Raw genomic sequence first — 288,358 nt, 5'->3', positions numbered from 1 at the left:
TAATAAGCATATGTATATTTATTACCTTTTAGGGTAGTTATGTAATCCATCTCCAAAATCTAGATATATGTGAGGGTAAAATAGGGCTCTATTAACAATGAGAGCAGGAAAAACAAACTGGAATCAACATGGGAATTTAATCACGCTAACTTTGTTACCTTGAATATAAGTTTCCATTTGGGATACAATCATTATCATCATTTTCAGTAGAAGGTTTAGATGAAGCAAACGTCAGTATTCCAGAAGCAGGATCTTTAACTATCAGAATCTAAGAGCTGTGACTAGACGCTGATCTAATTCAGTATTTAGCCCAAGCCATCATCCCTAAGATTTGCCAGAGTGTCATAACTTGTTCTTGTAAGGGTGAAAGATTCCTCTAAACTACTGCTCTTAAAATTAACGTGCATATGCATAGACCCAGGGAGGGGAACAACACACATTGGGACCTGTAGGGGAGGCAGGAGGAGAGAGAGCATCAGGATAAATAGCTAATGCATGTGGGGCTTAATACCTATGTGATGGGTTGGTAAGTGCAGCAAACCACCTTGGCACACGTTTATCTATGTAATGAACCTGTACGTCCTGCATATGTATCCCAAAACCTAAAACTAAATATAATTAAATTAAAAAGAAAAAAATTAATGTGCGAATGAATCACCTAGGCATTTTGTTAAAGTACAGATTGTAATTCAGGAATATTGTGGTAGGGCCTGAGATTCTCCATTTCTGACAAGCTCCCAGGTCATGTCAATGCTGCTAGTGTACAAACTCCACATTGAATAGCACTTCTCTAAATTATTTTAGTCAAGTCACAAATCTTGTTTAACCCTAATGTTGCCATTGAGAGCTCATTTCATCACCCTACTTTACAAGATGCTGCTAGATTCCCCCAGTGAAACTCCATGACAGTATTCAGTAAACTAGTTAACAAAGCATTGGCTACTGATGATAAATAGGAATCTTAGGAAGGCTTCTGTTAGCCACCTCTGGAGAAAAGCTCTTGAAATAACTTTTTAAATTAATTTATTTTTAGTTGAAAACTATTAATTGTGTATATCTTTGAGTACAACATGATGTTTTGACCTATTTGGAAAATACTGTGTAAAATTTTAATCTAATTAACATATTCTTCACCTCACTAACTTATCATGCATGCTGACCATAGATAATAATAATGTATTATATATCCCCAAATTGCTAAAGGAATATAATCATTTATAATGCATGTCATGACTATGGATTGTTTTGAATCTTCTTCCTAAAACACTTTCATATTTTCGCTTGTTTCTCTGATCCTTTCCTCTAGATGGTAATGAGCTTACTCTTCGTATCAGAATTCCCCTTCTTTTGTTTGGAGAAAGTATATTTCATCTATTATCTTCCATCTCAGTTCTGAGATTTCAAAACCATGGTGTTCTCTCCACTGGAAAAATGCCTCAACAATATCAACCCTTCCTCTTATGAAAAGAATCTTCTGACACTACCCTGCTTTTGTCAGTCCCTTTTAGATAATTACTTTTATCTCAGGAAGAGAAGAAGCATATAGGAAAATTGGAGAGGTAGGGATTGGTAAGAGAACAGATGACTTATCAGTGTGGATTAAGGGGCTGCCAATTAGCTACCTCTTTGTTTAGAGACATTACATGCAGATAACCTTTATATCTCTCACAAAAGCATGCATTTGAGACCACTGGAGAAATGAATAAATGTTTATAGAGTTATCTTTATATGGTGCTCTCACCCCTAGCCAGTAAATATATGTTGACACCCTTAATCAACAAAAGCAGGTATACTCTTTGACATATCCATATTGTTTTCGGGAAGAAGAAACACACCTACACAAGCTCACATAAAACTCCCCACATTCAGTACATAGAGTCAACGCCAGGACATTTATTAACTTTCGGGTTCAGCAAATATGTATTTCATTGTATAAAAAAAGAATAAAAATATTTTTATTCCAAACAAATCAAAATAAACAGAATCATGATAAAATGAGAGTTGAAACAATCAGATTAAGGAATTTTAAAGAATTATCTGAGGTATCACCCTCATTCTAGTTCCAGTTTACTGCCAGAACTGAGATAGATTATTGATCTGGCCTGCTCCCCAAACATCTTTGTCAAACTATACTCAAAATACTTAAGATTATCTCAAATATAACTTATTCTGTACACTTTAAAATTAGGTACTCCCCATTTTTCTTAACTTAGGCACATTCATGGAATCTGGTGATGACTGAAAAGTCTATTTTTCATTCACTGTGTTTTCTGGACATCCTTGCTCATCTATAAGAGCCATAACTAACAGTTTATATACACTCCTAATATGTATCCACATTTTTGGTTGACCATTACAAAGTCATCCTAATAAAAATAATGAAAAGATCATATCAGTGCTTCCCTACAAGTCCAATGTGCTGTGGCAAAACACCATCACTTACAAGCCAGATGAAATGATTAGAATTCAGTCAATCATGATGTAAGAATAAACAAATGAAGATTGGTGACAGGACAAGATAATTGAATAGAAGCCTCCACTGATCATCCTCCCTGTAGGAACACCAAATTGAACAGCTAAAAAGCATCTTCATAAAAACCAAAAATCAAGTGAGTCATTACAGTACCTTGTTTTAACTTCATATCACTGAAAGGGGCACTGAAAAAAGTCTTAAATTGCATATGCCACCCCTTGCCCATCCCCAGCAGCAGCTGCATGGCATGGAGAGAGAATCTATGCATTTGGGAGAGAGCGAGCACAGTGACTGTGGGACTTTGCACTTGAACTCAGTGCTGCCTTATCACAGTGGAAAGCAACACCAGACAGAAATCAGCCAGCGCCCATGAAGAGAGCATGTAGACCATCCCTAGCCAGAGGGGAATCACCCATCTCATCAGTCAGAACCTGAGTTCTGGCAGGCCTCACCACTGTGAGCTAAAGTGCTCTGAGGTTCTAAATAAACCCCCAAAATAGTCTAGGCCACAAGTAATGCAATTCCTGGGCAATTACTGTTGTTATGCGGGGCCCAGAGCCAGTGGACTTTGAGGGGGCACATGACAATAAGACACCAGCTGGGTTAGTCAAGAGAGTGCTTGTGCCACTTCTCCCCTATCCCCAGGTAGTGCAGCTTACAGCTCCAGGAGAGATTCCTTCCTACTGCTTGGGGAAAGGAGAGGGAAAAGTAAACAGGACTTTGTCTTGCAACTTAGATACCAGCTCAGACATGATAGAATAGGGTACTGGGCAGAGTCATGAGGCCCACATTCCAGGACCTTGCTTCAGGATGACATTTCTAGACATGCTCTGGGCCAAAAGGGAATCTATTGCCATGAAGGGAAGGACACAGTCTTGGCAAGATTCAACACCTGCTGACTAAAGAGCCCTTGAGTCCTGAATGGTGAGCAGTGGTACCCATGTAGTACTCACCATGGTCTTTGAGTGAGGTTCAGAGACATGCTGGCTTCAGGTGTGACCCAACACATTCCCAACTGTGGTGGCTATAAGGTGGAACGCTGGTTTGAAAATGAAGGAGGAAAGAGTAAAGGGGACTCTTGCAGCTTAGGTACAAGCTTGGCCACAGTGGAGTAGGACACCAAGCAGGGTCTTGAAGTCACAAATTCTAGGATTTGTTTCTTGGATGGCATTTCTCGACATTCTGTGGGCCAGAAGGAATCCCACTGGTCTAAAGGGACAGTCTTAAACCTGGCAGAATTCACTGAAAGTTGACTGAAGATCTTTTGAGCCTTGAGTGAATATTGGTGGCAGCCAGGCAGTACTCACTGCAAGCCTGGGGCAGTGGTGGCCACAGGGAGAGACTCCTCTACTTGTGAAAAGGGGAGGGAAGAATGGGAAAAACTTTGTCTTGTGGTTTGGGTGTCAGCTCAGCTGTAGTAGAATAGAAACCTTAGGTAGATTCCTAAAGTTTCCAACTCTAGGTCCTGGTTCCCAGATGATATCTCTGGACTCAACAAAGACCTGGGAAAACTCACTGCTCTGAAGGTAAGGCTGGCTTCACAACCTGCTGATTGTAAAATCCTACAACCTTGAACAAACTCAGCCAGAGAATTCTTCAAGATCTTATCTATGACCATTAAGGCAGTATATCTACAAGTCTGCAGGAGCCACATCTTTACTGGGCTTGGGGTACCCCTCAGATAGATATAGCAGCAGTGACCAAAAACCTAGTTTATAATACTCAAGTCCCTTCAAATACCTGGAAAGTCTTCTTAAAACGGATAGGTACAAACAAGTCCAACTTGCAAAGACTATAATAAATACCTACCTTTTCACTGTCCAAACACTGATGAAAATCCACAAACATCAAGACCATCCAGGAAAACATGACCTCACCAACTGAACTAAATGGAGCACCAGTGATGAATCATGGAGAGACAGAGCTATGTGACCTTTCAGACAAAGAATTTGAAATAGCAGTTTTGAGAAAACTCAACAAAATTCAAGATAACACAGAGAAGGAATTCACAATCCTATCATATAAATTTAACAAAGAGATTGAAATACTTTAAAAAAATAAAGAAATTCTGGAGTAGAAAAATGCAATGGACATACTGAAGAATGCATTAGAGTCCCTTAACAAGAGAATTGACCAAGCCAAAGAAAGAATTAGTGAAGTTGAAGACAGGTTATTTGAAAATACACAGTTATAGGAAACAACAGGAAAAAGAATAAAAAAGAATGAACATGCCTAGGACATCTAGAAAATAACCTCAAGAAGGCAAATCTAAGCATTATTGGCTTTAAAGAGGTGGTAGAGAGAGAGATTGATACAGAAAATTCATCAAAGGCATATCAAAGAACTTCCCAAACATAGAGAATGATATCAACACTCAAGTACAAGAAGGTTATAAAACTCCAAACAGATTTAACATAAAGAAGAGTACCTCAAGGCATTTAATAATCAAACTCCCAAAGATCAAGGATAAAGAAAAAAATACTAAAAGCGTCAAGAGAAAAGAAGCAAATAACATACAATGGAGCACCAATACATTTGGCAGCAGACTTCTGAATGGAAATTTTACAGACCAGCCAGGAGACAGGCATGACATATTTAAAGTACTGAAGGGAAAAAAGCTTTTATACTAGAATAGTATAAACTTAAAGAGGAATAAACACTTTCCCAGGCAAACACAAGCTGATAGATTTCACCAACACCAGACCAGTCATACAAGAAATACTCAAGGGAGTTTTTCAGTCTGAAATAAAAGGATGTTAATGAGCAATAATGAATCCTCTGAAAGTGCAAAACTCACTGGTGATAGTAAGTATATAGAAAAACACAGAATATTATAACACTGTCACTGTGGTGTATAAACTACTCATATCTTGAGTAGAAAAACTAAAAGATGAACCAAGCAAAAATAATAACTACAGTTACTTTTAAAGATATAGACAGTAAAATAATATATAAATAGAAACAACAAAATGTCAAAAAGGGAGGGGGACAAAGCCAAAGCGTGGAAATTTTATTAGTTTTCTCTTTACTTGTTAGTTTGTTTATGCAATCAGTGTTAAGTTGTGATCAGTTTAAAATGGGTTATAAGACATCATTTGCAAGCCTCATGTAACCTCAAATTAAAAAACATACAACAAGAAATTAAAACAGACCATCAGAGAAAATCACCTTCACTAACAGGAAGACAGGAAGGAAGGAAAGAAGGGAGAGAAGACAACAAAGCAGTGAGAAAACAAAGAATAAAATGGCAGGAGTAAGACCTTACTTATCAATAATAATATTGAATATAAATGGACTAAAGTCTCCAATCAAAAAACAGAGTGATTGAATGGATTAAACAAACAACCAAACAAAACCAAAAAACAAGACCTAGGATCTGTTGCCTACAAAAAACACACTTCACTTATAAAGACATGTATAGACTGAAAACAAAGGGATGGAAAAAGGTTATTCATGCTAATGGAAACCAAAAAGGAGCAGGAGTGCTATACTTATATCAGACAAATTGATTTCAAGACAAAAACTATAAAAAGAAACAAAAAAGGTCATTATATAATGATAAAGGGGTCCATGTGGCAAGAGTATATAACAATTACAAACATATATGCACCCAACAATGGAGCACCAAGATATGTAAAGCAAATATTATTAGGGCTAAGGAGCGAGACAGACACTATGATGGTTAATACTGAATACCAACTTGATTGGATTGAAGGATGCAATATTGATCCTGGGTGTGTCTATGAGGGTGTTGCCAAAAGAAATTAACATTTGAGTCAGTGGGCTGGGGAAGGCGGACGCATACTTAATCAGGTGGACACTATCTAATCAGCCTCCAGCAAATATAAAGCAGGTGGAAAAACTTGAAGAGATGAGACTGACCTAGCCTCTCATCCTACATCTTTCTCCCATGCTGGATGCTTCCTGCCCTCTAACCTCAGACTCTGAGTGCTTCAGTCTTGGGACTTGGACTGGCTCTCCTTGCTCCTCAGCTTGCAGACACCCTAGTATGGGACTTTGTGATGGTGTAAGTTAACACTTAATAAACTCCCCTTTACATATATATATATATATGTCTTATTAGTTCTGTCCCTCTAAGAGAACCCTGACTAATACAGACCCCAGTACAATAATAACTAGAGACTTCAACACCCCACTTTAAGCATTAGACAGATCTTCCAGACAGAAAGTCAAAACAGGAACATTGGACTTAATCTGCACCATAGACCAAATGAATATAGTAGATATTTAAAGAACATTTCATCCAGTGGCTACAGAATACTCTTCTCAGCCCATGGATCATTCTCAAGGATAGAACATACGTTAGGCACAAAACAAATCTTAAAAATGTTTAACAAATTGAAATTACATTAAGTATCGTTGCTGATCATGATGAAATAATACTAGAAATTAATAATGAAAAGAATTTTTGAAACTATACAAATATATAGAAATTAAACACTATGCTTATGAATGACCAGTGGGTAAATGAAGAAATTAACAATGAAGTTGAAAATTTCCTTGAAACAAATGATAATGGAAACACAACATTGGAAACAAAACCTGTGGGATACAGCAAAAGCAGTGCTAAGAGGAAAGTTTATAGCTTTAAGCACCTATATCAAATTGGTAGAAAAACTTCAAATAAACAACCTAATGATGAATCTTAAATAAATAGAAAAACAAGAGCACACCAAACCCCAAATTTGTAGAAAAAAGTGATTGTAAAGATCATAGCAGAAATAAATGAAATTTAAATGAAGAAAATAATACAGATCAACAAAATTAAAAATTATTTTTTAAAAGATGAAATTGACAAACTTTTAGCCAGACCAACTAAGACAAAAAAAGAGGAGACCAAATGAGTAAAATTGGATATGAAAAAGGAGACATTACAATCAATACTGCAGAAATTCAAAGTATCATTAGAGTCTACTGTGAGCAACTATATGCCAATAATTTGGAAAACTAGAATAAATGAGTACATTTTATACACATACAACCAACCAAGATTGAGTCATGAAGAAATAATAAAAACTGAACAAATGAACAACGATTAACAAGATCAAAGCTGTAAGAAAAAGCCTCCCAGTAAAGAAAAGGCTGGGACCTGATGGCTTCACTGCTGAATTTTACCAAACATTTAAAGGAAAACAAATACCAATCCTACCCAAACTATTTCAAAAAATAGAGGAGAAAAGAATGCTTCTAAATTCATTCTGTGAGGCCAGTATTACCCTGGTACCAAAATTAGACAAAGAAACTTCAAAAGAAAAAAAAAACTATAGGCCAAGATCCTGATAAACATTGATGCAAAAATCCTCAACAAAATACTAGAAAACCAAATTCAACAACACATTAAAAAGGTCATTCATCATGACCAAGTGGGATTTATCTCAGGGATGCAAGGATGGTTCAACATATACAATCAATGTGATATATATAGATAGAATGGAGGACAAAAACCATATGATCATATCACTTGATGCTGAAAAAGCCTTTGATAAAATTAGACATCTCTTCATAGTGAAAATAAAACCTTGAAAAACTGGGTACAAAAGGAACACACCTCAACACATAAAAGCTATGCAGAGCCGACCCACAGCTGGTATCATACTTAATGGGGAAAAACTGAAAGCCTTTTCTCTAAGATCTGGAACATGACAAAGATTCCCACTTTCATTACTGTGATTTAACATAGTCCTAACTAGAACAATCAGACAAGAGAAAGAAATAAAAGGCATCCAAATTGAAAAAGAAAAAGTCAAATTTTCCTTGTTTGCAGATGATATGATCTTATATTTGGAAAAACCTAAAAGACTCCACTGAAAAATTATTAGAACTGATAAACAAATTCGGTAAAGTTGCAGGATACAAAATCAACTTACAGAAATCAGTAGCATTTGTGTATGCCCACAGCAAACAATCTGAAAAAGAAACCAGGAAAGCAATTCCATTTATAATAGATACAAATAAAATTAAATACCTAGGAAAAAACTTAACCAAATAAATGAAGAACGTGCAATGAAAACAATAAAACACTGGTGAAAGAAATTGAAATAGTCACCAAAAAATGGAAAGATATTCCATGTTTATGGATTGAAAGAGTCAATATTATTAAAATGCCCATACTATCCAAAGCAATGGCATTCTTCACAGAAAGAAAAAACAATCCTAAAGTTTATATTTATATTTAAATATAAACTTAACCCTTTAAGTTTATATTCTGGAATCAGAATAGACCCAGAATAGTCAAAACTGTCCTAAGGAAAAAGAATAAAACTGGAGGAATCATGTTACCTGACTTCAAATCACACTACGGAGATATAGTAACCAAAATAGTATGTTACTGGCATACAAACAGACACATGGCCAACGGAACAGAACAGACAACCCAGAAACCAATCCATACATTTACAGTGAACTCATTTTTTACAAAGGTGCTGTATTAGTCCATTCTCAGACTGCTATAAAGAACTGCGCGAGACTGGGTATATTATAAAGCAAAGAGGTTTTAATCGACTCACAGTTCCCCAGGTCTGGGGAGGCCTCAAGAAATTACAATCATGGTGGAAGGGCAAGCAAACACATCCATCTTTACATGGTAGCAGGAAGGAGAAGAATGAGAGCCAAGTGAAGGGTAGGCCCCATATTTCTACCATTAGGTCTCTTGAGAACTTACTCACTATCACAAGAATAGCATGGAGGAAACCATCCCCATGATTCAATTACCTCGCACCGGGTCCCTCTCACCACACGTGGAGATTATGGGAACTACAACTTAAGATTTGAGTGGGAACACAGCCAAACCATATCATGTGCCAAGAACATACATTGGAGAAAGGACAATCTCTTCAATAAATGGTGCTGAGAAAACTGGATATTATTATGCAGAAGAATGATATTGGACTCCTATCTCTAGTCATATAAGAAATCAAATCAGCCTAGCATGTTGGCTCATGCCTGTAATCCCAGCACTTCGGGAGGCCAAGGTGGGCAGATCACCTGAGGTCAGGAGCTCGAGATCAGCCTGACCAACATGGCGAAACCCCATCTCTACTAAAAATACAAAAATTAGCCGGGTGTGGTGGCGGGCGCCTGTAGTCGCAGCTACTGGGGAGGCTGAAGCAGGAGAATCTCTTGAACCCGGGAGGCGGAGCTTGTAGTGAGCCGAGATCGCGCCGCTGCACTCCAGGCTGGGTGGCAAAGTGAGACTCTGTCTCAAACAACAACAACAACAAAAATTAAATTAAAATTGATTAAAAACTCAAATCTAAGAACAAAAACTATGAAATTACTTAAAAAAAAAAAAAAAACTGGGGAATCAATCTCTCCAGGACATTAGACTGGGCAAAGATTTTTTTCTCAGTGCTGGGAAGAGTATTGGGTTGGGGGAGGGGAAGTAGGAATGGTTAACGGTACAAAAATATAGTTACATAGAATGAATAAGATCTAGTGTTTCATTGCACAACAGGATGGCTACAGGGAACAATAATTTATTGTACATTTAAAAATGATTAAAATAATATAATTGGATTGTTTGTAAGCCAAAGAAAGCGTAAGTGCTTAAGGCAATGTATACCCCATTTACTCTGTTGTGATTATAAAGCATGGTATGCCTGTATCAAAATAAGTCATGCATCTTATAAATATACACACCTACTATGTACCCGCAATTTCTTAAATTAAAATAATAAACAAATGTATAATAACTGCTCTCTTTTTCCCCTTAGAAATGCGTTTCTTCTGCATTTCCTATTAAAATTAATGGAATTAAATAAAAAGGAGGCAAAAAAGGTAACAAAGGTAACAATAATTCTGTGCCTTGCTAAGTGTGAGATGTTGTGAAATATCTCTCTGCCTAATATTTTTATTCTGGTGATTGACTGTTATGATTAGAGATTAGAAGGCATTTTTCAATAATAGTTGTCATTTGTTGAAGACTCCCTTACACCACAAGCTAGGGACTCTACGTGAATCATTCGAAGTGCTCTTAACTGGGTTTTATTATTCTCATAGAGTGGATAATGGACCTAGAGACCAGAGAGTTTAAGTAGTTTCTTCATGTCTAACAGCTTGTTAGTGGCAAGCTTTGGAATCAGACAGCTTGGTTTTCATTTAAATTATAATTTCATGTTCTAGCCATGACATTTATATTTTCTTAGAAACTGCATGCCCTGAATGCACCCTGTTCTTTTATGTTGTCCAAAAATATGTGTACATTGATAATTTCTGAAATCAGAAAATGAAAAGAAAAAATTTCTACTCCCCAGAAATACTATTTTGTACAACTTAAGCATAGGACTATTCATATTTTATACAAATTTCTTTTCCTCTATAAATTGTTTTTCTGTTGAGAAATTTGTGCCATAATCATAGATAAAATTAATCACACCATTTTGAGTTAATTATTGCATTAACCACCTACATTTCTACCTTTATTTCTGTAAGAATTGGATGCTACTCTTATTTACACTTTTTACATTCTCACCTCTCTTGGATTTTTGAGACATAATATTCTAGTATTGCGCATTAACAACTATAAAAATCTGCAGAAACAAAACACATAATAGATCACAAAACAATGAAACCAGAGGCATAGATGACTTTTCACAAGTGCCTATGTCACTTCTAGTGGTAAAACCAAGCTGAGTTGGTCTTGCTTTAAAGAGTATCTTTGTTCCAGTTTATGAAATTGATATGCTAAAAGTTCATTTACTGAATTATTTCTGGATACATGATAATTTTATTTTCTATGTACATGTATTTTTATGTGATGGGTATTGTGATTATTCCTTCCTCCTCTTCTTTCCTTTCCTCTTCTACTGCCTCTTTTTTTTTAATTTTCTAAAAGCAATATCTCAGGTTTAATGTACTTGATTGGTTTGCCATTGCCTAGATGAGTAACAATCTAAACATTTTTAAGCAGGTACTCATCAGTAAAATATGTAAGCATGTATCCCCAATTTACGCATTTTTATTTGCAAATAATATACAAGGACTTCTGCACTAATATATTCTGTATATTATCAAATATACAGAAAATAAAACATTTAAAAGTTGATAAGCTATATGAAAATAAGTTATCACATTTGCTTTCCACATTTCAAAAAATTTATTTCTCATTTCACTTTGGCTCAGAACATAATGTATAATCTCTGAACTCTAGCTTTCATGGTCTAATGTAAAATAATGATACCAAAATAATGCCCTAACTCTACCTCCTATTCATCATTTATCATTCCAGGCAGACATGTTTTTCTTTGCATGGGCTTTGACCTGGGAAAGGGAGTAAAGTGACAACAGTCAGTGTGAACTTGAGCGTCAATAACTCTTGAATAATAGAACATTTGGCAAATATCTCTTAGAACATTTTAAAGTATAAAAATGTTTCCCGTGCTTTGACTAAACAGCCAGGACCTAAAGGATATGTATCATAAATAAAGGGTACACTTGTGTTTTGTTTTTTTTTCAAACAATTCAGAGTAATTTTTACATCCGCTGACACCAACACAATTTAACAAAAGTTTCTTAGGAAGGCAGGAAATGACCTCATTAAGCAATCTTTGGAAAAGCAATTTCCTTATACTTTCCTACCAGATGAAAAATGTGATTAATGGAACATCAGAATATTTCAAGTGAATAGCTTATTTTACATTCTTTAAAATTAAAAAAAAGCAATAACTAATATGAATTAGCTTTTTCTATAGATGTCATAAAAAGTAGGTAAAATGTTGCCCATAGATGCCTTAAGTACTCTGACTTTCTACATAAAGACACATTTGTCTGAAAATAGAATAAACTTTAAGAAGAAGGTATTTCAAAAAAAGATCCTCCTTTGTGGTAAGTGCCAACAAAGAACACATTTTACATTAATTGGTTGTCTCAGTCCAAACCATCTGTCTCTCCAAATGTAATGAATGCTGGCATTCTTATTGGTATGTACTCAATAGTTCAAATTGGCCTGAAATAAACCCTGCTCAAAATCTTGTTACAGTACCAGCTTGTGAGTTATGGTATGAATGTCAAGTTTCCTTTTATCAGGGTCTCTCCCATTGAAAAATTTGAGTTTCATTCCATGTGTTGAGAGCATGGGCTTCACAGAGAGGCATTTTCTATTTGCATAGTTGTATTATGCATTGTTCTCACATTATATAACTCATGTATATGTATATGATATTACATAATGTAGCTGTTTAGCATTTTATATATGAAATTTAATTTTATGCATACCTTTTAATGGAGAGTGTCCCTGGTTTCTGGCAATTTTGTCACATATGTACAGAATCATCATTAGCTCCAGATGAGAAAATTATTCTCATATAACAGATGAGAAAATTAAGGCTTAGGTGCACTGTTTGGTTTAGCCCATGACTATTTCTCCTGTGATACTCTTTTTATTCGTCCTGTTGGCATCGACTGTCTGATCATTTCATATAGGCCAAACTCCTTCCCACCCTAGATCTCTGTAATTTATGAAAAAGGGAAAAGGGAGAGAAAAGTTTCTCCAAGCTCCCTCTCTAGAGAGTGCTATGAGGCTCATCTTAAATATCCCATCACCACAAAAATCATTCCTTCTCTCAGACCAGGTTAGATTCTTTCTATGTGCTCTCATGGATACTTATTTTTTCTTTTAAAAATAATATCATAGGCCGGGTGCAGTGGCTCACGCTCTAATCCCAGCACTTTAGGAGGCTGAGGTGGGCGGAACACAAGGTCAGGAGCTCAAGACCAGCCTGGCCAACATGGTGAAACCCCATCTCTTCTAAAAATACAAAAATTAGCTGGACGTGGTGGTGCACGCCTGTAGTCCCAGCTACTGGGGAGGTTGAGGCTGGAGAATCACTTGAACCCAGGAGGCAGAGGTTGTAGTGAGCCAAGATGGCGCCATTGCACTCTAGCCTAGTAACAGAGTGAGACTCCATCTAAAAAAAGAAAAAATTATGATTAAAATTATAAATATAAAAATATGCTCCCCCAATAGAAAGTAAACTCCAGGATGAAAAGCAGAGACTTTGTCTATTTTTCTGGTTAAATTCAGCAATGATATTCAATTCTTAACACTGATTGAAAAGCTGATTATCAGATGCCATACTAGTAGCACAATCATAATCATGGACTGAGAAATATGAAGCTTTCTCTCAGTAGTCTTTTCTGTGCTAAAAGACAAATGGAAAACATAAAAGTACTAATTTCAACCAATACTGTCATCTATTGTGGAACTTGTGAGGAGGTTTTGGAATTAGATAGGTTTGAGATTGGTTGGTAGCTCATCCAGACTCTGGGGGTAACATTAGACCTGTCACTCTGTTAACTCTGTAACTATTAATATCATCTTATTAGAAATATCTATTTAGATGCTTTGAGAATTTTTCAATTATTTGGAAATGGTTAGGCATACATGCCTAATAATACAGTCATTTGACAGATAATAACTTCCCTCACTCCCTTGTCTCCAACAAGATAGCTCATGAGGTTAAATGTAAAAAGCCTAGATTGTGGACAGCAATCATTGATATGGCTGGAATTACAAAATGAGGTTTGGGAGAAACCTTAAAAAATGAGTGATTGTTTTAATTCGTAGTTAAGACATAATTGCAGTGAATTAAAAAAACATGGGTTACTTGATCACTTTCCTGAAAGAACAGAAGAAAATCCACCCAACATACCAAAGTCTAAAGCTGAAGACCAAGAGGCTAACTTTGTAGAGCTACCTATGATTTGGTTAAACTATCTCCACCCAGGGATTGTTTAGGAGATCTGAATCCTTTGCTGTCTAGATCACTGCTACCATTCTGTTAATAAAAAGAAGAACTAGCAGAGGGGATTTTGGTCTTTGGTGGAGGAGAAGCCTCTTAAGGAAGAGGCTATACCTTCACCATGTGCCATTTGCTGAATTCAATTCTGTGATCTAATGGGAAACAAAATAAACAGATATGGGTCCTATCATCCGAGAATTTATAGTTGATTTAAGTTAAACAAATTACATGTGATTGTCTGATCAATGCCTATGAGAAATAGGCACGTGATTATCTGATCAATGCCTATGAGAAATCGAGGCAGATATGAATGTGCACAGTATGAGAACCAGACGTGGTCTGGAAGCTCAGGGCATTTCAGAAGCAATTAGAATCAAAAGACGTTCTCTATATGAAAAGTAAAGAGGAATAGGGGGCATTTTAGACTGAGGAAACAGTAAATGTAAAGGTTTTGAGATTGGAGGGAGCATAACACAAAAGCATATAAAGCCTCATTCATCTTCCAGTCACCGTACATATATTATCTCATTTAATCTTCACATCTACCCTACGAAATAGGTACTGTTGTATTCCCTAGGGTCAAATATGAAGACAAGTGCTTAGTGAGAATGACTGACTTTCCCAAGGTGTCACAGCCACTGAATTCATATCTCACATTTCTTGATTGAAATCAAACTCAATCTCAATTAAAATGCAGAGTTTATTAGCAGTTTAGCATGAAAATTAGATAAATTGATACACTTTAAGCATCTAGATGAATCAATTGATTCTGTATGTGGAAATTCCAAATTAATGTCTAAATAGTTTTGGCCCATTATTTATTGGTAGAATGAATATTAAGTGATGGTATTAAAATTAGCCAGCATCCTACACTTTCCTTGCAAGCAGAGACTAGCTTTGAAATTATTTAAGAAGGCTGACAGATGCTTCCAAATTATCCAACCTGTTTTAAGTAGAGAAAAATAGATAACACATTCCATTTTTTTCACTTCTACATTTAAATGTTTAAAGCTCATTCTAAAATTGACTACAAAATATCTACCTTTGAATATTGAGCTATTTATTGCAAAATGCCATACTAGCACATATGGTTTATAGCAAGTAGCCTTTTCTTCTACCCAAAAGAACAGAGGTGAAGTGGACTAGATTCACAGTGACAATCTTCATGATTTCTATATATGTTCTTATGCTTGACAGCTTCTCAGATAATATTATGCCATAGGAAAGTTTTCAGTTATCAGGCCTATATGATTTATCTAAGAGCTGAAAAATATGTAGGCAGAAAAAAATATGGGAATGTTTACCTATCAAAATAATAGATTACTTTTTTTCCATGTATTCAGAAGAGATGAGTGACTTTGAGTCTCATTAGATTGACAACTTCTTTTGCAACATTTCATGGTGAACTATTGTGTTTCTCTTTAAAGACTGAAAAAATGTTTCCAAATCTTCAGGAACAGAAAACTAAATATGACATAGATTGTTTTCCATGCTGCTACCAACAAACATTTCATGCTTTGTGCTCCCCTAAAGTCATGCCCAATCATGTTTTAGACAGGTTTCTGGGAAAACCACACTAAAGCCTAGCTCTATTACCAGATACTGTAGTCCCTAAGGAGAGGCCAGTGGCAGGACACTACATATTGCATTATTTGTGTAAGGCTGAAATATATATTATAAAACATCTGGGTAGACTTTTGAAAAAGTCATGGTCATCATTTTCCAAAGCCTCCAAAGACAAGATGTCAGCCATGATGATTAAAATTCTATTTAAATCATAAATGTTTGTTGGATTTTTAAAATACTTTTAATTCATAGTGTGGCACATTCTAAGGGAATTTTAAAATCTTTCTATATACAAGGTGATGTGGTTTGGCCATGTCCTCACCCTAATCTCATTTTGAACTCCCACCTGCTGTGGGAGTGACCCAGGGCAAGTTTTTTTCCATGCTGTTATCATGATAGTTAGTAAGCCTCACCAGATTTGATGGTTTTATAAACAGGAGTTTGCCAGCACAAGCTCTCTCTCTTTGCCTGCTGACATCCATGTAGGATGTGACTTGCTCCTCCTTGCCTTCCACTGTGATTGTGAGGCCTCCCCAAGCATGTGGAACTGTGAGTCCAATTAAAACTTTTTCTTTTGTAAATTGCCCAGTCTCGAGTATGTCTTTATCAGCAGCATAAAAACAAACTAATACAGTAAATTGATACCAGTGGAGTGGGGCACTGCTGAAAAGATACCCAAAAATCTGAAAGTGATTTTGGAACTGGGTAACAGGCAGAGGTTGGAACAGTTTGGAGGGCTCAGAGGAAGATAGGAAAATTTGGGAAAGTTTGGAACTCCCTAGAGACTTGTTGAATGGTTTTGACCAAAATGCTGAAAATGATATGGACAAAGAATTTCAGGCTAAGGTGGTCTGAGAGAGAGATGAGGAACTTATTGGGAACTGGAGCAAAGGTGACTCTTGTTATGTTTTAGCAAAGAGACTTGAGGCATTTTGCCCCTGCCCTAGAGATTTGTGGAACTTTGAACTTGAGAGAGATGATTTAGGGTATCTGGCAGAAGAAATTTCTAAGCAGCAAAGCATTCAAGAGGTGACTTGGGTGCTGTTAAAGGCATATTTATTTATTTATTTATTTATTTATGTATTTATTTGAGACGGAGTCTCACTCTGTTGCCCAGGCTGGAGTGCAGTGGCACAATCTCGGCTCACTGCAAGCTCCACCTCCCGGTTTTATGCCATTCTCCTGCCTCTGCCTCCCAAGTAGCTGGGACTACAGGCGCCCACCACCATGCCTGGTTAATTTTTTTTGTATTTTTAGTAGAGACGAGGTTTCCCCGTGTTAGCCAGGATGATCTCGATCTCCTGACCTCGTGATCTGCCCGCCTCGGCCTCCCAAAGTGCTGGGATTACAGGCGTGAGCCACCATAAGCCACCGCGCCCCGACGGCATTCAGTTTTAAAAGGAACACAGAGCACAGAAGTTTGGAAAATTTGCAGCCTCACAATACAATAGAAAAGAAAATCCCATTTTCTGAGGAGAAATTCAAGCTGGCTGCAGAAACTTGCATAAGTAACGAGGAGCCCAATGTTAATCCCCAAGACAATGGGGAAAATGTCTTCACGGCAGGTCAGAGGTCTTCACAGCAGACCCTCCCATCACACGCCCAGAGGCCTAGGAAGAAAAATGGTTTCGTGGGCCCAGTCCAAGGTCCCTGTGCTGGGACTTGGTGTTCTGCATCCCAGCCTCTCCAGCCTTGACTAAAAGGGGCTGAGGTACAGCTCAGGACATGGCTTCAGAGGATGGAAGCCCCAAGCATTGGTAGCTTCCACATGGTGTTGAGCCTCAGAGTGCACAGAAGTCAAGAACTGAGATTTGGGAACCTCCACCTAAATTTCAGGAGATGTATGGAAATGCCTAGATGCTCAGGCAGGAAATTTGCTCTAGGGACAGGGTCCTCATGGAGAACCCCTGCTAGGGCAGTGCAGGAGAGAAATGTGGGGTGGTGCTCCCACACAGAGTCCCTACTGGGGCACCACCTAGCGAAGCTGTGAGAAGACCACTGTCAGGCCTCTGAGCCCAAGCCAAGCCATCGCATCCCCTGTGACTTGCATGTATACGCCCAGATGGCCTGAAGTAACTGAAGAATCACAAAAGAAGTGAAAAGGCCCTGCCCCGCCTTAACTGATGACATTCCGCCATTGTGATTTGTTCCTGCCCCACCTTAACTGAGTGATTAACCCTGTGAATTTCCTTCTCCTGGCTCAGAAGCTCCCCCACTGAGCACCTTGTGATCCCTGCCCCTGCCCACCAGAGAACAAACCCCCTTTGACTGTAATTTTCCATTACCTTCCCAAATCCTGTAAAACAGCCCCACCCCTATCTCCCTTTGCTGACTCTCTTTTCGGACTCAGCCCACCTGCACCCAGGTGAAATAAACAGCCATGTTGCTCACACAAAGCCTGTTTGGTGGTCTCTTCACACGGACGCACATGAAAACCACTGTCCTCCAGATCCCAGAACGGTAGATCCACTGACAGCTTGCACCGTGCTCCTGGAAAAGCCTGAGACACTCAACATGAGCCCACGAAGGCAGCCGGGAGGGAGGCTGTACCCTGCAAAGCCACAGGGGTGGAGCTGCCCAAGACTGTGGGAACCCACCTCTTGCATCAGCTTGAACTGAATATGAGAGGTGGAGTCAAAGGAGATCATTTTGGAGCTTTAAGATTGACTGCCTCACTGGATTTCGGACTTGCATAAGGCCTATAGCCCCTTTGTTTTGGCCAATTTCTCCTGTTTGGAATGACTATATTTACCCAATGCCTGTAGTGTCTAGGAAGTAACTAACTTGCTTTTGATTTTACAGGCTCATAGGCAGAAGGGACTTGCCTTCTCTCAGATGAGACTTTGGACTGTATACTTTTGAGTTAATGCTGAAATAAGTTAAGGCTTTTGGGGGACTGTTGGGAAGGCAAGATTGGTTTTGAAATGTGAGGCCATGAGATTTGGGAGGGTCCAGGAGAAGAATGTTATGGTTTGGCTGTGTCTCCACCCTAATCTCATTCTTGAATTCCCCTCTTGTGTTGTGGGAGGGACCCAATGGGAGGTAATTGAATCATGGGGGCGTGCATGTCTTTTCTCTGCTGTCCTCACTATAGTGAATAAGTCTCACGAGATCTGATGGTTTTATAAAGAGGAGTTCCCCTGCACAAGCTCTCTCTTTGCCTGCCGCCATTTGCATAGGATGTGACTTGCTCTTCCTTGCCTTCCACCATGATTGTGAGGCCTCCTCAGCCACATGGAACTGTAAGTCCAATTAAACGTCTTTCTTTTGTAAATTGCTTAGTCTCAGTCTCAGGTAATTTCATGCGCGTCCGTGTGAAAAGACCACCAAACAGGCTTTGTGTGAGCAACATGGCTGTTTATTTCACCTGGGTGCAGGCGGGCTGAGTCCGAAAAGAGAGTCAGCGAAGGGAGATAGGGGTGGGGCCGTTTTATAGGATTTGGGTAGGTAAAGGAAAATTACAGTCAAAGGGGGTTTGTTCTCTAGCGGGCAGGAGTGGGGGTCACAAGGTGCTCAGTGGGGGTGTTTTTTGAGCCAGGATGAGCCAGGAAAAGGACTTTCACAAGGTAACGTCATCACTTAAGGCAAGGACTGGCCATTTACACTTCTTTTGTGGTGGAATGTCATCAGTTAAGGTGGGGCAGGGCATATTCACTTCTTTTGTGATTCTTCAGTTACTTCAGGCCATCTGGGCGTATAGGTGCAAGTCACAGGGGATGCGATGGCTTGGCTTGGGCTCAGAGGCCTGACATTCCTGCCTTCTTATATTAATAAGAAAAATAAAACAAAATAGTGTTGAAGTGTTGGGTCAGCGAAAATTTTTGGGGGGTGATATGGAGAGAGAATGGGCGATGTTTCTCAGGGCTGCTTCAAGCGGGATTGGGGTGGCGTGGGAACCTAGAGTGGGAGAGATTAAGCTGAAGGGAGATCTTGTGGTAAGGGGCGATGTTGTGGGGATGTTAGAAGAAACATTTGTCGTATAGAATGATTGGTGATGGCCTGGATACGGTTTTGGATGAATTGAGAAACTAAATGGAATAACAGAAGGAGAAAAACAGGTATAAAAGGTCTAAGAATTGGGATGACTCAGGATATCTGATTAGAGAGTGCCTAAGGAGATTCAGCATAGTCCTGCCAGCAAAGATTATTTATTTACTTCAAGAGTTAACAGTGGCAGTTTGGGGATAGCACCAGGAGATATCAGCTGTGATGGCTTGGAAAAACAGTGTAAACCGGCAGTGTAAACAAGAGCAGGGCATGTATGAGTAGTTGAGAACGGTGAATAGGAGTATGACTAGACAGAAGATAGTAGGGAAGACAAGTTTTTTTGGGGCACAGTCTAAGTTGGTCTGGTGTCTGGAATGAGACTGGGACCTAATAAAAAGGAGCGTCTATACAGGAGCTTAAATGGGCTGTACCCTGTAGCATTCCGAGGACAGGCCTGAATTCTGAGAAGGGAAAGTGGTAAAAGTATTGTCCAGTCCTTTTTAAGTTGGCGGCTGAGCTTGGTAAGGTGTGTTTTTAAAAGACCTTTAGTCCACTCTACTTTTCTTGAAGATGGAGGACCATAAGGGATATAAAGGTTTCACTGAATACTAAGAGCCTGAAAAACTGCTTGGCTGATTTGACTAATAAAGGCTCATCTGTTATCAGACTGTATTGAGGTGGGAAGGCTAAACTGAGGAATTATGTCTAACAGAACGGAAGAAATGACTGCGGTGGCCTTCTCAGACCCTGTAGGAAAGGCCTGTACCTATCCAGTGAAAGTGTCTACCTAGACTAAGAGGTATTTTAGTTATCTGACTCAGGGCATGTTGAGTAAAGCTAATTTGCCAGTCCTGGGTGGGGCAAATCCTCGAGCTTGATGTGTAGGGAAGGGAGGGGCCTGAATAATCCCTGAGGAGTAGTAGAATAGCAGAATGGAACACCGAGAAGTTATTTCCTTGAGGATAGATTTCCACGATGGAAAGGAAATGAGAGGTTCTAAGAGGCGGGCTAGTGGCTTGTACTATAGCATAACCTGCCTTTGCTGGTGAGTGGCGATTAGGCCTGGTGGAACTGCCATCAATAAATCAAGCGTGATGAGGTTGAGGAACAGGAAAGAAGGAAATTTGGGGAAATGGGGTGAATGTCAGGTGGATCAGAGAGATACAGTCATGGGGGTCAGGTGTGGTATCAGGAATAATGTGGGAGGCTGGATTGAAGTCCCGGTCAGGAACAATGGTAATTGTGGGACTTAAAGAGTGAGTACAGCTGAAGGAGCCGGGGAGCAGAAAGTATATGCATCAGGTGTGAGGAAGAAAATAGATTTTGGAAGTTATGAGAACTGTAGAGAGTGAGTTGAGCACAGTTTGTGATTTTGAGGGCCTCTAAAAGTATTAAAGCAGTGGCAGCCGCTGCACGCAGACATGAGGGCTAGGCTAAAACAGTAAGGTCAAGTTGTTTGGACAGAAAGGCTACAGGGTGTGGTGCTGGCTCTTGTGTAAGAGTTCTGACCACACTAACCATGTTTAGGAAGGAAAGGAGTTGTTGTTTTGTAGAAGGTGCTTGGGTTTGAGAGATCAGTCAGACACGATTGGCAGGGAGAGCACGTGTGTTTTTATGAGAATTATGCCAAGATAGGTAACAGATGAGGAAGAAATTTGGGCTTGATTGAAGTAATGGGGGCTGTCTGTGAAGCTTTGTGGCAGTACAGCCTAGGTAATTTGCTGAGCTTGATGGGTGTCAGGGTCAGTCCAAGTGAAAGCGAAGAGAGGCTGGGATTAAGGGTGCAAAGGAATAGTAAAGAAAGCATGTTTGAGATCCAGAACAGAATAATGGGTAGTAGAGGCAGGTATTGAGGATAGGAGAGTATGTGGGTTTGGCACCATGCGGTGGATAGGCAAAACAATTTGGTTGATAAGGCGCAGATCCTGAACTAAATTGTAAGGCTTGTCTGGTTTTAGGACAGGTAAAATGGGGGAATTGTAAGGAGAGTTTATAGGTTTTAAAAGGCCATGCTGTAGCAGGCGAGTGATAACAGGCTTTAATCTTTTTAAAGCATGCTGCGGGATGGGATATTGGCATTGAGTGGGGTAAGGGTGATTAGGTTTTAATGAGATTGTAAGGGGTGCATGATCGGTCGCCAAGGAGGGAGTAGAGGTATCTTATACTTGTGGGTTAAGGTGGGGGGATACAAGAGGAGGACGCAAAGGAGGCTTTGGATTGGGAAGAAGGGCGGCAATGAGACACAGGTGTAGTCCAGGAATAGTCAGGGAAGCAGATAATTTAGTTAAAGTGTCTCAGCCTAATAAGGGAACTGGGCAGGTGGGGATAACTAAAAAGGAGTGCTTAAAAGAGTATTGTCTAAGTTAGCACCAGAGTTGGGGAGTTTTAAGAGGTTTAGAAGCCTGGCCATCAATACCCACAACAGTTATGGAGGCAAGGGAAACAGGCCCTTGAAAAGAAGGTAATGTGGAGTGGGTAGCCTCCGTATTGATTAAGAAGGGGACGGGCTTACCTTCCACTGTGAGAGTTACCCGAAGCTCGGCGTCTATGATGGTCTGGGGGCTTCCAAGGCAATCGGGCAGTGTCAGTCTTCAGCCGCTAAGCCGAGAAGACCTGGGAAGGAGTCAGAGAGCCTTGGGCCAGAGTTCCAGGGGCTCTGGGAGTGGCTGCCAGGTGAGTTGAACAGTCCAATTTTCAGTGGGGTCACACACAGATGGGACGCGGCTTAGGAGGAATCCCAGGCTGCGGGCATTCCTTGGCCCAGTGGCCAGATTTCCGGCACGTGTAGCAAGCTCCTAGGGGAGGAGGTTCTGGAGGAATGCCTGGCCACTGCGGTTCAGGAGTTTGGAAGTTCTTGTGTGCTGGAGATGTGGCTGGGGTTTGTCTCACAGTGGAGGCAAGGAATTGCAACTTTTTTCTGTTATTGTACACCTTGAAGGTGAGGTTAATTAAATCCTGTTGTGGGGTTTGAGGGCCGGAATTTAATTTTTGGAGTTTTATTTAATGTCGGGAGCAGATTGGGTAATAAAATGTATTCTGAGAATAAGACGGCCTTTTGACCTTTTAGGGTCTAGGGCTGTAAAGTGTCTCAGGGTTGCTGCCAAACAAGTCATGAACTGGGCTGGATTTTTATATTTGATGAAAAATAACCTAAACGCTTCTGATTTGGGATAAAGAAAAAGGAGCATTAACCTTGACTATGCCTTTAGCTCCAGCCACCTTTTTAAGAGGAAATTGCTGGGCAGGAGGGGGAGGGCTAGTCATGGAATGAAACTGTAAGCCTGACCAGGTGTGAGGAGGGGAGGTGATAAAAGGATTGTAGGGTGGAGGAGCAGAGGCTGAGGAAGAATTGGGACCTAGCTCGGCCTGGGGAGGAGCAGCCTGGGGAGGAAGGGAGAGGTCAGATGGGTCTGTAGAAAAGGAAGATTAGAAAGACTCAGGGACACTTGGGGTTGGTACTGAGGGGACAGGCGGGAGGGAAAGGAGGAAGATTTGGGACGAGTTGCACTGGGCACAGAGACTAGGAAGGGATTGATGTGTAAAAGAATGCCTGGACGTCAGGCACCTAAGACCGTTTGCCTATTTTACAACAAGAATTATTTAGATCTTGCAGGATGGAAAAATTCAAAGTGCCATTTTCTGGCTATTTGGAACTGCTGTCGAGTTTGTATTGGGGTCAAGCGGCATTGCAGAAGAAAATAAGGCATTTAGGTTTTAAGTCAGGTGTGAGTTGAAGAGGTTTTAAGTTTTTGAGAACACAGGCCAAGGGAGTAGAAGGAGGAATGGAGGGTGGAAGGTTCCCATAGTGAAGGAAGCAAGCCTAGAGAAAAGAGAGAGTAGAGAAATGGAGGGAAGTGGTTCGGGGGTTCTTACCTTCCAGAAAAGTGGGAAAAGGGGTTGGGGCACAGAGATAAGAGGTCGGGGCATGGAAATAAGGGATGGGGTGCAGAAATAAGAGGTCGGGGCTCAGAAATAAGAGGTCGGGGCTCAGAAATAAGGGATTGGGGCGCAGAGATATGACGTTGGGGCGTGGAATTAAGGGATTGGGGTGCAGAGATATAAGAGGTTGGGGTGCGGAAATAAGGGATTGGGGTGCAGAGATATGAGGTTGGGGTACTTGCCCCTCTAGAAAAGTGGGACTTGCTGCTAAGAGTGAAGGAGAAGGGGTTGAGGGGTACTTGCCCCTCTCCCAGAAAAGCAGAGAAGGGGTAGAGACAAGTAGAGAAGGGGTTGGGGTACTTGCCCTGTCCCCGGAAAAGCAGAGAAGGGGTAGAGACAAGGAGAGAAGGGCTTGGGGTACTTGCTCTGTCCCTGGAAAAGCAGAGAAGGGGTAGAGACAAGGAGAGAAGGGCTTGGGGTACTTGCCCTGTCCCCGAAAAAGCAGAGAAGGGGTAGAGACAAAGAGAGATGGGGTTGGGGTACTTGCCCCTTCCCCAGAAAAGCAGGACTTGCTGCTAAGGGTGAAGGACCAAGGCAGGCGTCCCTGCGTGGTCTGAAACCCTTGAAACGTGGGTGTATAATCAGAGAGGCGTCCCTGCATTGATTAAACACCAAGGGAAGGCTGCCTTCCCAGTCCGTGACCGGAGCCAGAGTTTTGGGTCCACGGATAAAATGTGTCTCCTTTGTCTCTAACAGAAAATGAAAGGAATTGAAATTTAGAGAAGGGAGAGATTGAAGTGTGGCGCCAAGATTGAAAGGAGAAAGAGGTTGAGGGATAGTGAGGGAGGTTGGAGAAGAGAGTAAAAAGAGGCCGCTTACTGGATTTGAAATTGGTGAGATGTTTCTTGGGCTGGTTGGTCTGAGGACCTGAGGTCATAGGTGGATCTTTCTCACGGAGCAAAGAGCGGGAGGGCGGGGGATTGATCTCCCAAGGGAGGTCCCCCGATCTGAGTCAAGGCACCAAATTTCATGCGCGTCCGTGTGAAGAGACCACCAAACAGGCTTTGTGTGAGCAACATGGCTGTTTATTTCACCTGGGTGCAGGAGGGCTGAGTCTGAAAAGAGAGTCAGTGAAGGGAGATAGGGGTGGGGCCGTTTTATAGGATTTGGGTAGGTAAAGGAAAATTACAGTCAAAGGGGGTTTGTTCTCTGGCGGGCAGGAGTGGGGGTCGCAAGGTGCTCAGTGGGGGTGTTTTTTGAGCCAGGATGAGCTAGGAAAAGGACTTTCACAAGGTAATGTCATCACTTAAGGCAAGGACTGGCCATTTACACTTCTTTTGTGGTGGAATGTCATCAGTTAAGGTGGGGCAGGGCATATTCACTTCTTTTGTGATTCTTCAGTTACTTCAGGCCATCTGGGCGTATAGGTGCAAGTCATAGGGGATGCGATGGCTTGGCTTGGGCTCAGAGGCCTGACAGGTATGTCTTTATCAGCAGAGTGGAAATGAACTAATATACAAAGTAACACAGGTTTACATTTTCTACTTTGTATGATTATTCAGGTTACTGTCTCTTTCCTCCCATGTGAATTGCTTTAACTTCTCTCTCTTTGTCAAGGTTCTTTTTGATGCAAGAAACAAAAACATAATTTGGCTAGCTTAATCTTTTCAAGCAATTGATTGAAAGGTCACTAGGTAACTCACAGAATCAAATGTAAAGCTGAACACTTGAAATGGTTTGGCTCTGTGTCCCCACTCAAATCTCATCTCAAATTATAATCCCCACGTGTCAGGGGAGGGGGCTTGTGAGAAATCATTGAATCATGGGGGTGAACTTCCCCATTGTTGGTCTCTTGATAGTGAGTGAGTTCTCATAAGATCTGGTTGTTTCAAAGTGTGCGGCACTTCCTCCTTAGTGAACTCACTCTCTCCTACTCCATCATGGTAAAGAAGTGCTTGCTTCCTCTTCCTTTTCTGCCATGACTAAGTTTCCTGAGGCCTTCCAACCATGCTTCCTGTTAAGCCTGTGGAACTGTGAGTCAATCAAACCTTTTTTATTTGTAAATTACCCAGTCTCAGGTAGTTGTTTATAACAGTGTGAAAATGGACTAATACAACACCTAAATACCTGGGAAGAGAAAACTAATCACACGTTGAAATATATCTGTAACAAGTACTAATGCACAATCTCTTTATAGCATTGGGACATCTGCTGTGTGTCATTATGTTAAGAATTAATTGTAGGAATTGTTTTAGTTTAGGTCTTGAACTCACCATAGTTGGGAGATGGAGGAAGGGAATTATTATAGGAGTCTCACTAGCACAATATAGAATGTAGGAGTGGAAGATTCCCAAATGACAACTGAGGTGCTGTTAGAAAAAAGGAGACAAAGGAAAACAATGCTCATAAACATCGTTTTGATTTTGTTTGGTTTTTGTTTTTTTGCTACTCAAATGTCCATTAGTCATAAAGTGAATAAAGTCTGATATATGCACACAATGGAACATTATACAGCAAGGAGACTATGCCTTCTATAAATGCACACAAATATGGCTGAATCTCAGAAACATAATATTGAACAAAAGAAGCCAGACAAAACAGAACATTCTATATGATTTTAATTATTTAAATTTCAAAAATAGGTGAAACTGATAATGTTAAAAGGCAAGATTTTGGTAACTCTTGAGGAAAGAGTAGGAGTGACTGAAAAAACACATAAGAGATTCTGGACATATTGGTTATACTCTGTTTCTTTATCTGAATGCTCATTTCAAGGACTGTGTTTTTTTGGTGAAAATACGTTGAGCTACAAAGTTATCCACAAAATTTGGTGTAGACATTTCCTGAAGCAAAAGGAAAATTCAATAATACTGATCCTGTCTTAAAATTTTTGATAGCTGGGCACAGTGGCTCACACCTGTAATCCCAGCACTTTGGGACCCTGAGGTATGAGGATTGCTTGAGCGCAGGAGATTAAGACCAGCCTGGGTAACCTAGTGAGATGCCATCCCTACAAAAAATTAAAAAAATAAGCCAGGCATGGTGGTGCACACCTCTACTTCTAGATACCTGACAGGCTGAGGTGGGAGGATCACTAGCGCTTGGGAAGCAGAGGTTGCAGTCAGCCGACATTGTGCCATTGCACTCCAGCCTGGGTGACAGAGTGAAACCCTGTCTGAAACAAACAAACAAACCAATTTTGATACTGTGTTAATCATAGACTTTGATCCATTAGACAAACCTGACAAAAACAAGAAATGGGGAAAGGATTCCCTATTTAATAAATGGTGTATATGTACCACATTTTCTTAATCCAGTCTATCATTGATGGACATTGGTGCTGGGAAAACTGGCTAGCCATATGTAGAAAGCTGAAACTGGGTCCCTTCCTTAAACCATATATAAAAATTAACTCAAGATAGATTAAAGACTTAAATATAAGACCTAACACCATAAAACCCCTAGAAGAAAACCTAGGCATTACCATTCAGGACATAGGCACGGGCAAAGACTTCATGACTAAAATACCAAAAGCAATGGCAACAAAAGCCAAAATTGACAAATGGGATCTAATTAAACTAAAGAGCTTCTGCACAGCAAAAGAAACTATTATCAGAGTGAACAGGCAACCTACAGAATGGGAGAAAATTTTTGCAATCTACCCATCTGACAAAGGGCTAATATTCAGAATCTACAAAGAACTTAAACTTATAAGAAAAAAACATACATCAAAAAGTGGGCAAAGGATATGAACAGACACTTCTCAAAAGCAGACATTTATGCAGCCAACAGACATATGAAAAAATGCTCATCATCACTGGTCATCAGAGAAATGCAAATCAAAACCACAAGGAGATACCATCTCACACCAGTTAGAATGGTGATCATTAAAAAGTCAGGAAACAACAGGTGCTGGAGAGGATGTGGAGAAATAGGAACACTTTTACACTGTTGGTGGGACTGTAAACTAGTTCACCCATTGTGAAGACAGTGTGGCGATTCCTCAAGGATCTAGAACTACAAATACCATTTGACCCAGTGATCCCATGACTGGGTATATACCCAAAGGATTATAAATGATGCTACTATAAAGACACATGCACAAGTATGTTTATTGCAGCAATAATTACAATAGCAAAGACTTGGAACCAACCCAAATGTCCATCAATGATAGACTGGATTAAGAAAATGTGGCACATATATACCATGGAATGCTATGCAGCCATAAAAAATGATGAGTTCATGTCCTTTGCAGGGACATGGATGAAGCTGGAAACCATCATTCTCAGCAAACTATCACAAGGACAGAAAACCAAACACCACACGTTCTCTCTCATAAGTGGGAGTTGAACAATGAGAACACATGGACACAGGATGGGAAACATCACACACCGGGGCCTGTTGGGGGTGGGAGGCTGGGGGAGGGATAGCATTAGAAGAAATACCTAATGTAAATGATGAGTTGATGGGTGCAGCAAACCAACATGGCACGTGTATACCTATGTAACAAACCTGCACGTTGTGCACATGTACCCTAGAACTTAAAGTATAATTTAAAAAAAGAAAAGAACGTATTGCATTAAAATGTTGTTTGTTTTGAATGCTGGATATTTGGTGTCCCTTAAATTTTGTGTTCAAGGGAAGTCTCTCACTTGCTTTTTATCTTAGACCAGGCCCTATGCTCACCACAGAGAGAATAAAGGCCAAAGGATGCTATAAGACTGAGTCAAAGTCACAGAGATAATTACCTCTAGTGTAAAGTATTTTTTTGATCAGTTATGGATCTTTCCATGCCTACATTCTGCTTTTATATGAATATATACCCTGAAATGAGTCTCATGACCTTCCATATTTTCCATTATTCAGCCAAGTTATAGCTTGCATTTCCAAGAGAAAAAAAAAAAATCAAAACCCCGAACAAACACACAAAAAACAAATGCCTTCTTCCTCAAGACTCATGCATGTCAAAGTAAAAAATTGTTTTTTTCTCTAAATGCCAGCAAATTAAGGAAGTTCAGTTATAATAAGGTCCAAGATCAGAATAGCTTTTTAAAAAATATGGACTCTACTATTCAATTTACTCAAAGAAATTTACATTTTAAAATCATCAACGATTTCAAGATTAATTACCTTCCTTTAGGGAGATAACAATAGGCAATTATAGCCTAAAGTGACAAAACAATGAATTTATTATTTTTCATTTATTGCTTAGTATGTGTGGTTTTTGCTTTTTTACCTTTTCTGTAACAATAAGATGTACTTAATGTAATTGGGTTCTTTTCTTTGACAGTTTAAAGATCTATTGAGTACTTTTGTCACTCCTTTTGCCTTGGTTTTTGCTTTTGGATTGCCTATTTCTGATTAACAGAAGGTTGAAAGTCTCTGGCTTGGAAGTCAATCAGAATGCCACTGTTTAATAATGGTACACTGAACGGTTGACACATTGCCGGGCTAACATCTTTTCGACAAAATGATTACATCTACTGCACATCAATCACTTGACGTAACCAAAATAAAGCCAGCTTAATAGAACAATATCTCATGATAAATACCTTCCCTTGAAACTTCCCATCTTTGCCTTCATACTTATATATTGATAAATGATGTTCCTGCACCTTGATCTTTTTTTCCTCCAAGCAGAAGCCCCATTGTCCTGTGACAGCCTCCTGTTGAATTCACTGCAACACCTAGATGTTTAAGGCAGTTTTCAAACAAAGTCTTCTCTGTCTCTGTATGTTAACCAGTTAATCAATAAACACGAAGAGATAGCCCAAAGTTTAGAAAGGTAGCTGTTTTCCCTCATCCAATGGAACAAGTAAGACACCTGTTTTTCTACTTTCTGTGGTCTTTATACTCACCAGCAAAATCATGAGCTAATATCAGAATCCCTGTCATTCTTGGCAAGTTTCACAGGTCCCAGTTGAGTGTGAACTCAGTCTGAGCTTCCACCTTCAGTGGTTTGTTCCCTTATGGAGTGAGACAAGCAATATTTATTTCTTGAACACTTATAGTAAGGCAATCAAAAGCAACTGTTGGAAATGCACAAGACAGTCTTAATAATGGAGACAGAATTTTTTGATTGCTATAGTGCTTCTTTGTAAGTCAGTTTTTGCTATCCTCTAAATGAGTTAAGACATTTTCTTATATAAATTCTATATCACTCAGCTCTTGCTGTAAAAAAATGTCACCCCCAAAATCTGTAGCTTTGAAAAATAAGTATTCATTATTGCTCCTGAGTCCACAGGTCCTCAGGGTTGATTTGGTCTGGCTCAGTGTTGCTTCAACACTGGCAGGAACTGACTGCTCTAGTATGGCTTCACTTGTGTGCCTGGAGATGGGATGGCAGTCAGCTTGGACAATGAGTTGACTGGGCTACTTATGTCCCGTCTTCCCACAGATAAGCTTCAGCTTATTTACATGGCAATGGCATAGTTCCAACGCACTCTAAGAAAGCACAAACCACAGCATTGCATCTGACGCATTCTGTTGGCCAGAATAAATCACAAAGACAGTATAAATACAAGCGATGGTGAAACAACATGCTACCTCTTGATGGGAGGAGATTCAAAATTGCACTCCATGGGGTCTGAATATAGGAAAAGGAAAAAAAAGGACCAATTTTGTAATCAACCTATGGTAAAACCAATAGGGCCCAAATAGCCATGTAATAAGAAATGTATTTGCATAAATTTTAAAAAGTATTACCCATCTTAAAATTTACTTTATTTTGGACAACGAGTTCAATATAATTATTTCTTGTATACATTGTTATATATTTTTGAAATTCCACTAGTGGCTTTAATTGTTGGCTATCTGTTAGGTGGAAAGCAACATCATAGGTTTGAACCCTATAATATAAATTTCTGCTTTGGTGCACCATTTCAAATTCATATAAAAAAATTTTAATTGCATAAACAGTAACATTAGGAATTTAGAATCTTAAGTAAGCTGTATCTGAGAGAAACAACAATGTACATTCTATTTCAAATGACATATTCTTTGGTATAAAGAGTGAAGTGTTCATACATTACATAACACAAAAATAAATATCCTATCTGTTCACTTTGGTCACCATCCAGTCATTTTGATTTGTCTTTAGAAAGGCCAAAGGAGCATGTTATACTCAGAAATTTATAGCAGTTTCATAAAGGGATAGTTTAGAAGAATACAATTAACATCAAAGAATTTAGCAAAGTTAATATAAGCAAAAACATATTTAGAACAATTTGGTTTATACAAGGGTTAAATAAAATAATGTATGTAAAGCACTGCTAGCGTATCTCATATTCATCATTCAACAAATGGTGCTATTTTTATTCTAGAACTTAGCAGAATATTCATTTTTAAAGGCTAGCATATATTTTTGAACGAATTCTTTGAACAGTGTACATATATCACTGTAATGCACTTATGATATTTATTTTTCACCAGTAAATATTTTCATACTCTACTGGCCATAACAGCCTGGCATTTTGTAATTTAACTGTTTTTTTATTCTAATTTATGTAGTTTCATTATTTTCCGTCAATTTGTTCCTTAGAGGAAGACTGTTTTCAAGTAGAAACTGTGCTATTATATTAGTAGGTTAAAAAAAAAAAAGAATACTACAATTTCATATATGTATTGAGTACTAAGCAAACTATGTAAAGATGAGAAATGATAATAATCCCAAGGTTTCAATAACCTACAAGAGGAGACACAAGAGGTTAATTTATTATAAGAAAAACAATGAAATAATTGTTCAAACAAATATTTTAAAACTTAATTACTATTTCTGTATTTTAGTCATTTTTTTCTTTAAGTAGGCTTGTGAAAACTTCAAATATTGATATTGAATTTTCATGGTTCACTACCATGAGAAGCAATTCTATAAAATGTATGACAAATTTTTGTTATTTTATTCTTTCCTCTGGGATCAAATCATCAGCAAACAACACAACAAACTTTTGAGAGGGTCATATAAATTGTCTGCAAACAGAAAAGGGAAATTCAAGACAACATTATATCTGACACCATCACAAAACCCTTTTTGCCTAATTGAGGGTTTGAGGGTTTACAGTGAAGAAAAAATATAAGTCTCAAGAAAAATGGCTAGTCAGGCTAACTTGGAGACTTGGAAATATTTTGTAGAATTATTGTGGGATTACATAAGATTATTGTTACAAAGTGCTTAAAATAGTACATGCCCAAAATACGGACTGAAAACAGTATTATCACCATCATTATTAACATCCTTATTATCACCATTATTATCTTTAAAATGTTTAGATTTTTACAGAGTTCAATTTCATGAAAGAAGTGCTATAAAAGTATTTGAATTTATCCTTCTATCCACAGCTTTTTACTCTTATCCACACATGTTTTAACTGAAGTTGATATAGGGGAAGAGATTCCTAAGTATAAGACCTTAACTAGTTGTAATTGTAATAATAAACTAGGCCATGAAGAGACAAAGTGATACTGCATCTTCAGCTAATGTTCTCTGTGTGCTCAGCCATTTCCAAAGCAGTATAGTAAACCTCCAAGTTAGACAGAGCTAAACTTTTTTTTCAACTAAAACAATACTGTGTTCTCTAACACTTTACATAAACATTTACTTTTGCAGTCTTTTCCCATTTTTGAATTGCATAGAGACCTAAAGCCAGATAAACGCTGACCCCACCTTCTCCTATTCAATTCTGTGCCATCCTCCTTCTTTAGTTTCGCAAATACCCTTTCGCTGGGCTGAAAAATGGAACACTCATGTGCAGCCTCGGATCCCTTCAGAACTGGGTGTCTCTTAGGTGTAAGGCTCTTTAAGAGAAGAAACTATGCTGATTGAACTTGCTTTGCACAGTGTGTACAAAGTAACAGAGCTCAGGAAGATACTTAATCAATACTGACTAAGGATGATAATTTGAGAGGTGAAGGAAAATCTATGTGGATTTCTTGGAAAAGCCTGAACCATCAGAAACAAGATATCAATTTAGAGTTTAATATGTTGTAACAAATTTATACAAAAATGTTTTAAGTACTCCACAATCAGGTCAGCATATTTTTGAGTACCACAGTGATTTGGACACTGTGTTTGTTGCTTGAAATGTAAATTTCATTAAGGCACACATTCTGCTCTGGAGTAACACTGGGGGCAGTCTAGTGATATTTTCTGGTTTTTTTTTTTTTATATTTTAACATATTGAAGAAGAAGAGGACGTGATGAAAATAGTGCCTTTGAATTCAAGGACAAGATGTTAATACAAACAATCAAATATTTATCAATAAGCATTTCAAGGAATTAACAAAAATATGCATTATGTGTATTCAGAACAATAATCTATTAGCTAGTACTATAGCAATCAAAAAATGATAAGCCTCTATTATTAAACATTTCCAATAAAAGGAACATTTCCAATAGTTCCTTTTGATTGTCTTACTATAAGTGTTCAAGAGATAAACATTGTTCTTTTCACTCCACTAAGGGAACAAACCTTGAAGGTGGAAGCTTAGACTGAGTTCACACTCACCTGGGACCTCTAAAACTTGCAAAACTGGCAGGGATTCTGATATTAGCCCATGATTTTTCTGGTGAGTATAAAGATGACAGAAAGTAAAAAGCAGGTGTCTTGCTACCTAGTTCCATTGGATGAGGGAAAACAGCTGCCCTTCTAAACTTTGGGCTATCTCTTAGCATTCATTGATTAACTGTTTAATATACAGAGACAGAGAAGACTTTGTTTGAAAACTTCCTTAAACATCTAGGTGCAGGAAACTTAGATAGTTTATGCATCAGTCCTTCAGATTTTATCCATCTTCATCCACTGGGCTTATGATGACTGCACTCAAAGAAGCCTGGTCTACATATCATGATGCTAAGTTACTTGTAGGCTATAACTCTACAAAGATCACACTACTCTGTTATCTTTTTAGGCAGAAGAAAACTTGTTTAGCTTCTCTTAACATCTTGGTAAGTTTAGAATAAGCAACAACTTGAATTTTCTCAAAGATTAGGTTCACGTTCTACACACTTTGTTATATAAGATTTCTTTTACTTCTTCATTAAGTTAGTTGATTGTTTCCTGGAGAATAACAAAAGAAAGAATAGTGACTTTGTCTCCTTGTCTTCCTCTCTTTTCTTCTCTCTGTATAAAGTGACACTAGTACTTTTCATATGGATTTCAGTAAAATTTCACACCAATAGTTTAAGTTCAGTTTTCCATTGCATAATTGAACATTGCAAAATAACATGAGCTGAAAGAGAATTAAAGTCTATTTTCACACATATAAAGTAAGCTTGAACATAGTCCAGAGCTGACTTGTTGACTTCATAGTGATACCCGGGACTCAAGCTGTGCCATCTTTCTGTTCTGCCATCCAGTGCCTCATCTATTTTCAAGACCACTACATGGTTCAAGATGGATGCTGAAATTCCAGTCATTAATGCCAACTTCCTTCTGCACAGAACAGAAGTGGAGAAAAAGCAGAGGGGCAAAGAGGGGTCCTCTATGTGAGACAGCACCTTTAAACTTTAACCTGCACAGAAATCCCATGCAACATTTCTGCTAACATTACATTAGCCAGAACACAATCTCTTGACCAGATTGGGAGAATAAGCACATTTCATCCCTGAATAATATCACAGTTGTATTCCCAAGGAGGAGGAAGAGAATGAAACAAAAGACTTGGAGACAGACAACTAGCTGACACCATTCCCAACAAACCAGTGAGCTTATCCAAGTATTTAAGAAGAGAAAACTGAGATAAAATTTTCAAACTCACTGCATCTTTTCTTTGCTCACTCATTCTTTAGGGCAGCTAACAATATTATTGATTTTTTTTTTCTGAGGTGTAAAGAAAGCAATGTCTAGTGCCATGGTAGATATTGTAGATATTGTACTTGCTTTCACATTGCCTCCAGTACAGTAACAAAGTTTGATCAAGAAAAAGGAAAGTATAATATAATGTGATAGGGTCCACGGAAGGGTAGCAGACTATGAGAGCAAGCAGACGAGCTATTCCGTTTAGATGCCACTTACACTGTGAAATTTCTGATCAATTAAGAGTTATAATTGGGAATTGCCCAAGTAAGATCAAGAAATGTGAGTGTTCTAGTACAGACAACTCATGTGACAACTCAAGACCACAGAGATCATAGTATTGAGGAATTTTAGTTCAATGTGACAATTGCCATCAGAAAAGTAACAACGGACACAGGAATAGAAAAGGCATAGACAGAAATAGAACTTAGTGAACCACTTAGATAACTTTCTCTTTCAGAGTGGAGCTAGCCATTGGGTGCAAACAGAAAAAAAGGACTAGATTAGCTTTGCCCTAAAATATGTAGAATTCCAGAACCAATGAATGGCACAACTGGTCTAGTAAATAAAAACTTCATATGCTTTTCCAAATTCTCTTTTCTAAATAGGATGATAATATTTTCTGAATTCAAATTTAGAAAACAGCATGAAAAACAGAAGAAATTTTATCTCTCTTGGAAAATCCAATTTCATATTTCTGTATTTATGGAAGAGCTTTGCTTCACATGATATGTGTACTACTTAAAATCATATATAGGATTTACCATCCCTTCTAAATTCAATTTACATAGTTTCTAAAATAATTTTCATATCTTTAATGAGTTTTGTAAATCACCTCTGAGAACACACAGACTAATATTCTTTGTGAAGCTACTGGAAGAACAATACTCATAAAAGAAAGCTATGTTAATGAATGAATTGTATTGGAAGATTTTTTCACTTTATGTTTTCGATTATTTTAATCAAGCAAGTGACAAAGAGAATCTCCATACTCATTGTGCAACAACAACACCTGCAGAAAAATGAGGACTATGGCAGTTTGCAAATGTAAAACATCGCGTGTGTTAAAAGGAGCAATATTTTATCAAGACTGAAAATAACTCCTCAATACTGCAAGAGGAAGGGTTTATATTGTCATTCACAGGAGACAAATATATAATTATAACAGATCCTGAAATCCAGTCAACATAATCACTGTACCTCAGTTGTCTGAGGTTAAAAGGAGAAGAAGAAAAAAACTGTGATTATATAATTTTCTTTTTCAGAGAGAATCATTAAACAGAAAAAAAGTGCTTAATTGAAAAAAGAAAACAAAAATTCTTACTAAAGTGGAATTGTTTTTGTGTTATGTCCAGTGAAACTTCTTCAGTGACACTAAAATGTACATGCTTATATGACAGATAATTGTAACATCCCCGAGAATGAGACAATATGAGCTTTATTCAATATGAGTTCTGGTATCAAGGCATCAGAATTATTTTGAAAAGAGTCCTTACTTTAAGAAATGATAAAAGAGACACACATTAAATAAGATACTGATAATCTCAGAAAAATAGCTTCCAAAGTATAAATGGTTCTTAATAATTTTGACATAAAGAAAGTGCTTATGTTTAGATTTGTCCGAACTGCTCACTGTGACATCAAACCAAGCTGTATATCAAATAATTCTTTAGCCACTCTCAGAGAGCCTTTGCTCTCTTGAATAAAGCTATACAGCATATTTATGCTGCCTCCCTTCATTTATTAATTTTATTTTCATACCTTCTTCAAATAGTTAAATTCAGTTGGGAATCTGAAAGTGTCTTAGGCTTATTCAGAGCTGAAGTACTTCAGAACTCAGAAATCTCCAGCATTAAAGTGAACTGGAAAACTAGACTCCCATAACTTCAAAAGCAAAGTTGAAATTTTGATACAAAGAGAGTTGATGAGGGAGTTATTTTAAAACATAAAACCTATTAATATGCAAGTTCTTAAACAGTCATTTTCTATTTTAATTGCAGTCCTTTATCAGGTCAACCAATTGGAGAGTCAATATTTTATGCGTGCATAAATGGAACTGTGGATAAATTGGATATCAAAATGGTTGTTTAGAATATTGTTTAAACAAGCACACTTCAATACATTTATTTAGTTTTTTAATTAAGCCACATTATTAATATATCTTTAACACTTTTTCGGTGTAGATTTTAGTTGTAGGTCCTAGGTAAGTATATATCCGTGAATTGAGAGATATAATAAAGTACATAAAGTGGAGAAATAGAACTAGTATATATAAATATGCTTTGGGGAATTATAGAAGAAAAAAGAATTCTCTGAATTAGTGTACTTAGGGAAAGTTTCCAGGAATCTGTTACCCACCCTTAAACTCCACTTACCCATCCACCAATCTATCTTTATAAAACTATTGATTGACTTGACTACTCCAGATCATTTCTTAATGCTGAGTATATATGAGATGACTTCAAGTATATTTTATGGAAACATGGAATTAAAAGATAAAAATAAAAAATATATACTTTATTTCTCAACAGAAACTCAATCAAAATCAAGACAGTTTTTAAGTGATGATACCTGTTGTTTGGTCTATTTCTAAAGAACTGAGGGTGCTGGGAATTTAACCATGTCAATGACGTCTTTTATACATTATTAATGGAAGAAAAATGGGCGTTCTTTAAAGACTCTTTAAAATAAGGAAAGAAAAAAAAAATCAGGAGGCGCCAACTCAGGGCTGTAAGATGGATACCTCATGATTTCCTATTGCAACCATCGCCATATTGCCCTTATTTGATGAGAGGAATTAGCAGGAGTATTGTCGTGGTGGAGAATGGCTCTCTGGTGAAGCTTTCCTGGGTGTCTTCCCAGTAAAGCTTTAGCTAACTTACTCAAAATACTCTCTTAATAAAGAGATGTTATCATTCTATATTATCTCTCTCATGTCCTGAGCTCTGCCTATGGCTGGAAACTTGTGGTAGCAAGCCTCCAAGATGGTCCCCAAATTTTACTGCTTCTTGGCATTGATGTGCTGTGAATTTTCCTCCTAAATCACACCAGGGTTGGTCTGTGTGATCAACAGCACATGGCATAAATGAAGCTATGTCAGTTCTAAGACTACAGCTTCTGTTGTGAGCACTCTCTCCTTTACACACACTCTCTCTAGAACTTGCTTCACTTGCAATGTTGTATAGCCCTATGGAGAGGCCTATGTGGTGAGGAACAGAAGCCTCTAAACAGCAGTCAGCAAGGAACCAAGGTCTACCAACAACCATGCGTGTAAACTTAGAAACTGATTCTCCATGTCCAGTGGAGCCAACAACTTAAATGCAAACTCAATGGAGACGATGAGCCAGAACCACACAGCCAAACTGTTCATATTCAGATTCTGGATAAACAGAACTGTGAGATTAAAAAAAAATATATCATTTTTAAGCTGTTAAGTTCTGAGGTAATTTGTTATGTGGCAGTAGCAAACTATTTATACCCAAACAGATTTGAGTGCCTGAATGTGGAGTACTGCTGTGTCAAAAATCTAAAAATGTGGACAGGGCTTTGGAACTTGGAGGTGGAACTTGAGAAGAGCGTTAGTAAAAGCCCTGTTTCTTGGTGAAGATGTTACTAGAAGACTTGTGGTCTCTGATAAAGCTGTAAATGAGGGCTTTAGAAAGTCAGATAAGTGCTATTGGAAACTGAAGAAAAGGCATCCTTTTTAAGTAGTCACAGACATTTTAGCAAGACTGTTGCCTGCAATTATGTGGAATATGGTAAAAGTACCTAATGAACAAGATAATCTAACTAAAGAGATCTCCAAACAGAATGCTGAACCTGCCATCTGGTTTCTTGGTGCTTATAGTAAAATGTAAGAAGAGATAGATAAAATACAAGGACAGTGAAACAAAAAATATCTAAAACTTGGGTTTGAAAATTCTCAGACTCTACAGATAGCAAAACATGGTCCAAAGATAAAACTGAAAGTATGACTCTAAAATCTCTTTTTAAGACCTCAGAAAGATCAAACGTGGTATCACAGAATACGATTAGGTCAGACAAAACATCTTTTAAAGGAATTGAAGGTGTACACATATCTTCTATATGCAACAATCAGCTTCTAGGACGTTTAAAGGCACTGTCCTCAGCAATCTTAGCAGAAGCTAAAGGTAAAGGATTATCACAGAGATACCTGTGAGTGTGGGTTTTTTGTTTCTGTTTTTGTTTTTGCTGATGAAATAGATGCCAAAAAGATTCACAGAAGATCCATAAAACTTTTACAATCACTATAAATGCAGAAACAGTCAGTTTGAACTGAGTTGATAGAGTGCAAAATGAAAAACTTTTAGACACTCCAATTTCTACTGACAAGAAGCAGAATAAGAAAATGACTCGGCTGCAAACATGTGGTGCCTTTCATGATACAGGAAGGATTACTGAGAGTTCTGAGCCTTAGCAACCTTCTCCAACATACGGGTCTGACATAGAAGATGAGATTCTAGAATTTGAGCTGATGCTTGATAGAATGATAACTTGAGGTGCCTGGAGAAAGGATGCATATATATTGCATGTTTGAGGGAAAGGAATCATTGGGGGTCAAAGGGGAGATTGTGGTCACCTGTCTGCAAGGTGACCACTGCAAAGACCCACAATTATCCTTGCTTTTTGGTACTCACAATCTCGTATAGTCCATCCATGATGTTAGAGTTTGGTTCTGTGTGATCCAAAGCATATGGTATTATTTCACTTCTGAGATTACGTTATAAAAGACTGGTTTCTGTCTTTGATATTTTCTTGTTCTCATGTTTCTCACTCTTGGATTCCTTGTTCTTAGGAAGCCAACTGCCCTGCCAAGTAGCCCCATCATGAGCACATAGTGAGGAATAGAGACTTCCAGTCAACAGCCAGCAAGGAACAAAGGCCTGCCAATATGAGTATAGGTGATCTTGGATGCAGAATCTCCATCCCCAGTTGAGCTATGGGATGACTGGAACCTTAAGCAACAGCTTAACTGAAACTTCATGAGAGACCCTGAGTCATAACCACCAATTTAAGTCATCCCTGGTTTCCCAAACCATATAAACTGCATGATAATAAATGCTTAGTGTTTTAAGCTGCTAAGTTTGGAGGACATTTGTTAGGAAGCAATAGGCAATTAAAACACTGTCCTGACCTCTTTGAAATACCTCATCTTTTATTAATGGTAAAATATAATACCAGGTGCTATGGCTTGAATGACTGGCAAGGCAGGTTTGGGGAAAAGAAAAATGGACAAACAGAACAGCTTCCAACTGGAAATCTTTTTAAGGCAGTTTATTCTCTGCAACCAGCTCTCTTTAAAATGCTTAAAGGTCTGTCTTTATTCAGAGGTCAATTTGTTAGGGAAATAGTCCAGTCTTTTCTGGTATATTTATTCATTAACTGAGAGTGGCTCCTGTTACATTCAGTTTACCTGTATATTTCTGACCGAATATGAAATGTTATCGTGGGAATGTACTTGAATCTCTTTTTTGGGGTTTAATTCCTTCATGGTATTGATAGAAGTCACCTTTCATGGACCTGGATGGAAGTGGAGTCCTGGCAAAAAAAATTGTTATTATGGAACTTGACAACACATGTTTTAGGCATATTAACACCAAATGACAAGTCAAGTATTATAATAGCTAGACATTGGTTCTCATGTCCTGAAATTGCATATCAAATATCCCTTAAAATATAACAAATATTTCAGATTCTATATTTATTTAAATCATATGTGAGCACTCACATTAAATAATGAAAACAGCATTTATCTTTGCCTTCTCTACACAGCTGAGAAAACGACGCAACTGAATGCTCAAACAGTTCATGCATTGAGTTTTAAAAGTAAAATTTTGCTTATAAATCCCTTAAATCATAAAGTATACTCTGTGCTGTTCTTTCCAAATGCTGAAATAATTATTTTTAAAAGAATAAAAGCTCATTTTAAGGGACAGAGTAATTAAGAAAAGTAATATAAAAGTGGGTGTTGGGGTTGGTGGCAAGATGAGCTAAGTGTGCAGGGGAAGGGAGAGCTAGGAGTGTAAGCAGAACTCCACGACTGGCTGAGGCTGTGACTTTGAATGTGGAAGTAGAGCACGGAGGTGACTCTCCATGTACACTGATAATGTTGGTTCAGATTGAGCGGAGTTTTGGGGTGTTACTAATTTTATACTCCATGATACTACTCTAAGGAAAGCTGAGGCTGGCAGTCATTATTGGATGAGTTCAACATTAAAAGACTGAGAAAGAAGTCATATTGATCTTCACATTTAGATATAGCCACCATTCTTAAATTTTTTCTACTATAAAACAATGTTTGATTTTTATATCTGTGAAATATAAATTATATTAATGTGCCCACTGTTGTGCATGCTAGCTATAACTCTATCATTTTTCTCTTACTCAAGAAATTATTATAGAAATATAACTGTGTGAGCATGACATTAGATGTCTTGCTTGCTTTCGTACTAATTTATTACAAAAAGGAATAGTCCTCTAACATGGATACTGTTACCACCAATAGTCACATTTCTCAAGATCCACATCATTGGCCTGGCCTGATGGCTTACGCCTGTAAATTGCAGCACTTTGGGAGGCAGAGGCAGGAGGATTCCTTGAGGCCAGGAGTGTGAGACCAGCCTGGTCAGCATAGCAAGATCTTATATATATATATACAATACATATATATATATATATATTAGAGTCAGTGCACCTATATATATAATATATATATTAGAGTCAGTGCACCTGTAGTCATAGCTACCCAGGAGGCTGAGGTGGGAGGATTGCTTGAGCCCAGGAGGTCAAGGCTGCAGTGAGCTATGATCAAGCCACTGTACTCCAGCTTGGGCAAAAAAGTGACACTTCAGCTATTTAAAAAAAGACCCACATTATTAGTAAAACCAAGGTTGTAACCCTTCAAAATACAGAACAAAACAAAGCAAAAACACAATTTTGTTCACAAGGCTATCAAAGTGGTGGCCAGTTAAAAAGGAACAAAAAGAGGATCCAGCAACTGACCATTGTGATAAAAATCAGAAGGGTGTCAATAGGCAACTTAACATCTTGTGAGGTTAAACTGTTATAAAAAGAAGTTTATATGTCTCAAGATATGTATGTTTCATTTCTTTCACCCTGGTTAGATTGAAGAAGTATCTAGAAATGCTACTGTATTATTTTCCAGATGTTTCTGGTTGGAAACAATAAGGCTATGGCCCATAGTCATAGCTACTCAGGAGGTGGAGGTGGCAGGAAGGCTTTCTAAGTAGCTAGAAATTTTGGAAGGGGCAAAAGGGAGAGCATTCAGCAGGTATCTTTAAGCATGGATTTAATAAGTACATTGAAGTGAAATTGATCATTGGTTGGCAGAGGGACTGGCAGAGGGAACGAACTAAATACGTGTAGAATATGAGACCCCAAAAATGGATGGCACCAACTAGAATTCCTATGGCAGCTGATTCTTTTGAAAGATGGAGAAACTCAGCTTCTTTTTTTCCTGAATGATTTAGAAAGGTAATGATAACACAGTTTAAAACTTAGACTGTGGAATGGCTCAACCACTTATTTGCTCAGTGCATTTGAGCAAATGATTTAAATTCCAGGAAACTCACTCTCCTGAGCATAACAAGTAGTTGTTCCAAGTTCTAACATTTGTGTAAAGTGCTTAACAGAATGCCTGACACATAGAGAGCATTCAATAAATGATAGCAGGAACATTAGTACACAAAGTTGCTAACAGACCAGAGATGAGGATTGATGTCACTTGCATCCAACACTATTTTTACATCTATTCTCAAATTCTAATTGAACTATTATTTATTGACCTTTTATGCGTGGAACATATTAATTTCACATATGTTCTTGCTAATCTTACAGCATGCTGCCTGAATATCAATATTCCTTATGATCTCTTTTTGTCAGAATTGCTAACAGTAAATGTAACTACAACCAGCTCATTTTTTCCAGTAATATTCCTTCTGTTATAATTTCTGAACATTTCAGTGTTAAAGATAATTTCCTCACCTCATAAAATATTAACATTCTTTTTTGCGTGGCTAAGAATTGTCTTCAAGCAAACTTCTTCCTGTCATTAATTAAAATAATAAGTAGTGTAATATTAAGTGTGTAATTCTCTGACAAGTACTCAAATGTTTGCCAAGAAGTCCCTTTTTGCCAAAAACATCTGGAAAATAATTTGGTAAATTAAAAAGCTGATACTTTAATATACTACAGGGTAATCCCCCAGTCTAGGTAGGCAAAATGCCAAATTGGCAAAGCTCTTGCCCCTGGCATGGTGCCACGGCTTCCTCATTTTTCTTTTCTTCATGTGCTATATGAGAATTTTGCTCAGCCCCTCTCTATTTCCACTGCATTAATTATCAGACAAGAAAATGACAACAAACACATTCCAACACAGGTTAATGTTTCTGCTTGCGACAGACAGTGTTTCACACAGAGACAGTGATCATAAATATTTTAGGTACTCTAATAGACGGGAACAGCCGTAGTTAGTAAAAATAGTTGCATGGCTCCTGCCCCAGCAGTAAAAGTAAATTGCTCCTTCTCATTGGTTTTATGTCCCCTGCTAGATGCATTTTAATGGGCATTCGGGTCCCCTGAGAAGAAGCCGCTGTCCTTCCCTTCTTTTTTCCCCCTTTCTCAACTTTATGTTTTCAGGGTGTTGAATAGTATATTAAGAGCTTGAAGCTTTAAAACTCAGTCATCCAACACTTTGTGTAATGAGTTGCTTGATTTGTCCAGGACTTTACTGTTCTGATTACAACTCTACAGGGCCATATGATGTTTTACAGTTTGTACAAGACTGTCATATTCCTAACATCCTTGCTCCTCAGATGTACACAAAGAAGGGTTAATTTTCCCATTTTTCTATTGAGGAAACTGAAGCTCAGAATTCTAAGTGGTTCCTCCCGAAGTCAAGAGACAGAAAATGCACAGATGTGCTTATTAAAATGTAAGATTTGCATGAAGATAATGATTCTATGTATTAGATACACGTAAGTGGAAAAACAAGGAACTGGACTAGAATTCAGATCTTTTTGACCCTGCATCCAGAAATCTTCTCATGGTGGCACCTTGAATTACAAACTCCAGGGAGGAAGAAGAGAAATAGTGTATGAAAATAGTATATGGAAAGACTTTCAGATCATATCCAAAGACGTCTCACTCATTAAGTCCCAGGAAAAATATCATTGAAGACCTTTTTTCTTTCAAATAAAAACAATTCCATATTTCTCAAGATCCCTGCAGAATTTTTCTCTTTTATAGTGTAGGACATTTTCTACTTTGTAATTTCATTATATGTATATATTTTACTCACGGTACATCAGAAACTCCTTGAGAATATTTGATTAATTTGTCTCAGGAGCTTCCAAAGTACCTTGTACTGTGCCCTGAATACAAAAGATGCTCGTTAAGTATTTGGCGATAAATGTATTAATTTATACTTATATTCTCCAGCTGTGATCCAGGCAGGAGGAGGAGTGTGAGGCACCAGAGTTGGCTCCTTAATGTAATTATCCATGTATTTAATCATTACATTTAGAAGGTAGGAGCACTGTGGCATGAGTCTGTCTATGAAGGCAGTGACTATGACTGTACTCTTTGCCCCAGTATTTCCACCACCTACACAAGATAAGACACATAAAAGAGATTCTGTAAATTTTTTTCTGACATTTTATTTATTATATTCATTTTTAATAGGGAGAAATATTTATCTGATGTCATTACTGAGGTCGTCTATAAAACTTCATATAACATATGGGTGAAACTTACCTTTCTGCATTTATGTGTACTTTAGTCAAAACTACAAGTCAGTTGTACTGCTACCATGATAGGCACCTCCCTTGACACTTGCTATTACAATTCAAATTACCTTTCACTTTCTTGTCAAAGACTAATTACCAGAATGTAACAATCATATATATGTATGATGTAATCACTTACTTTCTCTAACCCTCAGTGTATGAAGTGCTTCATGTGCATGATTCCATTTCAATTTTAACATCATTATGAAGTCAGAATTCTTTCATGTCTTCATTTTTCAGCTCAGGACACCAAGAGGGTAAGTCACTCTCCTAAGATCAAAGAGCTAGTAAACAGTGTGGCCATGCCTTTTTCACTGCACTCTGCTACACAGAAAATTCAAACTCAGCACATTAGCTTAATCTATTAGCTTTTCACAAATCCACTTCCCCAGCAGCACTACACATCAGGGCTAAGAATCATCACTTCTTGTCAACCAATCATCTAAACCCAACTCATTCTTGGCCCCCAGTCATCCAAGACTCATCTTTCATCATCCTCCTCATCTAGTTGCCAAGGATCCTTTCATTTCTAACTCTCAAGAGCCCCGAATTCATCCTTCCAATTCTTGCTAAGTCATCTTAAGTATGAAGACCTGCAAAACTTATTGCTCCATGGTTACCCTAACCCCCTTGCTCTCAAGAAAACAGAATAAACCCTCTCCCTCTAAATCCCTTCTTCAGTTTCACAGTTCCTAAAACAGGACATCATGCACTGAGATGGGCCAAATTGCAAAGGAAAACAATTCCTTTCGGCAAGATTGCAACATCTTCCTGACCAAAGCCTACCTCATTGCACCTATAAAACCCTTCTCATTCCCCATGATTGGAAGACACACCATGTGGGTGCTCTTTCTGTTACAAGAAACTTAAAATACTTTTTTTCTTATAATTTGAGTCAAAGGTAATTTTTTAAAGTTTGATAACAGAAGCCATGATCTCACTATTTTTACTACATACTGCAACATCTTTTATAAGTATTTTTTAAATGAGAGACAAAATTTAGTATAAAAATTCTAATAATAGAAGAGGAAACAGAGCTAGGATAAATCACTATCTGTGTTTTTTCCTATGGCCATTTGACTGATCTTTCTCTTTCCATCATGTACCATAAAAAATAAACAACAACAACAAAAACAACAAATGAAAACTCTTAGTGACCTCCCAGTGTCCACAAGATTAGCTCTGAATTCCCCAGCCAAGGTCATTATGATCCCTTCTTCTCTATTAGCCACATATTCAGTCCTTCCCTCCAACCCCACCAAATCCATGCATTATGCCTGCTTAACCATTGCCTTTTGCCTCTTGCCTCTTCTTGGTACTTTTAACAAAGAACTCCTTTTCTCTATGTCTTAGATAAAGTTCTCCAGGAAACAGATTATGAGATGGATATTTGGGCCACAGGAAGTTTACTGGAGCATGGTCTATGGGACAAAAGCTGAAAGGAGTAAGAGAAGTAGAATTGGGTAGCAGGAGAAGTTAAACTGTGAAACCATTGAAACAGAGACCTTAGAAAATCTTATTTTCCATTTTTCTGAATTAAAGCAAAGAAACCAGGACTTTGTAGACAAAACTGACCTGTCATTAAATGTGGTATTTCTCTGGGGGGTATGGAGGGTGGGTCTTGAACAAGGCACCTTTCTTTGGCTGAATGCAAGCAACAGAGATTCAGCTATAAGCCATCAACAGCCAAAACTCCAGACAGATGGAAGGATATCTTCCTTGGTCTAAAAGATGAGTCTAAGTAAAATACCACAGTGTCCCCCTTAGCCTGTAAAGCCATTCTAGGCTCTTTACACAAGACAAATATGGGGCAAACACCATTGCCTTTGTGAATCCATGTGTAATCACTCATCTAGAGTTGTTCTTACCATCATTGGTCTACTATATATTTTACGCCTCTAGAAAAGTATTTGTCACAAGCCTCACTAGGCTATGAGCTTTATGAAGATAAGCTCTGAATCTTGTTTATCACCTTCTCTCCAGTGCCCAGCATAACACCAGGCTATAGTAATTAATGAATATTGAATAAAAGACCCACTGAGCCAGCAGCATGCAGGTTTGCTACTGAATACTTCCCTCCTTCATATCTCAAAGATGTAGTGGAAATTGTCATTTTCTTGTATAACTAGAGATTATCTGCTGGTGTTCTCTCCTGGGGTTCTTGCCTGAAACATTTTGTTGAGGAAGGATTTGTATCATTTACCCAGAAGAGAAGGTAAAATAAGAGACAGTTGTAGTAGGAATTGCACATAACTTAAAGTTAGGAGAGCTAAACTGCAGTCCAGACACAGCCATGTGCTACCTGAGAGCTCTTAGGAAGTACTAGCTCTCTGTATACTATGATTTCCTAAATAATAAGTGTGTAGTTTAATCATAGAATGAGCTAAAAGAAAACTTCTGGAACTTCCAATCTTTATTTTATATCACCAGGATGAAGTGAGGAGTGTTAAAGGAATGGAGTATATATCTATAATGGCAAAAGGAAAGGAGTAAAAGGGAAAATAGCAAAAGAAAAATGAGAATCGAAAACATTACGCATACATCCTGTATCAGTTTCCAGGTGCAGGGGAGCATTTTTAAGTAAACGATTAAATGTTCCAGTATTCCTAAATGCATTCTTAAATTCATTTTGTTTAAAATGTCTTTGGCCGGGTGTGGTGGCTCACGTCTGTAATCCCAGCACTTTGGAAGGCTGAGGCAGTGGATCACTTGAGATCAGGAGCTCGAGACTAGCCTGGCCAACAGGGTGAAACCCTGTTTTCACTAAAAATACAAAAATTAACTGGGTGTGGTGGTGAGCGCCTGTAATCCCAACTACTGAGGACGCTGAGGCAGGAGAATCATTAGAACCTCAGAGGCAGGGGTTGCAGTGAGCAGAGATTATACCATTGCACTCCAGCCTGGACAACAGAGTGAGATCCATCTCAAAAAAAAAAAAAGTCTTCTAGTAACCTCATCGATCTAACGTCATTTATTTTTTCTATTATGAATATGGCTAAACCTATAAAAAGATGTACTAGTACACATTTTTACTAGATTGATTCCCAGCAACACGTATTGCTGTCAACCAAAACATTTTGGAGTCCAATTAGAATATTGCATGTATAAACACCAATGGTATTTGTTAAATTTTGTTCTCCTTCAAGCGGTATCTGTCCATGGCTTTAGCATTACAACAGAGGAATCTGTGAAATATTTCATCTCCCTTTTGATTTCATTTGTGATATTTTTGCTTTGCTTTGCCTAAATTATATTTCATTGGCTTTTGTTTTCAAAAGATAAAAGGGGATTTCCATGTGTGGGAGAATGCTGACTTTAGCTGAAAATGTTTGAGGGTTTTTGTAGTTTACTGTTTCAAGTCAAGAGAGAAAGTGAAGTGTGGGGTGTAGTAATCCCAGAAATGAGGAAACTATGAGAGAGAGAAATCATAAAACTGTGAAAAGAAACTCCTTCCAAATTATTGAATGATTCCTGAACTGTGCATATGCAGAGTGAAATTTCAAACAAAAGCAATAGCTATAATTGAACAGTTTCAGCAATTGCCACCATAAAATTTAGGATTTAAGTCTAGACAGTTTAACTGGTTAATTAACCGATTAAATACTCAGCAGAGGAAAATAACAGAATCCAGTGTCTCTAAAATGTATTATTTACAATGTTTAGTATGAGATAAGAAAAAAAGATATATACATAAAGATATATTTATCTTTTCATATATATAGGTAGATACATATATAACCTATAATTAAGCAAAAAAGAGGTAACTAGAAGCTGCCCCAAATTACATAGATATTTTAAATTTCAGACAGGGCTTTAAAGCAGCTATAATAAGTATATTAACAACTTTTAACAAAGATAATCATAATGGGTGAAAATATGGAGACTTTTAACAGTAAAATGGAAATAATAAAAATATAATAAAATGGAAAAGTATAACATTTGAGGTGAATAATTCATTTGAAAGTCTTAACAGCAAAGTGGAGAAGTAGAGGCACTAAAGAAAAGGGTCAGTAAATTCAAAGAGAAATGGGAAGATATTTATAAATTTTATAAAGACAAAAAGAAAGATAAAAGAGATGAAGTTTTAGTTTTTAGTGACCTGTGGAATAATATCAAACCATAGGGCTGGAGTGGAGAGACAGACAAGAGAGAGAGAGGAGAGGGAGAGGTGAGGGAGAATGGGATAGAAAAATATACGAAAGAATAATTTTAAAATATAGATATAAAAATACACACACACAGACACACACATTTTGTCATTTTCTTCCATCTTAAAGAGATTAAAAGTAATGGCACACCCTTAGCAAAAAGGATGCCTAGCATTCGGATTCGGTTTTCTAAGTGCAACCCTTCTTTAAACTAAGTTAAGGTGGCTTGGAGGAAAGATTGAATTCAGGGCTGGGTCCAGGAAAGTAAGCAATAAACTTGATACTCTTGATATGCCTTGAAGTAAGGAATATATAAAGAAAGATAAGTACATATCCAAGTGACACAGAAGCCAGCTTAAAGGGACTTGACTGACCAAAAACTAAAGACAATTTGGACAGCAAAATAATAATAAGAGTAATGGGCTATGACTCATTGAGTAACAAAAGGATTCATGAGTTCAAAATTATATAGATAAATAAGTGAATAAATAAAGAAATGAAAAAGAAAATCTTCCTTACAGTTGAAATTTAACTAATAAATACAGAGCGAATGGTGGCTTTGGAAAACTATCAGTGGAACTAAAGCTATTGAGTGATACTTTCTCAAGAAAGAGATTATTTGAATAATTTTGGGATATCTGTCCACAAGCGACTCATTAATTACAAGGAGAAAATCATAACTTCATGGGAGATATAACTCAGACACTCCAAGTGTCTTAATCTGTTCTTGCTGCCATAACAAAATACCTTAGACTGGATAATTTATAAATAATAGAATTTTATTTCTCTTGGTTAAAAAGGCTGGAAAGTTCACGACCAAGAAGCTAGTAGAGTCAGTGTCTGATGAGGGCTCATTTCTGCTCCATAGATGGCACCCTATTGCTGCATTCTCACATGGTGAAAGGGGTCAAAGAGGCAAGGCAGCTCTCTGAAATCTCTTTATAAGGGCATTAATCCCATTTATGAGTAAAGAAACGTGAACACTAAATACGCTATGTAATCCCGCATTGGATCCTGGCCCGATAATAAAATAGTATACAAAACATTACTGGGATAACACACAAAATTTAAATATGGACTGTAGAGTACATAATAGCATTGTATCCACGTAAATTTTTCTAATTCTGACCACAGTACTGTGCATATGTAAGATACTATCTTTATTCTTAGGAATTACACTAGGAAGTATTTAGAGAAAAAAGGATATGATATTTACAACTTCTCAATTACTTCAAAAAATATGTGTGTGTAAAATTAGATCTGCAGCTTAGTTTTATATGTGTAACATTTATTTTACATATATATTCATACACAGAGCAATAAAAGCACTTGGTGAATCTGGATACAGCATTTACAGTTTTCCTGTAAGCTTCCAGTTACATCAAAATTTAAAAGTATAAAATTTAAAAGCATAAATTTAAAAGGCAATTGCTGAAACTGTTCAATTATAGCTATTGCTTTTGTTTGAAATTTTACTCTGCATATGCACACTTTAGGAATCATTCAATCATTTGGAAGGAGTTTCTTTTCATATTTTTATGATTCCCCCACTCATAGCTTCCTTATTTCTGGGATTACTACACCCCACACTCCACTTTCAATCTTGACACATGTAAAAATATCTATGCATTTAATGTGTATTATATAATGCTTTATGCTATGTATAAGCTTGTATGGGTTAATATGATTTTATTTCTAGATAAATACATTAGCTACTTTCAAAATTAAAAATAATGCAACAATGATGGATGCAATGTTTTCTTTTCATGTTTCATCATTCAGAGATGGACCATATTAAAATACATATATGTTTGATTATTAATCCATATATCAAATACTAGGAAGCTTTAATTCAATAACAATGACTCCAGTAATATATCACATCGTTTGTAGCTTGCCCTAATTCACTCTGGTATTAAGGGTGTACCTTTTATTCAATTTGTTGTTAACAGTATCCATTACACATTGGTCACATTTCCAAAAAGCATAAAATATGTAATTCAATAAGCTTTTACTGTCTAACAAGGCGTCATCATAGGTCAGATTTAACAACATTAATTTTAAGAAGGTCAAACTAAACAAAAATAGATGGCTGACAGAGCAGAGTATGAATCTTAATCTTGCTAACCAGGTGAACTTGCACGAGTCACTTAACTTCTCTGAGACTCATTTTCTGAATTTATAAACTAGAACTAACAGTGAGGTAAGAGAGAGATGGTGAAGAGGTTGAAGAGATAGGAGAAGAAAGAGAGGAAGAAAGGAAAGGGTAAAGCAGAGGGAGAGAGTTACAGAGAGAGCGGGGAGAGAGAATCTATCCACAATTTCAATGAGAAGGGAAAAGACAGAGAAGGTAGTGTAGTGAGAAGGTAAGCCAATGAGAAGACAAAGAGACTGGGAATGGCATAGAATAAAGTTAATCAGTGAAAAAGAGAGTATAAGACAGTAAAAGGCAGTATAAGAACGGGAATGTTAAGTGTTCTGTTTCAAGGGTATACATTATTGGAAAATAGAAATAAACCATTCCTCTACACTACTGTATTCCCAGAATCTTCAATATTCTGCAAATCATTTGTGTTAAATGGAATCAAGAAATTGAGAAATTCCCTATCCTGACTAATTAGGTTGGGATAAGAATGACTGTATATAGAAATACAAACCGTAAACATAGATAGCCTTGAGAATGCAGTTAACCCATTAAATTCCAGAAATATTGGTGGTTGATTTAAACTTCCATGGAACAGAGGACAGGGGTTGAAATAGGGATATGTAACTCTCAAGAGATCAGGAACACATACCTGTCATCTGGACCATATTGTGTTTAGAAAGAAAAAAGTATGCTGTAAACATTGTCTTAAAATAGTGGAATTCTACCATGCAAGAAAGAGAGTCATGTTATTTAATTTTTTCTTAATGTCTCTAGAAAGCATAATGTAGAATTTTTTTTACAAAGGTGACAAAGAGGCTAAGTTTAGTTCATTAAAATAAAGACTATTTTGACAGTTAATCATGTACAAAATTATTGGGATGTTGGGGACAAGCTGTTCCATAAATTGCTTAAACAGAACAAAAGGACCACTAGTTGCCATTACTGCAGAAAGGATTTAAGAGTGAGAGAGGAAAATGAAGTGGCAGATCTTTGGAGCTCCTTCTAAAAAGAAGTGTAGAAAAGAAACAAAACAAAGGAAAAACATTAGAAAAGGAACAAACCGTACCATTTAGTAATAACTGGTTCTGACTTGAATGCAATTTTTAAGAGAATAAATTAAGTCTAAATGACAGAGAAGGAGGGCAAGAATCTTGCCTTCAGAAAATTCTGAAAATAACAGACACTGGGAAGTAATGATGTAGGAGTATGGATATATAACATTTGAATCAGAGAAATGCTTATAGCCTAACAGTGCCCCCAGGGCTGATTTTATGGTATTAATATGAGTTTAAAGCCAATAAAGCAAAAAATATGCATCTGAGAGATGTGAGAAATGTAAGTGAAAGCTGTCATATATTTCTATAACGTGGGCAATGTAACAATTTGTACACATCTGGGAAGATATGCAATGTTTTATATATTTTCTATCACTCAACAATGATTTATTGTATACCAACTAGGTTTGGGGTCTTATAGTTGAAATGAGGAATTAGATATGGGATAGATTTTCAGAGTTGACTACAGATAGCCAATTAAGTACATAGTCATACCATTGTTTGGTGATAACAAATATATTTGGTCTTATCTGTAGATGCTAGAATCAATTCCTACCTTCCCTATTCACTTATAATTTGACCATTGTTTAACAGCATCCTTAAGTTCTCTTCTGGAGAAGTCAGAATATAATATAATATTTTCAAAATTGTCTTACTTATTTTGCTATTACTCAAGATTATAAATTTATATGGCTTTTCTACATCCTTTTGAGGTCTTGTTCCATAAAACTCTTATTTTAGTATCTTTCTGTCACTCTCCTTCATTCTCTTCTCTCACTTTCTCTTTTAGAAAATAACTAAAGAAATCTCTTTTATCTTTACAGATTTTCACATTCTTTTTCTTCTTTAGAGTGAAACACTCTGTTCTGCCTTCTTCCCCTTCTTAAATTGGTGAACATTTTCTAATCACTCAAACTTCAAATTAAAGAGCACTTTCTCAAGGTGGACTTTAATGGTACCTAGACTGTGGCATTCTTCTTTTCCTAGTGTTCAAACTAGACCAAACACTCATTGCACACTTCCTTGCAACTACTTGTTAAAGCTTGTCTTTCAGACAAGAATGTCAGTGAAGCCAGGATAGGTACTACTGTCTGTTCATTCACTGTGTCTTTGTTATGGTTCATTCACTGTATCTTTGTTACCATTGAGTATCATATAAAGAGCTCAATATTTATGCAAGAGGTGATAAATTATTGAATAAATAGATGGCTAGATTTGTGGATTAAAATATAAATTAATAAGTCTAAACCTACCAGGTACCAATAGTAATCTAGATAATATGGGAGTGACATATAGAATTAAATTGGATGTGGCCCCTTACCTTAAGATGATAAAAATTTCTATCAAGAGATGCATGTGTTAATGACTAAAATCAAGGCAGGAGAATAAAACACACGCTATTTCAAAAAGTATAAGCAAAGTACTGCTGGCAGTGCAAAGGAACGAGTGAGTCTAACTGGGAGCGTTAGACAAGGCATCACAGAAGGATGCCTTCAGTCTAAAAAAAGGATGAGTTCATGTCCTTTGCAGGGACATAGATGAAGCTGGAAACCATCATTCTCAGCAAATTAACACAGGAACAGAAAACCAAACACCGCATGTTCTCACTCATAAGTGGGAGTGAACAATAAGAACACATGGACACAGGGAGGGGAACATCACACACCCGGGCTTCAGTCTTTAAGAAATACTAGGAGACTGATAATTTTGGGGGCAGTGAAAATACTGTCCCAAGCTGTAGGAGCAGCACCAACAAAGGCTCAGAAGCTTGGTTAAAGATGAGTTAATCAGGACTGTTAGGTCTAAGCTTTGTATAAATACATTCCTATAAAGTAATTTAATCAGAAAAAAACAAGGGCATAGGGAAAAATAGGTAACTTTAGAAATTAAGCTAAAGAGTTTAGAATTTGTATCTGTAGGAAACAGAGAGCCATACAACATTTTGAGAAAAATAGAAGTTTTTTTTTAACGTAATAGGTCTGGCAGCAACATGGAGAGTTACCTATAGAGACTGAAAGTATCCAAATTAAATAGATCATTTAAAAAATAATAATGACAAGAGATGATGATAAATGTAATGCCATCACAAAAAACCAATCATATGAAGTTCATATGGCCTACTACACTCGAACCACCATCCTCAGTGTATTTGTATGCACATCTATTTAGATGTAATGCTGATAAGCCATTTACCAAAATTTATATCCTCAAACCAAATTTAAAAGGAAACACGTATTCAAACACAAATTAAAACAATGAGCTCATTATGAATATTTATCTGTAAAGTCAATCAATATTAAGTTTATACATGTGTCTATGGCTTATATATGAGGAGTCTCTATTGTATCAAAATTTGTCTTTAATCCTATAATGACTTGTTTTGAGATCAATAGCCAATAAACTGAAATAATGTGTTACATTGGTAGCTTGAAAATTTTCATGACATATATATTGACTTGGGAACTTATTTATTTAGCTTTTCATTGCGCGTGTTTTTTTAAGTTATTGCAGGGGTTGCGGGGGCGGGGGGAGGTGGATATTAAAAGAAGGTGATTGAAATGGCTGTATTTATTTTGAGGTCCTTGGATGTGTTTGTTTGTTTCATCCTGATTAAGCTGCAGCTTGTGTTAACCTTGGTGAATGCATATCTTTTTCCTGATTTAATTGCAATTGCCTGGAGCTTCAATCTGCATCTACCACTGTGACAGCTTATAAAACAACAACAAAACAAACCCAAACCCATGTTAGCTGGAAGGAGGAGGGAAAGTGAGAAGTGGGAGCTTTCCATTGTGAGCACGTTATATATTTGTTAACACAAATCTTTTCCTTTCCAGATGATATCTGTGTCCTCTTTCTCCCAATGTGTTTTTTTCAATCAGGTTTTCTAGGTGTTACCAACTGTGAAATGGAAGAATAACTTAATTTATATATAAAAACTTAAAACTACAAAAGATGCTTCATTTTAAGCTCTGATGCTTAAACACTTCAGTAACAAAATAATTATTTGGATTTTAACAGTTGCTTGTATGTATTCCTGGTATAGCCGGCTTCTTTGATACACAGTCTATACCTGTGCCCTGTAGAAACCTGTCCATGAGGATGGTACAGGAGTAGATAGGCAGAGAGGACATTTTTAACTGTGAGGTTCTTATATGAGGCTGGTGACACAGCCCAGTCAATGTGAGGAGTAAAACAGAAATACTGTGGAGAGAAGTCAAAGTGGAAATTTAGACAGAGAACCCTAGTTGCAATTACAAAGGATGAAAAAGTGCAGAAAGAATGAATGATAAACATCTAGGTTAAATACTGGGGAATACAGATGCAAAGCAAATTAGTTTTTACGGACTGTTCTCAAAGAATGGTCAAGAAAGATTGTTAACTTCAAGAGAGACCAGAATTTCCAACAAATTTGATGTTTTCCTAGCACATTGGGGTTCACCCCACATAGTCACATAGAAGAATTGCCAAAATTATGTTACTATTTTAGTAATTGCAAAAAATAATTGGGCCTTCCTGACCACCGCCCCCATCCTTCTGAAGTCCTCTCCTTCCTCGGCCTCTGAAAGAGTGCATTAGCCTTGATTCTTGTCTCCTCTCTTCTACTGGCTAATCTTCTCAGACCACCCATATTGAGGATCTCAAGAAGAGTATAACCAGCTGTCATATTGCCTTCTAGGTGCACTTGTGGCATCTCAGAATCAACATACCAATTGCTTGTTTTTTTGTTGTTGTTGTTGTTTGTTTGTTTGTTTTGCAAGATGGAGTCTTGCTCTGTCACCCAGGCTGGTGTGCAGTGAAGTGATCTCAGCTCACTGCAACCTCCGCCTCCTAGGTGCAAGCGATTCCCCTGCCTCAGCCTCCCTAGTAGCTGGGATTACAGGCATGCGCCACCATGCCCGCCTAATTTTTGTACTTTTAGTAGAGACGGGGTTTCACCAGGTCATCCAGGCTGCTCTCGAACTCCTGATTTAGTGATCTACCCGCCTCAGCCTCCCAAAGTGCTGGGATTACAGGTGAGAGCCACTGGGCCCGGCCTCAAATGCTCGTTTTCTTTATCTCCACACCAACTTCTTTTCTTGATCTCTGAAGCCATTTAATAGCATCTTTAGCACCCAGGATAGTATTCTCCTGATTACTGTTTGGCTCCTTCATCTTTCTTGCCAGCTGCATCCATGGTCCTCTTCTATCCCTGTGATTGAATTTCAATAACAGTACCATAAACAGAACAGCATTAAAGATAAGTGTTATACTGAGAAATAAAATAAAATCTAAAAGTTCCTATTATTTTCCCTTAGATGTAAATTTCTTATATCTGGGGAATTTCCTGTGTGGGATTTGAATTCTCTTGTTTAGACATATTCGTTTTAATTTGTTTACCTGTATGACAGATGTTCTTACAGATTTCCTTCCAAAAATATTTTGTTGTGCCTCTTTTAGTTGTGTGTATTTGTGTAGTTTCTGCGTGAAAAGCACATTTTTATCCCTCTTGAAATTTGTGTATTTTTCTCCTCACCTAAGTCAATTAGCTACCGCATAAGCAACTGTGAAGGAAAATGGGTGTAGAGCTCCTGATAGGGTCTTGGAGGCACATTAAGTGCTAGATAAGTGCTGTGGGTGGTGAATGTCACCAATGCTGTTGCTATTATGGTAGGTATGCTTTAAGAAAGAGTGATGTTGAGACCAGCCTGACCAACATGGTGAAACTCCGTCTCTACTAAAAATACAAAAAATTAGCCAGATGTGGTGGTGGGCGCCTGTAATCCCAGCTTCTCGGGAGGCTGAGGCAGGAGAATCGCTTGAACCCAGGAGGCAGAGGTTGCAGTGAGCCAAGATCCCACCACTGCACTCCAGCCTGGGCAACAAAAGCAATACTCCATCTCAAAAAAAAAAAAAAAAAAAGGAAAGAAAGAAAGAATGATGTCAATTAAAGGGGGTGGACCTGGGGAAATGATACTAGATGTAGGAATATAGATACCAGTAAGCATAATCACTGACAGTTGGACTTGCAATATAGAAGATGAATTATTATTATTATTACATAACAAAGTCAAGAGCTCATAAGATGAGGACATATGTGACCAAGCAAAATCTGTTTATGCATCGTTAATACCAATGGGACTCATTTCATCATGGTCCAATTATTGATGCAATAAACTGTGGGTCATTTAGAAAATAAATCTAAATTTATCTTAACTTAGTTTAAGAAGACAATGAAGCATGCATGTCATTTAGAAAGGTTTCTGTTAAACATTGTTAATATTTTAAGTTAAAAAGATGCATTTAACTGAAGCAATGTAGAAAATTGAGAGAAAAATTGCTACACAAATATTAATGTCCTAAGAGAATGTCACATCTGAGAAAAGAAAATACAAAACAAAGCCCTTTTACCAGAAGTTGGCAGCCTATATTTCTACCTGCTTTGCCTGACTGCTTGGTATGCAGGTACCAGGTCACGGATGCAAGATGTTGAGGACCATTATACAATGTAAATGTTTATAATATATCACAATTACGAACACACCTGTAGTAAATAACTTTGGGAGGTTCTGCAGCAAAGATGCTGAAAATGCTCAATAGAGAAAGCAAGAAATAAAACGCATTTTAAACCTACCACTGGATGGGATCCAATTTGAGTGTGTCTTAAGTTGAAATAGCTTCTTGCAGGGCTATGAAACAGAAGTTTGTGTTTAATGCATCCTGTGCTCCCCTTCTTCCCCATCACCTCCTTAGCTCTCAATATCAACCAGTCAGGTTGCTCGGGGACTGAATCTATTTCATTGCCTTGTCTTCTTTTCTAAGAAATGCCTTGTGTTTAGCTTTAAAGAAAAACAAATAAATTAGGTATTTACTCAAGAAGTCAAGCAACTATAATTAACAAGTCAAAAATTGTAATTATTGTAAAATCGAAGTCAATAATTTTAGTGAAGTTTTTCAGTATTAAACTGACATATTTATTATCACATCACAAATTAATGTATTTGCTTCTTTAGCTGTATGTTTTGCATCCAGTTTGTCTTAATGATATTCCAAAAAGAAACTTGATCCAAGATGGAACATTCTAACAGATCTGATGGTAGGCTTAACTATGCACTGGAGAAGATTCTCTGGAGACCAACATCATTGGAGATTTGGAATGCATTTTTTAAGACCTAGTCTTGGATTATATAGGATGAATAGAAAACTCCGTATTTAGACAGCAATATTGTATTCTTCCTTCTGTCACCCAACTTCATTCCATTTATGTTATTGAAATGTGTTTCAACCTTATACTAATGGGCAAATTGAGAAAAATTCTTTGAAATGACATCTGTACTACAAGGATATTTTTGAAGAACTGTTTTCATTACAACCTATAATATCCTCCTGGTACCATTAGATATTAGAGAAATTGAACAAACAGAAATGATGAATACAAGGTTTTTTTTTTTTTTTTGGCACAAGTGTTTTGTTTACTTTTCCCTTTCTTCCCTCTATAGACATTTGAAAAGGCTTACAGTCCCAGGGTTAATTACGAGAAAGTTTAGAGCCCAACTGATGGCCCATCGCTGAAAAGGGTGCAGGTTTTCAGGATAATAATTGCCGTAACTAGCGTCATTCCCATTTTTATTATCTCATTCTAAGTCTCATTTTCCATTTGTTCTAATTTCTCTCTCTTATTTTAGATTTTGTTTTTATCTTAGGTGTTTATATGTAACAAGAGACACACAATTATGTAAATATTTTCAATGTATTGAAAAAAGAAAAATATTATCTATCCTTTGCCTTGGCCTATTCCATCTCTTCTCATCAAACGAGCAAGCTGAATAATAAAAGTCACCCCCCAAATTATTAAATTTCATCCTCTGGAGAAATAAGACCAATGGCATAACAAACAAACCATGTTTCTGTTGTGGAAAGTCTCAGAAATAGATGTTGTGAATACCTAAGCCAGAGCTGACGATAGCTAATTAATTTTTTTCCCAGCTTTTTAGTTAACATTTCAAACTGAACTCTCTTATGGGTCAGAAGTGCTCACAAAGGAATCGGCAAATGCTGCACAGCCCAGCAAGGCTGGATGTTGATATACTTTTAAGAGGGAGAGGAAAATCTTTACCCCACGAACTCACTCAGGAAGAAACACAGCCTGAGGCTATATCAACAGGGAACTAATGAGCCACAGGACATAAAGTCTAATAGAGAGCAAAGCATATTAATGAGCTCAAAGCTCTTGTTCACCCTCAACCAATTAATCTGAGAAGACCTACCTAGTGTTCCTATCTCTGATTCCTCTTCAATGCATGATTCACGCTGCTGCCAGAGGGTCACAGCATTCCACATTTCAGTTCACTGTAACCTAGTGAATGAAGTCCAGAACGTTTCATCTAGCATTCAAGGCCATCCATAATTAGATCTAAAGTTACTTTCCTACTTATCAGATATCTCATACCACTTTCAGCCATGCATTTTGCCACATTGTTATCTGAATATATCATTCAATTACAAGTTCTTTTGGATCTTTGGTACAGAATGATCCTTTAGAACAGAATATCCTTTCCATCATGCTCTGCCTGCTCAAACCCCACTCATTCCCCAAGATACAGCTCAAACGTAAAATCCACTGTGAAGACTACCTAAATGTTTTTGTCGGCATCTTCATAGATGCAATTTGTACCCTGCAAAATAACTAAATTTGTAGTGCCTAGCATTTTGATAGATAATAAAATGAAGCTGATAATTTAGTGGGGCTAATGTTAGTGTTTAGTTCAAAGGTTTGCTTGGAGAATTTAAAAAGTATCTAGTACATTTTGTCCTTAGTATTGGATACATATTAATTACTTGGTAAGCATTCATACCAACAAGTGACCATTTATTAACTCTAAATCTGAGCTCTCTAACTCCAAGAGTTATCCTTTACAGGTGAGCATACTTGTGCTGAGGTATGATGCTACTCTAGTACTGCAAACTCTGTGTTCTCAGATTGGTTTATTTACTCTCTTAGCCTCTTAGAGACTCATCCTTAACAAATGAACATATCAGAGCTCTTTTATACTGTGTTTCAGACAATTGCAAGACCTATTCAAGTCTAAAGATGCAGATACAGATGGTCATGGAACAAGGAAAAATTAAGTAGTGCAAAAGCTTGTAGTGCTGTACCAAGCCACAGGGAATGGCTAGCACAAGATGGAATTTATCAGATTTGTTGGGAGTTTTGACTTTACCATATGGGTTCAGACAAAACTGAAATGCAAAACAGAATTCTAAATCATTCAAAACTGTGAATGAAAATTGCCAAGTTTTACTGTCTCAACTATGAAATGGTGAGACCATGAGAAGCAAGAGAGTTGTCTTAGAGGGAGAAATGACTTCATTCTCTTCAACTTATACTTAATGAGCACTTACTATGTATGTGACATCTGCCAAAGATGATGGGAAAAATAAAGATAAAACACAAAGGAAAGCTTTCCTTTTTAGCCATACCAGAAATTAAACTGTGATGAAATGAACTCCACTTTTAGAAGAAGGATATATTTGTGATTTCCTTCCCTCTTCCACTCAATAATTGTGATATCCTGGACAACACAAATCTTGGTTGAACAAACAGTAGTTGTATGTCTTCTTTGAGTCAAGTGTTTTGTGTGTTTAGTGATCCCAAGATTGAATATGATAATTACACCTGAGTTTTGAGAGGAGCTAAACGGCCTGATTATTATGAACATTGTATGAAATATTTTAAAAGCATAGCCATAGACAAATATAGGGTTATATATACTTCTCTTGGTACAATAAAAATATTGAGTGATACCAGATTTCACCCATTGACACAATATGATTTGTTATCACCAATATCTTTGCCTTTTAAAAAAAATTTAGCAAATATTATTATATTATATGTACACATATGTAACATACATACATATATTTTCCAATGTATAGTTATAATGTGATTTATTTCAAATATTTTTACATTTTTTACCATAAAAACAATCATGAAAACTATACAAACTATTTTTATTATAAAAACAATGCCACTTTCTAAATGGCACAACACATAAGTGTATCTCCACATTTTCCCATTTTATTTATGTGTATATTTATAAACTCAGTAAAGTATTTACTTCACAAGTTTTAGATCTATAGAAAAGTCAGTAGAACATGAGAGTTCTCTTACATCCTATGCATGGTCTCCCCTGTTTGTTAACAACTTCAAAATGAATTGGCCACTATTGATAAATGACAATTTACTAAAGTTCATACTCACTTCAAAGCTTCTTAGTTTTTTTTTTTTGTTTTTTTTTTTTTAAGAAATGTTTACTTTGAGGGATAAATAGATCCACATGCAGTTGTACCAAATAATAGAGAGATCTTCTGTACATTTACTCAGTTTCACCCAATGGTAATATCTTGGAAATCTGTAGAATAATATCACAACCTGGATATTAACATTGATGAAATTGAGACACAGAACATTACCATCCATACGAGGATCCTTAACCCTTTGATAGCAATAATCACTTCGATCCCACTCCTACTCTCTCCTTATCACTGACAACCACAAATTTCTTTTCCATTTCTGTAATTTTGGTTATTTCAAGAATCTGATATTAAGTAACATTTGGGGATTAGCTTTTTTTTTCACTCAGAATAATTCTTGGGCTATTCATCCAAGTTACTGCCTGTATCTATAGTTTATACTATGTTACTGCTGAGTAGTGTTTCATGGCAGAGATGCACCACGGTTCATTTATGCATTGAAGAATACCTAGGTTCTTCTCAGTTTGGGTTATGAAAAAGCTACTGTAAATTTATAAGTAGACTTTATGTAAACATAAGTTCTCACCTCTCTAGAATAAATACACAAGAGTTCGATTGCTACGTTTATAGTTAATTTTATGCTTAGTTTTAAGAAACTGCCAAAATTTTTCAGAATGGCTATGCTTATTAACTGAGTGACAAAACAATCTACATATTGACCCCCTGTGACATGCAGTTTACCTATATAACAAACATGCACATGTACTCCTAAACCTAAAATAAAATTTATAATGAAAAAAGAAATTGCCAAACTTTTTCAGAATGGCTATGCCATTTTATACTCTCACAAGCAGTGTATTAATAATCTAATTTCTCTTCATCCTGCAGAGCATTTGGTGTTATCAGTGTTTTTTATCTTAGTCATTCTGATTAGTATATACAGATATCTCATTATACTGTTAACATACATTTCCTTAATGACTCATCGTTTGAACATTTTTATGTGCTTATTTGCTATCTGTACATACTCTCAGGTGAACTGTCTCTTCAAGTTTTTTGCCTATTTTCTAATTAGATTATTTTTGTACTGTTGAGTTTTGAGAGCTCTCTGTATTTTCTAGATTCTGCTCTGTTGTTGGATATGTGGTTTACAATATATTCTTCCATTTTGCACTTTCCTTTTTTAACTGTTTAACAGGGTCTTTTGCAGAGCAAAGGTCTGAAGTTTTATGGAATCGAATTTACCCATTTTTCCTTTCATGTATTGTGCTTTTGGTGTGCAGACTGAGAACGGGCTTAGCTGTGTATCTCAAAGATTTTCTCTTAATTTTTTTCTAAAAGATTCAGTTTTACTTATAAGTTTGTAAAGGTGTGAGATTAGGTTGAGGTTCATTTACCACCCCCTTGTAGTCCAGTTGCTCCCACATCAATTTTGATGAGACTAACTTTACCCCATTAAACTGCTTTTGCACTATTGCAAAATATTAGTTGAGTATATTTGCATAGGTCTGTTTCTGAGTTCTCTGTTTCATTCCATGGGTCTATACGTCTGTTCCTTCACAAATACCACACAATCTTGATTACTGGAACTGTATAAGTTATGAAGTTGAATTGACTGATCCCTCCTACTTTTTTTTTCAAAATTGTATTAATTATTTTAATTCCTGTGTCTTTCCATGCCAATTTTAGAATAATCTTGCCTATGTTTACAAAAAACCCTGCAGGATTTTAAAAGCAATTACTTTAAATTTGTAAATCAGCTTGGTAAGAATTGACATCTTTACTGTTGAGCCTTCCAATCCACGCATATGTGTGGTATGTCTTTTCATTTATTTAGATTTGCCATTCATTTATTTTTGTTCCAAATTAAGTTAATTATTTTTAAATGGGTATATAAAATTGTATGTATTTTTCATGTACAACATAATGTTTTCAAACTTTTATACATTGTGGAATGGTTAAATTAACAAATACATTTATTAACTCACATAGTATTTTTGTGATGAGGATTTAATATCCACTCATCATTTTTTGTAGCTAATAAATGCAAGCTAACAAGTGCAGTTTTGTTATATAGACCATATCTATAGTGTACACATTAATTAGCTCCTCCTTATAAGTGAGAACTTGCAGTATTTGACTTTCTGTTGCTGAGTTATTTCACTTAAGATTAATGGCCGCAGTTCCATCCATGTTGTTGCCAAAGACATGATTTTATTTTTTATGCCTGAGTACTATTCCATGATATATATAAACACCACATTTTGTATCTAGTCATCCATTTATAGACACGTAGGTTGATTCCATATTTGCTACTGTGAATAGTGCTGTGATAAACATACCAGGACAAGTATCTTTTTGATAAATGATTTTTTCCCTTGGGTAGATACCCAGTAGTTCAATTGATAGATAAAATGGCCGTTCTATTTTTAGCTCTTTGAGAAATCTCTATACTGTTTTCCATAGAAGTTGTACAATTCACATTCCCTTCAACAGTGTATAAACATTCTCTTTTCTCCACCCACACCAGTGTGGGTTACTTTTTGACTTTTTAATAGTAACCATCTTGACTACTGTAATATGGTATATCACTGTGGTTTTAATGTGTATTTCTCTGATATTAGTGATGTTGAACGTTTTTTCATGTATTTGTTGGACATTTGTCTATCTAATTTTGAAAATTTTCTGTTCATTTCCTTTGCCCACTTTTTAATTAGGTTATTTGTTTGTTTTTTCTGGTTGAGTTGTTTCAGTTTCTTGTAGATTCACTGGATATACAATTTGCAAGTATTTTCTCCCATTTGACAGAATCTTTTCACTCTGTTTATTATTTCTTTTGCTGTGCAGAAGTTTTTTAGTTTAAGTCCCATTTGCCTACTTTTGTTTTTGTTGCATTTACTTTTGAGGTCTTATTCATGAATTATTTGCCTAAGCCATTTGCTGAGAGGTTTGTCCAAGGTTTTCTTGTAGAATTTTTAGAGTTTTAGATCTTACATTTGTCTTTAATCCATCTTGATTTAATTTTTGTATGGTGAAAGATGGTGATCAAGTTTTATTCTGAATATGGCTGTTCAATTTTACCACCAGTATTGATTGTATAGAGTATCCTTTCCCTAGTATATGTTTCTGTCATATTTGTTGAGGATCAGTTTGGTTGTATGTATGTAGCTTTATTTCTGAAATCTCTATTCTATTCCTTTGATTTATATGTCTATACTTATACCAGTACCGCACTGCTTTGGTGACTATATCCTTGCAGTATAATTTGAAGTAAGTTAATATGATGCCCCCCGCTTTGTTATTTATGTTTAGGACTGTTTAGGCTATTCAGGCTCTTTTTTGGTTACATATGAATTTTACAATAGTTTTTTCCTAATTCTGTGAAAAATAATTTGGATATTTTGATAGATCTGTAGATTGCTTTGGGCAGTATGGTCATTTTTTAATGATATTGATTCTTCCAATTCATGAGCATGGGATTTTTTTCATTTATTTGTGTCCTTGACAATTTCTTTCATCAGTGTTTTGTATTGGATACTGATGTACCTTTCACCTACTTGGTTAAATGTATTCCTAGGTATTTCATTTTTCTACTGTTGTTGTAAATGAGAATTAGTTCTTGATTTGGTTCTCAGCTTGATCCTTATTGGTGTATAGAAATGATACTGATTTTTATACATTGACTTTGTATCCTGAAACTGTATTGAATTCATTCTTTAAATCTAGAAGAGTTTTGGAGGAGTTGTTAGTGTTTTTAGTGTTTTCCAGACATAAGATCATATCATCAGCAAACAGAAAATTGTATTTCCTCTTTCTAATTCGAATGTGTTTTTTTTTTAATTTCTTTCTGTTGCCTGATTACTGTGCCCAGAATTTTCAGTGCTATGTTGAATAGTCGTGGTGAAAGTAGGAATCCTTGTCTTGTTCTGGTTTTTAGGGGAATGCTTTCAATATTTCCACATTCAGAATAGTATTGCTTGTGGGTTCATCACATATATGGCTTTTATTATTTTGAGGTATGCTTCTTCTATGCCTAGTTTCTGGTAGTTTCTATCATGAAGTTATACTGAGTTTTATCTAAGGCTTTGTCTACATCTATTGAGATAATTATATGGTTTTTGTTTTTAATTTTGTTTATAAGGTAAGTATCATTTATTAATTTGTGTATGTTGAACCATCCTTGCATCTCTGGGATAAAACCAACTTGGTTGTGGTGCATTATCTTTTTGATATGTTGTTAGATTCGGTTTGCCAGTATTTCACTGAGGATTTTTGCATCTATATTCATCAGAAATATTGGTCTGTAGTTTTCTTTTTTTGTTGTGTCTTTACCTGCCTTGGTATCAGGGTGATATTGGCTTCAAAGAATGAGTTAGAAAGGTTCCCCACTCCTCAATTTTTTGAAACAGTGTCAGGAAGATTAGTACCAGTTCTTTGTATATCTAGTAAATTCTTCTGGTCTTGGGTTTTTTTTTTGGCGGGGGCGGGGTGGGGAGTTTGAAAATTACTCATTCAGTCTCACTACTCATTATTGGTCCGCTCCAGATACCTGTATCCTCCTGAATCAATATTGGGAGGTTGTATGTTTCCAGGAATTTTTCCATTTCCTCTATGTTTTCCAGTTTATGAGAAAGCATTGATTTTTAAAATTTTATTGAGATTTGTTCTGTGGCCTAATATATAATTTATCTTGCAAAAGGTTCTATGCACTGATGAGAAGAACGTATATTCTGTAGTTGCTGGGTAGAATTTTCTATACATGTCTGTTAGTTTCATTTGGTCTACAGTCCGATTTAAGTTCAGTGTTTCTTTATTGACTTTTCTTTTGTCTTGATGATGTGTCTACTGTTGTGAGTGTAGGATTAAATTTCCCCACTATTATTGTATTTCTGTCCATCTTTTTTCATAGGTCCAGTAGTATTTGTTTTACAAATATAGGTGCTTTGGTGTTAGGTGTGTATATATTTAGAAATGTTATATTTTATTGTTGAATTAATTTTTTATCATTATATAATGATCTCTTTAATCTTTTTTTTTTTTTTTTTTTTACTGTTGTTGATTTAAGATCTGTTTTATCTAAGTATGGTTACTTCTGCTTTTTTTTTCTTTTTGGTTTCCAGTTGCATGGAGTATCTTTTTTCATCTCTTCACTTTCAGTCTATGTATGTTTTTATAGGTGAAGGGGGTTTCTTGTAAGCAGCATAGAGTTGTTTCTTTATCCATTCATACATTCTTTTAGTTGGAAAATTGAATTCAGCTACATTCAGTGTTATTGTTGCTAATAAGGAGTTACTACTGCCATATTGTTACTTGTTTTCTGGTTTTGTAAATTCTTTATTTCTTCCCTTCTTATTGTCTTCCTTTGTGGTTAAGTGACATTTAAAATCATTGCATTTTAATTTTAGTAAATCTATTGTAAATGTTACATTGTGCTTATCATGAGGCTTACAAAAACATCTTATAGACACACTAGCTATTTTAAAGAAATGATGACCTATCTTAGATCACACAGAAATAAATTTTAAAGAACTAAAGAAAGCCCTACATTTTAACTCTATTCCTCTCAACATTTTGAATTTTTAAAAATCTCAGTGTACATAGTTTTATATTTTATATTGCTTATTCCTCTTCACAGGCTGCTCTAGCTATTGTTATTTGTTATTTTTAATAAATTTGTCTTGGGCTTTTTACTATAGTTATGGGTTGATTGCACACCACAATTACAGTATTAGACTACAGTATATTTGTCTGATACTTAATTTTAACAGTGGGTTTTATAGTTTCAAATGTTTTCTTTGTGCACATTAATGTTTTTTTTTTTTTTTCAGATTGAAGAACTCTCTTTAGCATTTCTCATAAGATGAGTTTGATGGTGGTGAATTCTCTCAGCTTTTGTTTGCCTGAGAAAGACTTTATGTCTTCTTCATATTTAAAGGATAACTTTGTGGGATACAGGGTTACTAGATGGGAGTTTTTTCCCCAAGACTTTGAAAATGCTGACATACTTATTCCTTGCCTATATGGTTTCCATTGAGAAGTCTGTTGCCAGACAAATTGAAGCTCTTGTATATGTTATTTGTTTCTTTTATCTTGTTGCTTTTATAATCCTTTCTTTGTCTTTGACCTTTGAGAGTTTGATTATTATAACCCTTTGGGTAGTCTTAACTGGATCAAATCTATTTTGTGTTCTCTAACCTTCTTTTATCTGGATATTCCTATCTTTCTCAAGTTTTGAAAAGTTTTCTGCTGTTATTCTTTGAATAGGCTTCCTACCCCTTGCTCATTCTCAACTTCCTGCTAAAAACCAATATTTAATTTAATCTTTTGAGGTGATTTTCTATATCTTCCAGGGAATCTTCATTACTTCTCAGTCTTTTTATCTTTTTTCTCCTCTGTGTATTTTTAAATTGCCTATCTTTAGGTTCACTTATTCTTTCCTCTGCTTTATCCATTCTATTTAGAGAGCCAGATAAATTTTTCAGTTCATCAAATATATTTCTCACTTCTAAGATTTCTATTTACTTTCATTATTATTTCAATCTTTTTGTTAATTTTTTCTGACACATTTCAGAATTGCTTTTCTGTGTTATCTTGGTGATCACTGAGTTTCCTTAAAGCTGCTATTTTGAATTCCTGGTCAGAGAGCTCACATGTCTCCATCTCTTTACTGTCAGTCAGTGTTTCTTGGTTTCGTCCATTTGGAGAGGTCATGGTTCCCTGTTTGCTGTTGTTTCTTGTGGATATGCATCTATGTTTTTGTATTGAGGTATTATTTATTCCAGTGTTTTCTGTTTGGCATGTTTTACTTTTTGTTGCATATGTTTGCTTAGAGATTCTTAATATACCAGTTAGATTTATCCCCTCCTTTGTGGTGCTAGATGGTGCCTTAAGCCCAGGTTTGCTTCAACTCTAGTAAACTATCAGAGCACTTCCCATGCCAAATGAAAGGAGGTCCCAAAGGGGATATCCAGGCAGAGTGGTAAGGCTTGCTAAAGGTTTCTACCCAGAGGACCTGTGGAACCTGCCATGTACAGTGTGATGCTGCTGAACAGCAACTCTAATTTTGGCATTGCCTTCCCCCAAGTTATAGAGTAGTTTCCACCATTGAGGATGGTAGTCTCACTTTCCCCTTTGTCTCTGGCTGTCCTTAGGGTACTTCTTTCAGTGCTCATTATGTTTTCCTTAGATTGAGGCAGGGACAAGCCTCTGGCCTGGTGAATTCAAGATGGTAGGAAAATTGGTTGCCCACTTCAATCTCAAAGGCCACACAGATATGGATGTCTAGTTCTCTCACCTTCTGCTCAGAGTTTTCCATTTTTCTGTGTTCTTGAGAATTAACTATTTAAGTTCCAGGATATTGCTGGTAATAATCGTAGTGCTGTATATATGTCTTGTTTTGTTATGGTTTTGTAGGGTTGAGGGGAAAGTGAAACCAGCTTGCTTTATGCTGCTATTTTGGAATCAGAAAACTTGACCATTTATTTTTAATGTAATTATTGACATGACAAAGCATAAGTTTGCCATTTTCTTTTGATTGTGACTATTCTCACTGTGTAGTTTTTTTTCTTCTCTGCCTACTCATGGGTTACTTTAACAATTTTTAGAAATTTATTTGTTATATTTAAAGTGATTTTGAGTGTGTCTCTTTATAGCTTTTAAACTGTTGTAGGTATTATTTTACTAGTTCATAAGTCATCACAATATGCCACAATGTCAGTTGTTGATGTCATAAATTTACAGACTCAAGTACTGCATGAAACTTGCTTCCCATTTTATCATTTTATCATTATCTTTAATAATGTAATTGTCTTGAATATTTTTATATAAGCATTTAGAACCACATCAGACAGTGCTATAATTTTTGTTTCAAATGTCAAACATAATTTAGGAAACTCAACAGGGGAAGAAAATGCCTTATGATTACCACATTTTTACTTTTTCCATTATTCTTTCTTTTTTATTCTAATGTTTCTAAAAATTGTTTAATTTCCTTTAGATAACTTCCTTTAGCAATTTTCTAAGGGTAGGCCTACTGGTAACAAATATTTTTGGTTTTCTTTCATCTGACAGATAATATCTTTATTTTCCTTCCATTCCTGAAGAATATTTTGCCACGTAATACAATTCTGGAATGACAGTTCTATTTGTTCAGTACTTGAAAAATGTCATTATTTCTTATTTGGCCCATAGTTTCTTATAAGAAATTCACTTCCATTTTAATTGATTTTATCCAATAAATAAGGTATCATTTCTCTCTCAACACTTTTAAGTCTTTTTCTTTTGTCTTTATTTTTTTTAAATTTGATTAGACTGTGTTTGGGGGTAGATTTATTTAGACTTATTCTGTTTGGATTTTTATCCTATTCTTGACTGGTATAGTTTTGCATATTTTGCCAGATTTGGAAAGTTTTAGCTATTGTTTCTTTGAGCACTTTTTTAGTACCTCCCAATTTCTTCTGTTTTTCTGCAATTGCGATTACATGGATGCTAGATGTTTTGTTTTAGTCCCACAGATCCCTGAGGCTCTGTTTATTTCTGTATTCTTTTAACTCTCTTTTGTCTCATTTGTTCATATTGGGTCATTTCTATTGTTCTATTGTCAAGTTCACCCATTTTTACCTTGGTCTCCTCCATTCTGTGTTTCAGTCTATTCACTGAGTATTTTATTTTAGTTACTAATTTTTTTAGTCATAAATTTCCATTTTTTCTTTCTATTTTCTATTTTTTTATTATTTATTATTTTTTATTTTTTTAGACGTAGTCTCACTCTGTCACCAGGCTGGAGTGGAGTGGCACAATCTCAGCTCACTGCAACCTCCGCCTCCCGGGTTCAAGCGATTCTCCTGCCTCAGCCTCCCAAATAGCTAGGATTGCAGGTGCACACCACCACACCCAGCTAATTTTTGTAGTTTTGGTAGAGATGGGGTTTCACCATATTGGCCAGGATGGTCTTGATCTCTAGACCTTGTGATCTGCCCACTTCGGCCTCCCAAAGTGCTGGGATTACAGGCATGAGCCACTGCACCCGGCCTCTATTTTCGATTTCTTTAAATTAAGAATTTCTATTTCTTGCTGTGACTTTTGATTTCTTACTTGTTTCAAACATGTTCACTATTACTTGTTGAAATGTTTTTATTATAGCTGCTTTAAAATAATTATCAGATAATTCTTATATCTCTATCACCTCAGTATTGTGATCTATTGGTTGTCTTTTTTTTATTCAATTTGAGAAGTTTCAGACTTTTAGAAATACAAGTAATTTTTTTTTTAATTGTAACCCAGACATCTTCAGTGAGTATTATGTTATAAGACTCTGGATCTTAATTAAGTTTTTGTTTCAGCTAGCTTCCTCTGAACTGTTCTGGGATGAGAAGGAAGTGACAGTGCTTCTCACTGTCAGGTGCATGCGGACATCCAAGTTCCCCACTTGTCCTCCATTTATACCTGAAGGGGGATCTCCTTATTACTTCTAGAGAGGAGTGGGAATTCTGCATCCTTGCTAGGTCCCCACTGATAATTTCTTGGTTGGGTAACGTAGGTGTGCCTTGTTAACTTCTCCTTTATTTATATATACCAAGGTTGTAGAAGTAGTCTTCCTATTGCTGAACCATGGTGACATTCCTAATTATCCCTTAGGTTTCTTATGACACCAACTCAATATGGGGAGAGGGGAATGAACAACCCATTACTGCAAAGCAGGGATAAAAGTTCAGGCTCCCCATCTGGTCTCACTGTAAAGGAGAGGAGGAGGGTTTAATTATTGTCAGTAGGAATAAAAGTTACAGCTTCTGACTTGGCCTACTCTAGCAGTACTCCATCACTGGAGTCAAAGTACCTTATTACAACCAGGTAAAAGTTGAAGTCTAGGCTCTCCATTTGGCCTTTAATAGTGGGGCAAGCATGAGGTTATAGCTTTTTCTAGAGCATGTGGCTAAAAGAGAATAATTATTGTCTAAAAGTTTTTTGTCTTGCTAAGCTACCCATTCCCTTGTTTTTGAGCTATGAAAAGCAGACTCTTGTTGTTGTTTGTTTTTGTCTGTGCCTGTTGGCATTTCTGGATTGCTGGTTTCTTCAACTCCAAGTCTGAGGCATATGAGACAGGAAGAAAGCCTAGACAATTCACCGCTCTACCATTTTTTGGGTCCTGAGTTTCCTAGTCAGTATGCTTTCATTTAGACAATTTTCAGAGTCTTGTGTTTGTTTTCTGTATAATATCCAGGATTTTAATTTGTACTTAGCAAGACAAGTAGGGACAAACACATCTACACCATTTTTCTGGAAGTGGAAATGCTCTAATTTTATTTTTAATGTTGCTGCTCTGAATTGCATTTCCAATTATTCCAATTATACTAGGCTGTAGAAAAATTCAGAATAACAATTTATTTTTGTACCAGACAGTCCTGGATTTTGAGTACAATAATAGATTTTTTGTTTCCCTCTCTGTAGAATAAGATTAAAAACATCTACCTGGCTGGATTCTATTGGACATCAAATAAAAATATAAATAAAGCATTTGGCAGAGTGCCTCACACATAGCCACTCAAAAATAATCCAAACTTGAACTTTTTAAAATTAAAAGCCATGTGATTTTAAACTCCATATTTAAAAAAATGCAAGAAAAAGCTACCATTTAAACCACAAAACTGTTCTTGGTTTAGAATAGAAATTCATGGAATTTATATTGGTACCTCTAGCTAGAACTTGAGACAAGGATTATCAGCAGAATGTTAGAGATAAATATCAACTATAATTATACATTTTGGAGTCCACTGAAATTTCTAGTCTGAGGATCAGAGTGAATGAAGCAAAACAGCTCATATGTTTAGTCTTGTGATAAATGACTTCATCCTGAAAGGATCCCACTACTTTATTCAAAGTATATTATTCCTTTGGATACTTTCCACTGGATATGTTACTTGTTTCCCAGAACCAGTAAAATTCCTTCCTGCTTTCTCTTTCAGAGAAGAAAACTGAGATGCAAAACAACTAGCCTATGGGTCATTCAAGCAAGAGGGCAGAGCAGCTTTAATTACGTCTTCTTAAACTACATTTAAGGAGAGGGCAGAAGGGGCTGGGACTGTTCAATCTACACCTTGCCCATTCTACAGCTAGTCATCAGACCAGCAGCAATGGCATTATGTGAGACCTTGTTAAAAATTCGGGTACTCAATTCCGACCCAAGACTTACTGAATGGGAATCTGCATTATTTTGATAATTTTTCATGTTATCTGTCTGCATATTATCACCTAGGAAGAACAGTTTTAGGAATCCCTAACCGCCTTATGTGATTTTCATGATTTAGCCTACCTAAAAAATATAAACTAACCCACAAAATGTAGTTCAATTGCTATTTTTTTCACGTAAGAATTTGGAAATTCACAAACATCAGACATCAAATTTTACTCTATAGAACAATAGGAGAAGGGGTGGTTCAGATACTACACTACACAGATAAGTATTTCATGGACTTACTCCAATATTAGCTATGATATTTATCTTACTTATAATTATGGGTATAGCTAATTATAACATTGTTTATCCAAGTTGACTAATTGGTAATGGAAGAATTTCATGACTAGCCAGCTATTCTACTTTGCAGGTATTCTCTAAGCATGCACTGTCTCTTTTTCACAAACCAGCCAAGGGTCTTTTCTTTTAAGAACAGGGTAAAGAGGATACTGATAAAGTTACAAAAATGGGGAGGAAAGACTGGTTTAAAGATTAAAAGTTTGGACTATTTTGATGCAGGGCAGACAGGCCCCAGAACTGGGGCTTACCCTGGGACGATTCTTGGCTTCTCCCCAGAAGGAATTCAAGCATGAGCCAGTGGTGTTAGACAGCAACTTTTACTGAAGCGGCAGTGTACAGCAGCAACAAAAGTACTGATCTTGGAGGAGCAGGGCTACGCCCATAGACAATGTGCCCAGAGTGGCAGCTCAAAGACAGTTCTGCAGTCATATTTATACCCACTTTTGATTATATCAAATTTAAAGAGCAGATTTTGTAGAAATTTCTAGAAAAAGGATTGTAACTTCTGGGTTGCCAGGTCATTGCCATGGAAAGGGGCAGTAACTTCTAGATTGCCATGGCAATGGTAAACTGACATGGCACACTGGTGGGTGTGTTTTATGGAAAGGTGTTTCCACTTTGTTTCTGTTTTAGCTAGTCCTCAATTTGGACTCAAATAGAATTGAGCTTGGTAGGTTAAACTGGGGTATTAGAATTCAAAGAATCATAGACATAGAAATTGTCAAGCTTGAAGGAAGTTTAGCATATATTTGCTTTAAGACCCTCAGATGAACAAAGTAACCTGGAGTGATCAAGTGCCTTGCCTAAAGATACAAAATCCATAAATAGCAAATTTGCCTCAACTTTCTAGACCACCAGTCCTGTTATTATGAAAACTATCCATTTCTCTTAACTGCTCATTTAATCTGAGTATAAGTGAGAAAATATGATATAACAAATGGATAGCTGCAGCAATTCGACACAAAATAGTGCTCAGCATTTTTTTTCTTTCTTCATTGCCTGATTTTTACCCAGTTTGTCATTGTCTTTGTCAATTTTTCATTTTATGTTTTGATTTCCTTTGTTTTTCCATCCGGCTCTCTTCCTGGATATCCATTTCATTTCTTTAAAAACTTCTTTAAAATTTTGTGTACTAGTTTTGGATGAAATAACTATCTCAGTCAAAAAGACAAGCCATAGCAATTACTTTCAATTTTCAAAAGTGTTAACAAATTTAGTTGATCCTACCGCATTAAATTTTGGCTAAAGGTCAGGTACTGTGCAATGTGTGTTACATGTATTATCTCATTTGATCCCCCAGCTCCATGCTGACAGGTAAGGAAACTGAAGTTCAGACAAGTAAAAATTACATGACGTTGGGCTAGTTACTTAAGTAGGGGATCGGAAATGAAACCAGATCTTAATACACCAGTAAGTATATTCTATGGTGACACAAATAATACTTTATAATTTCCCATAGAAAAAGTATGCTTTAGCAAGCTTCCTCTTTTGTAGGCCTTTGCAGGTTAGTTATTAATTCATAAATGGATAAGGAAAACAATGATGGTAAATTGGGTTATCTCCACTCTCTGACCATTTTCATCTTATTAAAATTTTAAACATATTAATTACTAATTAGAGAAATCTAGATGATAATCACAGTGATTAAATTTACCCAATATCATTTATTGGAGGAGAGATTTGTCAGTTGGAAATTATAATTAACGCATCAGAAATGTTCTGTGGTTGTTAAAAAAAAAAAGTACTCAGGAGTTATGCTAAAAAAAGCAGTTGATGTTCTATGGTTACTAAATATACTGACACAAGGCAAAACAGCCTCCCTGTAGGTATCCTGCTTGCAGCTCTAAAGCAGGAATTCTTAGTAAAAAGATAATACTAGAAAGATCTTTGGATATTTTAACATCTTAATGTACGTTGGAAGGTCTGTTGGTGTTGGGTTTTCTAATGCCTAATTAGAATTACAAATTAATTTTCAAAAAATTTTAGTGCATGTTTTTGTGTATTTACAGAAGAGATTTACTACTTCTATAGCAAGGTTTTTGTTTTTCTTTTATCATCTCATCTCCCTGTTTCTATAACATGCAAATACCACAGACAGTCACAGAATAATGAATTTTATTACAAATGTTATAGAGCAAAGAAATGTTAGATTTTTAAATTTCAATGTTCATTGAGAACATACGTGTCAAAAATTTAGATGTGCATATTAGCAAGAGTACTGCATCTATTAGGAAATTTATATATATATATATATATACATATATATACATATATACATATATACATATATATATACATATATATATATACATATATACATATATACATATATATATATATACATAATTATAAGATCCATGATCTTATAAAGGCTAACGGAAACTGATTTTATATATATATATACACGTGTATATATATGTATATATATATACACGTGTATATATATATGTATATATATACACGTGTATATATATATGTATATATATACACGTGTATATATATGTATATATATACACGTGTATATATATACATATATATACATATATATGTGTATATATATATATATAAAATCAGTTTCCGTTAGCCTTTATAAGATCATGGAAGGAAGTTTAAACTTTCCCTCTGAAGGTTCAATAATTGAGTCATCCTGGTAAAGTAATTTGACAATAAATAGATTAACAGAAAAAAGAGGCATACAAATTTATTAACATACATAAGCACAGCAAAAACACAAAATGTGAGACTTGAGGAAGACCCACATGACTAAAGTTTTTCTTTCGCAGAGAAAGAAATACATGCTTGGAGCATGGTGAAAGGTCATGGGAGTGAGAGGGGAGGAAAGGCATGGTGAGCAAAGGCTCACAGGTAGTGGACCTCTGAAAGAATAGATGGTAGCCTACGAAAGTGTCTCTGTCAGACCTTTAAAAGCGTTAGACTTTTATTCTCCTTGCTCTGTGAGTTGATCTTTCCTAGATCTGAATAAGGTAGATACAAGGGCCCCAGAGTAAACCTCTTTGCATTCATTTTTTACTTCATTAATACAGATTTCCTCTACAGATGCAAATCTCCCCTATAAAGGACAGCTTGTCAGAGCTATTCCAGTATCTGCAGCCCTCTGAATAGCCATCTCAAAATATGCTAAAGAAGTATATTTTCAGGTAGTATATTTTGGTTTCCTTGAGTCACCTATATAGTACTAAGCAAATTGCATGAGCTTATAATAGATCTAAATCTAGATGTGTAAAAATCTCAAATATTTTATTGGCTTGACTTTCTTGATTCCTGCAAAATATTTTTACCAGAATAATAATTTTTAATTAAGGAAAACCAAAATCATCTTTAAAAATAAAAATTTAATCATATAAAAACGAATAAGAAATATGTGTGTTTTTAATGTCTAGGTACAAGGGATATAATAGATTATTTTGCACTGTTCCCTGATGTTTCTATCCCAAGTTAAAATAGTAACAGTCCATACCTTTTTGACACTATAGGACTCCTCTCCAAAAACACTGCAGTTCCCCAGCAGTGATACTTAAAGGTACTCTCTAAATAGTGGCTTTTCATTATAAATTTTGCATGTAAACACTTTGCATGTTCTGATTTAATGAGGCCATTCAATGCTTTCTTAATACCACTGAAATTTTCTCCCTCAGGACTCATTTCATTGCTCAGAAGTTATCTTTGATTCATTTGCATTTACTAATTCAGGAAACCATGTGGACATTTTCCAAGCCCTTCCTAAATTCCTAATAGTAAGCCCTCAGGATACAGCAATAAACAAGACAAATGTGGTCCTTGTCTTCACTGAGCTTGTAATCCACTGACTAAAACAGATTTTTGAGAAAGTAATTAAAAGAACAGTGAAGTTAACAAAAAAGTTAAAGGCATAATGCAAATATTTTAATTTTATATAATACAAAATTATGTTAAAATTTCACATTTTTTAATTAATAATTGAATCAGAAATATATTGAAATTGATTCAAATGATAATTTAATTTAGAGAGATTTATGCCATCTTCCTGATAAAATTTATTCCATTACTATGAATAGTAATAATTTGCATTGTTCTAAAGAGAAAGTGTTTACATTACTATGAGTTTTCTTCAAGTTAACTTCTATCTCTAAATAGTTGTAATATAGCCTAGTCAGTCAGAGAATTAAAAACATGCCTGTAGAATCGGATAATCCCATAAATCATCAGATAATATCCAGCATTCTTCCAAATGAACACCCAGTAATCACCTTTGCCCACTTCCAAATCTTTGACAATTTGTCCTGGTAGTTTAAAAGGGGTAAGCTGGAGATAAGATTGATAATATTGGGACTAAGAGATAACACGGCCTCACAAACCTTAAATGAAAGACACTCTATGAGCATTGAATGAGTAATAGAATCTCGAAAGGAGAGGGACAAGGCTCATTACAAAATTAGAAATTCTATCATTTTTAGAATATGTCTCACTGTCTTTTATTTCTAAGAAAGGTATTGACAAAACCTTTGGCTTCCTGTGATTCAGTATACCAACCCATAACTTTATGCCAATAATCCTTAAAAATTAATATGGAGCTACTCACTTTTCAAAAGCAAACTGTGTGATTGAGGATTATATGTGTCAATGTGCCTGGGCCATGGAGTGCCAAGATATTTGGGCAAACATTATTCTGGAGGTTTCAGGATGACTTTGACATTTAAATTGACAGGCTGAGTAAAGCCAGTCACCCTTCCTAATGTGGATGGGAATCATTCAATCAGTTGAAGGCCTAGGTAGAACATAAGGCTGAGCTTTTCCTAAATAAGAAATCATTTCCTCCTCCTGTATGACTGCCTTGAGCTGAAACATATGTGTTTTCCTGTGTTTGAACTTGAACTGAAACATTGGCTCTTTCTGGGTCTTGAGCCTGCTAGTCTTCAAACTAAAACCACACCATCAGCTCCCCTGGTTCTCAAGCCATCAGATTAGAACTGGAACAACACCAGTGGTTCTCCTGTGTCTCCAACTTGCTGACTGCAGATATTGGGACTTGTCAGTTTCTGTAATCACATGAGCAAATTTCCTGTAATAAATCTGTTTTTATTTGGTTACTGTTTCTCTGGAGAACTCTGATAAATACCCTGTGTGTTTATAAGTTCAAGATTTAAATATCCGTTCATCAACATTTATGATTTTATTACACTTTTTGATTCCATTTAGTAGCCTCTTATCAAAGATTGAAACTCCAATTCCACCTCCAGGAGGTGACATTCATATTTTTTTTCTGTGAATATGTGTGTATTTTTAAAATGTGCACTTATGCTTGTTTATCTTATATGAAAAAAAGTGTGCAACGTCATACATTTAAAATTGCTTGAAAATATGGAGAACATGGAGCCATTAAAGTAATTTGTGTACTATAGTCTATTCAATCACCCTTCAATTGGATTTTTGTTTTTTTAAAGTTGTAAACTATTAAAATAATACTGTAATAAGTATCCTCATATATACATGTTTGTTCAGAAATCTAATAATATCATCTGTCAATCTATTTCATAGATAACTAAAATTAAAATAATGTAGATTTTTAAGTGATGTGAAGTGTCATCTTGTCAGGGATGCAATTTTGATTGCTCTTTCCTTCCTTCCCTTTTACCCTCACTTTTCCCAACACTAATCAAATTAGATTTTTATTTTTTAAAAATCTCTTTTTTATTAAAAAAAGAGAATTTTTTAAAACATAAACATACAGAATTTTTTTAAAACATAAAACATATAGAATTTTATTTAAAAACTTAATAAAAAAGAGAGATGTTATTAATATCATTATTAATTCTTATTAATTTCATTATTTACTTTATCAATATTATTTACCATGATTGTTAATTAATATCATTTTTAGGGCCAAGTAGGGAAAATGCCCTTTGGGAGAACATTCCTTGTCCTTTCTCCTATTGGTGAGTTGAAAGGAAAATCATGAAGAATAATGAATTTCAATAATTTAGAAGAATCTAGAAGTCAGAAAAATATGCTTCTGAATTCAAAATGAAAGGGGTGCATAGCCAGTAGATACACTTTGCTAGAAACAGGAAGTCCCTTTAAACATTTCATGCCACAGAAGAAGGAATACAGATAATTTTCTTATACTCTTTTGAATGATGTTTTAAATTAAAGGGTAGGTTGAGAACTTTGGAAGATAGAGGGATAAGAAAAATAAGTGGAACAGGAAAGGCATTAGTAAAAACAGAAAAATATGAACACAAAAGAATTCATTTAGCTCACCACTTCTCTTGAATGTGACTAACCTACTTGAAAAATATTAATACCTTTACTTTTTGGAAACTATTAGTCTTCATAAACTACCCCAAAGCCACTAAAATGAAAAAACAATGTACGCTTATTGAAATGAAGACTTATGATTCTTCTGGTGACTCCACACCTCCAACCTGTTCTAAAAAATGCAAAATAGAACAGGTAGATAAAGAGGATGAAATTACTGAAAAGAATGCAAAAAAAAAAAGCCAAGATTAAAGTTAAAGCTGAAGAAGAGGAATAAGAAGAAAAAGTGGCAGAAGAAGAAACACCTGTGAAGAAGAAGAAGAAAAAAAGGTAAAAAGAAACACATTAAGGAAGAACCACTTTCTGAGGAAGAACCATGTACCAGCACAACAATTCCTAGTCCAGAGAAAAAGAAGAAAAAGAAAAAAAAAGAGAGATCACAAGAACTAACAGAAAGGAATTACGATTATATCACCTGGACGCATCATGCTTAAGATTCAACTGGGAGCGTACCAGGGATGCTCTCTAACCTAATCAAGGGAAGGTTCATTAAAACAAAGTGATTTATCATCTATAACGTCAAACCTATTTGTGTCTTGACATCAACTCTGTTAACTTATGTCATCATTTCTTAGAGTCTTTAATGTACAAATAAAATTTTCTTTGTATTAAAAAAAACTCAATCATTTGAGTACTAACTCTGGGATGCATGCAGCAAAGAAAGGAACAAGCTGTCCATCACAGACATAATTTTTAAAAGTATTTTGAAACAGCAAAGCAAATCAATATTTGTCATAGGCAGAGCATGACTTTAGTTTATTTTATGGAAGTGTTGAAACGGGGAATGTGTTTGTTTAATCATTTAATATGTAGGACACCTGAAATTTATGCAGCCAGCAATATACATGTTCTATTAAGTTATAAATTAAAATAATGGACTCTAAAAATGTACGCTTTCCAGATGGTTAAAGTTGATACTAAATTTTAATTTAGCTCATGTCAACCATCCTACCTTCACTTTTTAAACCTTTTCTCCATCATATGAACTCATTGAGTTGGATTATAACAGCACAATTAATTTGTGTGTGGGAGTAATTAATACATCATACTCTATCTATATCTAAAAATGATTTGACATGACTTACACTATTAAAAAAGGGAATTAGGCCAAATAAGAGGAGGATAATTGTCTTGGGACCAGAAATATAGTATTTATTACATTAATTACTTATTTTGTACTTCCTAGAAACCAAAATCAAAAGGAAAATTTGTGTGCTATGGTTTGTATATGATTGTTTTGTCCCCACCGAAAGTTGTTGAAATTTGATCTTCAATTGGCAGTGATGGGAAATAAGGCCTAGTGGAAGGTGTTTAAGTCATAGGTGTTGAGCCCTCACGAATGTCTTGGTGCTGTTCCTATGGTATTGGGTTCTCACTCTGGGGAGATGGGATTAGTTCTCTGAAAATGAATTAACTCCAGTGAGAGTAGGTTATTATAAAGGGAGTTTCTTCCTTCTGTTTGGTCTCTCCTCCCACATGGATACTTTCTTTTTGACCCTCTCTGCCATGTTTTTATCTAGCACATGGCCCTCACCAGAAGCCCAGCAGATGCCTGTGGAATGTTTCTCATTCTTTCCAGCCAGCAGAATCATGAGCTAAATAAACCTCTTTTCTTCATAAATCACTCAATCTCAGCAGGTAGTTTCTTACAGCAACACAAAATGGACAAAGACAATGGGTCTTTTTATTTTATTTTTTTAAATCTCCTGTTATATCAGGATATTTTAAGATTTTAATATATCAGAATCTTTTAATATATCAGGATATTTTAATATATCAAGATTTAATATCCTGATATTATTTATAAAAAAACAGACCCATCAAAAAAGAAAATGAGATGTGTCTCATATATACAATATACATATAGTTTTTTCATTGACACATTGTAATTGTACATATGTATGGGGTAGAATTTGAGGTTTTAATACATATATATTATATAATAATCAAATTAGGATAGTTAGCATATCCATCACCCCATGCATTTATCATTTCTTTTGTGGTAAGAATATTAAAAAGCCTCTCTTTTCAGGTAAACACTATTCTACTCTCTGCTTCTATGACATCAACTGTTTTTGGCTTTTTTGTTTGTTTCATTTATTTTAGCTTCCACATATGAGTGAGATCATACAGTATGTATATTCCTATTTCTGGTTCATTTCTTGTAACATGATGTTTTCCACGTTCAAACATGTTGCTAGAAATGACAAATTTCACTCATTTTATGGTGGAATAGTGTTCCATTGTGAATATAGATCATATTTTCTTTCTTTGTTCATCCTTTGTTGTGCAGTGAGGTTGCTTCCATATCTTGGTTATTGTGCATAGTGCTACAATAAACGTGAGAGTGCTGATATCTCTTTTACATATTTTATTTCCTTTTAGTGTATACCCAGTAATAGGATTCCTGGATCATATGGTAGTTCTATTTCTGATGTTTTGAGAAGCCTCCACGCTGTTTTTCATAATGAATCTACTAATCTACAACCTCAGTATGTTGTACACAGTATAGAAGTGTTCCCTTTTTCAATATCGTCATCTACATTTATTTTCTTTTATCTTCTTTATAATAGCAATTATAATGGAGTGAGATGGTATCTCATTGTGGTATTGATTTGCATTTCCTTTATGATTAGTAATGTCAAGCACTTTTTCATATTCTTATCGGCCATTTTTATGTCTTCTGAGAAGTTTCTTTTCAGATATTTTACCCATTTTTAAATAGGATTATTTTGTTTTTGCCATCTGGTTATTTAAGTTTCTTCTATTTTCTGGCTATTAACCCCTTGTCAGATGCATGATTTGCAAATATTTTCTCCCATTTTGTAGGCTGTCTTTTCATTCTGTTAATTGTTTTCTCTGGTGTCATAGCATTTTAGTTTGATCCCATTTGTCTATTTTTGCTTTCATGTCTGTGCTTCTGAGATCTTATATTAAAAAAATTTGCCCAGCCCAATTTTATGAAACATTTTCTTTTTTTTCTAGTAGTTTCATAATTTTGAGTTTACATTTAACTATTTAATTCACTTTCAGTTGGTATGTGCATATGCTGAGAGGTAGAAACCTAGTTTCTTCCACATCTTCTACATGTGTATATTTAATTTTATAAGCACCATTTATAGAAAAGACTGCATTTTCCCAATGTGTGTTTTTGGTGCCTTTGGCAAAATCAGTTGGCTATAGGTACATGATTTTATTTCTGTGCATTCTATTCTATTCCATTGTTCTATGTGTCTGTTTTTATGTCATTACCATGTGATGCCTCTAGCTTTGTTCTTTTTGCTCAGACTTACCTTGGCCACTTGGGGTCTTTTGTGGTTCCATGTGACTTTTAGGATTTTAAAAAAATTTCTGTGAATTTTAGGTGTGTTGAGAGGGATTGCATTACATCTCTGGATGGCTTTGGATAATATGACCATTTTAACAATATTAGTTTTTCCAATCCAAGAACACTGGATGTCTTTCATTTTATTTGTATGCCCCTCAATGTCTTTCATCAATGTATTATAATTTTTGGTATAGGAATCCTTTATCTTCTTTAAGTTTATTCCTAGATATCTTTTTTTTGTAGCTATTGTAACATTCTTTTATGAGTCACTGTTAGTGGTACCAATTTGCATTTCCTTTATGATTAGTGATGTTAAGCATTTTTTCAAATACTTGTTGGCCATTTGTATGTCTTCTTCTAAGAAATGTCTTTTCAGATATATTGTCCATTTTTTTAAAAAGAGCATTTTGTTGAGTTAAGTTTCTTCTATTTTCTGTTAACCCCTTGCCAAATGCATGCAGATAGTGTGATGCCTCCAGCTGTCTTTCATCCATCGATAAATGAATGTTACAGTTTCCACAAAATTTTGTATGTTTTTTGTATTCTGTAAATTTATTGAATTTTTTATTAGTTTGAACTGTTTTTTGGTAGAATCTTTAGGGTTTTCTGTATAAAAGATTATGCCATCAGCAAAGAGGAACAATTTGACTTCTTTTTTCAAATTTGGATCTTTTTATTCTTTTCCCTTGCCTGATTGTTCTGGTTAAGACTTCCAATTCTATGTTAAATAAGGGTGGTAAAAGTGAACAGCTGTGTTTTTTCCAGATCTTAGAGAAAAAGATTTCAAATATTTACTATTTGGTATAATGTTAACTATGGGTTTGTGATCAGAGACCACTATGAAAAACTGTGTTCACAAACTAGAAAACCTAGAGGAAATGAATAAATTCCTAGAAACATTCACTCTTTCAAGCTTAAATCAGGAAGAAATTGAAATCCAGAACAGAAAATCAAAAGTAGTGAGACAAGATTGAATAAGTAATTTTTAAATTTAAAAAATTTTTTTTAAATTTTTTTTTAATTAATTAAAATTTTTTTAAAAATTATTCCCAACAAGAAATGCCCAAGATCAGATGGATTCACAGCTGAATTCTACCAAAAATACATAGAAGAATGAATACCAATTCTCCTAAAACTATTTCAGGAAATTGAAGAGGAGGTAATTCTCTGTCATTTATTCTATGAGGCCAGTATCACCCAGATACCAAAACCAGACAAGGACACAATGAAAAAAGAAAATGACACACCAGTGTCCTCAACATAGATACAAAAATCCTCAGTAAAATACTAGCAAATCACATCCAACAGGACATAGAAAAGAGCATACCATGATCAAGTGGATTTTATACCAGGGATGCAAGGATGGTTCAGCATACACAAATCAATAAATTCCATACATCACATGAACAGAATCAAGAACAAAAACCATATGATTACCTCAATAGAGGTAGAAAAAGCATTCAATAAAATTCAGCACTGCTTTATGATAATAAACCTCAGCAAACTAGATATAGAAGGAACATATTTCAAAATAATGAAAGCCACATATGACAAACCCACAGCCAACATTATACTGAATGGGGAAAAGTTGAAAGCATTTCCTCTAAGTACTGAAACAAGACCACTTTCACAACTTCTATTCAAAATAGTACAGGAAGTCTTAGAGCAACCAGGTGAGAGAAAGAAAGGGCATCCAAATTGGAAAAGAGACAAATTGTCACTGTTTGCTTATGATATGATCTTATATCTAAATAAACCTAGATACTCAACAAAAAACTCTTAAATTTAATAAATGAATTTAATAAAGTTGCAGGTTACTAAATCAATGTACAAAAATTAGTAGCATTTATATTAACCAATAACAATCTGAGAAAAAAATCAGAAGGCAATCTCATTTACAATAGCTACAAACAAATAAAAAGAATACCTAGGAATAAATTTAAACAAGGAAGTGAAATATCTCTACAGGGAACATATCTCTACATGGATGTCAGAAATTGAAAAGGACATAAACAATTGGAAAAACATTTCATGTTTATGGGTCAGAAGAATTAACATCATTAAAATTAAAATAACTTCACTTCTCAAGGCAAACTACAGATTCAATGCAATCCCTATCAAAATACCAACATCAGTTTTCACAGAAATAGAAAAAACAATTCTAAAATTTATGTAGAACCAAAAAAATTGTCTAAAAAGCCAAAGCAATCCTAAGCACAAAGAACTAAACTGGAGGTATCATACTACCTGACTTCAAATTGTACTACAAAGTTACAGGAACCAAAACAGCATTGTACTGGTATAAAAATAGATATACAGATCAATGGAACAGAATAGAAAAATCAGAAATAAAATCATATTTCTAGCTAACTGACCTCTGACAAAGCCGACCAGAACATACATTGAGGAAAGAACAGTCACTTTAATAAATGCTGCTGGGAAAATTGGATTGTCATATAGAGAAGAATAAAACTGGATCCCTATCACTCCCCATATACAAAAATAAAGATGGATTAAAGACAAACATAAAACCCAAAACTATAAAAACACTAAAAGAAAACCTATGGAAATTTCTTCTGAACATTTGTCTAAGTAAAAATGTATGACTAAGACCTTATAAACACAGGCAACCAAAACGAATGAGACTTAGTTAAACTTAAAACTTCTGCACAACAAAAGAAATAACAGAATGAAGAGACAATATGTTGAATGGAGGCAAATGTTTGTAAACTACTCATCTGACAGAGGACTAGTATCCAGAATGCACAAGGGACTCAAAAAAAACTCAACAACAATAAGAAAAATCCCATTAAAAAAGTGGTCAAAGGTCATTAGACATTTTTCAAAAAAAGACATTCAAATGGCCAACAGATATATGAAAAAGTGTTCAACATCGCTAATCATGAGAGAAATGCACATTAAAAAAGCAATGACATATTATTTTACCCCAGTGAGAATGGATGTCAATAGATAAAAAATAACAGATGTCAGTGAGGGTGTGGATAAAAGGAAACTAGCATACACTGTTGGTGAGAATGTAAATTAGTACAAACTCTATGGAAAAGAGTATGGAGAGTTCTCAAAGAACTAAAAATAGAACTACCATTTGATCTAGCAATCTCACTACTGGGTATTTACCCAGAGGGAAAAAAAAAGAAATCAACACATTAAAAAGATACCTGCATGTAGATGTTTAATGCAGCACTATTCACAATAACAAAGATATGGAATCAACCCAAGTATTTCTCAATGTATGATTGGATAAAGAAAATGTGGACTACATACACAATGGCTTATTATTTGGTCATAAAAATTATTGAAGTTATGTCTTTTGCAGCAACATGGATGTAACTGGAGGTCATTATCTTAAGTGCAACAAGCCAGGCACAGAAAGTCAAATATGGCATGTTCTCACTTCTTAGTGGGTGCTAATAAATATGTATACATGGATGTAGAGAGTAGATTGATAGATAATGGAGGCTTAGAAAGGTGAGGGGGAGGAAGGGGTGGATGATTCAAAATTACTGAATGGGTATGATGTATATTATACAGGTGATGATTACACTAAAGGCCCAGACTTCACCACTATGCAATATCTCTATATAATAAAACTGCACTTACACCCCATAAATTAATACAAATAAATAAAAAAGAAGCCTCCAAATTATTCTCTAAGTACTTGATATAATTTGGCTCTGTGTCCCCACCCAAATCTCATCTCCATTTGTAATCCCCATGTGTTGAAGGAGGGATCTGGTGGGAGGTGACTGGATCATGGGGGCAGTTCCTTTATGCTGTTGTTGTGATAGTGAGGGAGTTCTCATGAGATCTGATGGTTTGCAAGTGGCAGTTTCCCCTGTGTGTTCTTTCTCTTCTGCTGCCTTGTGAAGAAGGTTCCTTTGCCTTTCCCCATGATTGTAAGTTTCCTGAGGCCTCCTCAGCCATGCTGAACTGTGAGTCAATTAAACTCTTTCCTTTATAAATTACCCAGTGTCAGGCAGTTCTTCACAGTAGTGTGAAAATGGACTAACACAGTAAATTGGTACCAGCAAAGTGGGGCACTTCTATAAAGATACCTAAAAATATGGAAGCAACTTTGGAACTCGGTAACAGGCAGAAGTTGGAACAGTTTGGAGGCCTCAGAAGATGACAGGAAGATGTGGGAAAGTTTGGAACCTCTAAGAGACTTGTTGAATGGTTTTGATCAAAACGTTCATAGTGATATGAACAATAAAGTCTAGGCTGAGGTGGTCTCAGATAGAGATCAGGAACTTATTGGGAACTGGAGTAAAGTTCACTCTTGCTATACCTTAGCAAAGATACTGGTGGCATTTTGCCCCTGCCCTAAAGATCTGCAGAACTTTGAACTTGAGAGAGATGATTTAGGGTAGCTGGCAGAAGAAATTTTTAAGCAGCAAAGTATTCCAGATGTGACCTGGCTTTTTCTAAAAGAATATAGTCATATGTATTCACAAAGGGATGATTTGAAATTGGAGCTTATGTTTAAAAGGGAAGCAGAGCATAACAATTTGGAAAATTTGCAGCCTGACCATGTGGTAGAAAAGAAAAACCCATATTCTAGGGAGAAATTTAAGCTGGCTGCAGAATTGTGCATAAGTAACATGGAGCCGAATGTTAGTAGCTAGGAAAATTGGAAAAATGTCTTTAGGGCATTTCAGGGATGTTCATAGCAGCCCATTCCATCACAGGTCTGGAGGTCCAGAAGGGAAAAATTGTTTCCTGGGCCAAGCTCAGGACCCTGATGCTTTGTGCAGCCTTGAGACTTGGTGCCCTGTGTCCTAGCCACTCCAGCTTTAGCCTTGGCTAAAAGGGGCCAAGGTACAACTCTGGCCATGGTTTCAGAGGGTTCAAGTCCCAAATCTTGGTGGCTTCCACATGGTGTTGGGCCTTTAGGTGTGCAGAAGAGTTAAGCTTTGGGAACTTTCACCTAGATTTCAGAGGATGTATGGAAATGCCTGAACGTCCAGGCAGAAGTCTGCTGCAGGGGTGGAGCCTTCATGGAGAACCTCTGCTAGGGCAGTGTGGAAGGGAAATGTGGAGTTGGCACTCCCATGCAGAGTCCCCTTGTGTCACTGCCTAGTGGAGCTATCGGAAGAGGGCCATGGTCCTCCAGATCCCAGAAAAGTAGATCCACTGACAGTTTTCATTGTGTGCATGGAAAAGCCACAGGCACTCAATTCCAGCCTGTGAGAGCAGCCACAAGGGCCATACCCTGCAGAGCCACAGGGGTGAAGCTGCTCAAGGTAATGGAAGCCCACCCCTAGCAACAGCATGCCATGGATGTGATTCATGGAGTCAAAGAAGATTTGAGAGCTTTAAAATGTAATGACTGTCTGGCCACGTTTCAGATTTGCATGGAGCCTGTGGTCCCTTTGTGCCAATTTCTCCCATTTGGAATGGGAACATTTACCCAATGCCTGTACCCCCACTGGATCTTCGAAATAACTAACTTGCTTTTGATTTTATAGGCTCATAGGCAGAAGGGACTTCCCTTATCTCAGATGAGACTTTGGACTTGGACTTATCAGTTAATGCTCAAATGAGTTAAGACTTTGGGGGACTGTTGGGAAGGCATGATTGGTTTTGAAATGTGAAAACGACATGAGATCTGGGAGGGGTTGGGGTGGAATGATATGATTTGGGTGTGTCCCAACAAAAATCTCATCTCAAATGGTAATCCCCATGTGTAGATGAAGGGACCTGGTGGGAGGTGATTGGATCATGGTGGTGGGGGGGTTCCCCCATACCGTTCTCATGATAGTGAGGGAGTTCTCACAATATCTGATGATTTACAAGTGGCAGTTTCCCCTGCATCTCTCTCTCTTTCTCTGTCTCTCTCTCTCTTTCACTCTCTCTTTCTCTCACTTTCACTCTCTCTCTCTCTCTCCTGCCTCCTTGTGAAGAAGGTGCCTGCTTTCCCTTCACCTTCTGCCATGATTGTAAGCTTCTTGAGGCCTCCCCAGCCATGCAGAACTATGAGTCAAGTAAATGTCTTTCCTTTTAAAATTACAGTCTTAGGCAGTGCTTTATAGCGATATGACAATAGACTAGTACAGCACTGCTTTACTGTAGATCACAACTTTTGATATGCCCTATTTCCATTTTCTTTCAGTTTCAAAATATTTTCTAATTTTCATTCTGATTTCTTCTTTGACCCATGGGTTATTAAAAAAATCCATTGTTTAATTTTCAAATATATAAAAGTGTTTCAGATATCTTTCTGTTATTGATTTCTATTTTAATTATGTTGTGATAAAAGAATATGCTCTGTATGATTTTCATGCTTTTAATTTTGTTGGGACTCATTTTATGACCCAGAATGCACTCTATCTTGATACACTTGCAGAAGCATTTGAAAAATATGTGAATTTTTTTTGGTCATATGGCATTTCTAAAGATGACACTTCTACTTAATGATGTTCATAGTTCTTCTGTATCCTATAAATTTCAATTATTTTACATGTATTCACAGTGTTCGCATCTTCTATATCCCTACTGCTTGTCTACTTTCTATGATTTTCTGAGAGACGTGTATGAAATATATCATTATAAATGTAGTTATGTTTGTCCTTTTTTTTCTATCAATATATGTTCTATACATTTTGAATCTCTATTATGAGCACACACATTTCAGTTTTATAAGTCCTTGTGAAGAATTGACCCCTTTATCATTACAAAATGTAACCTTTTATTTATTCCTTTTTCTAGTGTCTACTTTTATATTAACAGGGCCCCTATAGCTTTCTTTTGAAGCATTTGAAGCATTAGCATTTGTGTGGTTTACTTTTTAAAAACATTTACATTTAAGCTGTCTATATCATTCTATTTAAATGAGTTTTTATAGAAAGCATATAGTTTGTTCTTTACATTCTGACTACTTAGTTTCTGCTTTTTAATTGAATGTTTAGACAATTCTTATTACTTTCTTAGCATTTGCTTTTTAAAAATTTTTCTTTTTAGTTCTTGCTACAGGTACAGGAACTGCAGGTTTGTTGCATAGGTAAAAATGTGCCATGGTGGTGTGCTGCACCTGTCAAACCATCACATAGGCATTAAACCCAGCGTGCATTAGCTATTTTTTATGATGTTCTCCCTCCCCAACTACCCCTCGAGAGGCCCCAACACGTGCTGTTTTTTGCCCTGTGTCCTCATGTGTTCATGAGACAATGCGTTCTCATTGTTCAGCTCCCACTCATAAATAAGAATTTGCAGTGTTATGTTTTCTGTTCCTGCATTAATTTGCTAGGGTTAATGACTCCTAGTTTCATCCATGTCCCTGCAAAGGACAGCTCTTTCAGATAATCCAATCAGTCGTAGGTTTAGTCTTTTTACATAGTCCCATATTTCTTGGAGGTTTTGTTCATTCCTTTTCATTCTTTTTTCTCTAATCTTATCTGCCTGCCTTATTTTAGCAAGATTGTCTTCAAGCTCTGATACTCACTCTTCCGCTTGGTCGATTCAGCCATTGATACTTGTATTTGTATCATGAAGTTCTCGTGCTGTTTCTCAGCTCCGTCAGGTCGTTTATGTTCCTCTCTAAACTGGTTATTCTAGTTAACAGCTCCTATAATCTTTGATCATGGATCTTAACTTCTTTGCATTGGGTTATAACATAATCCTTTAGCTCCATGGAATTCGTTATTACCCACTTTCTGAAGCCTACTTCTGTCAGTTCATCCATCTCAGCCTCAGCCCCATTCTCTGCCCTTGCTGGAGAAGTGTTGCGATTGTTTGGAGGAGAATAGGCATTTTAGCTTTTGATATTTTCAGCATTTTTTGCGTTGGTTTTTCCTCATCTTCATGATGTATCTACCTTTAATCTTTGAGGCTGATGAACTTTGGATGGTGTTTCTGTTGGGTCTTTTTTGTTAATGTTGTTGTTGTTGTTACTTTCTGTTAATTTATTTTTCTTCTAACAGTCAGGTCCCTCTTCTGCAGGTCTGCTGCAGTTTGCTGGGGATCCACTCCAAACTCTGTTCACCTAGGTATCACCAGTGGAGGCTGCAGAACAGCAAAGATTGCTGCCTGCTCCTTCCTCTTGAAGCTTCATCCCAAAGGGTCACCAACCTGATGTCAGCTGGAACTCTCCTGTATGAGGTGTCTGGAGACCCCCGTTGGGAGGTCTCACCCAGTCAGGAGGCACAGATCAAGGACCCATTTAAGGAAGCAGTCTGTCCCTTAGCGAATCTGGTGTAGTGTGCTGGGAGAATACCCCTCGTTGGGATCAGCCGGTCTTTTTAGAGCCAGCAGGCAGGAAAGGTGGTCTCTTTAGAGCCAGGAGGCAGGAAAGGCTAAGTTGTGTCCCAGGGAGATGAGAGTTCTATCTGGAAGCCCCCCAGGAACTCCGTCGTCCCAGGCCGACTCCAGACTGCTGTGCTGGCTGTGGGGATCTCAAGCCAGGGGGTCTTACCTTGCCAGGCTCCATGGGAGTGGGACCCGCTGATCAAGGCCACTTGCTCCCTGGCTTCAGTCACCTTTCCATGGGAGTGCACTGTTCTCCTGTCTCATTGAAGTTCCAGGAGCCGCTGGACTAGGTAAAAACTCCTGCAGCTCAATGTCTGCCCAAACAGCCACTGACAGAAGCGGCTGTCGTTGGTTTGCCCAGTTTTGTGCTTGAGACTCAGGGCCCTGGAGGTGTGGGCTCACGAGGGAATCTCCTGATCCACAGATTGCAAAAATTCGTGGGAGAGGCATAGTACCCCTGGCATGTACCCCTCACCCCTTCCATTTGCTGGGAGAGGGAGGTTTCCCTGCCTCCGTGCAGCTCCGGGGTGAAGTGAAGCCCCACCCTGCTTCTGCTCACTCTCCGTGGTTGTTCCAACCGCCTATCAGTCCCAGTAAGATGAACTTGGTATCTCAGTTGGGGATGCAGAAAATCACCTGCCTTCCACATTCCTCTTGCTGGGAGCTGTAGACCGAAGCAGTTTCTAGTCAGCCATCTTGGCCCTTCCCCAAATCCAGGGATTTTTTTTTTTTTAAATGAAAGAAACCTCATGTAATTAGCGTTCTAATCCCCATATCAGGTATTGTTTAATTATTTGTGTATATACAACTATTAATTTGTTTTCATTTTCTTCTTAAAAAACTTCCTTTAGTCTTTCTTATAATGTCAGTGGGCTGACAACAAATTTTCTGTTTTTGTTTCAAAAAGTCTTTTAATCTTCACTTTTGAAGGACATTTGTCCTGATTATAGAATTCCTTTTTTATTTTTTGGGGGACATTAAAATGCCATTCTGTATCTTTTCTGCTTTTTTTTTCTGTTGAGAAATCTGAGGCCATTCTTTATTCTTATGTATCGTGTACTTTTAACTCAATCTGAATTTAAGATGTTGTTTTTATCATTGGTTTTCTGCAACTTCATTGTGATGTATCTTGACGGATTTTTCTGTTAATCTTGTGGATTTCCTTGGATCTGTGGATTTATAATTTTTAACAAATAATTAACTTCCAATAAACCCTCTCTCCTTTTTTTTTTCTAGGACCCTAATTACACTTATTTTAGTTTGCTTGATATTGCCGAATATAGTTTTTTCTCTGTGCTTCAGTTTAAGCAGGCTCTATATCTATGTTATCATGCTCACTGCTTTTTTTCTTTAGCAATGTCTCAATTGCTGATAATCTTTTGAATGACTTTTAAATTTCAGACATTATAGTTTTCATCCTAGGAATTCCCTCCGATTCTTTTTTCTTTCAATTTTTTAAAGCTCATGTTTTCCATTAAATTCTTGAGCATATTTAAAATGGATTTCTCTGGATATAGGTCACATATCACCATAGTTTTTACATTTTGACAGAATGTGGTATATGGTAATTTTTTTCTTTTTCTTTTTTTTTTTCTTTTGAGACAGAATCTCATTCTGTTGCCCAGGCTGGAGTGCAATGGCTCAATCTCGGCTCACTGAAACCTCTGCCTCCTGGGTTCAAGTGATTCTCCTGCCTCAGCCTTCTGAGTAGCTGGGACTATAGGCGTGTGCCACCACGCCCAGCTAATTTTTTCTGTTTTTATTAGAGATGGGGTTTCACTGTGTTAGCCAGGATGGTCTTGATCTCCTGAGCTCGTGATCTATCCACCTTGGCCTCCCAGAGTGCTGGGATTACAGGGATGAGCCACCACACCTGGCCCAAGGTAAATTTTAATAAAATGCTGGACATGGTAACTTTATATTGTAAGATGTTAGATTTTATTGTTTTCTTTTAAAGTATAATGAAACTTCATCAGCATGCAGTTATCTTTGGATGAGTTTGGTTCATTAGAGGGGTTTTTTTTTTTTTTTTGAAGTTTTATTAAGGAAGATCTAGAGTATACTTTCTCTCGAGCAACTTTCATCCTGCCATTGAGGCATAATCCTCTGGCATCTCTACTGAATTAATTCCTTGTTTCACACTGTCTAGAGCAAATGCGAATGTTAGTCCACCTGTGGTTGAAAGTGAAATTCAGCTTATAGATCTCTGTTTTTTTTTGTTTGTTTGTTTTTTGGCTATCCTCGTGGAGGTTGACCCAACTTGAGTTATTACTCAGTAAGAGAATCAAGAAGACCCCTTGGGCAGATTCTGAACCTTTTTCTTGGTGTAGTCTCCTTCTCTCTACTCTGCTTTATATATTCTAGCTGTCTGAACCTTACTGAGCTGCTAGCTCTGTCACTTCAACTCAGAAAGGCCAATGTGCTTTTATTATGTCTTCCCTCCCCTCAGCAAGGTCCATAAAGTGCTTCCAGGAAGAAAGCTAGAATGGCTGTAGAATTCACCCTATATTGCCTTTTCTCAAATATCACATTCCTGTGCTTCCTACTGTTTCCACTTTGTAAAAGTAGTTGTTTTGTTCAGTTTGTCCCATTTTCTGTGTGTGTGTGTTGTGTTAAGAAGGAAAGTTTGGTCTCAGCGACTCGCGACTCTTATCACGGCTAGAAGTCCCCCAGCTTTCTTATACTATTTCCCCAAAGCTAAATTTAGCTCCAAAAGACACTTTCCTAGGTATTGCATTATGACAAGGCTGCTCACAACATAATGAGTGCTATTGATCCACAGGTAACCTCAATGGTCTCATCTTCCAAAAGAGCACACAGAAGAAAACTATAATTGCCTATCAAATTATTTTCACTACAGAAATGAGTAATGTGATATGACATTTTATCTCATAAAAATACTTGTCAAAATAGTTTATGGCTTCTCAATCTGTGGCTTTTTTGATAAAGAAAAATAAAAACTAACTGTGCTATCTATGATCCAACAAATTACATTTTACACACATGTACACACACAGAGAAAAATCACAAAAGTTTCTGAGCAAGAAAACTATGAAGTTGTATCGATTTATGATACTCATTAGGGTAAATAGGTTCCTGCAGTTAGTAAACATGGTCTTATTGTTATTTAATATTCTTATTATCATGAATGATAAAGAAACCGAACCCCATCCAATGAGACTCCATGAAATTGTGCCCAGATACTTTGTGGCAAAATCAAAGTTCATCAATCACTTAATCTGTCTCTTCATCCTATACTGTATCTACCACAATGCACAAGCAATATTGTGCATCACATGTATAAAAGTTTGCTTGGAGTTTGTTTACCTGAGAGTGGTAGTCTTTATTCAGTCAACAGACCTGTGATTTATTTTCAAGTCAAGTTCACATTTGAAATATTATTGAATCATAGTGAAATAACATAGTAACAAGAAGTTAGTCTTCAGCATCAGAAAACTTGGTGCTAAATCTTAGCTTCACCACTTCTGGCCCAATGTCACATAGGTAGAAATTTTCTAAACTTTGGGTTTCTTCACAGGTTAGGCATTAATTATAGTAATAGTGCCTAACTCATGCAGTTTTGGTTTTTGGTAATATTAATGAGTTACCAACAATCATAGTAGATGCTCACTAGCTATTTGTTAAAAGATCATGTGTAAAAAGCTTACTGATAGCCAATAATCACTGAGTGGCTAATATTTGATAGCTACACTCTTGCTTTTGAATTATAAATGTTTTAAATGTAATTTTACAATGTCAGTTTTTCAAAATGTAGCATTTTAAACTCAAAATAAGAGGCAACTGTAATGAATCAGGGCAGTGTTCCACAAGGTGGTCCATGAGTTCGCGTCACCTTGGTGTAACTCAGCATTCTATAGTAGAGACATAATCTTATGCAAGCCGTGGAGTGGACTTGTTTCATAAATGCACCAGGACAATGATATTTAGTTGTTGTTGTTTTGAGTGATTGAAAGTACTAGAACCTGACAGGTTTGTCCTTGAATCAATTCACAACCTTCAAAGAATGTTGTTTCGAAGGGCACTGTCACCATCACTTTCCTGCCCCTTCTCCACCCCAAATCAATTCCTATGAACCAGGCTAATTAGTCTCTCTTCTGATTGACACACACACACACACACACACACGCACACATACACACACACTCTCTTTCTCCCTCTTTGTCTCTCTATCTATTACTTTTTTCATAGAGGCCACAGTCCAGCCTTATTGATCTGGAGTTACCTGCCTTTTCAGATGACTGCACTAGTTGTTACATGTTCAGAGAGGAATAGCATGTTCTATTTCATATTATGATTGAATGGCACAAGAGTAAACTGTTGTATTACTTCACACAGCAGAGCTATTCTTGTGCAATTTGAAGTGATTCACTTGATTCAGAAGTGTGAGACAATTATAACTCCTGATTACAATTAGGAAAGATGTGAGGAATCCCAATAATGATTTGTTTTTAGGAGAAAAATAATATTGCATTGATTGTTACAAGTTCAGAAATAAAATGGTGGCATTTTCACATCTGATGGTATATTTACAACTTATGAAGACTGCCATTCAGCACTCAAGCTGTCCTTCACTCACCACTGAACTGCAGCATGTAAGAGACTGAGAGTTGAGCAGAAATTCAAGTTCAGAGTGGGCCATGCTTGATGGTCACACACATTCTTTGTCCCTTAGGCTGCATTCAATGCCGCTTGAGCAAAAATAACTAGAAAATGGATTTCTTATTCTGCAATGTATAGAGATTAAATTCTCAAATTGTGATCAAAATGCCATTATAGATGCCTTTCATAGAGTCATTATCAATGTATCTCTTTTATAAAAAGTGTCTCTTCATGGGCTTAATTGGTTGCCTTGAATAAATGATTTAAAATATTTCAAAAATTCTTAATTCAGAACATAAGCATGCTTTACAATTGACAAATATATTTGACAGTAAAAATTGTTTTGCTTTCAAAAAATTACTAAAGCACTTATTAAGCATCGTGCATTTCTTTGCCTTCCATCATCTTTATATAGAACTTTTTAAGTGCCTTTATAAGGTCTATAATAATTTATCTATGCTAAGAAAGTGAATGTTAAGTGTTCTCACCACAAAAATAACTATGTGAGGTAATGCATACCTTTAGCTAGATTTAGCCACTCCACAGTGTATACATATACTTGAAAACATGTTGTATAAAAGAAATACATGGAATTTAATCAATTTATAAATAAGTATGTAAAATAGTGTATTGTTTTTCCTTACCATAGTAACATTTATTCTAGCACAGTGCCTGGAACATAAAAGTCACTTATTAAATATTTGATGAATGAATAAATCAGTTTTGTAAAATTATAAAAGTTATTGCTTCTACCATCCCCCTCTTTCCTCCTCAACTTCTCCCTTTCTTGCACTGATATAGTTTATGGATTAGGGGGAGGTGAGGGAGAGTTTGAGCAGGAAAAGGAAAAATGAAAACTGTCCTGCCATTTTCAATGCTTCTTATTTAGGAAATAATACTATTTTTATATTTTAAAATGGGAGCTGTTACAGAGGTTAATCTTGGCATCAGGCAGTGGACTATATTCCAAAAATAGAATAAACTCGAAAGATAATTCAATATATTTGACCAGACTAATATCAATGATAATTTGAAGCAAAAGAGGAAGAATCAGCATGTTTAATCATGCAGCCAATAAAGGGGGAAGCAGTGCCTTTATACAAATAGAATATGACTTGAAGAAAATACACACACACACACACACACACATACCAGTTCAAGGTTATTTGATAAATTTGAATGTATTTGTCTAATTATATATTTAGGGAAAAATGAATCTATGTGTTTTACTTGAAACCATACAAAAATCATTTGTGAATTCAGAAAAAAAGTAAAAACTCTGTGAATACATATTTTTTAGTTGGGAGGAAAGGAGGCTGATGAACGCAAATCACTTTGGCTCCTAGAGTCAGACAACCTGTGTTCCAAACATGTCTTCATCATTTATTCACCATGTGACATTGCTCAGCCTCCCTTGAAGAGTTGCTCTGAAAATTGAAGTTAATATGTAACAACACTAAACTCAGCCTTGTCCATACTGTAGGAACTGTGTAATTGAAAACTTTTCTTCCAAGAAATTTAATTTTATTGTAGATTTATTTATGTGTGTGTGTGTGTGTGTGTGTGTGTGAGAGAGAGAGAGAGAGAGAGGGAGAGAGAGAACATGCCACCATTTGTTGCTCATTTTCTCAAAGATTTTTTCAAAGTATATAGGTCATAATTATATTATCTTTCCTAGATGAAATCTAATTGAGGCATTAAGTGCTCATCTGTCTCTGAAAGAAAATGTTGTTTCCTGGTGATTTCACTTGATATTTTAGCTGTGTAAGATGGGAAGCAGGATAAGAAAAAGAAGGATGAAGGTAAGTTAGCTGGGTGTGGTGACACATACCTGTTAGTCCCACCTACTTGGGAGGCTGAGGTGAGAGGATCACTTGAGCCCAGAAATTCGAGGCTGCAGTGAGTTATGATAGCACCACTACACCTCAGTCTGGGCAACAAAGCAATACCCTGTCTCTAAAATAAAATGAAATAAAATAGAAACCTCCATCTACTGGATGTTTTGATGGTGAGTGCAAGTTTTATGCATGCAGATGGACAGCCTACTGACAAACGTGGCCTTTGCAATATTTATTTGGAAACTAAACACTGCAGTACATAAAAATCCTGAAAAATTTATTTATTTTTTGAAAACACAAGCATTTAAAACAAACATATCTCTTGCTTCAGTGAATACTCAATAGACTAAATGTTATAATTGCTTTTAAGTGCCAAAGAAGTTGAAGAAATAAAATAAAATTACAGTGACTGCTTCCCTATGTTATAATTGCTTTTAAGTGCCAAAGAAGTTGAAGAAATAAAATAAAATTACAGTGACTGCTTCCCTCATGAAAAATCATTCTTTTAGTAATTCAGTAAACAAAGGAGCTTATATAATACTGTTCATCTGTGAAAAATGCTTTATGATGAAGATGTCTCTGTGATAAGAATTAATTAAGACCGACCATCTGGTTTTAAGAGATTTTATTTGATAGAAAAAGGAAAAAATGTATTATTGAATTATCTTAAAAGGTAAAATGTGTTAAAAATTGAAAAATAGATAATATTATTGTGATTAATTTAGGCAGACATGTTTTATGTTTAGGGAAGAAGGGAATTACCTGGCTTGATTAAAAATTAAATAAATATCTCTATCTAGATCTGTATCTATCTATATCTCTCTGTACATGTCTATCTATATATCACATGTGGCCCATAGTATCATTGTTTTAGCTTTGAATTTAGACTTTTAAATGAAATATTTAGGCCTTTGAAAAGTTTCCTCTTAGAATTAATTTTGTATACCTCTCCTTCCCCAATCCCATATAAAAGTAAGTTTATAGAGCTTTCTGCCTGTTCTATGATTTTTATTGCATCTTTCTTTAACTCTACTGGAAATTTCACAGAAAAATCCTAATTGTTGAACAACCTCTATGGTCATGAAATTCTTCTGTCTCCTTAAGTTTAAACCTTCATAAAACAGCTGCATAATTCTACTCCTAGTAGTAAAGATAAATATATTTTTCAGAGTAAAGGTGATGTTGGCCTTCTATTTCATATATGTTATACCTGAATACATTTCTGGAGTGTGTTTATTGATCTAATCAGGTAAGAACGAGGCAGTTAGCTCCCAAAGCCCATAGTTTTTCCAATCCACCAAAAAGACCTTAATTCGAATCTCTGTGTAATTTACTAGTCAGGTGGTCTGGGACAATTTCACAGGATAGTTACAAAATGAGTTCTCCTGTTATTTCTCCTGATAATCTTGCTAGCTGTTTTTAAAATGTTTAGCATGGGTCTAGCAAAGAGCAGGTGCTCAATCAGTGTTAGCCCTACAGTAGCAACAGGTTTTTAGAAAAGGCTTCTGGCCGCACACAGTGCCTCACGCCTGTAATCACAGCACTTTGGGAGGCCAAGACGGCAAGAGCACTTGCTCTTTGCTGGACCCATGCTAAACATTTTAAAAACATCTAGCGAGATTATCAGGAGAAATAACAAGAGAACTCATTTTTTAACTACCCTGTGAAATTGTCCCAGACCACCTGACTAGAAAATGACATAAAGATTTAAATTAAGGTCTTTTTGGTGGATTTATACGATTAGTTTCTCTGGTTCTCAGGCCTTTGGTCTTGGACTGAATTACACCACTGGGCTTTCTGGGTCTCCAGCTTGCAGATGACAGATCTTGGGACTGCTTGGCCTTCATAATCGTAAGAACATATTATTCATAATAAATCTGTCTCTTTCTCTCTCTGCCTCTCTCTCTCTCTCTGTGTGTGTGTGTACACAGTCGTATGCAGCACATGTTTCAGTCAATGACAGACAGACAGCAAATACCATGGTGGTCCCAAAAGATTATAATAGAACTGAAAAATTCCTAGCACCTATTGATGTCATAGCCATCATAACATCATAGCAACACATTACTCACGTGTTTGTTGGATGCTGGTGTAAAAAAAACCTACTGTGCTGCTACTTGTATAAAAGTATAGCACATGAAATTACATATAGTACATAATACCCGGTAGTAACTATAAAAACCATGTTATTGGTTTATGTATTTACTATACTATACTTCTTATTATTCTTTTAGAGTATATTCCCTCTGCATATGAAAAAATGGTTAACTGTAAAACAGCCTTAGGCAGGTCCTTCACGAGGTACTCCAGAAGAAGGCATTGCTCTCATAGGAGATGACAGCACCATTCATGTTATTGCCTCTGAAGACCTACCAGTGGGACAAGATGTGGAGATGATATTGATGATCCCAACACTTTGTAGGCCTAATATGTGTGTTTGTGTCTTAGCTTTTAACAAAAAAGTTTAGAAAGTAAAACAAAACAATATTTTTTAAAAACCCAACATAACAAAAGGCTTATAGAATAAAGACATAAAAAATAAAATATTTTTGTGCAGCTGTACAACATATCTGTACTGTAAGTTGAGAGTTACTGCAAAAGAGTCAAAAAGTTTTTAAAAATTGAAAGTTTATAAAGTGAAAAATTACAATAATTTGTAGGTTTTTGACTTTCAATAATAGAAGGCAATTATTGAAGAAATAATTTAAAAAATAAATTTAGTGTAGCTACTTTACTTTTACTGTACCTTTTGTCTTTACTAGTTTAGACACACAGGTATTTACAATTGTGTTACAATTGCCTACAGTATTCAGTACAGTAATATGTTGTAGAGGTTTATAGCCTAGGAACAAAAAGCTATACCACATAGCTTGTATATATAGGATGCTATACCATCTAGGTTTGTGTAAGTGCATGCTATGATGTTCATACAATGAAATAACCTAATGACTCTTCTCAGAATGTATCTCCTTCATTAAAAAACACATTACTATACTGGTCCTGTTTCTCTGGAGAAACCTGACTAATAAAATACCTATTTCCACAACATCTAATTGAGGTTTTTGAGCTAAATGAGATAAGGTGGCTTTCCTAGAGATGTGATTCTCTATTTGTGTTCCAGACAATGATTACTCAGAAACTTCTAACAGTTCTTAATGTCATTAATAGAACATATAATTTCCTGGAAAGATGTGTTCTGTGAATCTAGGTTTTTTTCTTTCTACTATAGAACTTTCCTTTTAACAATATTGATCTGGCGAATGTTCTACTGAATCAGAAGAAGATGAGATTTCTGGTATTGTGCCCAACATACAAATATCCCATGTACAATAGACAAGTAAATATTCATTGAAAGTATTTGAGGTGTGAGTGCCTGAGGCGAAATCTTACAAACAAAACTGCATTGAAAAAATATCATCATTGCATCCGGCAGAAACCAGTCAGGAAACAGAGACTATACATTTATTTTAACATAAAAGATTTTATATAAAATAAACTATTGTTAGCTAGGTATTGACAAACTGAAAAGGAAGAAGATAACACTAAAATATTAAAGAGGGAACAAACTCAGGAAGCAGATACCATCCCTGGGATTGGGAGAACCCAGAGAAGAATTATTGAAACATAGAAGCTTGAAAGTGGAGCCCTGTACAACTGAGATTCAAGCCTCCAGGAGGCAGGACTGGACAGAAGGTGCTGGTATGTTTCTGAGCTCAGAGAAAGGCCCATGTGTTTGGGACCCAGGTGGATGCCAATCAGATAATTCTGCTGTCTCTTAAGGGAGTGAAAGGGAAGTGATGGGGTTGATTCTGCAGGTGATGGAAAATCTACAGACTGAAACCTTGCTGTGTTCACACTGAGAGGAAGATAAAGCAAAAAGAAAAAAAGGAAAAAAAGAAAGAAACATAATCTTTTTTTCCTCCTTGTATTAGTCTGTTCTCATGCTGCTATGAAGAAATACTCGAGACTGGGTAATTTATAAAGAAAAGAGGTTTGATTGACTCACAGTTCTGGAGGGCTGAAGAGGCCTCACAAAACTTACAGTCATGGTGGGAGGGAAAGCAAACATGTCTTTCTTCACATGGTGGCAGGAAGGAGAAGAATGAGAGCCAAGTGAAGGGGGAAGCTCCTTATAAAACCATCAGATCTCATTAGAACTTACTCATTATCATAAGAATAGCATGTGGGAAACTGCCCCATGATTCAATTGTCTCCCACCAGGTCCCTCCTATGACTTGTGAGGATTATGGGAACTACAAGTCAAGATGAGATTTGGGTAGGGACACAGCCAAACCATATTATTCTGCCCCTGGCCCCTCCTAAAGCTCACTTCCTGACATTTCAAAACACAATTATGCCTTTCCAACAGTCCCCCAAAGTCTTAGCTCATACCACCATTAACCCAAAAGTTGAAGTCCAAAGTCTCATCTGAGACAAGGCAAGTCCCTTCTGCCTATGAGCCTGTAAAATCAAAAGCAAAAGCAAATTAGTTACTTCCTAAATACAATTCAGGTACAGGCATCAAATGAGAGAAATTGGCCAAACAAAGGGGCTACAGGCCTTGTGCAAGTCCAAAATCCAGTGAGGCAGTAATTAAATCTTAAAGCTCCTACATAATCTCCTTTAACTCTATGTCTCACATCCAGGACATGCTGATGCAAGAAGTGGGCTCCCACGGCTTTGTGCAGCTCTGCTCTTGTGGCTTTGCAGGGTAAAGCCCAACTCCAGACTGCTTTCTCAGGTTGGTGTTGAGTGCCTATAGCTTTTCGAGGCACATGGGGTGCAAGCTGTTGGTGGATCTACCATTCTTAGGTCTGGAGAACCATGGCCCTCTTCTCACAGCTCCACTAGGCAGTGCCCCAGTGGGGACTCTGTGTGGGGGCTTCAGCCCCATATTTCCCTTCCACACTGCCCTACTAGAGGTTCTCTATGAGAGTTTTGCTCCTGCAGCTAACTTCTTCCTGAACATCCAGAAGTTTCCATATATCCCCTGAAATCTGGGCAGAGGTTCCCAAACCTCAATTCTTGACTTCTGTGCACATGCAGGCTCAACACAATGTGGAAGCTGCCAAGGCTTGGAGCTTGCACCCTCTGAAGCCTAAGCTGTACCTTGGCCCCTTTCAGCCACAGTTGCACCAGATGGGACTCAGGGCAACAAGTCCTGAGGCTGCACACAGCAGGGGGGCTCACAAAACCATTTTTTCCTCCTAGGCCTCCAGGCAGAGGTCTCTGACATGTTCTAGAGACATTTTCCCCATTGTCTTTGTGATTAACGTTCAGCCCCTCATTGGTTATGCAAATTTCTGCAGCGGGCTTGAATTTCTCCGTAGAAAATGGGTTTTTCTTTTCTTTTCTATCATATCATCAGGCTGCAAATTTTCCAAACTTTTATGGTCTGTTTCCTCTTGAATGCTTTGCTGCTTAGAAATTTCTTCTGCCACATACCCTAAATCATTTCTCTTAAGTTCAAATTTCCACAGATCTCTAGGGCAGGAGCAAAATGCCACCAGTCTCTTTGCTAAAGCATAACAAGAGTCACCTTTGCTCCAGTTCCCAACAAGTTGCTCATCTCCATTTGAGACCGCCTCAGTCTGGACTTCATTTTGCATATCACTATCAGCATTTTTTTTCAAAGCTGTTCAACAAGTCTCTAGGAAGTTCCAAACTTTCCCACATTTTCCTGTCTTTTTCTGAGCTCTTCAAACTGTTCCAACATCTGCCTATTACCCAGTACGAAAGTTGCTTCTAGGTTTTGGGGTATCCTTATAGCAGCACCCCACTCTACTGGTACCAATATACTGTACTAGTCTGTTCTCATGCCGCTATGAAGAAATACCTGAGACTAGGTAGTTTATAAAGGAAAGAGGTTTAATTGATTCACAGTTCTTCATGGGTGGGGAGGCCTCAGAAAACTTACGATCATGGCAGGAGGGGAAGCAAACACATTCTTCTTCACCTGGCAGCAGGAAGGAGAAGAATGAGAGCCACGCAAAGGAGGAAGCCCCTTATAAAACCATCATATAGTTCTCACATTGTCTGAGAACTTACTCCTATCCTGAGAATAACATGGGGAAAACTGCCCCCATGATTTAATTACCTCTCAATGGGTCCCTCCCGCCACACAGGGGTATTATGGGAACTAAAATTCAAGATGGGATTTGGGTGGGGACACAGCCAAACCATCTCACTTCTCCTCTTTCAGCTTTTTTGCCTTTCCCCAGTGACTTTGAGGGGCAGAGCCTAACAAGTACCCAGTGTTCTTTGGATCTGAAAGAGTATGGCTTAATGTCCGACAGAATCATCATTACCAATACAATTTTATTTTAAGAGCAATTACTGTGTTCCTCTAGTAGACATTCAGAGATAAAATAGTAAGTAAACAGAAAAAATGAAGTTAAATAAAATGTAAAAGCTAAAAAGAGAGTGGCAGTAAGGGTTGATGAAAGAATGGAGTATGTTTAAAAAAAAACAAAAAAAAAAACCAAAAATAACAGAATTTGTATAAAAGAGACCAAATAGCATATACTTTCTACTGTATCTCCCTAGAATAGCATCCTGCTTTTCTCAACTAGTTCTCCTTGCTTTTTGTTATTAATAGGGTTTGAGGGTCAGGAGTGAAAGTGGATGCTGTCCTTTTCATACATGTTATAAATAACTCTGAATAAAAATCTAGACCCAGCTCAGCCAATCACAATAATTTACTCCCATAGCCATAGCCCCAGTTGATGGGTAAATCAGTACTCTTTTATTTATTATTGTTGTTATTATTAATAGTATTTTTATTTGGGATTCAGTTTATTTCTGTTGATGAAGAAGGTGTGAAGATAGGTGCTGCCAACAGTCACATTTTCACCCACGCAGAGGAGGCGAAATAGAGAATGAATTCGCCCCGAGTAAAACATAGCTGGAAAAGGAGGAAGCAATTTGGTGGCATAAGTCCTGTCTTCCAGGGCCCATGACACTATGCTGTTCCCCTCCAATCTCTGTGATTTAGTGACTTTAACCAATAAATCTCACCTTCTGCGGAATCGAGTTTGACTTTGGTTTCCCGCTTGGTAGTCGAAGTCTTCACTAGTCCAGCGTATCTTCCCTGATTTAAAGCCCGATAACTTCTATTACAAGGTCTATTAAACATACTTTCCCCTTTCAACACTCTTTTATTTTTTCTAACTCACTGTGGCATACTTTTCATGGAGAGACTAAATTACTTTAAGAATAACCTTGATTTTGTTCCCATTTATAGTACAAGAAAATCCTTTGCAAATTTCAATATTTTAACTAAATTCCTATGAGTTACTTAAGACTCACATTGTATTAACAATATGCATAACAATCACACACTATTAATGCATTTCTCTTTATTGTGTTTTTTCTCCTCTGGAATGTTTTATCCTTCCTTTCCCGCCACCTGTACTCTGAAACTCTGAACTAATGTTTGAAGCATACATAGAATGTAGACATGTAAAAACCACTTCCGGCCGGTCGCAGTGGCTCACGTCTGTAATCCCAGCACTTTGGGAGGCTGAGGCAGGCAGATCACGAGGTCAGGAGTTCATGACCAGCCTGACCAACATGGAGAAACCCCGTCTGTACAAAAAATACAAAAATTAGCCTGACGTGGTGGCACGTGCCTGTAATCCCAGTTACTTGGGAGGCTGAGGCAGGAGAATCCCTTCAACCCGGGCGTTGGAGGTTGCAGTGAGCGGAGATCGCACCACTGCACTCCAGACTGGGTGACAGAGCGAGACTCTGTCTCAAAAAAAAAAAAAAAAGAACGAAAAACAAACAAAAAAAATACTTTCTCCATGCAGCCTTGCTGAAATTCTTCTCAAGGCTGGAATTTAGCAGTTTTCCAATCCTCTGATGACATTTCCTCATATGAGAAATACCTCAAAGTTTAGATAGACACTAATACACATGACTTCTCCTTCCTATGCAACTGCAAGCTCCATGAGTGTGAATATGAGTTTGAGTGATTTATGTTCATAATTAAAATAGCAGTGGCAGGTAATATATCCATACTGAATAGCTCTGTGTCCTGTTATCTATTTCTAATGTGCCTTATATATACAGACTACATTTTTGTTGTTTTGGGGTGGCTTTGTTGTCATTGTCCATGAATCTCAAACGGACAAAAATATTTTTGTAATTTGAAAGTAGAAACTATACTCTTACCGTTCTATTACTCTCTCTCTCCTCTACCACTACCCTTTTCTATCAGCTGTCCCTAGATTTTCCCAGCTGTCTCAAAACTGTTTATTATCCCTGTTTCCAGGTTGTTTGAAAGGCATTTGATAGCCTTTGAATAATTCTGAGGGGTTGCTTTTTTTTTTTTTTTTTTTTTTTGCTCTTGGACATTTTTAAACAGCTTAATTGTTAAAGTTGTTATTTTGTTATTAACTGATTAAATAATAGAATCTTCCCGGGCCGGGTGCGGTGGCTCACGCCTGTAATCCCAGCACTTTGGGAGGCCGAGGCGGGCGGATCACGAGGTCAGGAGATCGAGACCATCCTGGCTAACACGGTGAAACCCCGTCTCTACTAAAAATACAAAAAATTAGCCGGGCGTGGTAGCGGGTGCCTGTAGTCCCAGCTACTCGGGAGGCTGAGGCAGGAGAATGGCGTGAACCCGGGAGGCGGAGCTTGCAGTGAGCCGAGATCGCGCCACTGCACTCCAGCCTGGGCGACAGAGCGAGACTCCGTCTCAAAAAAAAAAAAAAAAAAAAAAGAATCTTCCCAATGATAGTGTTTTAAATTACCTATCTTCCTTATAGTGTTTTGCCTAGTTCTTAAGCTTTTTCTCCAGCAATTCAGTGGCTGCTAGCTTTCAGTATGGTTTTGACTATTCACGTCCATTCCAGAAGACACATGCATGTAGTGATTTTTCATTTTCCTGGTGTTCAAATTTGAAATGTGTGAATTATGACGCCGAAGTTCAGGGAGAGTCCCTTGGTCAGAGAGTGAACCTGGATGAGCACTTGGACTCCAACTCAACATCCATTTTTGCTGTGGCAGCATTTAATCACTAGTTCTTGCTGAAAATATTGATTAATCAGGAAATTCTTGACTTAACGTAGAAATTTTTATGTTCCATTTCTCTCTGAAAACAATTATTGGAATTTAGAACACAAGTTTCTTGTATATTGAAGGCAACAAACTTTTAAGAAGAGCTGGCTTCATATTTTAGTTCTTATGTCCTCTTGTGTCACAGTGGGAAAACTTGTGTCCCAACCTTTAAATATAAACGTTATATTTTTCTTTTCCTTTCTTTTTTTAAAGATCCTCTAGTCTTTGCTTCTTAATACTTAGCATGGTTATTAGTTGATATTTTCTAATATAGCAGCAGAGTATCAATCATTATAAAACATGTCTAACCTAGAGGTTTTTAAAAGTTTTTTTCTGAAATCGCTACACTGTCTGCTGGGAATCCTTAATCCGATTTCAACGGGTTAACATTCTTTTTAAAGTCTAACACTTCTTATAAGACATGGGGTATAGAATAAGAAAGTCAAATCAAAAACTAAAAATTAATTTATCACTTTAATATTTCATTTTTCAGATATGTTTGTTTTCACAAAAGTATTCTAATTTTTAAAATCTGAAGAAAACAGACCCTCTACTCTTTATATGTGTTTTCCACTGACTTACAAGGAACAAGGAATCTGCTCTTTCAAAGCAAAGCAGGCCCTCTAGTTGTCTATAGGGATTTTGCTGCATAAAGATTATTTATTTTTCATCCCATCATTTTGTTCCCAAATAAATTCTATTCTATGATATAGAAACTTGTGGTCTGTGCATAATCACTCTTTTGGGAAAGGGGAATCAACTCCAAAGGAGAGGTAAAGTACTCTGAAGCACAGAGAATCATGATTTGGAAGCTTACTTGTATTTTACGTTGCATCACAGTTACTCTAAATTTGAAATAGGAGCCCATAGATTGGTTTGTGCTGTTGCTAGGTACACTTTCCTAAAATGTAACACTGCTAACTCTTCCTTTGAACTGTTCTGTTACTGAGAAGAGTAACACTGTTTAAGGTAAAATGAAAGGGGACTCAAGTAATATATTGATTATGAGGTTAAGCCACCAAATATCATAACATCTGCATGTGGAATTATAGGCAAGACCTTGAAAATGGAATATTAGCATGGATCCCATCATCTTTCCCCCCCCTTTTTTTTTCCAGTGTACAAAAATTGCCTGCTGGCTAGTCTCCTTGCCTCTAGCTTCGACCTAGTTATGGGAACATTGCCTATAGGACTTCTAGCAGGTACTATCTAAAAAGTAATGCTGACCATGTCATTCTTCTGTTTTCTTTGTGGTTTATTTTTTGAGTTTTTTTTTTTTTTAATTGTAATACCATTACAGTGCTTTGTGACTTTCAGCAGGAGACAGGCTGTTCCTCAACATGGCTTACAATGTTTCTCCATTATCTTGATCCTGCTTACACATCCTGCTTTCTAGTCTCATCTCCTTGCCTTAAAAATGTAAAAGTCAGTGCTCCACAATCCTCTTGCTGATCACTTTGCCCAGAAGTTCTGTCCCCTCCTTATCTCTTATGTTACTGTTCCTTTATTAGTATCTTAACTCTTTATAAATCATTTCAGGCCTGGCTTTTTCAGAATAGCTTTCCCTGGATTCCCCAAGATGGACTGAGTATCTATCATCAATGGTCGACATAATTTAGAAACTTTAAGACCTAAATGCAATATATTTGTCTGTTTTTTCCCTCCCCTCTGGAGTATGTACTTCTTGAAGAAAGGGATTGTTTTACATTTAAGTTTGTTTCTCTGCATCCAGCCTAATGCTTATCCCACAATAGCTATTTAGTAAATGTTTGCTTAAAGTTTGTGTAAGGTGGACAGGTGCTGTGTCTCACCCCTGTAATCCCAGCACTTTGGGTGGCTAAGGTGGGCAGATCACTTGAGTTCAGGAGTTCAAGACTAGCCTGGTGAACATGGTGAAACCTCGTCTCTACTAAAAATACAAAAAAAAAAAAAATTAGCTGGGCATAGTGGCAGGAAACTGTAATCCCAGCTACTCAGGAGTCTGAAGCAGAAGAATCACTTGAACCCAGGAGGTGGAGGTTGCAGTGAGCCAAGATTGCACCATTGCACTCCAGCCTGGGCAACAGAGTGAGACTCCACCCCAAAAAAAGAAAAAAAAATTATGTAAGGTAGGAAAATGATTGAGACTCAAAAATCTGCTTTTAAGTCCCATGCATGGTATTTTCTCCTTTATTCATTTATTTTTTTGACACAGGGTCTTATATTATCACCCAGGTTGGCATGCAGAGGCACGAACATGGCTGGACCTTCAAGGCTCAAGTGATCCTCCTGCCTCAGCCTCCCAAGTAGCTGGAACTACAGGAATGCACCCCCACACTCCGTTAATTTTTTGTTTTTGTAGAGATGGGATTTTGCTATGTTGCCAAGGCTGGTCTTGAACTCCTGAGCTCAAGCAATCTGCCTGCCTTGTCCTACCAAAGTGCTGGGATTACAGGCGTGAGCCACCATGTCTGGCCCCACAGTATTCTCAGTTGGCTTATGGGCATAGCCATCTAATGAGGCTCCACATTACTCTCCACTTGTCTGCAACTCTTTTTAGGTATCACTGCAGTGGAGTCTTCTGAAATCACAGGAAAAATGGTGTTAAGTACTCATAGGGCATCTCTTTGTTGGGCTGGAAATGTAGATGATTGGGTTCAAGTATTCTAACTGAAATAAAAGGATAAAGCACTGATTCCTTACTTGTCTTTCAAGATATCCCATATTTTCTCATCTTTTCCGAACCCATCTCCCACTCTTCAACTTATATGTTTTCGTCTGGATTTTTACGTGATCTGCAATCTCTCTCTACATCTTTGTTTCTGTGCTTATTCTTGTCTGCATTCCAGCCATGTCTTACTCTCTAATTTTTAAGGTCTTGTTTAATGTCTCATTATCATTGAAACCTTCCCTTATTTATTTCCCCAGCAAAATTGGAGTCTTTTTCCTTTTCAACTCAAATTGTGCTCTGTGCATAGTTGATAACATATTTTTAACATAATTAAAATTATGCATTTGTTTCTCCTATTCTAAATTGGAACATAGCTAGAGGAAGGGACCTATCTGAAGTAGTACAGTGAAATACTAAAAGCACATCCTTTGGAATCAAATTTAAATAGCAAAAGTGACTTTAAATTGTTTTGCATTTAACTACTTTCTTTTTTTGTTATTATTTTTTGAGTCTCAAGTTTTCTCTGCTAAAGTTGATATGATGGAACACTTTTCAGAATAAAAGCTCTAAATGAAGGCATCAATATTTGTGTAGCTAGAAAAATGAGATTTCATTTGACAACACAGAAAAGCCTACACTGAGAGCATGTCTGGTGATGCACAGGTAAAGAAAGCAACTGCCCTGGTTTGGCTTGGGAGTTTCCAGCATTTAATACTGAAAGGTCCACTTCCTAGGAACCTCCTCAGTTCCAGGCAAACTGTGATGGTTGGTCACCCTAGAGCTAGCCGGTATAGACATTCTTATAGATCTTTGAGAGACATAAACATAAGATTTTACGATTTATCAGATTATGAATAACAGAAGGATTAACTAGGGAAAGATTGAGATCAGAACAATCAAGTAGAAAAGTGCAGCCCTTTTTTGTGCTGCAAACCCAGCACAAATACTGGGTTTATGCAAACCCAGCCCTAAATACTGAAGCCATTCTGCTGGTAGAATGATGAATAGGTAGGACTTCAAAGGAATAATAAGCAGAATTTGGTGACTCACTAGATAAAAGAATTGAAGAGGAGGAATTACAACCTCAACAAATTAAATTAAGAATATTGCCAAGAAACAGACTGTGGATCATCATGGCGGATGGGAGGCAGGACTAGATTGCAGCTCCAGACAGAGCAGTGTGCGGAGGCTTGCATTGTGAATTTTAGCTCCAGATCAACTGCAAGAACAAACCAGCAATCCTGAATAGACCCACGGACCCTCTGAAGGAAGCGGACTGCTCCCGCAGGACCTGGGAGACACCCACGTGAGCGTGCAATGGCAAGAACATGGCTGTGAGTGCCCCAACTGCGGAAGTGGGAAAGGGAGACCCTTCTCTCCCGAACATACACCCTCACTGGAGAAGCTGAAGGTCTGTTTGCAGGAGAAGTTTCCGACTTTACCTGGAGCTGAGTCAATTTAGAGAGCTGAGGGAATTACACGAGTAGAGGAAGCAGCAGAAAGGCCCTGGGAGCTCACTGGGTCCCCAAGCAGGCCATTCCTTCCTGGCACCACAGGAATCCATCAGGAGGGCGGCCAGAGGAGCAGGGGGTAAAACTCCACAGGGAGAAGGAAATTGCCAGCTGAACTTTGTAACATTTTGAATGGGGCAAGAAGCCTCATGGGCAGTACTTGGGGGCGGGCACAAATCCAATGTGCAGACTCCACGGGTTGGAGAAGAAACAAGCCCCTTTCTTTCGCCACTGGGAAGCAGGGAGCCTGGGGCAAGCTTTCAAGCCTGTCTCACCCGCCTCCTGGAAACAGACTCCAGGCTGTTGGGGGCGGGGGCATGATGGGAGTGAGACCAGCCCTTCTGTTTGCATGGGAGCTGGGTGAGTCCTGTGACTGCTGGCTTTCCCCCACTTCCCTGATAAACCGGCGTGACTCAGCAGAGGCAGCCATAATCCTCGTAGGTACACAACTCCATTGACCTCGGATTCTCACTCCCATCCCCCACAGCAGCTGCAGCAAGACCCGCCCAAGGAGAGCCTGAGCTCAGGCACACCTAGCCCAACCCCAACGTGATGGTCTTTCCCTTCCCACCCTGGTAGCAAAAGACAAAGGGCATATAATCTTGGGAGTTCTAGGGCCCCGCCCACTGCTGGTCCCTCTCCATACTACTATAGCTGATGCTTTCTGGAAAGTGCCACCTCCCAGCAGGAGGCCAACCAGCACAAAAATAGAGCATTAAACCACCAAAGCTAAGAACCCTCACTGAGTCCATTGCACAGTGCCCCGTCACTTCTATCAGAACAGGTGCTGGTATCCAAGGCTGAGAGACCCATAGACGGTTCACATCACAGGACTCTGTGCAGACAACCCCCAGTACCAGCCCAGAGCCAGGTAGACTCCCTGGGTGGCTAGACCCAGAAGAGAGACAACAATCACTGCAGTTCGGCTCACAGGAAGCCACATCCTTAGGAAGAGGGAGAGAGTACTACATCAAGGGAATACCCCGTGGGAGAAAAAAATCTGAACAACAACCTTCAGCCCTAGAGCTTCCCTCTGACAGAGCCTACTCAAATGAAAAAGAACCAGAAAACCAACCGTGGTAATATGACAAAACAAGGCTCTTCAGCACCACTCAAAAATTATGCTAGTTCACCAGCAATGGATACAGAATTCAGGAGATTAGTTTTTAAGCTAATTAGGGAGGCACCAGAGAAAGGAGAAGCCCAATGCAAGGAAATCCAAAAAACAATACAAGAAGTGAAGGGAGACATATTCAAGGAAATAAAGAGTTTAAAGAAAAAACAACCAAAAATTCAGGAAACTTTGGACACACTTTTGGAAATGCCAAATGCTCTGGAAAGTTGCAGCAATAGAATTGAACAGATAGAAGAAATAAATTCAGAGCTTGAAGACAAGGTATGCAAATTAACCCAATGCAACAAAGACAAAGAAAAAGGAATAAGAAAATAAGAATGAAGCCTCCAAGAAGTCTGGGATTATGTTAAATGACTAAACCTAAGAATAATGGATGTTCCTGAGGAAGAAGAGAATTCTAAAAGCTTGGAAAAAATATTTGGGGGAATAAAGAAGAAAAACTTCCCTGGCCTAGCTAGAGACCTAGACATCCAAGTACAAGAACTGCCAATACCACCCATACCCCAATAATTTATGGAAAAAAATTTGCCAAGAAACAAGACAGAATTATCATCAGACTCATTTCTTGCTGAAGATGATCAGCTAAATATTCCCAGAATATTGAGACAATGAATATTATTGAACAGGAAATTGTGGAAAAACAAAATTTTTAAAAGAGTAATTGAAATTGGAGTGTCAGATTTTATTTTCAAGTAAATCAGACTGTACAACATTTTACACTTAGAGTGGAGAACATGTATGAATATGTCTGAAGAATATGTCAGTATGGAACATAGGAAACTAGCAAGGAAGCAGGTTGGGTTAGAGAGACTGTGCTCCAAAGTCTGCCTTTCAATTTTCATAATAAGTGATAACAATAATAAAAATAGTAAACATTCATTAAAACAGTCATAAACATGTCAGTCAATGTGCTAAACACAAAAGTTATCTTACACGTCAAACATATTTAGACATTAAGATCTATAATACTTGACAAAATACTTGGATTATTTCTATTTGAGGAGGGAGGAAACAGACAAAAGAGACAGAGGTTTGCTAGGAGGAAAATGAGATGGTCAAGAATACTATGCTTCAAAGTGGGCACATCTTCCCTCAACCATCATAGAATCAAAGACATGAGGCAGCCAGCAAGAGGACTTGACAGTAAAAGGGGGAAGCCATGCCAGAGACAGATTTGATATGACGTCACATATTAAATTATGAAGTGACTCTGAAGAAACACGTTTATCAGCAATGTTGTCTGTCAACAACTTAATGGGTAAAATAATCATTTCTGAATATTGAATTGGATTTCAAAATATAATACTTAAGATAATATCTCAAAGAGTTTTGTTCTTGTACATTAATTTTGGGATTACATTTGAAATCTTCTTCCTCAAATTTCACATTACAGATCAGAAAATGAAAGAATTATATTCGATAAAAAACACTTTTATAGTTAAATGTTAAATGCAGTTTGACTTTCCATCAAGATGCTATAACCTTTTTGAGAAAAACTATATGGAGTGGGGCTGAAATAATACTATTGAAATGTAACTATGGAAACAAAGCTGTTTTCCATGAAGTAAGTGCACTTTAGGTGTGTGGTGGAGAACTAAGAGAGTACATGATATTTAGGAATATCATGTCTTGATATTTAGGAATATCATGTCTTGAGAAAATTAACAAGATATAGCCCATTTATAGGACATTTTCTTTTTATTTAAGCATAGGAGAACCACTTGTCAATATTGTTCTTAAATCACTTCCAATATCTGGCATTAGGAATATTCAATAAATATTTCTATTATTTATGTGGAACTTTTTCATCCTATACAATGCAACTAAGGCTGAGAAGTTTTTACAGACAACCTGTAAACAATTAGGCAATTTAAGTCTTGAGAATAATCTTCTTAAAAACCACTTTAATTTGCTTATTCTATGAATGAGGAGACTAAACTTAAACTAACAGGGCACTTTCCAATTAAAAGGAAATCATTTTAACATATATTTAGATATAAATATCTATTAAGTTTCAGACATTGGATGTATAGCAGGGAACAGCATAAATGTATCAGTGGCCCTCATGGTCCTTACAGTCTGTATTGCTCAACTATGGCCACAAAAATGCTGCATATCATACAACCATCAAATCTCAGAATCACAACAGTATCTATACAGCACAAAAATATGGGGATTTGCTGGAAGTTGGCTGACCTAAGAGAGGTCCAGCTAAGTGGCACTGCTGATCTTTGATTGGCCCTCTCACACATCTCAACTGACCACTCATCAAGTTTGCTAGTTCTTTCTTCTGCCTGCTTAAAATCTACATTTGACTCCTCTGGTGGATTTTTCATTTCAGTTATTGCAGTTTTTAACTCCATAATTTCTATTGGGTTCCTTTTTAATAACTTCTCTCTTTATTGATATTTTCTATTAGATGAGACATTGTTTGTATACTTTCTTTTATTTCTGTAGGTATGACTTCCTTTAATGCTCTGAATGTATTTAAAATAGCTGACTTAAAATCAGAAAGATTTAAGTCCAACATCTGGGCTTCCTGAGGGACTATTTCTGTTAACTGCTTCTTTGCCTGTGCATGAGTTTTACTTTCTTAATTTTTTCATGTCTTGCAATTTTCTGTTGAAAATTGGATATTTTAAACAATATAATTTAACAAATATAAAAATCAGATTTTGACACTTACTCAGAATTTGCTCTTGTTGTTGTTGCTTGTTGTGTTATGACTTGCCTGAAGTCATAAGTCATAACTTGTGTGTGTGTGTGTGTGTGTGTGTGTGTGTGTGTGTGTGTCTAATGCAGTTGTTGTCAGTTCAATTTGTGGTCAACTAATAGGCAGGGATTTCCTCAAATGCTTGAAACCAATAAGTTTCAAATCTTTGCTAAGAGGTTTGGTGTGCATTTTGAGGCCTGCCTTCAACATTCAACTGGGTAGTTTACAAATTCACCTTAATTTTCATTTCTTGCTCATGCTGAGTCTCAAGATGAACCATAGGTGAGAAGTTATAGCCTTCTCAGGTGTTTCCTGAGAATGCACATTCTTGCACATGCACACAGTCTTCTAGATTTTCAGGAATCTGTCAGGGCTTTGCAAAGCTCCCTATGAACATCTCATTCAATTGCTTCTCCCAGCTGACATAAGCCACCTTAGTCAGCCATTAAATTAAACAGTTGCCTCTGATGGTTTGAAACAAATGCTCCCAGGGGAGAATGCTGTTTGTCCTGAGAAATCTCAAGGAAAGACAGCATTATGAATAGGGTCATCTAAGGAACCATCAGACAAGACAAATAATGATAATTCCCTGGGAATGGGACCTTGAAAGAGCTGCATCCCATTCTTCCCTCTCCAGTGGCTTTCAAGTTACTGGTTTTCCTGTGATTATGGGCAGTTAGTTTCCAAGGTTACCATGAAGCAGGAACTGGGGGGGTCATAAAAATAAGGTGAGCTAAATGTCATAAGGATTGCTGTTCCCATCAAGATTTAGCCATTTTTCTGGAACACATGCTTTCCAGAATGTTGCAACCTTTAATTTATAGGGCACTGAACATGTTGATAATGATAATTTCTTGCAGTATTCCTGCTGCTTTTGTGGAAAAGAGCAGAGAAGTTTTGGAGGTCCTCCATTCACCATTTTTGCTGACATTGTGTCTCACATATCTAGATGTTACCTGATTTAGGCTCTTCTCTACTTGTCATTTATCTTTCATCTGTGACTACTGGGCTTGTCTAAACATGTTCATCTCAGAGTGCTGGCAGAGACAAGAGGAAACATGAAAGCGTTTTTACAGCCTAGGGTCAGAATTGACACAATGTTAGGTATCAACAATTCACATTGCAAAGAGGGTAAATACAGAGATGTGTGATGGTTGGAGTTTCTACTGTCACAAAAATCTCATGGGTGAGACAAATGTTAAATAAGTAGCTCACTTGAGATGAGTGTTATGAACAAGAGATTATAGGGGGTGACGAGGGTTAGCTGGTTGGATGATCACTTGTACAGGCATATAGACTGAGCAAACCAGGAAATAGATATGATTAAATAGAACCGACTTAGGTTTGAAAGAAAGCGTTGTACTGTATTGATTTTAGGGTGAGCATGAGCAATATCATTTTAAGTTTGGAAAACCAAGATTCGCGAACATTTTTCAGGTTTACTTAATTTATTCTCTAACCTCAGCGACTGTCTAAATTTTCTCTCAACATACACAAGTGATATTCTGATACTTAGGAGGAATGGTATAATGAGAAAGAAAAAAACACTGCAAGTAAAGGGATCAAACCTCAAATCAAACATTTCACTGATGTCTCACCTTGGACAAGATTTTCACTTCTGGTGAATTTTATTTCCTCAGCCGTAAAGTGGAGGTGGTTATACAGGGTTATTGTGAAGCTCAAGTAATTTACTGTATGGGTAAGAGCTTTATAAAGCATTAGAGCATTATGCAAATACAAGAGACTCTTACTATGCTATAAACACAAGCGTGATATTGTCCTGCTGGCTTTATTGGCCAAGAAATGCTGTGTCTTGACTACGCATAAAGAAAAATAGGGAAAGATTTTACTAACAGCTTTTACCACCATCACCACCAAGTTCAGAATTGTACTGTGGACAGATTGCTACAATCTCATAAAGAGTTATAAAATTGCAGAGACGTAAGAGTGGTCCTTTTGGATGTAGTAATTCTCCCAGGTATGCTGACAATGCATGTAATACAAAAGGTTATAGTAATTTACTTCTGTACTACGGCATAACTTGGGTAGAATAGCTTTGACTTAACATCAAAACTATTACATTATTATCATTTTATAGCCTTTAAATAATAATGACTAATAAATATTAAAATACTGTATCATTATTATTTATAAATATTATATTTACAATATATAAATACCATTTATTATACCTGCACTTTTACTTTATAGTTTTGTACTACTAAAATTTATATAATACTATAATTACTGTTTATATTTAGTTTTCTAAATTACTGTAATAATAACAATGAATTATTATTACCACTTATTAAATATTATATGTGTCAGGTCCCTTATTAGACAAAGGTAATCCTTTTAATTACTCAACTGGGTATGAATTATCATTCTAAATTTATAGATTTTTAAATATAGAGACTTAAGAAGTTTAACGAGCACCTATAGTAAATGGCCAGGATGAAACTTAAACAAGATTGTCTGATTACTAAGTCTGGGCTCTTGAAACACCAGGACACATCTTTTTGTTCTCTGGTTAAAAGAATTTAAACCAAATCTCCTTGAAGTAATATATTTATTTTAACATAATATTATTTTCGATGTCTAACATTTGAAGCCTATTCCTATAACTTAAGGGACACTTTGACATATAGCTCTGAAGAAATACTGACATGGTAAAATGAAATCAAATAGAAATAAATTGGAATATTCCTGATTATGTTTTCACTAAAGCTCTCTATTAGTTGGTAAAGAAATTCTTAAAGGATCTCTGACCCTGCTCAGTGTTCATAAAGCACAGAAAAAAGACCACTTACCTTCCCTGAGACATACAGCTAAAGCATGTAGCCCCATTTCTCTGTAAGCCTGGGTCAAACTTTTAATATTTTAATATATCATATGCATTAGAGAGTGCCACATTTAGTGATTAGTCAAAGTTTACCTTAGAGAGGACAATGAAATCTGAGCAATGGAAACAAATTTATATACTGATATTTTTTATTTCAAAGAGATGAGTTTAGGCAAATAGTATATTTTCTCAGTTCCTTTTTAATGAGTGAACACACACACATGCACACACACACACACACACACACACACACACACACACAATCTATCTGCATAACATATTTGGAGCAAAACAACCTTTTGATAGCTCTTTTGGACTTAGGATTCTTCCCTGACTTTTAAAAAATTTTGGTAAAAAACGTGACATAAAATTTACCATCTCAACCATTTTTAAGTATACTGTTCAGTAGGGTTATGTACATTTACATTGTTGCCAGAACTTTTTCATGTTGTAAAATTGAAATTCTGTACCCATTAGACAATCACCTCCCACCTCCTCTCTAGCCCCCGATAACCACCATCTGATTTTCTGTTTCTATGAATTTGGCTACCTTAGATAGCTCATATAAGTGGAATTATATAGTATTGTCTTTTTGTGACTGGCTTATTTCACATAGCACAATGTCCTTAAGGTTCATCCATGTTGTAGTATGTGACAGGATTTCCTTCCTTTTTAAAGCTGAATAACATTTCATTTTGTTTATCCATTCGTCTGTCAATAGACATATGGGTTACTTCCACCTCTTAGATATTGTGACCAATGCTGCTATGAACATGGGTGGGCAAATAACTCTTTGAGATCCCACTTTATGTTCTTTTGCATATACACCAAGAAGTGGGATTACTGGATCATATGATAGTTCTATTTTGAATTTTTTTTGGAATTAACTTACTGTTTTCCATCATGGTTACACCATTGCACAGTCATGCCAACAGTGCCACAAAGGGTATGATTTCTTTACGTCCTCCTCAACACTTGTTATTTTGCATTACTTTTTATGGTAGCCATTCTAATGGTGTATGGTTATATCTAATTGTGGTTTTGATTTGCATTTTCATGATGATTAGTGATGGTGATCATCTTTTCATGTGCTTGCAGGTCATTTGTATATCTTCATGTGAGATATGTCTACTGAAGTCCTTTGCCCCCTTTTTAATTGGGTTATTTGGGGTTTCTTTTGGTTGAGTCATAAAAGTTCTTTTTGTATTCTGAATATTAGTTGCTCCCTAGATATATGATTTCCAAATATTTTCTCCTGTTCCATAGATTATGTATTCACTCCGATGATTTTATCTGTTGATATAGGTATTAGTCCGTTCTCACACTACTACAAAGAACTGCCTAAGACTAAATAATTGATAAAGAAAAGAGGTTAGATTCAGTTTCCTTATGGCTTGGGAAGCCTCAGGAAACTTATAATCATGGTGGATGGTGAAGGAGAAGCAAGGCACCTTCTTCACAAGATGGCAGGAAGGAGAAGTGCTGAGCAAAGGGGGAAGAGCACCTTATAAAACCATTAGATCTTGTGAGAACTCACTCAACACCATGGGGGAACCCGTCCCCCATAATTCAGTTACCTCCATTTGGTCTCTCCCTTGACAGGTGGGGATTGCGAGGCTTACAGGGATTACAATTCAAGATGAGATCTGGGTAGGGACACAAAGCCTAACCATATCAACATACAAAAGCTTTTTAAATTTGATATAGTCCGATTTGTCTAATTTTTGTTGTTGCCTGAGCTTTGGGTGTCATATTCAAGAAATCATCACCAGTTCCAATGTCATGAAGTTTTTTTCCCTGTTTTTTTTCTAGCAGTTTTATGTCTTACATTTGAGTCTTTTTATTTAATTTTTTTTTTGGGGGGTCAGAGTCGTCTCGCTCTATCACCGAGGCTGCAGTGCAGTGGTGTGATCTTGGCTCTCTGCAACCTCCACCTCCCAGGTTCAAGTGATTTTCCTGCTTCAGTCTCCCAAGTAGCTGGGATTACAGGTGCCCACCACCTTGCCTGGCTAATTTTTGCATTTTTTAGTAGAGACAGGGTTTCACCATGTGGGACCAGGCTGACATTTGAGTCTTTAATCCACTTTTAGTCGACTTTTGTGTATGCTGTAAGATAAGGATTCAACCTCATCTTTTTTAATTCAGATATTTCAGTTTTCCCAGCACAATTTTTTAAAGAGATTGTTTTCCTTCACTGAATGCTCTTAGTACTCTTGTTGAAGATCATTTGACCATATACTTAAGAGTTTATTTCTGGAATCTTTATTCTATTCCATTGGTCTATCTGTCTGTCTGTATGCCAGCTTTGATTACTGTTTTGATTATTGTAGCTTTGTAATATGTTTAGAAATCAGGAAGTGTAAGACCTCCAACTTTGTTTTTTCATGGTTGTTTTGGCTATTTGGGGTACCCAAATATTCCATATACAGTTCAGGATGGATTTTTCTATTTCTGCAAAATACACCATAAGATTTTGATGGGAATTATGTTGAACCAGTTCATCACTCTGGTAGTATTGATATCTTAACAATATTAAGTCTTCCAATCTATGAACACAGTACCTGACTTTTAAAAATTACAAGTATTTCATTAAAAGTGTACTTCTTATGGCAATTTGTTTTATTCATAATCTCATTGTCAAGGTCTTTGGAAAAATATTATAGTACAGCTAACATATGAAATATCACCCAAGTTTAAAATTCACTGCCTCATTTTGCATTATTTCTCCATTTGTAGCTGGCAGTACCACTATTAATGAAGCGAGTGACCTGAGATTCATTCTACATGACTTTAGTTTCTTATTCCGTACAACTCATTGTTCAATAGCTCTGCTGATACTGATTTATAAATGTCGCTCAAATTTCCATAAATTTCAAACCACAGCCAATGCTTAGTTTAATTCATCTTTCATTGCTGAAATCATAGTCACAGCCAGCAATAAAAATTTGAAGGCAGTCTCTCAATCCTCTAGTTTTGAGTCTATTCAAAAATGTTACCTCGTCATGCATCAAATACAAGATAAATTAAAAACGCTTGACCTACAAGACCCTTTATGATCTGGCTCTTTTCTATTTCTTAATTCACTCCTTCCAGTTTCCTATACTTCTGTCATAGATTTATTTACAGTTTTTGATAGTTCAGATTCCTCACTTTTCACTACCCTTGTACCTGATGTATCTTTTTCCTTGAATGCTCATTCTTTTCCTATATTATTCTGAAAATCTTCTGATTATTATTGAGTCTCAGATTTAGTAACTGTATAAAGGAAAGCTTGATGCTTCCATAGCATCTTTTCTCACATTCTAGGCTAGAAGTTATCTCTATACATGGTAATTGTTTCATTAGAGATTATTTTCCTGACCTTTGGATTCATTAAGCTGGGGTGGGGAAATAAAACAAGTACCTTTTCATAGCTCCATTGTCTGTGATAACATGAGGTGACTGAGGGAGAAGACGTAGAAACACAGCTTTAAATCTTGCTGTGCCCTAGCTATAGGTGACTCTCAGGAGAAGAAGTACTCTGTATTTGGAAAAAGGTTGATAAAGAACCCCAAGCCAAATGATGTCTCCCTTTCACATGAAGATTATCAGTAAATGTTGCTGAATATTTTACAAATTTAAAATTATTCAAATTGTTTTGGATTTCCACAGTCAAGACTATGTCAGTTATGATTTCATACATAGCAAAAAGCTATCTTATTATTCCTCCTAAGTGTTCTAATAATGGAAAGTATTTTCCATGGACAATGTACATAAATACTTTTTTATTACTGGCAAGAAATATTTATTAAGAAAAATTAACAAGGATTTATGTTTATAAACATTAGTGTTCCTTGCATCCAGTTAGTTTAAATGAGCCTCCCCTAAATCTGATGAACTATCAATGGTCTAATCAAGCCTTTCCCAAGATAAATTTGGAGAGAAGAGCAGAGCCTGGATCTTGGAATACCAATCAAGGTAGATTCTATTATGGTTTAGGCCTAACCATTTGGTCGGTTAGCATCATTTCTGAGCCTTTAGGCAAAATTTTTGCTTTTCCATACCAAATCAATTTTTGGTGTCTGCCTCATTCACATGGCTGTAATAAAAATCTTAACTTCTGTAATTAAACCTCCTCAGTTAATTCTGTTATTGTCTCTATAGTTTGAAATACTAGGATGGACAAAATATTTCTGATATATGTATGTATGTGTATATATATGTGTGTGTGTATATATATGCATATATATATACATTAGATATGTATACATTTCATATAGTGCCATTATACACGTAATATATATACACGCACATATATAAGGTTTCTATATATTACATATCATATAATAAAATTCTGTTTTTAACTTTCTTTTTTTTTTCTTTTTATTTATTTTTTTATTATTTTTTTATTACACTTTAAGTTTTAGGGTACATGTGCACATTGTACAGGTTAGTTACATATGTATACATGTGCCATGCTGGTGCACTGCACCCACTAACTCGTCATCTAGCATTAGGTATATCTCCCAATGCTATCCCTCCCCACTCCCCCCACCCCACAACAGTCCCCAGAGTGTGATGTTCCCCTTCCTGTGTCCATGTGATCTCATTGTTCAATTCCCACCAATGAGTGAGAATATGCGGTGTTTGGTTTTTTTGTTCTTGCGATAGTTTACTGAGAATGATGATTTCCAATTTCATCCATGTCCCTACAAAGGACATGAACTCATCATTTTTTATGGCTGCATAGTATTCCATGGTGTATATGTGCCACATTTTCTTAATCCAGTCTATCATTGTTGGACATTTGGGTTGGTTCCAAGTCTTTGCTATTGTGAATAATGCCACAATAAACATACGTGTGCATGTGTCTTTATAGCAGCATGATTTATAGTCCTTTGGGTATATACCCAGTAATGGGATGGCTGGGTCAAATGGTATTTCTAGTTCTAGATCCCTGAGGAATCGCCACACTGACTTCCACAAGGGTTGAACTAGTTTACAGTCCCACCAACAGTGTAAAAGTGTTCCTATTTCTCCACATCCTCTCCAGCACCTGTTGTTTCCTGACTTTTTAATGATTGCCATTCTAACTGGTGTGAGATGGTATGTCATTGTGGTTTTGATTTGCATTTCTCTGATGGCCAGTGATGATGAGCATTTTTTCATGTGTTTTTTGGCTGCATAAATGTCTTCTTTTGAGAAGTGTCTGTTCATGTCCTTCACCTACTTCTTGATGGGGTTGTTTGTTTTTTTCTTCTAAATTTGTTGGAATTCATTGTAGATTCTGGATATTAGCACTTTGTCAGATGAGTAGGTTGCAAAAATTTTCTCCTATTCTGTAGGTTGCCTGTTCACTCTGATGGTAGTTTCTTTTGCTGTGCAGAAGCTCTTTAGTTTAATTAGATCCCATTTGTCAATTTTGTCTTTTGTTGTCATTGCTTTTGGTGTTTTAGACATGAAGTCCTTGCCCATGCCTATGTCCTGAATGGTAATGCCTAGGTTTTCTTCTAGGGTTTTTATGGTATTAGGTCTAACGTTTAAGTCTTTAATCCATCTTGAATTAATTTTTGTATAAGGTGTAAGGAAGGGATCCAGTTTCAGCTTTCTACATATGGCTAGCCAGTTTTCCCAGCACCATTTATTAAATAGGGAATCCTTTCCCCATTTCTTGTTTTTGTCAGGTTTGTCAAAGATCAGATAGTTGTAGATACGCGGCGTTATTTCTGAGGGCTCTGTTCTGTTCCATTGATCTATATCTCTGTTTTGGTACCAGTACCATGCTGTTTTGGTTACTGCAGCCTTGTAGTATAGTTTGAAGTCAGGTAGTGTGATGCCTCCAGCTTTGTTCTTTTGGCTTAGGATTGACTTGGCAATGTGGGCTCTTTTTTGGTTCCAAATGAACTTTAAAGTAGTTTTTTCCAATTCTGTGAAGAAAGGCATTGGTAGCTTGATGGGGATGGCATTGAATCTATAAATTACCTTGGGCAGTATGGCCATTTTCACGATATTCATTCTTCCTACCCATGAGCATGGAATGTTCTTCCATTTGTTTGTATCCTCTTTTATTTCCTTGAGCAGTGGTTTGTAGTTCTCCTTGAAGAGGTCCTTCACATCCCTTGTAAGTTGGATTCCTAGGTATTTTATTCTCTTTGAAGCAATTGTGAATGGGATTTCACTCATGATTTGGCTCTCTGTTTGTCTGTTGTTGGTGTATAAGAATGCTTGTGATTTTTGTACATTGATTTTGTATCCTGAGACTTTGCTGAAGTTGCTTATCAGCTTAAGGAGATTTTGGGCTGAGACAATGGGGTTTTCTAGATATACAATCATGTCGTCTGCAAACAGGGACAATTTGACTTCCTCTTTTCCTAATTGAATACCCTTTATTTCCTTCTCCTGCCTAATTGCCCTGGCCAGAACTTCCAACACTATGTTGAATAGGAGTGGTGAGAGAGGGCATCCCTGTCTTGTGCCAGTTTTCAAAGGGAATGCTTCCAGTTTTTGCCCATTCAGTATGATATTGGCTGTGGGTTTGTCATAGATAGCTCTTATTATTTTGAAATGCGTCCCATCAATACCTAATTTATTGAGAGTTTTTAGAATGAAGGGTTGTTGAATTTTGTCAAAGGCTTTTTCTGCATCTATTGAGATAATCATGTGATTTTTGTCTTTGGCTCTGTTTATATGTTGGATTACATTTATTGATTTGTGTGTATTGAACCAGCCTTGCATCCCAGGGATGAAGCCCACTTGGTCATGGTGGATAAGCTTTTTGATGTGCTGCTGGATTCGTTTTGCCAGTATTTTATTGAGGATTTTTGCATCAATGTTCATCAAGGATATTGGTCTAAAATTCTCTTTTTTGGTTGTGTCTCTTCCTGGCTTTGGTATCAGAATGATGCTGGCCTCATAAAATGAGTTAGGGAGGATTCCCTCTTTTTCTATTGATTGGAATAGTTTCAGAAGGAATGGTACCAGCTCCTCCTTGTACCTCTGGTAGAATTCGGCTGTGAATCCGTCTGGTCCTGGACTCCTTTTGATTCGTATGCTATTGATTATTGCCACAATTTCAGCTCCTGTTATTGGTCTGTTCAGAGATTCAACTTCTTCCTGGTTTAGTCTTGGGAGAGTGTATGTGTCGAGGAATTTATCCATTTCTTCTAGATTTTCTAGTTTATTTGCGTAGAGGTGTTTGTAGTATCCTCTGATGGTAGTTTGTATTTCTGTGGGATCGGTGGTGATATCCCCTTTATCATTTTTTATTGCGTCTATTTGATTCTTCTCTCTTTTTTTCTTTATTAGTCTTGCTAGCGGTCTATCAATTTTGTTGATCCTTTCAAAAAACCAGCTCCTGGATTCATTAATGTTTTGATGGGTTTTTTGTGTCTCTATTTCCTTCAGTTCTGCTCTGATTTTAGTTATTTCTTGCCTTCTGCTAGCTTTTGAATGTGTTTGCTCTTGCTTTTCTAGTTCTTTTAATTGTGATGTTAGGGTGTCAATTTTGGATCTTTCCTGCTTTCTCCTGTGGGTGTTTAGTGCTATAAATTTCCCTCTACACACTGCTTTGAATGTGTCCCAGAGATTCTGGTATGTTGTATCTTTGTTCTCGTTGGTTTCAAAGAACATCTTTATTTCTGCCTTCATTTCGTTATGTACCCTGTAGTCATTCAGGAGCAGATTGTTCAGTTGCCATGTAGTTGAGCGGTTTTGAGTGCGATTCTTAATCCTGAGTTCTAGTTTGATTGCACTGTGGTCTGAGAGATAGTTTGTTACAATCTCTGTTCTTTTACATTTGCAGAGGAGAGCTTTACTTCCAAGTTTGTGGTCAATTTTGGAATAGGTGTGGTGTGGTGCTGAAAAAAATGTATATTCTGTTGATTTGGGGTGGAGAGTTCTGTAGATGTCTATTAGGTCTGCTTGGTGCAGAGCTGAGTTCAATTCCTGGGTATCCTTGTTGACTTTCTGTCTCGTTGATCTGTCTAATGTTGACAGTGGGGTGTTAAAGTCTCCCATTATTAATGTGTGGGAGTCTAAGTCTCTTTGTAGGCCACTCAGGACTTGCTTTATGAATCTGGGTGCTCCTGTATTGGGTGCATATATATTTAGGATAGTTAGCTTTTCTTGTTGAATTGATCCCTTTACCATTATGTAATGGCCTTCTTTGTCTCTTTTGATCTTTGTTGGTTTAAAGTCTGTTTTATCAGAGACTAGGATTGCAGCCCCTGCCTTTTTTTGTTTTCCATTTGCTTGGTAGATCTTCCTCCATCCTTTTATTTTGAGCCTATGTGTGTCTCTGCACGTGAGATGGGTTTCCTGAATACAGCACACTGATGGGTCTTGATTCTTTATCCAATTTGCCAGTCTGTGTCTTTTAATTGGAGCATTTAGTCCATTTACATTTAAAGTTAATATTGTTATGTGTGAATTTGATCCTGTCATTATGATGTTAGCTGGTTATTTTGCTCGTTAGTTGATGCAGTTTCTTCCTAGTCTTGATGGTCTTTACATTTTGGCATGATTTTGCAGCGGCTGGTACCGGTTGTTCCTTTCCATGTTTAACGCTTCCTTCAGGAGCTCTTTTAGGGCAGGCCTGGTGGTGACAGAATCTCTCAGCATTTGCTTGTGTGTAAAGGATTTTATTTCTCCTTCGCTTATGAAGCTTAGTTTGGCTGGATATGAAATTCTGGGTTGAAAATTCTTTTCTTTAAGAATGTTGAATATTGGCCCCCACTCTCTTCTGGCTTGTAGGTTTTCTGCCAAGAGATCCGCTGTTAGTCTGATGGGCTTCCCTTTGAGGGTAACCCGACCTTTCTCTCTGGCTGCCCTTAACATTTTTTCCTTCATTTCAACTTTGGTGAAACTGACAATTATGTGTCTTGGAGTTGCTCTTCTCGAGGAGTATCTTTGTGGCGTTCTCTGTATTTCCTGAATCTGAACGTTGGCCTGCCTTGCTAGATTGGGGAAGTTCTCCTGGATAATATCCTGCAGAGTGTTTTCCAACTTGGTTCCATTCTCCCCATCACTTTCAGGTACACCAATCAGACGTAGATTTGGTCTTTTCACATAGTCCCATATTTCTTGGAGGCTTTGCTCATTTCTTTTTATTCTTTTTTCTCTAAACTTCCCTTCTCGCTTCATTTTATCTTCCATTGCGGATACCCTTTCTTCCAGTTGATCACATCAGCTCCTGAGGCTTCTGCATTCTTCACGTAGTTCTCGAGCCTTGGTTTTCAGCTCCATCAGCTCCTTCAAGCACTTCTCTGTATTGGTTATTCTAGTTATACATTCCTCTAAATTTTTTTCAAAGTTTTCAACTTCTTTGCCTTTGGTTTGAATGTCCTCCCGTAGCTCAGAGTAATTTGATCGCCTGAAGCCTTCTTCTCTCAGCTCGTCAAAGTCATTCTCCATCCAGCTTTCTTCCGTTGCTGGAGAGGAACTGCGTTCCTTTGGAGGAGGAGAGGCGCTCTGCTTTTTAGAGTTTCCAGTTTTTCTGTTCTGCTTTTTCCCCATCTTTGTGGTTTTATCTACTTTTGGTCTTTGATGATGGTGATGTACAGATGGGTTTTTGGTGTGGATGTCCTTTCTGTTTGTTAGTTTTCCTTCTAACAGACAGGACCCTCAGCTGCAGGTCTGTTGGAATACCCTGCCGTGTGAGGTGTCAGTGTGTCCCTGCTGGGGGGTGCCTCCCAGTTAGGCTGCTCGGGGGTCAGGGGTCAGGGACCCACTTGAGGAGGCAGTCTGCCCGTTCTCAGATCTCCAGCTGCGTGCTGGGAGAATCACTGCTCTCTTCAAAGCTGTCAGACAGGGACATTTGAGTCTGCAGAGGTTACTGCTGTCTTTTTGTTTGTCTGTGCCCTGCCCCCAGAGGTGGAGCCTACAGAGGCAGGCAGGCCTCCTTGAGCTGTGGTGGGCTCCACCCAGTTGGAGCTTCCAGGCTGCTTTGTTTACCTAAGCAAGCCTGGGCAATGGCGAGCGCCCCTCCCCCAGCCTCGCTGCTGCGTTGCAGTTTGATCTCAGACTGCTGTGCTAGCAATCAGCAAGACTCCGTGCGCACAGGACCCTCCGAGCCAGGTGCGGGATATAATCCCATGGTGTGCCGTTTTTTAAGCTGGTCGGAAAAGCGCAGTATTCGGGTGGGAGTGGCCCGATTTTCCAGGTGTGTCCGTCACCCCTTTCTTTGACTCGGAAAGGGAACTCCCTGACCCCTTGCACCTCCCCAGTGAGGCAATGCCTCTCCCTGCTTCGGCTCGCGCACGGTGTGCACACCCACTGACCTGCGCCCACTGTCTGGCACTCCCTAGTGAGATGAACCCAGTACCTCAGATGGAAATGCAGAAATCACCCATCTTCTGCGTCGCTCACGCTGGGAGCTGTAGACCGGAGCTGTTCCTATTCGGCCATCTTGGCTCCTCCCCCTGTTTTTAACTAACTTTCAATATCTCCTTACTAAAGAAAGCCTTAGTGAGTTGAGGCTGAGTTAATGGGCTTTATCAAAGGCTCATCTTTGAACAGTGGTCAAATAATCTTTAATCAATGGTTTCCAGGACTGTTCTGATTTATTTCTGTTTCCCATTTGACTCTGTGTCTCATGTCATTTGTTTTACCTGCAATATTCAATGATACATGTATTGTGAGACTATTTCAATCTCTTCAACTTCAGTTGTTCAATGTTTATGAGTTTAAGTCGAAGATTTTCAATTGTACTTTTATTTCTCTTACTCAGCCTGTTGCAAACTGGTTACCACAAATATCCATGCTGAGCTGACTTCCCAATGTCTAGTGTAGAAAATGCCTGCTGCAATTTACCCTTCTACTTGTGGTTGAGTTCACGCTGTTCTGAGAACCCTCTGATGTTGAAGTGGCTGCTGTAGATTCTGACTGGAGCAAGAATGACTTCTAAGTTGTATGTGACCTAAAAACAGCTCCCCTACTGAACAGAAGATACTGACTTTTATGTTTCCCCCGTATGGCAATATCAAACATACTGTTTGTCAGTAGCACCCTTTGTCTTCCCTGTACAGCCATTTCATGCTTTCCTCTTTGCAGCATACTCATTCTAGAATGCTATTTAACTATGTTTTTAGTTAATAAATGTCCAGCCAAATGGATGAGTAGATGAATTATTCCAGACATGAGCTGGTAACATGTTAATATGTTCCTTTGCGGCTTTGTTGAGCTTAACTGTGGTGAATTTTATATTCTTTCAGATTTAAAATAAGCCCAGCCTCTGTTTTTAAAAATTATGTATAATGGGAAAGTATTTGATCATTTTCAAATGAGATATGCCAATCACTAGACAATAATTCTAAGTAGACATTCATACAAAAATGATAAATATCTGTATTTAATGAATAAGAACAAAAATCTTAGGAAAACAGAGCACCAAGGATATCAAAGATTAATCTCCAGTAATTTGGTGTTGACATAGCTGAAGAATAATATCACTATTGACTGAAACATATAATGTCCTTAGCGAATAGCTTGTCAGGACTAATATAATCAAATACAAAATTGATACAAGGAATCATGACCCTACATCTCAAACACCACTCTGGGCTTCTGCCACCCAGAGGAAAGTAATTAATTAATTTCAGCTGGAGAATGTCTTCTTGTCTGTAATTAACAATATGTGCACCTACCACATTCTAATCCTCCACTGTGCTGAGGAAGTACAAGGTGATTAGTGAAGGCAAATTGCAAACACACCTCTTGGTTGCTTCTTCTTCCACCTCAAACTCTCTCATCCTCCCACCCCATCCGACTTCCCTTGTCAAGTATTAAATGGAATTTTTAAAATTAATTAAAACATAAAATATGTATTTTATTTGTTTTCTCACGTAGGTATTTTTACTTTAGGTTTATATCTTGAATCATAAACTTTAGTGTGAACTCCATTTTGGTTTATTAATACAAGAAGTGTTTAAAGTGTTCATAAAATGCATATTCCACATAGTCTGTCATCTTTCATTTTTTTATTTTAATTTTTAATTTTTTTTTTTTTTTGAGATGTGGAGTCTCGCTCTGTCGCCCTGGCTGGAGTGCAGTGGCACAATCTTGGCTCACTGCAAGCTCCGTCTCCCAGGTTCACGCCATTCTCCTGCCTCAGCCTCCCAAGTAGCTGGGACTACAGGGGCCTGCCACCACGCCCGGCTAATTTTTTGTATTTTTAGTAGAGATGGGGTTTCACTATGTTAGCCAGGATGGTCTCCATCTCCTGACCTCGTGATCCGCCGGCCTCGGCCTCCCAAAGTGCTGGGATTACAGGTGTGAGCCACCACACAGAGCCTCATCTTTCATTTTTAAAGAGATTTTTTAACTTCTAAAGTATTTAAAAGTGATATTTATAAATGCATGGTAAAGATGTAACATGTTTGCTTTATTCACAATTGTGGCCTTGAATCTCTGCAAAGTAGCCAGCACAATAAAATAATTAAGTTAGTGGAAAAATCAGCAAAGTGCAATAACGCAAGTTTGGTATTACAGCAGAACTTTTAACTTCGGCTTTGCCACTTCTTAGCAGTGTGCCTTTGGGCACATACTTAACTTCTCTGTAATTTTCTTACCATACCCATGAAAAGCAGACATCGAATGCTAATAATATGGCAAGCACATAATTATAGATATATTTAAATATAACTATTAAATGTAGATACAGTAGTTTCCCCTTAACCACAATTTTGCTTACCTCAATTTCAGTTACTCCCAGTCAACCATGGTGTGAAAATATTAAATGGGAAATTCCAGAAATAAAGAGTTCTTAAGTTTTAAATTGCACACTGTTCTGAGTAACGTAATGAAATCTCATGCCATCCTGCCCAATCCTGCCCAGGATTTGAATCAGCCTCTGTCCAGCGTATTCATGCTGTAGATGCCGCTCCCTGCCCATTAGTCACACAGTTATATCATTCCACAGCACCACAAGAAAATAACAGTGAGTACAGTACAATAAGATATTTAGAAAGCAAGAGACCACATTCATACACCTTTTATTACAGTATATTGTTATAATTGTTCTATTGTATTATTAGTTGTTGTTAATCTCATTACTATGCCAAATTAAACTTTCTCATAGGCATGTATGTATGGGAAAAGCATAGTATATGTAGGGTTCAGTGTTATCTGTGGCTTCAGGCATCCCCTGGGGGGGGTCTCGGAATATATCACATGAAGATAAGGGGGAGCTACTATATTTACAAATGGACATTTAACTGAATAAGTTACACGCATACCAAATCAAATATGTGCAGAAAAATATGTTCCATATCCAACTTCCACCAGGAAGTTGCAAATTAAAACCATGGTGAGATACCACTACATGTCTGTCAGAAGAGCTGAAATAAAAAATAGCAAAATGCTAGAAAGGATGTAGAAAAAATGGATCTCTCACACATTCCTAATGAAAATTTAAAATAATACAGCCACTCTGAAAAACAGTTTGGCATTAAAAAAAAACACATATGTACTATATGATAAAATAATTGCACTTTGGGGTATTTATTCAGAGAAATGTATACTCTGTCAACACAAAAACATGCGCATTAGTGTTTTTCTGTGATAACCAAAAACTGCAAATAACTCATCTATCCTATCCTTCAATTGGTGAATGGTTAAACAACCTATGGTATATCCATACCAGGTAATACTACTTAGCAATGAAAAGAAATAAACTATCAACACATACAACAACATGGATGGATCTTGAGGGAGTTATGCTGAATAAAGAAAGAGCTGATATCAAAAGATTACATAGTATATAATTCCATATAGTATTCTTATAATTACAAAATAAAACCAGAGAGCAACTTAGTGGTTTTGTACTTGAAGAATCTTTATGTTGATGGAACAGTGTTTTGATTGAGGTGGTTACATAAATTTATGCCTGTTAAAAATGCATGGAAAGACACACACACACACATACACACCCCTGTATACAGATGAGTATAATAAAACCAGAATAAGCTTTGTGAATTGTAACGATGTCAAATTCCTGATTTTGATATTGTATTATACTGTGTATTATAAAATGTTACCATTTAGCGAAATTAGCTGAAGAGTACAAGGGAACTGCCTATACCATTTGCAACTTCTTGTAAATATATATTTTTTAGAGTTAAAAATATATTTAAGGCACATAGCCTAGAGCATGGAACATAGAAGTAACTAAATAATTGTTATTATTTGCATCACTAGAAAACAAGGTTCCAGCCCCAGATATACAATTTATACATTTTGCCTCAATGAAAATTTACCTAGCTTCCTTTTTCAAAAAAATGTATGCAATGATAAGAGCAATAATTTCCCTGCCTATCTCAGTGAGTTCTTATAAGATGAAATTAGGTCTGTTTTTAAATACCTTTTTTCTATTATACTGATTTAGTCACCAATAAAAATGTTAGTGATTAGTCCGTGCTTGGCTTGCCTCAATAAAATATACCAGTGTCTGCCATTTTACTTTTCAGTTTTCTGGATGAACTATTATTTTAAACTTACTTATGAAAGAGAAATACATTCTTTCTCCCTCTCCCTCTCTCCCCTTCTCTGTTTCTCATATATATATGAAAACGGGCTTTTATAAAAGAGTTTGTGAAACTTATTTTATTATTATTATTATTATTATTATTATTATTATTTTGAGATGGAGTCTCGCTGTGTTGCCCAGGCTGGAGTGCAGTGGCACGATCTCGGCTCACTGCAAGCTCCACTTCCCAGGTTCACGCCATTCTCCTGCCTCAGCCTCCCGAGTAGCTGGGACTACAAGCGCCTGCCACCACGCCCGGCTAATTTTTTGCATTTTTTAGTAGAGACGCAGTTTCACCAAGTTAGCCAGGATGGTCTAGATCGTCTGACCTCGTGATCCACCCGCCTCGGCCTCCCAAAGGGCAGGGATTACGGGCGTGAGCCACCTTATTTTATTTCATTTGCCGAATACCTAATTTATTATTCCAGTTCTGGGATTGCAAAATAACAATACAAAATGTCCTAAATATTTAGGACACCTTGTTAACCTTTTGTTCTTACCCACCCCAGGACTCATCTCATTATCATTAATATATACATACACATATATATCAAATATATATAAAATGATATTAAAAATAAGGTTCCCATCGTTTATTGTGAGTTGGTGGAGTAATCAGGTATTCAGGTATACGTTTTCATCTCATTTATATTTAACAGAATTTTATTCTTCCTAATTGTCCATTGAGTGTGACTCAAACTTTGGTCAATTTATTGATGGATTCCTTCATTAACACATTCACTCATTTAAAAGTAACTTCTGATTGTCTTCTACATTCTAGGAATGTGATTGAATTGTACATTCTATACAGTCTTTGGTAGCACAGAATATCCTACTTTAAATAAATAACCTTCTTTACTGCTTAATGAAGAATAATGAACTATGCACGTCATTATGGGATGAAGAACAGGTACCAAGAGAACAGGTGGAAAGAGCATTTGGTTGTGACCTCCCGTTTCAGGGAAAGGTTCTTTGAAGAAGTGGCATATTGCTAAGAACTTGAGTAACTGGCAGGAAACAGTAAACAGAGCCATGGAAAAAGGATATTAGTCATTCCTATGGAAGGGACTGGGTGGGTGCCTTACACAAATGATATGTTGTATAGAGGAAGAGAATGATAAAAAATATAAAGGAAAGATCTCATTTAACCTTGCTTTTTAAACTATGCCTCCTCTAGGAAAAGACAAGGAGGACATGCAGGGACCGAAATGTTGAAACAAAGACAAGAAATTCCTGTAACCAGCTAAGAAGGCAAAAATTAAGCAAAACAAACAAAAGCAAATGTTTTTGGTGAATTTCAGAGCTAGGATTGCAAAACTTTCAGCAAGATCATTTGCTAATTTCTGGTGCTGATGACCATGGGCACAACACCTTCTTCTAAAACGCCTGAGGCTGGACTAGAAAAATTTTATTTGTTTGTTTGTTTTTCTTTCACGCCCAAAAATGAACTAGTATTGGCACTGTCCTTTAAGGGTACTTATAATTTATAAAGCAAAGAATATTAGCATATCTATTGTCATAATATTCCTACCAGCAGTTTTCTTAAAGCCAGAAACATACCGAGTCCTTCAGATAGCATCAGTACAATGTCAACATTTCTAGGGCAGTTAAGCTACTCTGTGTTAACATAATTTTTATTTTGGAGGAACTTTGAGAAAACTATTGGATGAAGAAACATGCTTACCTTTGTAAATGAGCATGATTATCCATAAAATGGTGTATATTGTGCCAAATTGTTAGCTCGTTATTTATTTGGTTGCAGATGTACACAAGAAACATTGGGGTTGTCAACAGAAGACTATGCATGGGGGAAAAAAGATAAATAAAAAACATTACTTTGTCATATTAAAGTATAAAACTTAGGCAGTGGGAACTAATTTTATTGTTCTCTATTATTCTGACTGTAATATTAACGCAGAGAGCAACTAACTTGGCACAACATTTTTCTATAAAAATAGTCATTCATACATTATCAAGTGAAGTAGCTCTTAGGAAGAACTTGCTTCATACTGATCGTTATTTAATTAGATAAACTTCTTCACAATAGTTGTATTTTAAATAGGGATTTTCTTTTAAGTTGCCCATACCAATCCATAACTTAGTTATTTCTGTGTTCACAGATCTTCACATTTTTTTGCATTCTGCTGTAATATAAAAATGTATATGATTCAGGATATTTCTTTTCTTCTTTTTTCTTTCTTTTTTCTTTAATTAGGGAGTAAAGACAGAATTTCTCACTGTAGCAAGATGGCAGACTAAGAAATATTTAACACTATCACTGTAAGTATGTTAAAATACTGGATAAACTATTTGAAAAGCATTTATAATAAATAGCTAAGCTTATGAGAAAAAAGAGAGCCCCCAAGTTGATAGAAACAAAGAGGTAACTAAAAACAAGAGCTGGAATATGTGTTTATTTCAAGCTGCGTGTGTGTGTGTGTGTGTGTGTGTGTGTGCATGTCTGTGTGTCCAGTGGGGAGACAGACACAGAAGCTGGATGTAGTTGGTGTTGCTATTCCACTGGCTTGGGATTTCAGGTCAAATCAGACACCTCTCAAAAGAAGACATCCATGCAACCAACAAACATATGAAAAAAAGGTCAACATCAGTAATCATTAGAGAAATGCAAATCAAAACCACAATGAGATAGCATCTCACACCAGTAAGAATGGTGATTATTAAAAAGCCAAGAAACAACAGATGCTGGCGAGGTTGTGGAGAAAAAGGAACTCTTCCATACTGTTGGTGAGAATGTAAATTAGTTCAACCATTATGGAAAACAGTGTGGCAATTCCTCAAGGATCTAGAACCAGAAATACCATTTGACCATTTGGGTATATACCCAAAGGAATATAAATCATTCTATTATAAAGATACATGCATGCATATGTTTACTGCAGCATCATTCATAATAGCAAAGACATGGAGTCAACCCAAATACCCACTAACATTAGATTGGATAAAGAAAACGTGGAACATATGCACCATGGAATACTATGCAGCCATAAAAAGGAATGAGATCATGTCCTTTGCAGGGACATAAATAGAGCTGGAGGCCATTATTTTCAGCAAACTAATGCAGGAACTGAAAACCAAACAGCACATATTCTCACTTATAAGTGGGAGCTGAACGATGAGAACACATGGACACATAGTGGGGAACAACACACACTGGGGCCTGTTGGGGTTGGGGCGGGAGATGGGGAGAGCATTGGGAAGAATTCCTGAAGGATGCTGGCTTAATACCTAGGTGATAGGATGATCTGTGCAGCAAGCCACCATGGAACATGTTTACCAGTGTAACAAACCTGCACATCCTGCACATGTACCTCTGAACTTAAAATAAAAGTTGATACTATTTTTTTAAAAATTGAAAATTAAAAAAATTAAAAAATAGGCTGGGCATTGTGGCACACACCTGTAATCTCAGCTGCTCAGGAGGCTGAGGCAAGAGAATCACTTGACCTGGGAGACAGAGGTTGCAGTAAACTGAGGTTTGTGCCACTGCACTCCAGGCTGGGTGACAGAGTGAGACTCAAACTAAAAAAAAAAGGACAAAAACAAACAAACAAAAAAACATGCCTTGAGTAAGAAAGAAATGAAGAAACAAAGAAACAAGACATCATAAAAGAAACCAGCAAAATATGAAAAAGAGCAAAATAGGCCTCTGGAAAGGAATATATCTCTGTAGTACATACCACATGAAAACCTGATTACATAAGTTTATCAACATATTTGACATTAAAGAAATAATTACTGGTTTATAAGATTATTAGGAAGACTTAAGAATTCAGCAGAGAGAGATGGGTAATATCTGAAACAGGTTAAAAGACATTGAGGATCAGATGGCAAATTTCAACATGTACACATATAATTAGAATTCCAGAAGGAGGTAAGAGAAAGAAGGGGGAATAAGCCGTAGTAGAAGTAATTGTGGGGAGTTAGAGATGGCTATAAATTATTTGATCATAGGGTGGGAGCCCACTTGATATAGCTTGAATGTTGTCTCCTCTAAATCTCATGTGGAAATGTAATCCCCAATGTTGGAGATGGGGCCTGGTGGGGGGTGATTAGGTCATGGGGGCAGATTTCTGATGAATGGTTTAGCGCCATCCCCTTGGTGCTGTCCTTGTGATAATGAGTGACTTCTTGTGACATCTGGCTGTTTAATGTGTATGGCATCTTTGTACTTGCTCTCTTGCCTCTGCTTTCACCATGTGACATGTCTGCTTCCACTTTACCTTCCACCAGGTTCCCTGAAGCCTCCTCAGAAGCCGAGCAAATGCCAGTGCCACGCTTGTACAGCCTGCAGAACTGTCAGCTAATTCAACCTCTTTCTTTTTTAACTACCCAGTCTCAGGTATTCGTTTATAGCCACGCAAAAATGGCCTAAAACATCCTTTTCCCTCCTACTGAATCTGGATAAACCTATGACTGTTTTGACCAACAGAATACAGTAAGTTTTGGACTTAGACTTTAAGATGACTTGCTACTTCCTCTTACTGGCTCAGAGTTCTGGGCGGCCATGTAAGAAATTCTAGTGCCTTGCTGTAGAAACAATATCTCAAGTAGGAACCTTTAGGTTGGAATCTTCAGATTATATGGAGCTAAGCCTAGCTTTCCAATCACCTCTGCCAAAGCCCCAGCCTGTTTGGACCCTGCAGATGAGACCCATCACCAGCTGAATACCACTGAGTAAACTCTCAATGCGACAGGGAGCAGAAATATCCAGCTGAGCTTTGCATGAATTATGAAGCTTAAAATCATGAGGTATAATTAATGTTTGTGGCTTAAAGCCATTAAATTTTGAGGAAGAAGCTAGGAAGCAATAGATATCTAAAAAAAGAGTCTGAGAATTTTGCAGAATGAACAAAATATGAATCCTTAAAGAATCAAATAAAGGCTCAATAAAGAGAATAAAAGTTATCCCTACTGGGACATACTGTTGCGAACTGCAGAACAAAAGAGGAAAATGAAATCAAGAATGAAGCAAAAGAGGAAGAATAGATTACACACAAATAAACAATTTTAATAATTAATGTACATTCCTTTAACACCAATAAAAGACTAGAATGTAATGGATTAATATTTTCCAGGCAATAAGGGAAACTGCCAACCTAGAATTCTAAAGCCTGCCAAATCATCATTCAAGATTAAGAGCAAAATCAAGACAACTTTGGTCCTAAAAGATTGAAAAATTTATTACTAACAAAGCATCTCTGAATGAACTTCTAAAGGACGTATTTCAGTACGAAGGAAACTAAACTCAGAAGGAAGATGTGTGAAACAATGAGTAAAAACAAATAGCACTCTGTAACCATAAGAAAAACTCAAACAAAAAAGCGACTTAGGCAAAAGTAAATATCTTTTTATATAAATTCCCAAGGTTCTTCATTAGCAGGTGAGAATTTATGCATGATAATTATTAGTACTATCATTATTTCCTGATAGTTTGTGCATGACAGAAATCATACCTTATCTCATTTAAACCGATGAAATATGTATTAATGTTTCCACATAACGAGGAAAAAATGGGGATTAAAGAACGAATCAGAATTTGAACAGCTAGTGAGTTGTGGAGATGTAGTTTGGAAACAGTGATTGCAAAGATAATGACCAGCTCCTCTAAACTATATAGTCTCCTGTGTATTCTTTCAGAATTTATTTTGCTTGAATCTCTTACTTTTAAGGAACTTACACATCTTGTATATATCCATTTCTCTTTTCTAACTCCCGATACACTCACCTTCTCCTTTTCCATCAAACACCATTGATATCAAATGAAAGCCTGTTTACTCTGAAGACAGAGAATTATCAAAACAAGTTTCCCATGACAAAAACGTCTATGAAAATGCCAAATTATGTATCACCTTGCAAAATAATCATCTTTGTGAAGGATAATTATCTGGCTCTGAAGGACAGAGATGGTAGCTCTTGCGTATTTAGCAGGGGAGGTATTGCTACTCTTATTTTAAAACAGAGAAAAATTAAACTCAGGCTATGTGATCAGTCCAAAATCACACAACTATTTAAAAATAGAGAAAAATTCAAAGTAATGTATTGTGTGTGTCTCTGAAGATGAAGCATATTCTATCACCCATGTTGACTCTCACAGTTTGGGAAAGTCTGTCATGTGTCTGGCATTGGAATTTGGGACTATAAACAACTTTTGTCATAAGTCTTTTCCAATATTATACACTCAAGTGCAAACAATTCCAAATGGCACTCACCAACATTTATTTATTGATTATCTATAATTTTTTGCTCATTGGATTATTACTTTAGATGGGTGCTATAATTAGGCACATCTCTGGAATGTGGACAAGACATGACTGGTATAAAAATCAAAATAAAGGTGTGAAAGAAGTGAGGGTAAAGTTTTTGGGGATGTTCGGGCTACACACATCCGTCAGCTACTTTTTCAAAAGGAACAGTGGAGAATCTGACTGTAAAAAGTAAAATAGAGGTTCTTCTTCAAAGACTTTCCTCCCTGTCTAATTAGGAATAAGTAATAACTTCTCTTAAAAGCAAAAGGTATTCGAAGACCTGTGCTAACATTCTTAAATATCTGCTAGCCATAACAGAGAAATCAATGTACTTTAAGTTCTTAGCTTATCCACAATTGAGCTTAAATATTTGCCCTGGCATGCTTATACTGGTCCAAGCAAGCATTGGGTCATAGCCTGTTCCTTTTCCTTATTTAAAAGTGTTTTTACTCTTCTCAGCATTCCGCAAGTTACTTCCTCCTTCCTTTGTTCTTGTCTACCTTTGCCTCTTTTAAAAAGTTCTAAGTTGCTCGCCAATTGGGATAAACACAGAATGTGAGGTTCCGTTCCAGCCAGTAGAAACCGGAAACAGCAGTAGGGTGGATGCATCAGGTTATAAATGACCCTGTCTCCTTTGTTCGGTGTACTCTCGTGGCAAAACTGCTGGCGAGTGTACCCGTTCTGCAGGAAGTAAAAATGGCCTTACTAAATAAATTTATGTTCAAGTGCTATTTCTTTATGGCACCGGAGAACAAGCATTTCAAACATGACTAAACTAATAAGTTAATTATCGTAGAGATATTCTTAAGGGAGGCAATGTGTAGTAAGAGGAGAAATTCTAAACCTGGAACTAGGAAAAAGGGGTTTAAATCTAACAGACTCTTCTACTTGCTGCTTCATTGGCCATTTTGACCTTTACTTTTTTGGACAGTAATGTATAAAGTGACACATCTAACATTTGTGTGAGTGTTGGAAGACAGTAGGGGATACGAGACAATGAAGATGAAAACACCTTGCATAGTACTTAGCACAACAAAGTTCTTTAAAATATCATGTGATTGTTTATTGACTGAGAGTTCATTATGTTGTTTGACAAAAGAAGCTAGTACAGAGATTAAATGTGAGCATTAAAAGCCTATTTTAAGAATGGGTATTTTCCTCTCATAAAAAAAAAGAAAAATGTTCTTATTTAATGTTTTCATAGTGTTTTCTCTATTAATTTTAATTAGGTTCTATTAAATATTCAAGGATTTTTTTAATGATAACCAGACTTACTACTGAGCTATATCGTTAATTGTACACTAAATTTTTGCTTGTTGGATTTGTGTGTAAGCGTGTGTGTAATTTAGTGTCATTTAAATGTGTTCCTGACGTGGAATCCCATGACATACCCTCAAAAATGACACTACATGCTGTATGTATTGTACACAGAGTACAGGCATTTCTCTCAGTGGGGACTTTGTCCTGGATAGTGTAATTATAGTAAGAGCAAAAAGTTGCATGAGTCATCAGTCTGGTACCATATTTTAGTGGTCACCATAAGCTAGAAATTTAATTCTGGCCATAGAAGTAAAACTCATCTGCCCAGACAACTAACAAATACTTTTCTCTAATGATAATTTGTAAATTGCTTCCTTATGAATCCACTGATATAATCCTTCAAAGTAGAAAAGTATCTCATGAAAGAGATTTAAGTTTGAAAATGATTTATGGAGACTGAGATCTAAATTATCATGCCATACATTGAGACGGTGACAATAGCTGTACCTTAAGACTGTGGCAGGCCGGCACAAGTGGCTCACTCCTGTAATCCTAGCACTTTGGGAGGCCAAGGAAGGTGAGTCACCTGAGGTCAGGAGTTCATGACTAGCCTGGCCAACATGGTGAAACCCCATCTCTACTAAAAATACAAAAGTTAGCTGGGCGTGGTGGCACATGCCTGTAATCCCAACTACTTGGGAGGCTGAGGCAGGAGAGTCACTTGAACCTGGGAGGCGGAGGTTGCAGTGAGCTGAGATCGCGCCACTGCACTCCAGCCTTCCAGCCTGGGTGACAGAGCGAGACTCCATCTTAAAAACAACAACAACAACAACAAAACCCAAAACAAACAAAAAACCCACTGTGGCAAAGAGTTGGGTTTAAAAAAGTGTTCTTAATGAATTTCTTATTCATCAGTTTTTCTTTCATTTGTGAATTTTCCACACTGGATTTGAGTATCAAAAAAGGAGTCCTGAAGGAAGGGATAAGTAGGCTTTAGCAGAAAGAGAGAGAGAGAGAGAGAGAGAGAGAGAGAGAAAGAGAGATGGAATAAATATTTCTAATGCCCACAAAAGGAAGTAGTTGGAAATGGTCTATCAGCTTGAAATTTCAGCAACTGTAAAAGTAATTTAGAACTGGATAGTAGCTGAAAGTAAGATCAGAGAGCTGTGCAGTGATATATCATGGAAGGACTTCTGTGCTAAATTAAGAAGTTTGAAATTTATTCTGAAAATTATAAAGAGCCATTGATCAAAATTGATGCATTAGTTTCCTATTGCTGCTGTGAAAATCTATCACAGATTTAGTGGCTTAATACAACACAAATTTATTATCTTGTGCTTCTGAATTTTCAAAGTCCAAAATAGTTTCACTGGTATAAAGTCAAAGTGTTATCTTAGCTGGTTCCTTCTGGAGACTCTGAGAGGAGAATCTATATTCTTGCCTTTTATCGTTTCCGTAAGCCACCTGCATTTTTAAGCTCACTGCCCCTTCCGCTCATCACCCCTACCTCTTGCTTCCATCATCCCATCTCCTGCTAGTGATTCTCTTCCTCCTGTTTCACTGTTATAAAGACCTCGTGATCACGTTGGACCCACCTGAATAATTTAGGATAATCTTCCCAAATCAAGATCTTCAACTTAAGTACAATAGCAAAGTCCTTTTAACCATATAAGGTAATGTATTAATAAGTTTCAGGAATTAGGACATGGACATCTTCTGGAGGCTATTATTTTTAACTTATTACAAACTATATGTAGAGATATGACATGAAAAGTTTTATATTTTAGAAAGAGCTCTCTGACACAATGGGAGTTAGTTTGAAGAAGTATCAGCCTCGTACAAGGGGAGGAGAGCTTTTTCTTGTTCTTTTTAAAAAAGCAATTGTTGGGCTCCTGTTGAAAAATGGCTTATTCCAAGTCTAATGATGTGCAACCTTAAATCTAAGACTACTGCTCCCCATTTCTTTAACAGAACAAACACCCCTATAATGAACAGCAAAAAACATCTGTAGGATACCCTTCAGTGGAATCTAGAAACTAACTGGATAGGGAGAGAAGTGAGTGGTAGAGGTAAGGAAGTGTCTTCAATTACCAAATTTAAATTATCTTTACTAGAAACAGGAAATTTAGGAAATGAAGCAAGTGAGAAAGAATATAGAGTGTTCAATCAAGGACCCTATTAGATTTTGGAGCTCCTTTGTACAGATTAGGAAAAGACAGCCCCTCTGGATTGATGCAGTCCCACAGGCCCATGGCTTTGTCAACAGCCACCTCTTCATATAGAGGAACCGATGTCCCTCCCTTCCAACTGATGCAGCTCCCTTATAGGGCCTAGTAGGAGCCTGCCACAAACCACAGCCACAGCAGATAAAGGGCCTGAGCTCAGTTTTGTACATAACAGATATGAAGCACCAGGAAAATTTCACATAAAATTGTCTAAAGGGCACTTCTCAGAAGAAAAGTAAATGATCTGGATGTCAGTTTTAGAACTATCAGCAGAAAAATAATATACAAAGGTCTAGAATAGTTGAGATTGTACAGGAAGAGAGTTACATGATTTAAGAGACAGTCAAGTTGAAACATAGAATGTCCAAAATCACAGTGTCATCGCTAGCATCAGAATGGGACAATCTTTTCACAGTCTTGGCGAATAGTTAGTGCATTCAATCAGTGCTCATGACAAACCCACACATTTACCGTAGAACTATTTGTATTTTTATGAATGTTTTAATGTATTAAATGTTGAAGATAAATCATTTTTGCAGCAATAATAAAAAAGGAGTACATCTACATTATTTGCTATCAGCAAAAGGGAAGATTAGTATAGGGACATTTGAGATATATCAACCGTGGGTGAAAACAGCTAGAAAATCCCTTGGTGCACACTTAAAGTCTCTTAGAAGCCTCTGGAAAGGAAAAGAGACAGAATTGGGAAAGGGAGAAAGCAAACAATTTAATTTAAAATATTTTCCTTGATTTTTCAACCAATTTATTTTTATGTTGAATTCATTCCATGACGTGATGCACAATCCCAGTTATTTGAACCTATGTGAAACGTTTTGACAGAGGAGAATGCATTTCCTTAAGTTCCAATTGTGGAATTTAGTTATCTATTCAATATATGTATTTCATTTAACTTCAACTGATTTGAGATACCCAATTCTCCATTGGGAAGCACTTGGCTTTTCTCATAAATGTGTAATTTTCAGCTTGAAGAAACACTTGCACCTTCAGGGAGCAATATATTCTCTTTTCCCAGTAGTTCCTTATTTTATTTACCCTGTCAAGTAGCCAACAAGAATATTTTCTCATACTGTACCAGACATGAGGAGTGAACTTCAAGCATTCAGTTTGCCCAACTTTTCCAGAAGAAAATTAGAAAATAATCTCAAGCAAAGTAACTAATAGGAGTTCTTATAGAGCCATAAGCCACCTGTTTAGAATTATCAGTTAAATTAACTTCTAGAATAAAGACCAATTATTTCTTAATATAATGCATTTTGAAAGTGCATTTTGCATTTGGCATCTGTGCAAAATATTGGAAGAAAAGAGTCTGAATCTAGCAGCATACATTTGTTAATTGTTCCATTTTGCAGTAATCTAAGCATGAAAAAGTACAAGTGCCCTCTGTCTCTCTTATTGGTCATTTAGTGAGCTGCATAAAATTGAATATGGCAAGTTCTGATTCTTTGGGTTGTTGTTTGTTGAAAATGTGCATAAATGAAGCTATCAGAAATGTTCCTTTTAAATGAATATTGAATAGAAGGCAGTGGCATCTTTCCAATACGGTAATTTCTTCCTTAGTTAGAATGGCCTTAGTTAGAGGGGAAATCCTATTTCAGTGCCATTCTTTCCTCTTCTCATTTATGCCCAAAGCATATTGTATGTAGAGATATCGCATCATGGATCCAGTAATAGTTCTGCTGTAGACAATTTCCACCTGACTGCATTTCTATTACTGGGGCTAACCTTCAACTCAGGAACAGCATTCACAATTTATAGAGAATACAGGAAAAAAAAGAGGCCTTCCATATAAATCCAGAATTCTAAGTGTGTGAAGTATAAATGAATTGCATAACTAACTTTGAAAGTGAATATGAAATCCTTTTGTGTTTGATCCTTATGGGATGAATTGCTAGATTGTCACTAGCCGTGGAAGTTTTCTTGGATGTGCTCTTATTTTTCTTGTGTCATATGTTTGCAAGAAATTTCCCTGATATTTCCCCCAATGCATGGAGAATCAGATTATTTTGACGAGAAGAGGCTGAAGATTAGAAATCTAGTTAAATAAGAAGCAGTGGCAAAAACTAAAGGCTAGTTAATTTTGTTATCCTGGGTCTGGCAGACCAGAGACTGATTCAGCGAATCTGGCTCAAAGAAGCAGCATTAAAGAATACTATATTTAAGCAGACAGCATAAGGTAACGCGGAGCTGCCCATGGCAGATCTGGCTATTATTATTGGCTCTGTTAATAATGTGCTGTGTAACCTTTAACAAGTAAACTAACACATCTGTGGTCCTTTTCCTCATCTTTAAAAAGGTGATTTGAATTGTCTGATTTATAAGATTCCTTCAAACTCCAAGCTTTTCTATTTGAAAGGGGGACAGATTTAGTGAGCACATAGTAAAAATAATTTATCTGACTAGTGGGCAGACCTACTATATGTTCTCTGACTTTTTTCCTGTCCTGTCATACATGAGCAGGGCAACACTTATACATGACTGTTCTCAGCCAGAGGAAAAGAATGAAGATATTCACTAGGTTCTTTTAAATGCATAGTTTAGAAAAGTGAAGGTCTATATAAAACGTCATGTCATGACAGAAGTATAATGTAGCCTATAACCACATTGGGCTAGCTGTGGCTAAAAATTTCATCCATCCATCCTTTATTCATCCATTCACCGTTCATCTCATCCATCCATCCTTTATTCATCCATTCACCGTTCATCTCATCCATCCACCCATCTATCCATCCATCCATCCATCCATCTAACCATCCATCCTTCCATCCATCCATCCATCCATCCATCCATCCATCCATCCATCTGTCCTTCATCAATACTTGCATTCAACCGATATGTACTGCATACAAAATACATTCAGTTTTTATGTAAGTACTGAAAATACACTGGTCAACAAGACAGGCCTCTTTCTACTTCATGGAATGGTACTAAATAAACATACAATTAGTTAATTATACCTGTGAAAACTATTATTTAAGAAAATACAGAATAATAACAGTGTGTATAACCGGCAGCTTTTTCCTCTATAAGAAGCAGGACAGACATGACTAATCTCGTTATTCAAAGGAAGATGGAGATGCAAGTTGATTAAAAAGTCAAGAGTAACATTCACTTTTCAGTGTTCAACCATTTGCAAGACTGTATCATCACAACATTAACATTACTGGGTTCTGAATAACAAATCATTAAATTTAAAAAACTTCTCATGCCTGGCACGGCTTCCAAAGAGGTTTTGCGAAAGATTTTGCCCTTGTGAAGATAAACAGAACTACAGTAACCTTTAATATCAAATCAGTATTCCAAGTACACTAAGGCAATAAAGAAGAACAATAACAACTAAGTCCTGAAGGAAATAACAGATTCAGCCTTTATTTGGCAAAGAATGGCAGAGAATGGCTTGCAATTATAAAGCTATCAAGACTCCAAACCCATAAATTTAATTAAGAATGAGGACGGGTGAGTATTGAAATATTAATGAGGAGACTTTATTCTTCTTCTAATGAGATTATGCAATTATGACCCAAATATCCCTTTCTGGATTAGATTGACCAATTGTCTATCTGTTTTGTCTGGGACCTAGGGTATTTTCAGATGCAAAACTTAGTGCTAAAACCAGGAAAGTTTTGAACAAAGTGGGACAAGTTGGTTCCCTACATATCTTCTATAAAGTAACAATAATGTAAGATTCCTATGATATATGGTTCGGAACTACTTGATTTGTATTCTCTAAACACTTGGCAAGCCACGTGCTACCTACTCATTAGAAAAGGGCCTTTTAGAACCCACTACTAGGTTAATACAATTATGTTCTAAGCAGGGAGTATTTTGTCCAAAGTAGTATTAAGAACCAAACATGCATAAGCCCTAGTGAGTCTTTGCAGCCTGTATTTCCACCTTCACTGGCATCTGTACTAAATCAGCATCATTAGCAAATACCAAGACGCATCAGCTGGCTATCCTATTGCATACTTTCATTGGCACTGCAATCAGGTACCATTTGATTCTAGCTCCACTTCTTAGCCTACTCTATCCAAAGTTACTCAGCTACAAAAATATGAACACATTAGTTAACCTCTCTTAGCCTCAGTTTCCTCACCTTTAAAAAAAACTTTGCATTAAATTAATGCAGGATGGATTAAAGACTTAAATGTAAGACCTAACACCATAAAAACCCTAGAAGAAAACCTACGCAATACCATTCATGACATAGGCATGGGCAAGGACTTCATGACTAAAACACCAAAAGCAATGGCAACAAAAGCCAAAATTGACAAACGGGATCTAATTAAACTGAAGAGCTTCTGAACAGCAAAAGAAACTATCATCAGAGTGAACAGGCAACCTACAGAATGGGAGAAAATTTTTGCAATCTACCCATCTGACAAAGGGCTAATATCCAGAATCTACAAAGAACTTAAATTTACAAGAAAAAAACAAACCCATCAAAAAGTGGGCAAAGGATATGAACAGAGACTTCTCAAAAGCAGACATTTACGCAGCCAACAGACATATGAAAAAATGCTCATCATCACTGGTCATCAGAGAAATGCAAATCAAAACCACAATGAGATACCATCTCATGCCAGTTAGAATGGCAATCATTAAAACGTCAGCAAACAACTGATGCTGGAGAGGATGTGGAGAAATAGGAATGCTTTTACACTGTTGGTGGGAATGTAAATTAGTTCAAACATTATGAAAGACAGTGTGGTGATTCCTCAAGGATCTAAAACTAGAAATACCATTTGACCCAGCAATCCCATTACTGGGTATATACCCAAAGGATTATAAATCATGCTACTATAAAGACACATGCACACATATGTTTATTGCAGCACTATTCATAACAGCAAAGACTTGGAACCAACCCAAATGTCCATCAATGATAGACCAGATTAAGAAAATGTGGCACATATATACCATGGAATACTATGCAGCCATATAAAAGGATGAGTCCATGTCCTTTGCAGGGACATGGATGAAGCTGGAAACCATCATTCTAAGCAAATTATCACAAGGACAGAAAACCAAACACCGCATGTTCTCACTCATAGGCACGAGTTGAACAATAAGAACACATGGACACAGGGTGGGGAACAACACACACTGGGGCCTGTCGGGGGGTGAGGGGCTGGGGAAGGGATAGCATTAGTAGAAATACCTAATGTAAATTATGAGTTGATGGGTGCAGCAAACCAACATGGCACATGTATACCTATGTAACTAACCTGCACGTTGTGCACGTGTACCCTAGAACTTAAAGTATAATAATAATAATAAAAATACTTTGCAGTTAATTGTCACAAGTGAAACAAAGTCTCCCATGCCTTGGGTTGTATTTGATAGATAAAGATAACAGCACAAAGTTGTCAGCTAAGTCTTTTATATGCATTACATGACTATATGGACTGATTTGTTTATTTTTTCAAGCAATTCTATGAGTTATGCATTTTTATTTTTTATATGTGTATGCATATGTGTACACTCTCTCACAAACACATATATATACTTAAATGAATAATTTGCTAATTTATCCATGTAACTCATATTTATAGAGTAATGGTCCACTACCCTCTAATTACCTTTCAGAATGTGCTAACGAACAAACAATATAAGTATATTTTAAACAAGAATGACACATAAGCTTTTGTTTGTAGCCATCATGTATCAAGCACTAAAATCAACATTTTCTTCATAATAGTCACTAAGTTATGGAATATTCCTAGTTTGTTCCTTTAAGCATTTACAATTTCTGGTTTTCTCTTAAGCCTCTCAGGGTAGTTTTAGTTTCCTAGTTCCAGACTAGGAAGATATTCTTAATTTTGCTTAGTCTAAGGCAGACGGTCATCCATGGACAACAACTGAAATGACCATGCAGTTCAAGATGGCATGAAACGGAACCTAGGGATTATGTGCTCACAGGTGATGTAGGTGATGGAAGAAGGAGCCAAGGTGGGTGGATCACCTGAAGTCAGAAGTTCGAGACTAGCCTGGCCAACAAGGTGAAACCCCATTTCTACTAAAAATACAAAAAATTAGCCAGGCGTGACATGGTGGCAGGCGCCTATAATTCCCAGCTACTCAGGAGGCTGAGGCAGGAGAATCTCTTGAACCCGGGAGGCGGAGGTTTCAGTGAGCCAAGATCGCACTCCTGCACTCCAGCCTGGGTGACAGAGCAAGACTCCGTCTCAAAAACAAAAAACAAAACAAAACAAAACTAGAAGGAGAGTGTATAGATAAGTGTTGAATGTCAACATTTGAGCTTTCTCAACAGAATCAAGAGGGACGACACCTTCTAATGAGTTTACTATGGCAGTTGCCTTCAAATAAGAGGAAATATCAGAATTTCTTGCAAGGGGACAGGAAGTGTCTACTGAATCTGTGTTCTACTGCCCATTCTTGGCAGGCAAACGTTTCCTGGAAAAATAGTTACATAAACAATCTCAGAATCAGGATTCCTAGATTTTATCAGTCTTTGACCACTTACATGCGATAGTAGACATGGGGTTTTCCACATTTTTCTAGACCAGATTTCCTTCTAATAGTTTGGGTGACAAAATTGATATGCAACTACATGACGTATTTCTCACACCAACTTACCCAGGGGAATTAATATTTTTCAAATAAGAGGAATGATAGCTCAATTTTGCTCTTTGTTGGTAAGAATCCACCAGCTATGATATGCACCATCTGACAACCATATGGTAGTAGAGATATTGAAAACAATAACATTTCCAGGAGAATGACCAGAACGATTCAGAAAAACCAAGCATTTGAGGATTTGGAGGAGAAAATAATACTGTTGGGATTTGAATGAGACAAGTGAGGTGGGCACACGCTAGATATAATTTATGAGATATTTGAAAATCGTCACTATCTATTTACTAGTTCTTTAACTTTCTTCTAAAAGACAAAACCAGTCATTAGAAGATAAAATAAAATTACCTCCCCAAATTTTCAAATGTGTTCAAAACTAGAACAGCATATCTTATGTACAAATGAGTTTCTATTATGTGAACACTTCAAGCAAGAATGTCACGTGAAGTATTTCCAAATATTGTTTGTACTATGTCTGTGGTTTATACTTACATTTACAAGGTGAGTAGATCCAGGTTAAGTTAAATGGTGCTCCTTAAAATATAATAATATATTATTGAATGTTATTGGAAAACACTGGGTTAAATTCAGGTGGACTTTTTTATTGCAGGACTTATCAGAACACTTCAGATAATATTGTACATCTCCAAGCAATGAGTGGAAAGAGAGGGATATGAATAAAAATAATCTCAAAATTCATAGATCTGAGATCCCAAGATATTTTTTGCCTTCTCATTAACCTTGCTCAAAATAATTTTTTAAAAATGTGTTGCTTTGCAATGTAGAATATTAAAGAATAAAAATAAATACAAATAAGTTCTAGATAAGTCATGGGGTTACCCATTCATGTAACTGAAGGCTGCTATGAATAATCCTTTTCTACTATCAGTGAGTCAGTTGACATGGACCAGTCCCTGACCTGTTTGCTCTCAGATCTAATTCCTTACCCTTTGTCCATTCTGCTCTGGGTGACAGGAAAGCTGTTCTCTGAAGGTTCTCAGATTAGCTAACTTCTGGGTAGGTTAAGCCAACAGAAGAGGTTGGTGAGAAACTGGAAGACAGGAGAAATAGGAAATCCAAATGTATTCATCTTCTTTCTCTGCCTCAGCCTGGATCTGGAGAGCATCAAAATTACATTCGTGGTTCTAGCTGCCTTCAAACTATGGTTCTAGCCCTTGGAATCTGGTAATTCTGCCCCTCCCTTGGTACCTCCTGCCTAGGGTGGTAAAGGCTTTTGTCAGTCTCTGAGTTGCACCAATCTTCTCGTGGCTTCTTAGCAATTCTATCACCCATGTAATAAATTTTCCCATTGTTGTATCCCCTTGACTTACATACTTTTTTTTTTTCTTTTTTTGAGACAGAGTCTTGCTCTGTTACCCAGGCTAGAGTGCAATGGCACGATCTCAGCTCACTGCAACCTCTGCCTCTGGGTTCAAGGGATTCTCCCGCCTCAGCCTCCTGAGTAGCTGGCACCTGCCATCATGCCTAGCTAATTTTTGTATTTTTGTAGAGACGGGGTTTCATCATGTTGGCCAGGCTGGTCTTGAACTCCTGACCTCCTGACCTCAGGTGCTCCACCCGCCTCGGCCTCCCAAACTGCTGGGATTACAGGCGTGAGCCACTGCACCCATCCTACATGCTTTTTATGGTTTCTGTTTCCCTGAATAGATCCTGACAAAAATAAGGATCTACATTTAAGATGCATAATTTTTTATATTAATGCATTATTTTTCTCAGAGAATCCCAGAGATGAAAAGGACCTTAGAGATTGCTGAGCCAAACGGCCAGACTCCAATGTGTGGTGGGGAAGGGGAGAGTTCCAAATGGGTAGGGTTGTGAAACTCCTACCCTTGCTTCTGCAAAATCACTGTAAATATGTACTGGTTTTGTTCAGACAAAAAGTATTCCATAGATATATTTGCTTTCCCAATATTACAGAAAAATCTCAGATAAGGATTAACTTTTAGTACAATTCACTTTCTACTACATTCTTTCAGATTCAGCAATCTTTTATTAAACAGATCCAGCTCTTTTATTTTCTCCCCAAGCATTGTAAGGGACATCACCCACATTGTTTTGCTTTATCTTCTCATCAACCCTTTGAAGGTGGAAGCAGTATTCAGAAATTGACGTATGAAGTGGCTTGCCTACATCTACACAGTAAATAAGCATCCAAAACCAGATTTAAACCCCAAATTAAGCTCTTTCCACAACAAGGTCCTGCTTTCCTTGATGATTAAATCCTTATCTGATCTTAAAGTTGCAAGAAGAGTTTTAGGAAGTAAAATGATGAATTTAATTGTGGAGATGTCAAATAGAAAGCAGGTGAATGTGCCTTTTAGCAAGACTTTAATTAATCTGATGTCTGATCTACCCTGATACAGTAACTTTTGCCAACTTTGTTGTTTTGGTTCAAAAAGTGTCTTATAAAATATCCATTCCCTAAGCACAGGATGGATACTAGCACCAATAAACTTTCCTCTTGCCTACTACTTAGAATATGCTTTGCTCACAAATCATTCCATCCAAGTCTCACAATAAATATTAATATTATAGCCATCACCATCATCCTCTCCAAAATAAGTCAGTGTGCAAACTTTGTTTCACGAGGGAAAGGAGAGACAAAAATCTTTAACAGACTCACATATGGAAGGGAAAAACCAATTAAAGATTATCTCTGAACCAGGAATGCCAATATGAGATGAGGTGCATAACTAATCAGCCCAAGACATACAACAGGTGAAGTGATGAAAATATGATTGTGAGAAACGCAACAACGGTCTGATGTGCATAATTCATTTTTCCCATGGAGCCTCTGCCCATCTGCTGTGGCTCAATTGAATATCAGAAAATGGAAAGAGGCCATCACTCATTAACTCGCCAAACTCCTTCAGGGCCCAGCGTCTCCTCCATTTTGTTTTTGTTCTTGTACCAAAGACTTAGAAACCACTAATATTACTCTATGGGTTTCTGAACTTTTCAGGCTAGAACCTCATCAGCTTCTCTTCTAAAGGGAGCAGAGGTGTGGAGTGCTTTATACACAAAGCAAAGAGAGTTTAACATTTGTTAAAGCTCTGAAGAGCTGCCTTCTTCTCTGCTATGATGGATTAAAATCATGAAAACAGGAGCCTTAATCCTATTGTCCTTGGAAATAATCCTCTCAGGCTTTATTTTTCCTATACCTGCCTAGACTCATGCAGGTTTCAACAGTGTTTCCATTTGGCCTTTCTAGTCGTTGCTCAAAAGAATTTCTGAACTTTCAGGCACACATGGAATGAGTAGATGCTTTCAATCTACTTCTTTATAATATATGGGACCTTTTTAAAAAAGTATTTATCAAATGATGCTTTGTATTGAGATGTCCTTAGTTAATTACCTATTTGTATTTTAGGAGCAGTGTGTATTTCTCTCATTCAGCCATGTATTCACTTAATGACTACATAATGAATGCCTTCTGTGCCAAGGTAGGTATTAGGGGTTCAGTAAACGCTAAAACCCAGTTCCTTTCTTTTATTTATTTATTTTTTTTGAGACGGTGTCTCGCTCTGTTGCCCAGGCTGGAGTGCAGTGGCACGATATCCGCTCACTGCAAGCTCCGCCTCCCGGGTTCACGCCATTGTCCTGCCTCAGCCTCCTGAGTAGCTGGAACTACAGGCACCTGCCACCACGCCCGGCTAATTTTTTTTTTTTTTTTTTTGCTTTTTTAGTAGCGACAGGGTTTCACCTTGTTAGCCAGGATGGTCTCGATCTCCTGACCTCGTGATCTGCCTGCTTCGGCCTCCCAAAGTGCTGGGATTACAGGCGTGAGCCACCACGCCCAGCCCCCAGTTCCTTTCTTTAATGAGCTCAAGACCTGTTTGTTGCCTGTTATTTATAGTAATGCCATAACAAGAATGTACATTATTTTCCCTCTCGGATGTCCTCTCCAAATCCCTGAGTCCTGTTCCCATTCTTCAAGCTCTGTGTAAACTCCCTGAGAACGGTGACTGTGTCTGATTTTACTCATGAGTTATCTCTAGTCCAAATAGTGCCTGTCACAAAATAGGCATTCAGTAAATATTTGAATAACTTTATTCATTTATTGGAAAAAAATACGCTTTATGAAGCCAAATGGCATCTACTTCTTGGGACTCTGCTTTACTTTGACAAACCATTGGTATTAAATGCTTCTCAGAATGCATAATTAATATTTATCTATATTTACTTATTCATTTATTGACACAGGGTCTCACCCTCTAACCCAGGCTCACTGCAGCCTCGAACTCCTAGGCTCAAGTGATCCTCCCACCTCTGCCTCTCGAGTAGCTGGGACCACAGGTGTGCACCACCCCCTTAGCTAATTTTTATTTTTTATGTTTAAAAAAATTTTGTAGTCATGGGGTCTCCTTATGTTGTCCAGGCTGGTCTCAAACTCCTGGGCTCAAGTGATTCTCCCACCTCAGCTTCCCAAAATGTTGGGGTTAGAAGTGTGAGCCATGGCTCCCTGCCTATGTTTAGAAACCAGCTGGTGTTATAAAATGTGCACTGTTTGAGGGCAGGGACACATCTTAAACATATTGGTAATTCCTTTATTCTTAAGTGCATTGTTAATGCTCCCTGCTTTTTTTATTGTTGTTTGATGGATTTTCTGTCTGGCCAGTGGAAAAGCAAACATCATTGTCTAATAGAATTATGAATAAAATGCCTTCTTAGCAACAATTTTTCTTTTGCTAAAAATCTAAGAGAATACAAGAATACTTAAGAATGTTAATAAGAATTTATAATTTATATTATATTCTTATTAAATACTACATTTAATAAGAATATTTAAATATCAACATTGTCCTGTGAGTTTTATAAATCTGTATAGAAACATTTTGATTGTGACATTACCCTTTTAATGGGTTATTAACGATTAAGAATTCTGTATCCATTGGATTATTCATCAGTGGACTCATTTTCCAAGTTTTCCCTATTAGAAATATCAGAATACGCATGATTGTTTTATTTTTTCTCCATTGTCACTATGATCAATCTATTTTTAAAAAATTAAAATTCAAATCAATTTTTGTCCTCAAAAGAAAAAAAATATGAAAGAATGAAAGGGTGTGAGAGAATAGCTTTGGATAAAAAAATTGGTACTGCATTTTGTGGATATGCATACCTTGAAATATAAAACCTACTTCTTTTCCTTGGGGACTCTTCCTTAAATCCAAGAGGGTTGGCCAGAGTGCACAACCTTTGGTTCCAACAGGATAGTAGCCAAATGTCATGGTTTACCTATAGTTTCCAAAAGCAGATTAGAAATATAAAGACCTTAGGAGCTGCTAGTGGAATGCGAAAATTATGTAGCTTCGAGGATTATATTTAAAAATGTCTACCAAGATTCTTAAGAATGTTAGCTCATCTGAAATTGGAAGGCTGTGAGTTCTGCTTTCCTGCCAGAAATCTTAATAAACTGAAACCATTGGCATGGCCCACAAATAATAAACAAGATTAGCAGAAGTTACACATCCTACTCATTATGGTTTTGTTGAAGAGTCACTCAATTGAGAGAACAATATTACAGGAGTTATTTACACTGATGTGAATCATTTGGTCCATAAACAAATGAGTAATGACTGTTAGTCCAGGAGATTAAAAACTAAGCAGATGTTTCACAAGAATAAAATTAGTCTGGGGGAGGAAACAAAAATAAATTCATGTTCAACATTGGCTTGCAGAGTTGAATGGTGTTAGAGAACTTGTGTTTGTTGCATGGGACAAGGGAGCAATTTTGCCATTTTGCTCAGGGTCCTTGATAAAGAAGTTTCAAAGGTCTTTTTTGAAAGATCATTTTTTAAACAAGGAAGTAGCTACTGAGAAAACAGGTCCTCAAGCAACTCACCACCAACTACCCCCTTTGGAAAAGGCTGCCCAGCATCTTTTGGATGGATTGAAATTTATGGATTGGTGGTGTATTTTATTGGGCTCCATGCAAATTATTGATCCATGAACCCAAGACAGTAGGTAATGCTATATCCTATAACCCTTTTATGCTACCCATCGATAAATTAGAAACTTTCCTCAGGATTTTGGAGAAAGATGAACAATAGGAAAGTGAAGTCAAGAAAAGAAGAGACTCTTCCAATGGAACAGATCAAGAGAATTACTCTGACACAATGTGGTTAGAGTAGACGATTCATAAGGGCCCTAAAGTTGGTGATTGTGTTTCAAAAAATCATGAATTGATTGTCTACAATAAGCATTGCATTAAACTAAATACTGATAATGCAGAGATTCACTCCCTTTCACCAAGGAATTTACTGTCTTATTGAAAGTACTTCACAGCTTTGTAATGAGATGTTCTGATTCTGCATCTCTGGGCTTCCAAGACCGACTCTTACTTAGAACCCTGTTAAGTGTTAGTCACTTAGTTCAAGATTATTACTGATGCTGAAATGAGGTGAGGATGTGGATTTACATTGTCAAAGCAGCTGATGCTTAATTTTGGAATTTCACATGCTTTTTTTTTTTTTTTTACAGGAATATAACTACTCATTTATTAACACCAAGTCCTGAAGATATGGCATTCTTTTACTCAATTTTCATGATCATCACATACCTTAGTGAAAAATTAAAATCATGATGTTTCAGTTAAGGAATCTAAGATGCTGTGCTTAACAAAATTGCTGAAGTTACCACAAATGTAAGTAAAAGACCAGGATTAAACAATCCAGGTAGGTTTGAGTCCAATCCAGTGTTTTTTCCACAGTTTCAATGTTAGAGTATTTCAAGGTGATCAAGGTATGACTCAAATGGGGAGCTTTTAAAATTATACATACTTAAACTGCATCCTTGTGATACTCTTATACTATTATTAAAATATACTTCATTTCGGCCAGGCACGATGGCTCATGCCTGTAATTCCAGCACTTTTGGAGGCCGAGGCAGGTGGATCACATGGTCAGGAGTTCAAGACCAGCCTGGCCAAGATGGTGAAACCCCGTCTCTACTAAAAATACAAAAAATACAAAATAAAATATACCTCTTTTTTAAAAAAGCAAGCATTTAAAAATAATTTACTCTTTATTAAAGGTGTACTGGCTTGGTGTTGTACAGGTTTTAGATTTCTTAACCTAGGCACACTATTTGAAAATTATCCAACTATGCAAACTAGAATATTCATTGCAATGTCCCAATTAAGAATATAACATTCTTCTCAACGTAATTTAAATAAGCCTTTTAGTTAAGCTCTAAAACTGCATGAATATTGGAAAATTTTGAATGCATTTGCTAATATGCTGATTACATAATCAATGATACTGATCATGTAGTAGGATAAATTGCCATTGACTTTGAACTGCCTTCAAATTCCCCAAACATAAATTACCATACATTTTTAATTTGAACTAACTTTGTTTCTGGAAAAAGCATCAGAGACTACCATTTTGTCTATGTAGTTATTTGTAATTCATTGACAATTAGTGTTCTTAATATATTAGATGAAATCTTTCAGCTGAACATTTTCCTGCAAAAAAATATCTAGGACAGACTTCCGCTTTCCCCACTACACATTTTGTGCTTATTCCACACCCGATAATCTCCCCTCCACCCCATTCCTCACATTTTCTGTCCTAATAAGTTCTGTCTTGTGTGTGTTCAAACAACACATCCTAAAAATTTATTGCCTGCCAGTGCTGGTTCTGGTATATAATCTGTGACTAATATATTCTTATAGACAGAAAAGAAGAAAAAATAAGGAAAATATAATATTAATTATACTAATGCTAATGGTAACAATAATAGCAGCTAACATTTATTTATACTTACTTTATTAACAGCTTTATAACAGTCATACTGTCAAGGACCTCCAGCTAAAACCACCAAGTAAATATCTATGGTTCAACAAGTTGTATTTATTACTCACAGCAAAAGACATGGTGTGTGGTTTCTCACACCACGAGGAGCCATGAAATATCTCAGTAATAACCTGTTAAGAGGGATTTATGATAGGATTTGTGCTTTGGTTGGGTTGTAGCAGATCCAAAAAAGAAGGGCCTTGCTCTTTGTTAGGAATGTCAGAGAGTGGGGATGGTTCTATGCTTGAGCATTTCATCAACTCCTGTGTGTAGGGAAGGTCAAATAGAGGGAGGCTAAAGCTGTAATTGGGAAGAAGAAAAAAAAAAAAAACAGCAGCAGTCAGTCACACTAGCTGGGAGATGGAGTTGTTTGGTATTTTGTGGCTTGGATAATATTCATATTTTGTCAGTTTTTAGACTTGATTATGGAGGGTCTTGTTTTCATCTTGATCCATCATGACCACAGTGTTCTTGTCTGATGTTGATATTCTATGAAATCATTTATTTTCAACACTAGAAGAGCAACTCCTAGCAGTGAGTGCTGAGACAACTTGTAGGTGATAGTAGCAGTATAGCTTCTTATGTTAGAGACTGCTTTTCTCTTTCTCAGTGCATACTGTTTCATTAACCAACAATGCAATCATTTTTATACTATTATCATCTCCATTCTACTGGTGAGATCAATGAAAGTCAGATGGGTCATGTAACTTGCCCGAGGATGCTGTGAAAATAACTGGACCCCGTATTTGAACATTAGGCTGTGTGCATCCCTGATTCCAGTGGCCACACTGAATTAAACTAAACTCTCCATAAATATACATATGAGAGAATTAATAATTTCATTCTTCCCTTTTAAGCCAAGTTATTACCGTAAGACTACAAATATTAAAAAGTGTTCTCAGTCAGCCCCAAGTAGTTAGGTGGCTGAGGTGGGAGGATGGCTTGAGCCCAGAAGTTTTCAAGGCTGCAGTGAGCTATGATCACACTACTGCATGTCAACCTAGGCAACAGAGTGAGACTATCTCTTTTTTAAAAAAGTGTTCTTGTCTAGATCCACTGATGTTGTCCAACATTTCAAATTTAGCCCTTTTTTTCCCCTCATTTCTCCTTCACAATGTTTTGGTTTATAAAGTTATTATATTAGTAGTTTTCTCTGTAGTGTTGGTAGGGATACTGATTCAAAGTATGTTATTCTCATGCCTTAAGGCCGAAATACGGAAACCATGTAAATGTTTCTAGGCAGAGCCACCCAAATCCATAAATAGGTAAAGCTTCCAACCTTAAAAAAATATGAGCAGAGAAGCTTTCTTAACTAATTCCCGCAACAACGTCTGAGGTGTTTAAGGATATAAGGGATTGGTTCACAACTCCAATCACAGCAGCTCAACACACAATATAGCTTCTCATGACTTCCTTTTATATAGGTTGGCTTTATCTTTCCATCTAGAATTCAAGCACTTTAGGAACAACTCAGAACCATGCAGCTCCAGATTCCATACCTTTAACATAAAAGAGCATTGATAGTTTCACCCAAAAGTTGACTACTTTGAATCAAAAAATAATATGTTATTTTACTTTTACAACCATATCACATTTTGACAGAATTACATCATGTGCTAAGCACATTGCAGAAAGTCTATATATTATCAGAGATAAACTACTAGTTTCACAACATGACTGCAAATTCTTTGACACTCTTCCACATGAGAAATGTGGTAAGCCCCATCCCTTGGGATTTGGACAGGCTGATGACTGCTTTAAACATTAAAATATGGCAGAAATGATACAATGTGACTTCTGAGGTTGCTTCATTAAAGACCATGTAGCTTCTTCCTTGTTTGCTGGAAAACTCATCCCTGAATCCCTGAGTCACCACATGGCAAGTCCACTGACTCCAAGATAATCCTGATTGGAGAGATGCACCAACTCTGACGAGCCCTGAACATTTGAATGAAGCTGTCCCGGGCCCTTTGGTCATTTGCCATCTTAAAACCATTGACCAACATCTGACAGCACCATGTAGACAGAAGAATCACTCAACCAAGCCCTGACTGAATTTCTAACCAACAAAATCACAGCATGCAATAAAATGGTTATTGTTTTGTTATGGTTTCATATACAGAAATAGGTCACTGGAACAAATACATTTACCTCTGAAGAAGTGACAGAGGCAAGGAGTTTCACATGGCCAGAGAAATCATTTTTTGTCTATTATTTTCTGGTTAATTAAAATAAACTTCAGTCTTTTTTGCAAATGCAGTTCACCATGAACAGGAATGTGTGTTTTTTTCCCCCCAAAGAAATACAAATGTGTGGATGTGTTCAGAGGAAAACAGGTATTCCTTTAAATTATTTTATGTAAAATATACCAACTGTTATTCATTTATTCAGTCACTCAATCAATAAACCATTCTTCACTGCAGAGAATATATTTTAATTTGGGCTTTACTAGGTGCCAGGCACTGTGCTAAGCACTAAGCCTACAATAGTGAGAAATGCACATGATTTCTCCCCAAGGATTTTGTAGTTTGGAGGAAAAATACAAACATTTGAAGAATTCTGTTATTTTCTGGGAGATACTTACAGTCATTATTTTTTAATCTGTTCAGTCATGTGTCTTAATTTCTGGGTTAAAATGTCAGCATAGAAACACATTTAAGTATCATGGATTACATCAAATAATGAACATGAGAGTGATTTTAGATAGCAAGAAGTGATGTCAGTAGTAATACCCACAATTTTCTTGATCACAAAGATATGGTTACATGATAAAAATTGAATTACCTAATGTAAAATTTACTAAGTGTTAGGTTAGTGTCAATAGGTTTCCCACATACATCCATACTTTGTTTCATAAACTTTTTGTCAAATGTGTCCAGTAATTTTTGATTTAAAAAAACTCTGAAAACCTTGTCAGTCAATTGTCACTAAATCCATACATTTTTTGTCTTTGGAACTGGAAATACGTAAATTCAAATGAAAATCATAATTGATCCCATTCTTGAAGTTCAGTTTGTAAAAAATACATTAGGAAAATATGCTTTTTGTCCTAACAAAATATAACTCTACATTTGACTACTAGTTACTAAAACTCTGTAAACCTTATAACATTACAATGATTTATCCTAAATAATCAAGATTTCTGCTGAGTGACAATAACTTTTTAAATAAGTAATGTCTCACTGTGAATGGTTAGAACATAGGGATAAATAGAAGTGTTTACAGAGCCACGAGGGGATCACAAATATAGTATGATGAATGATGAAACAAAGGTCAACTAGACTGATAAGAAGGCCAGAAGAGGCATTGAAGGAAATCCTAATGTGAATCATTCACAAATTCTATGCAGGATCATAATGTGGGACGCGTGAATTGATTTGTGGCTACATATGCTTACACACTGGTGCTGTGAACCACTATTTAAATAAATGTGCAAACTCATTCGGCATGTGGTACATAAAATGATTTCAGATAATAGCACAGCAAAATATAAAATTAAATACTATATTGAGAAAGTCATCTTCCTTTCAATAAACCTTTCACCCCTTTTGAATACATCAAAAATTTCAGAAGTTTGACCTAAACTTCTAGGACTTGCTGAATCTAACAGAGAGTAGGTTTACGGTGCAAAGCCCGCATACAAGAACATTGCCTTGTTAGAATATAATTGTATGGTTGCTTTTCCTTTGTATTTATTTTTATAACTATCTTAATTTTTTTGTGTGTCAAATGACACTGATTTTTTTTTCATTCGTAATTATAGAAAAACAGGCTTTCCAGACTGCAGAAAAACTTCTTCTGAAGACTTAATGAGACACACATAGTCACTGCCTGAGCTTTCTGCCCCTGAATAAAGATATCTTCTTATAGGGTCTGAATTAGACTTCACAATGGAATTCATCAGCAAATATTGGTGTCTACATCTTTAAAATGTGTCTGGATTCTAATCCTCACGATTTCAACCACAACCTCCATTGCCAGAGCCACCATCATCTCTCACCTCAATTATAGCAACAGCTTCTAACTGCTCTGTCAGTTTCTGCTTCTTCCCAAACATTCCATTCTCAAAACAGCAACCAAAGTGTTGCATTAAAAATATCATTGGATCAGCAGGGCACAGTGACTCACGCCTGTAATCCCAGCACTTTGGGAGGCCAAGGAGGGCGGATCATGAGGTCAGGAGTTCAAGACCAGCCTGACCAATAAGGTGAAACCCCGTCTCTACTGAAAATACAAAAATTAGCTGGACATGGTGGCTCACGTCTGTAGTCCCAGCTACTCAGGAGGCTGAGACAGGAGAATCGCTTGAACCCAGGAGGCAGAGGTTGCAGTGAGCTGAGATCATACCACAACACTCCAGCCTGGGTGACAGGCAAAGACTCTGTCTCAAAACAAACAAACAAACAAACAAACAAACAAAGCCATCCAATCATGTAGCTGTCCCAGTTAGAATCCTCCAACATCTCACCATTTTACTCAGAATGAAAGTTGTTCTGCTTGCAATGCCATGTTAAGATCTGGCTGATGGTTTTCTACTTGATCATCTGTTATAAATCTCATCTTGCACCCAACCCCTGGCTGCTGTAGAGTTGTTCCTTGAACATCCTTGGCACCATCTCTTCTCAGATCCATTGCATTTGTTGTTCCTACTGCCTGGGACGCTTTACCCTTAATACTTTTAAACAGCATATCCCTTCCTCTCCTTGCTTAAATTCATCTTTTCAAAGATCCCTGCCCTGACTACTTTTTAAAGATTACGACACCTCTATATCCATCCTGAACCCACCACCTTGGCATTTTAGTCCCAATTATCTACTTGGCTTCCCTCCCTTGTTCTTACCTCCCTATAGCTTAATATGTAATATGTAATTTTCTTATGTGATTTATTTTCTATCTTCCAACCAAAGAGAGAATTTATTTTTCTTTTACTTTTTTTTTTTTATTTTTTTTAACTGCTGCATCCAAACTGCCTTGATTAGTGCTAGGTACAACAAATATAAATATTTTTCAAATCAATGAATGAAGAATACATGGATATTTATAAACATCTGAAAAGTAAGGGCATAGATTACTAGCGTAAGTTCTCCTGAAATGGCAACTTAATCTTCATGGTTAAAAATGCAGCAGAACGTTAAGTATTCAGCTCTGTCAGGTCTGGAGAAAACATATCTTTCCAAGGACAATTTTAGTACTAGCTGATGCCACCCCTGGAATCCCAGGATAAAGGGTGCCTGCCATGTTGAGATAAGCTACATTTATGCCTGCCATTTGGGGACACCTCCATTCTGAAGAGTCTTTGTATTCTTTTTTTTTTTTTTTTTGAGACGGAGTCTCACTCTGTCTCCCAGGCTGGAGTGCAGTGGCGCGATCTCGGCTCACTGCAAGCTCTGCCTCCCGGGTTCACGCCATTCTCGGTCTCAGCCTCCCAAGTAGCTGGGACTACAGGCGCCCGCCACCACGCCCGGCTAATTTGTTTGTTTGTTTGTTTGTATTTTTAGTAGAGATGGGATTTCACCGTATTAGCCAGGATGGTCTCGATCTCCTGACCTCGTGATCCACCTGCCTCAGCCTCCCAAAGTGCTGGGATTACAGGCGTGAGCCACCGGAGTCTTTGTATTCTTAACTAGGTAAGTAGGTATTAGTAATTTAGCCTTACCTAGGTGAGTGTGTGTGCGTGCCTCTAACCAAAGTATTATCACAAGGATGCCTTAGTGGTAGTAAAATTATTAAATCAATTAATTTAAAAGAACTATTTATAACAAGTTACCATCTAGATAGGTTAAAATCCATGGAGATTTGTACTAAAGACTCATATGTAGAAAACTCTTCTCAGATGATGTAGATTACTTGGCAGGAAATGAGCTAGGGATTCTGCTGTCAATAGGAGAAAAAAAGAAACAAAACAGATCTCATTCAGTAGAGAATGGCTCATTTGGGATACTCAGAACTTACCACATAAACAGTATTATGCAGGTTAGTGTTTGGATACCCTTCTTTCAAAAGATGATTAAAGTGATAAAAATAAAATGGAAAGATGATTTATTAAGACAAAGTGTCAAATAAGCCTAACCCCTTGCACCACTTACTTCCTCAGTCTCCATATAGCTCTATTGTTCCTAAGAACATTATATATCTTCGAGAAGTTTGAACGCTAATACAAATGTTTTTCACAAAATTAGATTATGTTTCTTTACTAGATATTGTCTTTTTTTTAATTTTTGAGATAAGTTTATCATCATTATAATAGCTAATGTATTTGTGAAATTAGAATGATATATTTCCGGTCTTTATAACATTAATACAATCTTCAAAAATATTAACGCTTTGTCTATTCAATTCCTCACTAGTTCTCAAAGCCCAGGTTTTGTTATTTCTCATAAAGAAACCAAAATCCTGTGGTTCAGTCCTGGATTTACACAGCCCAAATGACAGGATACTGAAGCAAGCAAGAGAGAGAAGCTGATCACTCATCCACTCCATCATCACCATGCTCTTAAAGCTCTCTGTGTTTTTCATTTCACATCGTGTATCAGTAAAAATGTGGCAATGACAAGGTAATGGAAGGATGATTAGCTTTAATGTACTCCCTTTCATGTTTGTAGTTAGAGCAAATATGAACTAATTTATACCCTCAGCTATTTTTCTTTTCTGTGTATATTGTAACAAATATGAAAATTGCTGGTGTAAGTGCAATCGATCAATTGAGATAAATGCAAGTCGAGTTCAATGACTCTTTAACAAATTTTCATAAGGCAACCTTTCTTGGTAAAAACTGTTAGTAATTTTTATGCCACCATTAAGACTGTAGATTCCTGGGAACTCCAGGTTCTGGTAGACAACATGGATTTTTTGATTAAACAAGTGACTCAAATAGCAGCAAATCAAAATAGCAAACAAACAAACAATTGGGTGGCATAGAACAAAGAAATCACAGAGCTTGCATTTGATTTTAAAGATGCATTTTAGTTTATAAACAGAACAGTTAGTCAATATTTTTGAGGATTTGGACAATCATAAGATTGTGCAGCCAGTAAGTTCTGAATAACTCTAAATGAAATACACCTACAAATTATTCACTATTCTATTTGGGGTTTTATTTCTCCATGCTCTTTAAATAGTATGAAATGCAAACAGAATGACTAATAGAAACTTCATAAAGTTTAATAATATATTTAATATATTAACAATAAAGGTACCAAGTTCATTTTGAAGGTATATGCAAATATAAATTGGCTCAAGGTTTCCACTAATAGAAATTATATATATGTATATTTCCCTAAAAAATCTAATTTAAGGCAGATATATCGATATAGGGCTTTGTTAGAACTCCATGTTTTGTTAAAGTAATAAACATTAAACAACATTTTGTGAGGTCTCTAATGTTAACCTTGAATGATAGAATGATGAGGGCAAGAATAAGCTATCAATAACACAAAGTTTCATTTGAAAAATCTCATATTTTTAGATACTATTTCACTTTGTGATACGATGTGTTGGAATAAAAAAAAGGATGGAAAGTTTATTGTCCTTCCAAGAATAACAGACATTTATATTTTGGAAAGATGAGTTGTCTTTCAAACTTCACCAAGGAATTATAAAGAGTTATGTCAGAACATGGCATGTAAATTGAGGTGTGTATCTAATATAAAAACCATTCTACTGAAACTAATTTCCCAATGCAACATTCTAGGAAATGGTAATAAATATCCTGTTTTGGTTTAGGGAGAAAATAAGGGGAAATTTGGAAATAAAGATGTATTATAAAACTTTTCTTGATTTTTTTCCTGATTTAATAATGTATTCTAATTTTATTATCATTAAAATATATACTTTTATGTTTATGAATAATTGAAAACCAAAGCCTTAGATACCTAAGGTTTGGATTAGATACCTAATCCAAACACATATACCATCTAGAAACATACAAAACTCAAAAGCACTTAGAGATACCTCAACAAATAATAGTCCTTGCTTAATTTCTCATACTTTGCTCAAATAGCTAAAAATGAACATAGAATTTTCAGCTCCAACATCTGAAGATTTTGGAAGTCAACGCTCACAAACCTACAAGACAAAGTTAGTCAAACTTATAATCAATGACGTTTCTTGGACCTATCAAAGATGTGACATTGCAGGAAAAAATACCACCCCAATTTCTGGAAAGACAGGTACATCCAGAAAGACATAGCTGAGATTTGTTTACATGGAGCAGAAGCCACTGAAGGCACAAACTGGTAGAAACATTTCCATGGTAATTTTGACAAATTGCTAGAGGCTGACCATGGAGTAGAGTGAGTGAGAAGCTCCTGGTGGCTGCAGTCTTGGAGGGATACACTTTTATAGAATTTATCCCAAGAAACTCCACTAGGTTCTCACAGTGAAGATCTGAGGAAGATAATCACAGGGCTCTGGCAAGACGAGGAAAGACCAGTCATGTGACACACACACACCAAGTCTTCCTTATAACAAAGGCCAAATCTCCAAGGATTAAATATTTTCCCAGAGCCTTATCTCACTTAGAAAAAGGAAGTTTGTCCTACTTTATCCCTATCTTGCATTTTTGTCTCACCTATGGTGAAGAAAAAGAAACAACATAGTCAACAGGACTCAGAACTTCAAGGAGATAGACTGGGAATCCTGCACACAAGAAAGGGATGGCATGGTGAGGAGAGAATGCTATGACACTGAATGCTTGCAAAGGTCATAGACCCAAGATATAGCCCCAATAAAATCCTGAGATTTTATTGTAAGATTGTGGAATAGCCCCCTTTCCCCACCTCTGACCACATGCCACCTTAGACTGGTTTCCTAATTTATAAAGAACAGAAATGTATCTCTTAAACAGTTCTGAAAGCTGAAATGTCCAGGATCAAGGAGCCAGCAGATTCTGTGTCTGCTAAGAGCTCACTCTCTGCTTCCAAGATAGCACCATTTTGCTGTGTCCTCAAATGGCAGATGAGATAGAAGGGCAAGAAAGAGATGAACTCTTTTCCTAATGCCCTTTTATAAGGACACCAATTCCATATATGAGAGCAGAGCCCTCAGGGCTTAATCACCTGTCAAGGGCATCACCTCAATACTATTATCTTGGGTATTAAATTCCAACATATGCGTTTTGGAGGGACACGTACATTCAAACCATAATGGCAATAATAGTAGCAAAATATTGCATGTGAATAAGTGAAATGAACAGCATTAATGTCACAATGAATAAGAGGGAAGAATTGGGAATACTAAGTGCAGGATAACTTTTAAATATATTTTGTCTTTAGCCCATATTTCTGGCACAGAGCTCCTAAAATCTTGGAATTTTCTGAGTGATAGGGGTTATCTTTTGTTATTCATAACAAGCCCCTTAATATTGTTGATGCCAATTTTTCCCTACTTGATCTCTAGATTCAACGAAATCTCAATCACAATCCCAGCATGCTATTTAGAGATTCTGAAGTTTACATGGAAAGAAAAAGACCCAGTGTAGCCAACACAATACTAAAGAATAGAAAAGATGGAATAGTCACACTACTATATTTCAAAACTTACTATGAAGCTATAGTAATCAAAACAGCATGGCGTTGGCAAAAGAATAAATAAATGAAACAGTAAAAATCTCATAACTACATCTATATAAATATAGTCAACTTATTTTTCTCAAGGACACAAAGGAAACTCAATTGAGAAAGGCTAAACTTTTCAAGAAATGATTCTACAACAATAGAATGTCCAAATTAAAAAAAAAAAAGAACCTAGAAAACACAGGCCTTACACCTTACCCAGAAAATTAACTAAAAATGGATCATAAACCTAATGTGTAGGTATAACATTTGTAGAAGAAAAAATAGAAAATTTATAAGATCATGGGTTTAGTGATGAGTTTTTAGATATAACATCTAAAGCACAATAAATACAAAAAATTATAAGCCCATCTTGAAATTTAAACTTTTAAATTTTTAAATTTTCTGCTGTGTGAATGACACTTTTATAAAAAGACAAGCCACAGACTGGGAGAAAATACTTGTGAATACATAACTGATAAAGATCTTCTATCCAAAATATATAAAAACTCTTAAAACTAAGAAAACCACCCAATTTAAAAATAAGCAAAATATCTGAAGATACCTTGCTAAAGAAAATGTATAGACAGCAAGTAAACAAATAAAAAGATATTCAACATCTTTTGTTATTAGAGAAATGCAGATTATAACAAATGAGATACTACTATGTGACTACTAGAAAGAGAAAAATCTTTAAAAAATGACAATCAATTGCTGGTGAGGATGCAGAACAACGAAAGAAGATCTCATTCATTGCTAGCAGGAATGCAAATGATGTAGCCACTTTGGAAGACAGTCTGACAGTTTCTTATAAATCTAAATATTGTCTTACCATACAATCCTGGATTCATGCCCCTGGTATTACCCAACTGCTTTAAAATTTATGTCCACAGAAGAACCAGTATGCAAGTGTTTAGAGATACTTTATGATAATTATAAAAAACTAAAAGCAATCCAGATGCCCTTTAATATGTGAATGGATTAACAATCTATGGTACATTCATGCAATGGTATATTTCATTGATAAAAAGGGATGTGCAATCAAATCACTCAAAGACCTGGATGAATTTTAAATGCATATTGCTAATAATAATGTATGGAGATATTTATATGCTCTTCTAGCGAAAGCAAAACAATAAAGATGGTAAAGAGATCAGCTGCTGGCATAGATTAGAAGGTGAGGGGAGAATATGAGAAGCACAGGATAACGTTCAAAGTGCTGAAACTATTCTGTACAATAATGTAATACTGAATACATGACACTAAACTCCTCAAACCCATAGAACTATACAGTAAGAGTGAATACCATACATATACATATAAATAGTGAGATTGGGGATCCCAAAATGGAAGGCAGGATGTGATGAAAAAATCTTATTGTTTTACAACTATATGAAACAGTTTTACTTAAGGTGTTGAGGAAATAAAGTACTAACAACTTTGGAATCGAAAGTAATATGTAAGGGTAAAGACAAAAGAAATTATATATAAGTGTGGCATTATAGTCAGTAAAGTTGTTCCCCACACGAGTATGTGTTAACAATTCTGAAATCATTATACACATATAATGAAACTGAAAAATTACCTAAATGATGGCAGATGGTGAGAGTTTTCTTACTGTTGGAGCAGAAAGTAACAAATAAGAGGATAATGCTAGAATGATCCATGTAGTAATAAATTAGAGTTGGTGACTCAGCAGTGATACGAATGCAGTTTAACAGATCAGTTTAGCAGTGATATATCAGTTTAGTGGTGATACATATCGTTAAAATTACAAATATATATAGGCATGCATATATATATGGGCTAGTGTAATCACCTATCGTTGCTCTGTTGGCTAAGAAATCCTAGAAAAAACAATCCAGTAGCAATGAGCTCACTAAGTACCCAGATCTTGGTTACTAATGCCATATTGAAATAAAAGGAATGTGGCTCCTTGAAGAAATGGCTTATTCTAGAACTAGGTTAGAAAATATAGTAGATGGAGCATCTTATAGGGCTAGAAAATAAACAAAATGCTAAAAACAAAACAAAACACAAAAACCCATAATGAAGGAGTTGCATTAAAGGGACATTGTAGTAAAGTGGAAGAGCTACCAATGGCCAAATTCGAGCAACACAATAAATAAAGAAGTAATAACTATAACCTAATACATAAAACAAGTATCCATGAGTCTTTACTGACATAAATAAATGATTGAAAACAAACAAATAAATTGAAAAGAACAGAAATATCTTTGATCCAAACAAATATATTGATCCAAATACTTTGTGGAGATACTTCACCCTGAAAGAAACAAGTATAACTTTCCACTCCTAAGTGGAAACTGTATATAATGACTTCCTCCCAAAAAGAAGAGTGTGGAAAGAGAATAGAAAAGTGTAACTTTATAGTGAAGAAATAAGACAAGCATTACCTCAGCCAAAGTGATCAAGGTCAACATCGACTGTGATAAGTCATGTTGATACTATGTATTGTGATTTGATGATAGGATTTGGTATCATCTAATGATAATAATATGATTTGATAATAATGCCATTTTACCTGTGTGATCATCCTCCTTAAAACCTGTAAGTACCATCTAATTGTGATAAAAAACATCAATCAAATCTTATTTGAGTGGCAGTCTACAAAATACCTAACCATTACCTATGAAAACTGTCAAGGTCTTCAAAAATAAGAAAAGTCAAAGAAACTTTTGCAATTCAGAGGATGCTATAGAGACTAAGTGCAATGTGGTATCCAGAGTGGACTCCTATAACAAAAAAGGCCTCAGAAAACCACTAAGGAAATATTAATTAAATATGGATTTTAATTCATAATAAAGCATTAATATTGTCTCATTTATTATGACAAACTATACAAATGTAAGTTAGAAGATACTGAGTTTGGGTAATAAAGGATCTCTCTGTACTGTTTTTGTAATTTTTCTATAAATCTAAAACTTTTATAAATAAAAAGTTTATTTGAAAAAGAATGTAGCATTGTATCTGAGTTTTAACCAATATTAAACAATAATAACAACAATAAAAACAAAAGCACCACAGTGACAGTGGCAGAAAACCAACTTTATGATCCAGATTGAGTTTGTCTTGAAGAAACAATACTTTTCTTTCATAGTTACAAACATTGCTAATACAACATGCACCTCATTTTCATTTAGTGTTTGGGCCTATTTAGTTTGGGGACAAAAATGTTGACATAAATAAATGTGATCCTAAGATATACAGAAGAGTGAACTATGGGACTTGGCATTTCTTCAAAAAAGTTGTACAAATGGCCAACAGATATATGAAAAGATTTTCAATGTTACTAATCATCAGGGAAATGCTAATCAAAACAGCAATGAAATATCACTTCATATTGGTTAGGATGGCTAGCACACACACAAAAATAACATAAAGACAACAAGTGTCGGTGAGGATGTGAAGAAATTGGAACCCATATACACCATTGATGGGAATGCAAAATGGTGCAGGTGCTTTGGAAAACAGTATGGATGTTCCTTAATGAATTAAAAATAAAACTACCATACGATCCAGTAGTCCCACTTCTTGGTATTTATCTAATAGAATTGAAATCAAGATCTCAAAGGGATATTAGCACTCTCATGATCCTTGCAACAGTATTTGCAATGGCCAATATGGGGAAACAAGTAAGTGTCCACTGATGGATAAATAAAGAAAATGTGGCATATACATAAAATGGAATATTCTTCAGCGTTAAAAAAGAAGGAAATCCTGTAATATGTGACAACATGGATTAACTTTGAGAACATTGTGCTAAGTGAAACAAGCTAGTCACGGAAGAACAAATACTGCATGATTCCATTTATGAGAGTTATCTAAAAGAGCCAAGCTTATAGAAATAGAGAATTGTGGTTGTCAAGAGCTAGGGGGAGCAGAAAATGAATAGTTGCTAATCTATCTGTAGAAAGCTTCAGTTATGCAACATGTAGTTCTGAAGCTCTGTTGTATTGCATTGTGCCTGTAGATAATAATTCTGTATTGCACACTTAAAAATCTTTTAAAGGTAAAGTTAGGTATTCTTATTATGCTAAAATAATGTTTAAGAAAAGTATAAAATATGCTCTGTGGCATTGTACACTCAATTCACCAGATGGATAAATATTTTTTTCTTAGAAATATATATTTAAATGTGTTAAACAGGTATTTCAGCACCTAAATGAATTTTACAGATATTTGAAATGACAAAGCATTACTTAATGTAAATTTCAGCTACATTTTATTCCTAAGTACATCAGTCTTTATCATGGTTTACAAAGTATTTCTGGTTCCCCATTTAATCTAACAGTAGGATTGTGTTTCTCTACTTCATGAAGTTAATATGGCCATATGACTTTCAATGACCAATGTAACCTGGATGGAAACAATGTGTTTGACTTCTAAGTGGAATGCAAAATTTCCCATATTTAATGTTTCTGCCTTTGCAATCATGAGAGCATAGCCAGACATCGAAATTACTTTATGGTGGGTCTCTGAATGAGGGTGTTGTAGAACTAATAAGCCCATCAACTACCCTGTGCAGTTAATGTACTATGAACAAGAAGTAAACCTGTGTCATTTTAACCTACTGACATTTTTAGGGCTGTTTGTTATGACAGCATAATATAACCTATTCTGACTAATTACATTTGTTATTACATTTATATCTTTTTCTAAAAAAGAAGAAACATATAGCTCATATTTTCCAAAGCCACATGAGAATGAATAAAATATCAAATATTGAATGCATATAATTTAACATGGAATGATATGATATGCTCTTTTCCTTCAAAAAAAATCATTTCACCAGATTAGAGGGCATGTAACAGTCATCTGTCAACAAGTTGTCACTTCACTCATGTTAAAAGAAAGTTACTTTTTAAAATCCTTTGATTTAAAATGTTTCATTATTAATTTTACCCAGAATCCTATCTGCCATGCTGTTATGACACCAATCAAAAATTAAAAAATTATACTGATCAAAAATAGAGATATGATAACTTGACAGCTGAAGGCATTTACCTTTTAAGACTGATAAAAGTTCAAAAAGTTGAAAAGTACATTTGAAAAAAGGCACACTCTCTACAATAAATATCACATTTCTGAAAGAGAATTCACATTGCTGTTTGCACACTAGATATGCCAATATAAATCACATTTGAATGAAATAAGACCATATGAATTGGAAATGTCTGTTTCCAGTCCCTTTACTGTCAGGTGAATCTGTATGACAAGCTCTGCCAATAAAATGTGAGTAAAATTGATATATATTATTTTGATGTATGAGGAACTATAAAGCTTATGCTCAATTTCTTAGAATCCTTTCCCAGCTCTGCAATCAAAGAAACAACATGTTTTAGGTAGGGCAGGTGAAATATGGCAGCATCTTTGTCAGTGCTGCACTATTTCTTGTGTTTCCTTTATACTCTGCTAATACCTTAGTGAATTACCTCTCTATGAAACATTCCTTGAATTACACTAATTTAAATATCCAATCTGTTACTTGCTGGGCCCCTGACTGATACCGAATTAGGCAAGGTCCAAGAGTTTTATGTAGAAAACAACCCCCCATATTCACCAATCTATGATAAATATATAACTTTAAGAAGAAATATATCTGATATATTAAGCCACTAAAATGTGGGGATTATTTGTTAAGACTCTATAAACCTAACCTATCCTGACAAATACACATATCAAACTAGATAATGAATGATTCATATGCACCTGCTCTTCTAAGAAATTCTCCCAGGAGAAACTGATAAGAGAGTGGACATTGAAGAAAGAAAAACAAAAAGGGGATAGAATTTTAGGATGCTGGATACTAAATAGGTCTGCTAAAAAAGAAAAAAATAATAATTTTAGGATGCATTATCCTGATTTATCAGAGGGAGCTCTGGAATAGAAGTGACATCTCAGAGTTTGTGTGCAAATGAGATGAGAGTTTCAGCTTCATAATGAGCATTCCTTGATAATTATAAGGTTTTTTAAATACCTCTGTGTGTGGGCAAAGACTCTATCTTAGGTTGTTTTCTGCTATATTTGCAAAATATACGGAAACAGACATTTATTTGGTTCCATAGGCTGCCAGCATCTGGTGAGGGTCATTCCATGGCCAGAAGCATCACATGGTGAGAGCACAAGCACAAAAGAGAAAATCAGAACAAATATATACTTTTTATCAGAAATCCACTTCCACAGTAAGTAACCAACTCCTGCAATAATGGCATTAATTCAATTGTGAAGATGAACCCCTCAGAACATAATCATCTCTTAAACATGCTGCCTCTCAACTGTTACACTGGGGATTAAATTTCTAACACATGAGCTTTCAGGGAATGCATTCAAACCACAGCAGGCTCAAAGGGTAGTTTTCAAAAAATGTGCTCAAAAACAGGTAAGGGTAAAAGGAGCCTAATGGAGTTTGGTATATAATAGCATAAGCAGTGTCTGCTAGAAAAACTTGCAAAACACAGCACTTCATCATTCAACATTAGTTATTATAGTATATCACATATAATTAGAAGGAGGAAGATCAATGTTTATATTTATAAATATCACAAAAAATTAAAATAGATGGCCTCAACAAGCTTTCCATTTTAAATTATATAAACTGGGAAAAATGCACTATTAATTCACTTCTTATATTTTAAGTTACTTTCTCCGAATATTGAAGGGAGAACAGTATCTGGTACTTTATATCCAAGAAATGTTATTATTTCTTTAAAGAAATGTTCACTGTGGGACTACTATATGCCATGGGGAATACAACAATAAATATAACAAATTCTAGTTCTTTCAACAGCTTACATTCTAATGGTAGAGACAAAAAATATAAACAAATAAAGCTATAATACATCACTACATGGTAAATAGTGTTATTCAGAAAATATTAGCAGGAAAAGAGGATAGCCAGTAAAAAGGAGTGGTTCTTTTAGATAGTGAGGTCATAGTAAGTTGCTATAACCAAATAACTTTACTTCAGGAACCTTAGTGAATTGAGGGAATGAGTCTTGAAAATTTGTAAGAGAAAAGTATTCCAGGTAGAAGATGTACAAAGTAAATGTTCCCAGAGCCTCAAGCTGTTTTATTATGCTAGAAGACAATGAAGGCCAGTGTTCTGGTTATGGCTAATGGAGGGAGAAAGGAAATATTGGAAAATACGATTGAAGAGATAACTAAGGCCAGATGATATAGAGTTCTGTAGGCCAAGGTAAGATTTGTGTGTGTGTGTGTGTGTGTGTGTGTGTGTGTGTGTGTGTGTGTGTGTGTGTGTGTTTTGTTATTGTTTTTACTTTTTGTTTTGATTCAGTGAAGCCATTAAAAGATCATGAACACATGTGTGCCATTAATTCTAGACATGAACAAGGAACAAGGACTGAACTTAATCTCTCACTGTAAACAGCTAGAAAACTATATATATAATGTAAAACAAATGTTTTTGCACATTGGAAAGCAGGTAGCACATTTTCCAATGTGCTATGGAGCATATGATCCCTGAAAGAAAGGAAAAATGAGTTGAGTCCTACATTTGCCCTTGACTTCTAGACTGGATGCTTTATCTAGGCTGTAGTGCAGAGAGGGGAAACACAAACAGAACCAGGCAGTCTCACTGAATTCAGTACATGGAGACCAGAATTCAGCGAGGCTTAGCTGGCTAAAAGTAGCAGGGAAACATTCTAGAAAGAAAGAAGTATGCAGTAACAAGAAATCTATAGAAGGGTTTCTTTAAGTCTCTACTTAATACTTGCTTATATATGCATAATATGAAACTCTACAAGTCTTAGACAAAAATATCATAAAGTTGTAAGATAAAAATTTGGCAAATTTCACACCAGGCAAGGAGTTGTTTAAAGTCTAACCAGCCAGAAGGTATTGTCCTTGGTGATCAGCCAGGACATTTGGTGGAAGCTTCAGCAGAGTCCTATTTTTTAATTATGGCTTAATTATCCCAGGAGTAAAGACTACCCCAGATATACACTACAAAAACTTAAAACAGGCCTCAAAGTCATAAATTCTATCCAAAATAATTTAATTGCCAAGTTAACTGCCAAACAGTAGCATAAGATTAATAAGGCCCAATCTCTAATCAAAATATTCATACATGCCAAGAAGCAAGAAAAAGTAATGCATTACCAACAAAAAATATTTAATAAAAATAAACAAAGAAATAATGGAAATAATGAAAGAAAATGATATTAAGATAGCTATTATAACTATAAACAAGCATTTAATTAAAAATATGAAGAAATGAGAGAAATTGATAATATAAAAAAATGTTACTTCCATAGAGTAAAACAATAATATCTAAAATTAAGACACTATTAGATGTGATAAATAGCAGATTAGACACTGTAAAATAAAAATAATGATGAACTTCAAAGCATAGCAATAGAATCAAACCAAAAGAAGGAGAAAACAAAAGATTAGAAAGAATAAAAAGAGTTTTCATGATGTGCAAGTTATATTCAATAGCCTAATACATATAAATGGTCTCCTAGAGAGAACAGGGAGACTAAAAAGACATAAAAATATCTGAAAAAGTTGTGGCTGAAAATGTTTCAAATTTGATAAAAATTATAAGGCCATGGATCTACAAAGCTCAATGAAGTCAAACAGAATAAACACATACACAAACATGTCTGGCCATTACATGCGAATTAAATTGCTGAAAATAATCAATGAAGAGAAATATATCAAAAGCCACCTAATACCCCAGAGTCAGATCCGCAGACCTTAGTTCACTGTGTATCCTGAAGCAGCCTTGCAACTCAGTTCCATCAACTCTCAGCCATGGTGCAGGGCCTGTCCTGCCCACTTAAGGACCCACAAAATGACTTGGTGAGAATCCTGTCATGGACCAGGTGTGAGTTATCCATGTATGTGCTAGGAAACAGGCCCATCATCTGAAGACCTAACTGTAGACCACAAAATAGATCTGTGTCCTAGCACCAGCTTTACTGGCTAAGATCCTGAAGGAAGTCCCATCTTCCCAGGAACCAAGAAAGATCCATGCTGCCCGAGTCCCTGGTAACAGGCCCACCAACACTGAACCCCACTGCAGACTCAGTGACAGCCATGTAACCTGCCTTTAACTCTTCTTGTCAGAGATTGCAGAGGCAATCCCATTAGCCTTGGGACCTGAGAGACAAAAAAAAAAACTTCACCTTCCAAAACCAGTCTTTAAGGATTAAAAGATGTTTGCTCCTTCAAAAGTACAGACACTGATGTAAGGCCACACATCATGAAGAACCTGATAAACGTGATATCACCAAAGCAAGCTATTAAAGCCTCAGTATTTGACCCTAAAGAAATGGAAATCTGTGAATTACCTGACAAATAATTCAAAATAATTATCTTTAAAAGGCTCAGTGAGATGCAAGAGAACACAAATAGACAAATAAACAAAATCAGAAAAATAATACATCAAGTACAAGAAGTTTGATACAGAAATAGCAACCCTGAAAGAGAACCAAACAGAAATACTGGGGATGAATAATACAATGAATGAACTAAAAAGTACAATAGAGAACTTCAATAGTAGTAGATAGGATCAGGAAAAAAATAAACAGTGAACTCAAAGACAAGTCATTTAATATTAGCCAGTGGGAGCAACAACAACAACAACAACAACAACAAGAATGAAGAAACATAAGGAGCTTATTGAACAACATACAACATACCAGGACTTAATCATGAAGAAATCATTACCAATAATAAGTAAGGAGAGTGAATTGATAATCAAAAATCTCTCATCAAACAAAGAATATAGTCTGATGTCTTCCATGGCTGAATTCTACCAAACATTTAAATAATATAAATTTTTCTCAAATTCTTACGAAAAATTGAAGAGGAGAGAACACTTTCAAATTTGTTTTACAAGGCCAGTATTACCCTGTTGACAAAGTCAGATAAGGACACTGTAAGAAAAGAACATTATAGCTAATATTCCTTCTAAACATAGACACAAATATTCTCAATAAAATGGTAGCAAATTAAATTCAACAGCACATTAAAGGATCATTTGCCATGATCAAATGGGATTTATCCCTAGAATGCAAGGATGGCACAACATTTGCAAATCAATAAACACAATATACCACATTAATTTAATAAAGGTAAAAATCATATGATCATCTCAATATGTGCAGAAACATTTGCCAATATTCAAGATCCTTTTATAATAAAAACACTCAACAAATTAGGTATAGAAGAAATGCACCTCAACATAACAAAGACCATATATGATAAATCCATAGCTAACATCATACTCAATGGTGAAAAGCCAAAGGATGTCCCCTCTCACTACTTCTATTTAACATATTATTGAAGGTTCTAGTCAGAGCAATTAATCAGGAAAAAATAATTAAAATATCTCCTTACTTATTATCTAAATTGTAAAGGCAGAAGTAAAATTGACATGCTCTTTGAATAAATGAATTATAGCAAAGTCATAAGGAAAGAAATTAACTTTCAAAAATGAGTATCCTTTCTCTATGCTGACAACAAACTATGAGAAAAAATAAATTATAGAAATGTCCCATCTACAATAGCATCAAAAGCAATAAAGGACTTAAGAATAAATTGAAACAATTATGTGAAAGATCTATACACCAAAATATAAGACACTGATGAAATAAATTGAAGAAGACAAATCCATGAAAAAAATCCTATTCTTATATAATGGAAGAATTATTGTAAAAATATCCATACTACCTAAAGCAATCCACAGGTTTAATTCAATCCCTATCAAAAATTTAATGACTTTTTTCACAGAAATTTTAAAAAATCTTAAAAATCATAAGGAACCACAAAAGACCCTGAATAATAAAAGCAATATTAAGTAAAAAAAAAAAACAAATTTGAAGGAATCATCTTTCAGATTTTAAATTACATTACGAAGATATAGTAATCAAGACAGTATGGTACTGGCATATAAATGGACACATAGACTAATGGAACAGAGAGCCTAGAAATAAATTCACACATATAATGCACATATAGGGGATGGTAGGGGAAAGAGGAGATATTGGTCAAAGAGTACAAACTTTGTTATAAGATGAGAAAGTTTCCCAGCAAGCACATGTACAGCATACTAGGAATAACACAGCAAGGATACAGCTTGTCTGCCAACTGTGGCCCCTGCCTGAGTGAGTCCTGTGGACTAGAACACTCAACAAAGGAAACAGGGGCATGGAGACAGCAATAAATGGTGAAGGGATAACTGTTTAGCCATATGCAGAAGATTGAAACTTTCTTTACACCTTATACAAAAGTCTTTCTTATACCACACACAAAAATCAACTCAAGATGGATTAAAGACTTAAATGTAAAACCTACAACTATAAAAACTGTAAAAACCTACAAGTAAAACATAACCTAGGTATTACAATTCTGGACATAAGACCTGGCAAAAATTTCATAAGAAGGAAGCCAAAACAGTTGCAACAAAAACAAAAATTGACAAATGGGACATAATTAAAGAGCTTCTGCACAGCCAAAGAAACTGTCAGCAGAGTAAACAAACCTACAGGATGGCAGAAAATTTTTGCATACTATGAATCTGACAAAGGCCTAATATCCAAAATCTGTAAGGAACTTAAACAAATTTACAAGCAAAAAACAAATAAGCCCATTCAAAAGTGAACAAAGGACATGAACAGACACTTTTCAAAAGAAGACTTACATGCAGCCAACAAGCATACAAAAAAATGCCCAACATCACTAATAATTAGAGAAATGCAAATCCAAACCACAATGAGATACCATCTCACACCAGTCACAATGGCTATTATTAAAGTTTGTGAAAAAAAGGAATGCATATACACTGTTAGTGGGAATATAAATTAGTTCAGCCATTGTGGAAAGCAATTTGGCAATTTCTCAAAGAACTTAAAACACAAATAGCATTTGATCTAGCCATTATTGGGTATACACACAAAGGAATATAAATCATCTGTCATAAAGACACATGCACATGTATGTTAATCACATAATTATTTACAATAGCAAAGTCATGGAATCAACCTGTGTCCATCAATGGTAAACTGGAAGAAAATATGGTATATATACCATGAAATACTATGTAGCCATAAAAAATAAAATCATGTTCTTTACAGCAATATGGATGGAGTTGGAGGTCATTATTCTAAGCAAACTAATGCAGGAACAGAAAACCAAATACTGCATGTTATCACTTATAAGTGGGAGGTAAACATTAAATTAATAGGCACACAAAGAAAAGAACAACAGATACCAGGGCCTAGTTGAGGTTGGAGTGTGGGAGGTGGGTGAGGATCAAAAAACTACCTGTTTCAGTGTATGCTTATTACCTGGTTGAATAAATAACCTGTATACCAAACCCCTGCAACATGAAATTTACCTGAATACCAAACCTGCACATGTATTCCTGAACTTAAAACAAAAGTTTAAAAAAATGAGGAAGTTCTGAGGCTCTAACACAGAGTATAATGACTATACTACTGCAGCTTTATAAGTTCTTAAAGGTAACACCTCTATTTCAGGTTTTTAAATATTTTAATCCATTCATCTATTAATGGACATTTGAGTTGCTTCTAGTTTTGGGCTATTACAAATAAAGCTGCCATGAACATTCATGTACATTTTTTTTGTATGGGACATTTACTTTTATTTCCCTTAGATAAATAATAATCAATGGGATGGTTATATGATAAGGTAGATACATGTTCAAATTTCTAAGAAATTGCCAAATTTTTGTATTATTTTTCATTCCCTTTATAGTATATGAGAGTTCTACTTCCTCCACATACTATATAACACCAGGTATGGTTAATATCTTTTCAATTTTAATATTTCTAATAGGTGTATAGTAATATCTCTTTGTGATTCTTATTTGCATTTCTTTCATGGGTAATGATGTTGAACATCTTTTTATGTGCTTATGTGTCATCCTGTGTCTTCCATGGTGAAATGTCAGATCAAATCTGTTTTCCGTTTTTTATTTTCTGGTCATTTGTTTTGCTTTCTATGTTATTTGGTTTGGAAATGTCTTTAGATGGTCCAGACAAAGTCTAAATAATCGAGTATATAATTTAAAAATATTTCCCCTAATCTATAGCTTGTATCTTAATGAGCATGGCAGTGTCTTTTGAAAATAAGTTTTTAACTTTAAGTCCAACTTATTTTTTTATTTATACAGAGCATGTTTTTGATATTGTGTCCAAGAAATCTTTGACTAACCTAAGGTTTCAAAAAATTTTCTCTTGTATTTTTGTCTGGAAGTTTTATAGTTTTAGGAGTAAATAAATTTGGTAAGATTCAGATCAAAGTTGAAATTTTTGGCATATGGATATCCAATTACTCTAACACTATTTGTTGAAAAGACTTTTTTTTAATCTATTAAATTGACTTTGCAACTCTTCCAAAATCAATTTTCCATATATGTGTGGATCATTTCCTGGACTATTTAATCCATTTAATTGATCTGTTTGTCTATCATGATAGCAATACCATACTGTCCTGATTACTCTAGCTTTTTAATATATATTTAAATTGGGTGGTGGTAGTTCTCCAAATTTATTCTTTTATTTTTTAAAGTTGTTTGCCATCTTTAATTATTTGCACTTCCATATAAATGCTAAAGTCAGCTTCTTAATCTCTCCAATAGTGCCTGCAAGGACTTTGTTTATGTTGAAACTATTAATCAGTTTCAAAAAAATTTATCATCACAACCTCAACTCTTCAGACTAAAGAACATCTCCACCTTTATTTAAATTATTCTTTAGTTTCTTTCTCAAAAGTGCTTTTAGTTTTTAGTATACACTTTTGTTAGATTTATCCATATTTCATATTTTTGATGCTACTTTACATAGTATTGTTTCCTAATTTTATTTTCTAATAGTTTTTACTAGTATATAGAAAAATAGACTTTTTAATATTGATCTTGTATCCTGTGATATTTACCTATTCCCTTATTATTTGTAGCAAGGTTTTTTTGGTAGATTTGATAAGATTTTCTATACAAACACTGATGCAATCTACCAGAAAAACATAATTTTAGTTTTTTATGTATTTATGCTTTATTGCACTGGAGAGAACATTCAAAACAATGTTGAATACAATAAGTGGTAGGTAGAGGCGTCATGTCTTGTTTCTAACCTAAGAGACAAAGAGTTCAACTTTTCACCACTAAGTATATTAACTGTAAGTTTGTTTTAGATGACTGTTATCAGCTTGAAGGAAGTTTCATTCTATTCCTAGTTTTCTGAGAGTCATTGTCAGCAGTGGTGTTGGGTTTTGATAAGCAGTGGTGTTGAGTTTTGATAAACATTTTGGGGCATTATATTGAGATAATCATATAAAATTTTTTTAATTGGGTAAATATAATAAATTACATTTGTTGTATTTTGAATGTTAAACCAAACTTGCTTTACTAGAATATACTCCAGTACAATATTTTAATCTTAGAAATTTTGTTTTTATATTATCCATTCTCTATATACAGTTTTGAAATGATAATACCGTTACATTGTTCATACATGCTTATCATAATACCTGCGTCATTTCTGGATCAGTTTTTGTCGATATTTTTGCATTACTGTGAGTCGTATTTTTCCATCTTTACATATCTGTTTATTTTTTATGGGATGTCAGATATTGTAATTTTTATGTATAATTGCCTATAATTTACATTCCTATAAATATTCGTGAGTTTTTGTTCTGGGATACATTTTAGTACAGCAAACAGTTTGATTTGTTTGAGATCATGATTTTTCTTTTGTTAGTTTTGTTTTGAAGTTTTGTTAGGTGGAAACAGATCAGTGGTGAAGATAGGGCTAGTTACTCTCCCACTATTAAGGGAAGTACCTGTAGATAATTTGACCTAATGCCTCATGAATTATGAGATTTTCCATTTTGGCTGGTGAAAATAAGTACTCTTCTTGATGCTGTGTGAGCCCTCAGTAACATTTTCTCTAATCTTTTTAGGTTATTCCTTCCTCACACATGCACAGATAAATACTGTCTTGCTGCAAAAAGAACATCAGAATTCTCACTTCATAGCTGTCCTATTTCTGTAACTTGTCCTGTGAAATCTATTGCCTTAATCTATTTTCTCTTACTATAACAGAATGACACAGACTGAGTAATTTATAAAGAAAAGAAGTTTATTTGGCTCATGGTTCTGAAGGCTGCGAAGTTCAAGGTCCTGGTGGCATTTTCTGATGAGGACTTTTGTACCGCATCAAAACATGGTAGGAAAGCTGAAGGGCAGGTGAATGTGTGCAAAACAGAGCAAAACACAAAGGGTGACCTCCTTTTGTAATAGTTCACTCTTGTGGTAATTAAACCAGGTGATGAGAGCAAGTACTCACTTTCACAAGAATTAACCTAGTCCAGTGAGAGTGGTATTAATCTTTCTTAATTACCTAATCACCTCTCAGAGTCTCCATCTCTCAACACTGCCACACAAGGGGACCAAGTTTTCAACATGTGAATTCTGGAAGACCCATTCAAGCCATAGCACATATCCACACCTATCCATCTTGGTCTTTATGGACTCTTAGCTCCCTCTCCTCAACTCTTCTGGGAGACAGCAAGGAGTTTGAGACCACTCTCCCTGAATTCTGCCCCTGCTAACACTGGAAACTGTCTTGATATAATAAGATAGGGCAATTGCCTGGCTCATTTCTTTCCCATCACTAGAGATTCTTCTTTGCTGTCTGATGTTCAATGTTTTAAAAACCATTTGACTCATTCTATCCTACTTTTTTTTAGTTTTTCAGATGGAAAGGTAAATTCAGTCCCTGATACTCTAGGGCAACTTTACAACTCTTTCAAGTATTCCTTTTCTAATGGCTTTCCTTCTCTTCTCTCTCAGCTCTAGGGCTGGTTATGGTGCATTATTACTAGCTATGAAGTTCTGGAAACAGTTCCTTCATTTAACTCTCCTCAAGTTGCCAAATTCACATTTCATCTAGTTTTTGCTTTACTTCGCTTTACAAGAAGAGGTGGAATCTCACAAGCAAGTGAAAAGCTTGTTTTCACAATGAAAACGAAATTACTACCAACCACCACAACCACAATAAATGCAAACATTGTTCATCTATTGTCATACAGAAAAATATACATCATGTGGATTAAGATTAGGATGGGTTGATAGATTTATTGGTATAAATAAAAGGCAGTCCTTTATAGTTATAAAAAAAAAGGCAGTGCTTAACTTTCCTTAATGAAATAAGAGCAAGATTATTAATTGTGAGAAAGAAAAGGGACAGCAAAGGTTTGAGAAACATGTTGATGTCTAAAATAACCATCAGAGAAAATGCTAAAATAGTTTTATTATAGCAGGAAAATGTAGGACACTATATATACAGTGATACCTAAAGTATGAACATCCAAAGTCCCTTTTTTCATGATTTGTGAATTTCTAATACAAGAGATCTTTAAGAATTTAAGTCACAGCTGGAAATCCTGAGAAAAACAATATTTGATGGTTGGTCACATCATGATTGAATTACATTTTTTTCTCTAGATGATGAAAGTGAAAAGACCAGCAAGTCATCCATGACCCTAAACGTTTGGCTTTCTAGTACTTTGCTTCACCCACTGTATTCTAAATACGTTGACTTTTTATCCAGTTTTCTGAGCAGCATGCGAAACTTAACCCTATCCTGTTTTTGCTCATGCTGTTCCCTTTGCTTATAATGCTCTTGTCCAGGGACATGGCCTTCTAGTATTTAGTTTCCTATTCACACATCACTCCTTTATAAGAGTAACTGTCATGTAAGCAATAGGAGATGGAAGCAGAAAGAGTAATGTTAAACTGAGAGATCTTTCTTACTTCCGAACCACACTGCAGACTTGCTTATTTTTAAGAGCATATCGCTATGTTAAATTATTATTTTGTCTATTTTTCGGCCTTCTCTACAAAGGATGATATAGAATAAATCTATTTTGGCCACTACTATACTGACTTCCCATAGACGAGTGCCAGATACACGCTGGGTACTAAGCAAATAAATATGTGAAAGGAGAAGGTACAGAAAAAAAAACCTGGATTTCAATAAATGCCTCAAAAACTTTTCCTCAGTTTTTGGCCTTGGGTCACATGCATTCTGTTTTGAATCTGTATAAATTAATTTTCTTATTGGGAGTTAAAATGTTATCTAGTTTGCTCTTTGGGAAATAATAAAGTGAGATGAAATTGAGATGACATTTGGCCAATATGTCCTCTCTTGAGTTCTTCTAAGGAGATGTATACACAAGAATGAAGCAAGGCAGAGTAAAACTTTATTAGTGACTGTCATTTGTCCCCAAATCCCTATGAAGAACACTAGTGACGTAGGCAGGAACAGTTGGAAAAATCATTTTTTAATCTCCTTTGATGACCTATGTTAAACCATAATAAAGAAGGCTAACAATTGGTTTTTGTCAATTTTCACCCCAAAGAACAGACACAATTCTCAATTATTGGCATTGCAGAGAAAGAGAAAAGATTGGCCAAGAATACAACTGGTTGGGAAAATAAACATCAAAAGAAAATGTGTGTTTATGACCTAGCATCATCATAGACCATGGTTACTATTTCCTTGCTTAGCTACTATTTTGAAAGAAAAATAATTTCCTAAGAGAAGGAAACTGCACCTTCACAAACAACAAAAAAAGAGATGTCTAGGTTTTCTTTCATTGAAGCAAACTTTAACACTTTAAACAGTGGAGGGATAATAATTTGGTGAGGTATGATCAAGGTTAACAATCACATGCATCTCTCTTTCTTATGTGATACAGAGGGTAAAAAATGGCCAATTGGTGAAAAAAATAAAAGAAGAATGGCTAGAACTTCTCCCAAAGAGGTAAGGCAACAGCTTTACTCAATGTTTCTTTTAACTATGAGATCACAAAAGGACATAAGACAGAAAGTAAGAGATGATTAGTAATATGGGTCCAAGCTCCTCCCTCATAGGAAGAGGGTCTCCCTAGTTTACGTGAATAAAGCAAGAGACTGAACATAAAAACAGGCAATGGCCAAGCCATTCATGACAATGGGAAAAATTCTTACTCACAAGCTCTGCAACACCATTCCAGAAAGCCAGACCATAAGCTCTTTTTATTCCACCCAGAGTGGTTAGAACTTAGTTTTAAATCACAGCTTTCCTATTTTGCCTCTGCTTTCAATGCAGGACCAATAAAAGAAAGCTAAATATACTCAAACAAATTATTCACATCAGATGTTTCATGTCTAGTGAGTCCACCTCCAGCTTCTCTGTGCCAACAACTTCCAATCAAAGGATACCTGAAGCCTTCCATGTTTTTCACTATGAAGCTCTCCCAAACCCCTGCCAACTTCGAGTCTTTGCCAAACTCAAGTGATAGCAACTGACTCCCTGGCTATATAGCAAGCCCTGAATGAATAGCCTTTGACTGTCTTCATTTGGGTGGTCATCATTTATTTCTACAAAAGAGAGATCAAAATAGGACAACATGACCTTTATCCTCATACACAATGAAAAGTGTTAAATTGCTGTAACAGCATTTTATTTTCTAAAACAAGGTATTTCTTACCTTATTGGTAAGGACTGGTACCTTGAAAGTCCCTTAGATTTCCAATTAATCTTATAGCATAATATCTAACTTTAACCCTTGAATAATAGTAAGTTTAAAATCAAATAAATTCATACAAATAACCGTTTATGTTACTGCTCATAACAAAATGAGAGAACTCTACAGTTTTGTGTGTTGGGTTTCCTGTTTGTTTTCATTTTGTTTTGTTCGTAGGGTTTTACCATCACAAGATGAAGCAAGAAGGGATTGTGTAGAGGCTGATACAGGAGATTCTCCCACAACTTTTCAGTCTGAGCATCACTAGCTTCTCAATGAGCAAGATGCTATAAAAGGTTCAGGAGAGAAAAATATCCTCATTCCTTTGAACATAGTGCCTCTCTTATCTTCTACATCAATAGCTCCTGATCTCTAACCCCTTTGTAAAATATCGTCCAAATTCCCATCTTTTCTATTTTCTATCACATTGGGAATGAATTCGTAGGCAATTGGGTTGCATTCTAAGTGATATGGAGACAGAGGTGCAGCCTCAGATCTCGTGAGAGGAGCAATTTTAGGACAACCAAACTTTCTACTTGGGCAAAATGGGCCTCTTCTTAGCATACAGCTAGAAACTATGCTAAATGCTTTACTCACCTCATTTAATTTAATCCTCATACTAATGAAACTAAAGAGTAATGCCCTTTTAATGAAAATGTGGTTTACGTGAGAATGGAGAAGGTTTAGTGAGTTTTTATCTGTGAGACTATGAAAGAGTAGAAGAGCTGATATATGAAACCATGTATCTCCTTGACCCCTCAAAATGGTATTCTTAATCAATACACAATGCATAAAAAATATTATTGGAAAAGGGCATGTTTCAGAGACATAGGCAACACAGTAACATATTTGTTTTTCAAATTTGAATCTCAGCTTATTATTCCTTAAAGCCTTCTTCCTGAGTAGTGGTAGCATTGTTGAGGACATAGGAACCTGATAATTGAGCTTCAATTTTGGCTTAGCATGCTCTGTTTTATTCTCACTCAATGAGAAATGAATTCAATCTGATCTGTTCATTGAAACATACTGTCACATCGATTGGGAACATAGATATTATTTCAAATGTTTTGAAAAGTCCAGAACCAGATACTTAGCCCAAATTTCCTAGAAAACAAAGCCTGAGGGAAAGCTTCAGGTACAATAGTGCCTGAGTTATATCCCCAGGGCAACAGGAACAAGGTTGAAAATTTATTGGGTTTGAGAGGGGCTGAAAGCAGATACAAGTGGTACATTACTGAATTGACAAGATCAGGACTACTTCAGATGTGTAGGGAATCACTGTGCTTCCGAAAGGTCTATGGGAAGAAGTAAGAAAGAGGAATTTATCTTCCAGCTCTTTCCCAGCTCCTGGACTCCTTGGTCTAAGCTTGCCCCTCTAAGAAAGAAGAGCCCCAACCTTCCATACTCCCACAAACTGACCTCTCCAGAACGTGCAGTGCTGGGAAGAAGGCACTGGGAGACTAGGAGAAGATACATAATCTGAGTCCCATGCAGAAATTTCATGAAGTCTGTATTCAATATTCTGCCAACATTCCTGCTGATTATTTCCTAATGAATGAACAATATATGTAAACGAGATGTGTCATTTGAAAAACAAAATACAAGTGGTAGGATATATTTAACAAACTGTATCTAAAAGTTATCCATCCTAGATCTGTTTGTCATCTATTAGTTTATTTAATTAATCCCATTCATTCACTCAGCATCTACTTATTGTTAGGCTCTATTGTGGGATCTAGAATTAGTGTGGTGGACAAAATAGAAAAAAAATTCCTGTTTTTTTTAAATTTTAATTTAAATTAATTTATGTTTTTGAGACAGGGTCTCACTTTGTCACCTAGGCTGGAGTGCAGCAGTGCAATCCCAGCTCACTGTGACCTCCATCTCCCGGCTTCAAGCGATTCTGGTGCCTCAGCCTCCTGAGCAGCTGGGATTATAGGCACACACCACCACTCCTGGCTAATTTTTTTGTATTTTTAGTAGAGACAGGTTTCACCATGTTGGCCAGGGTGGTCTCAAATCCTGATCTCAAATGATCTGCCTGCCTCGGCGTCCCAAAGTGCTGGAATTACAGGTGTGAGCTACCGCACCTGGCCAAATTCCTGTTATTTAGAGCTCAAGCTATTAAGATAGCTATTAGATACTGTCATCCAGTGATAAATCTTATGAAGAGAATAAGAGAGTGCAATGCACAGAAGGGGAGGAACAGAGTTAATTTAGATGGGTTTTGAGTCCTTAATGATAAGAAGGAGAGAGTCAAGCTAAATTGGGGGCATGGGCAGAGATGAATAGTTTTCGAGGGGGATCAAACCACAGGTGCAAAAATTCTATGGTGCCACGAACCTGGTGTGTTTGAAGAAAAAAATAATAGAAGGCCTTTTTAAGATTCTCCATTTTTCATTCTTTTTGCTAGCTGAGATGTGTAAAGTTTATATGGAAAATGATATCTACAGATACATTTCTAAGAATGTTATTGGGGGATGAAGGGAGCAGGTTGTGGAGTGCAGAGTATTCCTTTATTACCTCTAAAAGGATAGCTGTGATATAAATGCAGGAGAAATCTCAAAAATACATCCATGGCTCCTAGAAGAAAAGTTATGCTAGGGTAAACCTTAATCAGCCATGAAGAGTGGCTAATTTCCAACCTCAGGGGTTTTAGTGAATAAAAAGTTACATGTTCATGAAAAAAGAAGAAAATTTTGGCCTTGGTCATATAACAGATTTCTGACACAAAATTGACCTTGTACCTAGAGGGTAAAACTTTGAAGCATAAGTCTTGTTCAATATTTAAACCAAAAGCCAATCTGAATGCATTTCTTTAAACATAAATTTTTAATTCAAAAGATAAATGCAAATTAAATATATCCACAGAGGAATGCATTCAAGTTACTTTATTTCACTTGCAGAATTTTGTGTTTTGTTTTGTTCATTGATTCTCAAGCAACACCTAGAAGGAAAGCTGGAAATGAATGAAGAGAAGGAAGAGACGTACAGCTGCACTGGCTTGCCTCTCAGTAAGATTACAGATGCTTGCATGAATTCATGACAGATAATTATGTTCTATATATCACACTGACTTTTGTTACAGTGGTACTACCAAGTTCTGGCGAAGGTGAGGTACATTTGTTCTATCATTCACTGATAAAATAAGTATATTCATTCTTAAAATCAGCATCTATCAAGAGCTTTCAAAACCAGTATTTAATCTGGTAATACTAAATTAACTAGCTTTAACTTTTAAGAAAAAAATAGATTTGTAAGAATATTTTTCTCAATATGTTAATGATAACAAAATATAGCAAAGTTTAAAAAAATTAAAATAGAAAGGAAATACAAGAAATGTACAAAAAGCAGAATCTTTAAATAAATTATGACATAGGCAAGGGTGGAAAATTAGATAGATTATCTGTCGAAAACAAAATTGTTATTGACATGAGAAAACACAATTCAATATTAAGGAGGAAAATCAGATGCAATAGCTATTGTATTACAGAGCTTTACATGTTCACCAAATTTCATGCTCTCTCTTCTGCAGAATGAGGTTGTCATTGGTAAATAATTGTTGAACCAGTTACTACATTTCCTAGCTCCTCTTACCTCTATATGTGTCCATGAGACTTTTGATTGTGAATGGAAGATGAGAAGAATTGATGTGTGCCATTCTCAGCCAAGGCTTTTTTAAAGAAGAGAGAGAATGTGTCTCCTCCACGTTTTTGTTTGTTTGTTTGGTTTTGTTCTTACCCATATCTTGCACAGAAGCATTAAATAACTACAATGCCCTAGAGAATGGCAGATGGGTAAGATGAAAGGAGCCAGGTCCAGGCAGCACTCCACAGAATAGGTCTCCCCGAGACACAGAAGAGTGCCACTTGTATGCAAAGCCAAAATAAACCTCTATTGTGTTTGAATCTTTATGTGTTTTGAGGCTATTTTTAGCAGCTTTTGTTACCCTAACTAGTTCAGAAATCTGCTTGGTATAGTGAAAGAAAAGCACTGAGAAGCTTAACTACTTCTTGCTGGGTGGCAAAATTGTAATTTCTAATAAAATTACAAGATTTGTATAAGTTCGTGCATTTTATGATTTCTACTCCAAAATATTTTGGCTATTCCTTAAGTATAAACATAATTTTACATATTTATGTATTTATTTATTTAATGTCAATCACTCTGTCGCCCAGGCTGGAGTGCACTGGCACTATCTCAGCTCACTGCAACCTCCGCCTCCTGCGTTCAAGCGATCCTCCTGCCTCAGCCTCCTGAGTAGCTGGCACTACTGGTGTGCACCACCACACAGGGCTAATTTTTGAATTTTTTTGCAGAGACGAAGTTTAGTCATGTTGCCCAGTCTGGTCTCTAACTCCTGGGCTCAAGCAATTAATCTGTCTTGGCTTCCCAAAGTGCTGGGATTACAGGCATGAGCTACCACGGCTGGCCTTATAATTTAAATACGATGATATGTACATGCGTGTATACACACAGACAATCATAAGTGCATAGTCTTATGGGCTTTGAAAAATGTATACACTCATCTAACCTGTGTACCCACGCATTACCCTGGAAAGTTCTCTGTGCTTCCTTCCTGCTGTTGCCCTCTTCCCAAGGCAATTGCTGCTTTGATTTCTATTGCCATAGATTAGATTTGCCTATCTTGAAACTTATATAAATGCAATCTTGACATATCTACTACAAGTATTTTTCTTTGCTTTTTAAAAATATTTCAGTTTGAGATAACTGTGCATACATAGGAAGTTAAAAATATTTTACAAAGAGTTCTTATGCACTCAACTTCTCCTAGAGTTAACATGCTACATAACCAATTAACATTCTTTGTAGTGCATACTTCTGTTGACCATGTAATTATAAACTGAGAGCTTATACTTTGAACTTAATTCAGAAATGAAAACTAAGTAGCTCATTACATTACCTTAAATGATAACGAAGTAAATATTTTTAATTATTATAACTACTTGTCATCTATACAGAGTATTCTATAAATATTTTTTCTGTTGTTAAACTTATTCAAACTATGGATCTGAGGCCTTCACTATGGTAAGTAGGTCCATATTTTTATTTCCTGGCTACAATTTAATACAACTAAGTTACATATTTGCTCTGACAAAATCTCTTTCATTATAGAGAAACTTACCTTAAAAAGACAAAATTGTAGGATAACTAGATTTCTGCAAAAATGGTCCAAGTTACTTGTGATAGTTGTAAATTGAATTTATTATATTTTATATCACATTATTTTTATGTGTGTTATTATTATGTCTTTAAAAGTAAGTGTGTAATCTGAGAATAGGTGGAGAAAATTGGATGAATCACATGGTGAAATACATAAGATCCAGTTTTTGGTGATAGTCAATACTTAGCTTTGTTTAATATACTTCTACTTGCATCAGTACCCAAGCAGCTACTTTCATTGATTGAACTGCATAATCAGGGGTCATGATAAAATCCCTGAAAGAGACAGAACCATCTTTGTAAGCTGTGCTAAGGACTTCAATGCCCAGTGGATATATATCAAGAGCTAATTTAAAATATACTATTGGAAGATGATTTTATTGTCAATCCAGCATTTCCTAATTTTCTGGATGCTTTTTTTTTTTCATGGTTCCATTCAAATGAACACGGGAAAACAAGAATATTGTACAGTCTGACTCAGATTTCAAGGGGGGTGAGTACCTGTACCATACTGAGCCAGAATCTCTTCTCGGGGAGCTTGGCAATAGGATTAAGATATTCCAGCCTCGTCTCTCTGTTCTCTTAGGGAGAGAAGATACAAAACTGGAAATATAATGTAATGCATGTTCTACCATGAAACCTGAAAAACAGCAAATGTCAGTTTCCAACAAGAAACAAAAATAAAACCAATATGCAAAAAGATGAGAAAAACTTTTCTGCTGGCGTCCAAGTATCTGATTTCAATTCATTCCCGAGACCTACTTTTAGACGTGTCTTAAGATCCTAACCAATCAAACTCTTATAATAAAATACCTTTTACTTACATAAGGACAAGTAGGTATATTTTGCTTGCCATCAAGAGTCTAAAATAAAACTCTATTGTGCTTTCAACTTTATGTTCTCACTAAATATTTGTATTATATTTAAATTATCTTAATTTAAGTTATAATGAAAATTAAGAGTATTTAGTGAATGAGACTCAACAGTAATTATAGGTATGGAACTATTTTAGTTGAATATTTGACCTGTTTGGATACTTCTTGAGCACATATTCACCCTATGATTCACACATTGTGCATTTCAATCTAGTATGCTAAATAATGATAAGCAAGTACACTTAGGGAGCACTAACTCTTATTGTCCTTGGCTTAGTTAAAAGTGAATTCCACGTCATGTCCAAAGAAGGGCTATCTTATGAGGCTAGATTTTCAATAGAATTCTTGATCCACCAGAGATAGTATAACCCACCACACCAAATAAAATATATTCTACATTGTGGTTGTGAAATAATCCTAAAGGTTATGAAACATGGTAAGCTGTGTCTTTGTTTGAGAATTAGCACTTTACAATCCATGCTCACGTCCATGTAATAATGTCACTGAGCCCTCAAGGTTCAGCAAGTTCTTTAGCTAAAAGTATAATCAACTTTTGCTTTGATCCTGCTTGAAACTTCTCAGAACACTTAAAGCTGATTTATTCCCTAAACCAACATAAAGAATGAAAATTATTTGCTCTCTGAAAAAGGACCTGAATGCAACTTGAAAAATCTAATCAAAATATCACAAATCTCAGATATAATTTTATTTGATATACTGTAGAGAAAATAGCATATTAGGTTGATATTCCACTTTTTATAAAATTTACCCTAAAATGTGATATTCTTACATTAAAATACTTTTCCAGAGCAAAACCAAACAAAGCCAGATTATGCTATTTAGACATATTATATTTGTTTCTGTTTCTCTCTCTTTTATTTTTGTTCTTGCTCAAGGTCCATTGTAATTCACTCAAGTTTGAACTAATTATGTAGCTTGAGTGAAGCAAAATAAAATATTTAAAGTCTTATTTAAGAAACAATAGATACTTTATGTATGTTTGACTATAGATTTTTCTACAGGTTTTCTATCCATTCTACCCCTGCAATTCTCCCTTTACCCTCCAACACATATGCACGACTGCCATGTTACTAAATCCAATGGAAAATCCACGTTTCCTCCTGACTCACCACTGGCATTTTACGCAGACGCTCCTTCCTCCTTGATGAAATCTTATCCCTTGGCTCACAGAACCCCAAATATCCTTGGTATTCCTCTCCCCTCACTGCCTCTCTTTCTCTGCCTTCTTTGATGGTTCCTATTTCTGTTCTCAGCTCCATGTTGAAATGTCCAATGCTCTATCCTTGGTTAGCTTCTCTTTTTTATCTGTACTTACTCCCTGGATGAGCTCATCTAGTCTATTGCTTTAAAATTCCATATCTAAAAACTCTCATTTTTCTCCAGCAAAGGCCTCTCTCCTAAACTCCAGATTCATGTATTCAACTGCCTACTCAAAATCACCATTTGAATGTCTAAGAGACATTGAAGATTCAGCATATTGTATAATGAACTCCTGAAATTTTCCCCAAACCTGCCCCACCTATAGCCTTCCTAATCACAGTAATGGCAATCATCCTTCTTAGTTGTCAAGGTTGTGAAAGTTGTCAGATTCAAAATGTAGGCACTAATGTTAAGAAAACCCTGATAAATAGAGCCAGGAAAGGCCATGAAGTGAGTGTTGTCGTGCTTATATGCCGGAGAACAAAAACTGTCACGAAAGACTGCAAAAAACACAACCTGGCAAAAAGACCATTGCAATCTTTCACCAAAAATACTTCTGCAAGGGTATCCTCCCAGCAGCTGTCTGTTCAACCTCAGACTCGTGTCACCCTTGTTATTGAAGGATAATTATTCCAGAACAATTATGTAATCTTCCTCATTTTGACCTTTAAAAATCTTTGTATTCTTTTACCCCCTTAACTATGCACATAGTTTACTATCATGTGCATATTGCCATTGTGATGCATTACTCCCAGATAAACATCTTTCCTTTTATAGAGCCTCTTCCTGTTTGTTGTCTAGGTTGACAAGGTCAAAATATTGAAATTATTTTTCACTCATCATTTTTTCTCGTGCCCTATATCCAATATATCAGCAAGTCATGCTGACTCTATCTTCAAAATACTACTAAAATTTACCACTTCTAGGCACATTTGCATTTAAATACAAATTATAAAGTACATTGTTTTCATTGAATAGAGATATGCAGTAGTTATGCATATTTTTAGAAAACTCAGATTGGTCATATTAAGTCATTAATAAAAATTATAAGATGTTTGAATCCCACCACTGGTTAGCCATGCCATTTTTACAGTTATCTAATAGCACTAAGCCTTAGTTTGCTTATATTAAAAAATGGAATTAAGATCACCAACCTAAAAGAATTTCTGTAAGAAAGAATTCTGATCTCTAAGGTTTCATCTCTAAGAATCATAGCTCTAAAATAACAGGGGGTGGAGGAGAAGAGAAAACTAAAATGCCCAGTATAAATCTTTTTTAGTACAACTTACTCAAGGCTAACTTTTGTGTTGCTTGCAGAATCTCTTCCATGTGGTCAGCTGTGTTACACTGTGAATTCAGTACTTCTACCAATTCCCACTGTAAGATGAAAGACGGATTCAATATTTCAAGTCTGGGTTTTATTATAAAGTAGGAAAACAGATAACAAGCTGGTTTGGAGGGAAAGTGATGGTTTGGAGGGAAGAAGAACTTGAATGTAGAGTATCATATATGAGAGACCCAAAGAAGAAGCAAAGAGAGCCCCCTCAAATGTTAGAAATATTGCCAGGAGCTCAGCAGGAGGCAGGGGACTATAATATATAGTTGAACTTTTGGAGGATGATGACATCTTTAGGAGAAAGAACAGAAATAAAAAGACCTAAGGAGACAAGGCAGTGGAGCCAAAAATCTTTTCCTAACCTCAACTTTTGAGCTTTTGTAGCTCTAGTTGCAACCAGCATAGGAATATTACTCTTGCATACTTTTTCTCTTGTCCAAGAAAACATGCTATGTTTTAAAAGCTTTTTCTGGCAAGTAAAAGGTCTTCTGTTGATTAATGTACCTTACAAAATCAACCTGTGATTTACTAAAATGTAGTCCATGACATTCAGGACATCAATCTGCCTTCTATATGAAGCACTTCTTAAAAAAAATCACTTAAATAATTCAGTGGCCTAGCTTATGTGGATATATTCTAACAGAGACCTAGCTTATCTAAAATTCCACTCTGCAACAAGCAGAGGACAAGCAGGATGCTGCACAGAATCTGCTTGAAGGCCATTTGCAGTGTGACATCATTAAGAGCACCAAAACTGTGAAGTCAGAGATCTGGGCTTTAATTCTACCACTTTTACAGTTTTTGCCTTGATAAGCTATTCCCCCTTCTGTGAAATGTATACCTTCCTTGCAGTAATTTTGTGAGCATTCAATGAGATCAAGTGCAATGAAAATAAGGCAACTGGCACAGTTGCAGACTAATGTCAGGTATTAAGACCTTTTTGCCTCATTTGTCAGCATTTGTACTGGGGAGCATAAGATAGATAATTGGGCTCTATGCAAACAGGCATGGAACCATTATGAAATTATTTTGAAGAGTACATAGAATCTCCTTCGTGGACAGCCCAGGTGATTGATTTTTTCCACTGATTGACTCTTGTGAAAACTGCTATCAATATTTCCCCTTCTTTTCATATAAACCTAAGAATAATCCAGAAAGACAGCTTGAATGCAGTCAATAAAAATGTGAAACATGTTCCCAAGAATATGAAAGTGTTCTTATTACGGTCTCTGAAGGTCTAATATTATTACTTGATGATCTTGAAATGAAAGTGCACCTATTATTGGTTGATAGCATTACTTTTCCTATATCATGTTCTCCGGAATATAAAACTAGATTGAACTGGCAACTTTATTTTAAAGGTATTTTAATTTAAATATGTAAATGTCTAAAATTTTATTATGCACACTCTTGCCACAGGAACATATGTTGGATTTTTTATACACTTGTTTTTGTATTAAATATAAGTAGAAATGAAGAAAGATGCCCCAATACAATGTTACTATAAAAACCATATGATTATAAGAAAATTGTAACTTCTGAGAGCTTCCTAACTTCAATAAAGAGACACGATATGACCAATATGGAAACACTTGTTAAAGAAGGTAAAATCTATTAAGCAGCAGTGATCTGATTCTGACAATTCAGACTTAATGAAACATTCAGAATATGCTATTACTGATACTGTTCATTTAAATATGCTATCACTGATATTGTTTCATTAGGTATACAATTTCTTGCTCAGTGTTTTCATGCCTAAGTGACCTCTAAATTGGTCTGCTGCAAATCACTGCTAATAGATTCACAACAATCTACACCACTCAACCGTTTACAGAGACTGAACGACACAGAGGAGAGGTTCAGATTTCTCAGGAGAGGAATAAATCTTCAAAACCAAAATATGCTTCTTTTCCCTCGGTTTATCTCTTTCTCTCTTTTTCCCTCACCTTTTGCTTCTCCCTTCACTTTCCCTTTTATCTCCCTATTTCTCCTACACTCTCTTTTCTCTTTCCTTCCATCACCCCCCACGAGTTTTCACATACACATAGCAACTGTGAGTATAATTGAGAAGAATCTTAGAGTGGAATGCTTTGCTTTCTAGAGTAACAGACCACATTGCTCAAAATTGTGATTCATAGACATACGAGTAGTGGAATTTCTCTGTTACTCGATTATACATGACAATCTTATCTGTGAGCCTAAAGCCAATACACTAGTTATCACTGGAATGTAAAAGGGGGCACGGATTCTGAAGTTTGACAGCATTAGTTCAAATCCTAAATCTCACTACCTATATAGCCTGGAGGAAGTTATGTATCTTTGCAGTGTCTTCGTCTCTTCAGGCTGCTATAACAATATTATAAACTGGGTGATTTATAAACAGCAAACATTTATTTCTTACAGTTCTGGAATCAGGGAAGTCCAAAATCAAGGCACCAGCAGATTCGGTGTCTGGTAAAGACATGTTTCCTTAACTATGTAAATGCCTAACATTTTATTATGTACGTTTATGAACTTTCTTTTGTATTAAATATAAGTAGAAATGAAGAGGTGTCCAAATACAATGTTACTGTAAGAAACATATGATTATAGAAAGATTGTAACTTTTGAGAGCTTCCTAACTTCAATAAGGGGACACAATAAGATAGCACCTTCTCTCTGAGACCTCACACAATGGAAGGTGTTAGCTAGCTTTTTGTGTTCTTTTTTATAAGGGCACTAATCTCCATCATGAGGGAGCTCTCATGATCTAATTACCTCTCAAGAACCCCAACTCCTAATACCATTACCTTGAAGGTTAGGATTTTAACATCTGAATTTTGGGCAGGACAAAAACAACCAGAGCATAGCATAGAGCTTTTGCTTTTCATATTGATTAAATAATGCATTTATTTAATAAATGTTTATTGTTTATTTACTCTAGCTAGAAACTGCTCAATGACCTGGTAATATACCAATAAACAAAATAGACAAAGCCCTTGACCCATTGGAGCCTATAATCTGGTTAGAGGAGGCAGATTATAAACAAATATAGAAAAATGTGAAGAAATGATAACTGCAATAAAGATACTGCATATGAAGTGCTTAGTATCATGGTTAGAATGTAGTAAATGCTCAGTAAGTATTTACTAATTCAGGGTAATTTTCAGATAAGTTTACCTGGTAGGAAAGCAATATCCATCATGAAATGAACATAGTCATTAATCTTAGCCCTGGGCTGAAAACACCATGGAGGCAATGACTGCCTTGAAGCAAGGGAGGATCTGCCAGCTGCCTGGATAGAGGGGTATATAGTGCATTTCTTCTCTCCTCTATGCAGCCATGTGCCCTCCGGCCCCTGAAAGGTGAAAATAAAGGCCATTTTGTTCTGCCCATAAAATAGCGTGTTCAGTGCCAGAGAAACCGAAAGTTGTTATTTTACCCTGACAAGGTCACTAATAAAACTAACATATAAGGATCTATTGATTTTTTTGGAGTTAGGGTTTTTTTTGTTGTTTTCCTTGAAGTTTTATGTTTACCGTGCCCAAGTAAAAGGTGATTTATTTTGGATTCCAATAAGTTCCATCAAGGAGTCATTTCAGGGTTTCCTTTGAAAATAAGTGCATGGCAACAAGATGACCTGTGTGTTCACATAATTGCAACTAGCTGCAGGAAAGGGGAGCAGAGCCCCGTGAGGCCTGGGAATGTCTCTCCTATAAATAGAGGAGCAAAAGAGCAGCTTAGAGACATGAGAGGGAACAGCAGGGGATAGTGAAACAGGAAAACACCCAATTAAAAGTCAGAGGCTCATGTTTTATAGATCACTTGGCATTTATGCATACGTAATTAAACAACAAAGCAATGTGAGACTTGATATTTGGGAGGTTGCCCTGCCTGTCCTGTACTGGCCACCTCCAGCAACTTCAGAGAAATGAAACCATTAAGTGGGGAGCGCCGCATCTCTCCCCTGATGTGCACTTAATTCGTCACTGGGGCCATCATCCCTTAGAATAGCAGTGTTTGGGCTGCTTCATGCGGAATTGGCAATGCCACTGAGTTACTCCATAAGGGAAGTCCAATTCATTCCCCTAATTTATGCCTTTTAAAGCTCTCTGCTTACCGGAATCAATCTAATGGGCCATTTATGACACAATAATACTCATTCTTTTGGGCTGCCTCTACCAGATTTATCAAATCATTTGGAGGGTTTAGTATGGTATAATTTTAGTCGTCTGGAGTAAAGCACGACATGCCACTACTAACTGCAGATTGCTTTGGGGATAAAGGGGATATACATTATTTTACAAATAATATATAGGTATGTCTGTGTATGTGTTTAAGTACTCATCTCATAATGCCTTGGGATAGAAACAGAAAATAGTGGCAGCAATTTGCTACAGGCTGAAGATATTTATAAACCATGATTATAAATTTGACACGTGCTGGAGGAGTCAAAGCTTATTTGTGCTGAAGGCTAAAGGGGCCGTAGGGCATCACTGCTTAAGAGTTACAAGATTTCAAATAACCGTTGCTACCCCCAATTTTGTTTTACAAAATCTGAAAGCATAGCTTCCCTCCTTTGCCTCCACCTTATTTGCTTGGATTGTCCCCAGGAAAGTCAAGAATCTTTGATGTACCAAATACTTTCTCTGTGATATTAAGAGAAATTAGGGGATCATAGGATAAGTCTGAGAATAAAATAAGACTAAATATATAAGGGTCTTTGCCAGGCACAAGGGTTCATACCTATAATCCCAGCTTTTGGGAGGTCAAGGAAGGAGGATCACTGGAGCGCAGGAATTCATGGCTGCAATGAGCTGTGATCGCTCCAGTACACTCCAGCCTGGACAACAGACTGAGACCTCATTTCTAAAAAAACAAAATTGTAAAGCAAAAGGGCCTTAGCACATGGGAAAGTGGTCAAAAACTGATGATGTATTTGAGAGAAAGTAAGTAAAGTAGCATATCTGGAGTACAGTGAATCCAGGAGAGGATGAAACAAGAATTCAGAGAAGCACCATTCTCTACACAGTTTGTAGCAGAGTGACTGATGTATGGCAATTACTGATTGAATACCTTGTGGAAGGAATGGAAGAAAACCGAGGGAGGAAGATTATTATTGCCATGGTTTTAAATTATGTAGCTGGCATATCTTACTTCCCCAGCATGCTCCATTTTGTTTTATACACTGTCCACACTTTTATTTTAGTGGGCATGAGGAAAGGAAGGGCTTGGGGCTTTTTTATATCCTTGCTTATTTTGCTTCTAAGATAACGTGGCATGTTCGAAATAATACAGACGTGTCCTAACACAGACAAGTCCCAATTCCATTTCTGACACTTTCTAGTTAGGTGACTTTAGGCGGGTTACTTTCTGAATCTCAGTTTCGTTTTCTAGAGTTGGGACAGTAATGCCTGAACCTTAGGATCATCAAGGGAATCAGATGAGCACCTAGGGTAGTAGTAATAGCTGCATCCTTAAAGGAGGCAGATGCAAGGTGATATGGAGCAGTTCTCTAGCATACACGCACACACATGTGCACACACACACATTCTACTGGGATCTTCCCTTTGAACAGCTTCTCGTTCCTGCCTCAGATGCTCCAAACCTCCTGCATCACTCACAAGTAGTTTACAGTGGGGTGCATTTCTCTCCAGCTCTTTTTTTCCCCTATTCATTCTTCAGAATTCCAGTTGTGACTCAATGTTTACAAGGCACTGATCTCTGAATTTAGTAGAGTTTCTATATCCACTGGAGTTACACAATCAAAATAAACTCAGTAATTTTTTTTCCTATATTCCCTAGGGGTATTGAAATCTGAATAGACGTCCATTCCTTAATGAATCAGGCCATTCCATTCCTGGAGGCTGTTAGGGAGGGACGATTGCTCTGAAGCAGGATCCTGGCAACGACTAGAAAATAATCTTATGATATCCCCCAAAAGGACTACGGACATATTTTATACGAGTCTTGTTGTATCCCTACAGAAACCTTTCAGCAACTTTTCCTTCCAGACAGCATATTTTACTGAATGTATCTGTAATACAAATATTATTTCTGTGCCTTTTTCTTTTCTGCTTCTTACTCACTAAAACATAGCTAGTGTAACTAGTGCTTATGTTTAAGTATCCTGGTAATGTGAAGGAGGCAGTTGGGAAACATCTGCTTATTTGGGATGAAAATACAAATGTGTCTTAAGGTGTACCTAGGAATTACTAGAAGTAGTTGCTTTTTAAAAGGTAGATTCACGGGCTCTATTAGTCATGGGCTCATATGCTGATTCAGAATCCAAGAATTTTGGATCAAGAGCACTTCATTTTAATAGATTTTCCAGGTGATTCCTATGTAGGGTTTAGGAAGAGTTCAATTTATAGGTAATCAATCTGAATAACTCGGGAACCATTTGGATCACATATAATTTGCCTGCTTTTCTAAGGGTTGAACTATTGCTAGTGCTCGTGAACAATGACACTGATATTCACTGAGAATTCATTGTATACCCAGGGTTCTGCCAGACCCTTGCTATGCAGAATCTTATTTACTCTTTCCAGCAAACATATGAAAAAGTTTCATTATTCCCATTTTCCTGATGAGTCAATAGAGTCTTAGAGAGATCAAGCTTGTAAGAGGTCAGTCACACAACCGGCAGATGATAGAAAGCAACCTGTCCATTGCAAAGCCTATCTTATGGCCCCTGAAGGATTAACAAATTCTTTTTTCTTAACAAATTCTTACATACTGTCCTTTAAAAGTACTTCCTGAGAGGCCAAGGCAGTTGGATCACCTGAGATCAGGAGTTCGAGACCAGCCTGACCAACATGGTGAAACCTCGTCTCTACAAAAAATACAAAAAATTAGCCAGGCGTAGTGGTGGGTGCCTGTAATCCCGGCTACTCGGGAGGCTGAGGCAGGAGAATCACTTGAACCTTGGAGGTGGAGGTTGCAGAGAGCCAAGATAATGCCATTGAACTCCAGCCTGGACAACAAGAGCAAAACTCCGTCTCAAAAAAAAAAAACAAACAAAAAAGTACTTCCTGGGTTATTTATCTAATTTATGTTTATCAAACTGAGTTGGTTTCATGAGTTACAAACTTTTATGACTTGTGTTTCTGGTTATTACTGAAAATATGCTTTTCCTACAGTGCCTTGGTAGTTAAATCCACATGTTACTATCTGTCTGGCTTTTTAATAGAATGTACTTATTTGCACAATCCATTCCCTGTGCAGATGTTTGTTTCTTGGCCCAGCTGTAGATTAATTATAATGCCCATGCTCATGTTTTTATGGGTGCTGTAATAAAATAATTTTTAAGTTCGTTATTTAAAATGCCATATGATATAAAAGCCATTGCTGTTTTTTATTTTTATAAAGGATCTCCTAGTTTAAACAGCCTAAGTTCTAATCCAAGGACAGAAATTAATTTTTTGGTGTGAAGTTGAGAGCAATTTATGGAAGCTGATGGAAATAAATAAAGTGCTTTTTTTTCTATGATATATGTGATATTATTCTACAAAGTCAACAAATACATTTTAAGACAAAAAGCAAACACTGCCACACAACTCCTAGAATAAATAACCTGCTGGATTTAGAAAAGTACAATAGTCCCTTTATGCTCGGGGGATAAGTTCCAAACCCCTGTGGATCACTGAAGCTACAGAGAATACTAAACCCTATATATATGATGTTTTTCCATATAGATACCTATGATAAAGTTTAATTTATAAATTAGGTACAGTAAGAGATAACAATAATAACTAATATCATAAAATAGAAAAGCTATAACAATATGCCATGTTAGTACTCTTGCACCTTGGGGCCATTGTTAGGTAAAAATAAGGGTTACTTCAGCAATAAGCACTGCAGTATAGAGATAGTTACTAAGTGACTAACAGGTTGGTGGCGTGTACAATGTAGACACACTGGATAACGAAATGACTTATGTCTTGGGCAGGATTGGACAGGACCATGCAAGATTTCATCATGTTACTCAGAGTGGTATACAATTTTTTTTTTTTTTTTTTTTTTTGAGACGGAGTTTTGCTCTTTTGCCCAGGCTGGAGTGCAATGGCATGATCTTGGCTCAGTGCAACCTCCGCCTCCTAGCTTCAAGTGATTCTCCGGCCTCAGCCTCCCGAGTAGCTGGGATTACAGGCATGGGTCACCATGCCCGGCTAATTTTGTATTGTTAGCAGAGACAGGGTTTCTCCATGTTGATCAGGCTGGTCTCAAACTGTCGACCTCAGGTGATCCACTCGCCTCAGCCTCCCAAAGTGCTGGGATTACAGGTGTGAGCCACGGTGCCTGGCCCACAATTTAAAACTTATGAATGAATTATTTATTTCCAGAATTTTCATTTAATATATTTGGACCTTGGGTTGATCACCAGTAACTGAAATCACAAAAAGAGAAACCATGGATAAGACGGTGATACTGTACTGGAATTTTAGTTCAGTCACACATTCTAAGTGTGCCCTGTTTGAATCCAACTCCTCTAGGGTTAAACTGTAGTTTAACCGTTGTCCACGTGTGATGTAAAAGCTACAATTAAGGTCTACATTATGTACTGCTTTGACAGCTGATGAACTCAAAAGGGCCTCAAATGGCCTAACCACAGGTTCACTTCTCCACTTTGCTCCTGGGAATAAGGTCCCTTAGCCAAACAATCCTACTGTCAAAGGATCAAGTACAGTCTTGGAGTAGCAAGTTTTACGTTTTTTTGTTGGCTCATGGAACTATTGAAATAAGCCAATCACATTTTTCCTACAGGAACTAGAGGGCACCTCCTCCTTTTGGTACTACAAAGCCTGCCTCCCATATCCTCTGGTTGTGCACTCTGTTCCCTTGTGCAATCCATGTAGCCCCACAGGGCATGCAGTCTCCTTCTCTTGCAGACTGTGAGTACATGTAACCAATACATTAATAATTTATTTTATATATATATATATTTGTATTATACTTTAAGTTCTAGGGTACATGTGCACAACGTGCAGGTTAGTTACATATATATACATGTGCCATGTTGGTGTGCTGCACCCATTAACTCGTCATTTACATTAGGTATATCTCCTAATGCTATCCCTCCCCCCTCCCCCCACCCTACAACAGGCCCCGGTGTGTGATGTTCCCCTTCCTGTGTCCAAGTGTTCTCATTGTTCAATTCCCACCTATGAGTGAGAACATGCGGCCAATACACTAGTAATTTCATCTGTCCAGTGTAGGGTGTCTTATGTTTAACCATCTCTATAACCCTGAGGAGGGAATCCTCCTCTCACCAATGGAGTAGTTGGAAGGTGATTAAAACACTATGCCATTCTTTTCACCCTTCATGTTTAGAATCTATAACTTCTTTTCTTTTCTTTTCTTTTTTATATGAAGTCTCGCTCTGTCTCCAGGCTGGAGTGCGGTGGTGTGATCTCGGCTCACCGCAACCTCCGCCTCCAAGGTTCAAGCGATTCTCCTGCTTCAGCCTCCTGAGTAGCTGGGACTACAGGGCACGTGCCACCACACCCAGCTAATTTTTGTATTTTTAGTAGAGACAGGGTTTCACCATGTTGGCCAGGATGGTCTCGATCTCTTGACATCGTGATCCGCCTGCCTCAGCCTCCCAAAGTGCTGGGATTACAGGCGTGAGCCACCGTGACCGGCCTAGAATCTGTAACTTCTATAAATCTAGCTGAGCTCTTCATGGTAGAAGAAGTTAACAGGGAATATCTATATTTTGAGAGAAGACTCCATAAGTCAAACTTGCTTAGCCAATATCTATATGGTGAGAAATCCACTCATCCAGATTAACCAGCTTTAGAGACCAGAATATGCTTGGCATGGGAAATTGACAGAGGAAACACTCATCATTCTGGGCATTTTGATGATACTGCACTCAAGGAATTACTTCTTCTGATCTTCCACTGCTGCCTTCAGTGAAAGCAGCTGCTAAGTTTCTTTTTACTGGAGAATTATGCAAAATAGACAATCAGCATAGTTGTAAGAACACAATGTCCTTCAAAATTCACTCAAAAATTACTGAAAAAAGCTAAAGAGAAAGTAAAAGTCACTCACAGTCTTACATATATTTCAGTAAAAAGGAAATTCTATCCTTCCACTTCAAAAATCCCAGCTCTAAGAATCTGATGCACAGCCTTCTTTGTTTTTCCCAGACTTTCATAAACATAATTATATGTACACATGTACGTGCATATGCATCATTTTGTTTTACAAAATTAGGATCATTCAATACATACAACTCTAACTTATTCTGTTTTTATATTTCCAACTCACAATACATCGTGGTTATATTTCAAGGTCAATACACAGTTAATAACTCATCATTTATTTTTGTTAATTATCATTCTATTGTTTTTGGTGAACAATTTAGCCAACCCCTAGTGTATTGGGACCTGCAGCTTATTTTCAGTATTTTGCCATCACAAACAGTATGCATAGATGTTGACATCAGATTAGGGTTTGAGTTGCATATCTACCACTTACTAGGTACCTTATCTGGGCAATTTACTTAATTTATCTAAATCTAATTTTCATTTTATACATACAATGGGGAATAAAATAACTTTTCAGTGTTGTTGTAAGACCAAAATAAGATTATGCACATAAATTGACAGTACATTCTATGTAACTGTTTAATAAGGGACATAATTTAGAAATCTAAGAACTATTGTTAAATGTCTTAAGTATTTTGCTTATTAAACAGTTTAGACTTTCCTCAACTCTAGTCATTTATAGAACAGCTATGAATTTGCCATATTTTTGAGCTACCTTTACTCTTATTTACATAATATTATATGTAAGTCATTTCTTTACATTTAAAAAGTGAGTTGTCGTGAGGTGAAAACTTTATATTTCTACCACAAAATAATAAATTTGAGTCTAATTATAATTTCATAGTAATCATAAATTGTAATCAATATATTAAATAGTTTTAAAATATTAAATAATATATATTCTGTATTATTCAAAGACCAGTCAGAAGACAGAAATCACACAAGTAATTTCAGCAGGAGAAAAATTAATATAAAAAGGTATTAACTAGTAAAAGTGATTAACTACTAAACAAGATTAAAAAAAAACTTTCTAAGAAATAGGGACATCGCAGCTAGAGGGAAAAGCTGCTACCTCCAGGGCTGAGGGAGAACTCAAGAAGTGAATGCAACTTGAAGAGCCCTAGCTCCCAGTGCTGAGATTCTGTCCTTGAATGCAGCTCTCTGGAAGGGGGGAAAGGTTTGACATGACTTGGGGAAGAGCTTATGCACAGGAAGCCACCAACTAAGATGTCAGTGAACTGGAGCTAGCCCAAAAGAAGAGGCCTAAGAAACTGATTAAACATTGAATGCCGCTAAATGTCCTGCACACCACTGAGAGCCACAAGAGGAAGGAAAATACAGGAACAAAGATGACAAGCGCTTTGTTCTTTCTACACCTTCCCACATTTCTCTCACATCCTCTATTGACAAAGCCCAGTATTGCACCACCTGTCAAGGGAGAAATATTTACTTGATCAAGCTGAGAAAATACATCAAGGCAAAGAAGAGTGGATTTGGAGCTGAGAGGCAATGTAATCATTTGCTTATTTTTTCCCTTACCACCTAAAATCATCTTGTGTAGTCCTAGTGGGTTATGCACCATATGGGAAACACTGACATGAAAAACTCAGTTTTTTTTGGTTTGTTTTTTTTTATTATACTTTAAGTTTTAGGGTACATGTGCACAATGTGCAGGTTTGTTACATATGTATACATGTGCCATGTTGGTGTGCTGCACCCAGTAACTCATCATTTAACATTAGGTATATCTCCTCTGGCTATCCCTCCCCCCTCCCCATAAAGACATATGCACATGTATGTTTATTGTGGCACTATTCACAATAGCAAAGACTTGGAAGCAACCCAAATGTCCAACAATGATAGACTGGATTAAGAAAATGTGGCACATAATACACCATGGAATACTATGCAGCCATAAAAAATGATGAGTTCATGTCCTTTGTAGGGACGTGGATGAAGCTGGAAACCATCATTCTCAGCAAACTATCGCAAGGACATAAAACCAAACACCACGTGTTCTCCCTCATAGGTGGAAATTGAACAATGAGAACTCATGGACACAGGAAGGGAAAAACTCAGTTTTAAATATACAGTTCCACATCTATTATCACGTTATTCTTACACTCTCTATGCAGGTGAATAGTGTTGATAGTCTAGACTTAATTCCATTTTATAGATTAAAACACTGAGGCAAAAGGTTATTACCTAAAATAACCTATTTAGTTAGCAGACAGAACAGAATTCTTCTGATGTCCAATTTGGCTTCTTGCTAGATATTTAACATTCTGAACTGGTGAATTATGACATGAATGCTGCTGATTCTTCCAAATAATAACTTCCAAACTGTTCGGCTAACTTCCTAAGTTTTGTCTTATTTTAAATTAGAAAATGATAACCTTATATTGAGTTGGAAGGTACTGTAGCACTAAATTAGATTTGACTAGATCTGGAGAAGGATCTAATTTGCATGAGAATAATCCTATGCTGAGATTTTTGATATTTCAATTTTAACCATACATTTTCCACAGTTCTGCCATGTGACCTAAAACAAATCACTTTCACCTTTCTCTAAGTGTCAGTTTCTTCATCTGTTAAAAGCAAGGAGGAATCAAAAGTTATCTGCAAGCTTTCTTATAATCCTATTATTTTGGAGGTAAGATCAGTGATCAGAGTTTGGCAGTCTCCCTTGGGACATACAGAATTTCATTGGTAATCATTCTTCTCTTTCAAACTGCATAAACCTCATGCTTTACAGGGTAAATTCTGAGCATCTGAATGTGATATACCAAGCTTTCTTTCTTCTTCTTTTTTTTCTTTTTTTTTGAGACGGAGTCTCGCTCTGTCACCAGGCTATAGTGCAATGGTGCGATCTGGGCTCTGCAACCTCCACCTGCCAGGTTCAAGCGATTCTCCTGCCTCAGTCTCCCCAGTAGCTGGGATTACAGGTGCCCGCCACCACGCCCAGCTGATTTTTGTATTTGTAGTAGAGACGGGGTTTCACCATGTTGGCCAGGCTAGTCTCGAACTCCTGACCTCATGATCTGCCTGCTTTGGCCTCCCAAAGTGCTGGGATTACAGGCGTGAGCCACTGCACCCGACCAATATACCAAGCTTTCTAAGACCCTGTTCTTACTTTTTATGTCAGCCTCATATCTCACTCTGTTTTACTTCTTGGACTACTTCAACTACTCTACTGATTCTATTTCTATTGGTCTCTGTGCATATCCCCACACTAAAATGCACCACCCTCACTTCTTCACTTGGATGGCTGTTACTTGTTCTTCATCATCCAGCCCAGAGTCCTCCTGCTCTAAGAAGCATTACATGAACTCCTTAGCAGGCTGTATCCTTGTTTCATCCTCCATCACAATACTTTGCAGTATTCTTCTAGCACTAAGCATCTGTTTGTGGGTAGGCTGGAGTTATCTATTTGTGTGTCCTCCCCATGAGCATGAAGGAAGTGGCAAGAACATTAATATTTGTACCTATATCATCCAGTACTGACAATGAAGCAAATACTCCCAACCTTTTTACTACTTGGTTATTCCTACCTTCTTTTCTTCATACTACTTTAAGAAAGCTTTGTACAACATTGTTCATATTTATATGTGCCCTGAAAAGTCTATGTTAATATTTGACCAGGCATTAACCAATCTAGGTGTCAAATAATTTATTTTGAAGTGAATTTTAGCATTCTTGGGCAAAATCTCTGCATTTGTGGATGTAGGTGTTAATAGCACTATAATATAAAAATGTCATTTCTGATCTGGAAATGCTTCACTTCAGCCACAGATGAATATTGTCAAAGGTGATTAACTGTGTCACCTTAATAGATGAGGCCACTCTAGATGCCTGCCCTTGCTGGGGTGTTCACCTGGAAGAAATGTTGCTTTATAAAGGAATGAAAAGGCAAAGGGGCAATCTGGTAGAGAAAAGAGTGAAGCAGACCATAAGCTTACTGAGTGAGTGTACAGGGCACAGTTTTTAAGTTGAGTTGAGGTTCAACAGTTTGGCATTTCTGATATTGTTTAACCATCTAGAAATTGAATTAGACCCAAGTGCTTTTCCCTTAGTGACCCAGAAATTTCTCAAGTGAGAAAAGGAACAATGTGGAAAAACAAAAACAGAGGCTGCTTTCAAATATTTCCATACTGAATACAACACAGAATGGCTATTCCATACATTACTTATATTAATCAAATGCACTAATATTTATAAAGTTTAAGGTACTAATTGGGTGAAATATATTTTTTTCTGCCTCCACAACTTCCTCCACACACATACCTCATGTTCAATCCTTAATAATCCTAGTTTAATGATTATATTCATTCATTCCCAACAATTTAAGGTATACAATTGAATTTTCTATCTAGAAATTCAGAGAACTGCAGAGAAAATCTTAGGTGATAAAAGAACACAAAAGATCTGTTGTATATGTTATCCCATTTTTTTAAAAAAAGGGTAGAATGTATAATCTGAGTTTCTGTAGTGAATGTTACATTCCTTGAGTATAGGCTTGAATTAAGAGTTAATAGGTATAATTTTTCCCATAAGCAATGTTGTAGTGTGGTAGAAATCACACATATAGTGGAAGTTTGGTGATTTTTCCTTGTTTCTTTGCCTTTTGTGAAACATCCATTTAAATGAAGGTGAGAGAATTCCAGAAAAGATTTATAAGGTCCTTTCCAACTTTAACTTCTCATTTTGTAGGTGAAGAAACTGAGTTGTGGAGAAGTGATTTGAACTGGGTGATGTCAGTTAGATGAACAAACCTAAGATTAAAACTGAGACCCTCAAGGGAAAAATACACGTTTTTCCTCCCTTTTTCTCCTTGCATAGAATTCAGCCCTTTCTGTTAACTAGTAACAAAATATAATGTATAAACCTATAGTTTTAATTTTTGAAATTGAGGCAGCTTGCACAAATGTTTGCATCAATATAAACTAAATATAAATCTTGTAATAAATATAAAATTTTTATGGTGGCATGTGTCTGTAGTCCCAGCTTCTTCTTCCTTTTTTTTTTTTTTTTTTTTTTGATGTAGTTTTGCTCTTGTTGCCCAGGCTGGAATGCAATGGCGCGATCTCAGCTCATTCAGCTCATTGCAACCTCTGCTTTGCGGGTTCAAGGAATTCTCATGCCTCAGTCTCCTGAGTAGCTGGGATCACAGGCACCCGCCACCACACCTGGCTAATTTTTTGTGTTTTTTAGTAGAGATGGGGGTTCACTATGTTGGCCAGGCTGGTCTCTAACTCCTGACCTCAAGTGATCCACCTGTTTTGGCCTCCCAAAATGCTGGGATTACAGGCGTTAGCCACAGTACCCAGCCAGTCCCAGCTTCTTGAGAGGCTGAGGTGGGAGGATTGCTTGAAACCAGGAGTTTGAGGCTGCAGTGGGCTATGATCATGCCACCGCACTCCAGCCTGGGTGACAGAGTGAGACCATATCTTTATTAAAAAAAAAATAAAATTTAAAAAGATAAAGTAAAATTGGATAAAGCAGGTATAGTGTCACTGTGCAACAGACTTTTCAAAAAGAGGAATTCAGTTGTTCAATCAACAAAAATTTGGCTTTGTTCTTCAGCTGGTTAAAAAAATATTTAGCTGAGAACACCCTACTCTTTTTAAAATAAACATCAAAGACTTTCTCAAAGGAAGTACTAAATTTCTTAGCAGTTAAATCTGAGGAGGACTTCCAGTTTCCAGTCTGGCATGTAAAGAGTTTGGAAGTCATCACTCACCTAACCAAAAAACAAAATAAAAAAAAAATGCTGAACAAGTTGAAAATCAACAACTCTTCCTAAATCTGGCAAACAACGAAGGTCACAGGGGAAACTACTGCCCCTCAAATTGGAGATACATACAGGTAGTTAAAGGGAATAACAACATACAAGAGTAGAAGCCCTCTAATAGAAACCCCCATAGAAACAAGTTCTAGGGTAAGAATACCTAAACTGTAATTGCCAAATTCCTGGAGGCCCAGTGTAGGCAAGTGTAAGTGTTAAAAACACCAGGGAGGCTCAGTCTTAGGAGAGCTACTTAGGAGAGATACTTTTGTAAGTTTTACCTCCAGGAGCCCTACCAGGTTCTCACAGTGAAAATCTGCAGAGTGAGGGGACAAGTGGCCATTCTGAATACTTCCAGAACAGCAAAAAGGTCTGCCTTGAGGAAAATCTATTTTACCATAACCTAACTGATGGATTTTGTCAGAACCCAACCAACCAGAAGGGAAATAACCAATTCCAGTAAGTTTTAGCCTTCCTGTCACATTCAAGGGGGCAAAAATTATGAGGAGCACTTGTGAGGGACAGAGGCTCATTAAAGGACGGAAACCTGATCATAGGATTATAGAATGTCTCCACACATGTATACATTAACATAAGACTCCCATAAAATAGGGGAGAGAAAGTGAAGAACACCAGAGGAAGTTTAGGCTTCTGACACCTGTAGCTAAAGCAAATAGTAAACACAATCAAACTCCTATCCATATAAACAGAAAATCTCACTAAACACCTATTTACCTCAGTTCCTTTTGCACAGCACATCATGTACTTCTTTCAACAAAAATTTGCAAAGTATAATCAAAGGCCAAAAAAGAAAAAAAACCCAAAAACCCAACACCCCACAGTTGGAAGAGACATAGCAAGAATTAGCACCAGGTTCAGATATGACAGAGATGTTAGATCTTCACAGTGGTAATTTAAAACAACTATGACTAATAGGCTAAGGGTTCTAATAAAAAATGAGTATGGCTTGCAAAAAAAAAAGATGGGTGATGTAAACAGAGAGATGGAAACTCTACAAAAGAATAAAAAGAAATACTAGAAATCGAAATCATTGTAACAGAAAGAAAGAATACCTTTGCTGAGCTAAATAGACTGGACACAGGGTAGGAAAGAATCAGGGAGCTTGAAGGAATATCAAGAAAAATTTCTTAAATGATAATGCAAAGAGAAAAAAAAGAATGTAAAAGACAGAAACAAATGATCAAGAAATGTAGAAAAATTACATTACAATTCTACACAAAACCACAGATTCAAGAAGTTCAGAGGACACCAAGAATAAATTATAACAATAAAATAACAATAGTAACAGAGAGAGAGCAAACTCCACAGAAACTAAACCTAGACATATACTCAAACTTCAGAAAATCAAAGACCAAGAGCAAATCATTAAAGCCAAAAGAAAAGCAAACCTTACTGATAGAGGAACAAAGGTAAGAATTCTATGAGACTTCTCAGAAACCATGGAAGCAAGAAAAGAGTGAAGTGAAATGTTGATACACGCCGCCCCCTCCCCACAACAAATTTCTAATTCTTTATCAAGAGAAGTCATTCTTCAAAAGCGAAGGAGCAATAAAGACTTTCTTACACAAACAAACACTGACAGAATTTGTCACCAGTAGACCTACCTTGCAAAAAATGTGACAAGAAATTCTTCAGAAAGAAGAAAAATAATATAGGTCAGAAACTCAGATCTATATAAACAAAAAAGAACATTAGACAAGGAATAAATTAAATCAAAATAAAATATTTTATTTCCATTATTCTTCATAGATTTAACAGCTACTATTATTATGTTCAAATAATAATAGTAGGAAAACTAATAAGAAAACATTGGTTGGGAACTACATATTAGACCAAATGGAACTAGTAGACATATATAGAAATTTCCCCCCAAGAGACCTAATGTGATATATTCTGAGAATGCTCCATGTTCACTTTATACATTCTTATATATAAGAAGGTCAAAATATGCCAAGTTTCTTTTCTGACCACGATGGAATGAAATTAGTAATCAATAACAGCAAGAAAATCAAATTTACAAATTTGTGGAAACTAAACAACACACTCTTGAACAGCCATTGGGTCAAAAAATAAATCAAAAGGAAATTTTAAAAATAAGACAAAATGAAAACACAACAATAAAAACTTATTAGATGCAGCAAAACCAGTATTAAGAGGATGGTTTACAATGATGAACACTGACGTTAAAAAAGAAGAAATCGGCTGGGTGCGGTGGCTCACGCCTGTAATCCCAACACTCTGGGAGGCCGAGGCATGTGGATCATCTGAGGTCGGGAGTTCCAGACCAATCTGACCAACACGGAGGAACCCCGTTTCTACTAAAAAGACAAAATTAGCTGGGCGTGGTGGCACATGCCTGTAATGCCAGCTACTCGGGAGGCTGAGACAGGAGAATCACTTGAACCTGGGAGGCGGAGGTTGTGGTGAGCCGAGATCACGCCATTGCACTCCAGCCTGGGCAACAAGACTGAAACTCCAAAAGGAAAGAAGGAAGGAAGGAAGGACGGATGGACGGAAGGAAGGAAGGAAGGAAGGAGGGAAGGAAGGAAAGAAAGAGAGAGAGACAGAGAGAGAAAGGAAGGAAGGAAGGAAGGAAGGAAGGAAGGAAGGAAAGAAAGAAAGAAAGAAAGAAAGAAAGAAAGAAAGAAAGAAAGAAAGAAAGAAAGAAAGAAAGAAAGGAAAGAAAGGAAAGAGAGAGAGAAAGAAAGAAAGAGAAAGAAAGAAAGAAAGAAAGAAAGAAAGAAAGAAAGAAAGAAAGAAAGAAAGAAAGAAAAAGAAAGAAAGAAAGAAAGATCTCAGATGAGCAATTCAACTTTATACTTATAGGAACCAGAGAAAGAGGAACAGGGCTGGGCGCGGTGGCTCACACCTGTTATCCCAGCACTTTGGGAGGCCGAGGTGGGTGGATCACAAGGTCAGGAGATTGAGACCATCCTGGCTAACACAGTGAAACCCCATCTCTACTAAGAATACGAAAAAAATTAGCCAAGCGTGGTGGTGCGCGCCTGTAGTCCCAGCCACTCTGGAGGCTGATGCAGGAGAATCGCTTGAACCCTGGAGGCGGAGGTTGCAGTGAGCCTAGATCTGCTACTGCACTCCAGCCCAGGTAACAGAGCGAGGCTCTGAAATAAATAAATAAATAAATAAATAAATAAATAAATAAAAGAAAAAGAGGAACAGATTAAGGCGAAAGTTAGTCCAAAGAAAAAGTAAATAATAAAGATCAGAGCAGAAGTAAATCAAATAGAGAACAGAAAGGAAATAGAGGCCAGGCATGGTGGTTCATGCCTGTAGTCACAATGCTTTGGGAGACTGAGGCAGGAGGACTGTTTGAGCCCAGCAGTTCGAAGTTGTAGTAAACTATGTTCTATGATCATGCCACTGCACACCAGCCTGGGCAACACAGCAAGACCCTGTATCTAAAATCGAGGGACCCTTATAGCTTAACTAAAAGAGAGAAAAGACTCAAATACAATCAGAAATGAAAGAAGATGCAATACGATAGATGCCCCAGAAATAAAAAAGATCATGAGATTATTACAAAAAATTATATGCCAATGAATTGGATAACCTGTGAAAAATGAATACATTCTTAGAAATATGCAACCTACCAAGAGTGAATCAAGAAGAAACAGAAAGCCTGAGCCGACCAAAACCAATAAGGAAGCAGGAATCAGAACCTTTCCAACAAAGAGAAGCCCGAGGCCAAATACTTTCATAGGTGAATTCTACTAAATACTCAAAGAACGAATAGCAATTCATGTTAAACTCTTCCAAAAAACAGAAAAAAAGAGAACATTTTCAAAGCCATTTTTTGAAGCCAACATCACACGAATAACAATGCTGAACAAAGACACCACAGAAAACATAGATATAAACATGCACAATAAAATATGAGGAAACTGAATTCAACGGCACAACAGAAAATATTATGCACCATGACCAAGTAATATTTATCCCTGGGATGCAATATTGTTTCAACATATTCAAATTAATCAGTGTAATACACCATATTAACAGAATGAAAGACACAAATTACATGACCATCTCAATAGTTGCAGAAACAGTATTTGATAAAATTCAACATCTATTCATAATAAAAACTTTCACCAAAATAGGTAGAGAAGAAACTTATCTCAACACACTGAAGGCCATCATATCATAATCAATGGAGTAAAACTGAAAGTTTGTCTTGTATGCTTCACTACAATACTAGAATGCCTGTTCTTGCCACTTTTATTAAACAGTGTACTCATCCTAGCAGGAGCAATTAGACAAGAAAGAAAAATAAAAGATATACAAACCAGAAGGAAAAAATTAAAATTACCTCCAGTTGCAGATTACATATTTCTATATGTAGAAACCACTAAGACTTCATAAAAATTGATTCAAATTAAAAAATAAATTCAGCAAAGTTCCAGAGTACAAAACAAATACACAAATATCAGTAATTCCTCTTCATATCAACAATGAAATACTTGAAAAAGAAATAAAAAGTCAATTCCATTTAAAATTCATCAAAAAGAATAAAATAATTAGAAATTTAACAAAGGAGGTAAAAGATCTGTACACTAAAACTATAAAGCAAAAACTATAAAAAAATGGAAGAAGACACAAATAAATGGAAAAATATCATGTGTCACGGATTGAAAAAATTAATGTTTTAAATGTCCAAACTATCTGTATTAGTCAGGGTTCTCTAGAGGGATGGAACTAATAGGATAGATGTATATATGAAGGGGACTTTATTAAGGAGTATGGACTCACATGATCACAAGGTGAAGTCCCAGAACAGGTCATCTACGCTGAGAAGCAAGGAAGCCAGCCTGAGTCCCAAAACCTCAAAAATAGAGAAGTCGACAGAGCAGCATCAGTCTGTGGCCAAAGGCCCGAGAGCCCCTGGCAAACCAATGGGGTAAGTTCAAGAGTCTAAGAGTTGAAGATGTTTGAAGGCCGGAAGCATACAGCACAGGAGAAGGATGAAGACCAGAAGACCCAGCAAGCCTGCTCTTTTCCACCTTCTTCTGCCTGCTTTATTCTAGCTGCGCTGGCAGCTGATTAGATGGTGTCCACCCAGATTGAGGGTGTATCTGCCCCTCCAAGTCCACTGATGCAAATGTTAATTTCCTTTGGCAACACCCCTCACAGACACACTCAGGAACAATACTTTGCATCCTTCAATCCAATCAAGTTGACAGTCAATATTAACCATCACACTATCCAACGTGATCTAATGATTCAACATAATCCTTATAAGTATTCCAATGGCACTTTTTACAGAAATAAAAAAAGTACTGAAATTCATATAGAACTAGAAATAACCCCAAATAATCAAAGTAATCTTGAGAAAGAAGGACAAAGTTGGGGGCATCCCACTTCCTGATTTCAAATATATTTCAAAGCTATGGTAATCTAAACAGTATGGTATTGGCATAAAATTAGACACATGGATGAATGACGCAGAATAGACAGCACAGAAATAAATCCATGCATATACAGTCAACTAATTTTTGATAAGGGCACAAATAATACACAATGGAAAAAGAAAGTTCTCTTTAATAAATGGTGTTGGCAAAAGTGGATATATATATGCAAATGAATGAAATGGAAACCTACCTTATACCTATGGACAAACATTAACTAGAAATGAACTAAAGATTTAAATGTAAGACTTGGAACTTTAAAACTCATAGAAGAAAACATAGGGAGCTTTTGTTCCTTAACATTGGTCTTTGCAATTATTTTTTGGATATGACACCAAAAGCAATGACAACAAAAGCAAAAATAAACAAGAAGGACTACATCAAATTAAATAGTTTCTGCACAGCAAATGCAACAGTCAACATTTTTTATCTGTATGTATTTCTTTCTTTTTTTATTTTTTATTTTTGTGGGTACATTGTGGTGTATGTATTTATGAAGTACATGAGATATTTTGGTACAGGCATGCAATGTGTAATAATCATATTATGGAAAATTAGGTATCCATCCCCTCAAGCATGTATCCTTTGTGTTATAAACAAGCTGATTATACTCTTTTAGTTATTTTTAAATGTACAATTAAATTATTATTGAATATAATCCCCCTGTTGTGCTATAAAATACTAGGTCTTATTTTTTCTAACTATATTTGCACTCATTAACCATCTCCACCTTCCCCCACAGCACTCCCCCAACCACTACTCTTCCCAGACTCTGGTAATCATCCTCCTATTCTCTATATATTTCTGAAACCATAAGTTCATACTGATACTTTCAATTTCAATCAAACACGTTTTATTTCAGCCATTTTTTTTTCTTTATTTGCAAGTTCTTTATCAACATGAGAAACTTGGTTCTCATTATAAATAATATATTTAATTATTTGTTCAACATTTAAATATACATAAAATAGTTAAAATTGCTAGCCCATACCCTTGAGAGAAATAACTTTACTAACTACAGGGCAGTGTTTATGTACAGTTTGCCTTTAGCCTTACAGTATCCAATTGAAATACCCTTCCCCCAATTTCCTTGTTGATCTGTTTTTATTTGATTTATTTCATTTTTTTGTGAGACATAATTCTATGGTTTTTGACAAGTACAGAATCATGCGTCTTCCACTGTAGTCATGATAGAGAGCATTTTAGACCCTGTATCCTTCAGTTTTTGAAATGTTTGGGAATTTTCTTTGACCAAATTTATAATAATTCTAGAAAAGGGCTTTAGGTTTTGTTGTGGAAGGATAAAGATTATTACTGAATGCAATTTCCATAGTCCTGTACATTCAACCTCTTTTTTTGATCAATGGGTTCTAGGCCTAAGCACTGGCTCAGGATCAGAAACTAGTCAAGGGATAACGCTTTTTTAATTTGTGTAGTTGCACTTTGCCTCTTAATCAACCGTTTTTTAATAATTTCTTTCCATTATATTGTTCAAGATATAGCCTTGTTAGCTGCCCATCTATCTTGCCCTTAAGAATATTATTTTCTATTAACCAACTCCACTGATCTCCTCAAGTAACTCCTCCTGACTGCCACTTTGACCTTGCCATTTATCTGACAGTTAAACACTACGACCTTGTCACTGTTATTTTAAGATCCTATCACTGCATTGCTATCAATTAGCCCAATTCCCTAAAAACATTTCCTACCATTGGTTTTGGTCTATAAAACACAACCATCTTTGACTTTCACAACAATGCCAATGCTCTCTCACTATTACATCCCTTACTGCTAAGCTCCTAGGGCGCACAGACTTCTTATGGACACCACTAGCTTACCTAGTATGTCAGCTCTATCATGCCCACCTCACTGAGCCGTTTGGTCCCTTCTTCCATTGTCTAACATGGAAATCCTGGCATTTTTATGTCATTTAGCATGAGGCAGTCTTTTATCCAAGTTTCCAAGAACCATCCTAAAGGTATACTATCACTGGCCCTCAGAGTCCTTGCCTGGATGTTAAAGTATGTATCATGGGATACTAAACCTCCTCTTATGCAACTTTATGACCCCCTCAATTGCAGCATCATCAAGATCCTTCCATACAAAATCTGGTTTTCCTCGGGTACATTTTGGCTAGGTCCTGCACCCCTCTTTGGGTATGTTCTTTTTTCTCCTTTCATGCCCAGCACTTCCCTTGCCAAATTGTATTATGACTTGACCTGACTCATTGGTCTGGTGGTCAAAATGGAATTGGAGGTACATTCCAAGATGTATTCTTTTCATGGTCCTGCAGGCAAAGTTCTCTATATTTTTGTCAAGGAAGACTGGAATACTTTCCTTAACAGGTCACAGTGGCCCACTTCTGTAAGCCCAGAGCATAGTAAGGCATTTGGAGATTCGAGACATTTGGATACATCCACCAAGATATTTCCATTTCATATTTTCAGAAGATCCTAGTCTTTCCAAATCAAGAGTCTGATTTTGGCAAAATCTATTTTCTAAGATGAAGAATTCAACCTGTTCTAAAATTCTGCCATTCATTAAGTCCTAGGCCAGACCTGAATTATTTTCTGCTTTTTGATTGCATGAGATAAGAGTTTCTCCATATGACATTAACAGTGCCTGCTGACTTTACAGTTAGCTGTTATTCATCTAATTCCATTGTCCTATAACTTACTACCTCCTCTAAAATTTCTCGTATACCAGAGACATTACCCTTGCCAGCATATTTTCTTTCACCAATACCTTATTCATTTTACCACGACTGAAAAATTTTAAAATTGCACAACCATAGTATGCCAATAGGGCATACTCCATTTAGTCTAACACCAAAATCCTTTGTCAGATCTTCATTCTTCTTGACACTACCTGCCTTAGGCTAGATCCCCCAGGAGACAAATTGTAAAAAGATTTGCATGTAGAAAGATTATTAGAAAGTGATGGAAGTATGATCAGACAGAGGTCTGGAGGAATTTAATTTCAATGCATCGACAACAAAGCTATCAGCTGATTCCATGGGGAGCTTTGGGTTGGGATAAACTTTCATTAAAGTCGTCGTGACTTGAGGTTAAGAAACTAGGCATTTTCACCCCCATATTGAACAATCAGTGGATGAGAAACGTCCCAAAGGAAAGAGCATGACTATGGAAGAGGGGGACTTTTTTTTTTTTTTTTTTTTTTGGTCTGAGGACAAATTCTCAGAGAAAATTTCAGCTATCAGCTGACAACACTCCAGGTAGTTGGGAGAATGTGTGTTTCAGCCTGGAAAAAGGATCTGCACATACATCACAACAATGTGAGATTCTAGACTAGACTCTCCGGTGAGATTCTTCATTCATACTTTCTCTGACCAATACTGAGTGTTTTATGGATACATTCAAAATCAGAATCCACTTGCAATTCAAATATTTATTATCTTGGACAAATCACTTAACGTTCTAGGCATCCGCATATCTACTTGCCGTGTAGAAAGTGTAAAATCTTCTCTAACTTACTCCTTCACGTCTTGATGAGAGGAAAATGAAATGAATGAAGCAATTAAAAATTATTGTATAAGACCACCTAAAAAAGGATTCACTTAAGCTCCTACTTTTGCCTAAGCCTGAATTCATGCCTGTTTCTCATGTCCTCATACTATATAGTGTCGCGAACCACTATCTGGGTGAAATTTGACATATGAAGTTTTTTTTGAACAGGAAGAATGTAAATATCAGATAAGAACTTATGTAATTTTTTATGTTGATGAATTTCAGCACATATTTTACTTCTAATACACCAGGGGCAGAGCAAGTGGAAGATGTATATAAGTAGATGGGCATAGCCAGTGAAAAGATTTATGCTGGCAAGCAAGCAATAGATGACAGCTTCTATTTCACCCTCAAGGGACACCTAACACCACCCTTCTAGGAAATTACCAGCCAAGGCACTATGAAACATTGAACAAGTACATAAAAAAAGAACTTTTTTTCCCCCTTTGTCTTAGAAGTGGAACAAAACAAAATAAATGACCTGCTTCTATCCACTCCAGGACATAAAAAATAAAGGAAGAAAGAAAGGAAAGAAAATGGTTCCATCTCCTGCCAAGTTATGCAACTGTTTGACAGAAATGACTCAGAGCTCAGAACCACCCACACTGCTTGGGTAGAATGCCAGCAAGCAGATGGAACCGCTTGTAAAATATCTTCAGATGGCCCCAACCATTTACTGCATCTGTTTTTACGATGTGAATAAATGAAAAAATAATTGTCTTTGGCTTCTTAGATTTTTATGGGTTTCAGAAATCAGGTTATGTCATTTTAAAATCTGCCTGCACAAGGAACTTTACTTAATTAAATCATCCCAGTAATGGCTGAATTTAAGCTTTCAGTGTTGACTGGATTGTATTGATGCTATTTACAATAATTTCTCTGTGTAATTTGCTTTCAAATTCAGCCATTCCTTTCAATGAAGCAAGTTTTTCCTTACATCTCTGCTAGCCATCTTTTGACAATTAGGGGGACTAGCCTGAGGAACATATTCGTTGCTAGAGCACAGCAGGGCAGAAGATGGAGACGGATCCTTCATGTCAACATCAAACCTCTAACTAGGTTATCAAACCTCTAACTAGCTTACTTATGTTAGGACTTCTTGTTGTAAGATATGATCGTATTTTTTCTTATACGGTTAATTCATTTTGCATTGGATCCACTGTTACATCTGAACAAATATACAAAGATAAAGGAATGAACTCAGAAGGAGTTATTTGTAATTTAGGTGGAAATGACACTGAACAAAATACACCAAAAAACTTGGGCTGCAGACTGTGCTCTACTCTTTATTAACCATGTGGCTTTGCATCAGTTACAATTTTTCCCACTGATTAAATGGAAATAACTGCCTTATCTTTCCTGTAGAAATTTTGGGAGAAAAAATATGGTAAATGCTGTGGTCTGAATGGCTGTGTCTCCCCAAAATTTATATGTTCAAAACCTAATCCCCAGTGTAATGGCCTTAGAAGGTGAAGCCTTAGGCAGGTGATTTGATCATAAGGGTGGGTCATGAATGGCATTACTGTCCTTATAAAAGACGTCTTAGAAAATTGCCTTGTGATTTGCACCACATGAGGACACAGCTAGAAGACACCATCTATGAGGCAGGAAACACCCCTCACCACATACCGAATCTGCTAGTCTCTTGATCTTGGAGTTTCTCACTTCCAGAACTATAAGAAATAAATATCCATCATGAATAAGCTAATCAATTTTATGGTATTTTATTATAGCAGCCCAAATAGACTAAGGCAGTGAATGTATGTGGAAAAAAAAAACCTTTGCAAGTTACTAAAGGTGCTATGTAATACGCTTTTGAAAATGCAATATTCCACCAGTTTATGCTAAAATTTTAACTTAGAGAGCTGTGGCAACAGAATGACTTCCATATGTGAAATATGTGTTTAATGACATGATGACTTTATATAAATGAACTAAAGCTTTTATGTCATACCAACAGCCATAGGCCCTTCATATATACTCATATGATCAGGGGTGGTAATTTTGATTGGAAAAATTAAATACAACATGCAAGAAAACAAAGATTTCCAGAACAATGCAGCCATTACAAAATCACCTTCAGGATATTAGGGAATTAAAAATCCTTCATTTATAAAATCATGTTTTCCTGGTAACTTTGATGGTTTGCAGTTCGACTTTTCATTAAGAAAAATGACAGCAAATGCTTAGCTCTTCCAATAGGCTTGTGTAAATTGAATGAATTTGTCTCAAGGGACTGTATGTCAAATTTTTAAAGATAAATTACCAAGGTTATCTTAAAAATTCCCATTTGTCAGAAATGATAAAAATGTAGCATTGAGTAATCAATATCAGGATTCCACTAACTCCATTCAAATTATTAACCACTTGATTCAAAAGCTGACTCACACGTGGGTAAATAATAAAAATAAAGCTGGCATAGAACATGCTTTCAGCACATATATGTGTGTGTATATATATATATATATATTTTATAAATTGACTTTTAGAATGTCAGTGATGGAAAATTCTGAGTGAAGTTTAATCACTCACCACCACACCATATTTGAACTTAGCACAGCCAAGGCTTAGAAAAGATAAAAAACACCATTTATTGATACTTATTATGTAGAAAGGACTTGACACTCATGATTGTCAATTTAATCCTTGCAACAGCCTGTGATATTGGAGCCATTATCCTAGTCTTACAGATGAAGACAATCAGGTTAAATAACTAATTCAAGGTCACACAGCCAGTAGACGAGAAAGAAGAGACTCAAGCCCACATTTATATGACTGGAAAGCTCATGCTTATATCCATTACTCTATGCAGCCTTGGAAGTCAGGAGACCTGAATTTTCAAGTGAAAATGTGAAGGTATTTGAATCAGAGAGGTATGGGCTGAGATGCGGTCTGTGTCACTTGATGCTACACTGTATATTTCATCATGTTTGTGGAATTGAAATAGGATGCTAGAGATAATTTTGAATTCGATTATCTAATATTTCAGATACAAAAGCTACAACTTTGCCAGAGGGACCCAAATGTTTCATTCAGACTTATTTTAGTGAGGAACTATGTGGCACACATCGGCAAAGCTGATGGTAAAACCAGATTACCCACAGGAAATATTTTATCCATATGCTTATTCTAATGGGCTACATTTTATATTGGATGTCATGCTTAGTAACTTTTTTTGTTACATTTACATCACAATTTTAAACCCAGTCATTGAAGGTACTGGAAAGAATAATATGGCAAGATCTAACCTAGCTGCTCTTTTTCACTTCACTTAGGTGCTGTCCTCAGTGGAAACTTAGTGTTCTAGAAAATTGAGACTGAAAGAACAACAACAACAAAAAGAACATAGATTCAAATATTTCTCTCTTAAATTGCCTTATTCAATAATAACAGCAACTACAATATTATCAATAACAATAGACACATTTATTGGGTCCTTATGATGTGTCAGGCACTGTGATTGAAGCATTTTACTACATTGACCCACTGCAATACCCTGAGGTAGGATCCACTGTTACCCCATTTTACGGATTAAGGAATAAATGGTTACAGAGGTCGTGCACCTTGCTCTCAAACTAATGAGCTAATGGAGCCAGAGTTCAGATTCAAACCTAAGCCCTTTCTGTCTCAGTGCCTGAACTCAACCACTGCATCATTTTTTGAGAATTATAAATATCATACTAAATATTACTCTGACTCTGTTCCTGTTAAAATTCCTCTTTCCTCTCATTATCTTATTGGGTCCTCATAACAACCTTGCCACCTAGGTATGATCATCTCTGTACAGGAGATGAGGATGCTGAGGGTTAGAAGACAGAATGTCACCACGTGAACCATCTACCAACACCTGATCTCCAATGGGAAAATATCGGGAAATGAAAACCTCTCCCTTTCAAACAAATCTCCATTTCTTTTCTCCACTTTTCTCCTGAAAAAGAAAATGCACACACTCCACACGCACAAAGAACATTATTTGGGTTACATTTTTATAAAGCTATACATTGTAATTATGGAAATGAGATTGTCATCAACTTTAATCATGCTAAAAATGCTCATCTTTTTTTTAATAAGAAAAAGAGGAATAAATACTCATTAACACTGAAGGCCTCAAGAACTTAAATTAAATTTTACTTTGAGATAGAAAATTGGTATGAAAAGAAGCCTGCATTAGTTATCCCCATCCACTCTTCCCACCCTCTTCCATTAAAAAATAATTTATACAAGTAATCATCTTTGAAGCCAAAAGCGATTTTAGAGGAAACTTCAATCATCTACCGTTTAGAGTTTAAAAAGCATCAAGCCATACCAAATGCATAGCTAAGTGTTAACACTCTTCTCTGCCTAGAGAACCTCCCCTTTTTGGTCTCCTAAGTCTCTCGAAGATTGAGGGGGTAGGATAGTGGCAAGAAAAGTTGGTCGTGCCTTGTATATTACATGTGTTTTTGTGCATATATACAGATACATGCATACATAAACATACATCTTGCATGATTCTTGTGTGTTGTGAGAATTAAAGTATGCATCATAAGAGCCCGGATATAGTGAAAACCCCAAATATTTCAGCTGTCTTCCAGAAATCCTTCCTTCTAGGTCAACCTGCAACTGCTTTTAGGTTGTAGCTATATTTGCTCTGTTTTAAATAATGAATTATCTCTTTAGAACTTCACAATTCTCCTGGCCAGGCATTGGCAGAACTACTAATTTACAAAAGTGCAATATGGTTTACTTTTCTTTTAGCAGCAGCATCTACTTCTTTCATCCAATTAATTTCAAGTGTGCCAGTTTGACTTACTACTCTTCTGTCCAGGAAATTGCAGAGACATTTCTGACTACTGTGAACAATTATAGCAGAAAATAAACTAATATTCATGATAACATTTAGCATGTAGCTTTTTGTATGGACCAGGTACAACTCAAAGGGCTTTACATCATTTTTTTCTTTTCATCCTCATAGTAAGCCCAAACAGTACATATTATCATTATTAACTTTCTGATATGGCATTGGGTTAGGGGAAGAATAAGTGACTTCCTCAAAGCAATGCTGTCACTGAGTATCAGTGTCACCATCAGTTCTGCATTCTCATCAAGCACTTTCTGACTTTACAAACTTCTCTTAGTCCTCAGATTAGGTCACTTCCTTATGTTTTGGATCCTTCCATTCTTCTTCCAGATCCACTCCCCACCCTTTCACACCCTGCTGCATTCCAAAGGGAGCTGACAAGAGTGTGTGATAGGCAAAGACACTCTGGCCCTGTGCTTCCTAATGAATCCAGTCCACGATGAGCACCAGAAGAAGGGCAGAGAGGAAGACACAAGGGAAGGCATGGATTTTATGGTCTGGGCTTTCCCATGTGCGGGAGGGTAGCTGTGTTCTTTCAGGCGGCCCTTTCACCTGGGCTTCTCTGTCACTGGGTCTTGAAAACCATTCCTTCCCTCACCCTTCCAAACCTGCAGTTGTTTCTGATTTCAGGATTCTGCATGGTCCTCTGTAGTTTCCTCCACCCTGCCCACATCTTTGGAAATGGTCTTCTTATCATTCCCTTTCACATTCCCTTTTATTGATTCCAATTGAGTGTGCCATTTGCTTCCCATGATAACTTGACTAATGGATACATATCCTTGTCTTTCTATAATTCTGAGCACAGTTCTTTCCTTTTAGAGTACTTACCATTGTTGGTTAGTACAGACAAGAGCAGAGAAACGTATTTATTTCCTAGCTGAGTTGTTTACTCTTTAGTCTGTATTAGGGCAGAGGCTATGTCCTCTTTACTCAGTCTTGTATCCTTGGTGCCCAGCAAAATGCCTGGTGCTCAGATGGCACGGGAAAATATTCATTGACTCAATAAATGCCTCAAGGCAAGCAAAGGGTGGTTTATAAGATATCTCTGTAACTTATTGTTTGTCTTTCAGAAAACAAGAGAGACTAGAACACCATCCCAAAGCTACTGAGCAGTTTTTTCACTTCAATGCATGAATGAACAAGCATTTTGGACATTTAGCATAGTAAGTAGGAAACTAGCAGGCATTCCAGGCCAGAAACCTAATCTCTAAAACCATATAGATTCTTTTCCTCTAAAAGGAATTGAGTATTGTGAAAGTGATGACTGGCTGAGAAATGACCAGGTTTGAGGCCTGAGATTTCATGTCCACATCAGGTTTTGATGTAGCCTTTTACAGTGTCCCTTAAAAAATGTCTATGAAGACATGGAAAAACAATAAAAATCACATCACAACAATAAACTAAGTTTGACAAATATATAACTACATTCCAGAATGAATGTTTAAAAGGCACCTATTGATAGACTATGGAGAAGGGGTACTATGGCTTATGCAACAAAGACTGCTCAGATATTAAAACGTAGAAAGATACAGTACTTTCTACCTCAACTCTCCATCCCCTCACTCAAGTCTTGGGTCTGTACCAAACAGGTAACTTGACAATTCTCTTCCTACCATTTAAAAAAAAAAAAATCTAAAATGTATAAACATCAACTTGTAGCTTCGTTAAAATAATAATGATCTAGTAAAATAGTCATAGGGATATAGTTTCTTAAAAAAGAAATAATCTCTTTCAAAACAACAACCAATATTACCTTTATAGTGTAATAGTAAAGGTAGTCTAATTAAAATCAGAAGCATGACTAAAATTTAATGGTACTATTATTAAACATTGTTCTGGAGGTTGCATTCAATATACTTAGCAGAAACAAAAGCAAACCAAAATAAAAAGAACAAAATTTGAAAAAGAGGAGACAAAACCATTACTCCTTACAGATAGTAGATACATATATAGCATGGGCAAACTTTAGTGCAGCAACAGAGAGTCTATTTAAATAGGCGAGTTCTTAAAAGCGTCCAGTATACAAGTACTCCAGTGTATAGAGTCAATAAAAACTTTCAGGACTGGCCGGGCACGGTGGCTCACGCCTGTAATCCCAGCACTTTGGGAGGCCGAGGCAGGCGGATCACGAGGTCAGGAGATCGAGACCATCCTGGCAAACACAGTGAAACCCCATCTCTACTAAAAATACAAAAAATTAGCCAGGCATGGTGGTGGGCGCCTGTAGTCCCAGCTACTGGGGAGGCTGAGGCAGGAGAATGACATGAACCCGGGAGGCGGAGCTTGCAGTGAGCCAGGATCTTGCCACTGCACTCCGGCCTGAGCAACAGAGCAAGACTCTGTCTCTAAAAGAAAAAAAAAAAAAAAACTTTCAGGACTTTGCCAGAAGAAAAAGAAAAGAAACGAAAGAAAAGAATGGGATCCTTATTGAAGTACATTTAAAGAAGAATGTTGGAAATTAAAATCCAATATTAAAACAGTGCTAATTCTACCTTATTTTAAGTAACCCTTACATGTTTTTTCAATTAAAATAGTGGTTAACAGTTAACTTTGTAATTTTTTTTGTTATGGTTATTAAACTCCTGAAACACCTGTGCTTGACCATACTCAGCCATTAAAGACTCAGTCTTGAAGCTACAGAAGTCTCAGATGGTTGAAGTCGCAGGAAGCAAGGTGCACTGATTTACTGGCATTCTGTTACTGTGAATCATCTATGGGTAGATGTTTCCTTGGTGTCACATTTTTGGATTTCATCATGAATTCCTCATGAGGTCCCATCTGTTGGCAAGGCATTATGGGAAGAGCAGGCATTTTGTTCTCCAAACAGCTGTGTCTGGAGCGGAAGCTCTCTGCGCTTCTCAATAGGAGAGTGCATCCCCGAGTGCGCAGATGACAATAGATGAAGTTGGAGTAAACGCGGGGCAGCCTGACATGAGGAACAACACAAGCCTAAGTAGACATGTATGTCTCCACCATGTCCTCAGTACTTTTAAAGCCTGGAAAACTTTCTTTCTTTCCAGCAAAGGAGATAGGAAAAACAGAGTGTTGTTTTGTTTTCTTTGCTTCCTTCTCTCTCCTCCCCTCCTCTTCTTCTGTGAAATGATGGTGTCCCAGAAACTTGTAGACTCCAAGACTTCCGTGGGACTTTAAGGGTTGACCCTGTCTTCTGCCTCTTATATATATCAGTAAGTCAATAAATAACTGCTTTGTATCCTACACACCTCAAATCAATGCATGTGTTACGCAGAGGTGCTTAGTCATGGTCCTAGAATCAAACTAATCTGGGCTGAATGCCAACACTGCCACATTTTGGCTGTGTGAACATAAGCACGATCCATAGGAAGCATTCTTTTTTACCTGCCACATTTCTCCTATTTGTAAAATGAAGATAACAGTATTGCTTACTTCAAGAGGCTGCTGTCAGAATTAAACACAATAATGTATGAAAAGTGCTTAGCATTTTACAATAAATATTTCTTTATCTACTTTAGTAATTAAGTTGTTAAAAATAAATAACTCAGTAATCTATTCTTTAAAAGAAATATTTCTTCTGGCTGATATTAGTCGGAATATCTTTGGTTGTAAATATAAAAAAAAAACCCATGGAAGACAATTAAAAATTACAGAGAATTCAGTGGATTATGTAATTTAAATATCCAGAGTGAGTTTAGGTATAATTTGGTCAAGGTTATGATTTATTTATCCTTACTTTTTTTTTAATTGTAATTTTCTTGGCTCAGTTTACTTCAGTGTTTTCAACTGAGTGTTCAAAGAACCTTCATTTCAAGAAAAGTGGCTGTAGAAATCCTATATTTCTTGTTTGTGTCCCATGGTGTCCAAAATGAGATCAATATGTTTAAGATTCTAAGGCAAAATGTTGACTGACTTTGTAATTGGACCACAACTCAAATCAGCTAATATATCTAGAGGAAGCCATGGTAGCAGTTGGCTTAGGCTTGGATGAACTGATCCAAAAACTGTGGCAAGTAAGATATGATTAACCCACCTATTTCAATCAGAGCCCTTGTCTCTAGAACTGGAGGTGGGTTTATGGGAACTTTGAATTATCTATTTAGGACAGTTAGGAAGCAATTAAGGACTTTGGAAATACAGATATATGAATGAAGCATTGTGAGGACAATATTCTACCAGTAGACTGCATATGTCTGTATTAATAGAATAGCATTTTCTAAGACTTCCTCCCTGAGTTCTCACATTTGCAGACACGGTACTCACTTTTAGCTTGATACCTGGAATCTCAATCATGCTAAAGTCTGTAGCCAAGCTCAACCATTAATGAGCTGCAAGATTTTCAGCAAGTCATATCTGCTCCCTGGACATCAGTGTGGTCACTTGTAATAAAGGAGGCTGGATTAAATGAACTCGAAATTCCCAGTAGTTCCATGGGTCTCTATGAACACAATACATTACCTTTATAAATGGGGAAGATGGCCATTAAGCAATTTCTCAACTTCTGTTCTGAAAATTACACAAAATGACCCAAGATCCTTTTATCTTTCTTCACTAGGACTATTTCCTATCCCTTTTATCTCTTTGTTGATATTCTAGAGGTCTGCTTCAATATTTTCTCCACATCCCATTCTTTTTGTGAAATTTCTAACTGAAAAAAAAATCTATTAGAGATATCAATAACATCTAAGTAAGGAGGTCTCTATTTCAAGAAATCATTGTAAATTTTGCCTGTGTGTTTAGCAATACTTTGTTCTTGCAAATTTTCATCTTAGACAATTTTGACAGTTGTTTAAAATATATTGCTCTTTTTGAGTTTACAGTTATTTTTATTTGTTGTAAAATTTAAATACAATGAAATTTACAGTTATTACACATTTACTGAATTTTGACATGCATCCACCTGTGTAGCCCAACCTCTTATCAAAAAATAGAACCTTAACATTGTCTAAGAGTGTTTCTCATGTTCCTTCCAAGTCAATCATCACTCCCATGGCTACAGAAGAAACCATTATTTTGATTTTTCCCCCACAGATTAAATTTGCCTGTTCTGGAACTTAATATTAAAAAACATGCAATATGTGATTCTTTATTGTCAAAATTCAGTTGACTAGATTTGTACGTGTTAATCTCTACAGATCTTTATTCTATTCTACGGGTCTATATATACTTATTATTTGGCCAATCCTATACTGCTTAATTTCTGTAACTTTATAGTAAGCCTTGAAATCAGTTATTTGACCTTTCCTGCTTCAATATTCTTTTCAAGTTTGTTTTGGCCCTTTGAGTTTCTTTGCCTTCCTGTATGAATTTTATGATGAGCTTATTGATACCTATGAAGAAAATTCTGGTAGGATCTGCAGATAAATTTTCAGAGAATTGGCATCTTCATAGTATTTAGACTACTGATCCAAATGTAACTTTTCATTATTAAAATAAAAAACGTCTTGCGGTTTAATTCCTAGCTATCTAGAAAAAAGAAAAAGCCGGGATTTAAAATAGTGGCACTAGTCTTTGGAAGAGAGGAAAAAAATCCAAAAGTCTTGAGGAATCTCTGACTATGGATAAGAAATTAAAAAATTATAATTTCAATAAACTAAACAGTCATTTTTGAGATCCAACTGTTGGTGGATTGATTGACACCAAAATAAAGTAAAGATGCTAAAGCAGATCACCGAAACACGTTCTGTGTCAATCTTCAAATTGATCAAGCATGGTGAAGGGAAAATGTGGTGATAAAAGGCAGCTGAGAGCCATGCAGTAATAAGTTGACAGGGGCTTGGTCTAGTTAACTCTTTTTATATTCTGAACTTACAAATAGAAAATACTTAAATGGGATCAACTCTTTCAACAGTTGCAATACATTTTTGGTTTTGGTGGGTTTTTTGTTTGTTTGTTTGTTTGTTTGTTTGTTTGTTTTGAGAAGGAGTCTCCCTCTGTTGCCCAGGCTGTAGTCTGGAGTGCAGTGCTGCCATCTCAGCTCACTGCAGCCTCTGCCTCCTGGGTTCAAGCGACTCTCGTGCCTCAGCCTCCTGAGTAGCTGGAATTACAGGCGCACGCCACCACACTCAGCTAATTTTTTGTATTTTTAGTAGAGATGGGGTTTCGCCATGTTACCCAGGCTGGTCTCGAACTCCTGATCTCAAGTGATCTGACCCCCCCGTCGGCCTCCCAAAACGCTGGGATTACAGGCATGAGCCACCGTGCCTGGCCAGTTGCAATACTTTCACAAGAAATCACAAAACTAAGGGGTTAACTACAATAAACACATTTTTGATTCACACTGAATCTCTTGTTCCAGAGTTGCGAAGTTATTGTGTTACCAATAAGTGATGCAGATGTTCAGGGAGACAAATACTCATCATCCATATATCATATGAATATTTCAATATTCATATATTGAAATATATGTTCCATCAACATATATTTCAAAATATGTTCATGGAAGGATAAAAATTTGAATTCAGTACTAAGTAATAGTTACCTTTAGATTTTGGGGAAAATTGAGAAAAGTTAAAATCATGCTAAAAATGCTTTGCTGCTTTTCTTTATGCCTTACTCCCTGTCCCCACCATATCTTACTTCTTTCATTCTGACAGCAAGCATCAGGTGTCCTCAGTGGGCCAGTCTCTTGCTATGCTTTGAGACCACAATCATATCTTTACTTCTCTCTCTGGCTCCTTATTCCTGTCAATGAGTTCCAGCTAAATATCATTGCTTCATTAAAGTTATTCTAACCTAAAGAAAATCCTTTTCTGTTATTCTTTATACAAGTCACTTATCCCTTATCTATCTCCATCATTACACTTACTTGTTAATTTTTCTGTTCTTTTTTCTTCCAGTACAATAAACACCATAGTATCCCTACTACTTCACTGGATGAATGAATTAATAAACAGTTGTCTTCCCTGACTACTTTGTAAATTTTTAGAGAGAAGAAACTTTCTCTAATTCATCATTTGACCTGAATACTCTGATCTCAAGAGAAATAGCTGTAAAAATATTTAACATACGAAGTGTTACAAAGGTAATTATAGAATTTTGCATAAGGTAGGTGGAGTTATCTCAGTAGGAGTTCTTCAATACCCCAGAGAACACAGAAAGATTTCAAAGAGGCAATAAGCTACACGCTGGGTCTTCAAAAAATGCGAGGCATATACTTGGCAGATGAAGGGGCTCAGCTCAGACAATCTTACCAGTTTTGCTGTAAAACTTAAATCCAGTCATTTATTCTCTCATTTAATAAGCATTTATCAAGATACTATGTCAGCTCTATCCTAAGCACTTGTGATACATGGTAATGAACACCAGACATAATGTGTGCTGTCATTTACCTTAAAAATCTCAACTCCATGAAGGGGGTGAACATTAATTAAATAAACATAAAAGATACAGTGCTTGAGTGCATTAATCATTTTTCCTATATTATTTTATTTAGTTCTCACAAATGCCTTATGAGATAGTTACTATGATTAGCACCCACTTTATAATAATAAAATTGAAGAAAAAGAAGGAATTGAAGATGACAAACCCCCACACCAGGTAAGCCAAAGTAGGATTTATACTCAGACTAATTCCAGGGCCTGAGCATTGGAATCATGTTGAATATAAAGTCAGTGGTACATACCCCCAAATATGTTATGTAATATGAATTATTAAGAAATAAATACTTTAAAAAATTAAGTCAAATAGCAAAGTACAAACTGATGTGAGGTTAGATTTGAGGGTTAGACAGGACGAAGCTTGCAGTGGCCTTGTAGGTCTCGTAAATATATATATTTTTTCTTTTCAGAGCAATGGGAATCCACAGATGGGTTAATGCCAATGAGGAAGAGGGTAGGCAGGGTGATGTGAAAATATTGGAGATGGTCCAGAGGTCTTTGATAAAACCAATAAAGAGGTCCCGGCTACACAAAAGGCTGAGGCAGGAGAATCGCTTGAACCCAGGAGGCAGAGGTTGCAGTGAGCTGAGATCGCGCCACTGCACTCCAGCCTGGGTGGCAGAGCAAGACTCCTCCGTCTGGGGAAAGAAAAAAAAAGTCATTGCATTCTTCTGGATAAAATTAATGGTAGTTTGGAATAAGATGACAGCTATAATTAAAGCAAAGATGAGTGGATGAATTTGAGAGCTCTTTAGGAAGGTGTCTAATAAAAAATATATTGATGGAATAAAGTATAAGGAGACTCTAGCACAGTAGTATTGACTGAGAGATACAACACTACGTGGCCATGAGGAAGGGAATTATTAGGAATAACTCTAGAGAGTAAGATAGGCTAGAATACAGCTTGTTGTAGCTTGGAATGGAGGTAGTGTGCTAAGGTGGATAGAGCTTTCAGTTTCAATATCATGCTTGCAGTTAACTTTCTGAGTAACATTGGGCGAGTTATTTTTCCTTACGGGAACTCCATTTCTCATGCAGAAACTGATCAATAACCCAGGAAGATTTGAGATGAAGTAACATTGTGTGTGTGACAGAGTTGCAGAGTTTCTGGCTCGTGGGAGGAAGGAAAGGCTACTATTAAAGTTATGAATTTGGCATAGTAAAGAACCTTCTTCCCTATAATCCGTCTCAAGTACCAAAAGTACCCAAATATCTGAAGTCATGATGCAGCTTGATTTTCAAGGGTAAAATAGATAATTTATTCACCAATTACTAATTGGTCCACAAAAAATATATAGAACTCGTTGTATATGCCCTGCTAGACCATGCTCTTGGAGCCTACATTCTGATCTCTGAAGCCATGTAGAAAACATAGTAAGGGAAGCCTTCTTACCAGGGTTTACAAAATTTAAATAGGCAATTGGGGATTTTGACACAAAATATTTTTTCCTTTCATTTTAAATTATAAAACGTAATTTCAGACCAAGAATTGGGAGGCCGGGCGTAGTGGCTCATGCCTCTAATCCCAGCACTTTGGGAGGCCAAGATGGGTGGATCATTTGAGGTCAGAAGTTAGAGACCAGCCTGGCCAACATGGTGAAACCCAGTCTAAAAAACCAAACACCGCATGTTCTCACTCATAGGTGGGAATTGAACAATGAGAACACATGGACACAGGAAGGGGAACATCACACTCTGGGGACTGTTGTGAGGTGGGGGGAGGGGGGAGGGATAGCATTAGGAGATATACCTAATGCTAGATGACGAGTTAATGGGTGCAGCACACCAGCATGGCACATATATACATATGTAACTAACCTGCACATTGTGCACATGTACCCTAAAACTTAAAGTATAATAATAATAAAATATAATACAAAAATTAGATGGGCGTGGTAGCATCCCAGCTACTCAAGGGGCTGAGGCAAGAGAATCGCTGGAACCCGGGAGGTGGAGGTTGTAGTGAGCTGAGGTCCGAGATCATGCCACTGCACTCCAGCCTGGGCAACAAAGTGAGATTCCATTTCAAAAAAAAAAAAAAAGATTTGGAAGATCCAAATATAATAAATAAATCTTAAGAATTAATTTAGCTGTCCATTCATGGTAGCATTAAAAAAAATTGAGAAATTTAGAAGCAATATTATCTAGATATTAAGAAATACATATCAGATGTGATTCAGGTTATATCTAATTCTGTGGTTGGTATCTTGCTAATATTCATAATTTATTGCAAAGACAATTTTCCCAAAGTTTTCTTGCTCACCCAAACGAGGTGGGTAATAAATTAGATTGAGTCATGGAAATTTGTATTGAGTTGAATGAATAGGAGAGAGGAAAACTCAATTTTCCAAGGGAAAATGCATAGTAGATACACAATGTGTAGCAGATTTTCTGAGGAAAAGAAAGTAATATAGGATGTGGTGCTGTTCCCATTGTTCCAGATCTCTCAATTTATTTATTTATTTTTATTTTTATTTTTTTTTAATTGAGACAGAGTCTTGCTCTGTTGCCCTGGCTGGAGTGTAGTGGTGCGATCTCAGCTCACTGCAACCTCTGCCTCACGGGTTCAAGTGATTCTCCTCCCTTAGCCTCCTGAGTAGCTGAGATTACAGGCACCCGCCACCATGACCAGCTAAGTTTTGTATTTTTAGTAGAGATGGGGTTTCACCATGTTGGCCAGGCTGGTCTTGAACTCCTGACCTCAAGAGATCCGCCCGCCTCGGCCTCCCAAAGTGCTGGGGTTACAGGCGTGAGCCACCATGCCCAGCCCAGATCTCTCAATTTACAAAGAAACTTTAATCTGCCATGCCAATCCAAGTAGCTAGGATCATTATAATAGATCAATGTAACTTGTCAGCATCCCAGTGTTCCTTGCAGAGAACTTGCCTTGATCTTCCAAACAAATATATGAATTTTAAAAGTTAACATTTAGTAGTTTGTGTTCATGCGCCTTTTTATTTTTAATTCAACCAAAGATTAAAAACTGTTGGAAATAACAAAGTAAATGGGTGAGTCTCAGTATCTCTCTTTAAAACCTTATAATTATAGTTGTGCATGTTTCTCTTTCTGAAATATAACACTAGCAGAACACAGGAAGCCCCTAAAAAACTGGCTAGCCATATGTAGAAAGCTGAAACTGGATCCCTTCCTTACACCTTATACAAAAATTAACTCAAGATGGATTAAAGACTTACATGTTAGACCTAAAACCATAAAAACCCTAGAAGAAAACCTAGGCAATACCATTCAGGACATAGGCATGGGCAAGGACTTCATGTCTAAAACACAAAAAGCAATGGCAACGAAAGCCAAAATTGACAAATGAGATCTAATTAAACTAAAGAGCTTCTGCACAGCAAAAGAAACTACCATCAGAGTGAACAGGCAACCTACAGAATGGGAGAAAATTTTTGCAATCTACTCATCTGACAAAGGGCTAATATCCAGAATCTACAAAGAACTCAAACAAATTTACGAGAGAAAAACAAACAACCCCATCAAAAAGTGGCGAAGGATATGAACAGACACTTCTCAAAAGAAGACATTTATGCAGCCAAAAGACACATGAAAAAATGCTCACCATCACTGGCCATCAGAGAAATGCAAATCAAAACCACAATGAGATACCATCTCACACCAGTTAGAATGGTGATCATTAAAAAGTCAGGAAACAACAGGTGCTGGAGAGGATGTGGAGAAATAGGAAAACTTTTACACTGTTGGTGGAACTGTGAACTAGTTCAACCATAGTGGAAGACAGTGTGGTGTTTCATCAGGTATCTAGAACTAGAAATACCATTTGACCCAGCCATCCCATTACTGGGTATATACCCAAAGGATTATAAATCATGCTGCTATAAAGACACATGCACACATATGTTTATTGCAGCACTATTCACAATAGCAAAGACTTGGAACCAACACAAATGTCCAACAATGATAGACTGGATTAAGAAAATGTGGCACATATACACCACGGAATACTATGCAGCCATAAAAAATGATGAGTTCATGTCCTTTGTAGGGACATGGGTGAAGCTGGAAACCATCATTCTCAGCAAACTATCACAAGGACAAAAAACCAAACACCTCATGTTCTCACTCATAGGTGGGAATTGAATAATGAGAACACTTGGACACAGGAAGGGGAACATCACACACCAGGGCCTGTTGTGGGGTGGGGGAGGGGGAAGGGATAGCATTAGGAGATATACCTAATGTAAATGACGAGTTAATGGGTGCAGCACACCAACATGGCACATGTATACATATGTAACAAACCTGCACGTTGTGCACATGTACCCTAGAACTTATTATATATATATAATTATATATATTATATATTTATTATATTATATATTTATATATTTATATATATTATACATATATATTTATATATTATATATATATATATATATATATATATATATATATAAATTAGCTGGGCATGGTGGTGCGCACCTGTGGTCCCAGCTACTCAGGAGGCTGAGGCGGGAGAATTGCTTGAACTGGGAGGTGGAAGTTGCTGTGAGCTGAGATTGTGCCACTGCACTCCAGCCTGGCAAAAGAGTGAGACTCTGTCTCAAAAAAAAAAATTAAATTTTATTTATTTATCTTATTTATATATATATTTTTGAGACAGAGTCTTGCCCTGTCACCCAGGCTGGAGTGCAGTAGTGCAATTATGGCTCACTGCAGCCTTGAACTCCTGGCTGACTCCCGCCTCAGCCTCCGGAGTACCTGGGACCACAGGCAAGCGCCACCACAGCCACCCAATTTTTAAATTTTTGTAGAGATAGAGTCTCACTACGTCGCCCAGGCTGGTCTCAAACCCCTGGCCTCAACTGATCCTCCCCCCTCAGCCTCCCATATAGCTAGGATTAGAGGCGCATACTCTTTTTTTTTTTTTTAATTTCGACTTTTTTTTTAGACTCAGGGTATGTGTGCAGCTTTGTTAGGTATATTGTGTGATGCTGAGGATTGGGCTATAAATGATCTTTTCACCCAGGTAGTGAGCATAGTACCCAATAGGTAGTTTTTCAAACCTTGCCCCCTCCACCCTTCCTGCCTCTATTAGTCCCCAGTGTGTGTCACTCCCATCTTTATGTCCATGTGTACCCAATGTTTAGCTTCCACTTATACATGAGAACATGCAGTATTTGGTTTTCTATTCCTGCATTAATTCACTTAGCATAATGGCTTCCAGCAGCATCCATGTTACTGCAAATGATATTGATAGATGCAGGAGGCAGGTAAGAGAGGGCCCCGGGAGAATTTCCGACCCGCCCTGCAAGTGTTTTCATCAGATGCTTTTGTGAATGAGGGAACTTGCTTAAGGCTTTCTGTGGACATGCCCACCATGGACTGGGGGCCCACCTGCACACTGGGAGAATGGGGCGGAGCCACTGGGGATTTGTGCCTTATGCAGAAGGGAGGAGCCTGGCCTTTTCAGCTCCTGTGTGTGGTGGCCTGGTATTTAATCTGTGAGGTGGGAGCCTGTTGGCAGGACCCCTTCTTTTTTAACTGGGAGATTTTTTAAAATAAATTCCACTCTCGGCCGGGTGCAGTGGCTCACGCCTGTAATCCCAGCACTTTGGGAGGCTGAGGCTGGCGGATCACCTGAGGTCAGGGGTTCGAGACCAGCCTGGCCAACATGGTGAAACCCCATCTCTACTAAAAAATACAAAAAAATTAGCTGGGCATGGTGGCGGGTATCTGTAATCCCAGCTACTTGGGAGGCTGAGGCAGGAGAATCACTTGAGCCCGGGAGGTGAAGGTTGCAGTGAGCCAAGATCGCACCATTGCACTCCAGCCTGGGCAGCAAGAGTGAAACTCCATCTCCAAAAAAAAAAAAAATAATAAATTTTAAAAACTTAATAAAATAAAATAAATATAAATTCCGCTCTCCTAAAAAAAATGAAGATATTAAAGTACTATAGGTGTTCAGAGAAGAATGTCACATTTTAAAAACCTGTAAAAAAGTTTAATGAGATCTGTGAATTCAGCATTAGATTAGGGAATGTGATGGGCAATGAGAATGTTCCAGACATTAAGAACTGCAGAAGAACTACAAAGAGCATGATGGAGGAATCCTTGACTTGGTCCAATCCTATTTATCTTTGCAGTAGTTTTGGTCAGAAAGTCCTAGAATATAAATCATTGTAGGTCTTTGTGTATGGCCCATTCAAATACAGGAAAAAGCAAATTGTCCTCTCTCTACTCACACATACCACACAGCACAGAATGCTTCTATGACCATGTGTGTGTGTGTGTGTGTGTCTGTGTGTGTGTGTGTGTTTCCAGCACACCAAGCAATTCTCTGGCAGCATACACCAGTGGGGTGTCCTATAATTTAATTCAATTCTGACAGTATCTACCTGAAGATAGCATCAGATTTCACAAGTTGAGGGCTCAGTCCCACAAGACTTCTCCCCACTTCAGATGCCAATCACTACCCTCAGATTATGACCGGTGCTTCTGACCAACTGGCTATAAATCAGAGATCCCACCACCCCTACTGGAATTCAACTAATTTACTAGAGTGCCTCAAAAAACTTTAGTAAACACTTTACTAGATATCACATCTGATATCGCTCTATTTCTCAATATCCAGATGATATTGCTTCTAAATTTCTCAAACTCTTTTAATGCTAACATAAATGGACAGCTAAATTAATTCTTAAGATTCATTTATTATATTATGATTTCCGGATCTTCTAATTCTTGGCCTGAAATTAGGTTGCATAATTTTAAATGAAAAGAAAAAAAATTTATGTCTACGTGTAATACATAATAAAATCTCCAATTGTGTATATATTTAAATTTGGTAAACTCTAGTTAGAAGGCTTCCCTTACTATGTTTACTAGAGTTCGGGGAAATACTTTACTTATGTCTACTCATATATTACCAGTACTTTACTTATATCTACCCGTATATTACCAAATATCTGAAGTCATGACGCAGCTTGATTTTCAAGGATAAAATAGATAATTTATTCACCAATTACTAATTGGTCCAGAAGGCTATTTTAAAGGCTACAAATGAACAGCGAGATCAATACATACATAGGGTGAGGTCTGGATGAATCATGAGTACGAGAGCTTCTGTCCCAGAGGGGATACAACCATATTCCCTGGCCTGGAAGCTCACTACACCCAGTCCTCTGGGTTGCTGGAGGCTTCATTTCACGGACATGATTGATTAAATCATTGGCCACTGGTGATCAACTCGCCTTTCAGTCCTTCTTTTCTCCCTGGAGGTGGAGGTAGGGTTGAAAGTTCCAGTCTTTTAACAACATCATTGGTTTTGTCAGGGATAACAAAAGACACTCCTCTTTCCTTTATCACTCCAGAGCTGTTCTACAATCCAGGACAAAAGGCCAAATATTCTAACAAAGGATACTTCTATTGGTGTAGTCACTTAAGAGTTACAGAGGTTTTAGGACCTCTGAGCCAGGAACTGCGGATCAAATCCAAAATATATGCAGTCAGCCCTCAGTATCTATGGGTTCCATATCTGTGGATTCAACCGATTTTGGACCGAAAGTATTTGAGGAAAAAAAAAGGATGGTTGCATCTGTACTGAACATGTACTACATGTATGGACTTTTTTTGGTCATTAATTCCTAAATAATACAGTATAACAAATATTTACATAGTATTTACATCATGTTAGTTATTATAAGTAATCTAGAGATGATTTAAAATATACAGGAGGATGTGCATAGCTTATATGCAAATACTATAGCATTGTATATGAGACTTGAGCATTCATGGATTTTCGTATCTGCAGGGGGTCCTGGAACTAAGCCCCCAGGGACACCAAGGGATGGCTGTATTTCACAATATCACAGGCTACTAGTGATATAGGCAGGCTTGGGGAGGTAAAGCCTATCAATATGACTTTGAGATTTGTGATCTGAGAGACCAAAATAGATACCCCTATATGGACTAAGATGGATCCTCAGGTTAAGAAAACAAAAGTTGGCTACTTGTGTTCAGGACTCAGCTGGCGTGGCATCTTCCTAAATTCCTATGGCTATAAGAAAACCACACTATTGCTAAAATCCCTAATAGGACCTATCAGGCACATCATCAGACCCATCCTAACTCAGATTTACAACCTAAACCACTACAACTCTTACTGGACAAAGGACCAGCCTTACAAACTTTTTTTTTTCTTTTTCTGAAAAGCAACTACAGACCTTGAGCCAGTTTCAGGCAGCTTAAAGAGCCGACACACAAACTTTGTGTCCTACAGGTCATCTTTTGATGTGAAGAACCACATTCTACCTCATTTTAATGTTAAAACCCTGCCACGCAGTGAATATGGGATATTTGTTACATATATGTTTACCCATTGCACATGTTCTTGACTCCTCTCATAAATATGTATATCTTTTCCCCCAAAAGTGCTGAATATGTATGCATCTATTCTGTGACACAGGTGCTATAATGCCATAAAACCCAAACTGCCCTTTCCCTCTTCAAACAGAGTTCCTTGGGCCATGCTGGAGACTGTCTCTTCCTGGCTTGCAAACTAATATTGCCAATAAAACTCTTCTTTCTATAATTTATCCCTCCTGGTGGTATATTGGACAATACACTTCAAACATGAGTGACTCAAAGTTGTGTGTAGTATGGAGTTTTTTTTTGTTTTTTGAGACAGAGTCTTGCTCTGCCACTCAGGCTGGAGTGCAGTGGTGCGAACTCAGCTCACTGCAACCTCTGTCTCCCGGGTTCAAGTGATTCTCATGCCTTAGCCTCCCAAGTAGCTGGGATTACAGGGGCCCACCACCACACCTGGCTAATTTTTGTATTTTTAGTAGAGACAGGGTTTCACTATGTTGGCCAGGCTGGTCTCGAACTCTTGATCTCAAGTGATCCACCCCCTTGACCTCCCAAAGTGCTGGGGTTACAGGTGTGAGCCACCGGGCCCAGGCCTATAGTGTGGTTTTAAAAAAATGTTCCTAGCACAAGAGAAGGAGTAGATTTAGGAGAAATTATGACATCATTCTGTAGATGTGTGATATTTGAAATTCCAGACAAATGTGCCTTTGGCGATTATAAACACAGCACTGAAGTTTGAACAATGGTAAGAAGCCTGCAGCTGGATATTTACAGCACTCTCCATAGGAATAATTCTGTGTATCCCCATAGACTAAACTCCTTCCACTGCTAAATCCAACACCCATGCAGCTTCATACTCCAGGAATGCTAAACTTTGAATTTCCCAAATATTTTATGCTGTCCACTACCCCCATTCACTTTTCCCACTATTTCTCTTCACTTAGGCTGCCTGATTTATGCTAGACTTTCTAGTAAGTACCTACGAAACTTTTAATCATCAGTTTAAATGCTTGGCTTTCTGTGAAAAATTTCTGACCTTCCCCTGACTGATTTGAGTTTATTTTCCTTCTCAGTTCTTACTTCACTCTATAAACAGTGGGACGGATGCCTTGCTGCATTTGGATTATTTGCTGTTATGTGTATTTTCCCAATAGGCTTAAATATAGTTAAGGAAAGGCAGAGTGCCAGTAGTTTTATCTGTTCATCCTTGGGCCTGAGAAGTGCATGGGATGGAGTTTTTTACTAGGAAACTTACTCAATGGTTTCTTTAGCTAATGTAGGGTCTGAGAAAATGATACCACATAATGAAGTCCTCAGAAGCAACTCTCTCTGACCTTCCCCTGACCTCCTGTCTCTGGCCCCTCATTCTCCCCTGAGGCTAGTCATAAAAAACTAGAACCCCTTTTCTCCCAAGCCAGCCACAAACCCTAAAAATATTACTCCAATTTCCCTCCCTACCTTCCTGTGTAAAACCTGGCCTTACAGAAATTATCTGACCTACCTTGTTTCGTTATAGTCATAAGACCCCTATTCCAGAGAGGGTCATGTTCCATGCTCAGAGAAGAGAAATGAATGTGCAGAGAGGCCAAGACGAATCTAGATAGACAGGTCTTGCTGGATATTGCCACTAAGTCTGTTAGCATTAGGTTACAACCTTTTTTTGACCCTAATAGGTTCATTGCCTGATACCCATGGCAAGTCAATACACCAAGACACCAGCTTTCAGCAGAGAAAGAGGTTTAATAGTAGGGCCCTCGAATGAGGAGACAGGAGGAAACCTCAAATCCATCTCCCTGAGGAACTTGGGGTTAAGTTTTTAAGGATTTTGGAGTGGGCTGAAGTGTGGTGATCAGAGATCACTGATTGTTGAAGAGTGCAGGGTGAAGTCATGGAACAGGGAGAGGAAGAAGTTGTATCCACATGCTGATCCTGTTCCTCTGTGGGAGTCCTCAAACTGGGTTCGGGAATTCGGTGTCTAAAAAACATCTCCAAGGATCCTTAAACAGGAGCCTTATGATTCTAATGTCAGAATCCTGTCTGTGGGAACAATGGGGATGCAAATCAATTCTTAATCATTCTTGTGACTCTAATGTCAGAACTCCTATCTATAGGAACAATGGGGATGGAAAGGGTCGGTATCTGGTATTACCTGACTTTCAGCAACAAGGAAACAGGCCAGAATGCAGCCTGATTCATGCTTAATTATAACTATATTTCTGTCAAGAAACTGACATGCAATTCTTGTCAACCCTGTCAGGGTGGTTTCATTTTTGTCCCGAAATATTTCTACATGGCTGTCCATATGTTGTTGAACCCATGCATAAAAATGAACAGTTTCCCCTGTATCTTTGGGTCTTCATTCTAAAGACTCCCATGTCACATAAAACCATGACCAGGAAAATTTGTATGCCTTTTCTCCTATGGATCTGCCTCTTGTCAATGATTTTCAGTCAACAGATGGCAAAGGGGAAGTATTCTCTTAGTGCCCTCACTACTAAGAATTTTCTGCAAATGATATTGTTACTGGAAAGGGGTTCTGATCCAGATCCCAAGAAAGGGTTCTTGGATCTCATGCAAGAAAGAATTAAGGGTGAGTTCGCAAAGTGACAGCAAGTTTATCATGAAAATAAAGGAATAAAAGAATGGCTACTCCATAGACAGAACAGCCCCAAGGGTTATTTTTATGGTTATTTCTTGATGATATGCTAAACAAGGGGTGGATTATTCATGCCTCCCCTTTGTAGACCATATACGGTAACTTCCAGACATTGCCATGGCATTTATAAATTGTCATGGCATGGTGGGTGTATAGCATTGAGGATGACCAGAGGTCACTCTGTTCACCATCTTGGTTATGGTGGGTTTTGGATGGCTTCTTTACTGAGACCTGCTTTATCAGCAAGGTCTTTATGACTTGTATCTACCTTGTGCCAACCTCCTATATCATCCTGTGACTTAGAATGCCTAACAGTCTGGGAATGCAGCCCAGTAGGTCTCAGCCTTATTTTATCCAGCCCCTCTTCAAGATGGAGTCTCTCTGGTTCAAACGCCTCCGACAGTATTGTAAGCAAGTGAAATGACAAAGCAGATGAACATGAGACAAAAGCAAGATGGGGAAGAGGTTGAGCAAAACCTCGAAAGAGAGAAATTCAAAGCAAACCAGCACCCAGACTATCAGCTACCCAGAATCTAATGGACAGCACCTTCTCTGTACACTTCCATCCATCCCCTCATAGATTCTTCCTTTTCCTTAGCCTATTTCCCCGTGGGGGTTCTTCACATCAATGAGACAGGGATGTCATCATATTTGATGCATTATTTTCACAGCTAAAAATATTAAAAGGGGCCGGGCATGGTGGCTCACACCTGTAATCCCAGCAGTTTGGGAGGCTGAGGCAGGCAAATCACGAGATCAGTAGTTAGAGACCAGCCTGGCCAACATGGCGAAACCCCGTCTCTACTAAAAATACAGAAAGTTAGCTGGGCGTGGTGGTGGGCACCTGTAATCCCAGCTATTCGGAAGGTTGAGGTAGGAGAATCCCTTGAACCCAGGAAGCAGAGGTAGTGAACCAAGATCGCGCCATTGCACTCCAGCCCAGGTGACAGTGCAAGACTCTGTTGCAAAAAAAAAATATATATATATACACACACATATATATATACATACACACACATATATATACACATATATACATATGTGTGTATATATTCAAAAATATATATATATACACACACATATATACACATACACACACATATGTGTGTATATATATATATACACATATATACATAAGGTTGAGCAGATCACGAAAATTAAATAAGATCATCCATGTTAAATAAGTATTTCAGTATATATATACACATATATATACACATATATAAACATGGATGATCTTATTTAATTCTCATGATCTGCTCAACCTTATGTATATATGTGTATATATGTATATATGTGTATACATACACATATGTGTGTGTGTATATATATATATATGTGTGTGTGTATACTGATATATTTTTTTTTGCAACGGAGTCTTGCACTGTCACCTGGGCTGGAGTGCAGCCATACATATGTGTGTGTGTATATATATATGTGTCTGTATATATATATATAAAATGGTAAGTTTTTAAAATATGACTAACTCTTTGCAATTGTTTTATCTTTTCTTATTTTGTCATATAACCTCAGGACCTAGCAAAATACCGGACACATAAGAAAGACCCTCATTTTACTCTGTCAGGCTACTTGACATACTTACCACAAGGTAAAATAATTTGTGTATTATTTCCATTTGAAATTTAAATCTCAGTATTCATTAAGTAGTATTTATTAAAATATGTTGTAGATAGGGTTTAAAATGTAGAATCTCTCAAAGTTTGGTAAAGTTAGCAGAAATGATTCATTTAACTCATATTAACTTAATATTGGGTAATAAAAAGGATCAAATATATAATTAGTTTGGTTTTTTTAAGTCAAAAAGTATTTTTAATATTATAGCATTAAATTATAGTTACCATTATTAGTCATATTTATTCATGAGAAGTAATTTGATATCTTACAAAATAACCTAACATGTGGTATAACCTCTTGCAGTCTAATTTTTCATGGATGAGCTCTTGCATACTTTATATCCTCGGAGGTTATATTTTAACATAGTCTAATTACCACTTTCCTTTTATTTCTATTCAGTTTGACACAGCCACTTTGCCTAAAATAATTTAATATTCTTATGAATGAGATCGTGTTAAAACTAGCCTATAACATCAATCGCCTTTGTTTATGCCAACAACTCTATTGAATTAACATACTAGAATGTGAGAACAAATGGCCCTTAGAGGGAAGTGAAAAAATATTCTTCACAATTTTTAAATGATTGCCAAAGAATTTTAAGCATTTCTAGTTTGAATACCATTTAACTGTACTACAAGTCAGGGTCCTTAGTAGTCTAATTAATATGGATAAGAAAAAATACTTTCATCTCTCTCTTTTCTTCTATTGCATCCTTACCCATCCAACCAGGGCACCATGCTGCCAGACTGGTCCCAGGTGCTTTGGGTGAGACCAGAACATGTTTGGTAAAACATCATGTGGCATTTTCACATGCCTCTACACAGACACTCAGACAGCTGGTCTTCGCACAGCTGCGTTACAAGTGCTATTCCTGAAGGTAGATGCTTACAACCAGATCCTAATATTGACTCTTAGCAGTCATACTACTTTGGGGGAGATGTTACTTTCCTTAGCCTCAGTTTCCCAACTTCTAAATCAGGTTAATAATAGTACCTACCTCATAAGGTTGAGCAGATCATGAGAATTAAGATCATCCATGTTAAATAAGTATTTCCATCTGGCATATCATATAGGAAAAGTTCAAATACCATCAGTTGTTTATTATTATAATTACTAGCATTGGCCTAAATTTTAGACAATTATTCGTTTACTTTAATGTCAGTTATTCCTTTACTCTAATGTCAATGCTTCCTGCGTCCTTCAGGGTGCATCATTTAATGGAATTTAGTAGATGTCAAGGATCTAACATAACCTTAGGGACCAGACCAAGACCTTCCAAAAGGCTGATAAACTTCGTAAGATTACACAACGTGATCTTAGCTCACTGCAACCTCCACCTCCCGGGTTCAAGGGATTCTCCTGCCTCAGCTTCTTGAGTAGCTGGGATTACAGGCGCACAACCACCACACCCGGCTAATTTTTGTATTTTTAGTAGAGATGTGGTTTCACCATGTTGGCTAGGTTGGTCTCGAACTCCTGACCTCGTGATCTGCCTGCCTCGGCCTCCCAAAGTGCTGGGATTACAGGCATGAGCTAGCTTTTAGACCTGATTCTAGTATCAGCAGTTTATAAAATGACTGACAGTGATGTTACTCTAATAAGATGTGTTTCTATTAAGACATCAAGAGCAATGTAGAAAGCAAAGGATAAAAAAGAAAAAAATAATGATCATAGTTACTACCGTCCACTTCATAGTTAGCTATTGGGAAAGAAAAAATTGTAAACTGCAATGGGCCAAAGCCACAGGAAATAACTATTCACAAGATCATGATTGCGAAACATTGAAAATCTATAACAGACATTTATAATTTAATTCTCAGGATGTTCTTGCTAATATATTTTCCCTGGTTGAAAGTAGATTCAGTCTCCAGCAAATGTGGGTAACACTTAGAAATAACCAGAAACATATTGATTTGCAGATTTTATGTTTTGGTTTCTATCTATCACTGCAAACGTTCTCTGTTAAATACAGACATTAGCACCACTTCTGCAGAATGATCTCATCATGGTAATGCAGGAGAACAGTTTTGCAATCTGTAATGTCTTCAGAAAGCAACCCTAATGAAATAAATCAAAATATACATTTCTTTTCATTGCTGGACTCTAATCTACTCATGTGCTGAGTTTAATACTCATTCCAGGATTCTCAAATCTGATTGATGATGTCTTTGAACAGTTTGGAAAAGGATAATCAACCACAAAGCCCAACTTGAAGCTGAGCTGAATTTCCAAGCCTAAACATTGAATGTGCTTTGATTTATACTTGCTGAAAGGCTTAAAAAATTCAGGTTGTGTATGTATGTGTCATCATTCAAAGGCTTAAAATTCAATTCATTACCTGAGATATTTCTGTTTGTGAAGAACACTCCTGACTTACCACATGACCTTCAGTAAAACTTACAATCAGGATAGTGACCATCTCATGCCATTATTGGATAAATGTACACAATGGAAGCTACATTTCATATGTCATCAATATTAATTATATATGGTTTATTGGTGATTATAAATCAAATCTTGTGATTGCTGAAATGTTTTGAGTAATTAATCTAAGACATTGCTATAACATTCCAGTGCAGGAATATCTAGAATTCCTCTGAAATAGAAGTGATTGTAAAATACTTGTCACATAATATTTGTGGGGGTGGGAATAGTAGAGAATTTTGTTTCAGGGGTTCAATTAAAGACACCAGAATGGAGGCTGAGGTAGGAGGATCACTTAAGCCCAGGAGGCCAAGGTTGTGGTGAGCCAAGATTGTGCCACTGCATTCCAGTCTGGATGACAGACCGAGACCCTGTCTCAATAATAATAATAATAATAATAATAATAATAATAATAATAATAGTAACAACAAAAATAAAAAAAGAAAATGCAAAAAAAGACACCAGAATGTCATGTATTAAGATGTTGTAGTTACATTTTCATATTCTTCTGCCTTCCTCTCAGAATGTTCATTACACAGTAATTGAGAAATTCTGCCTATTGTATGTTTGTATGACAACATATAATTTACCTTTCCAGAGAACATGTTAGACATTTGATATGTATAATTACCAAATTTTATTTTCCTTACAAGCTTATTACCTCTAGTTAGGAAAATCAGACAAATAAGTGGCCTAATTCTTACTTTTAGCTACCCGAAAGACGATTTGGAAAGACAATTGTTTTTCACTGAGACCTTAATGTTATCTGATGACAGGTTAGAAAAATGAGAATTACTCTACAGGGGACTACAGATTGAAATCTGTAGTTATCACCGCCTTATTAGATGCATAAGAGAGCTAATGAGTTCATTTCTGAGCTGCTTCATTTTCCCATGGATGGTGAGCCACCAGGAGACTAATAACAGAGATAGTCAAAAAGACACAGATGGATGCAAATGTAAATTTGTGTGCTACCCACTTTGGGGTACGTGTGGCATCCAGGATGTTCCAGTCACACACCAGAGATAGGACCCAGTCAATCATTTATAGAAAACGCTCCTCATCGTATGGAAGTGTCCACCTCACACATGCCATAGACACCATTAGACTATTCTAATTCCCTACTCCTGAGTGGCAATGAGATTATAGTTGTAATTCATTCCGCTCTTGGCAATCATTAAGATTTTATTTTATTACATTTTTAGCACCTCTAGCATACCAGACTTTCTCTTCATACCTTATGATGTAAATTTTGCTATCTGATTTCACCTGAGTTGCCTTTAATATGCAAATTTAAGATGATTTAGCTGACAACTGCCTAGGGTAAGATTTTTTAAAATGGCAAAAACAAAAAGATCTTTATGAGTCTATGTGATGTGCTTCTACCAGCATGCCTAATACATGTATATATTTATGTGTGTGTAAACAATATTTTCACGACTAAAAATATATGAAGAGGCTAGGCCCAGTGGCTCATGCCTGTAATCCCAGCACTTCAGGAGGCCGAGGTGGGCACATTACCTGAGGTCAGGACTTCAAGACCAGCTTGGTCAACACGGTGAATCCCCATCTCTACTAAAAGTACAAAAATTAGCCGGGCATGGTGGCACATGCCTGTAATCCCAGCTACTCCAGAGGCTGAGGCAGGAGAATTGCTTAAGCCCGGGAGACAGAGGTTGCAGTGAGCTGAGATTGTGCCACTCCAGCCTGCCTGACTGAGCAAGACTCTGTCTCAAAAAAATAAATAAAACAAATAAAATAAAATACTATATATACACACACAAACACACATGTGAAGAGCTCTAATTAATTGGCTTTAAAAAGTGCTTAAATCAGATACTAAACAAAAAACACTAGTCAAATGCTTTTTCAAGTTCATGTGACTTAAGTAAAATCTTTACTAAATAAGATTTTATTTTAGTAAGGATCTAGCCAGCTTTAAAATTATTGGTAAAATAATATCAGCAATGTCTTTAGAATTGTTAGAATTTTTTTGCATCTATTGATCAAATGGTTTCATGTTTATTCCCACAGAATACTATAAGATTTGCCATAAGTGTTATAAACTATAAAATCCAGCCCAAGACAGAGTGATCTTTGATTGTATATGCTTATGAAATATTGTTAGCTTAAATGAAAACAGCTAAATACTGAAATATTGGTATAAATATCCTTAAAACTAACCATAAGTTTTATTACTTAAGTAAACACCTCAAATTCACAGCTATAAAAATCATTAATAGAAAAATAACTTAAAATATTGGCTATCACTTTTTTGCAAATAACCTAGGTAAACTACTAAATTAATCAGGTAAATGTAATGGAATAAATGCTTGTAAACACACTTGTCATAATTTAGGATTTAAGGTTATTATTTGATACTAAGTTTCTGGGTAATTTCCAATTTAAGAAATTTTTTAATGTTCTTATTAAGGTAAAATATCTTTGTCTAATTAAAACCTTATTTAAGAGTTATATATGAAACAAGGTAAACCAGGAAATGAGAGCAATATAAAGAAAGTTATAAAAATAAAGAGGTATTTTTGACCAAAAAAAAAAAAAAGCACCTCAAAAAATAATTACTGAATGAGAAATAATTGTTATCAAATTACTGGGAAAATTTAGGTAATTCAAAATTCTCTATTCCCAAACATGATTTTCTAGCTCTTAAATTTGCACAAATACACAAAGTCAGAGCCATTTATTAAGTAATAATCATCTCTGTTACCTTAGATTAAAAACATTATCTCAACCTCTATTATGCATAAAATACTTGAAGAATACACCTGACCTGCTTACAATACCCAGCAGCCATTAATTAGACTAAGGCAGGGAAAGAATAAAATAGATACTTTTAAAACACAAGATACATGTTAGGATGGGATTTGGTTATTTCTTTTAAGAAAAGTTAAGTTTACATACTTAGTTAAAAATTTATAATGGTAAGAGTTGCTATTTTGCCCATCTTTGTTGTAGCGGCCAAGGGAAAACTTCCCCTTTGCCCCCTGAAGATTCACTGAAAAGTCAATTGGCAAAAGGCAGATTAATAGGTGTTAAATTAAGTTTAACCTAAAGCTGTCTCCTCGGAAGTATGGCCTAAAGGTTTCTCCATATACAGTGACCTGTAAACTATACATAAATGCGCTGTAACTCATTTTGTACTAATCATCAAGTGTTGGCCAATCACAGGGCACCAACCAAATAAGAAAAACACTGAGCTGTAACCCATCCAGCTGTTTCTGTACCTCACTTCTGTTTCGTTTATGGCACTTTTCTGTCCATAAATCCTCTCCAACCAAAGGACAGCACAGGAGTCTCTAAAGCTATTCTGGCTCAGGGTATAGGCTGCTTGATTTGCAAATTGTTCTTTACTCAATTAAATTGTTAAATTTAATTTGTCTAATATTTTTCTTTTAACATAGGAGAAAAGGCATATGCATCTAATAACATGCATATGAGTCATACAAAATATAAGAACTCAAAGACGTGGCCAGGTTAGGGGAAAGGGGTAGAGTACAGATTCTCTACAGATGCAAATCTCCCCCCACATAAAACAGCATTGCAAGGCAACTTCTGTTAATATGTCAAAGAAGTATATTTTGTAGTGAAATATTTTGGTTTTCTTCACTGTGTTTTGCCAGCACTCGCAGAGTCAACCTATTGGAGGTATTAATAAAGTGAAAATACAAACACCATGTAAAATGAATAGCTTACTCTATCAAAGTTCTTAAATCTTGGGGTTGAAGGTAATCTTTGAGTAATATAGCTCAATATTGCACTCACAGCAGGTCTTTCCTTCTAAAAATATATATATTTTTAGTGGATACCTGGCATCTTTTGGATGCTTTTAAGGAAAGGATAGGACACATTTAGTGGCCCATGCTACCTTAAAATACTTTTATTAGTATTACTATAAATTTTATTATGATTATTAGGTATTTCTATCCCCTTGTGCTAACCTGAAACTTGCCTCCTATAGTTTTCACTCACCTTTTGCCCACAGGACTTGTGCAGAATCTCTTACAGATGGCAGTTCTATTCAGGTCCAATCAAACGTCTCCCGTCTCTTTAAAATGTTTATATGTCTCCAAGCACGCTACTTTTACCAGATCCAATTGGAGCAAATGGCTCAAGCAGGACCATCAAACATACTGCACTCTTCTGTGTCCTCAACACCTCATACCTTGTTAAGCACCCTTAGCTCACAGTTATCTTATGAGGTTTAATTGACACAAAATAATTCAGAATTCACGGTGTCAGCATTAAATACTAATGAGCTGTTTCTCCTGATGCCAGATTCACACAGATTTGAATATGTGTAACCAAAATCTCATTGTCTGAGGAACATTCTTCCTAGTCCGTCTCCTGTGCCTTTTGTGGACCCCCCACACCAACCTAGGATGGTTCTCAGTTCATTGCAATCCCTGATGCTCTTCCAGAGATCCTGAACCACACATAATCTCTCTTGGCTAGTATGAATTTTGCTGATGGCAGCATTTCTAAAAGAAGATGGAAAAATCAGACTTGCTTCTCCCTTCCCTCTTGCATAGGCATATTAAGCATCATTATCTTCAACACCATCGTCATCACCACCAGCACCACCACTGCCCTTCATTCATCCTATATTTATGCTAAATACTTGACATATCATAGCCAATCCTTAAAATGACTTTATGAAACTATGATTATTCTCATTTTAATATAAGAAAGGGTTTCAGAGAAATAACGCCATCTGTCTAAGTGACACCAGTGGGATAAGAGAGATCCCCAAATGCAAGCGGGACCTTTACCCAGGCCAGTGTCCAGGCTTTTAGACACCGTTTGTTACCAGAGGTAAATCAAGAACAAATCAGGGAATACTGAAAGTATGGGAATTAACAGCAAAGCTAAAATACACACTCAAGAAAAGGGAGTTCGGACATACTCAAGTTTGGGGTTCCTATCTTTACAGGTTTCTTTAACCAAAGGGTAGAATATTCAAAAAGATTTCTGGAAAAAAGTGAAGATTTCTCAGAACCATGGTGTCACTCATTTTTACACCAAATACGAATGTTCCCAGAACTGTTATGGTGCTGGTGGGTGTGGGATTTAGTACATTAGTGAGCATCCATTCAAAAAAAAATCTTAAGTCATTTATAAAACTAGTGATGATCATTTTTTCCAGTGTGTGGTTGTGAGGATTGTTATGTGATAATTGGTCACATGCTTAACATATCACACTAACCAAGAGAGGCTTGTGTGTGGTTCAGTATCTGCGGAAGGGCATAAGGGATTGCAGTCAACTGAAAACCATCCTGGTTTTTCTTTCTTTTTTTTTTTTTCCTTTTTTGTGGGAGGTACACAAATGGCACAAGGAGACGGACTAGGAAGATGCCCCTCAGCCATTGCGTTTTAGATGTATTCAAAAAGGCAACTTTTTTTTTCAGTTATGCCATCTCCTCTCTTTAGTCCATCTTTTCACATAGCCATCGTTTTATGGCTTTGCTTTATTTTTCTACTCCCCCAAAATGAAAACGGCCTGAAGAGTCTTCCTTGCATATCTACAAACACCCCTGGAGTAGTACTCCCTGTTTATAATCATTTCATCCCCTATGGAGAGTAGGGGCTACTGTGTCACATTTATCTTTTCTCACTGCCACATGAATTCCACCAACATAGGCTTCTGTCTTCCACTCACACATTCAGGGCAGGTACACAGCAGGTGCCTCAGTACTGACAACTTCTGGGTTTTGATTTCTTAGCGCCCTAAATATTCAGTGTTACCCAGTCAGGGGGAGGGGAAAGTATGGTTTGAAATCAACAATTCCAAAAGAGACCAAGATATGAGAACAGACAGAAAATCAGATATAAACTTGCAATGTAATATGCTGACATTTGAGGAAAAATTTGCCCTGAATATGTATGGACACTGTGCTATGATTCCAGGAGTTGATAATACTTCTTTCTACAATACCACTGAGGATTTACCTAAAACTCTTTCTGCAGTTCAGCTCGATAATGCCTGTCATCCTTTTCCTTTTTAAAAAAATATTTTCCGTTTAAGCCACTTAGTAAAATACCTCCTGATGTTCAACAGTGAAGATATTAAAGTTGCTTCTTATTTTCGTTAGTGTCCTTTTAAAACTTCATTCCTATTCTGAATGCTTCCCTCTAACGTGCCTTAAGCAAATCAAAGGCATATTTTGGATGCAATTTTTCACCCTCAGAAGCTTCACGTCTTTCTGTGACACTTTAAGAGTCACCTGGTGAATAGCACTGATCGTATTCTATGCATGAAAGAGCATTCGCTGAACACATTCTTTGTTTCCCAGAAAACATCAAAGATTTGACGCTACCAAGTATCCTTTACTGTGAATCAGTATGCAACTCTTATATTCAGGAGAAATGTCTGTAATTGAATAATCTATTTAGAAATAGCCTTACAGATTCCGCTTAATGTTAGCTTGTCCTTCGTACAACTTTATGGAGCTGAGTGTGCAAGATAACATCCACCTATCTCCTCTATATCTCTCTGAATGTCACTCTGACCCTCAAGCCCCTGTGTTTCACCTGTTACCTCCTTTTCTCCCTCCTCAATGAAGCAAGCAAAAACACTTTTGCCAACTAGTGGCAATTTCAGTGTCATTCAGTCAGTCATCTGCGAAATCATTACAGAGACTTTAAGGGCCTGTTATTTGAGAAACCTGAGATGCCAATAAACACGCAATGCACTTCTCATCCTCAGGTTGCTTGCCGTCTAGGAGACACAGATAGATGTGAAAATCATTGAGGAGCCATGTGAAAAATGCTAAAAGAGATGCATGCAATGTGTCGTGGGCTTATCTCAAAAAGAATAGATAACTGTTTCTTCTTGAAAGAAGGGAAAGTAATATAATATTAGAAAAATCCAGAGGGAGAGGGAAGGATAGAGAAGGACATATAGGGTATTGCTACAGATACAAGCATATCTAACTCACACACTGAGCACCTCCCACCTTCTCTCTCAGAGCAGTAGCATTCCGTAAGTGCAGTATGCAAAGTGTCCTTTCTAATATCAGGACCTTTATTTAGCACGAAAGCTAGAAAAGGCACCACTGAGGATATAGAATTAACATTTTACTGTTCTATAAGGAAAGAAAATGAGAGTCAGTATTTATCTGTGGCCAGGCAAACTTGAATTCTAGAAACCCTATCCTATAACCTTGAACTAGTTACCATGTTATCTGGGATTCAGATTTCTCTACCAGAAGATGCCAGATTTCTTATTCCATGTAGTGTTGCTATAAAGGAATATGTGAGGATGGTCATTTATAAAGAAAAGAGGTCAATTGAGCTATGGTTCTGCTGGGGGGAAGGATGAAGATTGGGGATCTGGTGAGGGCCTCAGGCTGCTTCCACTCGTGGTGACAGATGGAGGGAAAATGATGTATGTAAAGACCAAATGGCAAGGGAGGAAGCAAAAGACTGGGGAAAGAGCGAGGCTATTTTTAACAACCAGCTCTCATGGGAACTAAGAGACTGAAAATTCACTCACACCTCTGCTCCCTCCAGGGAGGGCATTAATCTATTAATGAAGGATTTGCCTCAATGACCCAAACACCTTCCATTAGGCCACACTTCTAACATTGGAGATAAAATTTCAACAAGCGGTTTGGAGTGGACAGATATCTAAAGTACAATACCAAACAAAGTGATATTTAAAGGTAATTAGATGCCAAAGAAGCAGTGATCAAATCCGTGCTTGGCTAGCAAGTAGCTGAATAACATGGGCACAGCTTCATGTAACAGTTTCCTCATTCAAAAAAGCGGGAGGTAATAAAGTCTACTTAATAGTATAATAAAGAGGATGGAATCCTGCATATAAAGCACACACAGAATAGCATGTAGGATATAAACTAGCTACTATTAGGGAATGCTTACTTACAATTACTAATAGCAGTAGTAGTAGTAATTGTACTAACAGTGGTAGCAGCAGTTGAGTTGAATGAGGAGGAGGAGAAATAGTACTGGCTGTTAGAAAGATCAGAAAACCAAACATGTTTTTGGTTCTCACTCATAAGTGGGAGTTGAACAATGAGAACACATGGACACAGGGAGGGGAACATCACACACTGGGACCTGTCGGTAGGTGGAGGGCAAGAGGAGGGAGAGCATTAGGACAAAAACCTAATGCATGCAGGGCTTAAAACCTAGATGATGGGTTGATGGGTGCAGCAAACCACCATGGCACATGTATACCTATGTAACAAACTTGCACGTTCTGCACATGTGTCCCAGAACTTAACATAAAATTAAAAAAAAAAAGAAAGACCAGCTTAATATTCTAGGATTCTGTGAGTATACATGTCTTAGTCCTTGATGAGACTCTATTTTCAAGAAAAGTATTTTTAGCTATAATGGTAATTTTGCTACCTATCAAATATTTTTCTGCCACGCAAAATAAAATCTGAGGGGTTCTTTGTAGAGAACACCTGTTCTCCAACTACCAGAGAGTTAGAGGGACGGTTTTAGCTCAAAAGTATTTGCAATAATGTTTCTAATTATTCTAAGACAGAGAATCCATTACTTTCCCAGCCATCCCATTCTACTGGTCTATGCTTGTCCCCCTAGTGATTTCCTGGTGTATCACAGAGGTTTCAGGAGATGTCATTCTCAGATTAGGGGAGGTTTGACTGTACCTTACACAGAAAGGCAGAGAACACTAGGATTCATAAGTGTCTTGGCAGAGTGTCCACCTTTCAGGCAAATAGAAGACATATCCTACAAGTCTCCATGAAAGGCCGTGCATAGAAGGCACACATACACTGATGACAGATGAGGGTTGCCATGTTGACAGCCAGCCAACAAACAACCGGGGAATGAAAGATGTGAGACTGCAAAATAAACTTCTTGTCTTGGACTTATGGAAGCTGTGCATTTTCAGTGCTTTGAAAAACGAGCCATAGAGTGTTTGCAAGCATCAGGTGGTTGTTTGCTACGCATGTAAACCTTTATTTCTAGGAAAGCTCTGAGTTCTGTGCAGATGGCACAACAGTGAATCGATAACCTACTTTAATGTCCACACATGCTGACCTCCCCGTTTTACCTAGATGTGGGTGGTATTTATGGGGCATTAAACATGTGTTGAGTGCTGGACTAAACATTTCCTATGAAAGACCTCATTTTATCTTCCTAACACCGTAAGCTGCAGCTCTAAAGTCAGATGCATAATTTACTAGTTTGTGTGATGGGGGCAAGTTAATCCTCATTTAAGCCCAAGTTTTCTCATCTCTAAATTATGGAAATAATAGTATTATTTTGTAGCCACTCCAAAGAAACAGGATGGACTGCCTTCCAAAGTTTGGTTCAGATGTTAAAACTGAAGACACACACACACACACCCCAAAAGAGTGTGAAATGTTTATTAGTCACAAAATGAGTCTTTCCGGGGAGAAAAAGGCAGGCTTCCGAAGCTGATCCTTAAGTGGTTGGAGAGATCAAGGAAAGGAAATTGGCTTGAGGCTTTTATGATAGTTGGGGTGGGGATGTGATGAGAGTTTCCATTGTTTGGACTCCCTTCTAACACCAAAGGAGGGAGCACTCTGGCTTTCTTACCAGCTTGCCCAGATGTGAGGCAGCAGGGAAGAAGGAGAGGTGAAGCTTTAAAGCTGGTATGGACACAGGGAGGGGAACAACACACACCGGGGCCTGTTGGGGGAGTGAGGAGCAAGGGGAGGGAGAGCATCAGGACAAATACCTGATGCATGTGGGGCTTAAAACCTAGATGACAGGTTGATAGGTGCGGCAAACCACCATGGCACATGTATATCTGAGTAACAAACCTACACATTCTGCGCATGTGTCTCCGAACTTAAAGTAAAAAAAAAAAAAAAAAAAAAAAAAAAAGAAAAGAAAGAAAACAACAACAACAATGATGGAGTCAGAATTCTTATTACAAGTGTCTACCCTCAGAGTTTTCATGTGAAGATATAATGAAATGATTCAAGTTTAACTTTTCATGCAGTGTCAGGCAGAAGCCAATTGGTCAACTTGTATTTACCTACATATCAGTGGAGGCAAAATAATCCCCCTTTAACAAGTAAGAACATTGAGGTTCTGAGAGAAATACGAGTAACATTGCATAAGTGACGGGTGGAAGAGCATTAATTCCAACCTCGGTGTTAGGAATTTCAAACACTGGCCTTTTAACTATCATACAAATAAATGCACACCGGTACACAAGCATTTTCCATAGACAAGAAAAGAAAATACTGAATATAGTGCCACGATATATTTCTATCAATAGCGCACAATGCTTCACAATGTTACCTTTGCTTAGGCAATCCTGGCTTGAGTTCTGGTACTTGCAGTTAGAACTTGAGTGACCTAGGTTCGCCATATTTAGTAAATAAAAATACAGGACATTCAGTTAAACTTGGTTTTTAGATAAACAACAAATAATTTTTAGTATAAGCATGTCTCATGTAATATGTGATGAGTAACATATTGCCTGGTCTAGTAATATCCTTGGCAGAAGTTAACATAAATTGCCCAATTTCTCTATAATTTTTCTTCTAACGTTCTTTACAAGTGAAGATATTATGCTTTAGGACAATTAGTGCTGGCCCTTAATTTAGCCATGCATTAAACCTTAAAAATGTTAAAGTCCATGTAATTCTAAAGATTTCTACTTTAGATTGCTTGTTTCCCTTTTTAAAGTAGACAAGCACATGTATGCATGCATGCACCGTAAGTAAACAGGATCGCTTTTTACTTAGGAAGACAGTTCTAATCAAGCCCATGGTAATTGTGGAATCACTTCATTTTAAGTCTCAAAAGGCAAGTGGATGATTCCTTTTTTCTTTCTCAGGGGAATAGTGTCTTACATTTTGCAATAGCTAAAAAAGCTATCTTGGGATGGAGCAAAATGCTGAATTAAATGCAAATGCTCTGACTTTGATGAGAATATTCCCTTCTAACATAGTCTGGTTTCTTAGCCTGGAGTCAAAACCCCTTTTCAAAGGAATATGCATGACTCTGGGATTCAAGCCAGCTTGGCATAAAAAATCCTTCCATGTGGCTTTTCTCAGCTGCCAGCAGCTTTGGGTTCTCCAGAGAGAGAGAAAGAGAGAGAGAGAGAGAGAGAGAGACAGACAAAGAGAGAGAGAACAACTTTAACTGCTTACTCCTAATTGCAGAGAAAGCCTTAGTTTGCTTTTTGTCACTTTGCTCTTCTGCAACTGTATGAGGAAAAAAAAATGAAAGAGAAAAGCCTCTGAATGCATTGCTGAGTACAAAATACCTGTGAATAAGTTCCTTCTATGGTTTATAATCTAAGAAGTGGAGAGTAGAGCTGCCTTTTCTACCAGCATCTCTACTGAAAAATGCTAGCTCATTGCCATAGGACATTTAAGTGCACTAATGCACCATCCTTATCTTTCCACCTCCATCCTGCTTACTCCATATGCAAAATTCTTTCCATATCTCTGTCTCAAACTTCTTGCCAATTTTATGGATTTCTATCTATTTTCCAAGAATCAGCTCAAGAGTCACCACTGCATGAAAGCCTTCACTATTTGATGACCTGTATCCTCATTTCCCCACCCTCTCCCATGGCACCATGTCCCATGGCTCTATCTCTTCCATGAATGAACTCACATCATATACCCCAATAGACTATGAACCCTTTGTGTCATTTATTTTGTTCTCTCGGTACTTACACAGAATGTGGATAGATGTATTTGGTCAAATGTGCATGTATATGGTCATTACTCTCTTGAAACAAAGAGACTACACCATGTATGAATTGATAAGGTCAACCTTAGGATACTCGTAATTTTGTCTGTAGAGATGGAAGATGTTGTTTTGCCCCACCCATATACCCTTGCCCTCACAGTTGCAGTGCATGTTTGACTTCTAGCTGGGAACAGCTGCATTTCTTTGTCATAGATTTATACTGGCAGCTTGAGCCTGCTTTGCCTACATCAGAAGTAGTTCAAAAAAAAATCCTCCTACCTCAGCACATCCCTTGCTAGGAGCTGAATTGTGCCGGCACAAAATTCATATGTTGGAACTCTACCCTCCAGGACTTTGGAGTGTGACAGTATTTGGAGATAGGACCTTTAAAGAGATTAAGTTAAAATGAGGCCAGTAGGGTTGGCCCTCATCCAATCTGACTGGTGTCCTTATGAGAAGAGGAAATTTGGACACACAGAGAGACACCAGGGATGCATGGCCAAAGAGGAAAGACTAGGTGAAGACATATTGGAAGGCAGCCATCTGCTAGCCAGTAAGAGAGGCCTCAGAAGAAACCAAGTCTCCCAGCACCTTGATCTAGGACTTCTAGCCTCCAAGTCTGTGAGAAAACAAATTTCTATTGTGTAAGCCCCCCAGTCTGTGGTATTTTGTTGTGGCAGCACTGGAAAACTAATATGGCCCTCAAACAATGACTGTCAGGAGTTGATGTTTAAATGATGCCCTGGACTCCTCAGATCTTGGGTGAAATACTCTGAGATGTGCTGTACCCCATTTCCTGAGGGATTAAGTTTCAATTAATGCAGCAAAACTACTGTAAGTAAACAGAAAAAACTCTATTTAAGATGTCAGACCAGCTAAGTTTTTGTTTACTTTTGTGAAATTCTTACAACACACAGTTATGAAAATTGATTCCTCCATTATCCCACATCCACAGAGTGTCATTTTATGAATAAGAAAAAAAAGGATGAAAGGGAAGAGTGTTAATTCAGACCACTTTCATTAACATAAGAAGTGTATTGAATTTGCAAAATTCACATTTACAGTTACTTCTATTTTTAAAAAGTTTAAAGCACATTATAACATAGAACCAATAAAATATCTAAAAAGGATACCCCCAAATTTTTGACATAAGTAAAATATAATATGTTATCAGACAACTAGGGTAAATTGTCACTACAATTACACTTTTAACTCTAAACTTAAAGATAGGCAAGGCAAATTAAGAAAGAAAATGTAAAAATAGTAAAATTTTAGTGATGTCATATCACAGGCAAAAGGACTTCTTTTCTTTCTGTAAGCCATGGAATTATAAATTGTATGTTATGTAAACTCAATTCCTTCCAAATATGTTTTTTAAATTGTATATTGTGCTATACATATACAATGAAATGCTATTCAGCTTTGAAAATGGAAAGATATGGTACAATTTACAATAACATGGAACGGTTTAGAGGACATTATACTAAGTGACACAAGCCAGACACAGAAAAAGAAAATACTGCATGATCTCACATGTATTTGGAATCTAAAAATATTGAATACATAGAAATAGAAGAACAATGGTTCCACATGGTTTAGAATAATTTACAGTAGCATTAATTAAATATGTGGATCTCAAACTAAATTTTGGTCTTAGGATTCCATTGCAACTTTAAAAATAGCCTCAAAGATCCTCATATGTTTGGGTTATATCTATCAATGTTTAACACATTAGCAATAGAAAGGGAGATACAGGATACAAAGCTATACAAACAAATGAAGCATTCCCAATCAGGGTATTGTGGCCTCTGGAAACCCCACTGTATACCAGTGAGAGAAGCAGAATGAAAAAGGCAAATAATATCTTTATATTATGAAAATAGCTTTTATGAAACAGTTTCATGGATCCCTGAATGAGTATTGAGGACTTTCAGGGATCTCTGGACAATATTTTGTAAGATGCAGTACTTAATGAATGTTTCTAGCATTGGTTAACACTAGAGAAGTGTGAAACAATGATAAGGTGATTAAAGACTGAGGCTTTGGAATCCATCTGTCTGAGATTCATGTTCTCAGTCTCCCCTCTACTACTTGCTTGCTATGTGAACTTAAGTTTCCAGTTCCCCACGTGTTAAATGGGGGTAAAATGGTACCTACCTCTTAGCACTGATGTTAGTATTAGAGGACTAGAACTGGCTATGTATTGTTATTGTTATAGTAATAACAAAGCATTTCATGAAAATTCAGAAGTACCTCTGTGGTCACATAATGCAATATTATCCAGATATGATTATCTCCTTTTATTTGTCTTTACTATATGTAAGGAGAGAACTGAGATAATTTCAGAATAAGAACTGAACATTTTTAGAATAAAAACATCCCAGTTGTTAGTATTTCAATCATTCTTCTGATGAGTTTCAAAGTTCAGTGTCTGGAAAATGGCTCAGGTGCCAGTATTAATACCAGAGAGATATCACATGCTGGCAGCATCAAGATAGTAAGAGGAAAGAGCTGTTCTGGTGTGAATATTAGGGCTCTTTTTAAAATTTACTTTTTATACCTAGAGGCCCCTTTCTTTGACATAGAAATGATTAGGGAATTGCCTTCAGATTGGATAAACTCCTTTCAAAAGATAATTTTAGATGGTGATATGAAGAGTAACACAGACCCTGTCACTAGGGAAACAACCATAACCGGCGAAAGTGTATAGTTTAAAATAATGCAAATCTCTGGAAATTTTCTTAAGGCAATGCAGCCAGTGAAGAAACACTTATTTTTTAAAAATCTACTAAATCTCAATAAGAACAGCAATCCTGTGGTAATTGAGCCAAGACTAGCTCCCCCACTCCCCGCCACCCAACTCAGCATGATAGGGGCTCCATTTTGGTGGGTGCAGTCAAGAACACAGGACTCCTTTTCCCTCCACTTCTCAGTTAAGGGCGACATTACCTCCCTGGAAGACACAGGTTGCCAGTGTTTCTCATATTCCAAGCTACATGCTGCAGGACCTCTATGCTACACAAGACTGGCCAAGAGGTCTCGGGTTTTCTTCATCCATTCAGCTCCCACTCATAGGTAGAAGCAAGGGCCCAGGGGTGGTAGAGTGAGAATACAGTGGCCCCAAGGGCCCTCCACTCAGTTTGCTCATAAGGTAGATGTTATACCTCGGAACAGGCAACCAAGAAAACCAGAGGCTGCTTCTCCACCTCATTGCCCCACATGTGAAGTGGGGGTGTCATTCCTCGAAAAGTGGATCATTCTCCCCTTCCCAAGCTCCTGAGCAGTGGTGCAGAGGTTTGCTTAAGGGGTGGAGAAATTCTACAAAGAAACTGACTTTATTTGGAATAAATGTAGAAAAGGTCAAGCCTAGCAATTAAGAGGATGCTGGTAGCTCCAGAAAAGCTACAAACAAGCTATAGGTTTAACGAGAGAACCAAGAAGTGACGGCTAGAAAAAGGAACAAACCTCAAAAACTGGGCTCAAAATTTGCCTTTGAAAAATGGCCTGCATTTAAGTGAATCAGGCTAGAGCAATTTATATCCTCAGGGAATAATTGGAAACAATAAAACAAACAACTGGAAATTAGTGGAGGCTAACAGCTTTCTGTGATACAAACTAAGGCAGACAGCTTAACAGAGAAATCAAGAAAAGATACAAAGACAGATTTGGGAAAGAGTGAAAAATTAGCATTCTGGGTAGTTACAAGACTTTTTACAAATGTCTAGTTTTTAGAACAAAAATGTACAAAACACACAAATAAAGAGAAAAAATGTAACTACAAGTCAACAGGAGAAAAAACAGGCAATAGAAACTGCTTTTGAGAAAGCACAGATGTTAGATCTAGATAAAAACAAAAATATAAAAATAGATATTTTAGATATATATTCAAATAACTAAGGAAAGCTGTGCTTAAAAAAAGTAAAGTGCGATAATGTCCCATCAAATAAAGGATTAAAATAAAGATATAAAAATTATAAGAGATAAAAAATTTTGGAACTGAAAAGTACGATAATTTTAATAAAACATTTACTGCAGCAATTCAGCAGTAGATTTTAGCAAGCAGAGGAAAGAACTAATGAACTTGGAGACAGAGATTTTGCAATCTGAAAAATAGAGAAAAAATTAACAAAGAAAAACGATCTGCCCCTCAGAGAAACTCTCACCAATCAGAAGCTCAGCAACACATGAATAATGGGAGCATCAGCAGAATAGAGAAAGGAAGGAGTAGAAAAGATATTCAAAAAAAATGATAGCTGAAAACTTCTTAAATTTGATGAAAAACATTAACCTGCCCTTCCAAGAATTTCAATAACCACCTAGTAGGATAAACACAATAAGAGCCATATCAGACACATCTTAGTAAAAATGTCAGAAGACAAAGAGAATCTTAAAAGCAGCAAGAAGAAGACAAGTTATCACTTGTGAGTAAGCTCCAATAACATGAATGGCTGATTTCTCATCAGAAACAACGTGAGTCCAGAAGGAAGTAGAATGACATCTTCAAAGTCTTTCAACTAAGAATCTTATATCCAGCAAACCTACCTTACTGAAATGAAGGCAAAATAAAGACTTTCAAAAATAAATAAAAACAGATTTGTTGTTGTTGTTAGCGGATCTACCTTATAAGACATATTGAAAGAATTTCTTCTGCCTGAAAACATGTAATCCCAGAAAGTATTTCAAATCCACATAAAAAAACAGAGTCCCAGTAAAGATAATTATGTAATTATAAAAGAGAGTATAAATTCATATTTCTTTTTATTTCTTCATTAATGAATTTTAAAAAGCGATTGTGTTCAACAACCGATACGTACTTGTAATTGTTTTGTTGGGATTATATTTGACAGTAACAGCACAAAGGAGCAGAATGAAAGAAAAGCTGTATTGAATAAGGAATGGACACCAAATGGTTACTCAAATCCATAGAAATAGATCAAATGATAAATAAGGTTAATATAACAAAACTCTAGAAATATATACTTCCTCTTCTTTGTTTTCTCAGCTCCTTTGAAAGCATAAATTCATGTAAAGTGTTATAATGTTATTTTGGGCTGGTAACATATGTAAATATAATGCATTTAAAAATAATAGCACAAAATGAGGGTAAGAAAGTATAGGGTTATCTAGAAATAGGATTTCTACTTCTCATTGAAGTTGGTGTAAATCTAAATTTGATTCTGATCATCTATATTGATGTATATTGTGGGGAAACCATATAGAAACCACTTTTTAAAAACCTCAAAAAATACAGTGAAAAAAGAACTAAATTAATTAAAATGCTCTACTACAAAATACTCACTCAATGCAAAAGAAAGAAATGGAGGAACAGAGAAACATAAAACGATATGAAACACCAAAAGCAAAAACTTAAGTGACATACATAAATCCAAGCATATTAATAACAACATTAAATGTGAGTGGATAGAACAGAGATTTTCAGACTGGATTTAAAAACAACAACTATGATTCAACTATGTGTTATCTATACGATACACATTATATAGATCCAAAGACACAAATAGATTGAAAGTAATAGGGTGGAAAAATATATATCATTCAAATAGCAACCAAAAGAAAGCTGAGTGGCAGGGCACAGAGGCTCACACCTGTAATCCCAGCACTTTGGGAGGCTGACGCGGGGGGATCACTTGAGGCCAGGAGCTTGAGACCAGCCTGGACAACATGGCAAAACCTCATATACACTAAAAATACAAAAATTAGCTGGGTGTGTTGGCATGTGCCTGTGATCCCAGCTAGTTGGGAGCCTGAGGCAAGAGAATCACTTGAGCCTTGGGGAGCGGAGGTTGCAGCGAGCCAAGATTGTGTCACTGCACTCCAGCCTGGGCAGCAAAGTGAGACTGTCTCAAAAAAAGAAAAAAAAAAAAAGCTAACATACCTATAGTAATAGAAATAGAAAAAATAGATTTTTAAAACAAAAATAATACTAGAGATTACAAGAGATATTTATCCTGCTAAAAGGGTCAGTCCATCAGCATCATATAAAAATTATAAATATGTATACATAAAACTAAAACAGAGCCTCAAAGTAGATAAACCAGAAACTGACAAAATTCAACTACAATAGTTGGAGACTTAAAATATCCCACTTTCAGTAATGGATAGAACAACAAGGTATGTCAAAAAAAAAAAAAATAGAGGACTTGAATAAGACTATAAATCAATTAGACCTAATAAACCTAGAACCTAGAACATTCCACTCAACAACAGCAGAAATACATTATTCTCAAGTGGATATGTAATATTTTCCATCATAGGACATGTGGTGGGCCTTAAACAGGCCTCAATAAACTTAAGAGAATTTAAATTACGCCAAGTATACTTTTCCACTACCATGTAATTAAATCAGAAATCAATAACAAAGGCTGCACATGGTGGCTCATGCCTGTAATCCCAGCACTTTGGGAAGCCATCTAATTGCTGAGCAGGATTCCATTGTGTGAATACCACAATGTGGTAAAACATACATAACATACAATTTACCATTTTGCCCATTTTCAGATGTGTAGTTCAGTGGCAGTAAGTACATTCACATCACCTTTTACTAATACTGTAACATCAGCATGTAAGCCCTTGCAAGGATAAGGACACACCTCAGTTAACCGTGTGTTTCCATTTGTTTGGGACAGATTTGGTTTATATCTGTTGTCCCAGTTTACTTATTAATAGTGCCCCCTTTTGTTCTATAAAGTGTCCTAATTTGGGCACTCTATAATTATGTCCTTAATTACATCATCATCATAACTCCATTTCTGCTTCCCTCTTTCTTCTCTCCCGCTGTTCCTTCATCCTGGAACTGGACTCCTGGACTTCCTTTATCTGGCAAATCACTACCCATCATTGAAGGCCCTGCTCTCTCTCCTGCACTGCCTCTTTTAAAGTCTGGAAGAACTAATCCTTCCCTTGTCTGCATCCACACTCCATTTTTTAAAAATATAAATATAAGGCAATCAGGTATTTCCCACCATGCTGGAAATAACTGCAGAATTTAGGATTTAAAGTTACACCTAAAATAATTATTTTCACACTCCCTACTTCTTATACAATGTATGACACACAGAACACACTCAAATGGTTGTTAAATGAATATTTAATGATTTATGCTTTCCACAAAATCTAATTTGTGGCATTGTAGGGGTGGTAAATACTAACTATATTTATTAGATAAGACTATTTCTGTGCTGTGTTTGTTTGATGAGCTCTTAAAATAACTACATGCACATATACAACAAAAACAAGAAAACCTCCCTTCCCCATGGCTACTCAATAAATAAATAAACCACACTCATAAAGCTTGTCAAAGTACTACTTCCCACAGGAGAATTTTGCTCTTCTCTCTCATTTATCTAGGCATGTGTAGAGGCTTTTGACCCAATTTAGCATAGATAAATGACCCATGATGTGAAATTTCCCAACAGTTTAATAATGCATTTAACTCAAAGTGACACTTGCTTGCAGCTGCCTTAAAGCACTTTGGAGACCGATATATGTCCCTTTGAAATGATGGATGGTGAAGAGGCAGGCCTGTGTGAGAGATCCCCCACTCATCTCCCCTAGGGAAGAAGTGAGGAAATCCTCTTTAAATTGCCCGCCGCAAATTCAGAGCTTGTGAGACTTAATTTACTATATACATTTTCCAATACCATTTACAGTTATGACCATTAGACTAACTGTAGTATAAAGCTTTTTGTATCCTATATAATACTCCTTTCTTTATGTCACATACTTAAGAGGTTTTATTGATTTCCCCCTCCAAAACATCAAAAGCAGAATATTTTTGTTCATTGCTAAAAATGCTTTCACAATCTACAAAATAATTTAGCTGAAGCACAATTGTTTTGCATGACTTTAAAATACTATGCCATGGATGAGGAGTCTTTACCTTGTTTTGGCTAAATTCAATAAACATCAAATGAGTAAATCCAAACAGAGATTTTTATGATCATGTTTAAGATTCTGGTAAAACAAAGGAAGATGAAAGAAGATGAACTGCCTGTTTTTTTGATTTCACTTTCTACTTTTTTTAGAACCACAGTTCATATTTTGTTATAACAATATGTGTTTTGTGGTAGATACTAAGAACAAAAAATTTTGCTATTTTATCTCATCACGTAATTCTTCTCAGACATATTTATAACCCCTCAGAGGATACAATTAAGCAACAGAAAAAAATGTTTTGAACTGTCTATATCTGCAAAGTTGTTTTATTCAACTATATTTTTTTGAGACAAAGTTTTGCTCTTGTCTCCCAGGCTGGAGTGCAATGGCACGACCTCGGCTCACCGAAGCCTCTTCGTCTTGGGTTCAAGCCATTTTCCTGCCTCAGCCACCCGAGTAGCTAGGATTACAGGCGCCCGCCACCACGCTCAGCTAATTTTTGAAGTTTTAGTAGAGACAGGGTTTCACCACGTTGGCCAGGCTGGTCTCGAACTCCAGACCTCAAGTGAGCCACCCACCTTGGCCTCCCAAAGTGCTGGGATTACAGGCGTGAGCCACAGCGCCTGGCATATTCAACTATATTCTTTGAGTTTGGTAACTACTTTGGGAGTGATTCCAACACTTTAACATTCAGTAAAGTATGATGTAGAGTAACGTTACAGTCATTTACTGAGTTTAATATACACAAAAAAGTATATCCATGTGAGAGACATGGACAGAATTTTTGTGGAGTACAAAATAGAATTGAGTGAAAAATGACTAGGGATATGCTATCTGGAGGCCATGGCCTGTCAAATTCCTGAACCAGACTGCTGACATCTCAAACAGAGCAGACTTTATCTTCTAGACTCTATTCTTTTCAATGTTGATCTGGTATTTTCTGTAGACATAGCGTGAATTTGTAGATGAGCAAAAGCACACATTTATGTACAGCCAAAGGATACACACACAATCAAAAGCAGGGGGCCAAGAATAATGGGCTAATATTTATATTCTTATAGGTGATAGTACTAATGTCTCTAAATTCAGATTCCACCTGACTCCACCCCTGAGCCCACATCCTGACTGCTGATCAGAAATTTTGAATCAGGTGAAGCCTCTTTCAATAGTCTCAGGGTTAAGCCATCTTCACTCCTGGCTTTACCTGGCCTTGTAGTTCCTCCTTTATGTGTCTATCCCAGTGGTTCTGACAGTGTTTTCTAATTTTTTTCTCATCCCCTACCAACCTATTCAGTAGAAGGAAACTTTGATTTCAATCTGTGTGTCATGGACTGGCAGCTCTTCCCTCCTATGATGAACTCTAATATCTATAAATTGGCCTCTTTTTCAGTTTCTTCCCCTAACAATGGCACACTTATTCTCCTGACCAGATACCAAAGTTTCCATTAATATTCTGTTAATATGCACCTTTAATATTATCCAATAAGCACCCATATTTCCCTTTGTCATTTTTTTCACTTATTTGGCTATTCACCCTAGAGAAATCAAATAATCAGGTGACTCAAAGATAGCAAAATATTATTGAAAAAATACAGGTGCCAGGCGTGGTGGCTCACACTTGTAATCCCAGCACTTTGGGAGGCTGAGGCAGGCAGATCACCTGAGGTCATGAGTTCGAGACCTCCCTGACCAACATGGTGAAACCTCATCTCTACTAAAAATATAAAAAAAAAAAATTAGCCAGGCATGGTGGTGGGCACCTGAAATCCCATCTACTGGGGAGGCTGAGGCAGGAGAATCACTTGAACCCAGGAGGCAGACGTTGCAATGAGCTGAGATAGTGTCATTGCACTCCAGCCTGGGCAACAAGAGTGAAACTCTGTCTCAAAAAAAAGAAAAAAAAAAACAGGCAAATACAGGCTTTGTCAATGTAGTTTAGAAAATGAATTCAAATTTTCTGTGCCTGTTTTCTTATTTATAAATATAGGTATTACTATTCATCTCCCATAAGATTATTGTAAGAATTTCATGAGACAACATATATGAAAAGATGTAGCATGATGTCTTTCTCACAGTAAGGACTTTGGTTAACAACACTAACTCCAGAGTGAGAATTTCTGGTTTTAAATTCCATCTACTTCAGACACCAGTTGTGTGACTTTGGAAAACACACACAAAGAATATACTAAGACTCAAGTGCTGGAAGATTTAAAGCTAGATTTTAAAATCCAGATACATTAATAAATGAGTTATTTAATCTTTCTAGTCTTGTTTTTCTCCCCTGAAAAATGGGGATAATAATAGTAGCTAATCCACAGGGTTGGTGTGAGTATTCACTAAGTTAATATACAAGAATGATAGTCAACACTTACTGTTAGCTACTTTCACTGCTTTGATAGCAGAAGGAGGAGGTTGGGGAGAAGAAGTAATGATTATTAACTACTTCATTTTTCTCCCTTTATGCATACCTTTGTACTGATTTACATAACATATACAATGCTGGAAAGAGTTAAGATATATATGATCAGCAGAATTATAGTTTAATGTAGTTCATTTAATGTTTTAGGTATCTGATTGGTAAAATTGTTCTGTTAAGAATCAGGGCCCAAGAGAATACTTATATGTTATCTATAGTTCAGTGAAAATGATAATGTTATAGACCCCAGGGTCATGCAGTAAATGCTATTGTTTCCTCTTTCCTCACATTTGCTTTTTTGGGCCAGTGCACCCATTCCCAAGCGCCTGAAAATGTTGGTTCACATTTTCTTCCATTCATCACATAATTGAAATTTCATCTAGTAAGAGAGTCATTCTATTCTAATGTGCATTATGACATTCCATTTTCAAAATAGTCCATTAGACCAGGTTTTAGGATTTAAATTTGCAGATGAGAAAAATGAAAATTGGAGAGATTAAGCAACATACCTGACATCAGTGACAAATTTAAAACCTCAACCTCCAGTCATCCTTATTTCAAGTCCAAGGCTTTCTTTCATGGTGCTTTGTGGATTCATCCACACTCTCTCAACCCCATCTTTTAAGAACAAAGAAATCTCCCAAAAAAAGAAATAGGCTGGGGGGTGGAGCCAAGATGGCCGAATAGAAACAGCTTCAGTCTACAGCTCCCAACATGAGCGATGCAGAAGACGAGTGATTTCTGCATTTCCAACTGAGGTACTGGGTTCATCTCACCGGGGAGTGTTGGAAAGTGGGTGCAGGACAGTGAGTGCAGCACACCGAGCATGAGCCAAAGCAGGGCAAGGCATCGCCTCACCCAGGAAGCACAAGGGGTCAGGGAATTCCCTTTCCTAGTCAAAGAAAGGGGTGACAGACAGCATCTGGAAAATCGGGTCACTCCCACCATAATACTGCACTTTTCCAAAAGTCTTAGCAAACGGCACACCAAAAGATTATATCCTGCGCCTGGCTCTGAGGGTCCTATGCCAGTGGAGCCTCGCTCATTGCTAGCACAGCAGTCTGAGATCATACTGCAAGGCGGCAGTGAGGCTGGGGGAGGGGCGCCTGCCATCACTGAGGCTTGAGTAGGTAAACAAAGCGGCCAGGAAGTTCAAATCGGGTGAAGCCCACCACAGCTCAAGGAGGCCTGCCTGCCTGCCTCTGTAGACTCCACCTCTGGGGGCAGGGCATAGCCAAACAAAAGGGAGCAGAATCCTCTGCAGACTTAAATGTCCCTGTCTGACAGCTTTGAAGAGAGTAGTGGTTCTCCCAGCACGCAGCTAGAGATCTGAGAACGGACAGACTGCCTCCTCAAGTGGGTCCCTGACCCCCCAGTAGGGGCAGACTGACACCTCACACGGCTGGGTACTCCTCTGAGACAAAACTTCCAGAGGAACGATCAGGCAGCAACATTTGCTGTTCACCAGTATCTCCTGTTCTGCAGCCTCCACTGCTGATACCAAGGCAAACAGGGTCTGAAGTGGACCTCCAGCAAACTCCAACAGACCTGCAGCTGAGGGTCCTGACTCTTAGAAGGAAAACTAACAAACAGAAAGGACATCCACACGAAAACCTCATCTGTACATCACCATCATCAAAGACCAAAGGTATATAAAACCACAAAGATGGGGAAAAAACAGAGCAGAAAAACCGGAAACTCTAAAAATCAGAGTGCCTCTCCTCCTCCAAAGGAGCGCAGCTCCTCACCAGCAATGGAACAAAGCTGGAAGGAGAATGACTTTGATGAATAGAGACAGGAAGGCTTCAGATGATCAAACTACTCCGAGCTAAAGGAGGAAGCTTGAACCCACGGCAAAGAAGTTAAAAACCTTGAAAAAAAATTAGACGAATGGCTAACTAGAATAACCAAGGCAGAGAAGTCCCTAAAGGACCTGATGGAGCTGAAAACAAAGGCACAAGAACTATGTGACAAATGCACAAGCTTCAGTAGCCGATTCAATCAACTGGAAGAAAGGGTATCAGTGATGGAAGATCAAATGAATGAAATGAAGCGAGAAGAGAAGTTTAGAGAAAAAAGAATAAAAGGAAACGAACAAAGCCTCCAAGAAATATGACACTATGTGAAAAGACCAAATCTACATCTGATTGGTGTACCTGAAAGTGATGGGGAGAATGGAACCAAGTTGGAAAACACTCTGCAGGATATTATCCAGGAGAACTTCCCCAATCTAGCAAGGAAGGCCAACATTCAACTTCAGGAAATACAGAGAACGCCACAAAGATACTCCTTGAGAAGAGCAACTCCAAGACACATAATTGTCAGATTCACCAAAGTTGAAATGAAGGAAAAAATGTTAAGGGCATTCAGAGAGAAAGGTCGGGTTACCAACAAAGGGAAGCCCATCAGACTAACAGTGGATCTCTCGGCAGAAACTCTACAAGCCAGAGGAGAGTGGGGGCCAATATTCAACATTCTTAAAGAAAAGCATTTTCAACCCAGAATTTCATATCCAGCCAAACTAAGCTTCATAAATGAAGGAGAAATAAAATACTTTACAGACAAGCAAATGCTGAGAGACTTTGTCACCACCAGGCCTTCCCTAAAAGAGCTCCTGAAGGAAGCACTAAACATGGAAAGGAACAACCAGTACCAGCCACTGCAAAAACATGCCAAATTGTAAAGACCATCGAGGCTAGGAAGAAACTGCATCAACTAATGAGCAAAATAACCAGCGAACATCATTAATGACAGGATCAAATTCACACATAACAATATTAACCTTAAATGTAAATGGGCTAAATGCTCCAATTAAAAGACACAGACTGGCGAATTGGATAAAGAGTCAAGACCCATCAGTGTGCTGTATTCAGGAAACTCATCTCACATGCAGAAACACACATAGGCTCAAAATAAAGGGATGGAGGAAGATCTACCAAGCCAATGGAAAACAAAAAAAGGCAGGGGTTGCAATCTTAGTCACTGATAAAACAGACTTTAAATCAACAAAGATCAAAAGAGACAAAGAAGGCCATTACATAATGGTAAAGGGATCAATTCAAGAAGAAGAGCTAACTATCCTAAATATATATGCACCCAATACAGGAGCACCCAGATTCATAAAGCAAGTCCTTAGAGATCTACAAAGAGACTTAGACTCCCACACAATAATAATGGGAGACTTTAACACCCCACTGTCAACATTAGACAGATCAACAAGACAGAAAGTTAACAAGGATATCCAGGAATTGAACTCAGCTCTGCACCAAGTGGACCTAATAGACATCTACAGAACTCTCCACCCCAAATCAACAGAATATACATTCTTCTCAGCACCACACTGCACTTATTCCAAAACTGACCACATAGTTGGAAGTAGAGCACTCCTCCGCAAATGTAAAAGAACAGAAATTATAATAAACTGTCTCTCAGACCACAGTGAAATCAAACTAGAACTCAGGATTAAGAAACTCACTCAAAACCGATCAACTACATGGAAACTGAACAACCTACTCCTGAATGACTGCTGGGTAAATAACGAAATGAAGGCAGAAATAAAGATGTTCTTTGAAACCAACGAGAACAAAGACACAGCATAGCAGAATCTCTGGGACACATTCAAAGCAGTGTGTAGAGGGGAATTTATAGCACTAAATGCCCACAAGAGAAAGCAGGAAAGATCTAAAATCGACACCCTAACATCACAATTAAAAGAACTAGAGAAGCAAGAGCAAACAAATTCAAAACCTAGCAGAAGGCAAGAAATAACTGAGATCAGAGCAGAACTGAAGGAGATAGAGACACAAAAAACCCTTCAAAAAAATCAATGAATCCAGGAGCTGGTTTTTTGAAAAGATCAACAAAATTGATAGACTGCTAGCAAGACTAATAAAGAAGAAAAGAGAGAAGAATCAAATAGATGCAATAAAAAATGGTAAAGGGGATATCACCACCGATCCCACAGAAATACAAACTACCATCAGAGAACATCATAAACACCTCTACACAAATAAAGTAGAAAATCTAGAAGAAATGGATAAATTCCTCGACACATACACCCTCCTAAGACTAAACCAGGAAGAAGTTGAATCTCTAAATAGATCAATAACAGGCTCTGAAATTGAGGCAATAATTAATAGCTTACCAACCAAAAAAAGTCCAGGACCAGATGGATTCACAGCCAAATTGTACCAGAGGTACAAGGATGAGCTGGTACCATTCCTTCTGAAACTATTCCAATCAACAGAAAAAGAGGGAATCCTCCCTAAAAATCCTCCCTCATAAAATCCTCATTTTATGAGGCCAGCATCATCCTGATACCAAAACCTGGCAGAGACACCACAAACAAATGAGAATTTTAGACCAATATCCCTGATGAACATCAATGCAAAAATCCTCAATAAAATACCGGCAAACCGAATCCATCAGCACATCAAAAAGCTTATCCACCATGATCAAGTGGGCTTCATCCCTGGGATGCAAGGCTGCTTCAACATATGCAAATCAATGAACGTAATCCAGTATATAAACAGAACCAAAGACAAAAACCATATGATTATCTCAATAGAAGCAGAAAAGGCCTTTGACAAAATTCAACAACACTTCGTTGCTAAAAACTCTCAATAAATTAGGTATTGATGGGACGTATCTCAAAATAATAAGAGCTATCTATGACAAACGCACAGCCAATATCATACTGAATGGACAAAAACTGGAAGCATTCCCTTTGAAAACTGGCACAAGACAGGGATGCCCTCTCTCACCACTCCTATTCAACATAGTGTTGGAAGTTCTGCCCAGGGCAATCAGGCAGGAGAAGGAAATAAAGGGTATTCAATTAGGAAAAGAGGAAGTCAAATTGTCCCTATTTGCAGATGACATGATTGTATATCTAGAAAACCCCATTGTGTCAGCCCAAAATCTCCTTAAGCTGATAGGCAACTTCAGCAAAGTCTCAGGATACGAAATCAATGTGCAAAAATCACAAGCATTCTTATACATGAATAACAGACAAACAGAGAGCCAAATCATGAGTGAACTCCCATTCACAATTGCTTCAAAGAGAATAAAATACCTAGGAATCCAGCTTAAAAGGGATGTGAAGGACCTCTTCAAGGAGAACTACAAACCACTGCTCAATGAAATAAAAGAGGATACAAACAAATGCAAGAACATTCCATGCTCATGGATAGGAATAATCAATATTGTGAAAATGGCCATACTGCCCAAGGTAATTTGTAGATTCAATGCCATCCCCATCAAGCTACCAATGACTTTCTTCACAGAATTGGAAAAAACTACTTTAAAGTTCATATGGAACCAAAAAAGAGCCCGCATTGCCAAGTCAATCCTAAGCCAAAAGAACAAAGCTGGAGGCATCACGCTACCTGACTTCAAACTATACTACAAGGCTACAGTAACCAAAACAGCATGGTACTGGTACCAAAACAGAGAGAGAGACCAATGGAACAGAACAGAGCCCTCAGAAATAATGCCACATATCTACAACCATCTGATCTTTGACAAACCTGACAAAATCAAGAAACGGGGAAATGATTCCCTATTTAATAAATGGGAGAACTGGCTAGCCATATGTAGAAAGCTGAAACTGGATCCCTTCCTTACACCTTATACAAAAATTAATTCAAGATGGATTAAAGACTTAAATGTTAGAACTACAACCATAAAATCCCTGGAAGAAAACCTAGGCAATACTATTCAGGACATAGGCATGGGCAAGGACTTCATGTCTAAAACACCAAAAGCAATGGCAACAAAAGCCAAAATTGACAAATGGGATCTAATTAAACTAAAGAGCTTCTGTACAGCAAAAGAAACTACCATCAGAGTGAACAGACAACCTACAAAATGGGAGAAAATTTTTGCAATCTACTCATCTGACAAAGGACTAACACCCAGAATCTACAATGAACTCCAACAAATTTACAAGAAAAAAACAAACAACCCCATCAAAAAGTGGGCAAAGGATACGAACAGACACTTCTCAAAAGAAGACATTTATGCAGCTAACAGACACATGAAAAAATGCTCATCATCACTGGCCATCAGAGAAATGCAAATCAAAACCACAATGACATACCGACTCACACCAGTTAGAATGGCAATCATTAAAAAGTCAGGAAACAACAGGTGCTGGAGAGGATGTGGAGAAATAGGAACACTTTTACACTGTTGGTGGGACTGGAAACTAGTTCAACCATTGTGGAAGTCACTGTGGTGATTCCTCAGGGATCTAGAACTAGAAATACCATTTGACCCAGCCATCCCATTACTGGGTATGTACCCAGAGTATTATAAATCATGCTACTATAAAGACACATGCACATGTATGTTTATTGCGGCACTACTCACAGTAGCAAAGACTTGGAACCAACCCAAATGTCCAACAATGATAGACTGGATTAAGAAAATGTGGCACATATACACCATGGAATACTATGCAGCCATAAAAAATGATGAGTTCATGTCCTTTGTAGGGACATGGATGAAGCTGGAAACCATTATTGTCAGCAAACTATCGCAAGGACAAAAAATCAAACACCTCATGTTCTCATTCACAGGTGGGAATTGAACAATGGGAACACATGGACACAGGAAGGGGAACATCACACACCGGGGCCTGTTGTGGGGTGAGGGGAGGGGGCAGGGATAGCATTAGGAGATATACCTAATATTAAGTGATGAGTTAATGGGTGCAGCACACCAACATGGCACATGTATACATATATAACTAACCTGCATGTTGTGCACATGTACCCTAAAACTTAAAGTATAAAAAAAAAATAGGCTTACTTTAATAAAGCTCCGAAAATGTTAATTTTTGCTTCTTTTCCCCCTGAATTGTCCAGGGATTTGTCACTTAAATTATCTCATATGGAGTACCTGGCCTTAGATTAAAATTACATCTACATCTGTTACTCTCATATTTTTTTTCAATGCTAGACCCCCTAAAAATTAGTACAGTTATTTTTTTAAGTAATTATATTTTACAGTTAGAAATACATTTATGCCTACATGTATCTCATTACAATTTATATAGAATGTGCAACCTGAAGACCTTTCTGACATAGGAACACTTACACATTTTAAAAAGGAAAGGTACCTGAGAAATATTTCTTATGCTTATATGTGACCAATAACTTGAGAAGCTGCTACAGAGTAGGAAAAATACTCAAAGATTTTTTATGAAAAATCTGAATATAGATCTCAATTGTCCTCTTTAGGTAACTGCATGTCCTTAGGTAACTCCATGTTCCTAGGTGAAGCACCTCTCTGACCCCCTCATTTCTTCATTTATAAAATGTAAAACATGATACTAAAGAGGCATCATGATATTTAGGTGCTTGAGGTTTGAAGCAGAGCAAACCTGGGTCTTTACATTGCCCCTCAAGTTCGGGTTGTGTAACATGGGCTAGGTTCCTTCCTAAAGCGCTTATGTCTTCTCTCTAAAATAGGGATAGTTATTAGCACCTATAATTAATTTCAAAGACTAAAGGAGTTCAGTATAATCATATTTCACTTGCAGAGCACCAAGTCTGAAATATAAATTCCCAAAAAAAGTTATTTTGGAACAATATATATGCGAGCATGCTTTATAAAGTATTAATGACCCGTAATGGTTAATAATTATTTTATCAATTGATTCTATTATAAACTATGAGTGATAATTCTTTAGAGAACTAAGACCATACTGGTGTGAGGAGACAAAAATTGAGGAAAATTTAAGTTTTATTTGCCACCTCTATCCCAATGAACTTATAAGATTGGCCTTAATCTATCAAGATAGACCAGTATAATGAAGAAGATGTGAGTGGATTATTCTATATCCTGAAAGATAACATCTGTACCTCTAGGAGATAAGAGTGCCATATGGTTATGTTTGCCAAGATGTAGTAAGGTACTTTATTTAGTAAGATTATTTTTCTTCTTACACTTAAATTCTTCATCTGAAGGTCCATTTGTCTGTATAGCCTCTCTGAATTCAGGTCAGAACTTGCTATAAGGAGAACAAATAGCCCATCCAAAGAAACCGGATCCTGCCCCAAGTATCATTCCTCCCCTGAAATACCACTGAATGCTATGCAAATATGCAAATGGATTTATAAAATCTGAACAGCATTTCTTAAAAAATGATATATCCGATTATCTGGCAACATTAGTACTTGTCATATATTGGTAGTTTAAGATTACCCACACTAAAAAAGGGTTTCGAAACAGTGGGAACATAAACTTTCTTTTTATTATTATTATTATTATTATACTCTAAGTTCTAGGGTACATGTGCACAATGTGCAGGTTTGTTACATATGTATACATGTGCCATGTTGGTGTGCTGCACCCATTAACTCATCATTTACATTAGGTATATCTCCTAATGCTATCCCTCCCCCCTCCCCCCACCCCACAACAGGCCCCTGTGTGTGACGTTCCCCTTCCTGTGTCCAAGTGTTCTCATTGTTCAATTTCCACCTATGAGTGAGAACATGCGGTGTTTGGTTTTTTGTCCTTGTGATAGTTTGCTGAGAATGATGGTTTCCAGCTTCATCCATGTCCTTACAAAAGACATGAATTCATCATTTTTTATGGCTGCATAGTATTACATGGTTTTCGGCTTCCCTCCTCTGACTATGCCTTCACCTTCATCATCCTAAGCACACAGCAAAGAGAAAAGATGAAACATGAAATGTTTATATTTTCATTGCTGGGAAATCCATGATCACTATGGAAATCTTAAATAGCATGCATATTACAAATGCTAATTTCTTTCTTTCTCTCTCTTCCTTTCTCCTTTCCCCCTTTCCTTCCTTCCTTCCTTTCATCCTGTCCTTCCCTCCCCCTTTCCTTTTTTTCTTTTCTTCCTTTTTTCTCCTCTCCCCTCCTTCTCCCTCTACCTTTTCTTCCTGCTTTCTTTTCTTTCTCCCCTCTTCCCATGCCCCTCTTCCTCTCCCTCCCCTTCTCGTTCCTTAGCTTCTCCTCCCTCTTTCTCTTCCCTTCTCTGTCTCCATCTCTCTTTTCTCTCTCTTCTTTCCTGCTTTCCTTCTTTTCTTATTTCTTAGTTCTTAGGTATTATGATCAGTTCTCATTGTACTTTCCTCACTGCTTCAAAGATACCACAGGAACTAGAACACTAAGGTAAAATTATTTCAATCATTCTTCAATAATTGCCTCAATTTTTCTGCAGTGAGATATCTGCCTCCTCATTTCATCAAACCACTGTGCTACACTCTGGATTTTTCTGCCAACATTGTGGATTGGAATGTGTCTGCAAGAAAACCGATGTGATCATGGGGCTCGCCCTGCTTATTTCGCTTTTCTCAGGGGTCATGATCTTACGGTGCTTCTTCCCACTGTCTAAAATAAGTCATTTTATATTATTTGTTCAGTGTTTACTGTAGGAGGATAAGTCCAATCCCTGTTAATTCACCATGACCAGATGCAGAAGGAATCAGTAATCATTTATAATTTGTCTTATTTCTCCCAGTTCTGAGCCCATTAATTACCATTGCAACCATAATTAATATAAAATAATACTGTATTCTCTAACTACTATGTTTTTTCCTTACTTAAACTTTAAATGACTTTCCATATCTATTAGCATTGCTTCTCAATATTTAGGGAAAAGATTGGTGATGTTCTAAAATTACTTGGACTATAAATATATGATTATTGTCAAGGCTAAAGGTAACTATTTACACATAATCTTTGTAAATCTACTACATATGATCTTTTCAACAAAAACAAATTATTTTATTCCATTATGAGTACATTTGTCTTGTTGGTAGAATAACCATTAGGAGGTAAGTTTGAGATACCCTGCCTTAGAATTTGCCCTGGTTGACTCTAGCAATTCGTGAATAATTTTCCTCTTTCTTTCTCTGCCAGTGACAATCAAGGTATCCACGCAGAGAGGGGCTAATGAGGTGGATATTCATAACTGGACCCAGAAATGATGCAAAGAATAATAACAACAATGAAAACAAGTCTTATGTTTAATTGTTTTATAAACTCCATTCTGAGAGAAAATCTGAAAGTCCATTTGACAGTTGAATCTACTCCACAAACAATATCATATGATACAGTAGCAATATGAGTAGAAGAGAGGAACAGCATGATTTAATGCATGAAGAGAACAAATGGGCATTAACTATATCATTCCAGCAGAAACACTCCTAAAGTCTTAACCAAAGAAGGGTGTGCAGAGGAAATGGCAGGCCAATTACACTGATTATAGCAGCTGCAAATATGTGTGGCTACCTTCATGCTTCAATGATGCTGTAATTATGTTTCTAAGAAATGCTCTATGCAGGCAACCTCATTCCTACCTCAGTCCTGCTGTTTATTTCCTGGCATTTTAACATGCACTGTTATGAGTGTAGTAATACATGTTACACTACATAATGGGGTACCCCTGCCAATCTGCCATGAAAGTCACAGACTTTTTAAAAGATTATTTTACCCATTTTCTTTCTATTTTAGGAAAAGTTCTACCAGTCTTTATCAAATCAATTTGTGCTAACATGGCACTTTAACAAATTTAACATCTTACGTATAAATCCACTGCCTGACCTTAAGACTTAGGGTGAAATTGTGAAATAATGATTAGGGATGATTTGCCTATAATTATGCCATAAGATTATATGTCTTTTACTATCTCTGTATGAGCATTTCATTTGAGAATTAAAGGCATTATCTGCATATTTCAATACTAGGAAGATGTTATACTTTTAAACGTTTTATCTTATTTTTAGTGTTTATATCCATTAAAGATATCCATTTTACACATGTGGAATATGTGTAAATGTGAAATGACTAGTTGAATAATTTTTGATGAATAAGATTCCATAAAGAGATGACATCCAGAATAGTTTCAAAATGACAATATGTGTTCCTCTTATCTCTCAAAACAAACTCCTCCCATTTCCAACTCATTAGCAACCGCACCTTTGGGACATGAACTTTCTTCCTTCTCTTATTTTTAATTGCACTTTGGAAAAATAACTCTTATATTCAGAAGATGGCCTGAAGGTTACAGCTAAGGCTAGAGACAAGGGTCCTAAAGACGGGACAATATGACTCAATAGGAAGACACTACTGGGATAGAGTAAGCAAGATAAGATGAGAGTTTGGTTGGGAATTTGGTGATGAGTCTGAAGAAAAATGACCAGAACTTGTTAACTAATGGATGTAGGGCTGAAGGGAGACAGATAAATCTAAAATGATTTTCACATTCTTTTTTAGTCACATGAGGGAATGGTGATGATATTATTGAGATGACTTTATAAGAAGATAATGAGTGCAATTTTGAACATGAATTTTAAGTGCCAATGGGATGATTTCTCTGCAAAGATGAATTTTGTTTTACTTCCAAGAAAAATGGGGAAGGTCAAAGGAAAGAATTAGGGACCTTGCTGAAGGCTGGAAAATACATCTACAACTTCAGTCATCCTTGAAATAGTCAGAGAACAGATTAGGTATGCTAAAACAAACTGCTTCTCTTTACTATATAATTATTTATCTGAATCTTTAATGGAACCTTTGGTTAACCTAAAAATATAATATTTTGGTGTTTTAATTAACACTAACATTATTACTTAGCCAAACATTTAAATGATTTTGTAAATCATTAGATTCAGAATATTGAACTCTTTCTGACAATTAAAGTCATAATTCATTTCTACTCATTTAGGCACCTGGAGTGAGTTGCAAAAAGGTAATTATATTCATTGTTAATTTACATGCTAGACATATCCTGGTAAGCATTCTGTAGGAAAGTGTTACAGGAAGACACAGGTGCTTAAATTAACAAACATTAGGAAATCAGCAAGAGACCTAAACTACATTAGTTATTGTTTCCAAACTAATTATTTAATAATTGAACATCTCTATACACCTGGTCCCAAATCAAGGGATTCCATGACCTCATGAGGCTTCGGGTTCATACTTGATCATTTAATATCAAATTTGCATAGTGCAGGGCAGTGAACTGGGTAGTTGTTGGAGGGCAATTTAAATTTCCCTGAAGTTCTCCAGAAAGTTCACAAATCAAAACATTCACACTTGTAAAACAGGGGTGTAATTAATTGTTAAGAAGCCTTGTTAGTACTACAAACCTGAGAACAAACAAGAGGTGCTGCACACAGCTAAGTTCCCTGGCAGAATTTTTGAAGGAGGCATTAACTCAGTGATTACTCATGGGCATGACATAGCAATTGTCATATTCTCACCTTTGGGACAATACTGTCTCCTTGTTTTAAGGTCTGTCCAATGACTGTACTCTCCAGAACTCCCAGAGGTCTTTAATTTCTACCTTAGGCATTGACATTCTGAAAACAGCATGTTAGCATGAGGAATTTCAGTAGACTCCTTTGCAGCTAAAGCTGTCTCAAAGAATCTATGTACACTTTCCCTTGTGTAAAATTATTAAAAATATAAAAGAAACGTTTAATGTTTCTGTTTTACATACACCTAGCACATAGTACATTAGGCATTCACAAAATATTTGTTGAAAAATTATGCAGATGAACAAATAAATGACCAAAGGAATAACTGACTGAATGAGTGAATTGATAAATTAGTAAATGGGGTAATTTCCTGACTTCTCGATAGTAGTAACAGCAAGAGTAATGACTACCTAACTCTTTACCCATTCGTAACAACTCTGCAACTGTTTTCCCCTTACAGGTTAACTTGTTTATATCCAATAAGCTCCCTTTCACTGGAGTACACAGAGAAAATCACACATGCCCCAGATTATGAAATCCAGTGTCAGCAATTGGTTAAACTCTTAAACGTTTTTTGAGTACTCTTTGAAGTGTTGACCAGTAACACCTTAGATATGTCAGATACAGGAAAAATTAAGCAACCTAAGAATATCAGAAATCATGTTCAATTCAAGGTTTATAAATTATTTAATTAAAAATATTCAATTAATTTTTGAATTGGGTAAGAAAAAAACTATCACTTAGGGAGCTCTAACTAATGTGTGCTAATATTCTATGAATATCATCTTGATCTTTTCCCACTCTGTGGGAAAATTACATAGGGTCCTCTTTTACTGAACAGATAAAGCAACTGAGACTTAGACAATTTAATCTTTTCAAAATCCAGCTCATCAGTGACAGAGCTGGTTCTAATACCCTTGTCATTTTGATTCCAAATGCCATGTTCTTTCTGTATCATGGTACTTCCTGAATTCTCTAGAGTATGGGATGCTGGAACTTAACTCTAGCCTAAAAGATCAAGCCTATTTTTTCCTAAGATCAACAAATTATTAAATAAATAGTTTATACCTAAATTGTACCATAGATAGGGATATTTAACTGTGCTCCATAAGGAAGACAAAATAGAGAGGGAGAGAGGAAGGATTTCTATAAGATTGTACAGAGACTTTTAAAAAATTACTTATTCTTTCCTAATTGAATTATATAGCCCTTATTTAAAAAATTACAGATTTTAGGTATGCAGTTAAATGAGTTTTTTATCCATCATCGTAATTAAAATATATAACATTTTCATCATACTAGTCAGTTGTTTCAGGACCATTTTTAAGTCAATCCTTTCCTTTAGAAGCAACCACCATTTCACTACCATAGTTTAGTTTGCATATTTTTAAACCTCATATGAATGAAATCATACCATGTGTATTCTGTGTTTTTCCGGTTTCTTTTAAAAATATTTTCAGATTGATTTATGCAGTTATGTGTATCAATAGTGACTCCATCTAATTGCTGAGCAGGATTCCATTGTGTGAATACCACAATGTGCTTATGCCTTCATCTGTTGACAAATATTTGGGTTGCCTTGGTTTTCAATTATTATAAATAAAACTGCTATGAACATTCTTGCACAGTATTTTATAGACACGTTTTCATTTACTAAAGTAAATATCTAGAAATGAAACTCCTAGATCGTGGGTGAAGTGTCTGTTTAAATATGTGAGAAACTTCCAAATATTTTTACTTTGTGGGTTTGCCATTTTACACTCCCACCAGCATCATCACAACAATTAGTATTTCTGGAGTGTTCATTGTTATTATTGTGTTCAATATTATTTGTTGTAAGTCATAAAGTGTTATACCAGGTGGTGAGATGACTAATAACGCTAAGCGACTTTTCATAAGCTCACTGGCCATGTTTTTTCTTTATGAAGTATCAATTCAAGTCTATTTAAACATTTTTTAATCTGACATTGTTTGTTTTTTCATTTAGTTCTCCATATGGTGTCTTATCCTGCATATAAACCCCTTTGGTTTTATGTATTGCAAATCTTTTCTCCTACTCCATGCTTAACTTTTCATTTTCTTAGTGGTGCCTTTTGAAGAGCAGATCTTTGATTAAAATTCACACAATATAAAATTCACCATTTTAAAACATACAGTTCAGTGGCTTTTAGTACATTCAGAGCGGTGTTCACCGATCACTACTGTCTAGTTCCAGAACATTTTAATCACCCTCCCAAAAAAAGTTTATACCTATTAAGCGTTTCTCCCTTGCCCCAGCCGTGCGCAACCACTAATTTGCTGCCTGTCTCTGTGGATTTGCCTATTCTGGACATTTCTTGTAAATTTTGATGAAGTCTACTTTATCGTTTTTTTTATCACTGGGCTAGTGCAATTTGTCTTGTTTGTAAAATTTTTACTTACCCCAAGATGGTAAAGTTTTTATTATAGAAATTTTACAGTTTATAGTTAGGTCTATGATTTATATTTAATTATTTTTTGGATGGTGTCAGGGGAAGATTGCTGTTTTTCCCAATGAATATCTACCTGTTTCAGCTCCATTTGTTGAAAGACTATCCTTTCCCAGTGGAATGACCCTGTCATCACTTTATAAAATAGACCCAAACATGTATTTGAGTCTTTGCAGAGGCTGCAGTGAGCTGAGATAGCGCCACTGCACCCCTGCCTGGGTGACAGAGCAAGACTCCATCTCAAAACAAAATATATATCAAAATTAGATTTGTAACTCTTCCACCATTGTTTTGCAAATTTTTTAAATTTAACATGAGATGCTTTGAATTATTCTAAAATAAGAATCAAGTTTTAATTTATAAGCAAAATTTTGTGGGGACTTGGATCATGATTACATTTAATGTATGTATTAGGGAGGATTGACAGCAAAAGATACTACTAAATGGCATCTTGAAATTCAGGTACATGGTATGTCCTTCCATTTATGTACATTTTAAAAAATTGTCTTGGGCCGGGCGCGGTGGCTGATACCTGTAATCCCAGCACTTTGGGAGGCCGAGGAGGGCAGATCACCTGAGGCCAGGAGGTTTTGTTGTTGTTGTTGTTTGTTTGTTTGTTTTTTGAGACGGAGTTTCGCTCTGTCACCCAGGCTGGAGTGCAGTGGCACAATCTCAACTCACTGCAACCTCTGCTTCCCGGGTTCAAACAGTTCTCCTGCCTTAGCCTCCTGAGTAGCTCGGATTACAGGTGTATGCCACCAAGCCCAGCTAATTTTTGTATTTTTAGTAGAGACAGGGTTTCACCATGTTGGTCAAGCTGGTCTTGGACTCCTGACCTTGTGATTCGCCCACCTTGGCCTTTCAAAGTGCTGGAATTAAAGGCGTGAGCCACAGCACCCGGCCGAGGCCAGGAGTTTGAGAGAATCGCTTGGACCCGGGAGGCAGAGGCTGAAGTGAGAAGAGATCCCGCCACTGCACTCCAGCCTGGGTGACAGGGAGATGCAGTCTCAAAAATAAATAAATAAACAAATGTCTTGGCAATATTTCGTGAGTTTTATAGTATATATTATTCACAACTTGTTGTGAAAGGATTTCTAAGAATTTCTGTATATGTCATTGGAAATAACATTGTTTATTTAATTTTATTTTCCAATATCTCTTGCTAGCATATAGAAATAAAATTTTGTGTGTACATTGATGTTGAATCCTGGGAACTCAATTATTTACTTTTACTTTTGAAGGAATAAGTAAATTTGATTTTATAGAGCATTTTCACTTTCAATCTCATAAAGAACTAGTTCTCTGTCTTGGTTGAAAATTCATCCAACTCCCATAACATTTTGGGGAAAAAAAAAGTTCTGTGATTATATTTGTGTAAACACAGTCACAACTTAGAAATTAAAATGCATAATTCCATATAATTAAGCTAAGAATTTAATCTGAACTGGATTTAAAGTTAAATCTTGCCTTCTCCACATTCTTACTCTTTCACACCAAAAAGTCTACAGTGCGGAAAATGGCATGATCAATTTCCTCTTCTTCCCCTTTCCTTCATATCAACTACCTAGAGTTCCTCCAAGTTTGGAGCTGGGAGAGAGAGGAAAGGTAAGAAAAGACCTTACTTGATTGGTACTGTTGTGGGCTGTGTGCTTATTGGATATTGCAGAGGTTGAAAGATGACATAGCACTTTCATGGGTCCTTAAGCAACCTTCCATCATTCTGGAGTTATTTGATATGTGCAAATGCATCTATACACTAATTCATATTCCTTCCTCAGTTCTTAGGAATCTAGTAATATTTTCAGCTTCTGCTAAAGTTCTGTCTACTCTTCCAGGTTGTCCTCAGAGATAAGATGCAAGATGGGTCTACTGCCATCTCTCTTACATGTGGCCCCTCTTTGGTCCATACTCAAGTTATGCACAATTTGCCTTAGGAATTCGACCACTTCTCCTCTTATACACATCAGTAATTAAGCATCTCATCTCTTACCCTCTGGATTTATTTTTGAATTGAAAAATAAAAATGGTATACATTTATGGAGTACAATGTGAACTTTTGACATATGAATACATTGTGAAATGATTAAGTCAAGCTAATTAACACATCCATCACTTCACATACTTTTTTCAGGTAAGATTACAAATCAACTCTCTCAACACATTTTAGGTATATAATATATTGTTATTAGCTATAAGTACCATACTGTAAAATAGATCTCCAGAACTTAGTCCTCTTGTCTGGCTGAAACTCTGTACCCTTTGACCAACACTTTCTGATCCTCCCTCTCCTGGGATCTAGTAACCACAATTGTATCCTCAGGTCCTAAGAGCTTGACATTTTTAGATTCCTTATACACGTGAGATCATGAAGTATTTCTCTTTCTGTGCCTGGCTAATTTCACTTGGCTTAATGCCCTCCAGGTTCATCCATGCTTTCACAAATGACATGATTTTCTTCTTTTTTATGGATGAATGGTATTAATATTTCATTGTGTATATATACCATATTTTAAAAATTCCTTCATCTGTTGATGGACACAGGTTGATTCCATATCTTGGCTATTGTGGACAGTGCTGCAGTGAACATGGGGGTGTAGATATCTCTGACATACTAATTTCCTTTAAATACATATACCAAGTAGTCAGATTACTGGATCATATGGTAGTTCAATTTCTAATTTTTTAGCAAGCTTTATGCTCTTTCCTATAATGGGTATACTAATTTACATCTCTCCACCCTTGCCTTTTGATAATAGTCATTCTAACAGGAGTGAGGTGATATATTATTGTGGATTTGATTGCATGTCCCTGTTGATTAGTGATGTTGAACACCTTTTCATATACCTGCTAGCTGTTTGTATGTCTTGTTTTTTGAAAACATGTCTATTCAGTTCCTCTGCTCATTTTGTAGTTTTATAATTGGGTTGTTTTCTTGCTATTCAATTGTTTGAGTTCCTTATTTATTTTAGATATTCACTCATTATCAGATGTATGAATTACAAATATTTTCTTCCATTCTGTAGATTTAGGTTGTCCCTTCACACTGTTGGGTTATTTTCCTTTAGAGGGCAGAAGCTATTTAGTTTAATGCAACCTCATTTATCTATTATTGCTGTTATTGACTGTGCTTTTCGGACCATATCCAAAAAATCGTTGCAAAGACTAATGCCAAGGAGCTGTTTTTCTGTGTTTTCTTTCAGTAGTTTTACAATTTTATGTTTAATTCTATAATCCATTTTGAGGTGACTTTTTTAATACGGTGGAAGGTAAAGGCCCAATTTGATTCTTCTGCATGTGAATATACAGTTTTCCTCACAACCTTTATTGAAGAGACTGCCCTTTCCCCATTGTCTGTTCTAGTTGTATGTGATTAGTTGACTGTAAATGTGTGGAATTATTTCTGGGTTATCTACTCTGTTCTATTGGCCCACATGTCTGTTACTATACCATTCAAGTAAGATTGCTATTTGATTACTGTAGCTTTATAGTACATTCTGAGATTAGGCAAGGTGATGTCCCAGCTTTTCTTTTGTTTTGCTTTTTACTCAAGATTGTCTTGGCTACTCACTGTCTTTTGTAATTTCATACTTTTTATTCTGTGATTTTTCTCTATTTCTGTGTTTTTTTTATTTCTATGAAAAATGTCTTTAGAATTTTGAGTGGAATTTTATTCAATCAGGGAATCACTTTAGGTAGTGTAGAACTCTTAAGTATCAATTCTTCCAATCAATGAACACAGGATATATGGCCATTTATTTGTCTTCTCCAATTTATTTCATCAGTGTTTTATAGATTTCTGAGTACAGCTTTTCTTCTTCTTGTTTAAATTTATTCATAAGTCTTTGATTTTCTTATGCTATTTTAAATGGAATTGTTTTCTTGATTTCTTTTTCAGATGGTTTGTTGTTAGTATATAGAAACAGTATTGATTTTTGTATGTTTTGTCTTTTGCCACTTTACTAAATTTGTTTATTGTCATTAATAGCTTTTTGATACAGTTCTTAGAGTTTTCTATATATACAATCATGTCATCTCCAGAGACAATTTAACTTCTTTATTCCCAATTTGGATGTCTTTTTAAATTTTCTTTGGCTTAACTGCTCTGGATAAGACTTCCAGTACTATGTTAGATAGATGTGGCAAGAATGGGCATCCTAGTCTTGTCTGATCTTAGAGAAAATGCTTACACCTTTTTACCATTGAGTATGAAGTTAACTGTGAGTTTATCATATGTGGCCTTTATTATGTTGAGGTATATTTGTTTTTTACTTAATTTGTGGACAGCTTTTATCATGAAGACATGTTGAATTTTATCAAATGCTTTTCCTGCATCTGTTGAAAGAATCATATTATTTTAAACTTCATTCTATTAATGTGAGGTATTACATTTAGTGATTATGGTATATTGAACCATCCTTGCATCCCATGGATAAATCCCACTTATTCATGATGATTCATTTCATATGCTGTTGAATTAGGTTTCCAGTATTTTCATGAGGATTTTTGCACCGAGGTTTACCAGGGATATTGGCCTGTAATTTTATTTTTCTGGTAGTGTTCTTTCTAGTCCCGGTATCAGGCTAATACTGGCATTGTAACATGAGTTTATAAGTATTCCCTTATTTCAATTTTTCAAAAGGGTTTGAGAGGGATTGGTATTAGTTCATGTTTAAATGTTTGGTAGAATTTAACCATGGAACCATCAGGTTTTTCTTTGATGATAGATTATTTTTCACTGATTCAGTATTCCTTTCATTATGGATTTGCTCAGATTTTTTTTGTTTCATCACAGTATAAGTCATTGTTGGTTGTATGTGTCCAGGAATTTATCTTTTTTTTCTAGGTTACTCAATTTGTTAGCATATAATTGTTGGTAGTAGTCTCTTTCAATCTTTTGTATTTGTGTGGTATCAGTTGCAACATCTCTTGCATTCATGATTTTATTTAGTTGACTCTTCTCTTTTTTTAGACTAAATATTTGTCCGTTTTATTTATTTTTTAAAGAAAACATATTTTGGTTGTGTTGATCTTTTTTTCTAGTATCTATTTGATTGAATTCTGCTGTGATTTTTATTATTTACTTTCTTTTACTAACTTTGAACTTAGTCTGATTTTGTTTTTCTAGTTGAATAATATTTGATTGTTAGAGATAATTCTTTTATTTTAATGTAGGCATTTATTGCTATAAACGTCCCCCTTAGAACTGTTTTTGCTGCATCCCATAAATTTTGGTGTTTTGTATTTCCGTTTTCTTTTATCTCAACATGTTTTCAAATTTCCATTTAGATTTCTTATTTGACCCACTTTTTTGTTTAGAAGTATGTTGTTTATACATTTTCAAAATTTTTCCTGTTAATGATTTCTAGTTGCATATCATTATGATTGGAAAGGATATTGGATATGATTTTAAACTTCTAAAATTTATTAATCCTCATTTTGTGTTCTAACATGATCTATCCTGGAGAATATTTCATTTGTGCTTGAGAAAAAAGTGTATTCTGCTGCTACTGGATGAAATAGTCTGTATGTGTCTATTAAGTCCACTTGATCTAAAGTGTAGTTGCAATCCAGTGTTTCCTTATTAATTTTCTGTCTGGATAATCTCTCCATAGTTGAAAGTAGGATATTAAGTTTCCTACTATTATTTTTACTGCCATCTATCTATCCCTTCTGATCTACTAATATTTGGTTTATATATATGAGCAATTCAATATTGTGTACATATGTTTACAATTATTATATTATTTTAATGAATTGACTCCTTTATTATGATATAATGACATTCTTTTTTTCTTTTTACAGTTTTTACATTTTTTTCTTTTTTGAGACGGGTCTCACTGTGTCACCCAGGCTGGAGTGCAATGGCACAGTCACAGCTCACTACAGCCTTGATCCCCCAGGCTCAAGCAATTCTCTCACCTCAGCCTCCCAAGTAGCCAGGACAACAGGTGCATGCCACCACATCCAACTATTTTTCTGTATTTTTCGATAGAGATGGGGTTTCACCATGTTGCCAAGCTGGTCTTGAACTCCTGAGCTCAAGAGATCTGCCCACCTCAACCACTCAAAGTGCTGAGATTAGAGGTGTGAGCTACTGTCCCCTGCCAGTTTTTAACTTAAAGTCTGTTTTGTCTGATATAAGTACAGCTACCTCTGCTCTCTTTTGGTTCATTTGTATAAAATATATTCTTCTATCCCTTCACTTATAGTCTATGTGTGTACTTAAAGCTGAGTGTCCCTTGTAGGCAGCTTACAGTTGAGTCTTGTATTTTTATTTATTCATTCACTCTATATGTCTTTTCATTGGAGAATTTAATTCATTTACATTCAAGATAATTATTGATAGGTAAGGATTTACTGCTGCCCTTTGTTCATTGTTTTCTGGTTAATATGAAGATCTTTTTTTTTTCTTTCTTCCTCTCTTGCTGTCTTCCTTTGTAAGTAGATGATTTTCTTCAGTGGCATATTTTGATTTCTTTTTCTTTATCTTTTATATATCTACTACACATTTTGCTTTGTGATTACCATGAGGCTTACGTAAAATTTACTATAGTTGTTACAGGCTGTCTTAAGGTATTAACAACTTAACATTAACTGCATACAAAAGCTCTACATTTTTATTGCCCAATCATATTTTACATTTTTGATGCCACAATTTGCACCTTTTAATATTGTACATCCCTAAACAAATTATTATAGCTATAGATATTTTTTAATAATTTTGACGGTCAACTTTTATAACAAATTTATAAGTGATTTATATACCACCATTAGAGTATTAGAATATTTTGAATTTTAATATGTACTTACTTTTACTACAGTTTTATACTTTTTTTTCTTTTCCTTTTCCTTTTTCTTTTTTTTTTTTTTTTTTTTTTTGAGATGGAGTTTTGCTCTTGTGCCCAGGCAGGAGGGCAATAGCGTGATCTCAGCTCACCACAACCTCTGCCTCCTGGGTGCAAGTGATTCTCCTGCCTCAGCTTCCCAAGAAGCTGAGATTACAGGCATGAGCCACCATGCCCAGCTAATTTTTTATTGTTTTTAGTAGAGACGGAGTTTCTCTATGTTGGTCAGGCTGGTCTTGAACTCCTGGCCTCAGGTGATCTGCCTGCCTTGGCCTCCCAAAATGCTGGGATTACAGATGTGAGCCACCATGCCCAGCCATGAGTTTTATACTTTCATGTACTTTTATGTTGCAAATTATCGTCCTTTACTTTAAACTGGAAGAACTCCTTTTAGCATTTCATTTTTTTTTTTTTTGAGGTTTTGAATCCATTTTTTGGTATGCGAAAGTATTTTTTTTTTTGTAGATACTTTAAGTTCCAGGGTACATGTGCACAACATGCAGGTTTGTTACATAGGTATACATGTGCCATGTTGGTTTTCTGCACCAATTAACTCATAATTTACATTAGGTATTTCTCCTAATGCTATCCCTCCTCCTGGCCCCCACCCCATGACAGGCCCCAGTGTGTGATGTT

The 288,358-nt window shown here is 36.7% G+C and overlaps 3 long non-coding RNA genes and 1 pseudogene across 8 annotated transcripts, besides 3 other annotated features; 3 read left to right on the top strand and 1 right to left on the bottom strand.

Moving 5' to 3' along the window:
* Positions 19,071–19,787: an enhancer, noted in NCBI's record as "OCT4-NANOG-H3K27ac hESC enhancer chr16:60117794-60118510 (GRCh37/hg19 assembly coordinates)". NCBI's record gives its function as "activates a minimal SCP1, AML or CMV promoter by ChIP-STARR-seq in naive H9 embryonic stem cells {active_cell/tissue: H9 hESC(naive)}" and the evidence as "EXISTENCE:reporter gene assay evidence [ECO:0000049][PMID:30033119]".
* Positions 22,447–22,948: an enhancer, noted in NCBI's record as "H3K4me1 hESC enhancer chr16:60114633-60115134 (GRCh37/hg19 assembly coordinates)". NCBI's record gives its function as "activates a minimal SCP1, AML or CMV promoter by ChIP-STARR-seq in primed H9 embryonic stem cells {active_cell/tissue: H9 hESC(primed)}" and the evidence as "EXISTENCE:reporter gene assay evidence [ECO:0000049][PMID:30033119]".
* Positions 24,516–25,419: an enhancer, noted in NCBI's record as "OCT4-NANOG-H3K27ac hESC enhancer chr16:60112162-60113065 (GRCh37/hg19 assembly coordinates)". NCBI's record gives its function as "activates a minimal SCP1, AML or CMV promoter by ChIP-STARR-seq in naive H9 embryonic stem cells {active_cell/tissue: H9 hESC(naive)}" and the evidence as "EXISTENCE:reporter gene assay evidence [ECO:0000049][PMID:30033119]".
* Positions 49,704–248,324, bottom strand: LINC02141 (long intergenic non-protein coding RNA 2141). The gene is made up of 4 exons (NR_110917.1): positions 248,152–248,324; positions 58,878–58,966; positions 57,245–57,449; positions 49,704–55,822 (listed from the first exon to the last, which is right to left on the bottom strand). It is a non-coding gene; the product is annotated as a long intergenic non-protein coding RNA 2141 (long non-coding RNA).
* Positions 78,536–79,289, top strand: LOC100421258 (NOP58 ribonucleoprotein homolog (yeast) pseudogene; annotated as a pseudogene).
* LOC105371299 (uncharacterized) lies at positions 132,010–159,507 on the top strand. Of its 4 annotated transcripts, none has more exons than XR_933646.1 (6): positions 132,010–132,087; positions 133,393–133,457; positions 135,429–135,633; positions 150,935–151,007; positions 154,048–154,210; positions 159,127–159,507. It is a non-coding gene; the product is annotated as an uncharacterized LOC105371299 (long non-coding RNA). The 4 variants fall into 4 exon arrangements; XR_933644.1 differs by having other exon boundaries at positions 154,048–154,241; XR_933645.1 differs by lacking the exon at positions 159,127–159,507 and adding an exon at positions 155,346–155,391.
* Positions 160,903–187,415, top strand: LOC105371300 (uncharacterized). 3 transcript variants are annotated; one of them, XR_933649.1, is made up of 8 exons: positions 160,903–160,990; positions 161,711–161,917; positions 162,829–162,994; positions 177,683–177,724; positions 180,030–180,153; positions 182,690–182,754; positions 186,441–186,611; positions 187,035–187,415. It is a non-coding gene; the product is annotated as an uncharacterized LOC105371300 (long non-coding RNA). The 3 variants fall into 3 exon arrangements; XR_933648.1 differs by having other exon boundaries at positions 186,406–186,611; XR_933650.1 differs by lacking the exons at positions 160,903–160,990; positions 161,711–161,917; positions 162,829–162,994 and adding an exon at positions 171,029–171,120 and having other exon boundaries at positions 186,406–186,611.
* Positions 248,325–288,358: the final 40,034 nt, after the last annotated feature.

Source organism: Homo sapiens, chromosome 16 (genome assembly GCF_000001405.40).
Source record: "Homo sapiens chromosome 16, GRCh38.p14 Primary Assembly".
NCBI classification, from domain to species: domain Eukaryota; kingdom Metazoa; phylum Chordata; class Mammalia; order Primates; family Hominidae; genus Homo; species Homo sapiens.
This window is presented reverse-complemented; position numbering and strand designations above follow the sequence as displayed.